General features: G+C 41.4%; 10 protein-coding genes and 5 non-coding genes across 30 annotated transcripts; 9 read left to right on the top strand and 6 right to left on the bottom strand.

Annotated features, from left to right (window-relative positions):
* The first annotated feature begins 73662 nt into the window (after nucleotides 1–73662).
* On the top strand, nucleotides 73663–99028 carry LOC139423229 (HMG box transcription factor BBX-like). 6 transcript variants are annotated; one of them, XM_071175009.1, is made up of 17 exons: nucleotides 73663–73818; nucleotides 75835–75916; nucleotides 83045–83216; nucleotides 87837–88088; nucleotides 88527–88728; nucleotides 88862–88929; nucleotides 90079–90159; nucleotides 90534–90614; nucleotides 91019–91099; nucleotides 91218–91298; nucleotides 91470–92289; nucleotides 92443–92575; nucleotides 93376–93530; nucleotides 93719–93808; nucleotides 94183–94389; nucleotides 94540–94729; nucleotides 94881–95538. In XM_071175009.1, exons 3-17 carry the CDS (start codon nucleotides 83058–83060, stop codon nucleotides 94882–94884), a joined length of 2604 nt encoding a protein of 867 aa, XP_071031110.1. In that variant the 5' UTR covers nucleotides 73663–73818; nucleotides 75835–75916; nucleotides 83045–83057; the 3' UTR covers nucleotides 94885–95538. The 6 variants fall into 6 exon arrangements, with proteins under 6 accessions (XP_071031110.1, XP_071031109.1, XP_071031106.1 ...); XM_071175008.1 differs by having other exon boundaries at nucleotides 73675–73818; nucleotides 91221–91298; nucleotides 95058–99028; XM_071175005.1 differs by having other exon boundaries at nucleotides 73687–73818; nucleotides 95058–99028.
* An 11550-nt stretch (nucleotides 99029–110578) lies between these two features.
* LOC139423228 (intraflagellar transport 46 homolog (Chlamydomonas)) lies at nucleotides 110579–126462 on the bottom strand. 2 transcript variants are annotated; one of them, XM_071175003.1, is made up of 12 exons: nucleotides 126326–126462; nucleotides 125855–125951; nucleotides 125534–125607; nucleotides 121388–121524; nucleotides 114983–115057; nucleotides 113180–113273; nucleotides 112806–112934; nucleotides 112529–112647; nucleotides 112119–112185; nucleotides 111452–111512; nucleotides 111198–111283; nucleotides 110579–110941 (listed from the first exon to the last, which is right to left on the bottom strand). In XM_071175003.1, exons 1-12 carry the CDS (start codon nucleotides 126347–126349, stop codon nucleotides 110849–110851), a joined length of 1056 nt encoding a protein of 351 aa, XP_071031104.1. In that variant the 5' UTR covers nucleotides 126350–126462; the 3' UTR covers nucleotides 110579–110848. The 2 variants fall into 2 exon arrangements, with proteins under 2 accessions (XP_071031104.1, XP_071031103.1); XM_071175002.1 differs by having other exon boundaries at nucleotides 125540–125607; nucleotides 126326–126458.
* A 215-nt stretch (nucleotides 126463–126677) lies between these two features.
* Nucleotides 126678–147271, bottom strand: LOC139423227 (vacuolar protein sorting-associated protein 11 homolog). Of its 5 annotated transcripts, none has more exons than XM_071174996.1 (17): nucleotides 147036–147271; nucleotides 145845–146000; nucleotides 145281–145429; nucleotides 145030–145165; nucleotides 144759–144922; nucleotides 144269–144516; nucleotides 143768–143969; nucleotides 143442–143593; nucleotides 141953–142139; nucleotides 137657–137800; nucleotides 137052–137255; nucleotides 136617–136778; nucleotides 136245–136378; nucleotides 135696–135898; nucleotides 133910–134081; nucleotides 130481–130703; nucleotides 126678–128483 (listed from the first exon to the last, which is right to left on the bottom strand). In XM_071174996.1, the coding sequence occupies exons 1-17, from the start codon at nucleotides 147106–147108 to the stop codon at nucleotides 128316–128318; spliced, it is 2877 nt and encodes a 958-aa protein (XP_071031097.1). In that variant the 5' UTR covers nucleotides 147109–147271; the 3' UTR covers nucleotides 126678–128315. The 5 variants fall into 5 exon arrangements, with proteins under 5 accessions (XP_071031097.1, XP_071031099.1, XP_071031098.1 ...); XM_071174998.1 differs by having other exon boundaries at nucleotides 146945–147233; XM_071174997.1 differs by having other exon boundaries at nucleotides 147008–147077.
* LOC139423226 (hypoxia up-regulated protein 1-like) lies at nucleotides 147076–169179 on the top strand. 4 transcript variants are annotated; one of them, XM_071174992.1, is made up of 25 exons: nucleotides 147076–147579; nucleotides 150485–150557; nucleotides 152087–152180; nucleotides 152512–152590; nucleotides 152740–152894; nucleotides 153696–153772; nucleotides 153874–154055; nucleotides 154196–154311; nucleotides 155315–155501; nucleotides 155906–156040; nucleotides 157471–157553; nucleotides 160586–160718; nucleotides 160905–161086; nucleotides 162607–162745; nucleotides 163128–163179; nucleotides 163826–163869; nucleotides 163984–164133; nucleotides 164603–164787; nucleotides 165039–165126; nucleotides 165286–165542; nucleotides 166155–166239; nucleotides 166448–166715; nucleotides 167045–167152; nucleotides 167459–167566; nucleotides 167847–169179. In XM_071174992.1, exons 2-25 carry the CDS (start codon nucleotides 150491–150493, stop codon nucleotides 167894–167896), a joined length of 3024 nt encoding a protein of 1007 aa, XP_071031093.1. In that variant the 5' UTR covers nucleotides 147076–147579; nucleotides 150485–150490; the 3' UTR covers nucleotides 167897–169179. The 4 variants fall into 4 exon arrangements, with proteins under 4 accessions (XP_071031093.1, XP_071031094.1, XP_071031095.1 ...); XM_071174993.1 differs by having other exon boundaries at nucleotides 147232–147497; XM_071174994.1 differs by lacking the exon at nucleotides 167045–167152 and having other exon boundaries at nucleotides 147232–147579; nucleotides 167847–168139.
* Nucleotides 169180–181742: 12563 nt separating this feature from the next.
* LOC139423225 (H2A.X variant histone family member 1) lies at nucleotides 181743–182442 on the top strand. Its single transcript, XM_071174990.1, has one exon. It carries the CDS (start codon nucleotides 181811–181813, stop codon nucleotides 182195–182197), a length of 387 nt encoding a protein of 128 aa, XP_071031091.1. The 5' UTR covers nucleotides 181743–181810; the 3' UTR covers nucleotides 182198–182442.
* A 360-nt stretch (nucleotides 182443–182802) lies between these two features.
* LOC139423224 (ZPR1 zinc finger) lies at nucleotides 182803–203952 on the bottom strand. The gene is made up of 14 exons (XM_071174989.1): nucleotides 203611–203952; nucleotides 203324–203485; nucleotides 199247–199337; nucleotides 193661–193731; nucleotides 192203–192289; nucleotides 191897–192019; nucleotides 191604–191663; nucleotides 191454–191520; nucleotides 186140–186210; nucleotides 185922–186011; nucleotides 185130–185240; nucleotides 184552–184641; nucleotides 183571–183636; nucleotides 182803–183256 (listed from the first exon to the last, which is right to left on the bottom strand). The coding sequence occupies exons 1-14, from the start codon at nucleotides 203728–203730 to the stop codon at nucleotides 183140–183142; spliced, it is 1326 nt and encodes a 441-aa protein (XP_071031090.1). The 5' UTR covers nucleotides 203731–203952; the 3' UTR covers nucleotides 182803–183139.
* A 2063-nt stretch (nucleotides 203953–206015) lies between these two features.
* LOC139423223 (heat shock cognate 70 kDa protein-like) lies at nucleotides 206016–215915 on the bottom strand. The gene is made up of 9 exons (XM_071174988.1): nucleotides 215862–215915; nucleotides 213425–213634; nucleotides 212978–213183; nucleotides 208737–208889; nucleotides 207717–208272; nucleotides 207287–207489; nucleotides 206865–207063; nucleotides 206531–206763; nucleotides 206016–206428 (listed from the first exon to the last, which is right to left on the bottom strand). The coding sequence occupies exons 2-9, from the start codon at nucleotides 213627–213629 to the stop codon at nucleotides 206222–206224; spliced, it is 1962 nt and encodes a 653-aa protein (XP_071031089.1). The 5' UTR covers nucleotides 213630–213634; nucleotides 215862–215915; the 3' UTR covers nucleotides 206016–206221.
* Nucleotides 207554–207647, bottom strand: LOC139423274 (small nucleolar RNA SNORD14). The gene has a single exon (XR_011635825.1). It is a non-coding gene; the product is annotated as a small nucleolar RNA SNORD14 (small nucleolar RNA).
* Nucleotides 215916–234130: 18215 nt separating the features above from the next.
* LOC139422050 (cytotoxic and regulatory T-cell molecule-like) lies at nucleotides 234131–247099 on the top strand. Of its 3 annotated transcripts, none has more exons than XM_071173188.1 (10): nucleotides 234131–234202; nucleotides 236725–236862; nucleotides 237213–237368; nucleotides 237549–237668; nucleotides 242674–242829; nucleotides 243405–243599; nucleotides 245709–245783; nucleotides 245920–246072; nucleotides 246388–246489; nucleotides 246668–247096. In XM_071173188.1, exons 1-10 carry the CDS (start codon nucleotides 234157–234159, stop codon nucleotides 246832–246834), a joined length of 1308 nt encoding a protein of 435 aa, XP_071029289.1. In that variant the 5' UTR covers nucleotides 234131–234156; the 3' UTR covers nucleotides 246835–247096. The 3 variants fall into 3 exon arrangements, with proteins under 3 accessions (XP_071029289.1, XP_071029290.1, XP_071029291.1); XM_071173189.1 differs by having other exon boundaries at nucleotides 234132–234202; nucleotides 246403–246489; XM_071173190.1 differs by having other exon boundaries at nucleotides 234136–234202; nucleotides 237267–237368; nucleotides 246403–246489; nucleotides 246668–247099.
* A 15282-nt stretch (nucleotides 247100–262381) lies between these two features.
* Nucleotides 262382–268031, top strand: LOC139423220 (heat shock protein 8). The gene is made up of 9 exons (XM_071174986.1): nucleotides 262382–262505; nucleotides 264351–264560; nucleotides 264804–265009; nucleotides 265110–265262; nucleotides 265482–266037; nucleotides 266265–266467; nucleotides 266686–266884; nucleotides 267114–267346; nucleotides 267544–268031. Exons 2-9 carry the CDS (start codon nucleotides 264356–264358, stop codon nucleotides 267742–267744), a joined length of 1956 nt encoding a protein of 651 aa, XP_071031087.1. The 5' UTR covers nucleotides 262382–262505; nucleotides 264351–264355; the 3' UTR covers nucleotides 267745–268031.
* Nucleotides 264641–264734, top strand: LOC139423271 (small nucleolar RNA SNORD14). Its single transcript, XR_011635822.1, has one exon. It is a non-coding gene; the product is annotated as a small nucleolar RNA SNORD14 (small nucleolar RNA).
* On the top strand, nucleotides 265320–265413 carry LOC139423275 (small nucleolar RNA SNORD14). Its single transcript, XR_011635826.1, has one exon. It is a non-coding gene; the product is annotated as a small nucleolar RNA SNORD14 (small nucleolar RNA).
* On the top strand, nucleotides 266107–266200 carry LOC139423273 (small nucleolar RNA SNORD14). Its single transcript, XR_011635824.1, has one exon. It is a non-coding gene; the product is annotated as a small nucleolar RNA SNORD14 (small nucleolar RNA).
* Nucleotides 266956–267049, top strand: LOC139423272 (small nucleolar RNA SNORD14). The gene has a single exon (XR_011635823.1). It is a non-coding gene; the product is annotated as a small nucleolar RNA SNORD14 (small nucleolar RNA).
* A 347-nt stretch (nucleotides 268032–268378) lies between the features above and the next one.
* LOC139423221 (sodium- and chloride-dependent GABA transporter 2-like) lies at nucleotides 268379–287140 on the bottom strand. The gene is made up of 14 exons (XM_071174987.1): nucleotides 286387–287140; nucleotides 276346–276480; nucleotides 275980–276120; nucleotides 275757–275844; nucleotides 274411–274543; nucleotides 274106–274240; nucleotides 273864–273967; nucleotides 273590–273714; nucleotides 273084–273196; nucleotides 272701–272838; nucleotides 270054–270156; nucleotides 269373–269473; nucleotides 268992–269162; nucleotides 268379–268575 (listed from the first exon to the last, which is right to left on the bottom strand). The coding sequence occupies exons 1-14, from the start codon at nucleotides 286520–286522 to the stop codon at nucleotides 268483–268485; spliced, it is 1716 nt and encodes a 571-aa protein (XP_071031088.1). The 5' UTR covers nucleotides 286523–287140; the 3' UTR covers nucleotides 268379–268482.
* Between the last annotated feature and the right edge of the window lie 1218 nt (nucleotides 287141–288358).

The following is a 288358-nucleotide window of genomic DNA, read 5'->3' as shown; positions in this document are numbered from 1 at the left end:
GCTCCTACCTTGACAGAGACTGAACATCTCGAAAACAAAAGCAGATACTGTAGCTTGCTATGGCCCACCACCTATTGTTTAGCATATCAAAATCCTGATATGGACCTCAGACAAGAGCATATGCATTATATTTGCTGAGAAAATATACAGTGCATTTGGTAAGTATTTAGTATTTAGAGTGAATTTCGTCTGGCCACTCTACCATAAAGTGCTGCAGAGATGGTTGTCCTTCTGGAAGGTACTCCCATTTCTACAGAAGAACTCTGGAGCTTTCTCAGAGTGACCATCAGGTTCTTGGTCACCTCCTGACCAAGGCCCTTCTCCCCGATAGCTTCGTTTTGCCGGGCAGCCAGCTCTAGGAAGAGTTGGGGACCTTCAATGCTGCAGGCATTTTTTGGTACCCTTCCCCAGACCTGTGTCTCGACACAATCATGTCTCGACGCTCTACGGACAATTCCTTCAACCTCATGGATTGTTTTTTGCTCTGACATTCATTGAGAACTGTGGGACCTTATATAGACAGCTGTGTGCCTTTCCAAATCATGTCCAATCAATTTAATTTCTACAGGTGGACTCCAATCTAGTTGTAGAAACATCTCAAGGATGATCAATGGAAACAGGATGCACCTGAGCTCAATTTTGAGTCTCATAGCAAAGGGTCTGAATACTTATGTAAATAAGGTATTTATGTTTTTATCTCTAATAAATTTGCCCAGATTTCTAAAAACCTCTTTTCCCTTTGTCATTATGGGGTACTGTGTGTAGATTGATGAGGGGAAAAAGGCTGTAATGTAACGAATACTTTCCAAATGCACTGTACTACTGGCAGTATTTGTCAACATATAGAGAAAATGGGATGTCCATATAGTCCTATCTCATAATAGCCAATTAGTCCATATCTGGTCATACCATGTCTGTTATCTGGAGGGAATCCAAAAATGATATGTGCATGAAAGAAAAATATGGATTTCATATTTGTCAAATTATTGAGCATGTACTGAAAACTCAGAAATGCAGCAGAAATCGTCCTTATTTTCAGCATATCAAAAAACATATCAAGATTTGGATATGGACCTTAGCCAAGAGATGCATATCTGGACTCAATATAGCTTCCTATCTTGAAGGTGCTGAGAAAACACAGATATGCTACATATACAGTCAGTATTTGTCAACATGAAGACAGAAAATAGGATGTCACATATCTCAGGATATTGAATGAGTCCATTTCCGGCCGTAGAAAATGCTTGTGTGATATTAGTAATCCCAATATCATATACAGTGCCTTCAGAAAGTATTCACACCCTTTTACTTTTTCCACATTGTGTTGTGTTACAGCCAGAATTTAAAATGGATTACATTGAGATGTTGTGTTACTGATCTACACACATATGATGTCAAAGTGTAATTTAGTTTGTAGAAATTAAAAATATGAAAAGTATTCAACCACCCTGTTATGGCAAGCCTAAATAAGTTCAGGAGTAAAAATATGTTTCACAAATCACATAATAAGTTGCATGGACTCAGTCTGTGTGCATTAATAGTGTTTAGCATAATTCTTGAATGACTACCCTGTCTCTGTACCCCATATATACAGTTATCTGTAAGGTCTCTCAATTGAGTAGTGCATTTCAAGCAAAGATTCAACCACAAAGACCAGGAAGGTTTTACAATGCATCGCAAAGATAGGCACCGATTGGTAGATGTGTAAAAATAAATAAAAAAGCAGACACTGAATATCCCTTTGAGCATGCTGAAGTTATTAATTACGCTTTGGATGGTGTATCAATACACCCAGTCAATACAAAGATACAGGTGCCCTTCCTAACTCAGTTGCTGGAGAGGAAGGAAACTGCTCAGGGATTTCACTTTTAAAACCGTTGCAGTTTAACGGTTGTGATATGAGAAAACTGAGGATGGATCAACAACATTGGAGTTACTCCACAATACTAACCTAAATGTCAAAATGAAAAGTAGGAACCCTGTACAGAATACAAATATTCTAAAACATGCATCCTGTTTGCAACAAGGCATGTAAGAAATACTGTCAAAAATTTGGCATAGAAATACAATTTTGGTCCTGAATACAAAGCATTATTTTGGCGACAACACATCACGGAGTACCTCTCGTCATATTTTCAAGCATGGCGGTGGCTGCATCATGTTATGGTTATGCTTGTCATCAGCAAGGACAAGGTAGTTTTTTTGATGATAAAATGAAACAGAATAGAGCTAAGCACAGGTAAATTGCTAGAGGAAAGAAGACTGAAGCAGGTTTTCTAACAGACACTGGGAGACGAATTCACCTTTTAGCAGGATAATAACCTAAAACACATGGCCAAATCTACATTGGAGTTGCTTGCCAAAACGACATTGAATGTCCCTGAGTGGACTAGTTACAGTTTTGACTTACATTGGCTTGAAAATCTATGGCAAAACTTTAAAATGACTTTCTAGCAACGATCAACAACCAACATGACAGATCTTGAAGAATTATAAACAGAATAATGGGCAAATTATTGTACAATTGTGTGAAAATCTCTTAGAAATGTACACAAAACGCCAGCTGTGCCATCAGAGTCCTGGGTTCGTGCCCAGGCTCTGTCGTAACCGGCCGCGACCGGGAGGTCCGTGGGGCAACGCACAATTGGCCTAGCGTCGCCCGGGTTAGGGAGGGCTTGGTCGGTAGGGGTGTCCTTGTCTCATCGCGCACCAGCGACTCCTGTGGCGGGCTGGGCGCAGTGTACGCTAGCCAAGGTGGCCAGGTGCACGGTGTTTCCTCCGGCGCATTGGTGCGGCTGGCTTCCGGGTTGGATGTGCGCTGTGTTAAAGAAGCAGCGGCTTGGTTGGTTGTGTATCGGAGGACGCATGACTTTCAACCTTCGTCTCTCCCGAGCCCGTACGGGAGTTGTAGCGATGAGACAAGATAGTAGCTACTACAACAATTGGATACTACGAAATTGGGGAGAAAAAGGGGTAAAATTCAAAAACAAAAAAAAAAAAAAAAGAAATGTACACAAAAAGACTCTAATCGCTGCCAAATGTGTTTAATCAAGATATATTAGTGTTTTATTTTCATTAATATGTTCGAATTTTTCTCCCACTTTGACATTACAGAGTATTTTGTGTAGATTATTGACCAAATATGATAATTAAATCCCTTTTAATCCAACTTTGTAACACAACAAAATGTGGAAAAAGTCAAGGGGTGTGAATACATTCTGAAGGCACTGTATGCTATATCTAAAAGACACAGCTGGATTCAGAATTTGTCAGGATTTGGTGCATATCCAGAAAACTCAAAACATGTATTAGAAATAGTTTAGAATATCTTTAGAATATCAAAAACATGTAAAGATGTCCCCTGATATGGACCCTTTTGCCCAGTGTAAGTGTTGGGTTACACTTTTAGCCTGCTAGCTAAGTCCATTTGAACAAAACCTTCCATACACATTACCCATTGTAGAAGTGCTCAGAAAGTGACTTTTTGTACTTGAATGCCAAAACAATCAAGAGATAAAAGAGCTCAAAGTTAACCCATTTTGCATACCATGAGACATCCATGTCTTCATCGCAGAAAAATATAAACTGTTGAGTTTGATATAATTTAAAAGCTTACAAACAGGGTTGTCTGACCATTTTATAATTTCTGAAAATATATATTTTTTAATAAAGAGTATCTATTTTCTTTTATCTTCATGCGTGAACTCAGATTTTTTTTCCATATTCACATATGTTGTAGCTTAGATTCTGTTTAACATCATCTAAGGTTTTGTGTTGTGCCCACCATCGGTTGAACAATGAAACACAACATGCTCTTGAATACAGGATGGGTGTCATGGTTTAGTTAGGAATAAAATAGACATTTCACCTTTCAAATGGTACTACAAAGATGGTTGGAGGTCAACAGGTCAGAGAATGTTGACTTGAATGGGAATATCTGTTGTTTAAAATTATACTGTCAATCCTCTATAGGAAACCTATTGAAATCAAAGAAATATAGATAATAATAATAGAAACAAGCATTAAAGTTGACATTCGACAGTTGGTTTCCCGGTGGTCATCTTTGTGGCAGTAATTAGAAGTTCAAATTGAAATGTCAATTTCAATGGTGTACCAGCTAAATTGCAGTAATCTGAAGGGATAGGTCCGTTCTATGAATTATATTTCTATGATTAAAATGACACTCATCTTGTATTCAAGAGCATTTTCAATGCTCGCCACCTTTCAAAATTATTCCAGTCTTTTTCTAGCTTTTTTTTCTCTTTCCAGGTGGAGTTGATTCACATCCAATAACCGATAATGATGTTTATTCTGTAGACATTGTCCCTGCTACCACAACAAGCAGTAGCTTGCTGGCTGTGTCTGCTGTGTTTATCATTGGCGGTTGTAGAAAGTTACTTACTACTTCCTTTCTCTCACTCTAGCAACGAAATTTGAATGGGCGGGAGTTGGCGCAATGACACACCTTGCCCAGAAGGCCAGCCCAGAACAGCATAAGACCAACCCCCTTGTTTTTGTTCAAATCAAAACCACAACAGAAGAAGCGGGGTGGCCTAAGGCGTTCACGACTTGTGGATTTCAGCTTTAAGGGATTGTAATCCATTAGTCACAAAGCATTACCAGTTGTAACCCTTGATGATAGTGAGTTAGTTCTGGTAATAACTTCAGAGTCATTCCCTGGGGGAGAATCTAAGCTCTAATTTACAGGTTAGAATGTCAAGATAACCATGATTAATAACCCCAAAGCAAAGCAGATACATTCTGTTGACAACTAACTTCAACAGATTAATCCAAGATCTCTGTTTCCGCATACCTCTGATCAATAAGTAAATATATTGATCAAAGCAAAATGAAATCAGGTTAAATGAAGACTGGTATGGTTTCAAAATGGAGGCCCACTTGTGTACAAAAAGACTTTTGCACAACATTAATTCTAACATGACATACATTGCTCTAAATGTGTTTGCTGGTGCACAGTGTTTAAATGGCAATGCAATACAAAATCTAGACAACACATTTTTTTAAATATACATTCTGATTGAAATGGATGCTTCACCAACCTGGATTTATGTTTACCATGTTACGTCTATCCCTATGTCCCTCCATTTAGTATGATATGTTACGTTTTGTATGGTATGTATGAATTTGTGGACAATATACTACGAATTTGCAATAGATATATTCTGTTTTTTTATTGTATTTTTTAAAAATCCTAGGGGGTAGATCAGCTTTAATACCAGGCCTGGTTTTCCAGATTTTTCATAGTGTTATTGCTATTGTTTTCAGTACCTGTTGTCACGCCCTGACCATAGAGAGCTGTTTATTCTCTATGTTGGTTGGGTCGGGGTGTGATTTAGGGTGGGTTATCTAGGGGAATTGTATTTCTATGGTGCCTGATATGGTTCCCAATCAGAGGCAGCTTTTTATCATTGTCTCTGATTGGGGGTCATATTTAGGTAGCCATTTTCCCATTGTGCTTTGTGGGATCTTGTAGATAGAGTAGCCTGTGAGCATTATTATTAGCGTCACGTTTCGTTTGTTCGTTTTGTTGTTTTGTTCTTTGAAGTTTTCATTTCCAAAATAAAGGATGGAAACATACCACGCTGAATCTTGGTTTACTCCTTATAAAGAACATGACACCTGTCTTATATTATCCCCAATGTATCATCCATGTAAAAATGAATGATATCCGACATTACCTTGTTAATTCTATTCGCTGTTCATTTTGCTAGGATTTTGGCATCACAACACTTTAGTGTAAAGGGTCTCCAGTTTTTGGATCTTTATATTTACCACCTGGGTGCTGTTCCAGTAACAGTGAAATCAGACCTTATTGCTGAGTATCTGATAGTCTACCATTTTTATAGGAGTGGTTAAAACATGTTAATAACGGTTCTGAGAACATAAAGAAATATTTGATATACCTGAACTGGTATGCCTTCCAGCCCTGGAGTTTTCCCGGATTTGAAAGCTTTAATTGCATCTAAAAGCTCCTCCTCTGTAATTAGGCCTTGACATTAGTGTTTCTGTATAGCTGTTAATTTTACACTATTATTAGAAAAAAATCCTTACAATTAACTTCAGGTAGTGGAGATGGAAGAGACTGAAATTAAAATATATGTTTAAAGTACTTTGCTTCCAATTTCAAAATATTATTTGGTGAATCATGGCTCACTCCATAATTTGTAACAAGTTTCTGTAAATTCTACCCTTCTACCATACTAAATGTAACATATCATACTAATTTGAGTGTCACAGATTTACAATTATTATGTTACGTCTTGTCTTTGAGGCCAGGCTGACCCTGCAGACCCATTGGACCATTGACACATAATACTTAGGTCTGCAACATGTCCCTTTGTGACAGCACCAAAATAACACAGAACACACAGAGGAGTTCAACACCTGTACATGGCTGTATCCCTCTTCACTGCGACTGTTGAAGTTGAGATTAGAACTTACCTTAAGGTTTAATTGTAACTCCAGTTTGACAGCATTTCCCTTGTTGCGTTAAATCCAATTCAGTCTATGAAATAGTTTGCTTTTCTATGTTTCCAAGCTCTTTTCCACCTCCAAGACAGACAGATTCAAAGCCTTTTTTCATTTAATTTCATGCCAACATTGTAGCTGACAGTCCCAAAATACACCCGCGAAACATGCTCCTGAGATTCACTCCTTGCTCCAGTTCACAAGCACAGAGATGTGGGAATAGTAGAGAAGGCAGTGGATTCTGTAGTATACATACTCTCTCTTGCTCGTTCTCTCTTCACAGCTATCGCTCTCTCTCCCTCTCTCTTAGCTCTCTCCCTCTCTTGCTTGCTCTCTCTCCCCCCTTTCTCAGCTCTCTCTCAGCTTTCTTGCTTGCTCTCACTCCCCTCTCTTTCTCTCTCTTCCTCCCCTCTTTCTCTCTGCTCTCTCTCCATCTCTCTCAGTGCTGGTGCTAGTGATTAGAATCTGGCAGAGGGAGAGAGAGAGGCAGACAGCTTGGACAAAGACATCTGTGATTGTGTTTATATGGGAGTCTCTCCTTCGAAGCAATAACCAACCCCCACCCCTTGTAGAATGGGTTAGCTGTTGGCATGTACCACTTGCTCACGGAGCAGGGTGGGTAGCCTGGCGAGAGAGAGAGAGAAAAAGAGAGAGATTTAAGAGGGCTTTTGTTCCATAAATAATTTCAGAACCACTTGCCTTTATAACTTGTGTTAAAACAGATACATAATATATAATGATAATACTTACAATATATCATACAGCAACAAAGAAAGTGACACATGCATGTCGTGTATAACATTGAGTAATCATTTGAAATATCACACCTTTAGAATCATTCATGTACATTTAGAAGAAATACAACATCTAACTAACTCAAATCTAACCTTTATGAATACTGTACAGTGGCCATGCATCAAGAGACTCACATGAATTGGGAAAGGTCTCAAGGTATTCAAATATTTTGCAAAACCTTCCTTGGTTGGGACCTTAGAGGACCACCGGCAATGTGTCGCAAATGGATCTTTACAAATGATGACAGGCTGTCTGTCAGCTTTCCTGTTGAAGCCAGTCTGAAGTTCTCTGAACATGCCCTACATTTTTGGTATTTTTCATTTATTTAACCTTTATTTATACAGGGAGCGAACAATAAAACCCAGGTCTCTTTTTCAAGTGAGCCTGGTAAACAACAGACAAAATGCATATAGATAAAGAAAACACGTACAAGAACATACAACAGTCCAAATAAAACACTATACTTGACTTCTGATGACAGCCATATGTGTCATCAGAAGTCAATTATTTGAACAGGTGTCTACTAATGTCTTGAAGTGATCGAACAGCACTAAGGAGTCTAATTTTAGAGTATATTCAAATTCATTCCAGGTATGTGGCACGTAAACAATCTAAAAACTATTTTAACTAGGTCAGTAGTGACAAAAGGGATTTCAAGAATTAGCCATTCCTGGGAGCGAGTGAGGTATTTCGTACTACTGTATATCAGGAGTGATGTGAGGTCGAATGGTAGTTTCTGCATTGTAAATTAACAGAAGACAATGCTGTGTTCTCTGTGTTGCGAAAACATGGTCGCACTAAGGGTCAGTAAATGAGAGGAAAAAAACCTCATCAGACTAATTTGGGTATCGTAATTTACCCAATCGGCGTAGCTGTAGACAACATCACAAAACATTGGCTTATCTATATAGCTTTTGGGGATATCACAATACACTGGGGATAGCCTCTGAAAGCAAAGTGCAGGCTATTGAAATTTAGCAAATGACAGTTCCACGAAGGTGGCATGCTCTATGACTTGAATATTGCATGTTTCTTTTGACGGAGAGCTTCAGTGTTAGAGAATCCCTCTATATGTGGATTGGCTATGGTTGAACAACTTGCCTTACCAGGAGCACGACAAGTAGGTCAAAGCTCCCAGGGATCTTGTAAGTGTTTTGGGGGCAAACAGACCCACACATCTCCTAGATGTGGCTCTCTAGAGAGGTGATGGGAGTATTTAGGCCAAGGCCATACAAATACACAGTGATCTCACTCCTTTCAATAGAAATCATGGAACCAAAGGAAAGATAAGAGACACATGTTAAGCATTTGGCAACAGCCAATCCCTTGATTAATTTAAGGATGGTGAAATATTTTATTTTACCCATATCAGTACTGAGTTATTCTCATACAGTAGCTAAAGATTGTGAGGGAAGAATGGCTTTTTAATGCGATAGCTTTGATTATGATCAGCTAATGGCTAAGAAGCAGAAGTTATGGTGGAAATGATTGTGTATCCGTTTCAGTTGTGTATCCATTGTGTATTTGTAATGTGAAAGCATGTTCAAGGCAAGGAATCTTTATCTTTACTTTCCTTAGTTCAATGGTGTCACTTTTGGGATACCGATCATGCACCTTGTCATTCCCCAGTTACCAAGGGAGCGGTGAAAACAGTGGTAGGGAACAGGAATAGAAGACAGAGATCAAGGCAGGGTACATTGTAATGAGAGGGATAAGAAGCTCAGCCGACCTGGAAGCTTTGATATTTTGTCTTTGGGTGTCTCAGGGGGTGGCCTCATTCATTCACTCACTCACTCACTCACTCACTCACTCACTCACTCACTCACTCACTCAGTCACGCACGCACCTACGCACGCACACGCACGCACCTACGCGCGCACACACACACACACACTGATTTATGTCATGTAAAGGCAGGAAAGTGGTGCATCATCTACTCTGCCAGCATTGTGGCACTTTTGTTATGATAAAATACTGCAGTGGCAAGACAATACAAAGACTCTTGTGAGTCTGCATATCCCATTTGAGCTGTTATCAAATTTAGCTGTTTGTTGGATCAGCAATTCTGCCCTTAACTTTTGAGGAGGACGTGGGTGAACTGACTTGAGAGAGAATTAGATGAAACAGCTTATTATTGTTTTGTCCCTTTCCAAACTAATTTTGAGATTGGGGTATTTACACTCCAGCAGTTTGTAATTGTCTTCACACCATCTTTTGTGGGTCCAGCGTAGACCTGACTTTCAGCTCTTAGTCATCTCTACCTTCAAGGTTCTGGCCCACAGATTACTTGTATCGTGTTATGAATTATTGACAAACCAAATGGCCTTCTTTCATTATTTAATGACTATGAACAGCAGGGGAAAACAGCATGGTCTATGTTTGCTTGTCAGCAGGGCTCGATGTGACTCCTAAATAACAACATTAGTTTCAACGAAGTATGGAAGTATGGAGTCCATAAAGGATTCATAACATACTATACAACTACACATACTGTAACTACACATAGCTGGCCGACTACGTTAACAGTAAGTTTTGAGAGACTAAGCTATGCAAGTCTGTGGTGTCCGAAAGGTAAAGACCTGTAATTAAAAGGACATGGCTACGTTCCCGATGCCGCATCGCTAGAGGGAGCATGGTGGAAAAGACGGCCATGTAGTAACGATGTAAGGAATCTGCTGACGTTTATTCTCCCTGGTATTGCACTTTCTGCTGTGGAGTGAAAGGACAATATTTGTACTTGAGAGAGGACAATGGGGACAGAAAATGCTGAGGAGTGCTGTGCTACTCCAATGTAATTAAATGTATCTTTTAAAGAGCCAAGAGGATGTTGTTTTTCAGGGTGCATTACAGTAATTCAACATACACTAATGAATTGCTATAGCTTACTTAGTGAGGATCTGAAGACAAGACACCATGATCTTCTCTCACGACAAATAAGCATAATCCTCTTTATGATTCAGAGACCTTATGGCTTTTACTGTAAATCATTTCCCCACCCGCTCACACTTAGTTGACCTTGTGTTGCGTTCACCTTCTGACACTATAACTTTAAATTACACACCCCCACAGAAGGCTTACTAATGCTTTAAAATGGGAAGGATTAATGTTATAGGCTCGAGTATTAAGGCATTCCAGGTCAACGTTAAGGCTTTGTGTCTAATTCAAATAATTGTGTAAGTATTGCTAAAAATTTTCAACATTGCTCTTCTGTGGGTTTTCTTTCAAAGGTTTCAGCATCAATGATCCGTGCTAGCAGGTTTACACTGATAAGAAGAAAAAAAATCTGAATCACACTGCAGTTCCCCATTGCAGAAAAGACCACAGTCTATACTGTGGATGACTGATTTCTTTACCTCAATGTTGTTAAAAGTTTTGCTCCTTGGACGGTTAACAAGCATTTGAAAGCAGTGAAGGAAGCATACCCATGCAAAACTTTACCAATAGGTGAAATTAATATAATTCGGGTGGATGATGTCAAATATTGTTGCACATCTACAAATACTAAAATTATCAAGGAAAAAATACCAAAATGTTAAAGGGGCAATCTGGAGTTCAAACAATAACAAAGCGGTTACACTGCTAATGTTTTGGCAAACAGCTGAAGGATGGGGCTGGGTAAATGTTTCCAAAAATGAATAGAGAGAGCTACGGATACAAGGACTGACCATCCATGATATACAAATTATAGTCTTAACCATGTTTTGAGGCTATAGAGTGTTTGTTTACAATTACATTGTTTACAAACAAATGTGTAAAACAAAATGTAGGTTCTGGTGGATAATAAGCTCATGGGGCATCTATAAGTTACAGTGCATTCAGGAAGTATTCAGCCTTATTCTAAAATTGATTGAATAAAAACATTTCCTCATGAATCTACGCACAATACCCCATAATGACTAAGCGAAAACAGGTTTTTAGAAAGCTTTGCAAATGTATTAAATAAAAAAAACAGAAATACCTTACTTACAGAAGTATTCAGACCCTTTGCTATGACACATGAAATGGAGCTCAGGTGCATCCTGTTTCCATTGATAATCCTTGAGATGTTTCTACAACTTGATTAGAGTCCACTTGTGGTTAATTCAATTGATTGGATAGGATTTGGAAAGGCACACACCTGTCTATATAAGGTTGACAGTTGACAGTGCATGTCAGAGCAAAAACCAAGCCATGAGGTCAAAGGAATTGTCCGTAGAGCTCCGAGACAGGATTGTGTCGAGGCAATGATCTGGGGAAGGGTACTAAAAGGTCCCCAACAACACAGTGGCCTCCATCATTCTTAAATGAAAGCAGACTCTTCCTAGACTATTCCTAGAGCTGGCCGTCCAGGTAAACTGAACAATCGAAGAAGGGCCTTGGTCAGGGAGGTGACCAATAACCCAATGGTCACTCTGACAGCTCTCCAGAGTTCCTCTCTGGAGATGGGAGAATCTTCCAGAAGGATAACCATCTCTGCAGCACTCCACCAATAAGCCTTTATGGTAGAGTGGCCAAGACGGAAGCCACTCTTCAGTAAAAGGCACATGACAGCCCGCCTAGAGTTTGCCAAAAGGCATCCAAAGACTCTGTGTCACCGGACCAAGGTGCAGCGTGATATGGTTTCCTCATGTTTATTAACCGAAAAAGCACAACAACAAAAAAATAATTGTTTTATTTATTTATTTGAACGAAACGTGAAGACAATGGAGTGCTCACAAAGCCCTGACCTACTACACCATAGAAAACAATGGCTCTCTATGGCCAGGGCGTGACAGTATCTCTATTGCCAGGGCGTGACAGTACCTAGGCTCTGACCATGGAACAGGACTGAACACCGTGGCTGGACTGGGCACCGGCGCAGAGGAAGGCTCCTGCCATGGAGCGTGACTGGACGACATGTCTAGAAGCTCCGAACCTCTGAAAGCTCTGGACTGTGAACCATCGCCGGAAGCTCTGGACTGTGAATACGCACTGGAGGCATGATGCATGGAGCCGGCACAGGTGGTACCGGACTGGTGACACACACTTCAGGGCGAGTGCGTGGAGCTGGCACAGGAAGTACTGGGCTGTGTAGGCATACTGGAGACCTGGTGTGTATAGCTAGCATCAATTGTACCGGCAAGTGCGAGGAGCTGGCACAGGACATACAAATGGTACCGGACAAATGACACGCTCCTCAAGGCGAGTTTGGAGAGCTGGCACAGGACGTACATGGCTGGGAAGGTGTACTGGAGACCTGGTGCGTGGAGCCGGCACAGGTTTTACCAGACTGATAACACGCTCCTCAGGTCGAGTACGGAGAGCTGACTCAGGTGGCATTAAACTGATAGCACGCTCCTTAGGGCAAATGTTGTGCATCTTCCACCAACTCAACAACTCTCTCCGTTCTCTCTCCTCCAGTTTCTCGCTCTTCTCTCCATCCACTCACTGACGGTCTCTGACTTTCTCCGTTCACTCTCCTCCAGTTTCTCCCTCTTCTCCCAGACTGGCTCTGGTTCACTCCTCGGCTCCGCCGACCATGCCTTGTGCTCCCCCTCCAAAAATATTTCCGGGCTGTTTTTTGGGCTTTCTTTGTGGCTGCGAACCCCGGCGTCATTGCTGTCCTCCCTTCTCTCCTTGCGTCTGCCGCCAAGGAAGGTTATCCTGTCCTGCCATGATTTCCTCCCAAGTCCAGGATCATTTCCCATCCAAGATCTCCTCCCAAGTCCAGGATACCTTACCATCCAAGACCTCCTCCCAAGTCCAGGATCCCTTCTCCTCCTGGGCACGCTGCTTGGTCCTGTTATGGTGGGATCTTCTGTCACGTTCGTCGTAAGAATTATCGGACCAAGGTGCAGCGTGATATGGTTTCCACATGTTTATTAACTGAAACGTACAAAAAACTATAAAAAATGAACGAAACGTGAAGACAATGTAGTGCTCACAGGCAACTACACATAAACAAGATCCCACAAACACAGGTGGGAAAAATAACTACTTAAATATGATCCCCAATTAGAGACAACGATTACCAGCTGCCTCTAATTGGGAATCATACAAAACACCAACATAGAACAGAAATTAGAACACAACATAGACATAGAAATACTAGATCACCCCCTAGTCATGCACTGACCTACTACACCATAGATAAACAATGGCTCTCTCAGGGCATGACACTCAGACCATGAGAAACAACATTTTCTGGACTGATGAAACCAAGATTGAACTCTTTGGCCTGAATTCCAAGCGTGACGTCTTGAGGAAACCTGGCACCATCCCTACGGTGAAGCATGGTGGTGGCAGCATCATGTGGGGATGTTTTTCAGCGGCAGGGACTGGGAGACTAGTCAGGATTGAGGGAAAAATGAGCGGAGCAAAGTACAGAGAGATCCTTGATGAAAACCTGCTCCAGACCACACAGCCAACACAACGCAGGAGTGGCATCGCGACAAGTCTATGAATGTCCTTGAGTGGCCCAGCCAGAGCCCGGACTTGAACCCGACCGAACATCTCTGCAGAGACCTGAAAATAGCTGTTCAACGACACTCCCCATCCAACATGACAGAGCTTGAGAGGATCTGTGCCAAGCTTGAAGCATCATACCCAAGAAGACTTGAGGCTGTAATCGCTGCCAAAGGTGCTTCAACAAAGTACTGAGTAAAGGGTCTGAATACTTATGTAAATGTTATATTTAAGTATGTTATTTTTAATACATTTGCAAAAATGTCTACCTTTCAAACAAGTTAGGGTTTCCATGGCCGAGCAGCCGAACACAAGCCTAGATCACCATGTGCAATGCCAAGCATCGGCTAGAAAACCAAATTTGGGAACCCCTTCAAGACTGTTGGAAAAGCTTCCAGGTGAAGCTGGTTGAGAGAATGCCAAGAGTATGCAAACCGGTCATCAAGGCAAAGGGTGGCTACTTTGAAGAATCTGAAATATATTTAGATTTGTTTAACTTTTGTTGGTTACTACATGATTCCATATGTGTTATTTCATAGTTTTGATGTCTCCACTATTATTCTACAATGTAAAAATAAAGAAAATGTATTTTACCTTTATTTAACCAGGTAGGCCAGTTGAGAACAATGAGTAGGTGAATGAATAGGTGTGTCCAAACTTTTGACTGGTACTGTATTTCTGGATAGCTGACATTTTATTTGATATAAGGAGTAGACATGCTCCAAATATGCATATCCTTAATTTAATATATGGAGCTAGGATATTCTCAGTAATGGGACAGGTTCTACATGCATGCAATCTGAACCTATGAAATCTCCCTGCTACCGTATGAGTCCAGAGAGATATCTGGATATCTGAGATACACTACATGACCAAAAGTATGTGGACACCTGCTTGTCGTATATCTCCTAAAAAAATCATGGATATTAATATGGAGTTGGTCCCTGCTTTGCTGCTATAACAGCCTCCACTCTTCTGGGAAGGATTTCCACTTGATATTGGAACATTGCTCAGGAACCACAAGAGCATTAGTGAGGTCGGGTCTGGCTTGCAGTCGGCGTTCCAGTTCATCCCAAAGGTGTTCAATGGAGTTGAGGTCAGGGCTCTGTGCAGGCCAGTCAAGTTATTCCACACCGATCTTGACAAACCGGCCATGGAAACCCATTTCATGATGCTCCCGACAAACAGTACTTGTGCTGACGTAACCTCCTGTGATCTGTAGTCATTACCTGATCTTTTATGTATCCGCATAAACAAATGCAGTAAATCCCAGTAAAAAATCCCTGTTTTAGGTCAGTTAAGATCACCACTTTATTTTAAGAATGTGAAATGTGAGAATAATAGTAGAGAGAATGATTTATTTCAGGTTTTATTTCTTTCATCACATTCCCAGTGGGTCAGAAGTTTACATACACTCAATTAGTATTTGGTGGCTTTAAATTGTTTAATTTGGGTCAAACATTTCGGGTAGCCTTCCACACGCTTCCCACAATAAATTGGGTGAATTTTGGCCCATTCCTCCTGACAGAGCTGGTGTAACTGAGTCAGGTTGGTAGGCCTCCTTGCTCGCACATGCTTTTTCAGTTCTGCCAACAAAATTTATATCGGATTGAGGTCAAGGGTTTGTGATGGCCACTCCAATACCTTGACTTTGTTGTCCTTCAGCCATTTTGCCACAACTTTGGAAGTATGCTTGGGGCCATTGTCCATTTGGAAGACCCAAGCTTTAACTTCCTGACTGATGTCTTGAGATATTGCTTAAATATATCCACATAAATGTCCTCCTCATGATGCCATCTAGTTTGTGAAGTGCACCAGTCCCTCTTGCAGCAAAGCACCCCCACAAAATTATGCTGCCACCCCCGTGCTTCACGGTTGGGATGATGTTCCTCGGCTTCAGGCCAGAGGACATTTCTCCAGAAAGTACCATCTTTGTCCCCATGTGCAGTTGAAAACCGTAGTCTGGCTTTTTTTATGGTGAGTTTGGAGCAGTGGATTCTTCCTTGCTGAGCGGCTTTTCAGGTTATATCGAAATAGGACTCATTTTTCTGTGGCTATAGATACTTTTGTACCCGTTTCCTCCAGAATATTCACAAGGTCCTTTGCTGTTGTTCTGGGATTGATTTGCACTTTTCACACCAAAGTACATTAATCTCTAGAAGACAGAACGCGTCTCCTTCCTGAGCAGTATGACGGCTGCGTGGTCCCATGGTGTTTATACTTGCGTACTATTGTTTGTACAGATGGACGTGGAACCCTCAGCTGTTTGGAAATTGCTCCCAAGGATGAACTAGACTTGTGGAGGGCTACAATATTTCTTCTGAGATCTTGGCTGGAAAGGAAGGAAAGGAAGTTACCTCTGCTGCAGAGGATAAGTTCATTCGAGTTACCAGCCTCAGAAATTGATGCCCAAATAAATGCTTCACAGAGTTCAAGTAACAGACACATCTCAACATCAACTGCTAAGAGGAGACTGCGTTAATCAGGCCTTCATGGTAAAAAATGTTTTTTATTTAACTAGGCAAGTCAGTTAAACAAAAATATTCTTATTTACAATGACAGCCTACCCCAGCCAAACCCAGACGACACTGGGCCAATTGTGCGTCGCCCTATGGGACTCCCAGTCACAGCCAGATGTGTACTGTAGTGACACCTCTTGCACTGAGATGCATTGCCTTCGACTGTTGCGCCACTCGGGAGCCAAGTGCTGAATTGCTGCAAAGAAACCACTACTGAAGGACACCAATGATAAGAAGAGACATGCTTGGGCTAAGAAACACGAGCAATAGACATTAGACCGGTGGAAATCTGTCCTTTGGTCGGATAAGTCCAAATTTTAGATTTTTGGTAGGTGAATGGATGATCTTCGCATGTGTGGTTCCCACCATGAAGCATGGAGAAGGAGGTGTGATGGTGTTTTTTTGCTGGTAATACTGTCTTTGATTCATTTAGAATTCAAAACACACTTACCCATCATGGCTACGACAACATTCTGCAGCGATATGCCATCCCTTCTGGCTTGCGCTTAGTGGGACTATCATTTGTTTTTCAGCAGGACAATAACCCAACACACCCCCAGGCTATGTAAGGGCTATTTGATCAAGAAGGGGAGGGATGAATTGCTGCATCAGATGACCTGGCCTCGACAATCACCCGACCTCAACCCAACTGAGATGGTTTGGGATGAATTGGACCGCAGAGTGATGGGAAAGCAGCCAACAAGTGCTCATCATATGTGGGAACTCATTCGAGACTGTTGGAAAAGCATTCCAGGTGAAGCTGGTTGAGATAATCCCAAGAGTGTGCAAAGCTGTCGTCAAGGAAAAGGGTGGTTACTTTGAAGAATCTGACATTTGTTTAACACTTTTTTGGTTACTGTGCCTCTAAACAATCATGTCTTGGAGCTCTAATGACAATTCCTTCGACCTGATGGCTTGGTTTTTGCTTTGACATAAACTGTAAATGTGGGACCTTAAATAGACAGGTGTGTGCCTTTCCAAATCATGTCCAATCAATTGAATTTACCACAGGTGGAATCCAATCAAGTTATAGAAACATCTCAATCTGAAGATAGTGCTGGCTAAAGCTAAAACTGGTGAGTGCAGAGAGTATAGGGATATTGCTATCCACGTCGGCACCAATGATGTTAGTATGAAACAGTCAGAGCAGTCAAGCGCAACATAGCTTCAGCGTGTAAATCAGCTAGAAAGATGTGTCTTCATCGAGTAATTGTCTCTGGCCCTCTCCCAGTTAGGGGGAGTGATGAGTTCTACAGCAGTCTCACAACTCAATGGCTGGTTGAAAACTGTTTTCTGCCCCTCCCAAAAGATAGAATATGTAGATAATTGGCCCTCTTTCTGTGACTCACCCACAAACAGGACCAAGCCTGGCCTGTTGAGGAGTGACGTACTCCATCCTAGCTGGAGGGGTGCTCTCATCTTATCTACGAACATAGACAGGGCTCAAACTCCCCTAGCTCCACAATGAAATGGGGTGCAGGCTATGCAGCAGGCTGTTAGCCGGCCTGCCAGCTTAGTGGAGTCTGCCATGAGCACAGTCAGTGTAGTCAGCTCAGCTATCCCCATTGAGACCGTGTCTGTGCCTCGACCTAGGTTGGGCAAAACTAAACATGGCGGTGTTCGCCTTAGCAATCTCACTAGAATAAAGACCTCATCCATTCCTGCCATTATTGAAAGAGATCGTGATACCTCAAATCTCAAAATAGGGCTACTTAATGTTAGATCCCTCACCTCCAAGGTAGTTATAGTCAATTAACTAATCGCCGATCATAATCTTTATGTGATTGGCCTGACTGAAACATGGCTTAAGCCTGATGAATTTACTGTGTTAAATGAGGCCTCATCTCCTGGTTACACTAGTGACCATATCCCCTGCGCATCCAGCAAAGGCGGAGGTGTTGCTAACATTTACAATAGCAAATTTCAATTTACAAAAACCCTCCGACTTTTTAGTCTTTTGAGCTTCTAGTCATGAAATCTATGCAGCCTACTCAATCACTTTTTATAGCTACTTCTTACAGGCCTCCTGGGCCATATACAGCGTTCCTCATTGAGTTCCCTGAATTCCTATTTGTAGTCATAGCAGATAATATTCACATTTTTGGTGACTTTAATATTCAAATGGAAAAGTCCACAAACCCACTCCAAAAGGCGTTCGGAGCCATCATCGACTCAGTGGGTTTTTTCCAACATGTCTCCGGACCTACTCACTGCCACAGTCATACTCTGGACCTAGTTTTGTTCCATGGAATAAATGTTGTGGATCTTAATGTTTTTCCTCATAATCCTGGACTATCGGACCACCATTTTATTACGTTTGCAATCGCAACAAATAATCTGCCCAAACCCCAACCAAGGAGCATCAAAAGTCGTGCTATAAATTCTCAAACAACCCAAAGATTCCTTGATGCCCTTCCAGACTCCCTCTGCCTACCCAAGGACATCAGAGGACAAAAAAAGTTAACCGCCTAACTGAGGAACTCAATTTAACCTTGTGCAATACCGTAGATGCAGTTGCACCCCTAAAAACATTTGTCATAAGAAACTAGCTCCCTGGTATACAGAAAATACCTGAGCTCTGAAGCAAGCTTCCAGAAAATTGGAACGGAAATGGCACCACACCAAACTGGAAGTCTTCTGACAAGCTTGGAAAGACAGTACCGTGCAGTATCGAAGAGCCCTCACTTCTGCGCAATCCCTTGTCTCAGGATGGTAAGTTGGTGGTTGAAGATATCCCTCTAGTGGTGTGGGGGCTGTGCTTTGGCAAAGTGGGTGGGGTTATATCTTGCCTGTTTGGCCCTGTCCGGGGGTATCATCGGATGGGGCCACAGTGTCTCCTGACCCCTCCTGTCTCAGCCTCCAGTATTTATGCTGCAGTAGTTTATGTGTCGGGGGGCTAGGGTCAGTCTGTTATATATGGAGTATTTCTCCTGTCTTATCCGGTGTCCTGTGTGAATTTAAATATGCTCTCTCTAATTATCTCTTTCTCTCTCTCGGAGGACCTGACTCCTAGGACCATGCCTCAGGACCACCTGGCATGATGACTCCTTGTTGTCCCCAGTCCACCTGGCCGTGCTGCTGCTCCAGTTTCAACTGTTCTGCCTGCGGCTATGGAACCCTGACCTGTTCATTGTACTATTATTTGACCATACTGGTCATTTATGAACATTTTAACATCTTGGCCATGTTCTGTTATAATCTCCACCCGGCACAGCCAGAAGAGGACTGGCCACCCCTCATAGCCTGGTTCCTCTCTAGGTTTCTTTCTAGCTTTTGGCTTTTCTAGGGAGTTTTTCCTAGCCACCCTGCTTCTACACCTGCATTGCTTGCTTTTAGGGGTTTTAGGCTGGGTTTCTGTACAGCACTTTGATATATCAGCTGATGTAAGAGGGACTATATACATACATTTGAAAAAGCATGGATTAATTTTTCTGCATTTTTGGAAAGAAAATGTCTGATTTTTGCAATGTTACGTAAAAAATGCTGTCCTTGAAACAGTCTTGATATGTTCGTCAAAAGAGAGATCAGGGTCCAGAGTAACGCCGAGGTCCTTCACAGTTTTATTTGAGACGACTGTACAACCATCAAGATTAATAGGTTTATCCATTTGTAAATTACAGTGCATGGGGAATGCTGTTATATCTATCAGAAAAAATAAAGTATATGCTTTTTCCACTTTGAACCAACAGGTTCACTCAACATTCATGGTTGCATTTATGAGTAAAGAAGGTGGAATTATGAGGTAATTAAGTCAAGGTCAAATCAAATCAAATGTATTTATAAAGCCCTTATATCAGCTGATGTCACAAAGTGCTGTACAGAAACCCAGCCTAAAACTCCAAACAGAAAGCAATGCAGGTGTAGAAGCACGGTGGCTAGGAAAAACTGGCCAGAACCTAGGAAAAAACCTAGAGAGGAACCAGGCTATGAGGGGTGGCCAGTCCTCTTCTGGCCGTGCCTGGTGGAGATTATAACAGAACATGGCCAAGATGTGAAAATCTTCATAGATGACCAGCAAGGTCAAATAATAATAATCACAGTGGTTGTCGAGGGTGCAACGGGTCAGCACCTCAGGAGTAAATGTCAGTTGGCTTTTTATTGCCGATCATCCAGAGTATCTCTACTGCTCCTGCTGTCTCTAGAGAGTTGAAAACAGCAGGTCTGGGATAGGTAGCACATCCGATGAACAGGTCAGGGGTCCGTAGCCGCAGGCAGAACAGTTGAAACTGGAGCAGTAGCACGGCCAGTTGGATTGGGGACAGCAAGGAGTCATCAGGCCAGGTAGTCCTGAGGCATGGTCCTAGTGCTCAGGTCCTCTGAGAGAGAGCGAGAGAAAGAAAGAAAGAAAGAGAGAGAGAGAAAAAAGAGAGAATTGGGGAGAGCATAATTAAATTCACACAGGACACCGGATAAGACAGGAGAAATTCTCCAGATATAACAGACTGACCCTAGCCCCCCGACACATAAACTACTGCAGCAATAATACTGGAGGCTGAGACAGGAGGGTCAGAATGCTGCTTATCTGTAGACACACCTCCGCCACACCTTCATTTCATAGATCTCCACCCCGAACGAATAGGGCGTGTATAGCATGCTATTCTCATGCTTAAGTTCGAGGTCAGAATACGCATAGAGATAAAAAAAAAAGTACATACAAAGGGAATAATGTACCATTAATGCATGCTTAACTGGGGTAGGAATTGGTGCCTTAGTGCTTAACTGTCTACGTTTCAATGGTACATAAGCAAATAGAGAAAACATAAAGCTGCGTGTGTAGAACACGTAAGTTCACTGTAAGGGTTGGACCAAAACGCAGTGTGGCAAGTGTTCATAATTTTAATTAAAGAAAGCACTGAATCAATACAAAAATAACAAAATGAACGTGTCTGGTGACATACACACAAAGACAGAAAATAAACACCCACAAAACACAGGTGGAAAAAGGCTACCTAAGTATGATTCTCAATCAGAGACAACTAACGACACCTGCTTCTGATTGAGAACCATGCTAGGCCGAACACAGAAACCAAACATAGAAAAACAAACATAGACTGCCCATCCCAACTCACGCCCTGACCATATAAACAAAGACAAAACAAAGGAACTAAAGTCAGAACGTGACATTCACGTCCCCTGCAAACCACAGCACCTGGCTTCCAACCTGATATAGGCATTGGGCAGTCTAGAACCTTTTCTTCTAACCTCACTTCAATTCTGGTGCATCCTAGGGCTAATTCATTCACATCACAGGTGGTCCTCCAGCTATGCAGCAATATACACACTGTACATTCATGTAAATTCTGCCCTTGGTGTTGCTGCTGGTGGACTTGATGCCCTACCATAAAACAATAAAGAATGTGTACTTATGTCTTATCTGACTGCCTGCAGGCTTTGGAAATAGGTGCCCTTATCTACCAAAATGTTAATTTGGATGTTCCTGAACCCACTTCTTCATTATCATAGAGTCATAATCAGTCAAATGTTTTGGCATCCAATTGAACTTGAATGACTATTTCGGAGACACTGTATGTAGCCTCTATGTAACATTAACGGATTTCTTTGAAGAAAAATTGTTTTTTGAAATGAGTGTGGAGTTCTTACAATAGTGAATAGGCAACTCAATTTATGTCTGTGTCCCAACTGGCACCATATTCCTTATTTAGTGCACTACTTTTGAATTGCAGCCTGTCTTAGCCAAATGTAAATAGAGATCACGGCAGTTTTGCACTACTGCATATTTCCTTTGTATTGAATGAACCGTGAGGTCACTGAGAATGGATCTGCCATAAATATAACATCCATGAATACTGACTGTCTCAATGGACCACTAAAATGGGTGACATTTTATAGCCCTCTCATGTCACTGACACTGCATTCCCATCAGTCTTTAGAGCACAAGGGTATTCTCTGCTCATGGCTGTCTGACCTGTGATGGAAGCTGGATGAAACATACCACATTGCATGGCTCGGTTTTGTCAGGTGGCTGGTTGTTTGTAGCTTGGAATCCAAATTGAATATGGTTCTAAATATCGCTCCGGAGCGATTTTCTGTTCGGTTGCCAGGATGGGTTGTTTGTTGAGAGAACATTACCATTGCCTTTCTCGTTAAATACCATTTGACTAAGTAAACACAGAGAAAACAGTCTCCTGTGGTATTTATTACACTGATATTGGGGTCAAATGCCCTGGTCGTTTTCTGCTGAATTGGCATTTATGGGTATTGACTGAGGCAGATCTAGATCAGACCTTGACATTACAGAGGCTGCATCCCAAATAGCACCCTTATCCCTATGTAGCTCACTACTTTTGACCAGGGCCCATAAGACTTTGGTCAAAAGCAGTGCATGTATATGGAGTAGGGTGCCATTTAAGATGCTGACAGGGATAAACAGGAACATAAAAGGCATCATGTTGTATCCTTGGCATCGGGGGAATGTGAGATAAGCATTAAATACAGGTCCATCACAGACAACATTTAGGGAAATGTCATCTCCTTACCACTGATGATAATTCCTTTGAAGGATGAATCGTTGTTGATATTTACAGTGGTACATCAAACAGGACTAATAGGTTTGTCAGGTTTTCAAAATGGACGGGTCATTGATGACTTTTAAATGCAAACTTGAAACCAATGTTTGATATCTTACCCCTTATTTGATATGCTGACAGTACTAGTGTGAAAAGCACACACACGTACAACAAACCTTGTGGGGACACACCATTCAGTCCTATTCAAAATCATATTTTCCCTAACCCCTAACCATAAACCTAATCTGTACGCTAACCCATACCTTAAACCTTAAACCTAACCCTAACCTTAACCCAAAAACCTAACCTTAACCCTAGCTCCTAACCCTAACCCTAAACCTAATTCTAAACATAACACTAATTCTAACCTTAACCCTAAACCCCCTAAAAATAGCATTTGACTTTGCGAGGACTAACAAAATGTCCCCAGTTGGTCAAATGTTTGTTTGTCCACACACACACACACACACACACACATACACACACACACACACACACACACACACACACACACACACACACACACACACACACGGGTGGAAAGTATGATTTTCTTTTACACATGGTTTCAGACGGGTCAACAACATGAGGCATTTCCTTGGCAAGAGCGAGGCTTTATTCTCACCTGATAACTTGATGCAGACAGAGACACAAATAGCCCCCATTACATGTTTCTGTGTTCAGTAAGCCAAGCTTAAGCCGGTCAGTGGTCCTGCTGCACAGTACAGTGATGAGCCTTGTGTTGATATGTCTGGCAATGATGCACTGGCATCATTAAAACTGCATGAATTGGATTATCTTCATTAGACAGCAGTGATTTGGCTTTAATGCTAATGTTGCCATTGAGGTTACAGATGCTTCATTTATAAGGGTGACCTTTTTAGTCACTGTAGCTTAGTTTATGAAATGGGTCAAATTAATCAGTTTATTAATTTAAGTTGGCCACTTTTAATTAAATGGCCACTACTACTGCTCGTGCCACAAATTATAACTTGGAAAAGTTAAAATGTGTAGTCACTGGCCAGTGACCATCTTTGCACTCTTATCTTGCCTACTGTACCACTGGCACAGGTCCCCTTTTCAAAAGCAATCTTGGTAACACTTCCTATTAGTGCTCTCTTCATAATGCATTTATAAGTACATTTATAACGCCTTATGAGCTATGTGTAATGCATTATTTTGTACGTGCTGTACTGTACGTGCTAATAGCTGTTAATAAATATGTATAACTACATCAATAAAACATGAGCAGGCAACATAATACCTAATGAAGCAAAGTATATGCAATGCTCATTAGGAAATTTGTTTCCAGAATAGTGTATTGACTGTACAAGAGTTTAGCTCTTACCTTTTGGGCAGCAAATTTGGTTACCCCAATGGGTTATAGTGTACTCTCTTACATGTCCATTATGTAAATAAGTAATATGGAGCAATTTCAGTGCCAACAGAAATTCCATAATTTTGAATTTGTATTACATTATTATTCTAATTCAATATGTACATATTCAGTTTCAATATGGTAGATAGCATTCAATGTCTGTGTATCAAGTTTATCATTTCATGTTCTTCAAAGTTGCATATATTCAACTTTTCAGATGCATTCAGATTCAGTTTTCAAATTCAGTTCTCTAAATTCATATTCAAAACCGGAGACAACATCCTGGTACTTTTCCAGCCAGGAAAGGTAGAGAACAGAGAATCAAATACAGCCAAAACAGTTCAAGTGCTACAGCCAAATTCATATGAAGAAAATTTGACATGCCACAATTTGACATGCCACATTGGCTTCAGAAAACAAAAGAAATGTTTACACAGTGAGCATTTAATTAGATCTGTTTTCCTCTGCTTCTGCTGGCTGGAAAAGTACCAGGATTTTGTCTCTGGTTTTAAATCTGAATTTGGAGAACTTCATTTGAAAACTGAATCTGAATGCATCTGAGAAGTTGAATATATGAAACTTTGATAACTGCACATTTTTCTCTCAATCCCATTATAAATTGTGTAGAACTGCAAGAATTTCACTTTAAAAATCCACATTTTCATGTGAAACGGCTCAAGTAAACTCCAGCAGACTGAAAAATCGGCAAAGCGTTTATTCATAGAGAGATCTAATAATCAGTCACATGACACCTCCCTCTCCCACTCAGACTGCCATGGTAATGTAGGCCTAACACTGGCTGGCTGGCTAGATGGGTAATCATAGACTATAATGATACAAATACCCAGTGATTGAAGTCTAACAGCAATTGCTGTACTCCTTATTCGACATGTATGCCAATTTACATAGAGAGGACATGCTGAATCTCCTGTGTATTTGCTCTGGCTGGTAGGCATATTTAATACAGCATACCGCCGAATACATGGCCACCCCCTGTTAATGGAAATCAGTGGAACATTGATATGAGCGTCCATCTCTATGTCAGGACTGAGGTTTGGAGACATTTACATGTCCATAAAAACACTGAGGATTTGAATGGCTTTACAACACCAAAGGCCACCAAGGTCCCCCCCCCCCCTACATTCATTTGAAGAACTGCCAACAAACCTCATTGCTATGCCTATACAATGCAATTAAATCGTAAAGCTCTATCGTTGATTTCTAATTGTTTTTCCGGAATGAAATATTAGTTTTTTCTACATTGTAATGTCTCTTTGCGTTTGCGCCTGTAATCTGCATCCCAACTCTGTCGTTCTCTCTACTACTTTGAGGATAGACGTTGGTAGACGAGAAGCAAGTACATGGGGTGAATATTTAATAAATGACAGACATGAAACAAAACATGGACAGCGTCTGGACAAGGGAAACATAACATTAATGCAGACATAGGGAAGAAATGGATATATACAGTGCCTTGCGAAAGTATTCGGCCCCCTTGAACTTTGCGACCTTTTGCCACATTTCAGGCTTCAAACATAAAGATATAAAACTGTATTTGTTGTGTGAAGAATCAACAACAAGTGGGACACAATCATGAAGTGGAATGACATTTATTGGATATTTCAAACTTTTTTAACAAATCAAAAACTGAAAAATTGGGCGTGCAAAATTATTCAGCCCCTTTACTTTCAGTGCAGCAAACTCTCTCCAGAAGTTCAGTGAGGATCTCTGAATGATCCAATGTTGACCTAAATGACTAACGATGATAAATACAATCCACCTGTGTGTAATCAAGTCTCCGTATAAATGCACCTGCACTGTGATAGTCTCAGGGGTGCGTTAAAAGCGCAGAGAGCATCATGAAGAACAAGGAACACACCAGGCAGGTCCGAGATACTGTTGTGAAGAAGTTTAAAGCCGGATTTGGATACAAAAAGATTTCCCAAGCTTTAAACATCCCAAGGAGCACTGTGCAAGCGATAATATTGAAATGGAAGGAGTATCAGACCACTGCAAATCTACCAAGACCTGGTCGTCCCTCTAAACTTTCAGCTCATACAAGGAGAAGACTGATCAGAGATGCAGCCAAGAGGCCCATGATCACTCTGGATGAACTGCAGAGATCTACAGCTGAGGTGGGAGACTCTGTCCATAGGACAACAATCAGTCGTATATTGCACAAATCTGGCCTTTATGGAAGAGTGGCAAGAAGAAAGCCATTTCTTAAAGATATCCATAAAAAGTGTTGTTTAAAGTTTGCCACAAGCCACCTGGGAGACACACCAAACATGTGGAAGAAGGTGCTCTGGTCAGATGAAACCAAAATTGAACTTTTTGGCAACAATGCAAAACGTTATGTTTGGCGTAAAAGCAACACAGCTGAACACACCATCCCCACTGTCAAACATGGTGGTGGCAGCATCATAGTTTGGGCCTGCTTTTCTTCAGCAGGGACAGGGAAGATGGTTAAAATTGATGGGAAGATGGATGGAGCCAAATACAGGACCATTCTGGAAGAAAAACCTGATGGAGTCTGCAAAAGACCTGAGACTGGGACGGAGATTTGTCTTCCAACAAGACAATGATCCAAAACATAAAGCAAAATCTACAATGGAATGGTTCAAAAATAAACATATCCAGGTGTTAGAATGGCCAAGTCAAAGTCCAGACCTGAATCCAATCGAGAATCTGTGGAAAGAACTGAAAACTGCTGTTCACAAATGCTCTCCATCCAACCTCACTGAGCTCGAGCTGTTTTGCAAGGAGGAATGGGAAAAAATGTCAGTCTCTCGATGTGCAAAACTGATAGAGACATACCCCAAGCGACTTACAGCTGTAATCGCAGCAAAAGGTGGCGCTACAAAGTATTAACTTAAGGGGGCTGAATAATTTTGCACGCCCAATTTTTCAGTTTTTGATTTGTTAAAAAAGTTTGAAATATCCAATAAATGTCGTTCCACTTCATGATTGTGTCCCACTTGTTGTTGATTCTTCACAAAAAAATACAGTTTTATATCTTTATGTTTGAAGCCTGAAATGTGGCAAAAGGTCGCAAAGTTCAAGGGGGCCGAATACTTTCGCAAGGCACTGTATATATATATATATATATATATATATATATATATATATATAGGGGAGACAATCAATAAGGTAATAGAGTCCAGGTGCGTCCCATGAGGCGCTGATGCGCGTAACGATGGTAACAGTTGTGCGTAATGATGGGCCTCCTGGCGCCCTTGAGCGCCAGAGAAGGGGAGCGGGAGCATGCTTTACAGAACCGCATCCCTAGGGGCAACACTCGGCGTCCCACCTGGGCGAGCCTGATGGGTCGAGGGAGCCAGCTGAAGCGTGGAAGACCGACAAGCCGGCTGAAGTTTGGGAGCCCGACGAGCTGGCTGAGCCATGACGTGGGATGGTAGCCTGCCGCGCCAACTGAGGCAAGAAAACCTCGAGCCAGTTGAGGCATGGAAGCCCAACAAGCCAGCTGAGGCACACCCGATTCCTTCATCACTGGCACCCGGACCCGACTTCACCAACCCCAACAACAACAACAAAAATCTCCCTGATGCTTCAAATATTGGTGTCTGCATTATGTGGAGGACAGACGCTGGGAGACGAGAAGCAACAGGTGCGCGTAGTGATGGGCCGCCGTCGAGGCCAGAGAGGTGGAGCTGTAGCAGGTGTGACAACTAGTCCATAATGACAACCTGAAAGGGTTCATGGGAGCTTCTTCTAAGAGATGCTATCAACACCCATAGAGACAAAAGTATTAATTGTAAAGTCAACCCACCTGTTATTTAATGATGAGAAATGATGAACTATTGGTACCGGAGAGAATATACTGCACAGTAAGTCATTCTCACATCTTGTGTCTGTAATTTGGCTAATGCCCCCTCCCATACAAACACTGCATTTCCTCACAACTGAAACTGGATGCTTAAGGATGAGAACTACAACACAGCACACCACATCCATCATACAAGCAGTTGATTAAAAGAGAAAGGAGTCCAAGGGTGAAAACGGCTGGCATTTCCATGACAGCATGACACAGTGGCTCACACAGGTGAAATTGGATCTGGAGGAAATCTGTCTCGAACTCGCTTCCCCAGGGGCACTTGTTCATTCAAAAGAGAGGGAGCGAGAGAAGGAGAGAGTCGTAATGGCCTGCCAAGTCCAAGCAGCGGCAGTTGAGTTGGACACATTAATTGGAATGTAGGGCTAATTTTGCCCGTGCCCTTCCTCTCCTGCAGCACAAGCTTTATTGCCATGGGTGTGTGTGTGGGGTGAAATAGCAGGGTCATTATTTCTGGGTCTGCTATCTCGACAGGCGTGATGGTCCGTGACTCATCCCTACCATGGTTGTCATTCTACTTCCCATGCCGGATCTATTATTTGACATGTCAGCACAGCGGTGTGTGGTTCTGATAGATTAGGCTGGGCCAAGTCAGTTACCTCAGCGGTAGATAGGTATGTTCAATTGCCCTTATAATGTGTGTCTTTATAAAGGCTACTTGTCTCAGCCAGAGTTGTTACACTCAATGTATTGTCTGGAATAGTAACACTAGGCTTTGATGGCTGGTTTAGGGATTTCAGTTCTGTAACCTTGAGGGCGAAAGTTCACATTTTACTGTAGCTACACGGCCTCAAGACTTATGGAGGATACTGAATATTAACTACTGCAAGGGTTTTCAAACTGGGACCTGTGTTTTTTTTTTTTTTGGTCCTCTATTTTTTTAATAAAAGTAATTTTTATGATTATCGATTAGCTACAACAGAATATCATTGTGGATAACATTTGTGTCTCTGCATTACATTAAAAAAATATATATTTGTTACGCGCGCTGAATACAACAGGTGTAGGTAGACCTTACCGTGAAATGCTTACTTTCAAGCCCTTAATCAACAATGCAGATAAGAAAATAGAGTTAAGAAAATATTTACTAAATAAACTAACGTTTTTTTAAAATGTATAAAGAAACACAATAACAATAATGAGGCTATTTACAGGGGGTACCGGTACCGAGTCAATGTGCGGGGGTACAGGTTAGTCGAGGTAATTTGTACATGTAGGTAGGGGTGATAATAAACAGCGAATAGCAGCATTGCAAAAACAAAGGGGGGAGGGTGTCAGTGCAAATAGTCTGGGTGGTCATTTAATGAATTGTTCAGCAGTCTTATGGCTTGGGGGTAGAAGCTGTTAAGGAGCCTTTTGGACCTAGACTTGGCGCTCAGGTACCACTTGCCGTGCAGTAGCAGAGAGGTCAGTCTATGACTTGTGACTGGAGTCCTCTGACAACAACCAAGTATCTTGGCGTTCATCTAGACTTTAACCACAGTGAGGAAGGCCTCAAAACAGCTGCAATTTTTGACTGTTCAGTCTGTTTTCTGTTAACAACCAGTCTCAGGTTTGCTTAAGTAAAATCCACACAAATATTAATGTTCAATGAAAGACCCATGAGAATCTGTGAATGGAAAACATACTATTTCTGAGCAGAGATTTCCTTCTTACTTTGTATTGTCTAACTACCCTTGACAGCAGCATTGTTGCTTGAACAATTAATTGGTAACATCTGGTATTACCATTGCTTGGTCCTATACAGTATGCTGTAGCCAACTCCACCATCATTATCAAGTCAAACATACAACTTTATCATGACGATAAACAAAAAACACTAACAGGACCACAGGTTATTAATAATGTCTTGCCCGTGTTAAAATGCGTGGTTAATTCAGTCATCACCTCAGTCAGTTGATGGGGGCTATGGTGGAACAGCAGTTAGGGGGAAGGAAAGTTATGATAGCAGGGCTCTCCCCCTATGTTTTCTAACCTAGCACCTTACTGAGGTAATTATCTACCTGACACCCTCTGCACCACCACTCCCATGTGCAGACAACGGGTTGCCTGGCAACGCAACAGAAATTTTGTGGATGGAAAATAAAACACCTCTCAGGAGAAACTTGGAATTGTTTTCCCTCTCTCACCAATGTTGAGGTACTTACAAAACCAACATAAAAGACTCACTACCCCAAAGGACAAAAATTGGTTTCACTGATGTCATTTATGCTGTATTTTATGATGCCATGGACAGGTTGTATACTGGTTGTAAGACTAGTCAGGATCGAAGGAAAGCTGAACGGAGCAAAGTACAGAGGGATCATTGATGAAAACCTACTCCAGAGCACTCAGGACCTCAGACTGTGGCAAAGGTTCACCTTTCAACAGGACAGCGACCCTCAAAATCAAATGTTATTGGTCACATACACGTGTTTAGCACATTTTATTGCGGGTGTAGCAAAATACTTGTGTTTCTAGCTCCAACAGTGTACTGACCTAGCGTTCTGTATGATAGTGGGGTGAACAGGCTCAGGTTGTTGTTGTCCTTGATTACCTTTTTGGCCTTCCTGTGACATCGGGTGCTGTAGGTCTTTTGCCCCCGGTGATGCGTTGGTAGACTGCACTACCCTCTAGAGTGCTCTGAGGTTGCGGGCAGTGCAGTTTCCATACCAGGCGGTGATACATACTACTCTCAGGATACTCTCAATTGTGCATCTGTAAAAGTTTGATGGTTTTAGGTGCCAAGCCAAATTTTGTCAATCTCCTGAGATTGAAGAGGTGCTGTTGCACCTTCTTCACCACACTGCCTGTGTGGGTGGACCATTTCAGTTTGTCAGTGATGTGTACGCCGAGGGACTTGAAGCTTTCCACCTTATCCACTGCGGTCCCGTCAATGTGGATAGGGGGGTGCTCTCTCTGCTGTTTCCTAAAGTCCATGATCAGCTCCTTTGTTTTGTTGACGTTGAGTGAGAGGTTATTTTCCTGGCACCACACACCCAAGGGCTCTCACCTCCCCTTAGCACACAGCCAAGACAACGCAGGAATGACTTCAGGACAAGTCTCTGAATGTCCTTGAGTGGCCCAGCCAGAGCCCGGACTTGAACCCGATCGAAGATCTCTGGAGAAACTGAAAATAGCTGTGCAGCAATGCTCCCCATCCAACCTGACAGAGCTTGAGAGGTTTTGCAGAGAAGAATGGGAGAAACTCCCCAAATACAGGTGTGCCAAGCTTGTTGCATCATACCCAAGACTCAAGGCTGTAATCGCTGCCAAAGGTGCTTCAGCAAAGTACTGAGTAAAGGGTCAAAGGACAAATATTGGTTGCAGTGATGTCATTTATGCCGTATTTTATGATGCCATGGACAGGTTGTATACTGGCTGTAAGGATGTATTGTTCAAATCTTTAGCAAAGAAAAATCCATTCTATTAATCTGGTTGCAGATAACCAAAATATGACTCCTTTCCCATGACGTCTTGATTATGTCATGAAAAAATAAGTTGTCAGACATGACATCTTCTCAACCAGAAAAATATACGTTTACGACCAGAAAATGACATCGTTAAAATGTGTATTCATGATTTTACTGTACTTTTACTGTATGGGTTAAATTATAACCAGATCATCAACCGTGTATAGCCTTTTTAAACATGGGTAAGTTTCACGGATGCTGTCTATGACCTAAATAGTGATCATCCATTGGTTTCCAGTTGTGGGATTCATATTCTCTTGAGTGACGTTAAGATTCTCCTGAGTGACCTTTGCAGTTATAGTCACTTGGAATTATTCTCACAAACATTTGTGATATATGCTCGTGATAGAGCTCTCTAAAGGCCCAAGGATGCAGGGATATTTTGCCATTACCTTTACCTTTATCAATCCAAGCCCATGTCTGTCAGTACTCTTGAGAAGTGAACTATGGGAGAAATTTAACAGTATACATTTCCAACATATGGCCAGACATTATTCTGACTCTTGTCAGAGTGCTTGACTAACCACATGTGACACAATCATGTTAAATCCGTGGAAATGGATTTGAGCTGTTAGTGACATTCAAGACAGGTGTCATAAAGATGTCCGATCTTAATTTGAACCAGTTTGTTACAGCAGGAAAATAATCTTGCAGTAACAGGAAATGTGAATTATTATGTGGATTATAATAAATGGACATTTTTGTAGGGGTTGATACCTTTTTCGTAAGGGAAAATCAAGTCTGAAATTTCAATGTGAGAATTACAAACTTCAGAAGCCTTTTTAACCTCTAATACACTACTTATTTACATTTCCGATGGTCAAATTTAGACACAACACCATATTGTCAGTTACAGAACTATGGATGGATGCTCCAACACTACATGGATAATGCAACTTAGCCTATATCTTGTCAAGCACATCTACACATACAATACAGTACGTAATGTAGACAACAATGATGTATGGCTCAGAATGAACATGAATCAATGTATTATTTAACTTAGACTTCACATTCATTCACCCCTCAGCACTTAAAAAACGTCATAGAAATTCAGTACTGAGAGAGACTTGGTCATTTCTTCAAACAATCATCTTTATTTAATATGATTCATTATTGAAATAATGAGGCTGGTCAACCCCCCACCCTTGTGTTGGACCGAGTAAACTAACCTTTACACAAATGCAGAGTACTATATATGACTGACATTAACAATACTCAGTCATAGTTGGTTCAACCCCCCTCATGCAGATTGGGGCATCATAAGCCACTCTGGGTTCATGCTGTTGTTAAGTGCACGTGGGTTGTTGTCTTAACCCCACCCTGGTTTAGTTTCCCAGATGCAAGGATGATTTTGAGACAATGAGGGATTGTTCTACTCCTAAACTATCTCTAGTTAAACACATTCTTGTGTTTTACTGTAATTCAGTCTTTAACCCATTTGTCAGCTCAAGCCATCTCCAGTGACTATACGCCCAGATTAACTGCAGGGGACTAGAGTGGAGCCCATGAAAACAGACACTAACAGAACAGAAATGTCTTATTATTAGTCAAATATTAATTGTTAACCTTAATATCAAATAAACCAGGTAAATATGTAATTTGTCTATCACAATACTTGACCTATGCTTTTCGCTGATAATAATGGAATGGACGATACATGTACAGTGCCTTCAGAAAGTATTTCCACCCCTTGAAGTTTCCAAATGTTGTCTTACAGCCAGAATTTAAAATGGATTACATCTAGATTTGTTTTGTCACTGGCCTACACACAATACCCCATAATGTCAAAGTGGAATTAAGTTTTTCAAAATGTTTTCAAATTGATTTAAAAATCCGGCTTGTCACCAAAAACACTCAAACTTTTATAGATGCACAATCGAGAGCATCCTGTTGAGCTGTATCACCACCTGGTACGGCAACTGCTCTGCCCATAACTGTAAGGCTCTCCAGAGGGTAGTGAGGTCTGCACAACGCATCACCGGGGGCAAACTACACCACCCGATGTCACAGGAAGGCCAAAAAGATCATCAAGGACAACAACCACCTGAGCCACTGCCTTTTCACCCCGCTAGCATCCAGAAGGCGAGGTCAGTACAGGTGCATCAACGCAGGGACCGAGAGACTGAAAAACACACATCACTAACATTGAGTGGCTGCTGCCAACATACTGACGCAACTCTAGCCATTTTAATAATCGAAAAATGTATGTAATAAATGTATCACTAGCCACTTTAAACAATGCCACTTCATATAATGTTTACATACCCTACATTACTCATCTCATATTTATATACTGTACTCTATACCATCTACTGCATCTTGCCATCTTGATGTAATGCGCCACTAGCCACTTTAAACAATACCACTTATATGTTTACATATCCTACATTACTCATCTCATATGTATATGCTGTACTCTATACCATCCACTGCATCTTGCCTATGCCGTTCTATACCATCACTCATTCATATATTTTTTTATGTACATATTCTTATCCATTCCTTTACACTTGTGTGTATAAGGTAATTGTTGTGAAATTGTTAGGTTAGATTACTCGTTGGATATTACTGCATTGTCGGAACTAGAAGCACAAGCATTTCGCTACACTTGCATTAACATCTGCTAACCATGTGTATGTGAGAATGAATTCACCTTTTAGCAGGAAAATAACCTGAAACACATGGCCAAATCTACCCTGATGTCGCTAAGCAAGAAGAGAGTGAATGTTCCTGGTGGCCAAGTTAGTTTTGACTTAAATTTGCTTAAATCTATAGCAAGGCCTGAAAATGGTTGACTAGCAATGATCAACAACCAATTTGACAGAGCTTGAAGAATTTTAAAAAATAATAAAGGGCAAATGTTGCACAACCAAGTGTGGAAAGCTCTTAGAGACGTACCCAGAAAAACTCAGCTGTAATCGCTGCCAAATGTGACCCGATTCAGGAAACTAGGCATATGTCGCAAGTCAACTTCACAGGAGAGCCATTTCAACGTAAAAAATATTTGATCAAAAAGGCAAAAATGCCATCCAGAACATGTGAATTTTCATGTGCCTTAAAAACAAACTTGTATGCCATCTGTAAATACGAATACAATTGTTAAATGACAAGCCTTGTTGGTTAAGCCACAGAAAAAGTCAGCAACATTCCCACTAGCCATGATTGGCTGAGATAATGAGTGGGCTGGACATGCCGAGAGAGGAGTTTGGATTGGTCTGTCATAGAAGGCTTCAGTCTATTTGAGCTGGTCAGTCTGTTGGTAATCCTGTCGAATGCGGCTTTTAAGAAAATGTATCATGTAGTGGAGCTGCATAGCTAAGTATTACTCTCCACTCTCTGGAGGATCAAGTTTTGAAATCAGTGGAATTTGATTATGATAGCTAAAGAGTTGGAGAAAACACCGGTCTCCGGATTACATCTTCAAACTAAGGGCAACTGTGGCATGGCATCCATGACAGGGAGACGCATCCATCATGCATGATGTATACAGGTAAGATAGCTAGCTACATTTTCAGATATTACACGTTTCTAATGTTGACAGAACGTGGTTTCATTTCAAGCTGAAGTGTACTGTTAGCTAGCTGACGTTATTCCTATCCCAGAGCGTTGCTTTGCTAGTTTGAGTCTAATGTTAGCTAACTAACATTGAACCTGGTTGGTTAGCTCCCAGCATATTCATGCAGTGTATTAAGGACATGATTTGGCCATATGTTCATTGTTGTTTAACTAGCTAACGTTAGCTAGCTGGCTCGTTAGCTAATGTTATGTGACGTGTGATTTTACACATTGTTTACCTAGCTAGGTTCATTGTTTACCTAGCTAGCTAGCTACATGTCTTGAGTTTAAGTGTACTGTTAGCTAGCTAGCTAATGTTAGCTGGCTGGCTCCCTAGCTGATGTTGTTATTCATATTCCAGAGCTATTTGCTTCGCTAGTTAGAGCCTAATGTTACCTAGCCAACATTGAACCTGGATGGTTTGATCCCAGCACATTCATGCAGTGAAGTAACGACATGATTTGGCACTATGTTCGTTGTTGTTTAACTAGCTAACGTTAGCTGGCTTGCGCGTTAGCTTACGTTACGTGACATGTGATTTTGTACGTTGTTTACCTAGGTAGCTACATGTCTAAAGCTAAAGTTTACATCACGCTTTGAAAATGTCTGGTGTCAGCAAACGTCTGCAAACAAGTGTAATGACATTGTTGCCAGCAGAGCTGGTTAGGCTGTTTTCATGTTATCCATAGGTAAACAAATCATCGGCGAACGTGTCAAGTGAACGCTCCGAGGGCGAAACAAGATGGGTGGGGCTAAAGTTTAAGATGGTGTGAACGATGCTGAGTAGACAAAGAGGAGCTCTTCACATTGAATCCAAGATGGCGTAGCAGTCGGACGTCTGTTTTGATTGTCTTGTCCAGTGTATAATGTTTTTCTTAGTATATATTTTTTATATTTTTAAACTCAATTTCCATCTACGGACTGAACTTACTCTCCTGCAACCCTTCCTCACCCGGAACCCAGAAACCCATCAAAAGATAGCCAGCTAACTAGCTACTAGCTTGTAGTCAGTTAGCCACCGCTAGCGGTCATCACTGTTAACTTGGACATCAGCCTCAGCCCGGTCAATTCCTGCCAGTCTGTACAGCGCTATATCAACCCAGAGCATATCGGACTGCTTTTTCTTTACCACATCTCCGGATTCCTACTGGAAGCTCTGTACCTTTACACCATATCATCACAGCTAGCTAGCTGCTATCCAAGTGGCTACTCCTGGCTAACGTCTCTGTCGCGAAGCAAGCACCAGTTAGCCTGGAGCTAGGCCCATCTCCCAGCTAGCCGAAGAGATCCATCAGACAATTCCTGGGCTTCAATACCTCTTCTGCCATTTGGCCTGGACCCTTTGCTGCCGACACGGAGCCCCGCCGATCCATCACGACTGGTCTACCGACGTAACCGCCCAAGGGGGTTTCAACAAGCTCTTCCGTTGCGACGTCCCCCTGAGGCCCATCTGCTAGCCTGCTAGCCCCGGCCTGCTAGCTGCCTGAATCATCGTGTCTCCAGCTCGCCTAGCTACTCACTGAACCGTATGATCACTCGGCTACACATGCCTCTCCCTAATGTCAATATGCCTCGTATATTGCTGTTTTGTGTGGTGATTTGTTCCACCCCCCACACGTGCGGTAACCTCACCTGGCTTAAATAGCGCCTCTAGAGATAAAACCTCTCATCGTCACTCAATGCCTAGGTTTACCTCCACTGTACTCACATCCTACCATACCATTGTCTGTACAATGTGCCTTGAATCTATTCTTCCGCGCCTAGAAATCTGCTCCTTTTACTCTGTTCTGAACACACTAGACGACCAGTTCTTATAGCCTTTAGCCGTACCCTTATCCTACTCCTCTGGTGATGTAGAGATTAACCCAGGCCCTGCAGCCCAAAACATCACTCCCATTCCCTAGGTGCTCTCATTTGTTTACTTCTGTAACCGTAAAAGCCTTGGTTTCATGCATGTTAACATCAGAAGCGTCCCTAAGTTTGTTTAATTCACTGCTTTAGCACACTCCGACAACCTGGATGTCCTAGCCGTGTCTGAATCCTGGCTTAGGAAGGCCACCAAAAATTTCCATCCCTAACTACAACATTTTCTGACAAGATAGAACTGCCAAAGGGGGCAAAGTTGCAATCTACTGCAGAGATAGACCTGGATTGAACTCTGCAGGCTGTGCCCAAACAAATCAAGCTTCTACTTGGGTGAAGGAAATATACCTCTAAAAGCCAAATTAACAAACAGACCACTGACCATTTCGAATCCCACCGTACCTTCTTCACTATGCAATCTGGTTTCCGAGCTGGTCATGGGTGCACCTCAGCCATGCTCAAGGTCCTAAACGATATCATAACCGCCATCGATAAAATACAGGCATTTACTGTGCAGCCGTCTTCATCGACCTGGCCAAGGCTTTCGACTGTCAATCACTGCATTCTTATTGGCAGACTCAACAGCCTTGGTTTCTCAAATTACTAGCTCGCCTGATTCACCAACTACTTCTCAGATAGAGTTCTGTGTGTCAAATCGGAGGGCCTGTTGTACGGACCTCTGGCAATCTATGGGGGTGCCAGAGGGTTCAATTCTCGGGCCGACTCTTCTGTATATATCAATGTTGCTTTTGCTGCTGGTGATTATCTGATTCACCTCTACGCAGATGACACCATTCTGTATACATCTGGCCCTTCTTTGGACACTGTGCTAACAAACCTCCAAACGAGGTTCAATGCCATAGACTCTTTCCGTCGCCGCCAACTGCTTTTAAATGCTAGTAAAACTAAGTGCATGCACTTCAACCGATTGCTGCCCGTGCCCTCCCGCCCGACTAGTATCACTACTCTGGACGGTTCTGACCTAGAATATGTGGACAACTACATAGCACGCACTCCAGCAGATATATTTCACTGGTCATCCTTAAAGCCAACACTTCCTTTGGCCACCTTTTCTTCCAGTTATCTGCTGCCAATGACTGGAACGAATTGCAAAAAAAATCACTGAAGCTGGAGTTTTATATCTCCCTCTATAACTTTAAGCATCAGCTGTCAGAGCAGTTTACCGATCACTGTACACAGCCAATCTGTAAATAGCACACCTAACTACCTCATCCCCATACTATTATTTACCCTCTTGCAACCCAGTATCTCTACATGCACATCATCATCTGCACATCTATCACACGTGTTAATGCTAAATTGGAATTATTTCGCCTCTATGGCCTATTTATTGCCTACCTCCCTAATCTTCTACATTTGCACACATTGTACATAGATTTTTCTATATGGTATTATTGACTGTATGTTTGTTTATGTGTAACTTATTTTTGTCGCACTGCTTTGCTTTAACTTGGCCAGGTCGCAGTTGTAAATGAGAACTTGTTCTCAACCTACCCCGTTAAAAATATATATTTTTTATGTTCACTAGATACCAAAACATTCAACATTTTGTTACATAAGACCTCATTCAGGTGGTGAGTCACATGTGATTCTAACATGTACTGACTTAGGGGTGTGCATACTTACAGTGCATTTGGAAAGAATTCAGACCCCTTGACACTTTCCACATTTTATTGCGTTACAGACTTATTCTACAATAGATTAAATAAATAAAAATCTCAATCGACACACAATACCCCATAATGACAAAGCGAAAACAGGTTTTTAGAAATGTTGCTAATTTATTAAAAACAAACAGATACCTTATTTACATAAGTATTAAGACCCTCTGATGAAACCAAGAATTAACTCTTTGACCTGAATGCCAAGCGTAACGTCTGGAGGAAACCTGGCACCATCCCTACGGTGAGGAATGGTGGTGGCAGCATCATGCTGTCGGTATGTTTTTCAGCAGCAGGGACTAGGAGACTAGTCAGGATTGAGGGTAAGATCAATGGACCAGAGTACAGAGAGATCCTTGATGAAAACTTGCTCCAGAGACTTGTAAATAGCTGTGCAGCAACGCCCCCCATCCAACCTGACAGAGCTTGAGAGGTTTTGCAGAGAAGAATGGGATAAACTCCCCACATACAGGTGTGCCAAGCTTGTAGCGTCAGACTCGAGGCTGTAATCGCTGGCGAAGTTGTTTCAACAAAGTACTGGGTAAACGGTCTGAATACTTATGTAAATGTAATATTTCAAGTTTTTTTAATACATTTGCAAAACATTTGCTTTGTCATTATGGGAGATTGTGTGTGGATTGATGAGGGAATAAAACTATTTAATACATTTTAGAATAAGGCTGTAACGTAACTCAATGTGGAAAAAGTCAAAGGGGTCTGAATACTTTCCAAATACACTGTATGTAAATTAGATATTTACGTATTTAATTTTCAATAAATTTGCAAATAATTCTAAACATTTTTGCTTTTTCATTATGGGGTATTGTGTGTAGATGGGTGAGAACAAAATAATAATATATTTTGAATTCAGGCTGTAACACAACAAAATGTGGAAGGGGTATGAATACTTTCTGAAGGCACTGTATATCCCAATTCACTCAGCTATGTAGAAATCTGCTATGCTATACAGCTGTGCTGTGAAATGTGTGTGAAGGGGTATAATGCAGATCACCGCTTCTCTCCCTGCTAGCACTGTTGTAGTCACATTTTAATTAGCCGCTTCTTAGAGCCAAGTGCTTTTACGGTTGCATGGTGGGAGCTAGAGAAGAAAGGGGAACAAAGTGTTACAAATCGCTTTGGCCCTGAAGTCTAGGGGGGGATGGAAACCAGACTCGTAACATATCTCATGCAAATCATAATAGTGAAAAGGAACAGTTAGAATTAATAACAGACAACTTGAATCTACCGTTAAATACGGAGTTAACCAGTCATTGGAAAGTGGCTGGTGCATTCCGCATCCCAAAAGCCATGACAGAGTATTGTAGGAAGTTGTCTGGGGTTACGAAGGCAGAAAACTTAGACGCCCGTGAGGTTAACGGAATCTGCCAGTAACCTTTCAAGAGGTCCAACTTAGTTACAGAAGTAGCAGTACCAACAGTGTCGATACAGTCGTCCAGTCTGGGTAACGGGAACAAATCTGGCATTGTGACAGAATTTACCTTTTGATAATCCATACGTTCAAGAAAGCAACTAACGGGCCTCCCGGGTGGCGCAGTGGTTAAGTTATGTACCCAGTAGGTCCATCAGTACTGGCCTTTTAACTATCCCAAAGCCCAGGACCAAGAGGCATGAAGAGGTAGCCTTTAGTTATTATGCCCCCAGCCTCTGGAATAGCCTGCCAGAGAACCTGTCGGGGGCCGAAACTGTGTACGTATTTAAACGAGATCATAAAACACACCTTTTTAGCTTTGGTTTTCCTCAGGGTGCTTTTTAGTTGTTGTTAGTTTTTAATTATCATGTTTGTTGTGTAGTAAATACTTAAGTTTTTATTTACATTGTTTTTATTTGTTTTTTTCTGAAGCACATTGTGTTGCATTCCATGTCTGAAATGTGCAGTGTAAATAAAGCTTGATTTGAAAACACAATGCAAATGAGAAACATGTAGGTGTCACGACCTGACCTTAGTTCCATTTTTTATGTCTCTATTTTAGTTTGGTCAGGGCGTGAGTTGGGGTGGGCATTCTATGTTTTGGTTCCATGTGTTATAATTCTAGGTGTTTGGCCTAGTATGGTTCCCAATCAGAGGCAGCTGTCAATCGTTGTCTCTGATTAAGAACCATACTTAGGCAGCCTGTTTTCCCACTATGGGTTGTGGGTAGTTGTTTTCCGTTTCAGTGTTTGCACCATATGGGACTGTTTCGGTTTTCATTTATTTAATGTTCAGTTAATTAAAGGAAATATGAACACGTGCTGCGCTTTGGTCTACTTCTTCCTCAGACGAACATCGTTACAGTAGGCTTATTACAGCAACATTTTCGCAGTAGCCTAAGCTGACTACTCAACTACAAGACATGTTGCGTGCACCATACAGCAATACTGCATTCAACCGCACCAGTGATCCATGCAATGCAAAAAAAACAAAACATGTTTTAGTTTTAAATGTTACAACAACCTAGCTATGTTTTAGTTTTTTAGCGTTATTACATACTTTTTGATTAGGGTCACAGACTCTAATTTATACACAGCATCCTAGGTAAATAAGTGGACATTATAAATTCCGTATTTTTTAAAAATAAAACGAACGCCAGTTTGCGTCGCCGTAGCATGCACAATTTTTTTGTAAAAACAAAGATAATAGGCTTTGTTTGGCCCACAAATTCATTGTGTTTTTTTTTCAATATGGCCCATGAGCTGATTGAGTTTCACACTCCTGGTCTAAACACAAAACTTTAGCATGCTCTTTGGTATCACATGCACTTGTCAGTGTCATTACACCTGCAGAATCACACAACCTTTTAATCACACAACACAACAAATCACATTAACTGGCATGACAATACGTCTCATCGAAGGCCAAAACACACTAAGACAAAACCACGCCCCCAACAAGACGTGCCTCCACTTCTTCTAATAGGCTACTGCCACAAAATATTTTGTCAAAATGCATTTTTATTGTACCTGACACATACCAAAAGCACTAACATGCATTTAAATGACTACAAACATGATACATTATCAGTCATGTAGTGACTTCATGTCAAATAAACAAACAAATTTGACGAGAGCATTGCAACCAACGTTCAACATCCCCTTGATTTAAGTAGAAATTATGCACCAATATTGCATTTTTAAATCATGTTATATGAAATGAAGAGCCCTTTAATATAAACCACATGGAGAATTCAATAAATCCGATTTTCCCTATGGATAAAGACTTGCTAAAGTGCCAAAATTCTGCATTTTGACATGTCTTCATTTTGCACCCCTCTGTGACTTCTAGGAATATTTCAACCCACAAACCCCAAAAGATAATAATTGTAAAGCCATAGTTATTTTGTTGCTTTTAACACAGTTATTTCTGAAGATTATTATTTCATTTACGTCTGTCCCTCATTTTACTGTCAACTCTGTTACTTGAACTGAACTCTGGTTTTAATATGGTGAAACTATTATACTATATGTATAATTTTTGTTTACATTTTTAAAAACTAAAATAATAAAAATAGCCTAGTGACAGATCTCAGATTTTTTTCATTATTTAATCAAGCTGAAGAGAGTCTTATTTTATTTTTGAAATGGGAAAACTTGTTTTTTAAGTTGAACGTGTGCTGTTTATGTCAGAATGTTAAAATTAGGTGACATTGTGTTTTATTCGTGATCACAATTTACATTATGTCACTGCCAAAGTTTTGGCTTGGTGGCGCCAATTTCTTTTCTTCCATTGATCAATATATAAAGAGTCATTTATTATGAGATCGGTGTCCCTAAACCGGGACAGTTGTTGCTCAATATGCAATAATGTGACTAGAATGACGTTGTAAACAAAAGCCAACTTCCCAGAATATAGACATATGTCTTATATGGGAAACAGCTTAAATTCTTAGTAAATCAGTAGCTATTACAGCAAAAAAAAAATACCATGCTATTGTTTGAGGATAGTGCACAACAACAAAACACTTTTATCACGGTAAATGGTTTGATAAATTCACCTCTGAAGGTAAATAATGTACTTACATTCAGTAATCCTTCTCTGATTTGAAATAATTTTGGGGAACTTGCATGGATCCGACACAAACAAAATAAACCCACTCCCTCCTAATGTGGCTTATGAATTGTTTTTTCAAATGTTTTAATTTTGGTCCAAGTGGATGGTGCTGTGATGCCTGCCATATTGGTACAGTAGTTCCTCCTTTTAAAAGTTGTCATACTGCGGCACACCCTGCATGCTACTGCAGCATTCTGTGGCACGTCATTTAATTTTCAGCCATTTCTTCTGTTACTGAAGTTATTGCTAGTTTGACCACCAGAGGGCATCGTTCAAAAGCATTTGATAGTATTCCGTATTGGCATTACCAGAGAATTTAAAACCTTTTTTGTAATAACATAGTATATGGGATTGATTTTAAGAAATTTGGCTTAATTAATTTGATTAATATTATGGTGTTTCCATTCAGAGAAAAACAAAAAAGGAAACCCTAAGGGTTTCCGTTAGGATGGAATGGAAAATATGGCGCTGTACACCGTGATTGTCAGGAGTAGGCTACAGGATTGGAGGATGCTAAATTGTTTGCCTTCGTTAGTCAGCTTTGTTCCAATATTTCTGTAAATCAGTGATATTTATTCCCATAGTTATTTGTTATGGATCACACCACTGAGTCAGTACATGTTAGAATCACCATTGGCAGTGATTACAGCTGTGAGTCTTTCTGGGTAAGTCTCTAAGAGCTTTGCACACTTGGATTGTACAATATTTGCACATTATCCTTTAAAAAATTATTAGGCCACTCAGGAACATTCAATGTCGTCTTGGTAAGCAAACTCCATTGTATATTTGGCCTTGTATTTTAGGTTATTGTCCTGCTCAAAGGTGAATTTGTCTCCCAGTGTCTGTTGGAAAGCAGACTGAACCAGGCTTTCCACTAGGATTTTGCCTGTGCTTAGTTCTATTCCATTTATTTTTGTCCTAAAAAACTCGCTAGTCCTTGCTGATGACATGCATACCCAAAACATGATGCAGCCATCACCATGCTTGAAAATATGTGGTACTTAGTGATGTGTTATGTAGGATTTGCCCCAAACATAATGCTTTTTAGTCAGGCTTCCTTCTTTTCACTCTGTCATTTAGGTTAGTATTGTGGAGTAAGTACAATGTTGTTGATCCATCCTCAGTTTTCTCCTATCACAGCCATTAAACTATGTAACTGTTTTAATGTCATTGGCCTCATGGTGAAATCCCTAAGCAGTTTCCTTCCTCTCTGACAACTGAATTAGGAAGGACGCCAATATCTTTGTAGTGACTGGGTGTATTAATACATCATCCAAAGTGCAATTAATAACTTCAATGTGCTCAAAGGGATATTCAATGTCTGCTTTTTTCTTTTTTACCCATCTACCAATAGGTACAGTAGGAGTTCATCTTACAATATATCCAGCAAACCAAACAAAAGTGCACACTCTTAGTCTGAATCTCAAATTGCACCCTATTCCCTTGTGCAGGGTTTCCCAGATTCCAAGCTCTCTCTACAAAATCAAAGAGAAAGAATACAGTTTGTAACCATACTGTACCTGTAATGAAAGAAAGCTGTGAATATATACAACACAAAATATTACATTTAGAAGTAGACCATTGCGCAAAAATGATTAAACCAGTATCCAGCTATATTGTGTTGACAAAAACACTAATCACATTCACATACTGGTTTGACTTGGTTTTCAATTTAAATTAAAACTATGGTAGGCTGCAACAAATCAATTGAGCGAATCAATAAAAAAGTACTACTACTATAATGTTGTTCTTCATGCTCATTTTCAATATGTTTTTGTTTTGGCATTTTCTTCTTGATAAGGCACACAAATATCAGAAGTAGAACAGTAAAAACTACGGACAGCCCAACGTACCATTCTGTCGTCCCTGTAGAAGTAAAAAATACAATACCCTGAATTTGTATTGTAGAACCTTGACATTCAATAAAAAGTAACTTGACATGAAATAGCAAGAAACATAAGATGTAGTAGGAGAAATTATGATGATTGTCATTATAGTCAACATTTGAAACTCTTTAAATGAGGCCATGTGCAGATCAAAGATGGAGTTGGTAATCAACAGTACTAGAGGACTTCCTGTCCAACTCATCTTTAGTTCCCCGCACACCTCCTACCATCCTTCACTGGAACCTTCTGACCTCCATTTCCTATAACCTTTAAGAAAGCAACTTACATTTTCAAAAACTACAACAGGTTTCTAGCCAGGGGGAGGACTTTTTCAGGTTCTTTGGTCACAGTAAAACTGATTTTATTTTAAATGGCCCCCCGATTACCTTTTCTTTTTACCTTTTTGACTACAGAATGGAGAAAATTGCCATTTTCACAGAGAAACCGGTATGATGCTGGATATAATGAAAATGAATGAAGGTTAAAAAGTGGTGAAGTTCCCCTTTAACATGTATCTCACACATTTTCAGTTGCAGTTACCCCTGAGCCATTCTATATGTATCCTGTTCATCAGTCAAACAGTACGAATGTAAAAACAAATATATGTCATTAAAAACACCTCTTAGTTCTTTTTTTCTTCAGTTAGCAGAAGCATGATGCTGGTGTTGGTCTGTCTAAACTGGTTCTTTGCAATACACCAGTACGGGGCCCCTGGTGCCTCTCCTAGAAATGATAATAATAGAAGAGTTCAACAACCAAAAAATGGGAATAATGAAACTCTCCTTGTACCTGTTGTCAAACTTACTGGGCTCTATTTTAACAAACCTAACTCAAATGGTAAATCTTAGCACTGGCGATAGCATTATGGGTTCTAGGTGTATCTGAAATATTTTGTTGTATTTTCACAACCGGAATTATGGGCGCAGTAGCTGGCAGTGGCACAAAAGGGCTGGGTTTTGATGAATAAACAAGTTGTGGGTGTGTCGAAGCCTTGGCCCCTCACTTGTCAATCAGAATGTGCTCTATGGCAAAATACAGTGCCTTCAGAAAGTAGTCACACCCACATTTTGTTGTGTTACAGCCTGAATTTAACATTTATTAAATGTAGATTTTGAGTCACTGGCCTACACACAATACCCCATAATGTCAAAGTGGAATTAGGTTTTTAGAAATGTTAGCACATTCATGAAAAACCAAAAGCGGAAATGTCAAACACCTTTGTTAGGGCAAGCATGAATTAGTTCAGTAGTTGCTTAACAAGTCACCTAATAAGTTGCATGGACTCACTCTGTGTGCAATAATAGTGTTTAACATGATTTCTGTACCCCACACATACAATTATTTGTAAGGTTCCTCAGTCGAGCAGAGAATTTCAAACACAGATTCAGCAACAAAGACCAGGAAGGTTTTCCAATGCCTGGCAAAGGCCACCTATTGGTAAAAAAAAATACTAACGTTGAATATTCCTTTGAGCATGGTGACATTATTAATTACACTTTGGATGTTGTATCAATACACCCAGTCACTACAAAGATACACGCATCCTTCCTAAGTTAGTTGCCAGAGAGGAAGGAAACCTGTTTTAAAGTCAATGGTGACTTTAAAAATCCTAGCAGAAAACCTGGTTCAGTCTGCTTTCCAAGAGATACTGGGAGACAAATTCCTAAACCACAATAACCTAAACCACAATGCCAAATATACACTGGAGTTGCTTACCAAGATGACTTTGAATGTTCCTGAGTGGTTAAGTTACAGTTTTGACTCAAATCAGCTTGAAAATCTGTGTTAAGATGTGAAAATGACTGTCTAGCAATGATCAACAACCAACTTGACAGAGCTTGAAGAATAAAAAAAAAGCAAAGCTCTAAGACACTTACCCAGGAAGATACAGTGCCTTACGAAAGTATTCGGCCCCCTTGAACTTTGCGACCTTTTGCCACATTTCAGGCTTCAAACATAAAGATATAAAACTGTATTTTTTTTGTGAAGAATCAACAACAAGTGGGACACAATCATGAAGTGGAACGACATTTATTGGATATTTCAAACTTGTCTAATTGACTCATCAACCAAAAACACATACTTAAGTTAAGCTTTCTTAAACAACTCGAAATAACTATTGATTTTCTGGTTCATTATCAAAGTTAGCTGGCTAACTCATTAATATTCCTCTCTGATCAACTGCATTAGCAATAGTCACTGGAGAGATCATTCACCTGTAGTATCTCTCTTGCACTAAATCCACATGTCACATCCTTCTCTGTTTCACAACATTATTTATTAATGTTGTGATATCTACTATACTTGCCATGCATGTTGATTTTGGATTGGAAGGGGCATAAAGTCAGTTATGGTGACATCTTGCAGAACATCTAATTCTGCTAGATGTTCTTGTCTATGTCTTGGCAGGACTGGTGGAGCACTTGTATTAGCTGTGTTGTTGGGTAGCTCCTCTGAACAACAGTGGCCTGACGAGAGAACACATTTTCTATGCCAGGAGAAATCATGCCTCACTAGCTCATTGTTATGGATGTATCCAAATAAATGTCACTTGAAAGCAGCTTAAACAAATACAATTGCAGCTACTGTTGTTATTGTGGCTGCACTGTTTGACCCGACTAAGTTAGCCGTAGTTGGCTAGCTAGTAAGCAAGGGATAGGAACGTTGCCAACCAGTATGGCAATGGAACGTTTAGAATGAACGACTGGGTAGATACAGAACAAAAAGACTGAACGACTGGGTCGTGTCTCTAGCAACCGAACCGATAGAACGAATGACCAGCCGGTTTGGGTACAACCCTTTATTTGTGTTGAGACTATATCTTGTGGAAGGATGAAATAGAATGAATAAAATTCATCACAATAACATTTTTTAGGAAATGTGTCAACCATTATTTGAATATGTTGGTAACCTGTTGTATGAAAGTGATTATAAACTGGGTGGTTGGAGTCCTGAATGGTGATTGGCTGAAAGCCGTGGTACACTGCTCAAAAAAATAAAGGGAACACTAAAATAACACATCCTAGATCTGAATGAATGAAATATTATTATTAAATACTTTTTTCTTTACATAGTTGAATGTGCTGACAACTTAATCACTCAAAAATTATCAATGGAAATCAAATTTATCAACGCATGGAGGTCTGGATTTGGAGTGACACTCAAAATTAAAGTAGAAAACCACACTACAGGCTGATCCAAATTTGATGTAATGTCCTTAAAACAAGTCAAAATGAGGCTCAGTAGTGTGTGTGGCCACGTGCCTGTATGACCTCCCTACAGCGCCTGGGCATGCTCCTGATGAGGTGGCGGATGGTCTCCTGAGGGATCTCCTCCCAGACCTGGACTAAAGCATCCGCCAACTCCTGGACAGTCTGTGGTGCAACGTGGCGTTGGTGGATGGAGCGAGACATGATGTCCCAGATGTGCTCAATTGGATTTCAGGTCTGGGGAACGGGCGGGCCAGTCCATAGCATCAATGCCTTCCTCTTGCAGGAACTGCTGACACACTCCAGCCACATGAGGTCTAGCATTGTCTTGCATCAGGAGGAACCCAGGGCCAACTGCACCAGCATATGGTCTCACAAGGGGTCTGAGGATCTCATCTCGGTACCTAATGGCAGTCAGGCTACCTCTGGCGAGCACATGGAGGGCTGTGCGGCCCTCCAAAGAAATGCCACCCCACACCATGACTGACCCACCGCCAAACCGGTCATGCTGGAGGATGTTGCAGGCAGCAGAACGTTTTCCACGGCGTCTCCAGACTCTGTCACGTCTGTCACATGTGCTCAGTGTGAACCTGCTTTCATCTGTGAAGAGCACAGGGCGCCAGTGGCGAATTTGCCAATCTTGGTGTTCTCTGGCAAATGCCAAACGTCCTGCACGGTGTTGGGCTGTAAGCGCAACCCCCACCTGTGGACGTAAGGCCCTCATACCACCCTCATGGAGTCTGTTTATGACCGTTTGAGCAGACCCATGCACATTTGTGGCCTGCTGGAGGTCATTTTGCAGGGCTCTGGCAGTGCTCCTCCTGGTCCTCCTTGCACAAAGGCAGAGGTAGCGGTCCTGCTGCTGGGTTGTTGCCCTCCTACGGCCTCCTCCACCTGTTGTCTATTCCATTTGCACAACAGCATGTGAAATGTATTGTCAATCAGTGTTGCTTCCTAAGTGGACAGTTTGATTTCACAGAAGTGTGATTGACTTGGAGTTACATTGTGTTGTTTAAGTGTTCCCTTTATTTTTTTGAGCAGTGTATATCAGACCGTATACCATGGGTAACATTTATTTTTACTGCTCTAATTACATTGAGAGTCCTGTGTAGTATTTTAGTATTTTGATAGTTTGTGCAAGGCAGTTGATAAGCATTCAAAACTTTGTGGATGGAACTTCCCGAGTGGCGCAGCAGTCTGAAACACTGCATCGCAGTGCAAACTGAACAGTAGGTTAACTGCCTTGTTCAGGGGCAGAACTACACATTTTTGCCTTGTCAGCTTGGGGATTTGATCCAGCAACATTTCGGTTACTGGCCCAATGCTTTATAAACTGTGTTGTTCGAGCCCTGAATGCTGATTGGCCGACAGCCATGATATATCAGACCGTATACCACGGGTATCACAAAACATTTATTTTTACTGCTCTAATTACGTTGATATCTAGTTTAAGGCACGGGGAGGTGTGGTATATGGCCAATTTAGCACGGCTAAGGGCTGTTCTTAAGCACAGCGCAATGCGGAGTGCCTGGATACACAAACCCCCGAGGTGCCTTATTGCTATTATAAACTGTTTACCAATGTATTTGGAGCATGCGCGTGGTATACCACGGCTGTCAGCCAATCAGCACCCAGGGCTCGAACCACATAATTTATAATGCTTAATAATGCCCTCGAAGCAGGTGTTTGAAGGATATATTGGCACAGTTGCCGGCCCGAGGCGATCCTCTAAACACTGGCTTGTCTGACATTATCACTAAAATAATGCAGAGTATATTTGTATGGTGGAATTGAGTGTCTATAGTTCATTCTTACATGTTCTATGTTTGAGCTGCTTTTGAAAGCAAAAGTCGAATTGAAAACAATATTGGCATTGTTGAATTTTATTTTCATAATGCAAGCTAGGACTGATAGTTTGATTACCACGGCAACTAATAGCTATCTAGTAAACGTGCTACCTAATCGGTGGATGTTGAACAAATGTCTACAGGCAAATTAACACATTTCTAGTGGCAAATGTGTTAAGTTATAGCCATGGTGTAAAAGGTATAATCAACATGGGTCTCTATGAGTTCTCTGGAAAATAATGCAACTCTGTGGAAGGTCAGTTACACTCCGATAGCGTGTCATGAAACTGGGTTTTTTAATGGGTTTTTTAATGTGTGTATAATGCCTGTATACATACCCATATGCTACACTACAGGGTGAGGGTGCTGTTGTGGGTTTAGAAATATGTGGATCAAGTAGGACACCTAGTGGCCTTTTAAATCAACTTCACACTTTCCCTTACAAAAACAGATTACAGTTTCGAAACTGCGGTGGAAGTGCAGTAACTGTCGTCAACTGTAGTATTTTGGATGCTGTTAAAAGGGCTAAGACTTACTTATACCGTATTAATTTAACGACTTATTGTTTTTCAGTCAATAGATGTAATTATGTATTGACTGGAAATCAGAGAACAGATAATTACACAAGCTGTATAGAAACTAGTCCTGTTTTTACTATGTTTACTGTCAACCGGAACTTACTTTGAAATTGGAGGGGGACCCTTACCAAACATTTTTGCAGTTTTGAAACTGCAGTAAAAGTGTAGCAAGTGCAGTTAACGGTGGTATTTTGGAAGCTGTGATTGCAGAATAACTGCAGTGTACTGCACTGTTATTTTGGACGCAGTATTTTCAGATATACTGCATTCTAACTGCAGTTATACTGCACCCTTTTTTCGAAAGAGGATATTTTTCCTCAACCCTAACCGACCACAGTCCCTTATGATTACAGTACTTAACACATCACACATCTTTCAGTTATCCACAGCAAAAACCCTTATGCTGCAAAGGGGACTCACTTTCATACTCACGTGTCCCCATAGCCTGATCACCATTCTGTTTTACTGACGCTTGAAGTGAAACAGAATGGTGAAGGCTGCGATCAGGCTGGTTCCAACTTGTTCATGTCCCCATGGGTCAAGGCAATGTTTTGATAGTGCTGGTGTTATTAGGGGCTGTGTTAATGGCATGAGAAGGAGATGAAGGATTGTGGCCTGTCATGGAAAACCATCGCCAAACCAGCAGCTCTCTCGTGGAAGCTTTATGTTCCACATAGGAACAAAGACGAGTAAGTTAGTAGGTTAATGGCTCAAAGCGACTTACAGTAGTGAGTGCATATATTTTCATTTGAACTGGTCACCCGTGGGATTCGAACCCACAACCCTGGCATTGCAAGTACCATGCTCTACCAACTGAGACACACAGAACCACACTGAGACACATGGGAATGCTTAATTTGGTCATCGGTACGCATAGTGCTGATCTGCATTGCAAAAGAGCCCTAATTTTGTTTCATCGGTCCACAGAACATTTCCCAAGGATTAAAAGCTTGGAAAGTTCAATCAGGACTTTTTCCATGTCATTTTTAGCAGTGGGGTCTTCCTATGTTTACCAATGACCAAATGAAGCATTCAAAGAAAAGAACACCCAATCAAATGAAGAGGAGGTCAGATAATACGGCGAGGTTGCTTCGCTGCCTCTGGTACTGGGGGCCTTGAATGTGTGCAAGACAAGAAATCAGAAGAATATCAAGTTGTTTTGGAGTGCAATGTTCAACCCAGTGTTCAAAAACTGAGTCAACGTTGAAGGTTGTGAGTCATCCAGCAGGACAACAACTGCAAACAATCAAAAAGTACACAGGAATGGTTAAAGAAGAAAAACTGGAATGTTCTGGAGTGGCCAGCAATGAGTCCAGATCAGAAAATCTATGGCGAGATCTGAAAACAGCAATTGGTAGAAGGCACCCCTCAAACATTAACAATTGGAGCAGTTTGCAGCAGAAGAGAAAGCAAAATTGCCCGTAGAAAAGTGGGGCAAGCTCACTGATGGCTACAACAACAAGCGTTTGTCTGCAGACAGTTATCTTGGCTGTGCAACCAAGTACTAGCTCCGGGGTACCAAAAACATTGTCAATGCCATTTGTTTATATTTTCTAAATTAAAGGGGTGCTGAACTGTCTGATTTCGCCTCGGTTATCCTCATTAAGAAATGCGAATGAGAAGACTATATTTGTGTGTTGGCGGTGGGGTTTGATGTAGGTGTTCCTTGGGTGTGTCGTTATCTCATGTCACTCAGAGTTTGATTAAGCTGAATAGGGGTGCACCGGGCTATGGCCTGTTAGGTGGCTGGGCAAAAGCGGTGAGGGAGAAGCGCCCTTCTCAAATCGAACAGTAATCTGCGCCGCAGGGTCGTATTGTCCACTAGGCAGCAGGGTGCATCATTAAGAAACACACAACATGTATTTTCAATAAAGTATACACTGGGTGTAAAAAACATTAGGAACACGTTCCCCTTTTGCGCTCAGAACAGCCTCAATTCGGCATGGGCTCTACAAGGTGTCGAAAGCTTTCCACGGGTATGCTGGATTCCAGTGCTTGACACACTCAAACCAGTGCACCTGGCACCTACTACCATTCCCCGTTCGAAGGCACTTAAATATTTTGTCTTGTCCATTCACCCTCTGAATGGCACACATGCACAATAAATATCTCGATTGTCTCAAGGCCTAAAAATCCTTCTTTAACCTGCCTCCTCCCATTCATCAACACTGATTGAAGTGGATTGAACAAATTACATCAATAAGGGATCATAGCTTTCACCTGAATTTAGCTGGGTAGTCCATGTCATGGAAAGAGCCGGTGTTCCTAATGTTTTGTACACTCAGTGTACGTTTGAATTTTCAAACTAATTTTACTTAAAAAGGCACATAAAGCACATACATTTTTATTAGGAGAGCAAACCCTATTGTGAAAACTGGGGATTCTAATTCATTACTCCACGTGGTTGAAATACTTCACTATGGTCAAGTTCCCCTGCACAGACGTTATCTCCAATCAACCAATCGTTGCGTGCCATGCCATTGACATTGCCGTTGGTCACCAAATTGCTATAACATATTAGCTAACCACATTATATGTAAAATACCTGGGCAGAGGAAGGGGTCCCTTTGTTTTTAGCCAAATTTGCCATCAGCATTGAACAGGACACCCGGCTCACACCCGGGAGGGAACCAGGTATCAAAAGGAATGCAATCACTTTTAACCCAGTGCAAACTCTGCCCTCCCGGGTGACCAGGCCAGCTTAATCCCCTCACTCAAACATGTCCTAGGCCAGGGGTGTCAAACTCATTCCATGGATGTCCTAGGCGCTGCATGTTTCCCATCTCCAGTTCTCGAGTACCCCCAACAGTACACCTTTCTATTGTAGCCCCGGACAAGCACACCTGATTCAACTTGTCAACTGATCATCAAGCCCTCGATGAGTTGACTCAGGTATGTTTGTCCTGGCTACAACAAAAATGTGTACTGTTGGGTGTAATTGAGGACCAGAGAATCACTGCTCTAAATAACTCAATTGGGTAGTTAAGCTGTCTGTAAAGTAATGGAAAGGCTCTAGGTTGAACCTGCTGCTATGATTGGATAGAGCGCTCTTATAGAGTGTACCCCGGCACACCTGATCAACCTCGTGGCTCCCGCTGCTAACATTCCTATGCACACATGTAACATAAAGTAGCACACATGTAACATAAAATCCAGCACACGTAACACTTTGCACACATGTAACATAAAGACAATCCCGCACAAAACAAGGGCGGCTCTAAACATTAATACAGGTGAAACTAATAAGACAAAACAAACAGACAAACGAAAAAGGGATCGGTGGCGGCTAGTAGGACGGTGACGACGACCGCCGAGCACCGCCCGAACAGGCAGGGGAGCCAACTTCGGCGGAAGTCGTGACATTATGGTTTCCAGGTGAAGATGGTTTTACTGAAGAAAAATAGAAACACAATGCTTATAACAAATATTTGGCACATGGGCAATAAACAAAGTATACTTGAACATCAAACAAAGGTTCTACATGCTACACAATTTGCAATCCACACTATACATACAGTGGGGCAAAAAAGTATTTAGTCAGCCACCAATTGTGCAAGTTCTCCCACTTAAAAAGATGAGAGGGGCCTGTAATTTGCATCATAGGTACACTTCAACTATGACAGACAAAATGAGAAAAGAAAATCCAGAAAATCACATTGTAGGATTTTTAATGAATTTATTTGCAAATTATGGTGGAAAATAAGTATTTGGTCACCTACAAACAAGCAAGATGTCTGGCTCTCACAGACCTGTAACTTCTTCTTTAAGAGGCTCCTATGTCCTCCACTCGTTACCTGTATTAATGGCACCTGTTTGAACTTGTTATCAGTATAAAAGACAGCTGTCCACAACCTCAAACAGTCACACTCCAAACTCCACTATGGCCAAGACCAAAGAGCTGTCAAAGGACACCAGAAACAAAATTGTAGACCTGCACCAGGCTGGGAAGACTGAATCTGCAATAGGTAAGCAGCTTGGTTTGAAGAAATGAACTGTGGCAGCAATTATTAAGAAATGGAAGACATACAAGACCACTAATAATCTCCCTCGATCTGATTGAGATTTTGAAACCAAAATATAACTTTTTGGTAAAAACTCAACTCGTCGTGTTTGGAGGACAAAGAATACTGAGTTGCATCCAAAGAACACCATATCTACTGTGAAGCATGGGGGTGGAAAAATCATGCTTTGGGGCTGTCTTTCTGCAAAGGGACCAGGACGACTGATCCGTGTAAAGGAAAGAATGAATAGGGCCATGTATCGTGAGATTTTGAGTGAAAACCTCCTTCCATCAGCAAGGGCATTGAAGATGAAACGTGGCTGGGTCTTTCAGCATGACAATGATCCCAAACACACCGCCCGGGCAACGAAGGAGTGGCTTCGTAAGAAGCATTTCAAGGTCCTGGAGTGGCCTAGCCAGTCTCCAGATCTCAACCCCATAGAAAATCTTTGGAGGGAGTTGAAAGTCCGTGTTGCCCAGCAAAACATCACTGCTCTAGAGGAGATCTGCATGGAGGAATGGGCCAAAATACCAGCAACAGTGTGTGAAAACCTTGTGAAGACTTACAGAAAATGTTTGACCTCATTGCCAACAAAGGGTATATAACAAAGTATTGAGATAAACTTTTGTTATTGACTAAATACTTATTTTCCACCATAATTTGCAAATAAATTAATGAAAAATCATACAATGTGATTTTCTGGAGATAAAAAATCTCATTTTGTCTGTCATAGTTGAAGTGTACCTATGATGAAAATTACAGGCCTCTCTCATATTTTTAAGTGGGAGAACTTGCACAATTGGTGGCTGAATAAATACTTTTTTGCCCCACTGTATGGCGTTCACGTGCTGTCAGAGTTATTGGAAGTTTTGAGTTCCTACTGGTAAGTTTCACTTGAACGATTCTCCAAGTTGTAATTACAAGTGGGAAACTTGGAGACAATGTTATTACCCGAGTTGTCGAGTTGTGACGTCTCACCATTGACCTTTCACCTTTTCATCCAAATGATGACAACAAATCAGTTTTTGATCATTGTAAACGTATCAATGTGAAGAATCTAGCTAGTTTGACCATATTGTTAATGTTAGGCAAGCTAGCTAACTTTTATTAGCAACATTAGCGAGTTTAACTTATTGAAGAATTGTTCCGACTTCAAAGCACTTGAACACATTCATGTCAGACTTACAACTTCCTTATTGGGAAGTTTTCCACTTCTGACGAGCATGTGAATAGTACTGAGGTAGTAGCAGTATCAACGTACATTTCAAGCTGGTCCATGGTGGTCTGATGGTAGTTAAGCTGGTCTAGCTGGTTATGCTGGTTGACCAGCATGGCCTAGCTGGTCTGACCAGCATGGTCTAGCTGGATATGCTGGTTTACCAGTATGGTCTAGCTGGTTTTGCTGGTGACCAGCCTTCGCAGTGTTTTTGGATACTGGTGACCAGCCTTTGCTGTGTTTTGACAACATACCAATTTATGCTGATATGCTAGTGACCAAGCTGGTTCCTGCTGTTCCAGTATGGCCTAGCTGTTCTGACCAGCATGGTCTAGGTGGTTTTTCCAGCATTCTCTGTTGCAGTTGATTTATATAATTGTTTGTTCAATATATTTTTTCTTTGTTGTGTTTTTGCATGTACATTGATTGATTCATTAATGTTATGCTACACAAAGATAAATAACGTACATTTTTTCTAAACTAATCCAACCTGGACTTATTGCATTTGATTGATTTGATTGCATTATTGCATTGTATTGATTGATGTTCCAGTTTAGAAAGTCACATTTATTTATCTTTCTAACCCTGGCAGTCAAATTGTTGGATATCCCCACTCTGACTGGATTCCAATAGAGGTCGACCGATTCATCGGAATAGCCAATTAATTAGGGCCGATTTCAAGTGTTCATAACAATCGGTAATCGGTATTTTTGGACACCGATTGTGGACAAAAAAAATGTTTTTACACCTTTATTTAACTAGGCAAGTCAGTTAAAGAACACATTCTTATTTACAATGACGGCCTTAACTGCCAGATTTTTACCTTGTCGGCTCGGGGATTCGTTTCTGCAACCTTCCGGTTACTAGTCCAACGCTCTAACCACCTGCCTTACATTGCACTCCACGAGGAGCCTGTGTGGCAGGCTGACTACCTGTTACGCGAGGGCAGCAAGAAGACAAGGTAAGTTGCTAGCTAGCATTAAACTTATCTTATAAAAAACTATCAATCTTAACATAATCACTAGTTAACTACACATGGTTGATGATATTACTAGTTTATCTAGCTTGTCCTGCGTTGCATATAATCGATGCGGTCCCTGTTAATTTCTCATTGAATCACAGCCTACTTCGCCAAATGGGTGATGATTTAACAAGCTAATTCGTGAAAAAAGCACTGTCGTTGCACCAATGTGTACCTAACCATAAACATCAATGCCTTTCTTTAAAATCAATACATAAGTATATATTTTTAAACCTGCAGATTTAGTTAATATTGCCTGCTAACATGATTTTCTTATAACTAGGGAAAATGTGTCACTTCTCTTGCGTTCCGTGCAAGCAGTCAGGGTATATGCAGCAGTTTGGACCACCTGGCTTGTTGCGAATTGTGTGAAGTCCATTTATTCCTAACAAAGACCGTAATTAATTTGCCAGAATTTTACATAATTATGACATAACATTGAAGGTTGTACAATGTAACAGCAATATTTAGACTTAGGGATGCCATCCGTTAGTTAAAATATGGAACGGTTCCGTATTTCACTGAAAGAATAAACGTTTTGTTTTTGAAATGATAGTTTCTGGATTCGACCATATTAATGACCAAAGGCTCATATTTCTGTGTGTTATTATGTTATAATTAAGTATATGATTTGATATTTGACAGAACAGTCTGACTGAGAGATGGTAGGCAGCAGCAGGCTCGAAGCATTCATTCAAACAGAACTTTCCTGTGTTTGCCAGCAGCTCTTTGCTGTCCTTCAAGCATTGAGCTGTTTATGACTTCAAGCTTATCAACTCCCGAGATTAGGCTGGTGTAACCAATAAGAAATGGCTAGCTAGTTAGCGGGGTGTGCGCTAATAGCGTTTCAAACGTCACTCGCTCTGATTTGATTTTGATTTTATTAGGATCTCTTTTAGTCCCCATTTGGACTAATCTTCCAAGAGTCCTTAACATTAAAATACAATTAATAATACAAACACGCTTTCACATATAACACAATATTACAAACATACATAATATTCTAGCACAATGACCCAATAAATATTCAATCTAAAAAATATTGATTCTTCATCTACTATAGTCCCACAACATTTCTATATACTATATTTAAATTGTTTTAAAATAATGTTTAAATGTATATTATTGAAAGGTTTCTAGTTTGCTCAGTTAATTTATTCAATTTCTTTATTGTTCTAAATCGAAATGTTATTTTGCCTATTTCTCTTTTCTGTCTGGATAACGCATAGATGGTGGACAATCTATTCCTAGTATTTACGGAATGTCTGTCTCTTACCAACTGAATACCATTGTGAATAGAACTTGTCCGTTTTAAATTATGTATATTATAAAATAAAATAAGCATGTTTTTTTCAATTATCTTGTCGATTGATGACCAACCAAGAACACTGCGCATGACTGCAACAGAAGAACCATATCTCCACCTTAAAACAATCCTTGCTGCTTTATTCTGTGCATTCTGCAGCCTCCTAACTTCACTTGATGATACATTTCCCCAGACCACTGAACAGTAGTTCACCTGACTCTCAATTAATGCTTGTGTTATTTTCTGAATAATTTTTCCTGGTAAATATTTAGCTATCCTTCTGATTATGCATGCTGTTTTAATATTTTTTTTTACATAGATTAGTTATTTGAGACGACCATGATAAGCAGTTGTCTAGCTGCACTCCCAGTAGTTTGGTTTCTGCCACTTCTTCAATTTGTACTCCTCCCATACTTAATTGTATCCCATGCTGTTTTGGCCTTTTCCTAGTTGAACAGACCAACATAACTTTGGTTTTCTTGGTGTTTAAAGCAAGTTTGTTTTGGCAAACCCATTTCCTGATATTCTCCAAATCTCCTCGTAAAGCTTGCTGTACCTGTTGAACCGATTGTCTTGCTGCATAAATTGTAGTATCATCTGCAAATATAGTAGCTTGAGTTTCAACCAAGGCATAGGGAAGGTAGTTGGTATATATTAAGTAGAGAAGTGGCCCAAGGCAGCTGCCCTGCGGTATTCCACAGTTTAACACATTAGAGGAAGAAAATGAACCATTGATATAGGTGGACTGTTTTTTTACATGACACATATTGCACTTTTACATTCTTCTCCAACACTTTGTTTTTGCATTATTTAAACCAAATTGAACATGTTTCATAATTTATTTGAGGCTAAATTGATTTGATTGATGTATTATATTAAGTTAAAATAAAAGTGTTCATTCAGTATTGTTGTAGTTGTCATTATTACAAATAAATAAAATTGGCCGATTAATCGGTATCGGCTTTATTTGGTCCTCCAATAATCGGTATCGGCGTTGAAAAATCATAATCGGTCGAACTCTAGATTCCAATTGGGATTAAACATTGCTTTGCAAGCAAGCATGATGTGACTTCATGCTAGTTTTGCTGGTGACCAAGTTTATGTGTCCAAAACACAGCGAAGGCTGGGTTTCACGCCCTGATCTGTTTCACCTGTCCTTGTGATTGTCTCCACCCCCTCCAGGTGTCGCTTATTTTCACCAGTGTATTTATCCCTGTGTTTCCTGTCTCTCTGTGCCAACATTATAGGACTCCAACCATCTGCCTCCTGTGTCTGCATTTGTGTCTCGTCTTGTGCCTTGATAGTACAAACTGGCCATGACAGACACAGCAGACTTGGACCAGCTCCGCCAAGCTGTCTCCCTGCAGGGAGCTAACATTGGGAGACATCAGGAGTTGCTACAGGGCCTTTTGGAAGGGCTCAGTTCTTTGACAGAATGCTACGACCATGGGTTAAAGGCTATTATGGAGCAAATCAGGGAGTTAGCTCAGAGACTGTCTACCACCTCTGAAAAACCCCAATCACCCAGATTTTTTTTCCCTATCTGTGGTGAGTTTGTAAAGCCTATCACGACTACCCGTGGACCCCGCTTACCTCCTCCAGAGCGATATTTGGGGAATCCTTGGTACCTGCCTGGGTTTTCTTTCGCAGTGCTCGTTTATTTTTGAGCAACAGCCATCTTCGTTTTCTTCAGACCGATCGAAGATAGTAAATATATAATTACGCTAATGTCAGGAAGGGCGCTCTCCTGTAACAACAATCTGCCTTTTGCGGTCATTTGGAAGAATTCATGGCAGAGTTGAGAAAAGTTTTTGAGTCTCCAGTATACGAGAGAAAGGCGGCCAGCAAACTGCTTGCCTTATGTCAAAACTCCCGTAGTGTGGCAGACTACTCGGTGGACTTTCGCACGTTGGCCGCCTGGAATCCGGAGTTTCTTTTCGATACTTTTCTGCACGGATTATCTGAGGAGGTAAAGGATGAGCTAGCTGCTCGGGAACTGCCAGTGGACCTCGACTCTCTTATCGCCTTAACCATTCAAATTGATTGATGCCTAAGCGAACGGCTGCGCGTGTGTGCCATCGTGCGCTATCGTGCATAAATGTATTTTGCCCCCCCACACCAAACGTGATCACGACATGCAGGTTAAAATATCAAAACAAACTCTGAACCAATGACATTAATTTGGGGACAGGTCGAAAAGCATTAAACATGTATGGCAATTTTGCTAGTTAGCTTGCACTTGCTAGTTAACGTTAATTTGTCCTATTTAGCTAGAGCACAAGTACCTCTACTCCGACAATTAATCCACACACAAAACGGTTAACCGAATCGTTTCTAGTCATCTCTCCTCCTTCCAGGCTTTTTCATCTTTGAACTTATATGGTGATTGGCATCTAAACTTTCCTTGTATTACCACGACAACCGGCAACAAAGTTTGTCTTTCTAACTAATGAGGAGATGGCATGTGGGTACCTGCTTCTATAAACCAATGAGGAGATGGGAGAGGCAGGACTTGCAGCGCGCGATCTGCGTCATAAATAGGAATGACTTCTATTTTAGCCCTTGGCCTCGCAGACGGCTCGTTGGCCGTGCGAGCAGTGTGGCTGCAATAATTGAATAACATGGATTTCTACATTTATTTTGTGATGCTGGGACGTATCCGGTCTGGTCAGCATGTCATGCACCCGATATGGCGCGTTCACCTCATATGAAATCTGGAAGTTTCCGAAGACAGCTCTTCCGAGAGGAGTTGAAGTCACCCCAGCTCTCTCGTGAATCAACGACAGGTGAGTTGGATACTCCTGAGCCTATGCAGTTGGGAAGAACTAGGCTATCAGTTTGGGAGCACTCACAGAGGATGAATAATAACTGTTGTCTGTACAGTGGAGGGGCAGTACATTTTATAGCTAACTGCCCTATTGGGAAATCCTTGTCTCTAGTGGGTACCAGTACTATGGTGAGTCAGACTGGGAGTTCCCTAATTCCCATCACCCACACACCCCTTTTTGCTCTTGTGCTGTGGGGAGACCAATCAAAGTCTCTCCAAGTGTTCATTGACTGGGCTGATGAATGTCTTATGGATGCCACGATAGCTTCAGAGCTTGGTATTCCCATTCAGCCTCTCTTGGTGCCCGTGGATGCTAGGGCATTAGACGGCCGCTCTATAGGGGAAGTCACCCATAGTACTGTGCCCGTTCAATTACAGGTTTCTGGTAACCACAGTGAGACCATACAGTTCCTCCTCATTGCATCGCCCCATGTTCCGGTTGTGTTGGGATTTTCCTGGCTACAAAAACACAATCCTGTGATTGACTGGACCACAAACTCCATCCTGGGTTGAGGTCCTTTTTGCCATTCCCACTGCCTTCAAGAGGCACAGCCTTCCTCAAGTCATCCTCCTCAGGATGTTAGAAAGACTGTGGATGCCTCTGCTATTCCTACTGAATACCATGACCTCCTGGAAGTGTTCAGTAAGGCACGTGCTACTTCCCTTCCCCCGTGCCATCCTTATGATTGGGCCATTGACCTTCTCCCAGGTACTACACCACCTCGGGGCCAGTTTTATTCTCTGTCCGGATCAGAGACAAAAGCTATGGAGGAGTACATAGAGGAGTCTCTGGCCACTGGGGCCACCCATCCTTCTGCATCTTCTGCCGGCGCAGGGTTTTTCTTTGTGGAGAAGAAGGACAAGACCCTGCACCCATGCATTGACTACTGGGGACTTAACGATATCACTGTCAATAATTGTTACCCCCTACCTCTCCTCTCCTCTGCGTTTGAACCTCTCCAGGGGGCTCCCATGTTGGACCTTCGGAAATGCCTACCACCTGGTTTGGATATGCGAGGGGGATGAGTGGAAGACACAGCCAGTGGACATTATGCTTTTTGGACTCACCAGCGTCCCAAGCTGCCTTGGTCAATGATGTACTTCGGGACATGCAAAACCGGTTTGTGTTTGTCTACTTGGACGACATCCTGTTTTTTTCCCGATCTGCCCAAGAACATATACTCCATGTCAGACAGGTCCTTCAGCGCCTCCTGGAGAATCAATTGTTTGTGAAAGCCGAGAAGTGTGAGTTCCACCGCTCTTCTATCACCTTTCTGGGATATATCATTGCTGAGGGTAATGTTCAGATGGATCCTGGAAAGGTGAAAGCAGTGGCGGATTGGCCTCAACTAACGTCCAGGGTGAAGTTGCAACGGTTTCTTGGGTTTGCAAACTCCTACCGTTCTTTCATTCGGGAATACAGCACCCTGGCGGCCCCCCTCTTGGCATTCACCTCCCCCAAGGTCCCGTTAAAATGTTGGAGTGAAGTGAGAGCCATCCTGTCCCAGCGATCTGCCAAAGACCAGAAGCTTCATCCCTGTGCCTTCCTGTCCCATCGTCTCAATCCTGCTGAGAGGAACTACGATGCTGGCAACCAAGAACTCCTGGCAGTGAAGATGGCGTTGCAGGAGTGGAGGCACTGGATGGAAGGAGCAGAACAGCCATTCCTGGTCTGGACCGACCATAAAAACTTGGAATACCCCCGTTCAGCCAAGCGCCTCAATTCAAGGCAGGCCAGGTGGGTCCTCCTGTTTACCAGATTCAACTTGACCATTTCCTATCGTCCTGGGTCTAAAAATGTGAAGCTTGATGCTCTCTCCCGCCTATACAGTTCCTCTGCCACACCCTTGACTTCCGAAACTATTCTCCCTACCTCATGCCCACAATGGTCCCTGACGTCTTTGCCTTCGTCACCGCATGCTCCGTGTGCTCAAAACAAGATTCCACAGAAAACTCATTCTGGCCTCCTGCAGCCACAACCGGTTCCTCATCGTCCCTGTTCTCATATATCTCTGGATTTTGTCACTGGGCTCCCTTCATCTGATGGCAACACTGTCATTCTAGCGGGTGTTGACCGGTTCTCCAAGGCTGCCCATTTGATCCCTCTCCCCAAACTACCTTCTGCCAAGGAGACGGCCCAGCTTATGGTGCAGCATGTCTTCCGGATCCTAGCTACTGCTGTTTGCCTTACCACTGACTGCTGGACATCAAGGGTAACCACTTCTTACATGTCAGTTACATGTTACTTATTTGATGATTTTCGATGTCTAGCTGTCTTCTGGACTGCTTTGAGTTCAGCGGCAGACACACCTCAGAAAACATGGCAGAGGAACTGTTGAGAGTGGCCAGAGAATGGCAAGTAGATGGAAAAATGGTCTGTTGTGTTAGCGACAATTCAGCTAACATAACCAAAGCCATGAACATTTTTAAATGGACCCATCATCTATGTCTTGCCCACACAATCAACATGATTTTAAGAGATGCTCTGAATGTGATGAAGCCCACTGTGGACAAAGTGAAAACAGCTGTGTAATACTTCCACAGGAGCACAGTAGGTGCTGAAAAACTAAAGTCTACACAATGCCAGATGAGGATGCCTGAGGCCTAAACAAGACTGCACTACAAGGTGTTATTCAACATTTTATATGGTTTCTTGAGTCAAAAGATGCCATCATCTATACCCTGGCCATTGTCAATATACCTGTTGATGCTCTGACCCAAGAGGAATGGGAGGTGGTGGAGGAGGTGTGCAGAGTCCTGAAACCCTTTGACAGGTCACTGTGAAGATCAGTGGAGAGAGGTACAGTAAGCAGTTATTACTACATCATTATTTAATCCAGTATTATTTACGTACAGTGGGGCAAAAAAGTACTGTATTTAGTCAGCCACCAATTGTGCAAGTTCTCCCACTTAAAAAGATGAGAGAGGCCTGTACTTTTCATTATAGGTACACTTCAACTATGATTTATTGCAAATAAATTCATTAAAAATCCTACAATGTGATTTTCTGGATTGTTTTCCTCATTTTGTCTGTCATAGTTGAAGTGTACATATGATGAAAATTACAGGCCTCTCATCTTTTTAAGTGGAAGAACTTGCACAATTGGTGGCTGACTAAATACTATTTTGCTCCACTGTATATGAGCAGTGGATGAGAATGTAGTATCAGTAGACAAAACATGAACCTGAACTAATAAATTACTGTTCTCTCTTTTTAGCTATGTAACAGCCTCAAAAATTATAATCCTGTGTAAGGGTTTGCAGCAAATCACAGCCAGCCGCCACAGAGAAGCAAATGTAACCTCAGGACATGTGACAGAGTTAATGGGCACCCTATGTTCACAGAAAGTTCCACGGAATGGAATATAATCACGTGCTATCAGAAACTGTTGCACTTGACCCCAGGTTTAAGAAGTTAGCATTCAGTGATGCCAGAGCAATTGATGAGGCTCTTCAAAGAATAACCTCAGCAGCAGGGAGGGACAGCCCCAGCAGTCAGCTGGCTCGAGCACCAGGGCAACAGGAAGAAGAGGGATCAGATGGAGAGAAGCACCAGCAGTAGTGCCACAAACGTCTGCTGTTTGACGAGAGAGCAACTGGGGATCCAGCACGAAGGAATCCCTCAGCAGATGCCATAATGGAGGTCCGATCCTATTTGGAGGAGCCCCTCCTCCAAAGATCTGCAGATCCTCTGAGCTGATGGAAGAACAAGGCCTCTGTCTACCCAGGGAGACTCTGCATAGTGGTCACATCCATTCCCTCTGAGAGGGCCTTCTCGAAAACGGGACAAATAATTACTGAGAGAAGAAACCGCATCAGCTCCTCGAAAGTGAGGCAGCTTGCGTTTCTGAATGCAAATCTCTCATAAAAGCAAAATATGGTCAGCATTGCTGTGTGCTGCTGGTTATAACATGGCAATAAAGAAGATAGAAAAGAGGGACCAGTTTAATGTTTTAAGTGGGATGCTGCAGTTTTTCACATTGTTATTTATTTTTCTTTGATATGGGGCAATATTCTATAATTATGTTGTTCAGATTCTATTCGTTTTGAATGGTTAGATTCATATGCACTTTGTTTATATGCATTAAAAAGTTAGACTTTAAATACAAATGTTTAATAGCATTCTTTTTCATAATAAACCAATGCATTGTTAAATACGTTGTGGTTAATGTAGAGTATTGTTTCATTTAATAATTTAATTAGAATTGTTTTAACACAAATCATAGTAAAACTATCGCAAGAAAAAAATACAAAACATATATTTTTTAAAGAGTTGTTTGGGAGCCAAAAGACCCGGCTCTTTTTGGTGAGCTGAGCCGAACGAGCCGGCTCACTGAAAAGAGCCAGAATAGTCTTACTAGTCTCTTTCTCTCGTTGTTGGACAACATGCCTCAGACGCTTCAGACGCTTTTGGTTCGTAGTAGTGATCGGTTACAATTGAAGAATACCTATTTTTGTAGTACAGTGATCGGGCAGTTATATGGCAATGATTTGACTGTTTTATGCGATAATAGTGCAGTGATTGGTCAAATGTTCAAGCCCTCGCATAATATGCAGGAAATTGATTTGATTTTGTAAAAAATCTAATGTGTGATCGCAAAATCCTAGGGGGACTGCTTAGTGGTAGTAGTAAGAATACATGGATGAAGTCATCGGATTTCCTTTCTCGGACTATATTCAAATGCCAGTAAGCATTCTGCAAACCGTGGCAAAGGGAAAATTACAATGACACAACTTATTACAGTAGCTAACTAAATACTGTAGCTAGCCGGCAAGGTAGCTAGCAAAGCTAAAGGTAACAGGTTAGCATAACCATCTATATCATTTTAACCAAGCAAATTGTTTTCGAAATATTAGCTAGCTAGTATTGATGAGGCCATGCAAACACTTTCCTCACGCTTAAACATATGTCTTCAAATTTGTGGAAATGTGCCTGGTAGCCTAGTGGTTAGAGCATTGGGCCAGTAACTGAAACGTTTCTGGATTGAATCCCTGAGCTGACAAGGTACAAATCTGTCATTCTGCCCCTGAGCAAGGCAGTTAACCCACTGTTCCCCGGGCGTTGTGGGTCTCGAATAAGGCAGCCCCCGCACCTCTCGGATTCAGAATGGTTCGGTAAAATGCGGAAGACACATTTCAAGTGAAGGGATTCCGTTGTACAAGTGACTAGGTATCTCGCTCCCAAAACACAGGTTTTCTGGACACTTGTAGGTGGAATGGTAATGAGCTCCCCCACTGTATATGCTTTTGATAGCCTATTTTGTGGCTACTATATCGTTTAAAAGCCAAATCTGTGCTCAGATGACTCAACTCGCGTAACTGTCAAGTGTAGACAGGGTCTATGAATCTCAGTGCAAGTGTGGTTCAGTGGAAGCTGGTGGGAGGAGCTATAGGAGTATGGACTCATTATAGGGGCTAGAATGGAATCAATGGAACAGAGTCAAATGTGGTTTTCATATGTTTGATCTGTTCGACACCGTTACATTAATTCCATTCCAGCCATTACAATGAGCCTGTCCTCCTATATCTCAACCTACCAGCCTCCACTGGTGTTGTTAGTGTCTGCCCTGAGATTAGACGTTTGGGGGTTCAATCCACGGTTGTGAATACCAAAGACTCTAAAAATGGGATCCAATGCCTCTCTGTTTGGCACAGCATTATACACTGCTCAAAAAAATAAAGGGAACACTTAAACAACACAATGTAACTCCAAGTCAGTCACACTTCTGTGAAATCAAACTGTCCACTTAGGAAGCAACACTGATTGACAATAAATTTCACATGCTGTTGTGCAAATGGAATAGACAACAGGTGGAAATCATAGGCAATTAGCAAGACACCCCCAATAAAGGAGTGGTTCTGCAGGTGGTGACCACAGACCACTTCTCAGTTCCTATGCTTCCTGGCTGATGTTTTGGTCACTTTTGAATGCTGGCAGTGATTTCACTCTAGTGGTAGCATGAGACGGAGTCTACAACCCACACAAGTGGCTCAGGTAGTGCAGCTCATCCAGGATGGCACATCAATGCGAGCTGTGACAAGAAGGTTTGCTGTGTCTGTCAGCGTAGTGTCCAGAGCATGGAGGCGCTACCAGGAGACAGGCCAGTACATCAGGAGACGTGGAGGAGGCCGTAGGAGGGAAACAACCCAGCAGCAGGACCGCTACCTCCACCTTTGTGCAAGGAGGAGCAGGTGGAGCACTGCCAGAGCCCTGCAAAATGACCTCCAGCAGGCCACAAATGTGCATGTGTCTGGCGCATTGTGCTCTTCACAGATGAAAGCAGGTTCACACTGAGCACACGTGACAGACGTGACAGTCTGGAGACGCGGTGGAGAATGAGATGAGAGACCATATGCTGGTGCGGTTGGCCCTGGGTTCCTCCTAATGCAAGACAATGCTAGACCTCATGTGGCTGGAGTGTGTCAGCAGTTCCTGCAAGAGGAAGGCATTGATGCTATGGACTGGCCCGCCCGTTCCCCAGACCTGAATCCAATTGAGCACATCTGGGACATCATGACTCACTCTATCCGCCACATTGCACCACAGACTGTCCAGGAGTTGGTGGATGCTTTAGTCCAGGTCTGGGAGGAGATCCCTCAGGAGACCATCCACCACCTCATCAGGAACATGCCCAGGCAATGTAGGGAGGTCATACAGGCACGTGGAGGCCACACACACTACTGAGCCTCATTTTTACTTGTTTTAAGGACATTACATCAAAGTTGGATCAGCCTGTAGTGAGGTTTTCCACTTTAATTTTGAGTGTGACTCCAAATCCAGACCTCCATGGGTTGATCAATTTGATTTCCATTGATAATTTTTGTGTGATTTTGTTGTCAGCACATTCAACTATGTAAAGAAAAAAGTATTTAATAAGAATATTTCATTCATTCAGATCTAGGATGTGTTATTTTAGTGTTCCCTTTATTTTTTTGAGCAGTGTATATTGAACACAAATATAAATGCAACATGTAAAGTGTTGGTCCCATGTTTCATGAGCTAAAATAAAAGATCCCAGAAATGTTCCATATGCACAAAAAGCGTATTTATCTCAAATGTTTTGCACACATTTGTTTACATCTGTCAGTGAGCATTTCTCCTTTGCCAAGATAATCCCCCCACCTGACAGGTGTGGCATACCAAGAAGCTGATGAAACAGCATGATCATTACACAGGTGCACCTTGTGGTGGGGACAATAAAAACCCACTATAAATGTGCAGTTTTGTCACACAACACAATGCCACAGACATCTCAAGTTTTGAGAGAGTGTGCAATTGGCATACTGACTGCAGCAATGTCCACCAGAGCTGTTGCCAGATATTTGAATGTTAATTTATTTACCATAACCTGCCTCCAACATCGTTTTAGAGAATTTGGCAGTACATCCAACCAGCCAAGGACCTCCACATCCAGCTTCTTCAACTGCTGGATCATCTGAGACCAGCCACCCGGACAGCTGATGAAACTGTGGGTTTAAACAACCGAAGAATTTCTGCACAAACTGTCAGATACAGTCCCGGGGAAGCTCATCTGCGTGCTCATTGTCCTCACCAGAGTCTTGACCTGACTGCAGTTCGGCGTTGTTAACCGTCTTCAGTAGGCAAATGCTCACCATCGATGGCCACTGGCACGCTGAAAAAGTGTGCTCTTCACGGATGAATCTTGGTTTCAACTGTACTGGGCAGATGGCAGACAATGTGTACGACATCGTGTGGGCGAGCGGTTTGCTGACGACCCATTGTGAACTGAGTGCCCCATGGTGGGCTTATGGTATGGGCAGGCATAAGCTACGGATAACGAACACAATTGTATTTTATCGATGGCAATTTTAATGCACAGAGATACCGTGATGAGATCCTGAGGTCCATTGTAGTGCCATCCATCCAATGTTTCAGCAGGATAATGCACGGCCCCATGTCACAAGGATCTGTACACAATTCCTGGAAGCTGAAAATGTCCCAATTCTTCCATGGCCTGCATACTCACCAGACATGCCACTCATTGAGCATGTTTGGGATGCTCTGTATCAACATGTACGACAGCATGTTCCAGTTCCCGCCAATATCCAGCAACTTTGCACAGCCATTGAAGAGGAGTGGGACAACATTCCACAGGCCACAATCAACAGCCTGATCAACTCTATGCAAAAGAGATGTCACGCTGCATGAGGCAAATCATGGTCACACCAGATATAGACTGGTTTCCTGATCCACACCCCTACCTTTTCTTAAGGTATCTGTGACCAACATGCATATCTGTATTCCCAGTCATGTGAAATCCATAGATTAGGGCCTAATTAATTTATTTCAATTGATTGATTTCCTTATATGAACTGTAAATCAGTAAAATCTTTGAAATTGTTGCATGTTGCATTTACAGTGCCTTGCGAAAGTATTCGGCCCCCTTGAACTTTGGGACCTTTTGCCACATTTCAGGCTTCAAACATAAAGATATAAAACTGTATTTTTTTGTGAAGAATCAACAACAAGTGGGACACAATCATGAAGTGGAACGACATTTATTGGATATTTCAAACTTTTTTAACAAATCAAAAACTGAAAAATTGGGCGTGCAAAATTATTCAGCCCCCTTAAGTTAATATTTTGTAGCGCCACCTTTTGCTGCGATTACAGCTGTAAGTCGCTTGGGGTATGTCTCTATCAGTTTTGCACATCGAGAGACTGACATTTTTTCCCATTCCTCCTTGCAAAACAGCTCGAGCTCAGTGAGGTTGGATGGAGAGCATTTGTGAACAGCAGTTTTCAGTTCTTTCCACAGATTCTCGATTGGATTCAGGTCTGGAGTATGACTTGGCCATTCTAACACCTGGATATGTTTATTTTTTAACCATTCCATTGTAGATTTTGCTTTATGTTTTGGATCATTGTCTTGTTGGAAGACAAATCTCCATCCCAGTCTCAGGTCTTTTGCAGACTCCATCAGGTTTTTCTTCCAGAATGGTCCTGTATTTGGCTCCATCCATCTTCCCATCAATTTTAACCATCTTCCCTGTCCCTGCTGAAGAAAAGCAGGCCCAAACCATGATGCTGCCACCACCATGTTTGACAGTGGGGATGGTGTGTTCAGCTGTGTTGCTTTTACGCCAAACATAACGTTTTGCATTGTTGCAAAAAGTTCAATTTTGGTTTCATCTGACCAGAGCACCTTCTTCCACATGTTTGATGTGTCTCCCAGGTGGCTTGTGGCAAACTTTAAACAACACTTTTTATGGATATCTTTAAGAAATGGCTTTCTTCTTGCCACTCTTCCATAAAGGCCAGATTTGTGCAATATACGACTGATTGTTGTCCTATGGACAGTCTCCCACCTCAGCTGTAGATCTCTGCAGTTCATCCAGAGTGATCATGGGCCTCTTGGCTGCATCTCTGATCAGTCTTCTCCTTATATGAGCTGAAAGTTTAGAGGGACGGCCAGGTCTTGGTAGATTTGCAGTGGTCTGATACTCCTTCCATTTCAATATTATCGCTTGCACAGTGCTCCTTGGGATGTTTAAAGCTTGGGAAATCTTTTTGTATCCAAATCCGGCTTTAAACTTCTTTACAACAGTATCTCTGACCTGCCTGGTGTGTTCCTTGTTCTTCATGATGCTCTCTGTGCTTTTAACAGACCTCTGAGACTATCACAGTGCAGGTGCATTTATACGGAGACTTGATTACACACAGGTGGATTATATTTATCATCGTTAGTCATTTAGGTCAACATTGGATCATTCAGAGATCCTCACTGAACTTCTGGAGAGAGTTTGCTGCACTGAAAGTAAAGGGGCTGAATAATTTTGCACGCCCAATTTTTCAGTTTTTGATTTGTTAAAAAAGTTTGAAATATCCAATAAATGTCGTTCCACTTCATGATTGTGTCCCACTTGTTGTTGATTCTACACAAAAAATACAGTTTTATATCTTTATGTTTGAAGCCTGAAATGTGGCAAAAGGTCGCAAAGTTCAAGGGGGCCGAATACTTTCGCAAGGCACTGTATTTGTTCAGCACTTTTGAAATGTACAGCAACAGAATTTAGAACTGTCACAGATCCCTCCGGAACTTTCATCATGCACACCTGTCCCCTATTCCCACTGATAGTTATTTGTATATATGTGCCCTTTGGTTTCCATTGGGGGTCGATTATTGTTACAATGTCCGTTGGTGAGTGTGAGTACCTGTGCTGTGTGTTTTGGCTTTCATGCCATTGTGAATTGCGCAGATGATTATGGGTCTCGTCCCATGTGTTAATTATTGTGCTCGTGTGTATATATTCGAGACAGCCTGAAGGAAGGAGGTCGGAGACCTGGCCAGGTGGTGCCAGAATAACAACCTATCCCTCAATGTAATCAAGACTAAGGAGATGATTGTGGACTACAGGAAAAGGAGGACTGAGCATGCCCCCATTCTCATCGACGGGGCTGTAGTGGAGCAGGTTGAGAGTTTCAAGTTCCTTGGTGTCCACATCACCAACAAACTAGAATGGCCCAAACACACCAAGACAGTCATGAAGAGGGCATGACAAAGCCTATTCCCCCTCAGGAAACTAAAAAGATTTGGCATGGGTCCTCAGATCCTCAAAAGGTTCTACAGCTGCAACATCGAGAGTATCCTGACTGGTTGCATCACTGCCTGGTACGGCAATTGCTCTGCCTCCAACCGCAAGGCACTACGGAGGGTAGTGCGTACGGCCCAGTACATCACTGGGGCTAAGCTGCCTGCCGCTCAGGACCTTTATACCAGGCGGTGTCAGAGGAAGGCCCTGAAAATAGTCAAAGACCCCAGCCACCCCCGTCATAGACTGTTCTCTCTACTACCACATGGCAAGCGGTACCGGAGTGCCAAGTCTAGGACCAATAGGCTTCTCAACAGTGTTTACCCCCAAGCCATAAGACTCCTGAACAGGTAATCAAATGGCTACCCGGATTATTTGTATTGTGTGCCTCCCCCAACCCCTCTTTTACGCTGCTGCTACTCTCTGTTTATCATATTTGCATAGTCACTTTAACTATACATTCATGTACATACTACCTCAATTGACCCGACCAACCAGTGCCCCGCCCCCGCATATTGGCTAACCGGGCCATCTGCATTGTGTCCCGCCACCCACCACCTGCCAACCCCTCTTTTACGCTACTGCTACTCTCTTGTTTATCATATATGCAGTCACTTTAACCATATCTACAGGTACATACTACCTCAATCAGCCCGACTAACCGGTGCCTGTATATAGCCTCACTACTGTCATAGCCTCGCTACTGTATATAGCCTCGCTACTGTTATTTTTCACTGTCTTTTTACATTTTTTTTTTATTTCTTTACTTACCTATTGTTCACCTAATACCGTTTTTGCACTGTTGGTTAGAGCCTGTAAGTAAGTATTTCACTGTAAGGTCTACTGTTGTATTCGGCGCACGTGACAAATAAACTTTGATTTGATTTGATGACTGCTAGCTTGCTAACTAAGATTTTGAAAGTATGATGTTGACATGTCCAATCAAAGCTACTGTAGATATAATGTGATTTGACGTCATTTTATGTGTGGCCAATGACCTTGAGCCTTCTTGGATGGGCACTTCTAATGTAACCCTATGGCAACACGCAAGGGGCTTAAATATTCAAGCTCTACCCATAGATTTTTCGGTGACATAGTGTCCCCATGAATGACAGAACATTGAGCCAATCACGGCGCTACTAGAGAACATTATCAACCCCTACACTCCTGTATTTTCTGCTGGCTGTCCCACCTGCACAGAAAGCACTGAGCTTGGCTGAAACACCTGCATTTTGGTGCTGCCTTACTCAAGAAAGTAACAAAGAGACCAAGTTTGTATAAGGCTTTATTAACTCAATTAATTATTATTATTTGTTTTACATTGTTTGCAAACTGATATGTGACACATATCAATGCCAGAATAACATCCAAAACAGGCCCCCCCAAAAAATTACCACTGCTCATACTACAGAAACAGGAGATCCTGTTTTCTGGCTGGACAAGGCTTAGATAGGCCATACCAAATTTATCAAACGTTTAAAGGCCCAGTGCAGGCAACAACTTGATTTTTCTGTGTGTTATGCATATTTCCACACTATTATGTTGGAATAGTACGTTCAAATTAAGAACATAATTATAATGCCCTTTTAGTGTTTGAAAAGACCGCCTGAAATTCAGCTTGTTTAGGTGGGATGGAGTGTTGGTTGTAAATCACCAGGCAGTAAATTAGTTAACTGTATGCGGACAGTTAGCAGCACACGTATGTGGGTTTCACTGGCATCGCTCGTTGTGTAGCTATTTTAGAAAGGGTGAGTGTAATAGACTTAAGCAAGTGCCGTAAACTCAATCCACAGCTAGCTAGAAATGTTGCCAATGGAGCTAGTAAATATTATCATTTTCTATAGATCAATAAGGTTGGTTTGTTTCAAAGACGGTCACGTGTGTTTGCAAAAAGAGGATCGATGGTTTGAGCCCGGTATGGGGACAGTGGAGGAAGATATAGCCTACTGTTAGATGCACACAGACGTCGGTTTCTCCGCCCCATTTCTCTAAAAAGCTAAGGGATGGGAGTTGAATTTTTTTTAACCATTCTCAAATTCATAGACAAACCTATGGATGCAAGGACTGATCATCCATGATATCAAATAGTTTAAACCATGTTTTGGGGCTATACAGTGTTTGATTACATGCACGTTGTTTACAAGCATTGGAGTAAAACAAGCGTATATTTGGGGTTATGACGGGGTACGATAGTTGAACTATGCTTATGAGACAAGTTATATTATTCAAGAATCAATTATTAGGCCTATATATCATTAATTTGTAAGTCCAAAAATGTATGTAGCAACTAACGATTCTAGCTTTAAACATGACTTCATTTGAAGCGCTTATTCCGTGAAATATTATAGCTGCCGGTAGTGTCAATTTGTAGGCTATGTGCCAGTATAGGCCTATACTGTGTACATTTAATTTACAATGAGATTCCATGTGCGAGTATGGCTTCTGAATAATTGGTGTGCATATTCTTCGTTCTACCCTACCTGGTTGTACAGTGTAACTGTACATGTCCTGAACATTATGAAGACATTATATCTTGCTGTCTCAGAACAATACACAACTGTAATGTTCTCTCTGTTTGGTTGATTCGGGCTGTCGTTCAAGCCATCCTCCAATCACGATCAGCCTTACATGATAAGGCTATTTTCACTCTGTATGTACAGTACTCTCTGTATGTTGTAAAAACGGTTCTGGTCAGAGAAGAACACTAAGCGAGGGTGAATGAGGTTGACAACGGCTCAGTTGGAGCACCACGCTTTAGTTACCTTTACATTCTGGGTGGCCTGTTGCAGGTGAGTGCTGGAATACTTTGACTGTTACACTTTATTTTCCAAACACTCCGATCCCTCACTGTAACGCAACACCCAGGAAGCTATATTAAGTAGTCACACACGACTGAGACACAGGCAGTGACTTTCTGCTTAGAAACAGTCTTTTTTTTCTCGCTAGTCACATCTTTTCAGTGACGTTTTCAAGCACGTTGCATAGAGAAAGTTTGTTTAAAATATGTGTGTTGTAAGGCCAGAATCTGAATGGGTGATGACACGGCTAGGCCAGTCAGTGCTTGGCTATAGACATCATACTGCACAAGGCTTTACAAGACCATAGCCCTAGAACAGTTCGAACGGGGGAGGGTAGATTAGAGAAGATGCAAAATTTGTTCGAGGAAAACGAAAGTACGCCACTGCGACCTAATGTAACTGATAATTTATCTGATTTCGATATAATTCGTGAATTTTCATATTTAGTTTGGTGATTTCCGATTGTTGTGTTGCTCTGTAGCGTTCATCCGGTGAAGAGAGTTCATATTTGTGTTATTGTACAGCCAGTGCCGAACTGTTATGTGTCAATAAGTTTTAAGGTGGACGCAGCTGGGGATGAGAGGGCCCTGGCATTCGAGCTGGGTATCAGAGGTATGTTTGAATATGTAGTCTAGGCTATATGCCGTCATGACAGAGAACTTGTTGGTATTTTAGCCCTTATCAAAATCACAGTGTCGTTTTCACCTAAACCACTCAGTCATCCAGTGTGAGGTTTGGATCAGTGTATCGCCGCTCTCGAAGTGGTCAGCGTGGTGCTTTTTTGTTTTTCGTGAATTATTTAATGTCTTCAATGGGCTTTCATTTATAAACGTGTTGTTATAATCGTAAATTCCATCCCTCAAAGCCGTTTGGTGTACATTTTAAGTCATTGTTCGGTAAAAAAAACGACCATGCAAAAGACTGAGACAACATGTACGACATGGTAAAGCGAGAGTATTTGCATTCCTCTGAGAAACGGGAGCACTACCCCTATGAAATGCACGGCTACATTGTTACTAAACGAATGATGGCAGCGTTCGATTGCGTGAAAACAATCAAATTAGTGAAGTTTGGTTACAATTCCATGGATGTTTGTCACTTGTAGTCTCTCGTGGCCTTTTGGAACCATTGCATGTTTTGCATACGACACGTTCAGCAGGCGGGCTGGAGCAATTTGAGTCTGAGAGCTAGCAAGCTAACAAGCTACTTTTATTCCTAGTAACTGGTAGGAAATGGTGACTATGATGCCAATTAAACGTATTGCCGCAAATATCTGGACGGAAAATCCCTAGTTTAAGTAATGAAAGGTGCCGATTTGTCCATGTGGAATACCTTTGTCAATGAATGCATACGAGTTTGACAGGAGTGAGATTTATACTTCATTTTCCCCAAAGCAAGATGGACTCTCATTCGCTTGTCTATCCTTTCAGACCCTAGATCGACATTTTGCATAGATGCTAATGTGAGCTTCATACTAAGGACTTTGGGTTAGGTAAACAAAATATTAGTTTATACTAATTTATGAACAATGTTGCTCATGTAATGTTTACGGTGGGTTCACTTTATTGATTCCTTGACAGCCTAATCGGGTTTACAGTCAGCACCGGTCTTACCAGAAAATAACCGCTACAATAGTAAGGTATAGCCAATCTTTTCGACTGAACTTTATTTACCTGATATTGCGTATTTTATTATGTACTGAGCGTTAACTGCTCTATTGTCTACGTTCCTGGAAAAGCGCCCATGTACGATGGACTGCACAGATTTGGAATCGACACCGTGTTTCAACAACAACAAATAATGTCCCACAATAGTTCGAAGCCTAATCACATATTGAGGACTAGACTACACACCCGTTTTAAGTTATTGTCACAGTGATGATTAATAAACATGTTTACTATGGCTATTGAAGAATAAAACTAGAATCCTAGCCTCTGGTTCTTTGGTGCGTTAACCAAGCATTGCAAATGTATCGCTTGACTGAGAGCAGTGTCTTGTATTTTATAGGTCATCATCATCGCATGACAAAGCCTGACTGACAGATTCATCTTCATCTTTCAGATACAGCTTTTCCATAGTCTGTGCCTAAGTAAGTATGCCTGCAATCCATCCCATATCCTCCAGGTCAAGGTTTCTCCTCTTTTGTTTACCTATTTGTCAATTGCCCATGGTATCCACTCATTGATATGCCATAATGCCTCATGTTATTATACCCTCATATTAACAATATAGCCTGTGTCTCATCATATTAATATTACATAATTGATTGTTATACCTGATTTGAGTGTAAGCACAATAATAATTTCTATGGTTATGTCAATAATTGCGCAGTGTCATTGAGGTATAGCCTTCTAATTAAGATGATTTATGTTTCCAAATTACACAATTACTTTATTTAAGAGTAATTCCTACAATCCTGTGGTTGCATAACCTGCACACTAACGAGCTGATTCAACAATGGTGAAACAGTGTGACTCGGTCTCAGGTGTGTATGCACACTATGCATGCCTCCCCCATAGCACAACCCTCATAGGGCTCTGAGCTTGTCTTGACCAACCTGACCAGGAAAAACGCAGGGCCCTTGTTAGGTCACATGGTAAGGAAAAACTCAGTGCCCAATTCTAGTACATGATTTGTAGTTGACGCTTTAATAGTATGCAAAGATTCAGATGTTCACTGCGTAAAAGAGACTGCAAACCAGTTTGAACAAAGTTAAAGGTTATGCAATGCCTTCAAAAAGTATCCACACCCCTTTACTTTTTTCACATTTTGTTGGTACAAAGTGGGACCTTTTTTGTGGGTCAACGATCTACACAAAATACTCAAATGCTTTGCACACCGCAATTGTACAATATTTGCCCATTATTATATAAAATAAAAAAATGTCATGTTGATTATGGTTAGACAGTCGATTTTAAGTCAAAGCTGTAACTAGGCCACTCAGGCACATTTAATGTTGTCTTGGTAAGCAACTACAGTGTGTGTTTGGGCTTGTGTTTTAGGTTATTGTCCTGCTCAAAGGTGAATTTGTCTCCCAGTGTCTATTGGAAAGCAGACTGAACAAGGTTTTCCGTTAGGATTTTGCCTGTGCTTAGCTCGGTTTTCTTTTTATTCTAAAAAAATAAAAAATAGACCTAGTCCTTGCTGATGACAGTCGTACTCATAACATGATGCAGCCACCACCATGCTTCAAAATATGAAGTGGTACTCAGTGATGTGTTGTTGGATTTGCCCCAAACTGTTTTTTATTTATTACCTTGATTTAACTAGGTAAGTCAGTTAAGAACAAATCTTTATTTACAATGACGACCTACCCCAGCCAAACCCTAACCCGGACAATGCGGGGCCAATTGTGCGCCGCCCTATCACACCCGCCCAATCACGGCTGGGTGTGATACAGCCTGGAATTGAACCAGGGTCTGTAGTGACGCCTCTAGCATTGAGATGCAGTGCCTTAGACTGCTGTGCCACTCAAGGCAAAAAAAGTTGATTTCTTTGCAACAGTGTTTGCAGTATTACTTTAGTGCCTTATTGCAAATAGGAAGGACGCCTGTATCTTTGTAGTGACTGGGTGAATTTATACACCATCCAAAGTGTAATTAATAACTACACCAGGGTTATTCAATGTCAAATTATTATTATTTTTTACCCATCTACCAGTAGGTGCCCTTCTTTGTGAGCCATTGGAAAACCCCCCTGGTCTTTGGTTGAATCTGTGCGTGAATTCACTGCTCGACTGAGGGACCTTACAAATGATAGTATGTATGGGGTAGCCATTTGAAAAATAATGGTAAACACTATTATTGCACACTTTTACTTCTGAACTTACACTGAACAAAAATATAGTCACAACATGTAAAGTGTTGGTCCCATGTTTCATGAACTGAAAAAAAAGATCCCCAAAATGTCCCATATTCCCCAAAAGCTTATTTATTTTTTGAATTTTGTGCACACATTTGTTTACATCCCTGTTAGTAAGCATTTCTCCTTTGTCAAGATAATCCATCCACCAGACAGGCATAGCATATTAAGAAGCTGATTAAACAGCATGATCATTAAACAACAGTCACCGTTGTGAACAGAGTGCCCCATGGTGGGGTTATGGTACTGGCAGACAAACAACGAACACAATGGCATTTTATTGATGGCAATTTTAATGCATAGAAATACTGTGACGAGATCCTGAGGCCCATTGCCGTGCCATTCATCCGCCACCATCACCTCATGTTTCAGCATGATAATGCACACAATGGCATTTTATTGATGGCAATTTTAATGCATAGAAATTTCACAAGGATCTGTACATAATTCCTAGTACATAATTCCTAGAAGCTGAAAGTGCCCCAGTTCTTCCATGGCCTGCATACTCACCAGACATGTTACCCATTGAGCATGTTTGGTATGCTCTGGATCGACGTGTACGACAGTGTGTTCCAGTTCCCGCAACTCCGCACAGCCATTGAAGAGGAGTGGTACAACATTCCACAGGCCACAATCAACGGCCTGATCAACTCTATGTAAAGGAGATGTCGCGCTGCATGAGACAAATCGTGGTCACACCAGATACTGACTGGTTTTCTGATCCACGCCCCTACTTTTATAAGGTATCTGTTGACCAACAGATGCATATCTGTATTCCCAGTCATGTGAAATCCATAGATTAGGGTCTAATGAATTTATTTCAATTAACTGATTCTTATATGAACTGTAAGTAAAATCTTTGAAATTGTTGCATTTAATGTTTTTGTTAAGTATATTTGGGCTTGCCATAACAAAGGGGTTGAATAATTATTGGCTCAAGACTTTTCTGCTTTTCATTTAATTAATTTGTCCCAAAAAATAAAAACATAATTACACTTTAACACAAAACACAACAAAAAGGCTGTAACAGAATGAAAACATTTCATGTGGAGAAAGTTAAGGAGTGTGAATACTTTTTGAAGGGACTGTACATGTAACATTTCCACATGCAAATAGCACAAGATGTCAATTATAGCAGTAATGAGGGATAACATTGCACATGAAGACAATTTTAACTGTGATATACTAGCACTCTAATCATTGTTGTTAAAAGACAAATGTCTTTTTGTTTATTTTATCACTTTGTTACTCCACAGATATGAGAAATTTATCAAGATGTTATATGGTGGATTAATAGGGCAATCTGCAGTTGCTACATTCGTTTTTGGACTTTTAATTAATGATATGTACCAATTGATTCTTGAAGAATATAACAAATGCCTCATGGGAGTTAAACTGTCTTCCCCCATCAGAACCCAAAATATAAGCATGTTTTACGCCAATGTTTGTAAACAAAGTAAATGTGAACAAACCCTGTAAAGCCTCAAAATGGACTGACCATCCATGTTGATATGGATGGTTGGTCAATGCATCTATCTCTATCCATGCATTTGAGTGGTTACATTTCTCCCACCCAGTCCCTCAGCTTTCTACTGAAAGACTGGTGGGAAAGACTGGTGGGAAGCCTGCTCTCTTATTGTTTCAACTGTGGATTGCTCCTATTAAGGAACTTAGAGGCAAGTATCTATCAAAGTCCTGAGGTGTATACTCGGATGCTAGCTGGATCTATTCAGGATTTATTTTTATTTTTTTTAAAGCTAGCCAGCTTCAGATTCACATTCCAATGGGCTTCATCCATTTTTAGGAAGGTGGATATTGATATTGTACCTGCCGCTAACGCAAGCCAGGTTTGTAACCGCACGTGCAAAGCCCAGCGAGTCGAACACCAAACTCTTAATTGAGACAATTCTGAAGCCGCAATCCAAGAACAAGTCAGTGCCAAGAGTTATCCTGATGAGCTATTAGAAGTGCTGTCATTTTATTTGTGCTTATCATTCTTGACGTCTTTGGTCTCCTTATCAAAAGCAAGCATTTTTCCCACTGCTATTGATAAAATGATTTAAGTCATACGAAAGTTTTTTTACTGCACATGAAGTTTGAAATACATCCTGTAACTGCTAAATGTATAGTGTGATAGGTATTTGAATAAGGGCAATTCCACCACTTTTCAACCTCATTTTCATTATTTCCAGTACAATACCAGTGTCTACATATGTGAAAACAGTGCATTTCAAAAAAAATATTAAGCTTAAAAGTTCTACCCGATGACATCATCAAAAGCATGAGTTGGCGCACACCCAGAGATAATTATTTAGTGTAGAGGTGCTGACTAACAGCAAATAAAAAGTAAGCTATAAAGAGAGTCTATCTAATATATGTATGTGTGTGTATTTAACCAGTCAAAAGTTGACACACCTAGTTAAACCAGGGTTTTTCTAAATGTTTTACTATTTTCTACATTGTAGAATAACTTAAATAGCGAATGGAGGACGCTTTTCCCCGTGATTTATTTTCATGCCAGCCAGTTAGACTATACTCCTCTTTTCAAGAGAAGCAATGTGCTTAATATTAGGAAGGTTGAGAAATAAATATAGTAGGCCTAGCCTATAGAAAGCTGATGGGATCCTCTTTTTAATAGAGGCCCATCACTGTTTTCTAACGCAATTGCATAGTCTATGGCAGTGGTTCTGAATCCTGGTCCTGGGGACCCAAAAGGGGTGCACATTTTGGTTTTTGCCCTAGCACTACCTGATTCAAGTCAAAGTTTGATGAGTTGATCATTTTAATCAGCATTTTAAATCAGCTGTGAAGTGCTAGGGCAAAAGCAAAAATGTGTACCCCTTTGGGTAGCCAGGACCAGAATTGAGAATCACTGGCCTATAGAAATGTTGCCCAACATGAGCTCATGGGCTCTTATGAAGTGTTTGGTTAGATTTTCGATTACGTTTGCATTGATATCAGGGTGATTTGAGAGACAATAGAGTGCTGAGTACCAGGTAGTTAGCAAGTTTGGTAGGCTACTAATGACGTCAGCCACAGAGCTTGGAGAAGCCTAAATACCGTGACTAAACGGTCACATCGAATTAGACTGCCATACTCGTGACCGTTGTTGTGGTGGTAATACGGTCACCGTAAGTATTTGGACAGTGACACGTGTTTTGTTTTTGGCTCTGTACTCCAGCACTTTGGATTTGAAACAAATACATTTGTTTCCCTGAAATGGGGGTGGGGGCGAGAACTACAGTATGTACAAAAAGTGCTGTAATTTCTAAACAGTTCACCTGATGTGGATGAAAATACCCTCAAATTTAAAGCTGAGTCTGCAGTGGTGTAAAGTGCTTAAAATACTTTAAAGTACTACTTAAGTCATTTTTGGAGACATCTGTACTTTACTATTTATATTTTTGACAACTTTTACTTCACTACATTCCTAAAGAATATGTATATACTTTTTACTCCATACATTTTCCCTGACACCCAAAAGTACATTTTGAAAGCTTAGCAGGACAGGAAATTGATCAAATTCACACACTTATCAAGAGATCATCCATAATGCCTCTGCACTGATGACTCACTAAACACATGCTTTGTTTGTAAATGAGTGTTGGAGCGTGCCCCTGGTTATCCATAAATTAAAATATGAAAATTATGCCATCTGGTTTGCTTAATATAAAGAATTTGAAATTATTTATACTTTTGATACTTAAGTATATTTCAAACCAAATACTTTTAGACTTTTACTCAAATAGAATTTTACAGGGTGACTTTTACTTGAGTCATTGTCTATTAAGTTATATTTTACTTTTACTCAAGTATGACAATTGGGTACTTTTTCCACAACTGAGAGTCTGCACCTTAAACCTCAGTCGTTGTAGCGTTTCAAATCCAAAGTGCTGGAATACAGAGCTAAACATGTCACTGTCCAAATACTTTTGGACCTCACTGTATGTAGACACTGGTATGGCGCTGTAGATAATGAATATGAGGTTGAAAAGTGGCGGAATTGCCCTTTAACAAAATATATATTTTTCTATGAATAAAATATTTGAGGGCAGTGAAAAAATATTAGAAATGCATTGGACCCAGCTATCAATTACATTTATTTTTCCTAAGTATTGAATACAGTAGTTCATTTACAGAAATTGAAGGATAGATACTGCATACCCTTTACATTAGAGTAAATACACACAGATGTGAGTTAATCTGATCAAATGCTGTGGTATTACAACCTGCCCTAAAACACACACTTGTCTTCTTTTGTCAGATTTGAGGTTTTCTTGCTATACCCAAGTATAGAAGTGTAGAATCTAATGGTTGTCAAATCAAATTTTATTGGTCACATACACATGGTTAGCAGATGTTAATGCGAGTAGCGAAATGCTTGTGCTTCTAGTTCCGACCATGCGGTAATACCTAACAATTTCACAACAACCCATATGTAAAATGTATGCCCACATGACTAAGTTGCTTTGGATAAAAGCATTTGCTAGATGGCATTGCACCACACACGCAAGAAGTCCAAACTATTCTGCAAGCGTATATCTACACATAGAATTGTGCACTCCATTGACCACACCCTGGCCACAGTGATGATGCCATCAGCCAATTAGAGACATGGGCAGTCTGGTGTTCAGTCTCAAAGTGCTTTTGAAATGGCAGCCACAATTTACTGCTAATTCTGTATCTTAGTACAAAACCGAGTGACCTTACCAAGCGATTTTGGCCTTTTGGTATAATATATTGGTTTTGGAAGGACAGTCACAGGGACCAGCGTTTGAGCCCTCGTCAGGGTGTCTAATTAAAGGGATCACTTTTTCATGACCTTTAACCTTTAGTCTCTGTTACTACTATAGCCAACACCAGCAGTTGCTCAAGAGACTAAAGAATTCAGTCAATTAATCAATCCAATGTATTTGTATAGTGCTACTTACAAAGTCATTGATCAGTGCGCTCAACAAAACCCAACACCAAATGCTCAGACATGAATTTCCCCTAGGTAAAGATCTGGCATCTGCTTCCCCTCCCCCAATCCTAACCTTAAAGCGACAATCCATATTGGTGAAACTGCGTGTCCATTTGTGATATTACAACAACAAAAGTTACTGTAAACAACAAATACTGTTGCACGGGCGATAGAGCACAGTATGTATTGCACCTTTTATTTTTTTTGCATGTTGCGTGATGCTCAGCTCAGCAACAAAACCAATAACTGTGGTGGAGTGGCCAGTGACGCTATTTTGCAGATGCTTTAAGCATTAATGGGGAAAACTGACCCAAGATCAGTGTCTAAATGGAACTTGATCCTATGCCACAATAAGTTGTGAGTGAACTCTGACTATCTTTCTCCCCCCTCCAGGCTTGGCAGCGCCATGAAAGGTGGAGGAAGGGGTAAGGAGCCTCCTGTGGAGGTGGAGGTGAGCGGCAAGCGGCCCAAGCGCAAGTGTCTACAATGGCACCCGCTACTCTCCAAGAAGGCCCTGGACTTCTCGGAGGAGGAAGAGGAGGAGGACGAAGAAGAACTGGAGAAGGTTAGCGTCTTCTTTTGCAGATCTGGGATGCATTCAGTAGGCACGTTTTGAAATGATAAAAACATTTGTTATTGGTCAAGAACAGATAGTTTCAGACTAATATTATTATTATTATTAATACCTTTATTTAACTAGGCAAGTCAGTTAAGAACACATTCTTATTTTCAAAGACTGCCTAGGAACGGTGGCCTTGTTCAGGGGCAGAACGACAGATTTTCACCTTGTCAGCTCGGGGTATCCAATCTTGCAACCTTACAGTTAACTCGTCCAACGCAATAACGACCAGCCTCTCTCTCGTTGCACTCCACAAGGAGACTGCCTGTTACGCGAATGCAGTAAGCCAAGGTAAGTTGCTAGCTAGCATTAAACATATCTTATAAAAACCAATCAATCATAATCACTAGTTAACTTCACATGGTTGATGATATTACTAGATATTATCTAGCGTGTCCTGCGTTGCATATAATCTGACTGAGCGGTGGTAGGGAGAAGCAGGCGCGTAAACATTCATTCAAACAGCACTTTCGTGCGCTTTGCCAGCAGCTCTTCGTTGTGCGTCAAGCATTGCGCTGTTTATGACTTCAAGCCCATCAACTCCCGAGATGAGGCTGGTGTAACCAAAGTGAAATGGCTAGCTAGTTAGCGCGCGCTAATAGCGTTTCAAACGTCACTCGCTCTGAGCCTTCTAGTAGTTTTTCCCCTTGCTCTACATGGGTAACGCTGCTTCGATGGTGGCTGTTGTCGTTGTGTTGCTGGTTCGAGCCCAGGGAGGAGCGAGGAGAGGGACGGAAGCTACACTGTGACACTGGCAATTCTAAAGTGCCTATAAGAACATCCAATAGTCAAAGGTTAATGAAATACAAATGGTATAGAGGGAAATAGTCCTATAATTCCTATAATAACTACAACCTAAAACTTCTTACCTGGGAATATTGAAGACTCATGTTAAAAGGAACCACCAGCTTTCATATGTTCTCATGTTCTGAGCAAGGAACTGAAACGTTAGCTTTCTTACATAGCACATATTGCACTTTTACTTTCTTCTCCAACACTTTGTTTTTGCATTATTCAAACCAAATTGAACATGTTTCATTATTTACTTGAGGCTAAATTGATTTTATTGATTTATTATATTAAGTTAAAATAAGTGTTAATTCAGTATTGTTGTAATTGTCATTATTACAAATAAAAATCGGCCGATTTAATCGGTATCGGCTTTTTTGGCCCTCCAATAATCGGTATTGGCTTTTTTGGTCCTCCAATAATCGGTATCGGCGTTGAAAAATCATAATCGGTCGACCTCTATTTCAGACCTACTGAACATGACCCTGGACTTCCAGTCTTTAGTCTCTTGGCGTAGTCCCACTTGACTATTTCTCCATGATACATGTACACAGTCTATTTGTTAGTTCACTGTATATGATGCAGTGACCTTTGACTCCGGTATAGAACCACCAGCCTCAGTACTTAACCCCCTCTATGAAATATCTCTCCATGGCTGGATATGGGGTCAGACAGACAGTGCTGGTCTGAAAGGATGTGCGAGGCTGCTGCAGCCATTGGATTTGAAGTCCCTCATTGTTTCTGATCATGTTAAAACAATTTGTTTCTGGGTTAGGGGTCAATTCTTAATTGGGAATTGCTGATTAATTCCCATTCAATTTGATATACACTGAGTATACAAAACATTAAGGACATTAAGGTCCATGACAGACTGACCAGGTGAATCCAGGTAAAAGCTATGATCCATTTTTGATGTCACTTTTTAAATCTACTTCAATCCGTGTAGATTAAGGGGAGGGGACAGGTTAAAGGAGTTTTAAGACTTGAGACATGGATTGTGTATGTGTGCCATTCAGAGGGTGAATGGGCTAGACAAAATATTTAAGTGTCTTTGAACGGGGTATGGTAGTAGGTGCCAGGCGCATCGGTTTGAGTCTGTCAAGAACTGCAACGCTGCTGGGTTTTTCACGCTCAACAGTTTCTTGCGTGTATTAAGAATGGTCCACCACCCAAAGGACATCCAGCCAACTTGACACAACTGTGGAAAGCATTGGAGTCATCATGGGCCAGCATCCCTGTGGAACGCTTGACACTTTGTAAGTTCATGTCCCGACGAATTTAGCCTATTCTGAGGGCAAAAGAGGGTGCAACGCAATATTAGGAAGGTGTTCCTAACGTTTTGTACACTGTGTATAGTAAATGGGTTGTTCCACCAATTTGGGGGCCTTTTGAGTAGTGTAACTTGGTGAAAAAAGTTTTATTTCACCTGATTTCTACATTCTGTCATAAAGAGCACATGTTGAACTTAATAAAAAAACATGTTTTCCCATCTCAAGAGGTTAAATAAAAAGATTAGTATATTAAGTGACAAATAAAGTAACAGGGCTGACAATTTCATCTTAAATCACCCATGAAGCCCCTTGTGACTGGGGGAATGGAAGCTTGTTCTTTGCAACAGGGAGGGACAAGAATGTAATTGTTAGTACATTTCTTCTACCATGTCTATCTATGGATAACAGGGTTGATGTGGTTGACCCGCTCAGCTTTCCACCACACAACACCAGAAAAATCACCAAAAAGAGTAGAACTAGCTCAACTGCTTTTACACTATGATTTGACTATAAGATGTTCAATGTTTCTTTCGAAAAATATATTTTAAAAGCAATAGTTTCAACCATATTAAAACAAGATTTAAGTTCAAATAACAGTGTTGACCTTAAAATGAGTGAGGTTTTTTGTAATATTTTTTTTAAAAGTATTTGTGCACAATTTCTACTTAAGTTTTCTGTTACACCCCCCCCCCCCCCCCCCCCCCCTATTCAGACAGTCCTAGCAAAATTCTTGCTTGAGAAATTGGTCTTTGCTAAGAAGCTATTTTTGTTTTAATAAATAATAATAATCAGTAAGGTACTTAATTGTGATCCAGAAATGATATTGAGATAAAAATGGCTGCATTGGAGCTTTATTTATTTATAAAAAATATTTAACCTTTATTTAACTAGGCAAGTCAGTTAAGAACAAATTCTTATTTACAATGACTGCCTACACCGGCCAAACCCGGACGACGCTGGGCCAATCATGTGCCGCCCTATGGGACTCCCAATCACGGCCGGTTGTGATATCTTTAAAAGGTCTGTTTAAAATACAAGATTGAGGTAGGGTTCTTTTAAGTGTTTTTTTTTTCCCCCTCCAACTTATGCTTTGGCCACAAAGGAGTATAGGACATGTCAACAACAATCATTTGTGTATGATTTAACAGAATATTAACTTTTTAACTTTTTTTCAACAGTTACTTAATTTCTGAATCACCATTTTTGATAACTAGGTTTGTATGTAGTCTAGAAGTATTCACTTTCATTTTCTGTCATATTTAAAAAATATTAAAAAAAGGTAAATCCATTTGAATTCAATCGCTTTTTGACAGCACCCCATTTTGATTTAAATGAAACCATTGCCCAAATCTTTGCCCATTGTAGAAGTGCTCAGAAAGTAACTTTTTGGACCTGAATGGCAGAACATTCAAGAGATAAGGGTGCTCAAAGTTGACCTATTTTGCATACTCAACCATGATATGAGACATCCATGTCTTCACCACTGGAAAAAATAAACAGTTAATTTAAACGCTTACAAACAGTATTGTCATACTATTTTATAATTTCTTGACAAACAGTTTAACAAATTGTATTTTTTTTTATATACCTAAATACAATAAAATAATGATGCATATTTGCATATGTTGTAGCTTAGACCCTTATTTTAGATCTGAGGTTGTGTTGTGCCCACCTTAGTTTAAGATGCTCCTGAATACAGTGTGGGTGTTATGTTTTGGCTAATACATTTACTAAAATGGGAATAAAATTGACATTTCAACTCGCAAATTAGTACAGCAAAGATCAATGGAGGTCCACACCAGAGAACGTTGACTTGCATGGGAATATATGTTTTAAATTATACTCTCAATCCTAGAAATATAGATTATCCAATAGACATGACCATTTTAAGTTGACATTTAACAGTGGGTGGACCGGTTGTCATCTTTGTGGTAGTAATTAGAAGTCAAAATGTCAATTCAATTTAAATGTCAATGGTGTACTAAATTACAGTGGTCTGAAGGGGTAGGTCCATTCTATGAAATCTATTTCTATGATTTGAAATGACACCCACCCTGTATTAGAGAGCAGATGATGTAAAGTAGGGTCTAAACTACAACATACACGAATATGAAAAAAATCTGAGTTTACATGGTTTTTTAAGTCATTTACATTTAACTTTTCAAATGATGAAGACATGGTTGTCTCATGGTATGGTGGGGTATGCAAAATGGGTCAACTTTGAGAATTGTTATCTCCTGAATATTTTGTCATTTAGGTCCAAAAGGTCACTTTCTGACCACTTCCATGGGCAAACAGGTATGGAAAGTTTGGTTAAAATCAAAAGGAATGCTGTCAAAAAGTGATTGAATTCCAATGGATATACCCAAAAAGGACATTTTGAATTATTCCCAAAGAAATATCAACTGAAACAATCGAGCCTTACCATTGTTATGATGATGATGATAGTGGTGGGAGTAGAGATGATAAAGATTGAAATATCTATCACTGATGCATCTGTCCACAGCCGTTGCTGGTCAGGGAGAGCCGGGGGCCGGAGGTGGCATGCGGGGGGCCCATGGAGGTGGAGGAGGACTCTTCAGAGCAGCGGGCCCGCCGACCCATGAACGCCTTCCTGCTTTTCTGCAAGCGCCACCGTTCACTGGTGAGGCAGGAGCACCCTCGGCTGGACAACCGTGGTGCCACCAAGATCCTGGCTGACTGGTGGGCTGTGCTGGAGCCCAAAGAGAAACAGAAGTACACAGACATGGCCAAGGAGGTGAGCACCACCAAAACCCTGTTCTGGAACTGTCAAATGTTTCTTATTCTCTTCGGGGGCGAATCCTAACTTCATTTAAGTGTCATTTTTACATCAATGTATGACTAAGTTAAAATTTGACTTAAGTTAGGATTCGCCCCTTTCTGTTTCTCTAAACAGACCATTCCAATTGATTTTGTCATTTGAGGAGAGTACTTTCAATTCAGATAATCTTTCCTCATGGACTGGCAGAGTTCAGAGAGAATGAACACCGATTTGTGTGGTGTGACAAGCAAATGAGCAGATCAAGCGCTCCAACACAGGATCACAAGCAAACTCATTTGAAAGACTATACTGAGACAACACCTCTTCAGTATGTTCTGCATTTTGCTAGAGTAGGTATTAATTGCTGTGTCTTTCTTTTGCTGATAACCATTCTGGCTTTGTGTCGTCTTCCAGTACAAGGATGCCTTCATGAAGGCTAACCCAGGCTACAAGTGGTGCCCCACCACTAACAAGCCAGTCAAGAGCCCCTGCCACACTGTCAGCAACGCACGCAAAAAAGTGTGGTCTTTCCCTTCCAACTCCCCTAAGGGCTGTGCCACTGCCAAGAAAGTGCCCAAGACTGACAGCACACCACAGCTTAATTTCGCCATGGCAGGTGCGTCAAGTGATACATTTCTGGGTAAAACAGCTTATAAAATATGAATGTCATGTCTCAGCATAGCAGCCACTGAATTAATGTCAAATTAGTAAAGATTATCCCACCTTGCCTTCATTTTGTGCCTTCCCAGATCCCACAAAGATGGGTGGCCTAAGCATGCTACTGTTGGCTGGGGAGCATGCCCTTACTGCCAGAGAGGTATGTCACATACTGCACTGAACAAAAATATAAATGCAACATGTAAAGTGTTGGTCCCATGTTTCATGTGCTGATATAAAAGATCCCTGAGATTTTCCACGTGAACAAAAAGCTTATTTCTCTCAAATGTGAGCCTTTCTCCTTGGCCAAGATAATTCATCCACCTGACAGGTGTGGCATATCAAGAAATTGATTAAACAGCATGATCATTACACCGGTGTAGTGGGGACTATAAAAGGCCACTCTAAAATGTGCAGTTTTGTCACACAATACAATGCCACAGATGTCTTGGCTCAAGTTTTGATGAAGTGTGCAATTGGCATGTTGACTGCAGGAATGTCCACCAGAGCTATTGCCAGAAAATTGAATGTTAATTTCTCTACCATACCATAACCCCACCGCACCATGGGGGGCAGGCATAAGCTATGGACAACAAATACAATTGCATTTTATCGATGGTTATTTGAATGCACAAAAATACAGTGATGAGATCCTGAGGCCCATTTCTTTTTAAGGTATCTGATGCATATTTTATTTATTTTACCTTTATTTAACCAGGCAAGTCAGTTAAGAACAAATTCTTATTTTCAATGGCGGCCTAGGAACTGCCTGTTCAGTGGCAGAACGACAGATTTGTACCTTGTCAGCTCGGGGGTTTGAACTTACAACCTTCCGGTTACTAGTCCAACACTCTAACCACTAGGCTACCCTGCCGCCCCATCTGTATTCCCAGTCATGTGAAATCCATAGATTAAGGCCTAATTTATTTATTTAATTGACTGATTTCCCCAAATGAACAGTATTTCTGTAAAATCAATAAAGTTGTTGCATGTTGCATTCATATTTTTTTTCAGTATAGGTCCTGGGCTGTAGTGCAGCAATTCACCACCAGGGGACGTCAGAGTTATATGGGTTTCTAAAATAACATAAAGGCCCTGTCTAGTGGTTTTTCAACTCCTCAAACTGAGTTTATCCATGTTGTGCAACAACTTTAATCTAGAAATCATTGTTTTAGTGGAAATATATCTGAAGGACTTAAGTCATTCTCTCATTTGTTGGAAAAGCACTGTGAGATGCAAATTCAAAGATCACGTTATTCAAATGTTTGTGGTGAATGTGTGAATGTAAGTGTGAATTGAACCTCCACAGATTTCATCCAGTTCTTCAAAGTCTGGAGCCACAGATGTCACTAAGCACCCTGAGAACTCCTCCCTATTCCAACTTGCTGAGGTAAGACCACATAGAATGGGATGGTTCTCTTGAACGTCTTGTAACACTATTTAGTAGGCCTGTCACGGCAACCGCAGTCTGACACAAGTTTGTTGATTTTATGCCAATATGCATAGATGTATAAAAAATAGCCTACATTACATTTATTATCTATTTGCATAGAAATGGTTCAGTTTGCTCTTAAAGTAACCCTACCATACCCAACACACCAAATATGCCACAATCATAACATTCCCTAAAATGATGGCACTACTATGCCTTTTCTGTGACCTATCCTGCACTGACTTTACATCAAGCTGCAATAGGGAAAAGGAAGTGAGGCTCATTCCTATTGAAATGGGTCAGCCAACCCTCCATTTTGTGTCCCTTTCCAGCTCTCCTCCAGCACGCTTCAGCCCAGTTTAACGGACACAGCTGGCAAGGGGAAGCCCTTGAGTCGGGGGGACCAGGCAGAAGTGGGTATTCTCAGGAAAAGGCTATTTGTGACCACATCTTTTAGCTCAATGTTATTGACCTGTAACATTCATAGGCGAGGTGCCAACTGCTCAGCATGCTTACATACTGCATGAGTATGTCATTTTATCATTCTACATGCTATTTTAATGTGCTATTAAGTAGTTGGTTTTTAAACCGAGTGGGGTACCTTCCTGCTTACTGAAATCCATCAACAAAATTAAAATCTGCCAATACTTCTACTATTGGCTCTTCCTAATGTGTGGGCATGCCTTAAGGGAGGGCACAAATTAAAGCATTCAGTATATACCTACCATAATATTTAGTATACACAAGTCACAAATATGAACATACCGGTACATAATCCCAGGATCTTTATCCATTCTCCCTTCCCATTTTTCCCCAGACGTGGTCTGGCACCTCACAACAGGGAAAATCTGACGTACCCAAGATCAACGTCAAGGCCCCTCTTTTTCAACTGGCAGAGGTACAGTCATTACACTGTCTCAAGTCTGCCACTCTGCACAACTACATGTGCTTTATAGTATTGTCTTTACTATGCAAAGTGATGTTTTGTCTAATTATCCTCTTGTTATCAATTAAAGCAGATCTCCTCTGATTCAAGCCAGTCGACTGCACCGGAGGGAAAGCAGTGTAGCCAGTCGGCTCTCTTCCAGCTCGCTGAGGTACTGCAGGCCCTCCATCACAAAACCTTTAAGGGTCCATTTAAGCCCATTTGATATTACTAAAATCTTCGAAAGCCCTATAGTGGAAATGACTAATAGTTATCTCCAGCACTTTCACAATGATGTGACTACTGAAATGTTAATTTATGTGCACTATTGTGTTTGGTATAGATGTGTTTGGCCTCCGAGGCAGGGAAGATGGAGACACAGGACGATACCTGTGCCCCACACATCAAAACTGAGACGGTGGTCAAGGAGGACACTGGGGGCAACATCACCGATTTTCCTCTTTCCTCTCCCCCATCTTCCTCCACTTCTTCCTCCTCCACGCCCACCAATGCCAGTCCCCCGCTGCTCTGCGGCCAAGCGGCCAGCGTCAAAAAGAAGAAGAAGAAGAAGAAGCAAGAAGCTACTGCCAGAGAGCCACCCAAAGCGGTGGACAAAGACAAGATCCCTCGTCCGGGTTCGCCCAAAAAGACCCTCAAAAAGCGACCATCGTCTGAGTCTGAGTTGGAGAGCCTCCTCTACACTATCGAGGCAGTGGCTAAAGGTGCCTGGGGTGACGCCGAGGAGGATATACCCAAGAAGAAGGCTAGCACCGCCGTCGTTACCATTCCAAGAGAGCCCAGCTCACCGAAAAAGAAGTCCAAAGCCAAGAGGCCCTTGAAGGCTAAGGAAGAGGATGAGATGGAGGAGGACAAAGAGGATGGAAGTCGCACAGAGCTGCCATCGACAGTGGAGACGGCAGCGAATCTAGCAAGCCCCAAGACAGAGGCTGAGGAGGCCAGCATCGGCAGCAGCCCCGCAGGCACGGAGAAGCCCACTGCCCCTCCCAGCCCCCCGCACAAAGTCGAGGAGAAGCAGAGGGAAGCGGAGGCCAATGCTGAAGGGTGTGGCTCCAGGAAGTCTGAGAGAAGCTGCAAGGGGGCGCTGTACAAGACCCTGGTGTCGGAAGGGATGCTGACCTCACTGAGGGCCAACGTGGACAGAGGTATGTATTAGTAACCCCCCTGCCCAATCTCCACAATGATTATCAATATGCTGTTGTTTTACACCCATTCCGAGCAAGTTTCTGTGTTTTAATTGTAATTTTACAGGCGGCTCCTCTAAACTCTGTTTTTGTATGTCTGTGTGTGTTAATCAGGCAAAAGAGGCTCTTTTCGAAGTGGATCTGATGAAGGGGGCTGGACGGACGAGACCTGGGCTTTCTCACAGATGGGACCCACTAATCCCAAGAAGCTAAAGAAGTCAAAATCCAAAGACGAGACGGCGCCAGGGTGAGTTCCCTGTCCAAGAACATTTTACCCCAAAAAGTGCTAGGTTTTCACTGAAAACTGAATGAAATATGACTAGTGGGAGCAGAATATAGCGAACGAACAATAAGCCCGTTTGACAAGGGGCACGTCCATCATGCAAGGATTCAAGTTTGCACTAATGGCAGTGGAGATTGGCTAAGTGCGTTCGTGGCTTGATGCTCTTTGCATTTACGCCACAAGTCTGTTTTGTTTATAGACTATTAGTGAATTGTTGGATGTGGAAAATACATTATTCTTTCGGTGTCTATTTAACTCGCTCTGCTTTCTTTACGGTGTAATGGGGTCCTCTGTGTGCAAGTTTACGTCCGACTTTGAGGAATCCCTGAAGAGAGCAAATAGGCCAGGTCAGGTTATGGGCACTCCTACGTGTTTGAAATATTAATGTGGGCACATCCATAAGCGTTAACAATAATGTTGGTTCGTCCCATTCATATTTTTAGGGGTTTTCAAGGGTCAATGTTTAATAGGTCAATGTCCTGCTTGAATGACATGGATAATAAGCCACTTCGTAAAACGGTTTATAGCGCTCAGCAATCGAGGAACATAGCAACAGTGGGCCTTAGTTATCCGATCAAGGCACACTTAAAACACGCAAGAGGGAACTTGAAAAGGTAATATTGTGTTGGCATTTCTATCAAAATATTAAAAACAACAGTGACAAACAAATGACAACGCGTTTCCGCAAGATGAAAGCCTTCATGAAGAAAGTGGAGTTGAGCATGTTCCCAACCCCGTATCTAATCAACAACATACCTTTGCAGTTTGGGGAAACTGGAGGAGGAGTTTGAGAAGAAGTTCAACAGCCTGCCGCAGTACAGCCCTCTGACGTTCGACAAGAAAAGCACCATCGTCACCAAGAAGAAAAAACCAGACGTTAGCACCGCACCGGAGGAACAACCTCCAAAACCTGCCAAGGGTAAGCAGAGAATGTTACTGGAATGTTCACAAAAACATTTCAATATGTTTTGACAGAAGCCATCCCTCCGCATCCCATACCGCTCCTGTCGCTCCTCGCTTTCAGGAACTTGACCACATTGTTACCATTTAACATGGCATGCAATGCTTTTGTTTCTATTTTTGTTTATCTTTTTTTTGTTATATCAGGTCCATCTTCATCTCAGAAAAAGACTTTATTCCACAAGATTGTTAGCAAGTACAAGCAGAAAAAGGAGAAACCCAATACTGTGGACAAAGGTGAATTAGAGCATCATGTAATGTGTGTGGATTGTAATCCAGTTGTGAATGTTCTTGGCATGGTATTTACACATAGTTGGAGATAATGGACACATTACTCAATGTACGTACCAAGCGTTTTTATTTCACATTGAATTTAGACACGTGTAAAATATTCTCTCTTTAGTTGTTGAACAAGTTTTAAACTGCAAAGTGAGGAGTAAATAAATAGTGAGCCATCTAGCAGAAAAGGGTCTTGGCCAAATCCATTTTTTGCAGTCAATTCATGATTTACACATGAATTATCTTGGAGTTAGGTGTCCTGATCTCAAGTTAGAATTTTGGTTCAATAATTCAAAAATGAGTGGGTCTTTTCAAATGTTATCCCCTCTCAGACATAGCGATGCATAGTGACTCCCCCATGTCAGACTCTGCTGCCAAGGCCAAGCAGACCCCCGCCCCATGTGCCACCGCCACGCTTTCCCCAGAGGCCATGGGAACTAGCGCTAGCATACCGGTGGGCAGCCAGAAGAGGAAGGCTAGGAAGAGCAAAATAACCCACCTGGTGCGCTCGGCCGACGGCAGGGTGTCCCCAGCAGAGGGTAAGTCTTTCCTAACAGGCAATAGTTTATTCTGTATACTGTATGTGAGCTGGAAAACGCCAAATGAGGGATTAGCTGTGCATGCCATTTTGAGAGGCCATTTTGAATGACATAGCCTCATGGCATCTGCTTTGGTCCGTTTTATCACAGAGGACAAAGTCAGGGACCTGACCCCGGAGCAGGACGACAAGCCATTACGAGAGACTTTATGCAACGAAACAGGGTGCTACAGTGCACCCAAGCAGGAGGAAGCAGATAGAAGCAGTGCACCCGAAGTCCTGCCCGCCTTCTTTAGCCTGTCTGCCCTTGCCGAGGTGGCAGCCATGGAGAACATTCACAGGTAGGCAGCCAGAAATATAGGAAGAGGAACTCACCTTTGCTTCAAGGAAGCTGTTCCTTTTCAACTTTTGTTGAAACACGGTTAAATTTTTCTCTGTACGCTTTGAACGTGAATGCGCTATGTTTTATTTTCTATGAATTTGTGTCCTTAGATAACCAGGGAGTTTCACATCTAATCTATGACCTTAAATTATCAATCAAGTACAAGGGAGGAGCCAAAACACTACTTCACTAAGCAGACAAAAAAACATCCGAACACAAATGCCAAGAACAAGAAGTGCATACCTTGATTGGTTGACCTTTACCAACTTCTCTTCCTCCTGTACCAGAGGCCAGCGTGTGATTGGCGACAGCCAGAAGGAAATGGCCCAGACCCCTGTCCTCATCTCCTGCGCTGACCAATGAAGTGGATCAGCCACCCTCCTGCCTCCAGCAAAACGAAATGGACGCTTGCGTGTTGTGTGCGTTTTAACTTTTAACCTCCGACTCCTCATCCTGTTCTGGAAGGAAGGAGATGGAACGTGACTTGTGGATGGATCCCTCTGTGGTGAATTAGCTAGAGCTCTGGTCTGAGGGGAAAAGCGGGGTATGAACCCCCCCCCCTCCCTTCCACTCACCTTCTAAGTATTCTCCTGAACCCTTCCCTTGGCAGTAGGATGTCGCCTCCCTCCTCTTCCTGTACGGTCCTACCTACTTAGAGTACCCTGAGGAAGGCAGGTTGTGTTCACGTTAATGTGTAATCTTTGTCCAATATTACGCCATTTTAAGGTCAAGTTTTGCGAACAAAAATTGCATTTCAAAAAAAAGAAAGGAAACCTACACACGGTCAGCTTGACCACTTGTAAGAGAACATCTTCCCCCTTTCACACACTGTTGCAAAGTCCCCTCCACCTAGCATACCTCAATGTAGGGATGAGTCGAATCTTGTGGCTTCCTGCACACCTTCCTGCTTGAACAAATTGACACAGCTTGGTAGATAGTCCTTTGTGATTTATTTCATGTGGTACCCTCATTTTGATTTGCCTATTTAGTGTGGTCTAGAGATAAAGCAGACCTCTTAACCTTCCACACCATGGTCAAGTATTCCATATTACTCCATCCCTTGCCTTCCCACCAGCTTAGCAACTGCTACTACGGTGATCTGTTTAACCTTCATTGTCAGTTTGAACTCAACACATTGAGGCTCTTGCATTTGAACTTAAGTTAACGTTTTAAGCTTAGATGGGAGGCCTTTGGTTAGCATGTTGTAAGTCTGAACCTGCCTGTTTTACCTGGCAGTTGGTCCCCTACAGTGGGGCTCAATTTGATGAGAAGCAAAGTTACTGACAGTATGGACGGTTCTCCATGGCCTTAACTCTCTCATTACGACGTTAGCCGTACCTCAACCACTGCCATCCCATCCACCGCGCAACCATTCACATGAATCTTACATCCGTTTGAATATACTTGAATGATGAAAATGCATTTTGTGTCAATACTTGATCTTATCGCAGTCTGCGTAGCATCTACAAGGCTAATCCAAATGTGTGCTACTAGTTTCCTAAGATAGGTTTTTTTAACAAAGAACACTGCACTAACGTAGGAGGCGCTTTTAAGATGTAACTTTTTCTCAGTAGGGCAATGTGTTTTCCCTGGTCTCTTTTTGTTTTTCCTACTAGCCTTTGAGATTTTCTTATGCCAAGTAACGGTCCACTCTTAGGCAATGAGAATAATTAAGGTTTTGCTTTTGAACGCATTTGTTTTTCAGTAACAAGACAATTGCTTTTAATGCTTTGTTTGTTTCTTTTTTTATTTAGTTAAAAATTTAGTTTTTTTGTATGTTCTAACCGAGGTAGAACAGGCTAGCATCCATTCCATATCCAAATAGCTGATCCTTGTGTCCATTCTTCTGTTTACAGTGTGTGAGCTGTAGTAGGGTTGGGGGACTCTTGACGTCTGCACTGGGTGTAAGCTAATCAGATGGAAAAAGCTGTCTCAGGCTTACACAAGTAGTGCAAGCCAGTTCCAAGGTTGAAGAGTCCCCAATGATATGTCCTCCATGAAATTATCATTATGCTATATTATTATGACTCTTTTGTTTCTAAGTTGACCAATGCTCTTTTTCTTAGGTCTTACATTCAGCCATGCTTCTTCTCTCGCTGTTGCTTTTTCTTTAAGTTTATTTCTCTTTTAATATTAGATTCTTCTCCTTCACTTAAGTGTATTATGATGCTGTTGAACTAGATTTTTTTTATTTTATCTTGTGTTCCCAACCTCGGTTTTCTTTTCCTGAGGCCTAGTTTACTGGATTAAGACTGTTGTCAAAAAAGCTCATACACAAAATAATGCATCAATGCTTACTGTACCTGTTAAGCAAATGAGCACTGAGATGAGATGCACTGCTTCTAGAAGGGTAGTTTCCACCTGTAGTTTCCAGAGTTTGTATTCTTAAAGCAACTGCATTGCCATTTCTGGGCTACGTCTGAATGATGTGTGCTGTCAGGGCACAACATGAACTATTTAAAAAGGCTATTAGCTCAACCCTATTATTGTCCAATGGTGGTACTTAGTTTTAGCCAAGGGATTATAATGCCACAAAGTAGAATATATTGAAACTATATTAAATATATCCTTACAAGTCAGGATTGGACTGACTTGTAGGGATACGAGCAATGCTGTATTAGTTTATTTATCCCTAAAAGCGGGCAAATGGACTGTAAACAAGCAGACCTAAATCATGACTTTCAAACTCCCAAGCTTGAAGGAAAGCTTTAAAACAAACATTTAAGACTTAAATATACTGTATATATTTTCCAGGTTTGAGAGAAAATAAATTGAAGGGTGACTAAAGTCATCCAAGCAGTAAACTACGCAGTTCTTCCACTGATAGACAGCAGTGTTGTTCTTTCACACAAATGAAGCAATTGTCTTCCCCAAAAAGAGCAACAATGTACATGCTTGTAACTAGTGGTTTTGAGACATTTGCCAAAGAAAAGGGAAAGTTGTCTTTTAAATGAAAATTCTGTTGAAAACTAAGGTTAGCATAGCAGTTGCACTGCATTTTCTTGGTGTATAGATCTTCAGGTAACAAATGTATTATATCAGCACAACTAATCCTATATATCTGATGGGTTTCCTATGACTAAAACCCCAAGTGGGAATGGTGTACATTGTACTGGCACCTTTTCAATGCCTCTTTTAATAGACAATATTTGCACCTTATGATCCAAACCAAAATGATATCATGATGATCTTTAAAAATGTAATATCATTAAGTGAAATTAAAAGATTACACAGGTATTTATGTCCATCTTATGACATTATGCATTGAAGTATTTTGATCTAATTTGAGCATTTTAGAATCAAGTCGGTAACCAACCCCACACATCTTCAAAAACAGCCATACTATATCACCCTCAACCTTTTCTATTTAGAAAATGCCTCTATAAAATTCCTATATTATTAGTTATTGAAATGACTATAGACTATATCCTTTTGTGCTAGTACTGTCTCTTGAATGTAATCGATTTTGTACATGTATTTTTCTAATTCAATTTAGGTCTTGACTCTACTGTGTATGTATGCGATGGTGGACTGTTTCCACAGGTGAATAGTTTGTTACAACCTATGGTCCTCATGACGATTCAGCTGCTGTGCTGGGAACTCTGTGGAGGTGTGTGGAGTTGTAAGTCATTGTGACTTACCTGCCAACGTCTGTTAAAGTTATATATGAGAGAGATTTTTTTTGTTTGTAAGGGACCGTGTCACCCCGGACGGAATTATTTGTTTCTTCTCTGCAGTTCAATGAGGCTCTCACTTCAGGAAAGGGTGAAACCAGGGACACTCATGCAATTACAAAGAACAATTGCCAAACCCTCTGTATTCAAGCTTATTTATTACAATTTCTTTTTTATAGCTGTTCATTTAGTTACAAAAATAGAAAAACTGAATATGCACCCAGATTAAAAAAATAAAAAAATAAAAAACTTTCTCCCTTTACAGGAATGTAGATCACGGCTTCCCTTTTGTTCTTCTGAAGAGATGACGCCAGATCTTAAGTATGTTTCCTCTGATAGCTTGTATAATGTGTGCTCAATCTTATTTATGTTAATAGTACTGTATCATGACATGTATGGACTTGATTGTTACAGCCCAGTTGTTCAATGCAGCCTTGCCTTACTGGAGCCCCTGCTTAGTGAGGGATCCCTTAGCCATCGCCCTCAGCCCCTTTCACTGAGTCATGTCATAACACTGTCTGCCGACGCAACTATTATTCCTTGAACACCTATTAAAGTAACCTATATTAAACCTTTTCATCTCACCACAGTCTCTTCTTCGACATCAAAGTGTGATTTCTGGAATCTGTTTAACATTTGCGTTACTCTGGTAATTGTTTAACGTAAGCATTCTGTTGCGGCACGGCGCTCCAACTGTTTGATCTGGCTACATTGGGGAACTCTAGCATAATGGACATTTTAATGCAGTTTCGAATAAATGTATATGACAATTCTCTTCGTCTTCTACTCATTCTGGGATGTGAATAAACCCCCGATACATTTTTGGATTCCTCTGATCACTGTGACGCCACTTAAAGGTGCTGCTGCATGGTCATTCTGACGTCTGCATTTGCGATGATATGGGCTCTGCAGAAGTCAGGGTATTCATACTTCTAGCGCTTCGACGAGCAGCCAATGATTTGTATAACTAAACCAAGATGGACCACAGCCTGTTGTTTCAAATGGGCGCAAATGAGTCCTAGTGGGTAGAACCAAACATGAGCTAGTGAGATCCCCCTATAGGCATGTTCTAGCTTAATTTGCATATTTTTTAGGGAACGCCTACTCTGAAGTGCGCGTGTGCAATAAATCAGTTCGCCTTTGCAATCCTAAACAATACCTTTTTTTTTTTTACTTTGGCAAAGGGTAAAGTCTAAACTTAGTCCACTCTGTTCGTAACATATTCTAGTTTTGGGAACAGAACTCTATTGAGATCAAATGTTACATCGATGAGAAAATGATCAGTATGTTGGCCAAAATCCATCTCGTTCCATCTTCTCCCACTGCTGGACACTTGGCTTCCTCTCGCTGTTTGGTAGTACGTCCTGGGAAATATGTGTCTCATTGTTCTATCTGTGGCAGAGCTGTTGTGATGGAAGTGAGTTTGTTTAAACAGGACCTCCCGCCCTCACCTACCGTCAACTAATCATGTCAATGCAGAGCTATACAGAGCCCTCCGCATTGTAACAACATTTGGGAGGCGCATGGTGATGCAGAACGGAGCTCAATTTGGCCTATGCGTGCCTCCGGAGGCTTCGCTATTGTGTCACACCATCCAAACGGTGCCTCCGACAACATTTTTCGGATCAAGCATAAATTGGCTCTTAGGCTGGCCCGATGGTGGAGTATCCAAAGTCCTCCAGGGGCTCAGTTTGTTTTCTGTTTGGAAGGAAGTCTGTGTAAACGTATGGCAACCTCTTGTTCAAGCTGCTCCTAGAGGTGACACACACAATGCACTGAGCTAAGGCATTAACATTGTCCCACACTGCTTCATTGAGCGACAAAGTAATGAAAATGGAAATTAACTGGTAAAAAAAAATACAATCTCAGCATACACATGATTCTCTGTCACGGTGGTGTCTCTCTTCTCCTTCCTAAAAACAATCAGTTTTTAATTGAACGTTAGGTCCTGCATTTTACATTTTAGACTCTTTCTTTAAATTATGCTCTGTTGGTACATTTCCTGTTTCTGACAGGGTGCTTGATGCTCCTTGTTGCAAAGTCCTGTTAAAATCGACAGGAAAATAAAATAATAGAAAGGATGGACTTCTGTCCATAGAAGTACAAAAACAAGGGATAACACTTTACAGGTATAATGCATTGTACAACTTGTCATAAGCATGCATGAACCCGACTAATAAACAGGCATTTGGAGAACGTGGATGCATAGAAAGACGGGGACAGACAAATGGATTAGAAGGATAATATGATGTACTTACAAATGACTGACAGTGATATATTAAATGGGACCATAGTGTTATTTGTATAAATCGCAACATGTAAAGTGTTGGTCCCATGTTTCATGAGCTGAAATAAAAGATCACAGAAATGTTCCATATGCACACAAAGCAATTTTTTCTCATTTTGTGCACACATTTTTTTGCATCCCTGTTAGTGAGCATTTATCCTTTGCCAAGATAATACATCCACCTGACGGGTGTGGCATATCAAGAAGCTGATTAAACAGCATGATCATTACACAGGTGAACCTTGTGCTGGGGGAAATAAAAGGACACTCTAAAATGTGCAGTCTTGTTGCACAACACCAGTGGGAATTTTAGCATGTACAGTTGAAGTCAGAAGTTTACATACACCTTAGCCATACATTTAAACTCAGTTTCACAATTCCTGACATTTAATCATCGTAAAAAATCCCTGTTTTATGTCAGTTAGGATCACCACTTTATTTTAGGAATGTGAAATGTCAGAATAATATTAGAGTGATTTATTTCAGCTTGTATTTCTTTCATCACATTCCCAGTGGGTCAGAAGTTTACATACACTCAATTAGTATTTGGTCGCATTGCCTTTAAATTGTTTAACTTGGGTCAAACGTTTCGGGTAGCCTTCCACAAGCTTCCCACAATAAGTTGGGTGAATTTTGGCCCATTCCTCCTGATAGAGCTGGTGTAACTGAGTCAGGTTTGTAGGCCTCCTTGCTCGCACATGCTTTTTCAGTTCTGCCCACAAATGTTCTATAGGATTGAGGTCAGGGCTTTGTGTTGGCCACTCCAATACCTACACTTTGTTGTCCTTAAGCCATTTTTCCACAACTTTGGAAGTATGCCTGGGGTCACTGTTCATTTCAAAGACCCATTTGCGACTTCCTGACTGATGTTGCTTCAATATATCCATATAATTCTCCTCCCTCATGATGCCATCTATTTTGTTAAGTGCACCAGTCCCTCCTGCAGCAAAGCACCCACACAACATGATGCTGCCACCCCCGTGCTTCACAGTTGGGATGGTGTTCTTTGGCTTGCAAGCCTCCCTCTTTTTCCTCCAAACATAACGATGGTCATTATGGCCAAACAGTTCTATTTTTGTTTCATCAGACCAGAGAATATTTCTCCAAAAAGTACGATCTTTGTCCCCATGTGCAGTTGCAAACCATAGTCTGAAAAGAAGCCTGAGTTCCCGAATTCCAATTCTGAGTTCCCAGTTGTCTTGAACTCACTGAAGTCTGAGACTTCCCAGTTCTGAGTTTCCAGTTATTTTGAGCACGGCAGAAGTTATGCTGGATTGACAGCATGGCCAATGTAGAATGTTTATCCTTTTAAGCTTAGAAAAGATACCCTTAAACCTAGACTTGGAACCACGAATACACTCCACTGAATAGCAGGCTAGTGATTGCTTTGCAATGCTTTCAGTTAGCCTGGTTGTGTAATGTTCTTGTCCAATCGCCTATGAGCACAGATAAGTTTTATACATCTATAATTTCTCTTCATTATTTCTCTTCATATGACAAGGATTAAAAAGCATTTGCCAGTACATTTTTCAACTTGATTCATAATGATGACTGCTAGCTTGCTAGCTAAGATTTTGAAAGTATGATGTTGACATGTCCTATCAAAGCTACTGTAGATATAACGTGATTTGATGTTATTTTATCTGTGGCCAATGACCTTAAGCCATCTTGGATGGGCTCCTCTAATGTAACTCTATGGCAACACTTAAGGGGCTTGAATTTTTTTGTTCTGTCCCCATGAGTGAAAGAACAATGAGCCAATCGCGGCGCAACTAGAGAACATTACCCAATCACGGCGCAACTGGAGAACATTACCAACCCCTATGCTCCGTATTTTCCGCTGGCTGCCCCACCATCATAGAAAGCACTGAGCTAGGCTGAAACACCTGCATTTTGGGGCTGCCTTACTCAAGAAAGAAAAAAAGAGACTAAGTTTGTATGTGGCTTTATTAACTCAATTATTTTATATTTTTTACATTGTTTGCAAACTGATATGCGACACGTCTTAATGTCAAAATAACATGCAAAAAGATAACCCCCCCCCCCCCCCCGCCCCACCTGCCCTGAATGACAGGTTGCCACTGCACAGCACAATGCCACAGATGTTTTGAGGGAGGGTGCAATTGGCTTGCTGACTGCAGGAATGTCCACCAGAGCTGTTGCCAGAGAATTGAAGGTTCATTTCTCTACCATAAGCCGCCTACAACGTTGTTTAAGAGAATTTGGGAGAGAATCCAACCGGCCTCACAACTGCAGACCTCATTTAACCACCCCAGCCCAGGACCTCCAAATCTGGCTTCTTCACCTCCGGGATTGTCTAAGACCAGCCACCTGGGCATCTGATGAAACTGAGTATTTCTGTCTAATAAAGCCCTTTTGTGGGGAAAAAGTAATTCTGATAGGCTGAGCCTGGCTCCCAAGTGGGTGGGCTTACAGTATGCCCTCCAAGGTCCACCCATGGCTGCGCCACTGCCCAGTCGTAAAATCCATAGATTAGGGGCTATTGAATTTATTTCAATTGACTGATTTCTTTATATAAACTGTAACTCGTTGAAATTATTACATGTTGCATTTATATTTTTGTTCAGTATGAGGTAAAAAAAAACATGTTTGCAATATAAGGATTTTCAAACAGATATTTTGAACGTGCTATTTGTAGGCACGTTCCTTGGGGTTATTTGAACTTTTATTAGTTATCAACTAAAGGGGTGGTGTAGTTGCTTCCACCGAGCATGGTCCCAGATCTGTTAGCGCTCATGCCTACTCCATTGTCATTGTCCAGTAAAAACTCTGTGTACTATAATGAATGAGTGGATATGGTTGGGGTACTTGTAGTACACCATCCATGAAATCTTAAATTAATGGCCAATGTACACCCATCTAGTACTGGTTGGTTGAAGCTGGTTGAGAGAACGTCAAGACTGTGCAAAGCTGTCATCAAGGCAAAGGGTGGTTATTTTGAAGAATCTCAAATATAAAATATATGTTGGTTACTTTTTCAGTCACAACATGATTCCATATGTGTAATTTCATAGTTTATGTCTTCACTATTATTCTACAATATAGAAAATAGTAAGAATAAAGAAAACCCCTTGAATGAGTAGGTGTGTCCATAGTTTTGACTGGTTCTGTACATATCACTGTATTGCTTCATACAGCATGGTAAAGTGCACACACTGGCCAGTTTATTAGGTACACCACCCCATTCAGGAAAATTGTTTGCTCCTACAGACAGTGGCCATGGCTTGCTATAGAAAGCAGCCAAACAGGCATCAAGGCATTTAGTTACTGTTCAAAACGAGTGACTTAAGTGACTTTGAGCGTAGTATGAGAGTCGGTGTCAGGCATCCTGGTTTCAGTATCTCAGAAACAGCCGGCCTCCGGGGCTTTTCACACTCGACAGTGTCTAGGGTTAACCGAGAATGGTGCGACAAACAAAAAACATCTAGTCAGCGGCAGTCCTCTGGGTGAAAACAGCTCGTTGATGAGAGGTCGAAGGAGAATGGCAAGAATTGTGCAACAAAATCGGGTGTGCAGAACGGCATCTCGGAACACACAACTCGTTGGTCTTTGTCACGGATAAGCTATTGCAGCAGATAACCACACAAGGTTCCACTCCTGTCAGCTAAAAACTAAAATAAGTGTCTCCAGTAGGCACGTGATCACCAACACTGGACTATTAAGTGGTAGAAAAAATATCACCTGGTCCGACGAATCACTGTTCCGCAGTCAGGATTTGGCATAAACAGCATGAGTCCATTGCCCATCCCCTGCCTGGTGTGTGCCTTGAATTCTAAAGAAGAACATTACCCCACACCATCACACCTCCTCCTCCATTCTTCATGGTGGGAACCACCCATACAGAGATCATCCATTCACCTACTCTGCGTCTCACAAAGACAAGGTGGTTGGAAACAAAAATCTCACATTTGGACTCATCAGACCAAAGGACAGATTTCCCCTGGTCTAATGTCCATTGCTCGTGTTTCTTGGCCAAAGCAAGTCTCTTCTTATTGGTGTCCTTTAGTAGTGGTTTCTTTGCAGCAATTCGACCCTGAAGGCCTGATTCACACAGTCTCCTCTGAACAGTTGATGTTGAAAGGTGTCTGTTATTTATTTGGGCTGCACTGCAATTTCTGAGGCTGGTAACTGATGAACTTATCCTCTGCAGCAGAGGTAACTCATGGTCTTCCTTTCCTGTGGCGGCCCTCATGAGAGCCAGTGCAACTGCACTTGAAGAAAGTTATTGAAATTTTCTAGATTGACAGACCTTCGTGTCTTAAAGTAATGATTGACTTCTGTTTCTCTTTGCTTATTTGAGCTGTTCTTGCCATAATATGGACTTGGTCTTTTACCAAATAGCTCTATCTTCTGCATACCACCCCTACCTTGTCACAACACAACTTATTGGATCAAACGGATTAAAATGACCTTTTAACAAGGCACATCTGTTCATTGAAATGCATTCCAGGTGACTACCTCATAAAGCTGGTTGAGAGAATGCCAAGATTGTGCAAAGCTGTCATCAAGGCAAAGGGTAGCTACTTTGAAGAATTTCAAATGTAAGATATATTTAGATTTTTTTTTTTAAATTTTGGTTACTACATTATTCCATATGTGTTATTTCATAGTTTTGACTTCTCTATTATTCTACAATGTAGAAAATAGTACAAATAAAGAAAAACCCTTGAATAAGTTGTGTCCAAGTAGTTTAACCCTCAACTCATATCCTAGACCTAGGCCTAGATTAAATCAGTTCAGTGTTAAGGCAGCCTGATTCAGAGGGGTTGGGTTAAATGCAGAAGACACATTTCAGTTGAATACATTCAGTTGTACAACTGACTAGGTGTCCCCCTTTCACTTTCCTTTAGAAATAAAAATCTAATATTACAGGCAGAGGCATATCAACATAAATTGATCATGTCCTTTCAAATATGTGAGGGTAGCCAACTATTTGGCATGTAGTCAGCTAGCTAGCTAAGCAGACATGTCATTTAGCTGCTTCATCAGAGATTAGGCTTTTGGAAAGGCATTCACAAGTTCTCATTCTAGTAAAGTTGTCATCACCACTATAGATGGCAAGCAAATCAAACAATATTTGGATATAGCCATCTAGTTTATTCCCTGGAAGTTAGTTTGTTAATTGGCCATATTGACGTATTATTAGCTAGCTAGCTAGCCAATTTGAGAGAGGGAGCAATAACTCTATAAGGAAGACATCCCGTACAGAGCACCTGGATGTCCCGTTGAAAGACTGAGGCGTCTCCGGGTGAGAGTGATGCGTATCGCTCAGCTTTGACTGCTAGGGGAGCCATCGAAGAGAGCAAAAACCAAGCCATGAGGTTGAAGGGATTGTCCGTAGAGCTCTGAGACAGGATTGTGTCCAGGCACAAATCTGGGAAAGGGTACCAAAACATTTCTGTAGCATTGAAGTTCCCCAAGAACACCATGGCCTCCATCATTCTTAAAGGGAAGAAGTTTGGAACCACCAAGACTCTTCCTAGAGCTGGCCACCTGGCCAAACTGAGCAATAGGGGGAGAAGGATCTTTGTCAGGGAGGTGACCAAGATCTCGATGGTCACTCTGACAGAGCTCCAAAGTTGCTCTGTGGAGATGAGAGAACCTTCCAAAAGGACAATCATCGCTGCAGCACTCCACCAATCAGGCCTTTATGGTAGAGTGGCCAGACAGAAGCCCCTTCTCAGTAAAAGGCACATGCCGGCTTGGAGTTTGCCAAAAGGCACCTAAAGGACTCTCAGACCATGAGAAACAAGATTCTCTGGTTTAATGAAACCAAGATTGAACTCTTTGGCCTGAATGCCAAGCGTCACGCCAGGAGGAAACCTGGCACCATCCATATGGTGAAGCATGGGTGACAGCATGATGTTGTGGTTTTTCAGCGGCAGGGACTGGGAGACGAGTCAGAATTGAGGGAAAGATTAACGGAGCAAAGTACAGAGAGATCTTTGATGAAAACATGCTCCAGAGAACTCAGGACCTCAGACTGGGGCAAAGGTTCACCTTCCAACAGGACAACAGTCCTAAGCACACAGACAAGACAATGCAGGAGTGGCTTCGAGACAATCTCTGAATGCCCTTGAGTGGCCCAACCAGAGCCCAGACTTGAACGCGATCAAACATCTCTGGAGAGACCTGAAAACAGCTATGCAGCAATGCTCCCCTTCCAACCTGTCAGAGCTTGAGAGGATCTGCAGAGAAAAATGGGAGAAACTCCTTGAAATAGCCTTGATTTGTAAAGAGAGATCAGGGTCAAGAGTAACGCAGAGGTCCTTCACAGTTTTATTTGAGATGAGAGTGCAACCATCAATATTAATTGTCATATCTAACAGAAGATCTCTATGCTTCTTGTGACCTAGAACAAGTATCTCTGTTTTGTCTGAGTTTAAAAGTAAAACATTTTTCTATATCCACTTCCTTGTCTGAAACACAGGGTAGGCAATTTTGGGGCTTCACCATGTTCCATCGAAATGTACAGCTGTGTATCATCCGCATAGCAGTGAAAGTTAACATTATGCTTCCGAATGACATTACCAAGGGGTCAAATATATAGTGAAAACAATAGTGGTCCGAAAACAGAACCTTGAGGAACATAGAAACGTACAATTGATTTCTCAGAGGACAAACCATCCAGAGACAAACTGATATCTTTCCGACAGATAAGATCTAAATCAGGCCAGAACTTGTCCATGTAGACCAATTAGGATTTCAATCTCTCCAAAAGAATGTGGTGATCGATAGTGTCAAAAGCAGCACTAAGGTCTAGGAGCACGAGGACAGATGTAGAGCCATGGTCTGACACCATTAAAAGGTCATTTACCACCTTCACGAGTGCAGTCTCAGTGCTATGATGGGGTCTAAAACCAAACTGAAGTGTTTCATATACATTATTTGTATTTTGGAAGGCGGTGACAACAGTCTTATTTGAGTACAGTCGTCTCAAATAAAACTGTGAAGGACCTCGGCGTTACTCTGGACCCTGATCTCTCTTTTGAAGAACATATCAAGACCATTTCAAGGACAGCTTTTTTCCATCTACGTAACATTGCAAAAATCAGAAACTTTCTGTCCAAAAATGATGCAGAAAAATTAATCCATGCTTTTGTCACTTCTAGGTTAGACTACTGCAATGCTCTACTTTCCGGCTACCCGGATAAAGCACTAAATAAAAATCCTGACTAGAACCAAAAAATGTGATCATATTACTCCAGTGCTAGCCTCCCTACACTGGTTTCCTGTCAAAGCAAGGGCTGATTTCAAGGTTTTACTGCTAACCTACAAAGCATTACATGGTCTTGCTCCTACCTATCTCTCTGATTTGGTCCTGCCGTACATACCTACACGTACGCTACGGTCACAAGACGCAGGCCTCCTAATTGTCCCTAGAATTTCTAAGCAAACAGCTGGAGGCAGGGCTTTCTCCTATAGAGCTCCATTTTTATGGAACGGTCTGCCTACCCATGTCAGAGACGCAAACTCGGTCTCAACCTTTAAGTCTTTACTGAAGACTCATCTCTTCAGTGGGTCATATGATTGAGTGTAGTCTGGCCCAGGAGTGGGAAGGTGAACGGAAAGGCTCTGGAGCAACGAACCGCCCTTGCTGTCTCTGCCTGGCCGGTTCCCCTCTTTCCACTGAGATTCTCTGCCTCTAACCCTATTACAGGGGCTGAGTCACTGGCTTACTGGGACTCTCTCATACCGTCCCTGGGAGGGGTGCGTCACCTGAGTGGGTTGAGTCACTGATGTGATCATACTGTCTGGGTTGGCGCCCCCCCCTTGGGTTGTGCCGTGGCGGAGATCTTTGTGGGCTATACTCAGCCTTGTTTCAGGATGGTAAGTTGGTGGTTGAAGATATCCCTCTAGTGGTGTGGGGGCTGTGCTTTGGCAAAGTGGGTGGGGTTATATCCTTCCTGTTTGGCCCTGTCCGGGGTGTCCTCGGATGGGGCCACAGTATCTCCTGACCCCTCCTGTCTCAGCCTCCAGTATTTATGCTGCAGTAGTTTATGTGTCGGGGGGCTAGGATCAGTTTGTTATATCTGGAGTACTTCTCCTGTCCTATTCGGTGTCCTGTGTGAATTTAAGTGTGCTCTCTCTAATTCTCTCTTTCTTTCTCTCTGTCGGAGGACCTGAGCCCTAGGACCATGCCTCAGGACTACCTGATACGATGACTCCTTGCTGTCCCCAGTCCACCTGGCCGTGCTGCTGCTCCAGTTTCAACTGTTCTGCCTTATTATTATTGGAGCTAGCTGGTCATTTATGAACATTTGAACATCTTGGCCATGTTCTGTTATAATCTCCACCTGGCACAGCCAGAAGAGGACTGGCCACCCCACATAGCCTGGTTCCTCTCTAGGTTTCTTCCTAGGTTTTGGCCTTTCTAGGGAGTTTTTCCTAGCCACCTGCATTGCTTGCTGTTTGGGGTTTTAGGCTGGGTTTCTGTACAGCATTTTGAGATATCAGCTGATGTACGAAGGGCTATATAAATAAATTTGATTTTGATTTGAATAGCCTTTTCTACATTTTTTGAGAGGAATTGGAGATTCGATATTGGCCAATATTTTTGTCTTTTTCAAGAGAGGCTTTATTCCTGCCACTTTTAGTGAGTTTGGTACACATCTGGTGGATAGGGAGCCGTTTATTATGTTCAACATAGGAGGGCCAAGCACAGGAAGCAGCTCTTTCAGTAGTTTAGTTGGAATATGGTCCAGTATGCAGCTTGAAGTTTTAGAGGCCATGATTATTTTCATGAACGTGTCAAGAGATATAGGATGATCGGAAAATTGGATAATCGAGCAGCAGTGAGGGCTCTTCGGTATTGCACAGTACTGTCTTTTCAAGCTAGTCGGAAGACTTCCAGTTTGGTATGGCACCATTTCCATTCCAATTATCTGGAAGCTTGCTTCAGGGTTGGGTATTATCTGTGTACCAGGGAGCTAGTTTCTTATGACAAATGTTTTCTTTTTTTTAGCAGTGCAACTGCATCTAGGGTATTACGCAAGGTTACATTTAGTTCCTCAGGTGGTTAACCAATTTTTGTACTCTGACGTCCTTGGGTAGGTGGAGGGAGTCTGGAAGAGCATTTAGGAATCTATTTAGGCTTGTCTATGCATTTTTTATTAATTTGTAAAGTAATTACACTGACAGTATCGGGTATTGGTGAAGACTTACAGAAAACGTTTGACCTCTGTCATTGCCAACAAAGGGTATATAACAAAGTATTGAGATTAAGTATTTGGTCAATAACAAAAGTTTTTTTCCACCATAATTTTCAAATAAATTCATTAAAAATCCTACAATGTGATTTTCTGGATTTTTTCCCCTCATTTTGTCTGTCATAGTTGAAGTGTACCTATGATGAACATTGCAGGCCTCTCATCTTTTTAAATGGGAGAACTTGCACAATTGGTGGCTGACTAAATACATTTTTGCCCCACTGTATGTGTGATTATAATACATGGGTTAAACTATTATGAGCTGGAACATTGGACTTATTGCTTATATTTTAAACTGGTTCTACAATCCTAAAGTAGCTAATTATAAACAAGTATACTCGTATAAAATACTGAGTATGGAAAATGAGTTAGGCCATGCTTATAAGGACACACATTTCAGTTGACCTTCACCTCTACATTTTAGAGTGTTGAACAGTCCTTTACACTTTATTATTTGGAAATTTTGAGATTTTCCACCAATGGACATACTTTTAACTTCAGGACTACTTGCTGGAATGTTTCTTTCTAAGAGGAATGTAGAGTAGTCAGTGAAACTACTATAAACATATATTATTCACAGATAATGAAAACATAATAAACACAGGTTCTACCATGTAAACATATTAATTAATTTAATAATAGGAAGTACTTAATGAAACTTAACACACCAAAGACTACTTGAAATATAAAAAAATGCAATTTCTTCCACATAACAGTAAGTCTATCCTAGAAAAGCACTTTGTATAAAGTTAAGTGTATAAATATTTACAAACATTTATATACATCTATGCATCCTTCTGTCCTCCTTTCCACAAAGTACAGTAATCACAGATGGTGGACAATGAAGGCAACATGTCCTTGACTCAACAGGAGTCAGTTGTCTGTCCTCAGTCAAAGGCCAGTGTCTCTGGCTCTCCAGTGGTGGAGCGAGGAGCAGACAGAGTGTCTGACTTCTGACCCTCCGCTAAGGCTTTGAAATGCTGAAACAAGGAGATGTTTTTTAGTAAGGGAGGACTAAAGATTATCATTGAAAAATAGGTAAATAAGTTACATTACTATGGACATTTCACCAAATTGCGCTATTTGTTTATGGTGCTGTTCTGCAAAATTGGCTTTATAACCATTTTGTCAGAATAAAACTATTGAAAGAACATGACAATCACAGCAAGGATGATGACAATGTCATCCCAATGGTCCCTGCCTAACTGAAAGTTAGGCGAGTAAATACTGTGGTACCTGTGAGTTTTTGAACTCAGAGTAAAGAGTGAACAGCACATGGAGTGAGTGAATCCGGCTCTTGTAGATGGGGATGTCGAGGATGCCTTTGAGAGTGGAAAAAACAAGGGTTGTATTCAGTAAGGCACAACAAAAAAACTGAAATTGGCATTTCATAGGAGTCCAGATTGTCCCACCCCATTTTATCCAAATGTGTTACACAAGCAGACAGACGTTGTTGAATGCATTGTGTGCAGAGAATTTGAAAAACTCACCACATATGACCTCAATGTACTCGGTCAGATCACAATTGATATCGGCCGTTGGTAGACTAACCTAGAAAAAGGCGAGAAAGGGTTGAGGTAGAGGAGAAAACAGAAAACAGTTTTGACAATGGTTGGGCTTTTGCATTCTGTACAAAGGGAAGGGAACACAGCAACTCATGAAGGACAGCAGACGTTGATAAGAAAGCTTTATTGTTAGACTGCTGCCCTATATACATAGCCATTGAACGCTGGATTCGATCCAGCAACGTTTCGGTTATTGGTCCAACGCTCTAACCACTAGACTACCTGCCACCCCTATATTCCGGACTCTGATATTGCTTGTTCTGATTTCGTAATTTCCTTATTTTTATTTCTTGGATTTGTGTGTATTGTTCGGTAATACTGCAATGTTGGCGCTAGAAGCATAAGCATTCCACTGCACCTGCGATAACATCTGCAAAATATGTGTACGCGACCAATAAAATAAAATCTGAGTATCCCAATGTGGGGTATGAAAATGAACCGTGTCCAATTAAGGCTGCAATTAGACAAGTCAACGCCTAACAGGAAATGACAGACAGGAAGTAGCTAGCTAGCAGGTCAAATTGCTTGCTGTTTAAAATATCCATTGTTCCATAGATAGATGAACAGATTCAGTTCAGGTTTGGTGACTAACCTTTCCCAGCAGCTCTTCAAATTCAGGTGGCCACTCCTGCATTAGAGTATCAATGTCTGGCATGGACCTGGAAAAATAGAATACACCCATCGTTTCATGCATATCAGTGGATACATTCCAAAGTCCATACTAGCACACCACATGCATACATTCCTTCCTTCTTAGTAGTATGCACATTTGGCACAGAGTTTGGCACAGAGCCAGTGTCTATTAACCTTCACAGAAATCACAGAACTGACTTAGAATCAGATAATAGTCAGAGTCTGTGACAGTATCAGTACCAGTTCTAGCCAGTCCCAGATCTATTTGTGCTGTATAGCCAATTCTTATGGTTGTTGGCTATACAGCACAAACAGATCTGGGACCAGGCTAGGGCAGCACCAGTACTGTGAGGTAAAGTAAACATTTGCCTGGTGTAGTGGACGGTGGCTGGGGGTTTGGAGCGATGGAGCTCACTGATGCTCTCGATCCAATTCTCAATGGCTTTGGGGTTCTTCTCCGGGTTCTCCACACTTTTCACTTTCACCTCCTGTGCAGCGCACGGAGAGAAGGGATCAATGAATTTTCAGTGTGTGTCTGTCTGTCTGTCTGAAAGCAGTACCCATAGTTATGTGCACAGTCTGATGTAAATTGTGCCTGACTGTGGGGGATTTATAAACCGCACTGTGATATACTTGTTGTACTTACAGCAATGTTGTGCTGCTTGCTGTTCTCAGAGAGCCACAGTGACAGAACAGTGGGGTCTGACTGCTTGGTGCAGGGCTCATCCAGGACCAACAGCCCCAGGTTGTCTGCTTTGCCATCAGGACGTGGGACCTGAGGTTACAATGGAACAAAGTCAATGACAGTAGCCCAGCTCGGAGAACTTATTATTACATTCCACCTTCCTCCCTGCATCTTTTGATGTAACCACTGATCATTACATGACTGGATTAGAAAACAAAGTTTACACAAAATTGGACATTTCACCAATGTGATTCCATCAAGCAGGGAAGAAAAGAATTGGCACCATAAAATAAATGTGAAGCTAAGAGAAAATGTGTTTGCTTGGTAATGCTCACTTTAAGGAAGGCATCAATGTCTCCCACTGCTGGGATGAAGTCGGGTATAAAGGGTTTAAGCTTGTGGTCTAGTTCAATGGTCTGAGGAGTATACCTGCAGATTCACAAACAATGTTACTAAAAAAAAAAGATATATATACACACACTGCTCCAAAAAATAAAGGGAACACTAAAATAACACATCCTAGATCTGAATGAATGAAATATTCTTATTAAATACTTTTTTCTTTACATAGTTGAATGTGCTGACAACAAAATCACTCAAAAATGATCAACGGAAATCAAATGTATCAACCCATGGAGGTCGGGATTTGGAGTTACACTCAAAATTAAAGTGGAAAACCTCACTACAGGCTGATCCAGTAGTGTGTGTGGCCTCCACGTGCCTGTATGACCTCCATACAACGCCTGGGCATGCTCCTGATGAGGTGGCGGATGGTCTCCTGAGGGATCTCCTCCCAGACCTGGACTAAAGCATCCGCCAACTCCTGGACAGTCTGTGGTGCAATGGAGCGAGACATGATGTCCCAGATGTGCTCAATTGGATTCAGGTCTGGGGAACGGGCGGGCCAGTCCACAGCATCAATGCCTTCCTCTTGCAGGAACTGCTGACACACTCCAGCCACATGAGGTCTAGCATTGTCTTGCATTAGGAGGAACCCAGGGCCAATCGCACCAGCATATGGTCTCACAAGGGGTCTGAGGATCTCATCTCGGTACCTAATGGCAGTCAGACTACCTCTGGTGAGCACATGGAGGGCTGTGCGGGCCCCCAAAGAAATGCCACCCCACACCATGACTGACCCACCGCCAAACCGGTCATGATGGAGGATGTTGCAGGCAGCAGAACATTCTCCACGGCGTCTTCAGACTCTGTCACGTCTGTCACATGTGCTCAGTGTGAACCTGCTTTCATCTGTGAAGAGCACAGGGCGCCAGTGGCGAATTTGCCAATCTTGGTGTTCTCTGGCAAATGCCAAACGTCCTGCACGGTGTTGGGCTGTAAGCACAACCCCCACCTGTGGACGTCGGGCCCTCATACCACCCTCATGGAGTCTGTTTCTGACCGTTTGAGCAGACACATGCACATTTGTGGCCCGCTGGAGGTCATTTTGCAGGGTTCTGGCAGTGCTCCTCCTACCTCCGGAGGTAGCGGTCCTGCTGCTGGGTTGTTGCCCTCCTACGGCCTCCTCCACGTCTCCTGATGTACTGGCCTGTCTCCTGGTAGCGCCTCCATGCTCTGGACACTACGCTGACAGACACAGAAAACCGTCTTGCCACAGCTCGCATTGATGTGCCATCCTGGATGAGCTGCACTACCTGAGCCACTTGTGTGGGTTGTAGACTCCGTCTCATGCTACTCTCATGCTACCACTAGAGTGAAAGCACCGCCAGCATTCAAAAGTGACCAAAACATCAGCCAGGAAGCATAGGAACTGAAGTGGTCTGTGGTCACCACATGCATAACCACTCCTTTATTGGGGGTGTCTTGCTAATTGCCTATAATTTCCACCTGTTGTCTATTCCATTTGCACAACAGCATGTGACATTTATTGTCAATCAGTGTTGCTTCCTAAGTGGACAGTTTGATTTCACAGAAGTGAGATTAACTTGGAGTTACATTGTGTTGTTTAAGTGTTCCCTTTATTTTTTTGAGCAGTGTATAATAATTCAGCGGAATTGTGGCTTGGAGCAAGGGCTGGTTTTCAGCCTGTGTAGAAATGTCAATAAGTGGCATATTCAGCTTGGTCAGCTTTAAATAAACACACACAGCTCTGTAGCAGAGCTGCAGGCGCCACTCACCGGGTAATGTACTGAAACAGCTCTTTGATCTCTGCAGTGACAGGAAGGTGGTCGTAGTCTGCCGGGTCATATGCCCTGCAAAGAAAAGCATCAAATTTGGGATGTTCGTCTGTTTACAATTAAAATTAACTACAGTGCTGTGAAAAAGTACTTGTCCCTTTTCTGATTTTCTCTATTTTTGCATATTTTTAAACTGAATGTTATCAGATCAACCAAAACCTAATATTAGATCAAGGGAACCTGAGTGAACAAATAACACAAAATGTTGATACTTATTTCAATTATTTAATTAACAACATTATTCAAAACCCAATGCCCCTGTGTGTAACTGTCACCTTTAGCTGCAATGAGCGCAACCAAACGCTTCCTGTAGTTGTTGATTGGTCTCTCACATCACTGAAGGAATTTTGCTTTAACTCAGCGGCAATAGTTGGTTTTCGAGAATTAACTGTTTGTTTCAGGTCCTACCACAACATCTCAATCAGATTTAGGTCTGGACTTTGACTTAGGCAGTCGTAAACAATTTTTGTTGTTGTTGCTTTTCAGTCATTCTCATGTAGACTTGCTTGTGTGTTTTAGATTATTATCTTTCTGCATGACCCAGTTGTGCTTCAGCTCACAGACAGATGGCCTTTCATTCTCCTGTAGAATTCTCTGATACAGAGCAGAATTATGGTTCCTTCAATGATGGCAAGTTATCCAGGTCCTGAGGCAGCAAAACATACCCAAACCGTCACACTACCACCATCATGCTGAACAGTTGGTATGAGGTTCTTCCTGTGGAATGCAGTGTTTGGTGCCTTAGGACCTGGAGCACTTGCCATCATTGAAGGAACTATGGATACTGCCCTCTATTAGTACGTTTACATGCACACTAATAATTCGATATCAAATTGATTATGGCATTAAGCCGAATACGGCATTAGTCATGTAAACACCTTACTCTGCTTATCTTAAATCAGTGTACGGTCATAATCGAAGTAAGCATACGCCGATTAAAACAACAGGTTTTCTGAGCAATCGTTCAAATTATCAGGACATGTTAATGCCTTAAATTAGAATTACAGTGGTGTATTAGATCTGTGCATGTGCTAGCACTAGCAGCTCAAGCTTCCTTTTTTGCCGAAGTCAAAATTTGTTTTGGAAAAACTAAAAGTATGCATCTTAAAAATTGTTTTCCCATTCAAACTTACAAATGTCCGAACTCAGAATCAAATAGGCATCACAACAATAACATGGTCGCTGTGGTGGAACGTTTATTTTTATTACCTTGCAGAAAATTGTCAGACTGATTTCAGATGTGTCCATGTAAAACAGGCTTATTAGGGAAATCATTCTTCTTGCAAAGCATGTAAACGTTTTAAACAAACTATTATATTAAAATCGTATTATTGTGTGCATGTAACCGTCAGGCCATCCGTGCGTGAGCTGAAGTTGAAGCGCAGATGGTTCATGCAGCAAGACAATGATCCAAAACACAAACAAGTCTAGTGCGGACCCATCACACCTTTTTGCCCACATCAGAAGGTTTGAAACAAAGAATGGCTGCAACAAATGTAAAGTTTTCGAATGGCCTAGTCAAAACCAGACCTAAACCCAATTTAGGTGGCGGGACCTGAAACAAACAGTTCATGCTCCAAAACCCACAAATGTCACTAAGTTAAAGCAGTTATGCATAGAAAAGTGGGATAGAATTCCTTCAAAGCGATGTGACACTGAAAAACAACTACAGGAAGCGTTTGGTTGCTGTCATTGCAGATAAAGGGTGGCACAACCAGTTATTGAGTGTTAGGGGGCAATTCTTTTTTCAGATAGGGGCATTAGGTGTTGCATAACTTTGTTTATTAAATTAGTGAAATAAGTATGACAAATTATTTGATATTTATTCACTCTGTTTCCCTTGATCTAATTTTAGGTTTAGGTTGAAGAACTGATAACATTGTGTCAAAAATATACAAAAATAGAAAAAAATAATTAAGGGGGCAGATACTTTTTCACAGCACAGTAAGTGTGTATGGATGAAAAAATCTTTCTGTGATAAATGTTGAACACAGGACTGAGGGAGTTTTTCAGGATAAAAAAATAATTCACGGAATGGAACAAAGCAATGGCAAAATCCTAGAGGAAAACCTGGTTCAGTCTGATTTCCACCAGACACTGAGCCAAATCTACAATGGAGTTTCTTACCAAGAAGACAGTGAATGTTCCTGAGTGGCCGAGTTACAGTTTTGACTTAAATCTAAGACCTGAAAATGGTTGTCTAACAATGATCGACAACCAATATGACAGAGCTTGAAGAACTTTGAAAATAATAAAATGGGCAAATATTGCACAAACCAGGTGTGAAAAGCTCTTAAGAGACCTACCCAGAAAGACTCACAGCTGTAATCGCTGCCAAAGTTGCTTCTATAAAGTATTGACTCAGGGGTGTAAATACTTATACCAGTTATTGAGTGTTAGGGGGCAATTCTAGGGGGCAATGAGATCTGTATTCAATTTTCAATACATTTGCAACAATTTCTAAAAACATGTTCTCACTTTGTCATTATGCGGCATTGTGTGTAGATGGGTGAGAAAAACAAATCTATTTAATCCATTTTTAATTCAGGCTGTAACACAACACAATGTGGAATAAGTCAAGGAGTATGAATACTTTCTGAAGGTACTGTAGCTGCATAAAGCATTTTGTGAAATTATCCTTCATTCAGATTTGTTCCTATTAGAAAATATGACTTTTCCCTGCACCTGGCCTCAATAGAACTGCCTCTTATTCAAATTCTAAAACTGACCTGCACGTATAGCTCGGATCATCTTCTGTTGTCTTCTCCCTATCGAGATACTTAACCATCTCTGGCCCTGGCTGTCTGCTCACAAAATGTACATGGTTATTATTATGAGCATATAGGACCTTCATGTAACAACTCAAAGACCTCTCTCCTCACCTCCTTCTTAACCCGCATAGGAGGAGAAGATCCAAAGTCCTTCCAATCAGACCTTCTCCTCCAATGTGTTTTAAGATACTCAACTATCTCTGACTCTGGCTGCCTGCTCACAAAATGAACACAGTTATGATGAGCATATCAGACCTTCTTTTGACAACTCAAAGATGTTCATGCCAAGTTTGAGGCCCTAAACCCTGGCATCAAAACATTTTGTGGGTCCGTCTACTTTGGATCCAATGAGCTGAGGATTTAAAACACTATTTGTGTCCAACTTACTAAGAGGTGATATGATGGTATAATGGTGTGTGTGAAAAATATATATATATCGTTGATCAACATTTTAAGCTAAACATTCTGATCTGTCGCATGAGCCTCATTGCTTTTAGAGCGTTTTCTGCATGTAGCCTAAAGGCCTAGGCTATTATATGAAATAGGCTATTTCATTCTCGCACAGAACAACAAACTTTTCTACTATGGGGTGAGGTAGATTGACATACATACTTTTCTACTATGGGGGATAGTAGATTGACATAGGCTAGTGATTTTACTGTTCGTTACTCACCTTGATGGCCGAGGAAAAGTAAATGTGGACAGTTATTCTAACATAAACTTGAGTTTCAAGTTTGGGGAAGCTATTCTTACCATAAAAATGCACCTTTATAATAAACCATTCCATGCATCCTCGCATTTGCAGACTTTCTACTATAACTCAATCTCTGTTCGCAAAAAAGACTGTTCAATGCGGCACATAGTGGTGTAGAGTTGGCCTAGGCTATTTCACAGGAAAATGTGAGCCTTTCATAAACACATTTCATGCAATTCTACTACATTTTCTATGACTGGAGACATTAGCAGAATCTTTTTTTAATACGACAAAAATTCAGTGGTGGAAAAAGTACGCAATTGTCATACTTCAGTAAAAGTAAAGATACATTAACAGAAAATGACTGAAGTGAAAGTCACCCAGTAAAATAATACTAGAGTAAAAGTCTAAAAGTATTTAGTTTTAAATATACTTAAGTATATTTTGAAATTACATTTACTTTTGATACTTAAGTATCAAAAGTAAAAGTATAAATAATTTCAAATGACTTCTATTTGGCAATCCAAAGCAGGACAATTTCCTTTAAATAAAAAAATAAAATAAAAATAAAAAATAAATAAATATATAAATATAAATATAAATATATATATATATATATATTTTAATGTTGATTTACTGATAATAAAGGGCACACTCCAACATTTAAGACATAATTTACAAATGAAGCACATATTTAGTGAGTTCGCCAGATCAGAGTCTGTGAATTTAACTATTTTCATGTCCTGTTAAGCATTCAAAATGTAATGACTACTTTTGGGTGTCAGGGAAAATGTATGGAGTAAAAAGTACATTATTTTCCTTAGGAATGTAGTGGAGTAAAAGTAAAAGTTACCCCAAAAAACTACTTAAGCAGTACTTTATTTTTACCTAAGTATTTTACACCACTGCAAAAATGACAAGGTAGCCTACTCTGGGCCTACGTAAAGGGGAGAAACAAATACAATGACATCCATCTAACCTGGAGGAAGAAGAATTATTGTCCAAAAACACACGAAAGTGGCACTGACCCAATGATAAAGACAGTGAATATCCACACTCACCGTGGATATGGCCGGTGTTCTCCGCTGGTGCCAATAAGATAGCCTTTCGCTCAATTAAGTTGAGAATTGTCATAATTAAAAGACAGATTGAAGTCTTTTCATTGTCTTCCATTTAGGACTACAGCAATAGCCATTTTGCTTTCCAAACTGCTTATCTGCGATTTATTTATTTATTATTATTATTTATTTATTTTTAACTATTGTGATATGCCTGGCTGGGTCTCTGCTTTTCACTGATAGTTGAAACTAAACAATCATTTATTTGATATTTGCCACTCGCTCTGCACAAATTGCAGGCCCTTCCGACTGTAGGCTATGCGATTTAAAACAAACCACAGCTTTTTGGTGTAGTAACCCATTTTGAATGATTTTACTTATTTCAATATAGACAGGAGTAAGCTATATACATTTGGCAAAATAATTTGATTTACTTTAGGGAAAGAATAGCTTCCCCTAACCTAATGCACGCACAGCCTTTGTATTATAACATCTTCAAAATGCTCATCGGCAAGAATGACATTGCATTGGAGCTGCATGTTTTGTTAAGATTAATTACCATAAACTAAATGTGATTTCTGGCCTTCTGAGTACCTTGGCTGGACGCCCTAAACAGGTTGCGCAACCAATGCATATGGATCTGGTAAATTTCTTAAATGCGTGGAAAAAATGTAAATGCTGCCAGTCAAATGTCCTGCGCCACATTTTCCTAATGGAAACCCTGGTGTGTGTGTGTACAGAGTTCTGTACATAGAGCAATTTTTTGTCTACTAGCAAATGTCACATTTGAGTGATGCGCATGTATACTCGCAACAAAAAGCTTTGTAGCAGATAGCTAGCTACAGTATACACTGATGTTGGGACCATGACAAACCTAGCAGTGAGTGACCATGAAAACACGTTTGACCCAAGTTAAACAATTTAAAGGCAATGCTACCAAATACTAATTGAGTGTATGCAAACCTCTAACCCACTGGGAATGTGATGAAAAAAATAAAAGGAGAAATAAATCCTTCTCACTAATATTATTCTGACATTTCACATTCTTAAAATAAAGTGGTGATCCTAACTGACCCAAGACAGGAAATTTTTACTAGGATTAAATGTCAGGAATTGTGAAAAACTGAGTTTAAATGTATTTGGCTAAGGCGTATGTAAACTTCCGACTTCATCTGTGTGTGTGTGCGTGCATGTATGTATGTATATAGTCTTCATTCATTACTACTTATATTTGTCTGTATTGGGTATATGTTGTGTAATTTGTTAGATATTACTGCACTGTTGGAGCTAGAAGCACAAGCATTTCTCTACACCCGCAATAACATCTGCTAATCACGTGTATGTGACCAATACAATTTCATTGATCAGCTTCTTGATATGCCACACCTGGATTATCGTGGCAAAGGAGAAATTTTCACTAACAGGGATGTAAACAAATCTGTAAACACAATTTGAGAGAAGTACGCTTTTTGTGCATACGGAAGATTTCAGGGATATTTTATTTCAGCTCATGAATCCAACACTTCACATGTTGCGTTTATATTTTTGCTCAGTATATATATTATTCGTCTGGTTCTATTTGTGATCATTTACCTTGCCTCGCTGGCTTGCTAGCTTATTAGGTAATCAATCCTCGATAACCATCTGATTACTTGTTTGCTGACTTGCATGAGCTGCATCTAAAGTCGAATGTGATCATACTCACTTCCATGTAAACAAACCAGATTCTGATTCGGAACTGCGCGCATAACTTTTCATGACGGGATCGGTATATGTGTCTATAACCTACTCAGTGTGTGCACTGAGATTTGACTGCACTCACCCTTCCGGGGCGGATCCCGGCTCACCCTCCTCTTCATCAGACTCCGTCTCATCTGAATCATCATCTTCCTCCTCCTCCTCTTCTTCCTCATTCTCACTCAAGCCAGGCTGGCCGTTCCTTTGCTCCTTCTTTTTTGGCTGTCGTTGGTAGAACACAAAAGATAGATATTTTATGACAATCTGAATATGTTGGAATATATACCTCTAGCTAGCTAATATACTTGGTCTGTCACCACCAGTCCCAATTCATGATATATTTAAGCAGTAAGGATCGAGCGGGTGTGGTATATGGCCAATATATCACAGCTAAGGGCTGTTCTTATGTGCAACGCAGAGTACCTGGATACAATCCTTAGCCTTGGTATATTGGCCATATACCATCAACCCCAGAGGTGCCTTATTGCTATAATAAACTGGTTACCAACATAATTAGAACAGTAAAAAAAATGTTTTTGTCATACCTGTGGTATACGGTCTGATATACCACAGCTTTCAGCCAATCAGCTTTCAGGGCTCGAACCACCCAGTTTATAACAATTCTTATACCATGGCATTGTTGAATACTCGTTTCTGATTGTCTTGAAGGGCATTCTAGCAAATGCATCATTGTCTCTCACTCACAGTATATAATCAGCATGGTAGAATTCAATGACTATAGTTCAGTCTTACATGTTCTACAGTACCGGTCAAAAGTTGACACACCAACTCTTTCCAGGTTTTTTCTTTATTTTTACTATTTTCTACATTGTAGAATAATAGTGAAGTAATCAAAACTATGAAATAACACTTGGAATTATTATGTAGTATCCAAAAGAGTGTTAAACAAATCAAAATAAATTTTATATTTGAGAATCTTCAAAGTAACCACCCTTTACCTTGATGACAGCTTGCACACTCTTGGCATTCTCTCAATCAACTTCATGAGGTAGCCACCTGGAATGCATTTCAAGTAACATGTATGCCTGTAAAAGATCATTTGTGGAATTTCTTTCTTCTTAATGCGTTTGAGCCAATCAGGTGTGTTGTGAATCGTACTACACCGGCTCAGATGCTCGTCGGATGTGCCAGGGCTTGCAAAATATTACAGACTCCAAACGAAAGCACAACCGAGAGCTGCACAGTGACACGAGCCTACCAGACGAGCTAAATCACTTCTATGCTCGCTTCGAGGCAAGTAACACTGAAACATGCATGAGAGCATCAGCTGGTCCGGATGACTGTGTGATCACGCTCTCCGCAGCCGATGTGAGTAAGACCTTTAAACAGGTCAACATTCACAAGGCCGCAGGGCCAGATGGATTATACAGGATGTCTACTCTGAGCATGCGCTGACAAACTTACAAGTGTCTTCACTGACATGTTCAACCTCTCCTAATCCGTCTGGCCCCCGAGTCTGTAGACCACCATAGTCCCTGTGCCCAAGAACACTAAGATAACCTGCCTAAATGACTACAGACCCGTAACACTAAAATCTGTAGCCATGAAATGCTTTGAAAGGCTGGTCATGGCTCACATCAACATCATTATCCCAGAAACCCTAGGCACACTCCAATTTGCATACCGCACCAACAAATCCACAGATGATGCCATCTCTACTGAACTCCACACTGCTCTATCAAACTTGGACAAAAGGAACAGCTATGTGAGAATGCTATTCATTGACTACAGCTCAGCGTTCAACACCATAGTGCCCTCAAAGCTCATCACTAAGCTAAGGACCCTGGGACTAAACACCTCACCTCTGCAACTGGATCCTAGACTTCCTGACGGGCCGCCCCCCCAGGTGGTAAGGAGAGGTAACAACACATCGGCCACGCTGATCCTAAACACAGGGTCCCCTCAGGGGTGCGTGCTCAGTCCCCTCCTGTACTCCCAGTTCACTCATAACTGCACGGCCAGACACAACTCCAACACCATTATTATTTTTGCTGATGACAACAGTGGTAGGCCTGATCACCGACAACGATGAGACAGCCTATAGAAAGGAGGTTAGAGACCTGACCATGTGGTGCAAGGACAACAACCTCTCCCTCAATGTGTTCAAGACAAAGGAGATGATGTGAACAACAGGAAAAGGCAGACCGAGCACGCCCCATTCTCATCGACGGGGTTGTAGTGGAGCAGGTTGAGAGCTTCAAGTTCCTTGGCATCCACATCACCAACAAGCTATCAAGGTCCAAGAACATCAAGAGTCATAAAGAGGGCATGACAAAACCTATTCCCCTTCAGGAGACTGAAAAGACTTGGCATGGGTCCTCAGATCCTCAAAAGGTTTTACAGCTGCACCATCGAGAGCATCCTGACTTGTTGCATCACTTCCTGGTATGGCAACTGCTTGGCCCCCGACCGCAAGGCACTACATAGGGTAGCGCGTACGGCCCAGTACATCACCGAGGTCAAGCTTCCTGCCATCCAGGACCTCTATACCAGGCAGTGTCAGAAGAAGGCCCTAAAAATTGTCAAAGACTCCAGCCACCCTAGTCATAGAGGTTTCTAAACAGCTTCTACCATAAGACTCATAAACAGCTAATCAAATGGCTACCCACACTATTTGCACCACCCGCTGCTACTCAGATATTATCTATGCATAGCCACTTCAATAACCCTACCTGCATGGACATAATTACCTCAACACCAGTGCCCCTGCACCCTTACTCTGAACCGGTACCCCCTGTATATAGTCCCACTATTGTTATTTACAGCTGCTACTTAATTATTTGTTTTTATCTCTTACTTTTTAAAATGTATTTTGTTAAAACTGCATTGTTGGGCTTGTAAGTAAGCATTTCACTGTAAGGTCTACACCTGTTGTATTAAGCACATGTGCCTTGGTGGAAGAGTGGGCTAACATTTCACAGCAAGAACTGGCAAATCTGGTGCAGTCCATGAGGAGGAGATGCACTGCAGTACTTAATGCAGCTGGTGGCCACACCAGATGCTGACGGTTACTTTTGACCCCCCCTTTGTTCAGGGACATATTATTCAATCTCTGTTAGTCACATGTCTGTGGAACATGTTCAGTTTACATCTCAGTTTTTGAATCTTTTTATGTTCATACGTGTTAAGTTTGATGAAAATAAACGCAGTTGACAGTGAGAGGACGTTTATTTTTTTGCTGAGTTTACAATGTAGAAAATGAACGAATGAGTAGGTGTGTCCAAACTTTTGACTGGTACTGTATGTTTGAGCTGCCTTTGAAAGCAAAAGTCAAATTGAAAACATTGTTGAATTTGATTTTCATAATAGCAAGCTCACCGGGGGCACACCACCTGCCCTCCAGGACACCTACAGCACCCGATGTCACAGGAAGGCCAAAAAGATCATCAAGGACATCAACAAAGCATCCTTCACTCATACTGCCAAACATACCCTCATAAAACTGACCATCCTACCGATCCTTGACTTCGGCGATGTCATCTACAAAATACCCTCCAACACTCTACTCAACAAATTGGATGCAGTCTATCACAGTGCCATCCGTTTTGTCACCAAAGCCCCATATACTGCCCACCAGTGCGACCTGTACGCTCTCATTGGCTGGCCCTCGCTTCATACTCGTCGCTAAACCCACTGGCTCCAGGTTATCTACAAGTCTCTGCTAGGTAAAGCACCGCCTGTATATACTGTATTATATTCTACTGTATTTTAGTCAATGCGACTCCAACATTGCTTGTCCTAATATTTATATATTTCTTAATTACATTATTTTACTTTTAGATGTGTGTGTTGTTGTGGATTGTTAGATACTACTGCACTGTTGGAGCTAGGAAGACACGCATTTCGCTACACCCGCAATAACATATGCTAAATACATGTATGTGACCAATAACATTTTATTTGATGGTTTGGTTAGCTAAACTAACACGTCTGTTTGTTTGGTTACCAGGGCAACTACTGTAGATATCTAGTAAACTTGCTAGCTAATTCAGTGACTGTTGAACACATTTCGTGCAGCAAATGTGTTCAATTATAGCCATAGCATAAATGGGATAATCAACTCGGGGCTCTATGCGTTCTCCAGAATATAATGTTACTGCGTGGGAGGTCAGTTCCACTCTGCTTGCGCGTCATGGAACACACCTTCCACGTCATCCATTATTTTCTATAGAACGCGTAGCCCCTTGTTGATTGTCCCTTACATAATCACCTTTACATCGTCGTCAAATTCATCACTGCTGTTGTTCGCCATTTCATACAGCGGTCTGTTCTTTTTCCTTGAGACTTGTAAAGGGGAGAAAGTTGAGATGTTGTTAGCGATGAGGGGGTACAGTCGCAGCAGGGGTTGAACCAGCAGCAACCCTGTGCTTATGGTGAGAGTGCACTACCACCTGACTGTGCCATAATAAAAGGTCCAGATATATTGGTTGAGGCCATAATGAACTCATATCGGGGTTAGGGTTGCTATAGGGTCTAATAAATAGCATCACGCAATTTGCTTCTGAATTGCATGAATTAACACATTTAGTACCTGGTCTTCGTGGAGTCGGCGTGTACACACTAGCGATTTCCTCGTAGTCGTTCACCTCCAGGCTCTCGTCATAGGGCTGGTTAGTTAAGAGCTTAGTCTGAAGATGCGACAAATCACTTAATGATTTGACAACATGCAAACTATCCGAATGTAACATCACTGTTAAGGAATGTAGTAGGCTACATGCAAAATAGCTGGGCACGTTGGGTAGTTGGATAGCTAGCTAGCCAGTTAGCTAATGTAAATTGTGGCTTGAGTTGTTGGCAGTACTTGTTGACAAGGCCACAGGAATTACATTTAAATAAACCCTGTTAGCTAGCTAACGTTAGCTAGCTAGCGTTGCCATAAAAGTTGGATACATGAGCAAAACTAGCATAAAAGGAGAAATGCATGAAATACCAATTCTGTACAGAATGTAGTGTGAACAATTATTTCTGGAATTTGTGAAAGATAATCTGAGTTTTTGGTTACCTTCTGTTTCTCTGCTCTATCCATGAAAACCAGTATACCGTCACCAAGGGATACCAAGTCTCGCGATGCCACTCTTTGTTGGCTCTCTTGGAGAGAGGTTAGAAATGGGAAATGGTACCACAAATTGTATACAAATCTTAGCAGTACCACAGGAGGTTGGTGGCTCGTGGTAATGGCTGGAGCAGTATGAGTGGAATGGTATCAAACACATAGATCCATGTGTTTGATGCTATTCCATACTCTCCATTCTAGCTATTATGAGCCGTCCTCCCCTCAGCAGCCTCCACTGAGATGTACCATACATTGGTTAATAAAAACAAACGGTCACACAATGATTACACAGACCATTGACTTGAATATCTGTGCACATTTATTTAGATAAGCACAAACATTTTTTAAACAAGATCATTTATGTGACACATTTCAAGTATGCTAATGCATAGAACTAGAATTCTAAGCATATGACATGTAGCTAGTTCATTCATTATTCAGGTAATGTGCAGGTCAAATCTATATACAACATTAGTGGATTGATACAAAGACATTGCAGAATCACTGGTTGATACCACACTATATAGGCAAAATGTTTCACCAGCCACAACATGCACATTTCTGGCAGTCACCTTGAAGAGAAGTGTATTAAAGACATTAATTATGTTTGGGGTTAGCCAAATTCAGACTTTAAAAAGTGAAGTGTGAGATGGACTACATTTATATAAGTAAGGGATAATTAACGAGGGGCTGTGTGTTCTATGGAAGATAATGAGGTGTGTTCCACTATGCCCTAGCTGACCGTCCATGGCGTTGCAATATTTTACAGAGGATGCATAGAGCCCAAAGTTGATTATCCATTTTAAACCATGGCTATAATTTAACATAGTTTCCACTAGAAATGTGTTAGTAGAAATGTGTTCAACATCCACTGAAGTACCTAGTAAGTTCACTAGATAGCCACAGTTGTTTCTATGGTAACCAAACAGACACATGTTAGTTTAGCTAACCAAACCATCAGTCCTAGCTTGCTATTATGAACATCAAATTCAACAATGTTTTCAATTCGACTTGGTTTCAAAACCAGCTCAAACAAAACATGTAAGCATTAACTACAGCGATTTAATTTTACATGCTGATATACCGTGCTTCATAGGGAAATAATGCACGCTTGAGAATGCCCTTCAAGCCAATCAGAAACAAGTATTCAACAAGGCCATGGTATAAAATCCAAATATGAGATGGCATGACATCCCATATGGAAAAAATACATGCACACAGCATTTCAAGAAGGCACAACAAGGAATAATATGCATCTATCTGTACACTCCCAGTATCAATAAGCCACATTTCAAGAGATAGTCTTCTTTTAAAAAATACAAATTCTAACAGAGTGCTCAAAGACATTACACAATGCACATAAATCAAGTGCATAAAAACAAAATCCACCCAACCACCCTTCATTCTGAACCTCTGTGCTTGGACCAGGGTTGTTTATTAGGTGCCAAATTGAAGAAAACAGCAACTACCTGTACAATAAGTAATGCTCATATTCATTGCACGTTGCAAAAACGTTTTCCGTTAATTTCACCTAATAAACACAACCCAGATGCACAGACGTGTTAAGTAACATGCATCAGAAACAGAAACTATCAACACATCTCTTACTGGTGTTGCGACAGGAGCATGACTGATTCATCTTGACTAAATATTGTGGCATCGTACTACAGAACAAAGCACGATGGGTCAGGGACCCCATTGCAGCTGGGTATAGTAGTTTATTCTTAGCTTGAGCAGCAGACAGCAAAACACAGAACCTAAGGGCTTTTCACACAATGGAGTTGAACCAAGCCGAGCCACACAAACCAACTGTGCTAAAAAGGACAATCTGAAAATAAAATATCAGAGCCAGCCCAGCTTGGTTTGGGTCAGCATGCTAGTGTGAAAAGGGTAATAGTGTACAGTTGCAAGCTGTTGCATCCATTGTGACTTGTGGCCCTCAAGTGTTCCTCTTGGTGTGGATGAGTAGGTCCCTCTGCAGGTCTGCCTCCAGGCTTCCCACCCCCACCTTGCTCCCCGGCGGGTCAGTGACCAGGGTCAGCTTGTTGAACACCCCACGGCCAAAGTAGTCCGCCACCACGGAGAAACCATCATTGGAGCACCGCAGCTGAAATGCATAGAAATAAGTGAGCCAGGATAAAGAAATGATAGTGTACACATCAGTTCTGAAAAAAAATATGATATTGTGTTAAATTTACTTTCCTCTTATAGTAGTGAACTTTATATTGATCTTTGGACTTGATAGATTAAGTGTTGCACTATTACTACATCTTATTGAATGACTATTGACTACTACAGTATATAAAACTTTGTTGTAGTTTCAAGTCATGTGCCAATAAAACATACTTGAACACAAAAGAGGGAGCGAGAGAGAACAAAAGACAAGCAAAGAGGGTATTTTCACTTTAGTCACCCCCCTCAGCAGTTACCACAAAATATCAAATCAAATGTTATTAGTCACATGCGCCGAATAAAACAGGTGTAGACCTTACATTGAAATGCATACTTACGAGTCCCTAACCAACAATGCAGTTTAAACAAATACAGATAAGAAAAATAAATAAAAGTAACAAGTAATTAAAGAGCAGAAGTAAAATTACAATAGCGAGACTATATACAGGGGGGTACGGTGCGGGGGCACCAGTTAGTTGAGGTAGTATGTACATGTAGGTAGAGTTATTACAGTGACTATGCATAGATGATAACAGTGAGTAGTAGCGGTGTAAAAGAGGGGGGGATGCAAATAGTCTGGGTAGCCATTTGATTAGATGTTCAGGAGTCTTATGGCTTGGGGGTAGAAGCTGTTTAGAAGCCTCTTGGACCTAGACTTGGCGCTCCTGTACCGTTTGCCGTGCGGTAGAAGAGAGAACAGTCTATGACTAGGGTGGCTGGAGTCTGACAATTTTTATGGCCTTTCTCTGATACCACCTGGTATAGAGGTCCTAGATGGCAGGAAGCTTGGCCCCAGTGATGTACTGGGCTGTTAGAAACTACCCTCTGTAGTGCTTTGCGGTCAGAGGCCGAGCAGTTGCCATACCAGGCAGTGATGCAACCAGTCAGGATGCTCTCGATGGTGCAGCTGTAGAACCTTTTGAGGATCTGAGGACCCATGCCAAATCTTTTCAGTCTCCTGAGAGGGAATATTTTTTGTCGTGCCCTCTTCACGACTGTCTTGGTGTGCTTGGACCATGTTAGTTTGTTGGTGATGTGGACACCAATGAACTTGAAGCTCTCAACCTACTCCACTGCAACCTCGTCGATGAGAATGGGTGTGCTCGGTCCGCCTTTTCCTGTTGTCCACAATCATCTCCTTTGTCTTGATCACGTTGAGGGAGAGGTTGTTGTCCTGGCACCACCCGACCAGGCCTCCTACCAATAGGCTGTCTCGTCGTTGTCGGTGATCAGTCCTACCACTGTTGTGTCATCAGCAAACTTAATGATAGTGTTGGAGTTGTGCCTGGCCGTGCAGTCATGAGTGAATAGGGAGTACAGGAGGGGACTGAGCACGCACCCCTGAGGGGCCCCTGTTTTGAGGATCAGCATGGTGGATGTGTTGTTACCTACCCTTACTACCTGGGGGCAGCCCGTCAGGAAGTCTAGGATCCAGTTGCAGAGGGAGGAGTTTAGTCCCAGGGTCCTTAACTTAGTGATGAGTGTCGCAAGCAATTCATGGCTACAGACGTGAGTGCTACGGGTCGGTAGTCGTTTAGGCAGGTTACCTTAGTGTTCTTGGGCACAGGCACTATGGTGGTCTGCTTAAAACATGTACTGGTACTACAGACTCAGACAAGGAGAGGTTGAACATGTCTGTGAAGACACTTGCCAGTTGGTCAGTGCATGCTCGCAGTATACGTCCTGGTAATCCATCTGGTCCTGCAGCCTTGTGAATGTTGACCTGTTTAAAGGCCTTACTCACATCGGCTGCGGAGAGAGTGATCACACAGTCTTCCGGAACAGCTGGTGCTCTCATGCCTGTTTCAGTGTTATTTGCCTCTAAGTGAGCATAGAAGAAGTTTAGCTCATCTGCTAGGCTCGTGTCACTGGGCAGCTCAACAAACACACAAAGATGAAAGTAGAGTGACTAGGACTGTCAGTGTGTGTCACCTGTCTGGTGAAGTGGTCGTGCAGGTCTCGTTTCTGGTCCTGGGCCCGCAGCATGTCCATGACCTTCCGGTTTTCCGGTGTGCATGTGGGACACTCGGCCTCACTCTCGGCGTAGCTCTCAAAGCAGTGCTGGTGGAAGGAGTGACTGCACAGGAAGTGAACAGAGGGCAGCTCGAGGGGGCTGTTGCACATGCTGCACTTGGTCTTCTGGAAAATCTTTGCGCTGTGAGAGAGAAAAAATAAAAATGAGTACAGTAACAGTAACTTTGTAAAAACATTGAAATTGTTGTATTTATATTTTTGTTCAGTATATTTACACGGCTAGAATATTACGTTTTCAGGGGAGACCTTGACAGCATAGGAGTTACTTGTCAGTTAGGTTTTTCTTTTAGGTACTTTTTACCCCTTTTTCGGGATATGAAAATGGTAGTTAGAGTTTTGTCCTATCACTGCAACTCCCCTACGTAAATCGGGAGAGACAAAGGTCGAGAGCAATGCTTCGTCCGAAACACGACCCTGCCAAGCCGCACTGCTAGCTTAACCCGGAAGCCAGCTATACCAATGTGTCGGAGGAAACACTGTCCAACTGGCGACCGAAGTCAGCTTGCAGGCGCCTGGCCCGCAACAAGGAGTCGCTACAGCACAACGGGTCAAGGAAATCCCAGCCGGCCAAACCCTCCCTTAACCCAGACGACGCTGGGCAAATTGTGCACCACCTCATTGGTCTCCCGGTCACGGCCGGCTGTGATACAGCCTGGGATTGAACCTGGGGCTGTAGTGACGCCTCAAGCTGCCTTACACTTTGAACACACAGACAGTGTCACTGCGCAAAATAGTATGCATCGTCATCTGGATATGTATGCAACAAAAGTTCAACATTCAATTTGAGATTTACAATGCAATCTGATACACGTCAAATCAGTTTTCTTGATCTTCTGATCTTGTGTGAAAATAATGTTCCATACACTAATCTTTACAGGAAACCTACTGATCGTAACAGTTTGTTGAGGGCTGACAGTTGTCACCCACTTCCCTTGAAAAATAGTTTGCCTTACAGCCAATTCTGTCGAATCAAAATAATTTGCAAAAAACAAAAACAAAGCTGAGACGCAAAGAAAATTCAAGGAGAGAGGGTACAAAAATCATCAGATTAATACTGCCACTGAGAAAACTCAAAACATGACCTTTTTCAAGGTCAGTCTCGTAATAATAAGTATTCTTGCGTTCTAACTACCCGCTATTCTAAGTGCTCTGAACAAATTAAGGGAATTGTTCAAACACTGGCACATTCTTAAATCCGATGATAGAAAACACATTACCGAGACTGACCTTCCCTTGGTCGTATTCTCACGGGGCATTAATCTCAGAGACCAATTGGTACACTGATTTACCACCCCAAGATTTCCCTGCACAACGTGTATTTGCGCCCCTACTGGATGGAAACTACAAGTGTAGTCCTTCAAACATCCCCAAACAGGGAAACAGATCCCAATCAAAGGTGTTATTACGTTCTCCACAAGGCAGTTATTTAACTTATAACTTGCTTGTGGTAAAAATTATGTGGGTAAAACAAAGCGCAAATTAAAAGTACGTATCTCAGAGCATCGTAGCACCATTAAGTGTAAAAAGTCGACTTACCCAATTACGACCCACTTTTTTGAAGCAAACCACTCGATATCGTCTCTGCGTTATATTGGCATCGAACATGTCACCCTCCCTAGGAGAGGGGGTGACCTCGATAACTTATTGTTAAAACGTTCATTTGTTAATTTAAAGACCCTTGCTCCCTTCGGTCTCAACGTTGACTTTGATCTGAAGCCATTCTTGTGATTATTGTGACTTTGCCATTATAATTGTTTGTAGGCTTATGTAGTCTAAATTGATTCTATGATCGTATGCTATTCATTTGTTTTTTGTATGTTCTTTGCATGTCATTTTAATATTTGAGAATTAACCAATGATATTAGGCCATACTTGGCCATGATTAGACACCTCTGTGTGTGTCTTTTGACACAATATAAACGAGTCACCCTGCAGTGCTTGATTATACCCTGATGAAGACAGCTTGCCTGTCGAAAAGTTGGAAATACATTTTTTTGCATCTGAGCTCTTAGTGTGCGGCTCTCCTTTATTTTCAACTTCTACCATTTCTGTCAAGCTGTCTATGCATACAGTTTGACGCATACATTCGATAAACCCAATTTATGCACCACACCGAACGCACTGCAACTGCCTCTGCAACGCAATACTGCAAGAGATTTGAGATTTGGCAAACGCAGCGTTTCATTGGAAATGAATGTAATTCTGGTGTACAAAATGCAATGACGCTGTCGGTGTGTTCTTAGCGTTAGACCGCTGTGCCACTTGGAAAGCCAATTAGGCTATTCTAAGAATATATTTTTTTACATTGGCACAAGTAAATGGCCCATATTGAATAGAGAAGAATGCCATCTTTCCAACAATGTCAGAACACATTTTCAACACACAGTTGAGGGCTTGAGAGAGTTTTACAAATCGGAGTATGCAACATTGGTTTCATCGACTGTGCACCCGTAGCAACTGCGTGTCGGCCATTTGTAGTTTTACAATCGGAGTATGGAGCATTGGTTTCATCAACTGTGCACCCCTATCAACTGCGTATCGGTCATTTTCAGTTATACACGAGTACCGGTGGAAAGTTTTAGGACACCGGACATGACAATTACATTAATATATGTAAATAGCTAAATAGTTAACTAGCGAAACAGCCAATTCAAAGCTTATTGTGTAGTTTGGCTGGTTATCTAGTTAGTCTGTTGTATACCAATATTTTACCTGCTGCTGCAATCTCTCTTTCTCTGGCAACGGCCCACACTCGCACACACACAGGTGATACAAACACCATGACTTTTCCAGGGTTTTCTGTGTGACATAAAATGTGCTATAACTGGGCAAATAACTCACTAACTAGCAATGATCAACTCACGTTGGTCTAAAAAAAAAAATTGCGCTCGTGCAGGTCAATGCAGGCCTACAATAATTCTACTCCGATGCACTCTGCAGAGATTGGGAGGACAGTGCGTAACACATCGCATTCAGAGGACACTTTGATTCAATTGTGATTGGAGGAACCTAATTGTTTGTCATTGTGATTTGAGTGTCTTTTTGTCCATTCAGACAACTTAAATCTATAATCTGCTTGTCCAAAAAATGTTTTACATGCGCCGGGCAAGCGTTTATGTGGAGCCTTGTACAGTAACAATTTGCATCGAAGTGCAGCCACCAAACAAATTGAGATTGTGTTTCTTAGACACTTCTCACCCCTTACACATGTCAGATGAACTGGATGGATGGAACATGGAGGAAACTCCACTTGTGAACAAGACCCAGCTCTAGGGGATAGGTGTTGTTTTAGGACTGGACTTTGGTTAGGATGGTCCTGTCCCTCACCTGCTTCTGAGTTCCTGGATCTCGGCGCGGAGGTGGGCCGTCTCCTCGCGGTACTGGCGGATCTTGCGCTCATCGTCCTCAATCTGCTGGCTCTCCCTCTGCAGCTTGTTGATCAGGTAGTCCTTGATGACCGACAGCGTGGCTGTGGAGTTGTGTGCCAGCGTCTGCACCACTGTGGACCAACACGTGCATAGACATGCGTGCACACACACAAACTTAGCAACAGTGCCCAATAAAATGATCCCACTCTACTATAATAATGCAGCAAGTACTTTTCCTATGAGCATATACAGTACCTTCAGAAAGTATTTACACCCCCAAAGACTTGTTCTACATTTTGTTGTGTTACAGCCTGAATTCAAAATGGATTAAATATATTTTTGTTCCTCATCCATCTACACACAATGACAAAGTGTAAACACATTTTAGACATTTTTGCTAATTTATTGAAAATTAAATACAGAAATATCTCATTTACATCAGTATTCTCACCCAAATCAATACATGTTAGAATCACCTTTGGCAAAGTTTACAGCCGTGAGACTTTCTGGGTAAGTCTAAGAGCTTTGCACATCTGGATTGGGAACATTTGCCCATTACTCTTTTCAAAATTCTTCCAGCTCTATCAAATTGCTTGTTGATCATTGCTAGACAACCCTTTAAGTCTTGCCATAGATTTAAGCAGATAACTAACTTCAAAACTAACTCTGCCACTCAGGAACATTCACCGTCTTCTTGGTAAGAAACTTCAGTGTAGATTTGGCCTTGTGTTTTAGGTTATTGTCCTGCTGAAAGGTGATTTCATCTCACAGTGTCTGGTAGAAAGCAGACTGAACCAGGTTTTCCTGTAGGATTTTGCCTGTGCTTAGCTCAATTCTGTTTCTTTTTTTATCCTGAAAAATTCCCCCATCCTTAACAATTACAAGCATACCCATAACATGATGCCGCCACCACTGTGCTTGAAATATGGAGTGTGGTACCCAGTAATGTGTTTTTCCCAAATCATAACACTTTGTATTCAGGACCAAAAGTTTTTTGCAGTATTACTTTAGTGCCTTGTTGCAAACAGGATGCATGTTTTGGAATATTTTTTATTCTGTACAGGCTTCCTTCTTTCACTGTCAATTAGGTTAGTATTGTGGAGTAACTTAACAGAGGCTGGCTCAACAACATTGTTCTCCTTTGGAAAACCTCTCTGGTTAAATCTGTGTTTGAAATTCAGTGCTCAACTGAGGGACTCTGGAAAAACACTTATTGCACACAGAGTGAGTCCATGCAACGTATGTGACTTAACAAAGGGGTTGAATACTTATCGACTTAAGACACTTCAGATTTTCATTTGTAATGAATTTGTTCCCCCCCAAAAAAATGAACAATTCCATTTTTACATTAATTCAGGAATTGCATGTATGCCAGTGACAAAATCTAAATTTAACCCATTTTAAATTTAGGCTGTAACAACAAAATGTGGGAAAGGTCGAGGGGTGTGAATACTTTCTGAAGGCACTTCCGGGTTAAGGTTCACTTAATCTGGAAAGTTCATCATGGATGTGCGCATTTGACGTCAAAATAGAACTGAACACTCTAGCCAGTGAGACATTCAATGACAGGAAGTGGAGGAAAAATACCCCAAAGAAAGTTTGAGTTTCTTTTAAGTTGGTGAGGTCTGATATAATTCAGGCAGTGATTAGTAGGCAAATCTCTACAGAAAGCCCCAGAGTCTTCATCTATAGAGAAGGAGAGATACAGAGAAAAACTGCAAATATAGCCACTGGCTCACGCTCACCCAATAGGGGAGGCATCAGGTTGTTCTGGTCGATGTGCTCCAGGACTTGGCTGATGTAGGCCTTGCAGTCCTCCTCTTTGCGGGCAAAGTATCCCAGCGCCTGCTCCCACAAGCATACTTCCTGGTCGCCGTAGCGCTTGCAGGCCTCCACCACTTTGCCATACTCCTCATTCTGCATGTGGTAGTGCATGATCTGCTGGTACCTAGAGAAAGAGGGACATCAGCAACTATATCAATCAAATTACATCATTGGCAATATCAGTACACCAATAAAGTCCAAGAAGTCCAGTGGTGTAAAGTACTTGTGTAAAAACACTTTAAAGTACCACTTAAGTAATTTTTTGGGGTATCTGTACTTTATTATTTATATTTGACAACTTTTACTTTACAATATTCCTATAGAAAATAACGTACTTTTTACTCCATACATTTTCCCTGACACCCAAAATAACTTATTGCATTTTGAATGCTTAGTCGACAGGAAAATTGTCCAGTTCACGCACTTATCAAGAGATCATCCCTACTGCCTTTAGAGACAGGAATACTCACAGTTTGCCCTTCTCATAGAGGTAGAGGACCCCTTCTTTGAAGTTGTGCATCTGGCACAGGACGAGGGCCTTGTCAAATACGGTGTTGTCGCTCCTCAGCAAGGACAGTGCTGCCCCCTGCAGGACCTTCTTCCTCTGCCAGACAAAATAGAAAGAGGACAGTCAGAAAGACCAGACAAAACCAAACATTTGATACTCCAGACAAAAAGGTAAGGAAAGGTGTTTGTTCAGAAAATGTAATAACAAATCATTTAGGCTGCAGGTATGTCATCTAATATGAAACATTTGGTAAATGTATATCTACATGAGTTTCGGTTGTTTGATTCTACACGTGGCAGTTTTCCATTCAAATTATTGTCTGTGTTCCCATCACCTCAGAGTCTTGTTCATGTGCCCAGTCCTGCAGCCGTAGTTCTAGCAGTGTGTCATACACCCCCTGAGAGGAGAAGGGCTCCACCTCAATCATGTGCTCCAGGAAGGCCCTTAGCTCCCGCGGGTTATTAGCAAACACAGAGATGAACTCCTCTGAATTTGCCTGGGAGATAAAGTTAAGTACAATGAGTGCTGGTACTATTACCACCATTATTATCCATGATACATGCATTTTATCATCATTACCATTAGAAGTAGTACCATCCTTATCAATATAAGCTGTATTACTTACACATAATTGATAAAGCCACTTTAATTAGAGAAAGGATCTCAAGTCCAAAGTGCTAATGCTGCTAGACTAGTAAACGCTAGGACTAATGTGCTCAGCTGCCCGGGAGGTGAGGCCGCTTGTTAAGGTTAACCTCTAACGACTAACCTTCTTGGCCACCGCCGGGCCTCTGTCCAGGCTCTCTCTTTCCATGGCATCCCGGCTGGGCTGGTAGTCAGTACACAGGCCCTTGAGAAGCAGTGTGGTGCCGTCGGGGACGTGGTGCATCAGGGTCTTGCCGTAGCGTTTCATGTTGCTCTCTGCCTGGTCGAAAGGAAGTCGTCCAATGTAACGCAAAGCCTCCTGGTAGTTCTGTATGGAACATAGAGGGAAACAAAGGGGTTTGAATTTCAGTAAAGGCTCGTTCGAATCAGGTAGACTTTACCCAAGGGTATTAGAGGTTCTTTGTCCAATTATAATCATCAATTGTAAAATGTGTTTATTCCCTCAATGTGATAAATATTTAAACTATCCTTAAATGTAGATTTTGACTCAGTAATCTAAACACAGTCAAATGACATTGCTACGCATTTCAACATTGTCCAACAGCCTGAAACGGACTCAAAGCTCTTCTATCTTATTTTATCAGGGACAAAATTAAGAGATCTGGCAGTTAGGCCATGTAAGCAGGGGGGACCCGGTGTCCATTTATCTAGCTCAGACGGCTCATCTTAACACTACTACATCCACTATTACTTTCTAGTCTCTTTCACCTTCAGGTCCTCAAGCTGGATCTTCAGGTACCACTTGTGGTGCTGGTGCCTCTCGGCCAGGAAGACTGCGTGACTGTGGTAGCCTGCCTGGCGCAGCACCTTGATTGCAATCTCCACGTCGAAGTGGACCTCGCTCTCGCTGCTCTGAAGGGGGTTGAACGGGAAAGGAGATGTCAGAGCGTTGAGACCTTCTGTGCATGATGTCATACATACATACAGTATCTGTCCATTCCTTGTCCATATCCATACACAGCAATAGAAAACCTATCATCATTTTCTAATCCAAAATAGTATTCTGAAACCCTGGAATCCTTCTCAGGCCAATGATTATGATCCTGGAAAGCTACTCGGTGTGTATGCTTTTGTTCCAGGCCATCACTAAAACATCTGCTTCGACTACTCCCAGACTTAAGTCTGGACTAGAGATCGACATATTAATTGGCATGGCAATCCACGAGGAGATTGCGTGGCAGGCTGACCACCTGTTACGCGAATGCAGCATCAAAAGGACCTTGTGGCTGCAAGAAGGCAAGGTAAGTTGCTAGCTAGCATTAAACTTTTTTTTTTTTAAACAATCTTCACATAATCACTAGTTAACAACAAATGGTTGATGATATTACTAGGTTAAGTAGCTTGTCCTGCGTAGCATATAATCAATGCGGTGCCTGTTAATTTCTCATCGAATCACAGCCTACTTCAATTTCGACAAACGGGTGATGATTTAACAAAAGCGCATTCAGGAATAAAAGCACAATCGTTGCACAAATGTACCTAACCATAAACATCAATGCCTTTCTTAAAATCAATACACAGAACTATATTTATTTTTTAAACCTGTATATTTAGTTAAGATATTAATGTTAGCAGGCAATATTAACTAGGGAAATTGTGTCACTTCTCTTGCGTTCAGTGCAAGCAGAGACAGGATATATGCAGCAGTTTGGGCCGCTAAAAACTGTGAAGACCATTTCTTCCTAACAAAGACTAATTAATTTACCAGAATTTTACATAATTATGACATAAACATTGAAGGTAGTGCAATGTAACAGCAATATTAAACTTGGGGTTGCCATCCATTAGATAAAATATGTAACGTTTCTGTACTTCACTGAAAGAATAAACGTTTTGTTTTCGAAAATTATAGTTTCCGGAATTGACCATATTAATGACCAAAGGCTAGCATTTCTGTGTGATAAAGCTGTCTGACTGAGCTGTGGTAGGCAGCAGGCTTGTAAGCATTCATTCAAACAGCACTTTCCTGTGTTTGCCAGCAGCTCTTAGCAATGCTTGATGCAATGCGCTGTTCATGATTTCAAGCCTATCGACTCCCGAGATTAGGCTGGCAAAACTAAAGTGCCTATAAGAACATCCATTAGTCAAATGGTAGTCCCACCAATCGAATTGCACACTTCAAGACTGCTTCGATCACGTGGACTGGGATATGTTCCGCATTGCGGCGAACAACCTTGACGAATACGCTGAGTCGGTGAGCGGGTTTATTAGCAAGTGCATCGGCGATGTCGTACAGACAGCGTCTATTAAAACATTCCCAAACCAGAAACTGTGGATTGATGGCAGCATTTGCACAAAACTGAAAGCGCAAATCACTGCTTTTAAAATCAGGGCAAGGTGACCGGAAACATGACCGAATACAAACAGTGCAGCTATTCCCTCCGCAAGGCAATCAAACAAGCTAAGCGTCAGTATAGAGACAAAGTAGAGTCACAATTCAACAGCTCAGACACGAGAGGTATGTGGCAGGGTCTACAGTCTTGCTCCCAGACGTCTACAGTCTTGGACCAGGACGTCTTTCTCCCAGACAGACTAAACAACTTCTTTGCTCGCTTTGAGGACAATACAGTGCCACTAAAACGGCCCGTATATTTCAGGTTATATTTCTTTCATCACATTCCCAGTGGGTTAGAAGTTTACATACACTCAATTAGTATTTGGTAGCATTGCCTTTAAATTGTTTAACTTGGGTCAAACGTTTCAGGTAGCCTTCCACAAGCTTCCCACAATAAGTTGGGTGAATTTTGGCCCACTCCTCCTGACAGAGCTGGTGTAACTGAGTCAGGTTGGTAGGCCTTGCTTTCACATGCTTTTTCAGTTCTACCCACAAAATTTATTTAGGATTGAGATCAAATCAAAGTTTATTTGTCATGTGCGCCGAATACAACAGTGAAAAGCTTACTTACAGGCTCTAACCAACAGTGCAAAAAAGGTATGAGGTGAACAATAGGTAAGAACTAAAAAACAACAGTAAAAAGACAGTGAAAAATAACAGTAGCGAGGCTATATACAGTAGTGAGGCTATAACAGTAGCGAGGCTACATACAGGCACTGGTTAGTCGGGCTGATTGAGGTAGTATGTACATGTAGATATGGTTAAAGTGACTATGCATACATGATAAACAGAGAGTATCGGTAGCGTAAAAGAGGGGTTGGAGGGTGGTGGGACACAATGCAGAGAACCCGGTTAGCCAAATGTGCGGGGTCACTGGTTGATGGGGCCAATTGAGGTAGTATGTACATTAATGTATAGTTAAAGTGACTGCATATATGATAAACAGAGAGTGTGTCATTGGGCAGCTCGTGACTGTGCTTCCCTTTTGTAGTCTGTAATAGTTTGCAAGCCCTGCCACATAAAACGAGCGTCGGAGCCGGTGTAGTATGATTCAATCTTACCCTGTATTGACGCTTTGCCTGTTTGATGGTTTTTCCTCACAGGGCATAGCAGGATTTCTTGTAAGCTTCCGGGTTAGAGTACCGCACCTTAAAATTGGCAACTCTACCCTTTAGCTCAGTGCGAATGTTGCCTGTAATCCATGGCTTCTGGTTGGGGTATGTATGTACATTCTCTGTGGGGACGACGTCCTCGATGCACTTATTGATAAAGCCAGTGACTGATGTGGTGCACTCCTTAATTCCATTGGAAGAATCCCGGAACATGTTCCAGTCTGTGATAGCAAAACAGTCCTGTAGTTAAGCATCTGCTTCATCTGAACACTTTTTTATAGATCGAGTCACTGGTGCTTCCTGCTTTAATTTTTGTATGAAAGCAGGAATCAGGAGGATAGAATTGTGGTTGGATTTTCCAAACGGAGGGCGAGGGACAGCTTTGTACACGTCCCTGTGTGTAGAGTACAAGTGATCTATAATGTTTTCTCCCCTCTGGTTACACATTTAACACGTTGGTGGAAATTAGATAATGCAGGGAAACTTAGAACTGATTTAAAGTCTCTGGCCACTAGAGCCGCCACCTCTAGGTGAGTGGTTTCCTGTTTGCTTATTTCCTTATACAGCTGACTGAGTGCGGTTTTAGTGCCAGCATCGTCTGTGGTGGTAAATAAACAGCGATGATAACTCCCTAGGAAAGTAGTGTGGTCTGCTATTTATCACAAGATACTCTACCTCAGGCGAGCAAAATCTAAAGACTTCCTTAGATTTCGTGCACCAGCTGTTATTTACAAATATGCACAGACCGCCCCCCTCGTCCTCCAGACCCCCCCCCCCTCGTCCTGCTGTTCTATGTTGCCGGTGCAGCATATATCCCGCTAGCTGAATATCCATTTAATCCTTCAGCCACAATTCTGTGAAGCATAAGATATTACAGTTGATGTCCCGTTTTTAGGATATTCGTTATTGTCCAATGATTGCACGTTGGCGAGTAATATTGACATTAACTGCAGCTTTCCCACTCGCCTTCTGCAGATCCTTGCGAGGCATCCCGCTCTGTGTCCTCTGTACCTGCGTCTCTTCCTCCTTTTTTTTCTGAGGTCTTGGCTTATTTATTTAGATTTTCCCATGTTGTCAAGCAAAGAGGCACTGAGTTTGAAGGTAGGCCTTGAAATACATCCAGTGTATGTAGTGTATGTAAACTTCTGACCCACTGGAATTGTGATACAGTGAATTATAAGTGAAATGATCTGTCAGTAAACAATTGTTGGAAAAATTACTAACCGACTTGCCAAAACTATAATTGGTTAACAAGAAATTTGTGGAGTGGTTGAAAAAGTAGTTTTAATGACTCCAACATAAGTGTATGTAAACTTCCGACTTCAACTGTATGTATGTATGTATGTATATAAAATCTATATAAAAATTGTCCAATTATTCAGTATCTGCTTTTTTTGGGTCCTCCAATAATCGGTATCGCTAGTGAAAAATCATAGTCGGTCGACCTCTAAGTCGGAACCATGATTATCTGAACCCCCGGAATGAAAGCCTGCACACACAGTTAACTCCCCTGCACACACCGTTAACTAACCCTTGGCTTACAGTTTAAATGCTAACCTTGATGAACTCTTCAAGCTTAGAGCTGTCCTTCAGCTTGGTGTAGCAGTTGAGCAGCAGGGTGGTGTGGTCGGCATTGGCCAGCGACTGCCGGTGCAGGGCCTGGAGGTAGGCCGTCAGGTTGTGGATCCTCTGAGCATCCAGAAACTTCCGGATTACGTAAGAAGGCTCCAGCTTCCTGATTGTGCTGAGGGAGGAAGTGGAAAAAGGTTGCGTTTTCAATTTACATTTTATGGAACACAACAGCAGAGGCTTTTGTTGCTGCCTTCTGTCTGCATTCAGTGTTTACTTCAGGCAGCCAGTCTACTCCCATTGTTGGAGCACAAAACCCATTTTCTCTTTTAATTAAACACAGGTAGATTTCCCATTTCATTGTTTTTCTCTGATACCAACATGTTCGATTTAAAGCAATTGAGTTGGGAGAGCCCACCTTGCCTATACAACAGTAGTGGGAACACTGACCTCTCACAAATCCCCACCAAGAATCCAACTGACAATCTAAATGCCTAAGGATTAGCAAAAAAAGCAACTTGTTGATCATGTTAACAGGACTTGATTGAATAAGACGAGGGTGGGTAGCTTTCAGTACATCCAAGTTCGTAAACATAGCTGCAAAGAAACCACTACTAAGGGATACCAATAAGAAGAGACTTGCTGGGCCAAGAAACACAAGCAATGGACATTAGACCAGTGGAAATATGTTCTTTGGCCTGATGAGTCCAAATTTGAGATTTTTGGTTCCAAACACCTTGTCTTTGTGAGACGCAGAGTAGGTGAATGGATGATCTCTGCATGTGTGGTTCCTACCGTGAAGCATGAAGGAGATGGTGTGGGGGTGCTTTGCTGGTGACACTGTCAGTGATTTACTTAGAATTCAAGGCAAACTTAACCAGCATGGCTACCACAGCAATACGCCAGCCCACCTGGTTTGCGCTTAGTGGGACTATCATATGTTTTTCAACAGGACAATGACCCAAAACACATCTCCAGGCTGTGTAAGGGCTATTTGACAGAGAAGTAGAGTGATGGAGTGCTGCATCAGATGACCTTTGCCTCCACAATCACCCGACCTCAACCCAATTGAGATGGTTTGGGATGAGTTGGACCGCAGAGTGAAGGAAAAGCAGCCAACACGTGCTCAGCATATGTGGGAACTCCTTCAAGACTGTTGGAAAAGCATTCCTCATGAAGCTGGTTGAAAGAATGCCAAGAGTGTGCAAAGCTGTCATCAAGGCAAAGGGTGCCTACTTTGAAGAATCTCAAATATATTTGGATTTGTTTAACACTTTTTTGGTTACTACATAATTTCTTATGTGTTATTTCATAGTTCGTAGAATAATAGTGAAGACATCAAATGTAGAAAATAGAAAAAATAAAGAAAAACCCTTGAATGTGTCCAAAATTTGTACTGGTACTGTATGTAGTATTATTATTATCTATGTATTATGAAGTTGAAGTTAGATACATCAACCCCTGGATGAGATCATACCGGATGTACTGTTGGATGGCTCCATCGTGGTCCCCCTTCACGTAGAGGTGGTCACCGTACTGCCTGAAAATCTCAGACAGCCCGTCACTGTCCAAGTGCTGGCTCTTAGCCAGGTTGATGGCCATCACAAACAGATTCTTCTTGAAGAGCATCTAAAGATAGATTGAAGCGTTAAGTGCCTTGCTCAAGGGAACAATGGTAGTAAACAATACTTGGGATCTGAAACCTGTAGTTTCTAGTTTCCAGTTCAATCTGGTGCTGAGTTGAACATAATACATTGGAGGGGAAAAGAAGGCATGATGTCAGTCAGCGTATTTTGGGCTAACCTCTAGCTTGGTCTGAGTGTCTTTCTCCTGCAGCACAAACATTTTTCCATCCCGAGTCAGGATGTAGAAGGAGCCCCATTCAGCCAGAACATCAATGATGTCATCAAAGGAAGCGCTGTAGGCAATGAACTTGTTGTCCAGGTCGTAGATTGTCAAGATTTGTTTCTCCGAAGGAGATGTCTCTCTACTCCCAAATTCAGACCTGAGTAGAGAAATTGTATTCAATACATTGTCATAGGAGATAATATATCACCTAAAAATATGCATGTTTGGTTGAATCTTTAAGGGGTGTTCTTCACAACAACAAAAAATTACTGTTTTTTTCTTTCTACTTACAGTCAACATAAATTGATTTAGTATAAAATGACTTGCGTTTCATTCAATAAAAAAAGGAAATGACACCTGGCTGACCTTTATAAGGACTCATACCCTGGCCTTGAACCTTAGGGGACCCGTTCAATAGAAATGGCTGCTGTGCCACCCTCAGAGAGTTGTTCTTACTTGTTGGGAGACTTGGTGTCCCTGGTGAGCAGCAGGAGGTAGCCCCGGTGCCAGTGGGCCAGTAGCTTGTGCCCATCGAAAGCGAAACAGGGCCCCCGTTCATCAGGCTGGTAAAGGTACACACACTCATCTCCCGCGACAATAAACTGGGAGTCCTGGGAGGGGTCTGTGAGTGCAGAGCAACGCAGCGCACAGCCGTGGGTGTCCAGTTCCAGTTTAGGGTACTCCTTCACCGACAAAGTGTAGCACTAGTCATGGGGTGGAAACAACACCAAATGAAACAGAAGTTAGTTAGTGCTCATGCTCCAAGGGAAAAGTAGTATGGCGACAGGCATGGGGTCAATGCCATTTCAAATCTATCAATTCAAATCCTCCTTGAAAATATGACACTGTCCAATATTGAATTGTACATGAATAACCTGAATTGATCTTAAACTTGTTTCTATGGATTTCACTTATCAGTGACATTTGAAAAGCTCAAATTACTTACATGGACTTTTTCCAGAGTGGCAACAAATAAGTGAGTGACTTTGCTCTGCTGACGGAAAGCGAGGCCCGTGATTGGACAGGTGCCCTCATGCAGTGTCAGGGTTTTACTGTGCCTGTCCCGGGTTATGTCACCCTTTGTCAACACCACACTGCCATCTGTGAAGCCTGCAATGACATGGGTATTATCAATTTATAACAGGGAGCAAACACAAATGTCAAAACCAAATCTCAACTATAGGCGACATAGGTAGTACTAAAAAACTGCCACTTACCAATAGCCATAAAGTTTAGGTTCTCGTGTACACTGAGGCAGGACACCTCTGTTGGTTTGTTCCCAGGAATTGCTGGGAATATTCTGGTACACAGAGGATTCCCGCTGTCACGCTTGTCCGGATTCCATACCTTCACCTGGCAAACAGTAACACAGCTGGGTTTCTAGTAACAGTTCACAAACAACTACCAAGGAAACTAAAATACTGTTTTTTGATTGTCAGTATTAAATATATCCTACTAAATGTCTTACCAGGGGGTTAATTCCTTGCTCATCCTGCCCAACCGTGACCAAAATGCTGTGTTGTTTGAGCTGGTACAGGTGGGTCACTCTCAGCTTGTAAGCCTGAAAGGAGGACAACTGTAGGGAGCGTGTCAAAAACCAGATCTGACCGTCCATATGTAATTTATTCTGGTTCAAGGAAGCATAATAATTTTTGATCAAGAGAGACAAATGGTAATTTGCATGGTTAGGGATAGAGGAGACAATTACAAAGGCAGGGCCATGTTCGAATACTCTTAAAATGTATATAAATTAGCCATAGGAATAAGAAGTGTAATGAATACAAGCAATGTAAATATGTACTCTTCTTAGTCGTATGACTAGCATGTATAGCAATAATAATTTCCTTACTTGCAGCTATCCAAAGAGCATAATTTGGGCATATAAACTCAATTTCATTAACGTTATTAGTTAACTTGCTTAAAATGGCAAGACTGCTTGAGAGGGATGTCTGGTTAGCAAGTTCGTTAGCTAGAATTTACCAACTAAATTAACCATGCTATGTTAACATCATGGAAACCACCGAAAGGATATCTCCAAGAACGATGTGGCCCCGGCCCGAGTCACACGCAGATATGCCAACCGGGAGGACAAAGTTCTTCCCATTATCTCCAGCGTCCTTCACGGTCTCTTTATCAAAAAACACAAATCGTCTCCACTGTAAGAACGCAGCCATTTTCTTTGCACTGTCTGTATCCTCAGGGAAGAAATCATGTGATACACATCACAAGTCATGTGAGAGAAGGGGAGGAGGAAGAAGAGAATTGTAAATTATATATATTTTTTAAATAAAATGTCAATAAACACACGAAATGAATATGTGTATCAATGTAGGTGGCAAGCAATAAGGGTGAGGGTCACAAAATAAAGTGGTTAACTGTTGATCATGTTCATTTTGAAATATCACCCATTCAATAGTGTTTTCCCCGCATTTATTTATTTTATGTATTTGACAGGGTCAATGCACATCAATTAACATTTCTAGAAATGTGCCAGATTTAGCCCGTTTGCTAATTTTCATCTGTGGTCCCTGGGTTACATATTAAAAATACATGTAGCGTCACAAACATTACTTACATAAAGTAAAGCTAAGAACTCGCTCAAATCAAGAAAAACAGGTACCAGTAAGTAACAGATCAATCAATCAGTAATAATAAAAAATAACATTGACTTCCATTGTTTTGACTACAACAACTAGTACTCGACGACTCAATAGGTCCCCTTAATACAATGTCATATAATTTACGCCCATTAATTGAACGTGGACCAATCACATATTGACAAAAATGTTGTTCTCGACAGCCATCACCGAAATGACCTATCACTCTGTAGTACTTGGAATGTGGACGACGGGCTCTTGCCGCTATCATAACAACTGGGAAATCGGAAATCTCTGACTTCCGACATCAGTGCGTTCAAAACAACTGCGAACTCGGGGAAAAACGAGCTCCGACTAGTGAAAATCGGTTAGAATCGTCATCATGTGCTGCAGGGTAGCCTAGTGGTTAGAGTGTTCAAGTTCAAATCCCTGAGCTGACAAGGTACAAATCTGTCGTTCTGCCCTTGAACAGGCAGTTTAACCCACTGTTCCTAGGCCGTCATTGAAAATAAGAATTTGTTCTTAACTGACTTGCCTAGTTAAATAAATAAATCAAACTCGGAATCCCAAATCCGGAACTCGGGTATTTCTTTCCGACCTGAAGATCACTGACGTCATGATTTCACCTTGTTTATTTCCGAGTCCCCAATAGTCTTGAAAGCACCAACCAACAGGGTCAGCGCTGTCCTCGCGGAACATGACTCTGGTGGTTTCCACTAGATAGCGCAACCACAAAGTCAAAATCGAATATATCGTAAAAATAACTGAAAGCAAAAATTAGCTTTTTGGTGTAAATTTAAGGTCATGCATAAGGCTAACCGTTTGGTTAAGGTCAGGTTTAAAGAACATACATTGTAGAAATAGGCGGGGTTTATGACTTTGTGTCTGTGGTAACTACTGACGACCGTCTCGAGTGGATCCAATGAGATCACGCCGCGTTCTGGGCCCAATGGCGAGAACAAGCAGGTGATAGCAAGGGAAAAATCAAGAAATCTTTATTAGAGTGCCTACGAAGAGGTTTTTAGTTAATAGATCAAGCCAACAGTAAGAAGTAATCCCTTAAAATAATACAGTTTAGCTTGCTGCAAGTGAAGGCGTGCGCTTTCATTTTGTTTATATTGTTGTTTAAACCAGTCTGCTTCAAAGAACTGAACTGCTGGAGTGGAGAAGGTAAGGTTCTGCTCTGTCAGCAATGTGCCTAGCTAGTTAAGTAATTGTTTTTCCATTATATTCTAATTCCCAGCAAATACTGTTGCTCATGGGGTCCATTGACACAGTCCCAGCTACCGGTTATTTGCTAACATAGTCTCTCATTTCAAATGAAATGGTTGAGGGATTTTCAAGGTGAATTTTAGCTAGCTGTGTTTCTAAAAAGCATTATTTGTATTGTAGGAAGCTACCTAACTGACGGAACCCGTTTACAGAACCCAAGACTTGAATGAATGGTCAAGGCATCACCTGCGCTGGGCGTCCATGGCATTCATACTGTACGCCAGTGCTCCATGATGGGGCTAGAAGTTAAACGATCATGTATTTGAATATGAATAACTACATGCTATATAGCCATTAGCTTGCTGATTGCCTATTGTTTTCTACTTGATATAGACATTAGCTAGCCTAAATCCTTTATTTCGCGAAACGTGCCCTAGTCCGTAGATAGAAAAATAATTGCCTCACGGTTTCATCATGCTTCCTGACTTTTCATCAGCACTTGAATTAAGTCACAGAACTAAACTGAGTCACAGAACTAAACTGAGTCACAGAACTAAACTGAGTCACAGAACTAAACTGAGTCACAGAACATCCACTTATCTGAACAGTGGTAGAAAAAGTACCCAACATCATACTTGAGTCATTTTCTATTAAGTTATCTTTACTTATACTCCAGTGAAAGTCACCCAGTGGTATACTACTTGAGTGAAAGTCAAAGTATTTTGTTTAAAATATACTTTACTTGGAAACTTAATGTAATTGCTGCAATGTACTTAAGTATCAAGTTAAAGTAGCACAAATCGTTTCAAATTACTTATATTAAGCAAAGCAGATGGCCACTTAATATTTATTTACGGATAGCCAGAGGCAGGCTCCCACTCAGACATAATTTACTTACGAAGCATGTGTTTTTTGTGTCTGCCAGATCAGAGGCAGTAGGGATGACCAGGGACGTTCTCTTGACAAGTGTGTGAATTACACTATTTCTGTCCTGCTAAGCATTCAAAATGTATCTAGTAGTTTTGGGTGTCAGGGAAAATGTATGGAGTAAAAATTACACTGTTCTTCGGGAATGTAGTGAAGTAAAAGTTGTCAAATATTAATAGTGAAGTACAGATATTCAAAAAAACTACCTAAGTAGTACTTTAAGCATTTTTACTGAAGTTCTTTACACCACTGCCTGAATGCACCTGGACAGTGAAGGTGGCATATTTTGGAAATTTGGAAGGAGGAGAGATGGCTAGAAATGATGCGTTTGACCGTTTTTTGTGTGGATTAATTAGAGGACCTTGTGCATTTCAGGTAAAATAACTCAATGTTTATATTCCGGGACAAATTAGGAATTGCAATCTGGGAGACGGATTTACATAGGAACAATAGAGCCTGGGACCTAATTTAAAAAATTCTGCTTGGTTTTTCTTAATTTTTTTGCCTGCCATATCAATTCTGCTATAGTCTGAGACATTTTAAGTCTTAGAAACTGGGCCTGAGTAACAGGCAGTTGACTTTGAGCACGTCAGTCAGGCGGAAATTCACGAAATTAGACCCTATCCCTAACAAGTTAATGCTTTTTGACCAGTTCCCAAATTAACGTAATTGGTTCAGAGTTTGTTTTGATATTTTAACCTGCGTGTCGTGATTGCGTTTGGTGTGGGGGGGACAAAATACATTTATGCACGATGACGCACGCGTGCAGCCGGTTTGGTTTCGTGCTGAAGAATGGCAGAGCATTATCTAAGTATTCTTGTGGACTTCCTACATCTGCACTGGTATGACACGTTTTGTATAGGTGAAAGCAATGTGGTGTATGACCACCAGGCTTTGGCTTTCACCGCTCCTCCTGTTCAACAGTGCAGGTGACGGAATGGACACACAAGAACAGGAGTCATCTTTGAGATGTTCCTTTTACCTTACTTGCTGCTCTAGAGCAGTGGTTCCCAAACTGTACGGCACCAGGTTTTTTTTGGAGCTCAACACGGCTTTCAAGTTGTAATAGTAGAATTCACAAGGTGCTATTTCGAAGTTGGGTAGTGCATCAGTGTTCCTCTTCTCATGCCAGTCATTGCATACCGTAGAGCTATTTATAACTTGTTAGAAATCTCCAGCTCAACTAGCCCATGTCAGTTAATGTTTTTTAGCAATGTTTTTTTGCCTATAGATTTTGTTGGAATGTTTGAGTCACTCAAATATCACATAAATAAACATTAGGCATGACAATGTGTAGAACTGCAGGGAATAAGCTTTAAACTTGCTAAATTTTCTCTCTGCCAACAAGAGGGGTGTGAACAATGTGTCACGTACAGGACTTGTGCCCATAGAAAGATATAAAGACATGGTGTGTGTCGGGGGGGGGGGGGGGGGGGGGGTGTAATCCCCAATTCTGGAAGGGGGGCCTGAGTGGAAACACAAGAGCAGGGTTTCCCCAAAATCAGTCTTAGGGCCCCCCTGGGTGCACTGATTCAAATAAAGCTTGATGAGTTGGTTATTTTAATCAGCTGTGTAGTGCTTGGGCAAAAAACTAAATGTACTACCAGGGGATGTGCTCACTCTATTTCCTTTCTGAAACATTACTTAATACTATTTGCTGATATGCATTGTATAGAGAAATTGATGTTCTTGTGCATTTGTTTTTTTTAAGCACCTGCCAAATTGATATTTGATCCCCAAAAAAGACTTCTAAAACAAATGACAACATTTGTAGCTAATGGATTTGTACAGGATGACAAAACCAAGTCGAGGATAATGAATCTTTGAGGTCTCAAAATATTGAACCAATTATTTCTTCAGCACACTTACCATGTCACTAAGAAGGCTGCTGTTAGCATTTGAATATCTGTTTTTGTTCTGCTTTGTGTGTGTACAGGTCACCATGAGGAGGAAGCTGACTTTATGGGCTCCCTTCTGCCTCGTCTTGGCTCTGCTGCCTTCACAAACAGGTACTAACACTACACATGGTAATTCCATCCAAGACACCTGCCCGCATCAACACCGGCAGATTCGCTTAACACCAAATTCAAATTTCAACATAAATCTGAATGCCTCCATTTTGAGTGCGAGAAGAAAATGGACACGTGCAGAGGTTATAGTTAATCTGTCACATTACAATATGATGCATTGTCTGTATTTGTACCCATTTACACATGAATTTACTGATGCACGGATGAACATTGATTAAGTTTGATGTCAACTGATGCAAAAGACTGATTAATCACTCATATTGCCACCATACCACTGTAGCCAGTGAGAAATCATTGAAGCTAATCACCTTTAGTATTGTCTCACTTAGTCTGTAATACGCATGCAGAGCAAGGGGGACAACTACTCCAAGTCTCAGAGCGAGTGACGTTTGAAATGCTATTAGTGCGCACCCAGCTAACTAGTTAGCCATTTCACATCACATCGTTACACCAGCCTAATCTCGGGAGTTGATAGGCTTGAATTCATAAACAGCAGAGCTGCTGGCAAAACGCACAAGTGCTGTTTGAATGAATGCTTGAGCCTGCTGGTGCCCACCATCGCTCAGTCAGACTGCTCTATCAAATCATACACTTAATTATAACATGACACACAGAAATACGAGCCTTAGGTCATTAATATGGTAGAATCAGGAAACTATAATCTCAAACAAAACGTATTATTTCAGTGAAATACGGAACCATTCCGTATTTTATCTAACGGGTGGCATCCATCAGTCTAAATATTCCTGTTACATTGCACAACCTTATATGTTACGTCATAATTATGTAACATTTTGGCAAATTAGTTCGCAATGAGCCAGCGGCCCAAACTGTTGCATATTCCTGACTCAGCGTGCAATGAACGCAAGAGAAGTGACAATTTCACCTGGTTAATATTGCCTGCTAACCTAGATTTCTTTTAGCTAAATATGCAGGTTTAAAAATATATACTTCTGTGTATTGATTTTAAGGCATTTGATGTTTATGGTTAGGTACACGTTGGAGCAACGACAGTCCTTTTTCGCGAATACGCACTGCATCGATTATATGCAACGCAGGACACGCTAGATAAACTAGTAATATCATCAACCATGTGTAGTTATAACTAGTGATTATGATTCAGTTTAATGATAGCTAGCAACTTACCTTGGCTTCTTACTGCATTCGCGTAACAGGCGGGCTCCTCATGAGGCAGGTGGTTAGAGCGTTGGACTAGTTAACCGTAAGGTTGCAAGATTGAATCCCTGAGCTGACAAGGTAAAAAGCTGTTGTTCTGCCCCTGAACAAGGCAGTTAACCCACCGTTCCAAGGCCGTCATTGAAAATAAGAATGTGTTCTTTAACTGACTTTCCTAGTTAAATAAAGGTGTAAAAAATGGAGAACTTGAAATCGGCCCTAATTAATCGGCCATTCCGATTAATCGGTCGACCTCTAGTCTGTAATCATCACTTTGTTATTACAAAAGTACAGGTAATGGAATAATCATACCTATTATTTTGTCCATACAGCCTCTGTTGCAGTCATGTCAGTTGACCTGGGCAGTGAGTGGATGAAAGTAGCGATAGTAAAACCTGGCGTGCCAATGGAGATTGCTCTTAACAAGTGAGTATTGCTATTTTCATTGTCTCTAGCCATGTCATCGCAATGGGTTTAGGACTTTGTGCTTTTAGACAGAAATCCCTATTCCATTTCATGTTTGATAAGTATTCATAGTTATTAATATCGTGCTCATCGCTGATGTGTGAGTTCGCTAGCTGTTCTTTAGTGTTTACAATGCATGTTAACATGGCAATACCTAAATGGGCCCGTGTTGAATAGTGAATGAAAATTGGCTGAACTAAGGGTCAGTTCACGATAAAAACATTTTTTTTTTAAAGCATTCTCAAAGCTTTAACTTGTTTCAAATAGTCTTATCCTTCTTTGTGTTGCACAGGGAGTCCAGGAGGAAAACGCCAATAGCTGTGTGTTTAAAAGAAAACGAGAGACTTTTTGGAGACAGTGCATTGGGAGTGGTAAGGCACTTTGTCATTGATAACCTACCAGGTCACATGTTTTAAAATGTCTATCATGCAGTTAGTGCTCTGTACTCCCCCATGTGAATCAATGAAGTTCATGAATTAATATCTATACTGACATGGATTTGTTTTTCTTTCTCCCGCAGTCTGTGAAGAACCCCAAATTTGTCTATAGGCATCTTCAGAGCCTCCTTGGCAAGAAGCATGACAACCCACAGGTGGCGGTCTATCAGAAACGCTTCCCCGAGCACCATCTGGTGACAGATGAGAGTCGGGGCACAGTTCTCTTTAGCAACTCGGAGTAAGTCATTTTTGATTTCATCTCATTGGTTCCCTTTTCCTTTGTTTAGCAGGAGGTGATTGAGCCAAGTGATTTGTTGACGAGTACTAATAATACGGACTTCTATGGACGATATGGGGGAAAATGCTGACCCATTAACTTATTGTTTGTCAGTGTACAACGTTCCTTTGTGTACTGCCCAAATAGCACATTTTAAACCGCCTGTGACAATGTCATTGATCCAGTATGTCCTATGCTGTAGTTGTGGATAAGAGTGATTGGTTCTGGGGCCTCGTTTCTCTAAGGCATTGTGGCACAGCGGTCTAAGGCACTGCATTGCAGTGCTGGAGGCATCACTACAGGTCCAAGTTCGATCCCAGACTGTCGCAGCCGGCCGCAACCGGGAGACCCATGAGGCGGTGCACAATTGGCCCAGCGTCCAGGTTAGGGGTGGGTTTGGCTGCCTGGGATGTCCTTGACCCATTACGCTCTAGCGACGCCTTGTGGCGGCTGGGTAAATACATGCTGACTTCAGTCACCAGCTGTACGGCGCTTCCTCCGACACATTGGTGCGGCTGGCTTCCGGGTTAAGCGAGCAGTGTCAAGAAGCAGTGCCGCTTGGTTGGGTCGTGTTTAGGAGGATGCATGGCTCTCAACCTTCGCCTCTCCCGAGTCTGTATGGGAGTTGTGGTGATGGGACAAGACAAACTACCAATTGGATATCATGAAATTGGGGTGGAGAAAGGGGTTGCAAAAAAGAATATATATTTTATAAAAATATGAAAAGTGCTTGGCTGTAATGTCTACTCTGTTTTCCTGCAGAGAAATGCAGTACTCTCCAGAGGAGCTCCTGGGCATGGTTTTGAACTATTCACGTGGACTTGCTCAGGACTTTGCAGGTTTGTCTGTTCACTAGTAGTACGGGGAAAAGGTTTTCTCTCAACATTGTTGCCCAATTATTTTGAAGCCCCCCTTGAATGTATTTTGCTCTCGCTTACAGAGCAGCCCATCAAAGATGCCGTGATCACCGTCCCAGTCTTTTTCAATCAGGCAGAGCGCAGAGCAGTCCTGCAGGCCGCACAGATGGCATGTGTTAAAGTCCTTCAGCTCATCAACGACAACACGGCGGTGGCACTCAACTACGGCGTCTTCAGGAGAAAAGACATCAACAGCACAGCACAGGTGCGCTAACTAGGCTGCTTTTACAAGCGTCTTTTAACTAGGTTAAGTCTTTTTGAGTTGCGCTTCATAAGTTGTTTTGTGGGTCAGAAAAGTTGCTTTGTGTAACCCTAGACTTACATTCCCGTTGTCTCTCGCTACAGAACATAATGTTCTATGACATGGGTTCAGGCAGCACAACGGCAACCATCGTCACATACCAGACAGTCAAAACTGAAGAGTCGGGTTCCCAGCCACAGCTCCAGATACGAGGAGTGGGGTGAGACAAAAGGACCTGTATACCCACTTTTACACACACACACACACTGCAACACAGAATGTTGGGGAAAGCACACGCCTTGCACTCTGCTCTCATCATTAAGAAATAAGTACTAGTTTTGTTTTCATTCCATATACAGTGAGCTCCAAATGTGACAGTGATTTAAAAAAATAAGTTTTGGCTCTGTACTCAAGCACTTTGGAATGATAGAATGAGTATGAGGTTAAGGTGCGGACTGTCCACTTGAATTTCAGGCTTTTCATCCATATCGGGTGAACTGTTTCGAAATCACAACACTTTTTGTACGTAGTCCCCCCTTTTTAGGGGACCAAAGGAATTGGGACTAATTCCGCTGTGTAGTTAAGTATTTGGTCTCATATTCATGGTACGCTATGACCACATCAAGTTTGACTTGACAAATTTGTTGGATGCATTTACTGTTTGTTTAGGTTGTTTCAGATTATTTTGTGACCAATAGAAATTAATTGTAAATAATGTATTGTCATCTTATTGTAACTAAGAATGTTTCGAAACACTGACGTTCATGTGGATGCTACCATGATTACGGATAATCCTGAATGCGTCGAGTATTATTACAAAAATATTATATCCCCCCCAAACATGCTAACCTCCCCTGTTATTGTAATGGTGAGGTGAGCATGTCTTGGGTGTTTGATATTGGTGCTCCTAACCCTAACTTTATAATATACCATATAAGTGAATTTGTCCCTATACCATTGCTCCCCTAATAATAGGGGGGGGGGAATTATGTACAAAAAGGTGTTCTCTAAACGGTTCATCCGATATGGCTGAATATACCCTCATATTAAAGCTTAGTCTGCACTTCAACTGCATAGTCATTGAATCTTTTCAAAACAATGTGTCACTGTCCCAATTCTTTCAGAGCTCACTAAGTATTTGTATTTTCAATGTCTTATTGTGGCTCGATGACAAGCACATTTCTCAAATGTTCCTAACCTAACAATGTTCTGTCTTTGACCAGGTTTGACCGCTCTCTGGGGGGCTTTGAGATGGAGCTGCGGCTGCAGGACCACCTGGCCAAGCTATTCAACGAGCAGAAGAAGACCAAGAAGGACGTGAGGGAGAACCACCGGGCCATGGCCAAGCTCCTCAAGGAGGCCCAGAGACTCAAGACTGTGCTGAGCGCTAATGCCGAATTCATGGCACAGGTGACGGGACCTTCGCTAACCCCAGTCTTACACCATTCTCCTTACCTTTGCTGCAGTTGAGAGTAGTTACCAGTTACTCCCATGTCACCCGTAGTGTTCTACTGTAGATGTGTAACCCTGTAAAATAATTACACAGGTGAAGCCATCGCATTGCTTCTTTATCCCTCCATTCCCTGTCACTTCCAGTCTTGCACTGTTCTGCACATTTAGAGAAATAGGGTCTTTTTTGGTAACGTTTCTTATGTATTGATGTTCTGTCAGGTGTGTTAGATCTGAAAGTAAGCACCCATTCATTTGGGGAAATGTTTTTAGCTGCACTTTTACAGTTCCCCATAGTGTTCTACTGTAGATGTGTATTACAGTACATGTAAACCAAATATACTCGCACTCTCTTTGTTGTTCAGGTGGAAGGGCTGCTGGATGACATGGATTTCAAGGCCAAGGTGACCCGTGTGGAGTTTGAGACCCTGTGTGCTGACCTTTTTGAGAGAGTGCCTGGCCCTGTACAGGATGCCCTCAGCTCTGCAGAGATGTCCCTGGTGAGTCACTGTAGCTTGTGTGCATTCATTAGGCACCAAATGGATTTAACCAGGAAGGGACTCCCTGGATTTGTCCAATAACTAGATTTTTGGTTTTCCATTGAGTGCCTTAATGAACATGACACTTGTTTGTCTATTGATATTTTAGTAAAGCAGTGGCCAACTTTATTTTACATTTTGGGGAGACTTGGGACTTTTTATGCACAAACGACAGACAAAATCATCAAAAGTCACAGGAAAACCAGCATTATCAAAAAGAAAACTAAAGGATATTTGTTCTGAAGTGTCTTCGATCTGAGATGAATTTTGGCACTGAAGTCTCTATATACTTCCATTCATTTTTTTTCAACTGGTACCGGGGGACCTTCAGGCGAGTCTTGTGAGGCCTGTGGGCGTCCTAGAGCAAAACAACCAACGTGTTTGTGAGTCTCACAAAGTAGCCCAAACTGTTTTGACTCTACAGACAGAACTTGGCAGATCGGCTGTACCGACATCAGATGAGTCCCAAGATGCTTGTGGGGGTCGACGAGAAAAACATAGCCTTAACTTTCCATAGAGGGGTCATAATATACCGAACAAAAATATAAACGCAACTATTTAGAGTTAGTTCATATAAGGAAATCAGTCAATTGAAATAAATGTATTGGGCCCTATTCTGTGGATTTCTCATGACTATTTCTCATGACTAGGAATACAGATATGCATCTGTTGGTCAGACCCCCCCCCCCCCCCCCCCCCCAAAAAAAAAGAGTAGGTGAATGGATCAGAAAAAAATTTGTACCTGGTGTGACCATTTGCCTCATGCAGTGCGACACATCTCCTTCGTGTAGAGTTGATCAGGCTCTTGATTGTGGCCTGTAGATGCTGGATATTGGCGGGAACTGGAGTATGCTGTCGTACACGTCGATCCAGAGCGTCCCAAACATGCAGACCATGGAAGGACCATATGCAGTCCACTGAACTGGGACATTTTCAGCTTTCTGGAATTGTGTACAGATTGTTGCGACATGGGGCTGTGTATTATCATGCTGAAAATGAGGCATGAAATATGCAACCAATGCTTTACATATTTTTCAGTAGTTTAGGCCAACCCGTTTGGACGCCACAGACTATTTTTGTAAGACTGATTTGCAGGATGTCTCATGGTCTGACACACTGCAGATGTGGAAGTCCGACAGGCAGATGTGGTGGATTGAGACGCTTCCAATGCAAAACAAAAACATATCTTGCTTAAACTGAACAGATTTTTATGGGATTGTTGTGTTCTGCTAATTAGATTTCCACGAGGGTGTGGACATTGACCTTACGGGGTTAAACATGACATGTTTCAGCATGTCAAGCCTTCAGAGATTTCTACAGAGATTGAACCAACACATGTTTGTTTATTTGCAAGTACTGTAAGTACATCTTCCAACATTGTTTTCCAACAGGATGAGATCGAGCAGGTGATCCTTGTGGGTGGCTCCACCCGAGTGCCTAAGGTGCAAGAAGTGCTGCTCAAAGCCGTTGGGAAGTATGTCAACAGTTTCACTTGACACTGTCAATACTTGGGGCTCTACACTACATGAGGGACATATTGTCCAGGGTTTTGGCTGTAAGATGTCATATTCAAAACAAACCTTCCTAGACAATGGAACACAATAGAATAGAGTAAGTGCTTCACCTGAGTGTCATAGGTAATATCTACTAGAGTGATGGTATGTAACTCACATGTTGGAAATGCTCCATCTGGGATGAAAAGGCTTAAAGGGATAGTTAGACCCAAAATCAAACTTTGCCAGGTTTTTGGACCTGAAAAATGGAAATTGGACGAAGGTGTACATCATTTGTTGTGAAGATCAGCTAGATATGCCTTAATTGCAAATTAATATGAAAATAGGCCAATGTTCCCTTAAATTTGGGCACTGAGCAAATTGCAGGTCTGAGCGTGAACTTGAAAGTTGTGAAAATTTTGTGCAACTTCCGGCTGTGCCTATTTTAAGTTGCCAAGTAGACGACGATGGCTTTTTGATCATAATGTATTAGGCCTACAGTGCCTTGCAAAAGTATTCAGTATTCCCCCTTGGCGTATTTCCTATTTTTGTTGCATTACAACCTGTAATTGAAATTGATTTTTATTTGGATTTCATGGAATGGACATACACAAAGTAGTCAAATGGTGAAGTGGGGGAAAAAAATGTACTTGTTTACAAAAATTCTACAAAATGAAAAGAGTTGTGCGTATGTATTCACCCCCTTTGCTATGAATCCCCCTAAATAAGATCTGGTGAAACCAATTACCTTCAGAAGTCACATGAGTTAGATTGCCCACAGGTGGACTTTATTTAAGTGTCACATGATCTGAGTATGTGTATATATGCATGCATGCACCTGTTCTGAAAAGCCCCAGAGTCTGGGGCACCACCAAGCATGCGGCACCATGAAGACCAAGGAGCTCTCCAAACAGGTCAGGGACTAAGTAGTGAAGTACAGATCAGGGTTGGGTTATAAAAAAATATCAAACTTTGAATGCCCCACATTAAATGAAAAGAAAATGGCACCACAACAAACCTGCCAAGAGAGGGCCTACCACCAAACTCAGACCAGGCAAGGAGGGAATTACTCAGAGGCAACAAAGAGACCATGAAGGAGCTGCAAAGCTCCACAGCGGAGATTGGAGTATCTGTCCGTAGGTCCACTTTAAGCCGTACATTCCACAGAGCTGGGATATATTGGAGAGTGGCCAGAAAAAGCCATTGCTTAAAGAAAAAAATTAGCAAACACATTTGGTTTTTGCCAAAAGGCATATAGGAGACTCCCCAAACATATGGAAGAAGGTACTCTGGTCAGATGAGACTAAAATTGAGCTTTTTTTGTTCAAGGAAATTAACACCATCACCCTGAGAACACCATATTTTTCATTGGCAGGGACTGGGAAACTGTTCAGAATTGAAGGAATGATGGATGTCGCTAAATACAGGGAAATTCTTGAGGGGAAACCTGTTTCCGTCTCCCAGAGATTTGAGACTGGGACAGAGGTTCACCTTCCAGCAGGACAATGACCCTAAGCATACTGCTTAAGCAAAACTTGAGTGTGTTAAGGGGAAACGCATTTAAATGTCTTGGAATGGCCTAGTCAAAGCCCAGACCTCAATCCAATTGAATATATGTGGTATGACTTAACCATTGCTGTACACCAGCGGAATCTATCCAACTTGTAGGTGCTGTAGCAGTTTTGCCTTGAAGAATGGGCAAAAATCCCCGTTGCTAGATGTGCCAAGCTTATAGACATACCCCAAGAGACTTGCAGCGGTAATTGCTGCAAAAGGTGGCTCTACAAAGTATTTACTTTTTTTTCTAGTTCTTGTTCGTTTCAGAAAAGAAAATATTTAGCATCTTCAAAGTGGCAGGCATGTTGTGTAAATCAAACGATACAAACTCCCCCAAAATCCATTTGAATGCCAGGTTATAAGGCAACAAAATAGGAAAAATGCCAAGGGGGGGGGGGGGGGGGGGTGAACTCTTTCGCAAGCCACTGTACCAGAGTGGCCTGCCATAAAACAATGGTGAAAATGCATCCCATAACATTTTAACATGGAAATAGCTGTTCTATCATTCAGCCTACAGTAGCAGCCAATGTGTGGTGGTCAATGTAGGCCTACATTCCATGAGACTTTTGAAAGAAACATGCAGGGATTGACATTGACCTGTTATCTAGTCCTTCAAACAAGGTTACTGAATGTGGTGGTTGCAAGAAACCACTTTACGTTATTGTTCCCGAACCATTTATTATAATGAATCAGACAAATGATGCTAACATCTGCCTATTGGCTACTTGGCTTAGTCAAGCCAACCTCAAAATACAACAGACCCTTTTTTAAGACCAAAAATAGTTCTATACCGGACTTGCTTTTCAACGATGTCTAGAAATGTACATGTTTTGTGCTCTTGTATGAAGCAATGACACCCCTATTGCTGACTAGAAATGAGCTTTTAACTGGGCTAATAATTCACTAACTAGCGAAGGATATTAATAAAATGTGCACGCGTGGCTACATGCAGCTCTTTTGCTTTGATCTCAAAACAAGCACATCTAAGCCTGTAAACAGTCCACTTCAAAAAATGTCACAGATCTGTATATGGCAATGGTCTATTTGCATATAGGCCTACTGCAGCTCTGATTGGTTATGCTGCACCGGTCTGTGTAGAGTACGGGTGCAATAGCATCCTACTCCAACGCGGTCTGCCTACAGAAAAATCTCTTATAATTGTTGTTACATTATGTTGCATTGAAAGTGGCTATTGCTTTGATCCCAATTGCCACAGAAAAGGGAAATTATAGTTAACACCAACTGGTTAAACTCTAGAAAGTTGAGTGAAGTTGTCTCGTGCACTTCTCCGTTCTGCGGTAGTCCCGGGGAGCTGCACGGCAGTCTCGGGCTACACCGCAGCTTCGAGTGAACATTGGTTGAGGCATGTAGTTTCATATACAGACCATTTGACTACTTTTGAGGTCTGAAAAAGTTTGTTTTTGAAGTGATATTTCACTTTGACCTGACTGTGTAGAGAGGAGCTAGGGAAGAACCTCAACGCAGATGAGGCTGCAGCCATGGGGGCTGTGTACCAGGCCGCTGCCCTCAGCAAGGCCTTCAAAGTCCAACCTTTCCTGGTTAGAGAGGCAACCGTTTTCCCCATTCAGGTAACACAGCCCATTCTTTAACATTGAAACCCATCCCTTAAAAAATAAATAATAATAATTGAATTGCGTCAATCCAAAATGAAAGTAGAAGCTAAGCACCACACAACTGCATGTCATATGGTGCTCATCTTTTACATTTATTTTGGATTGTAGCATACAGCTGTGTTTGTTTCTCTCACTCTCCAGGTGGAGTTCACAAGTGAGATGGAGGAGGATGGTTCCAGGATCCTGAAGCACAACAAACATATTCTGTTCCAGAGGATGGCCCCCTACCCCCAGAGCAAGGTCTTCACCTTCAACCACACTGACGACTTTGCCTTCAACATCAACTACGGCGATCTCAGTTTCCTGGGCCAGGAAGACCTCAGGTGAACACCACCCAAAATAAAGTTGGATTTAATTGGTCAGAATTTAGGTCCGGTTTCCTGGACACAGATTAAGCCTAGGCATGGACTAAAGCATGCTGAATGGATGTTATTACGATCTCTTTTAGTTGGAATTTGGACTAATCTTCCACGAGTCCTCAAACATTAAAATACAACTTATAATAAGATCACATTTTCACATACAACACACTGTAACAGTCATAACACTGACATATTGACCAGATAAAGTCTGAAATTGTAGTTTGATTCCTTCGTCTACCATAGTCCTGCACAACCTTCCAATTTAAATGGTTCTAAAGTATTATTTGAATTTATATTGGAAGGTTTCTGGTTTGCTCAGAAGTTATTCCATTTCTTTATGGCTCTAAATCATAATGTTCTTGTCTTCTGTCTAGATAAAACATAGATGGTGGACAATCTATTCCTAGTATTTACTGAAAGTCTGTCTCTTACCAAGTGAATACTGTTGTGAATAGAGTTTGGCTGTTTTTTAAATGGTGTACATTGTGAAATAAAATAAGCATGTTTTTTTTAATTATCTTGATTGATGACCAACAACTCACTGAGCATGACTACAACAGAAGAACCATATCTCTACCTTTAAACAATCCTTGTTGCTTTGTTCTGTGCGATCTGCAGCCTCCTAATGTCACTTACTGATGCATGTCCCCAGACCACAGAACAGTAGGTCACCTGACTACCAATTAATGCTTGGGTTGTTTGCTAAAGAACATTTCCCGGTAAATATTTGGCTATACTTCTGATCATGCATGCAGTTTGAATATATTTTTTTACATGAGTTTGAGACAACCATGATAAGCAGTTGTCTTGCTGCACCCGTAGTAGTTTGGTTTCTGACACTTCCTCAATTTGTGGTTCCCCCCAATACTTAATTGTATCCCATGCTTTGTTGGCCTTTTGCTGGTAGAACAGACCAACATAACCTTGGTTTTCCTGGTGTTCAAAACAAGTTTGTTCTGGGAAACCCACTCCATTATTTCCTGGATCTACTTGTAGAGCCTGCTGTACCTGTTGAACCAGTTGTCTTGCTGTATAAATTGAGGGATCATCTGCAAATATAGTAGCTTGAGTTTCAGATAAGACAAAAGCAAGGTTATATATGTGTGTGTATAGTGGCCCAATGGAGAATACATTGTTTGTTTTTAGCCTAGGATTTGATTGTCTGTCTCCAGGAAATCGGCCCATAGATTTACCCCACTCTGTGAGCCAACACGGCTAAACGGCAAGGTCTGAAAAGGTTTTATGTAGACCGCCTGGAAAATTAAGGATATGCTATAGCAGCGTTTGTTCTGCCATTTATATTAGGGCTATAGACACTAGGGGGACAAATAAAGCTGTTTTGAATTTAATTGGAATGGAAGTGACTTACAGCTAGCTAACTTACCTGTTGCATTCACAGTCAATTATCATCAGATGCATTAACTTGGAGGGGTCTGATTTTTAATTGTAAATAAAAAAGTGTAATTTCTTTCTTCCACCAGTGTCTTTGGCTCTCTCAACCTGACCACAGTGCAGCTGTCTGGGGTGGGCAGCAGCTTCCAGAAGCACACAGATGCTGAGTACAAGGGCATCAATGCCAGCTTCAACATGAACGAGAGTGGCGTGCTCCTCCTTGACCGGGTCAGTACCATATAATTACTTATCGAATGTGAATTATATGAACTCTATGGTCAGTGCAATCCTCTAATGCTTATGGAGCTCCTCTCTGGAAGTACAACTAAACCTCGAATACAAAAAACATCAGGCTTTTTACACTTTCAAGATGGTTGCAAAATACATCCAAATAATATTTTATATTTACTTTAAGGTTTGATGCAATTTACTTTTTTAAAATGTAAATCTACATTCTCATCGTGTTTGCATCTGAGGATTGTAAAATGCCTTAATCTACCCACATAAACCCAATTAAAATTGGCTTGGTTTGAAGTTATTTTGAGTTGATTTAGACACTATTGAAGTCTGTTTTGGGGTAATCGACATTGACCTAAGTTGCTTTCTTCAGGTGGTGTCTGTCTTTGAGACCGTTGTGGAGGAGGAGGAGTCTACTCTGACAAGTAGGTTTTATGCTAACATCGTAATCATTTGACATCTGATCACCCCTCATAATCATAGTAGAGGTGAGCGACAGACAAAATTGCCTGAATTGATGCAAGAACTAAGTTTATAACATTAATGTGCATCACTTTTTAAATTATCTTTTCAAATATTGTTACTAGTTTGGTTGTATGAAAAAGGAAACCGCACACTGATCTTGATAGTATCACTGATTTTTAAAAGCTTACGTATCGGCCTCACTTCTGACGAAGGCCGTGCGACCGATATGTAAGCTTATTAAAGATCAGTGATACTATCAAGAGCAGTGTGCGGTTTCCTTTTTCCTTCATCAACTGTTGCCATGAACCTGCAAAAAGTTTGCTCAGATGTGCGAGTGCCTTTTGAATTTTGAGTTACTAGTTTGGTTGTAGCCATCAATTGTCAAATTAACAATCACCCATATTAGCATACTTATTTAATTTCAAGCTTCACATTTCTCTAGTATAGGCCATGAACTAATGAACTATATCAGCAAAATGCCTGCGATAAGGATCAGTACGGTAATGTCGATAATTTTCAGGTTATTGTCCCAGCTCTAAATCAGTCTCTTCCATGTCTTAATTCTGTCTCTTTTGACCTGAAATACAATTTCCAACCTGTTTGGAGGGGGATCCTCGGAACCCAACACAAATGTGACTGAACCAGTTCAGGTAACCCTCTACTAAAGTTACCATTCTAATGTAACAAGCACCAGAGTTCCTCCTTAACACTAGTTCATGGCTGTCTAACTCTCTCTGCCGCTCCCCTATTGTCTCTGAATCCAGGATGAGAAGGCTCATCCGGAGTCTGTGAAGGAGCAAGAGGAGGCAGCGCCCCAGCAAGAGAAGCAGGAGCCTGGGGAGGAACAGCAGCAGGCGGAGGTGGCCCCAACCCACGAGAAGACTGAGGGAGTAGACAGTAAGGCTGACCTTCAGGTAAGAGCTTGGCTCAATTGGATTCCACATAAATGCCTGGGATGTCGCTGGGCCTAGCTCAGTTCTCCTAGTTCCAAATTGTGGAATGTTTAGATGGAAATATGTAGAACAAAAATGCCTCTGGCATGTTTAAGGAATCCGGACAGATCTATTCGTGACATTTCTATCTGCAACATTCCACAATGTTTGCCTTCTAAACGTGGCCCTGGTTTGTTTAGCTCAGCCCTGGGGTGTATTCAGTCCTTTTGTGTTTAGTGAACTTTCCAAAATGTTAACAATGTTGAATGGAATGTTTGGTAAGAGAATGTTGTCAAGAGTGGGGGGGTGTATACTAACCTCACATGAATGAGTTTTAACTCATTCTCTGTTTGAATTCAACATTAAATAACTCATTAACGTAATGTAAATGAGGCTCTCTTGAATAAACCAAGATTTCATGAACTATTAAATATTTTATTTTTCTGAGCAGGATGAAAAGGAGGGAGCCAAATCTGGAGAAGAGGAGAAAACGACAGAGGAAGCAGCTAAGACTGAGGCCGAGAAGAAAGCCAAGCATCAGAAGAAAAACGAGATCTATGAGGATGTCACAGTGGAGCTCCAAGTGAAAGACATCCTTAACCCTCATTTAGAAGCCGTCACCTCCTCAAACAAGAAGTGTGTTGCTCTTTCCTTATGACATTTTAGTTGGGCTCAAATGTGCAGGGTGGGGAAGTTGAAAATACATTTTTCAAGCTGTAATAATGCTGATATTGATGTAGCGTTGTGACTTGTCAAACACCTAGTGACTTCAGAGGCTTTGAATCTGTTGGCGTAATGGCTAAGTTGTTTGACCGACTCATAGACCGAGGTTTGAGTCCCGGCTACCTCCAAATTCGCTGCAATAATGTTTGTTTTCTTCCTGTCAGGCTCCAAGACCTGACTGATCGAGACCTGAAGAAACAGGAGAGGGAGAAGACACTGAACAGCCTTGAGGCATTCCTTTTTGATACCCAGGTTAGAACAGTACCTTTACAGTACAACATCAGTATATTCTGTCTGGCGCTCTCACACGTGTGTGTGTGTATGTGTGTGTATATATATATATATATATATATATATATATATATATATATATATATATATATATAAAGCCTTCTCTCCCCCCTCCATTAGGACAAAATGTACCAGGAGGAGTACCAGGCAGTGGTGTTGGAGGAAGAGAAGGAAACCATCCTGGCCAAGCTGAGTCAAGTGTCGACCTGGATGGACGAGGATGGCTACTCTGCGTCCACCAAGGAGTTGCGGGAGAAGCTGCGATATCTCAGAAAGCTGTGCCGGGACATGTTCTTCCGCGTGGAAGAGCGCAGGAAGTGGCCTGGCCACCTGGCCACCCTGGAGAGCAAGCTCAACCGCTCCAGCTTCTTCCTCAGGTGGGTCAAAGCAGCTCTGTTAGAGCTCTAGGATTGGCTTCCCCTTCACCATTCATAACCTGGAATGGAATATGGAAAAACTGACCCAAGATCTGTTTATTTAACCTTATTTTATCAGGTCATTTTTATATATTTAACTAGGCAAGTCAGTTAAGAACATTCTTATTTTACATTGACGACCTACCCTGGCCAAACCCTCCCCTTACCCGGACGATGCTGGGCAAATTGTGCGCTGCTCAATCACGGCCGGTTGTGATACAGCCCCGGATCGAACCAGGGTCTGTAGTGACGCCTCTAGCACTGGTGCAGTGCCTTGCCTGAAAACAATCTTTTACAGCAATGACCCGGGGAGGAGATGAATTAACAAATTGGAAGCTGGGGGTGATTAGGTGGCCATAATGGTGTAAGGGCCAGATTGGGGAATTTGGGATCTCTTTCCTTTGACCAGAGGAAAGAGGGACCCCTACTGGCCCTGTAACACTACTTTCGGCAGCATCTGGTTTCCCGGCCAGGACCGACCCTGCTTAGCTTCAGAGTTTAACATTTTAGAGATGAATCATCAGATGTACAATGCATCCAGTTGACATGGGTCTTCTGTGGTTTTTCCTTAAGGAGCTCCAAACTTGTATCAGAGGATGACCGAATCTTCACTGACGTGGAGCTGAAGACGTTGGAAAAAGTCATCAATGAGATCTCTGTATGTAATGATGTTTAATAATGTCCTATTTGTTTTACTCAGCGCATTTGTCAATTATATTATTTTGATTGACTATTATTACTCAAATTTGAGATAATGTGGTTCAAAACAATCTATATGGAAGTGATTCACTTTGAGTGCCATAGTTTGTAATCTTTGATTATTTTTCATTTTATTTTAACCGCCAATACCTCCCCCTCTTCCACAGACGTGGAAGAACAACACAGTAGCTGAACAGGAGAAGAGTTCTCCCACGGAGCAGCCTGTGCTGCTGTCCAAAGACATAGAGTCCAAGTGGGCTTTGCTGGACCGCGAGGTCAACTACTTGCTGAACAAGGCCGCCAAGCCCAAGGCCGCCAAGCCCAAGGCCGCCAAGCCCAATAACAACAGCACCACAGAGAGGAGCAGCAGCAAGGCCAACAGCAGCAAAATGGAAGAGAAAGTCATACTTCCCAAGGAGGAGACCAAAGACGAAGGTGGGAAAGTGGGGAAAACCAACACATTTCTGTTATGGAACATGTGCTTTATATATAGAGGTCATGTTCAGTAGGGCACACCGTAGCAAGACATTTTGAAACTAATTTGAGTGTATGGACTGTAGGTAGTCCCTCCCTGTTTAAGTACATTTCCTTCCGTTAGCTATGTAATGAAGGGGGTTCCTCAGCTGTAATTCATGTCATTTGTCATTTGCAAAGGAAGTGCTTTTGCAGACTTGTTCATATGACGTGTGATATCTTATCAATGATCCCTTAGACAAATGTAATCATAGTCCACTTTTCATTGGCGCCATTTGTTTTCATTCAAGAGGGCACTGAGGAGGTGCAGCAAGAGGAACCGCCCATCAAAGAGCCCACTGGACAGAACACAGACTCACTCAGCCAATCACAGCCTACAGATAAAACTGCAAGTACAGGTGCGTCTGTCATAGAATGTATGTAATATGGTCATGTTCAGTTTGGCATACCGTAGCAAAAGGTTATGGAGCATTTATTGGACAAATCCAGGTAGTCCCTCCCTGTTTGACCCTTTTTCTTCTGTTTGGTACGTAATTAAGGGGGTTCCTCAGCAATGAGTTTCATCTGTAATGAATGTAATTTGCAAAGGAAGTGTTTTTGCAGACTTGTTCACATGACATGGGAACTTGTCATTGATCCCTTTTTAAACAATTCTAATCACTGATCAGTTCTCTTTTCATTGGCAACATTTGTTTTCATTCAAGAGGGCACTGAGGAGGTGCAGCAAGAGGAACCGCCCATCAAAGAGCCCACTGGACAGAACACAGACTCACTCAGCCAATTACAGCCTACAGATAAAACTACAAGGACAGGTACGTCTGTCATAGGAACAGTGTCTGCCATAGAAACTACCTTTTTGCGTGTGTGAATTGGCACCCAGTTGCCTTTACAATTTCTCGCTACATAAGTGGGCGTCTGATGGAAAAGAATTTGGTCATACCATTCAAGCTAGAGCAACTGTCTGCAACTATGAAAAGGAAGGGCATTTTAGTTTTCTTGTCCTTTAGTCTTTATTTTGGTTTTATACCTGGTCATATTACTGTGCTGCTACATATTTGAGTATAAAATTGTATTCCTCCTTCCAATTTTCAGAACCAACAGAGCGAAACCAGTCAGAAAACCACAAAGGGGATGAGTTATAACAGCAGGAACGAGATTTCATTGTATTTGTTGACTGTTTAATGGTTTCCTACATATTTTGGGGGTTTTGTTTTTCCAGACTTTTATTTTGAAAACCGTAAAGTCATTGGATCAGCTCAGACTTCTTGAAATGTCATATTCCCACTACCTACCTCTCGTTCTCACTTTCTGTTCACCTTCATCCCCCTCTGCGGCCGAACATCTTTCCCCTCTTACTGACATGATGAGCAAGGAGCGCTGACGAAGCCTGGAATAACCAGCGAATGAACTGACACAAGACTTCAAGTTTGTATTCTACCATCCTGCCCTACAGGTTTAGGCATACTTTCCCACATGCAAACAACTACTTGGACAACTGTATATTTGCCCTGCATTGAACAAAAGTGTTTTAGTTTTGGTAGGACTAATGATAACAGGACTCAATGTTTCCTCCACTGGAACTCTGTTGCATTGCATCGTTTGTCGCTTTCTGGGATCAGGAAGGGTAGTTGTGATTTGACCTCTCAAGCAGGCTTGTTTTCACGTAGCAAGTCTTGCTTTTATTTAATTTTTTGTGGGTTTGCACTGGTTGTTGAGGAATATATCAAATGGGCTGGAGCTAATGTATGCTCCTCTTGGGAAATGGAATGGGTTTTAGTTGTATTTGAATATTGAATGCCTTTAATACCTTGTATTGTGGCGCATAAACAATCTGTGATTGTGTGTATACAATATCCTACAAAGGGGAATTGATTTGTCATCCAAATATTACTGATGACCAGAAGTTAAATGTGTTCATAGGTGTAAAATCTATTTCATGCTTTTCAGAACCTTCTCGCCATGGTCTTCTGACAATTCATCAATGAATTAGCTTGAGGGAAACATTTTTCACTGAAGTACATCTTGATTTCTAGTTTCTCTAAATTGTACTCCAATACATAAAGTTAAATAAACTTCAATTACCAAGGTTTTTTGGGCTTGCCATTGGTTGTGTTCAGTAGGTGAAAAAATAAAATGGCATTGATTATCGTTTTGTTACGCTGTGCCCTACTGAACACAACCCTGGTCTTTGTATGGCTGCAAGTATGAATTTGAGGGCTGCTCAACTGTTGCACTGACGGAAGAAGAATAAGTAGATATTATCCATGTCTAAAGCTGCTTGAATCTCTACCAGAGGAGTGTGGTTCCTGTTCTTTGCATCACCTCAGATGGTTTGAGGGGGAATAAACTAACGGGATTGGGGGATGCCAATGCTTTTATTTCTAAACTGTTAATAGTATTAAAAAAAATATGGTGATGAACAGTGGAATGTTTTATTTTTCTCAATCCGTGTCTAAAACTAAGATGTGTATTTGAAGACCCACGTCATCTAACAAATACAAATGTACCGTTGTAACTCTGGGCTAGGGTTGATTCTGTAACTCAAATCTAAGTAATGGTTTCATTGCGTTTCAATTCCAGATTGGTCTGTGTGAATGTGTAACTGACCAACTTGAAGAGCAGCAGGACAGATTATGAAGAAAAATTTGACCATTTCTATTTTACTTGTATAAAAGATGTCAAGTGTTTGAGTATGGTCTTATACACCGGTATCTGTAAAGACTGGGACACTTAAGGAAAAGACAACTATAACTTTTAAATATGATTTGATGGACCGCATCAAAAAGGAGCCCTTGAAACCCTAATACACATATGTAGTCATTTTGAATTGTGACATTTGGTTATATTGCATAGTATCCATTGACACTTGTCCCTAAACAAAGAGAACCCTTAATTCCATTAACAAGACCAGACTTTCATTGCTTAAAAAGGAAATAAACTATTGAAACATGCAGTGCTATATGTGCAGGTTACACAGATATATTCACGTGGAAAAGTGTTTTTCAGCCTGAAATTTGCCAGTCATCTTTTGGACTTAACCTTCCTACCTCAAGGGCTAGTAGCCTAGATGTGTTAAGACCAGCCAGCCATGCCCATGTCCCAAAACTGAAAGTGAAATCCTTGCCCATGTGCTATTTCCTTGAATAAGCTGTGTGGATGAAAGCAATATAGTCAACTGGTACGCTAATTTATTGCCAGATTGTACTGACCCACCTAGTCCTTTAGGTCAGTGAGCATAAAAACTAGGACTTAAGGAAAGAAACCACGTATCCAACAACTGTCACTTGTGTAGTGTCGTCTTCGACATTTTCCTTGGCTCAACGATCCAGTATGACATAAAGGCTACCATAGAGATACAGAGTGCACCAATGACCCCTGCTGCTATGGCAACCTCCTGCACAGATTCATTTTCATTCATTTTCAGCGACTGCAGGTTCAGAGAAAAGACATCACTAAGATTTGTTTTTCGACACAACTTCAGTAATATTATATCCGTTGAAATTAAAATATGAAGTACTCAATATTGGGAAAAGGTTGCAGTGTCTATTTACAGCATGTATTGCCTTCAGAAAGTATTCATACCCCTTGACTTAATCCACACATTTGCGTTACAGCCTGAATTAAAAATGGATTACTTTTCTCAACCATCTACACTCTACCCCATAACGACGAAGTGAAAACATTTTTTTTAGACATTTTTGCAATAATATTGAAAATGAAATGCGGAACTATTTCATTTACATAAATATTCACACCTGTTTGCTATGACACTGCAAATTGAGCTCAGGTGCATCCAAATCCTTTGATCATCCTTCAGTTATCACTACAACTTGATTGGAGTCCACCTGGCCATCTGACAAATTGAGCAACAGTGCAAGAAGGACCTTGGTCAGGGAGGTGACCAAGAACCAATTGACCACTCTGGCAGAACTAAATTGTTCCTTGGCTGAGATGGGAGAACCAGTCAGAAGGACAACAGTCTCTATAGCACTTCACTAATCCAGGCTTTATGGGGGAGTGGCCAGAAGGAAGCCACTCCTGAGAAAATGGCACATGACAGCAGGTGAAAGACTGAGCATAATGCATAAGATTTTGTTGTCTGGTTAGACAAATGTAACTCCTTGGCCAGAATGCAAAGTGCTATTTCTGGAGAAGAAAAAAAAGGCACAGCTCATCACCTGTCTAACACATCCCTACCATGAGGCATCGGTGTGGCAGCATGCTTTGGGGATGCTTTTCAGCAGCAGGGACTGGGAGACTGGTAAGGTTAGAGGGAACAATGAATGGATGCAAGCACAGGCAGATCCTTGATGAGAACCTGCTTCAGAGTGCAAATGACCTTAGACTGGAGCAAAGGTTTGCGTTCCAACTGGACAATGACCCTAAGCATACAGCCAAAGCAACGCTAGAATGGCTTCAGAACAAAAATATGAAAGCCCTTGACTTGAATCCCATTGAAAATCTGTGGAAAGACTTGAAGATTGCTGTCCACCACCGCTCCCTATCTAAATTAACAGAGCTTGAGAAAATCTGCAAGGAAGAATGGGAGAAAATCCCCAAATCCAGATGTGCAAAGCTGATACAGACAACCAAGTTGACTAAAAGCTGTAATCACCGCCAAAGGTGTTTATACAAAGTATTGACTAGGGTGTAAATACGTATAAATGAGAAATGTCTGTATTTAATTTTCAATACATTTGAAAAAGCTTTCAAACATGTTTTTACTTTGTCGTTATGAGGTATTGCGTGTAGATGGGTGAGGGGGGAAAGATCTATTTAATTCATTTTGAATTCCAGCTGTAACACAACAAAATGTAGTGTCAAGGAGTGTGAATACTTTCTGAAGGCACTCAATTTAATGTATAATACTGTATGTGCATTTCATGTAGATATCATATCAATGATTATGATTTTTAAAAAGATGATTACCTTCAGATACGATTCTGACAGGATCACCTGCGTAAAAAAATAAGGAAATTCTGTGTTCATAACATCAAAACCCCCTTAACCAAAAAGGCATTACTGGTATATGAACGTGCAGTATGTAAAAGTGATCCATAAATTGTTACTGTGTCGTCAATATTTTGCTGATGGGCCATTGAATGCTGACGCGAATGATGATCATGAATGATAAGTGGTTTTTGCTCACCATAGTCCACTTGGGTGCGGATGGGTCCGAAGCTGACTGTGGCTGTGTTGGTCACAGCCGTGTATTGGACCTCCCGCCTCCTTCCTGAGCAGATGATGTCCGTGCAGTTCTGGGAAGAATAGGGGTGGTTGGAACAGCTTCCTTACACAAGGTCATAGGCTATAACTAGCATCATCTACAGTGCCTTTGGAAAGTATTCAGACCCTTTTACCTTTTCCACATTTTCCACAAGTTAAAGCCCTTTCTAAAATGTTTTTTTTTTTTTATGTTCCTCATCAATCTACACACAATACCCGATAATGACAAAGCAAAAACAGGTTTTTAGAAATGTTTGCAAATTTATAAAACAAATGTAACATTTACATAAGTATTCAGACCCTTTGCTATAACACTTGAAATTGAGCTCAGGTGCATCCTGTGTCCAATGATCATCCTTGAGATGGTTCTTCAACTTGGTGTCCACCTGGTAAATTAAATTGATTGGGCATGATTTGGAAAGGCAGACACCTGTCTATGTAAGATCCCACAGTTGATGTCAGAGTAAAAATAAAGCCATGAGGTCGAAGGAATTGTCCATATAGCTCGAAGACAGGAATTTGTCGAGGAACAGATCTGGGGAAGGGTACCAAAACATTTCTGCAAAATTAAAGGTCCAGAAGAACATAATGGCCTCCATCATTCTTAAATGAAAGAACTTTGGAACCACCAAGACTCTTCCTAGAGCTGGCCGCCCGGCCAAACTGAGCAATCAAAACAGTTTTTGCTTTGTCATTGTGACGTATTGTGGGTAGATAGATGAGGAGAAAAAAAAACAATTTAATCCATTCCAAAGTAAGTCTGTGGAAAAGGTCAAGGAAGCAGCAACTGACATGGAGCAGGGAGGTGCAGACAGTCCTCTCGCAGATTCTGGTAGAGCAGTGCAGGTGGTAGGTGGACAGCGTCCTGTTCTTGTGCTTGACAAAGTGGAAGACCTCGAACGAGAAACGAGCTTCCTGCTGTTGCCTGTTCACACCCAGCACTGTCTGGCCGTTCCGGTTACACCTGAGAGAAGCAATGTGGTAAGTTATGTCAAGTAAGAAACGATGTGATCAATAACTTGATAATGAATCAATAACTATAATGTAGCTGCAGCTGAGTTTCTAGTCTATTCCTCATCCTCAACGCAACAGGCAACAGTTTCAAATTACAGTTCATATAAGGAAATCTGTTAATTGAAATAAATTCATTAGGACTGAATCTATGGATGTGACATAACTGGGAATACAGATCAATCAAATCAAATTGTATTGTTAACATGCAGAATATGTACATAAAAAATATGGATGAGCGATTGCCGTGCGGCACAGGCAAGATGCAGTAGATGGTATAAAATACAGTATATACATATGAGATGAGTAATGTATGCTATGTAGACATTATAAAAGTGCCGTTATTTAAAGTGACTAGTGATACCTTTATTAAATCCATTTATTAAATATATTAAAGTGGCCAGAGATTTGAGTCTGTATGTTGGCAGCAGCCACTCTATGTTAGTGAAGACTGTTTAACAGTCTGATGGCCTTGAGAGAGAAGCTTTTTTCAGTCTCTCGGTCCCTGCTTTGATGCACCTGTACTGACCTCGCCTTCTGGATGATAGCGGGGTGAACAGGCAGTGGCTCGGGTGGTTGTTGTCCTTGATGATCTTTTTGGCCTTCCTGTGACATCGGGTGGTGTAGGTGTCCTGGAGGGCAGCTCGTTTGCCCCCTGTGATGCATTGTGCAGACCGCACCACCCTCTGGAGAGCCTTGCGGTTGTGGGTGTAGCAATTGCTGTACCAGGCTGTGATACAGCCAGACCGGATGCTCTCGATTGTGCATCTGTAAAAGTTTGTGAGTGTTTTAGGTGACAGGCCAAATTTCTTCAGCCTCAGAATCAGAACAAGACGGGGAGGACTGTCATTTGAATAGAGTTTAATGAAATGATGAACATTCATACCAGAAATACTTGAGGAAATCTGAATGTAAAGGGAGAGAATAATAAGTCAAATGTTGCATGCACCTGTTATTCCCTCCAGATCTATTTGGAAACTGCTATAGTTGTGCTAAGGGGAGCAGTCGAAATTTACACAATTGTTACCCGGAGGAAAATGGGGAGGGCAATGTTTTTTCAATTTCAGTCAGGGGTAGGGTATAGTTTTTTGTCGTTTTTTTGTCCAGTGTAGGGTCATGTCCTTTGTAATTGATTAAATGTCATATCGCTTAGGGTTCAATAATTAGTTGCTTATCATGATATCTCAGTGTGCTTGATGCTACCCCTCATCCCTGATTCTCTGATGGGCTCGCAATATCATGTACATCTAGTGTGGTCTCAGTCAAATGACCCATAGCCTATTCTATAGGCTATAGGCCTAGGCTATACGAAGAGCATGCTCGGAGAAGCACAGGTCAAAGTTACACTATATTTCTAAGAAAATGTACTTCCTGAGTTTTTGTGCTGCTGGGATGGTTTATGTAAAACTAAGCTACACTGCATTACACACTGTAATGGATAGGTGTTCCTAATCAGGAGCCCCTGCCTGCCCTGCTCTTGCTGACATAAACCCTTTTGTGCTGCCTAACTAATGACTGTGATGTGTACGTGGCACTTCAGGAGACAAGTCAGTCACTTCTTCCGGATTTTTAAAATTTGTTTGTCCATAAAATGCAGTGTATGTGCGTGCGGACTAGGACTACTGATATACTGTTCAGTATGAAAGGGCTCAAATTGAGGGGGTATGTGAGGTATTGTTGTTTTTGTCAAAAGAAATTGCTAAAAGCTTCGGCCTACCCCTGTATAAAAAAAACTATGGAACTGATTATATAAAGCGATCTACACTGAGTGTACAAAACAGTAGGAACACCTGCTCATTCCATGAATAGACTGACTAGGTGAATCCAGGTGAAAGCTAGCTATGATCCCTTATTGATGAAACGTGTTAATTCTTACAAGTCTAAGCTGTGTTAAACGTATACAAAGATTAATTGATCAAATAATGAATTTGGCCTTTACTATCATAGATGAGAGAAATTGAATAACACATTCATAAAAGGACAAAAAGACGGTCTTAAAATAAATCATAACACACAAGGTTTTGAAGTCGTTGTCTAGGAGATAAGAAAGCTCAGGAAATATATATATATATATATATATATATATATATATATATACAGTACCAGTCAAAAGTTTTGACACACCTACTCATTCCAGTGTTTGTCTTTATTTGTACTATTTTCTACCTTGTAGAATAATAGTGAAGACAAAAAAATTACTGTAAAACGTGTGAGATGAAAATGAACAAACTATAGGATGTGCAATATAGAAGGGTAGTCAGTGGACATTCTGAACCTTGTTAAAAGTCAGTAGGTCACATGATCAAGGAGCTATTGAAATTTTACATTTTGAAAAATACATGTAAAATCTTGTGAGATGAAAATTGACAAACTAAAGGGTGTGAAATGTGTAGGCCAACTCAGTGGACATTCTGAAACTTGTTTGAAGTCAGTAGGTCACATGACCAATGAGCTATTGTACTCAGGCTTGTACTTTGTTTTCGCTCCCTAACTAATTCAACTAGGAATACAAAATGCTTCTCACATGTCCACGTTTATTAGCTTTGGAAAAAATGTATGTCCAAATCGTGAAAATTAGACCTGTACAATGTTGTGCGCAATTTTTCCAACATCATGACACTTATTTGGAGTCTGTGGCTCAAGTGGTTTGAAAGCTATTGAGGTTTGAAAGTTGAAACTGTCTCTACCTCGGTGCTGTACCGCTCGCTCCAATGATTTCTGAACCTTATTTGAAGACAGAGAGACAAAAGATACATTATTTTATCATTTTTATTTTGGGATTGGTCAAATATTTGGGTAAGCCTGGTTTCCCTTGGCATCCATGAATACACGCCACTGCAAACATCGTGTATGAATCAGAATCCGTAGCTAGTCATTGTTTTTCAATCGAGTTAATTCCTGTCGACTTTGCTGAGGTCATATGGTTGTTTTTGTTTGTCTACTTTGCATTGTTTCGCATACCTACTTGGTCCGTATAATTATTACATTGCTGACGTCTGTTATGTCCTGATCCAAGGCTATGCTTGCTTGCTATTATTTATTCTCGTCCATACATGTTTACCAAGCAACAGATCATTAGAAAATAAAATTATGTTGATAGTTTAATTTGATTGTACAAATGTTATGGCATAAGTTACAGGAGAGAAGTTTTGCTCCTTTCGAAAGTGAAACATTACTTGGGGCAGGCGAATTAGCCTAACGTCATCGAAATCTGCCAGTCATGCATTAGGATAGTTATTCGTCTATTTAGTTGATAATTGAATAGGACTAAGTAAGTAAATCATGTGCATTGTCATCAGTCGGGGTCGTTTTTTCAATGTGTGTGAATGAGTTGCGCATAACCATGCACCCTGAGTGATAGCACATTAATGCGCACTTGAGGTAAAAGCACTTGAGCTATAGCCTCCTATCACGAGTAAATCTCATTACGAGTATCAAGTGTAATAAAACGGTTACGAGTATGACGAGATTGGCACAACCCTTTGATCGTGTATTTTCAGATAGAGATACACCGCGAAGCAACTGCTCTCTCGATTGCATATTCTTCTGTCTATTCTACTGAGGCTGGACAAATTGGCACGCAATGGATTATGGTTATTTTAGTTGATTACCGCGTTTTCTGCGCTAAGCTATGTATAGTATTGGAAACTACAACTCCCCAATACATCGCACAGTTCGGGCTTGACCTGATTTATCGCTAGAGCAACTGTGCAATATGCCCATTGAACTCACAGAAAAAAAACGAAATAGCAAGGGGAACCACTACTTCAAGGGCTCACTGCGAGTGACGTCACCGATTGAAACGCTATTAGCGCGCACCGCCGCGCTAGCCATTTCACATCGTTTACAGAAACACAGAACAAAGTATTTCTAAGATAGCTGCTGGGATGGTGTAAATACAACTAGGCTGCATTACACACTGCAATGGGATATTCCAAACCTGAGCACCGGGCCTGCTCTGCTCTTGCTGATCAAAAAACAATGGCTGTGCTGTGTAGGCCTGTGGTGGCAGTTCAGGGGGAAAGTCAAAGGTTTCTTCCAAAAATAATAGGCGATAGGCGGACTAGCCTATAGCCTATGTTCTGTTCAGGTTAAGAAAGAGAGTGCGAAGATGGACCAGAGGTTAACTTTGGCCTACTTTTAATGAAAGAAATTGCAAAAAGCATAGGCCTACCCTTGTTAGCTTAAGATTAAATAGACTTTGCTTGGGAAGTAATCTAATTCTGTCACTATCAATTGATTAAGCTATTAACTTTCTGTACAATAGATGTTTAAACCCAGACAGCTTTTAGGGAAGCACTGGTGACCACTCGTTAGTTTAAGCAACGGAAGAAAAGTAGCCAGCAGTTAATGGTTACATTTTTCTGCGTCGGTAGGCCTACACTGTCTGGGGTAGAAAGGTAGGCCTACTCTGTCTGGGGTAGAAAGGTAGGCCTAACTTTTGAAAGTACCATCCTCAGATTCCTAATGGCATCTCAGAATTAATTATTTGCAAACAGGGACAGTTTAGTTGCAAACAACACACACAGATTTGGCATTGGAGAAATATGATAACATAAACAAACAGGCCTACAGTGCCTTCAGAAAGTATCCATAAGCCTTAAATTATTCCATATTTATTTGTGTTACAGCCTGAATTCAAAATATATTAAATATACTTTTTTTCTCACCCATCTACACACAATACCCCATAATGATAAAGTGAAAACATGTTTTTAGAAAATTTTGCAAATGTATAAAAAAATGAAACAGAAATATATAATTGACCTAAGTATTTACACACCTGACTCAAAACTTTGTAGAAGCGCCTTTGGCAGCAATTACAGATGAGAGTATTTTTGGGTAAGTCTCTAAGAGCTTTGCACAGCTGGATTGTACAATATTTTTTATAATTCAAACTCTGTCAAGTTGGTTTTTGATCATTACTAGACAACCATTTTCAAGTCTTGCCATAGATTTTCAAGCTGATTTAAGTCAAGGCTGTAACTAGGCCATTCAGCAACATTCAATGTCGTCTTGGTTTTATATTTTTTTATTTAACTTTTATTTAACTAGGCAAGTCAGTTAAGAACAAATTCTTATTTACAATGACGGCCTGCCCCAGCCAAACCTGAACGACGCTGGGCCAATTGTGCACCGCCCTATGGGTAAGCAACTATTGGTAAGCAACTCCTTTATATATTTTAACTTTTGTTTTAGGTTATTGTCCTGCTAAAAGGTAAATTTGTCTCCCAGTGTCTGTTGGAAAGCAGACTGAACCAGGTATTCCTCTATGATTTTGCCTATGCTTAGCTCTATTCCGTTTATTTTTATCCTAAAAAACTCCCTTGCCGATGCCAAGTATACCCATAACATGATCCAGCCACCACAATGCTTTGAAATATGAAGAGTGGCACTCAGTGATGTGTTGTGTTGGATTTGCCCCAAACATAATGTTTTTTATTCAGGACAAAAAGTTAATTTCTTTACCACATTCTTTGCAGTCTTGCTTTTGTGTCTTATTGCAAACAGGATGCATGTTTTGGAATATTTTTTATTCTGTACAGGCTTCCTTCTTTTCACTCTGTCATTTAGGTTAGTATTGTGGAGTAACTACAATGTTGTTGATCCATCCTCAGTTTTCTTCTATCACTGCCAGTAAACTCTGCAATTGTTACCAATCCATGAGCTGCTTCCTTCCTCTCCGGCAACTGAGTTAGGAAGGATGATCAAGTTATTAATTACACTTTGGATGGTCTAACAATACACCCATGTCACTGTAGTGACATGCTCAAAGGAATATTCAATGTCTGTTTTTTCTCATTTTTACCCATCTACCAATAGGTGCCCTTCTTTGCGAGGCATTGGAAACTTCACTGGTCTTTTTGGTTGAATCCGTTTTTGAAATTCACTACTTGGCTGAGGGACTTTACAGATAATTGTATGTGTGGGGTACAGAGATGAAGTAGTCATTCAAAAATCAAGTGAAACACTATTATTGAAAACAGAGTCAATCCATGCAACTTATTATGTGACTTGTTAAGCAAAGGTTTGTTAAGGATTGCCATAACAAAGGGGTTGAATACTTGTTGACTCAAGACATTTAAGCTTACATGTTTAATAAATTAGTAAAAATGTCTAACAACATTATTCCACTTCAGTGCTTATACTATAAAGGAGATCTTTCTACCCCTACTCTTGTCCACAGTGACCTGCGAACCCACAACCTTCTGGCCCACAGCCCTATGCGCTATCAAAATTCCTGTATTGCCGTGTAACGCTTACAGGACGAAGAACAGTTTCTAAAACTGCATATCTAAGGCTCTGGTCTGTCCAAGAAGTGAGGGTAAATAGTAGACATGTTCTCTGCTATCCACTTTGTTTGAATTATTATTTTGGGTATAGGGGATGGTCACTTTTTCAAGCATTCAGGGAGGGTTTAGGTCAAATATATTTTGCTGAAGGGAGGGCCATCCATTTTCATTACAGATAGGTCCGATTTTCTTCATGTATAACCCCTTTTATAAATAACGTTCCCCTCCCTAATCTGTCAAAACAGTCCACAAAATGCGAGTTTATAGTATTCCATGTCCACAATTTTATGAATTTCCATTTGGTTTCATTATCACCACCTGCGGGCAGACACCCTTAATATGCAGCTAATACACAATTACGTCTTGTCCTTCCATTGTATGCTGTAGTAACAGGATCTGAATTAAATCACAGACTTGTACTGTCTTAGATGTGACTTTGTCCTAATTTCATGGATATTTGAGTTCATAAAATGATATCATACATTGATTATCTTATTGTATTCAAATGGACATGAGTGCCTTCTTTGGATTGCATATAATATGGTTCCTAATATTATTAAGTGGCTTTCTTTTCTCAACTCTTTTCCCTCATTATTATCCCAGCTAGATTAAAGGGCAGAATAGGTTTTTTCAACATGTTGCTTTTAGTGTTCTACTTCCTCCAGATTAGCGGTTATGTACTGAATGAAAGGAGGTGAGGAGAGGAAGATATTTGGGACTATTGGACTGCATCACAATTCTACACACTTCTCCCAAAGTGGTCACTTGCACACTCCATCTCAAGGATTTAAAAGCATTGGATTGGGAAGAGCATTGGCTGGAAAGGGTTTCCACCACTTTTAAATCCATCAGGCAGAAGCACCTGATGAAGAGAGACCACATATAAAAGGAGACAGTGTTGCAACACTACACACATTTTCATCATATGTACTTTGAACATATCACGTGTAAGGTGAATTCATAAAAAGCAGGACACTTTTTGCATTTCTGTCTTCTGTAATGTCTTTTGACATCTATCTAACATACACTATATATAGAAAAGTATGTGGACACCCCTTCAAATTAGTGGATTCGGCTATTTCAGCCACTCCAGTTGCAGACAGATAAAATAAAATCAAGCACACAGCCATGCAAAAAAAAAAGAAACACATGTTTTTTTCTTTGTATTATCTTTTACCAGATCTAATGTGTTTTATTCTCCTACATTAATTTCACATTTCACAAACTTCAAAGTGTTTCCTTTCAAACGGTATCAAGAATATGCAGGTCCTGAGCTACAGGCAGTTAGATTTGGGTGTCATTTTAGGCCCAACATTTTTTTAAAGGAGCGGATCCATAAGAGTTTGTAAGTAAGCACTTTACGGTAAGGTCTACTACACCTGTTGTTTTCAGCACGTGTCAAATACAGTTTGATTTCATTTTAAATGTATGCTGGGCTGGGCATGCCCTGAGCTCGTGAAGTGAGCGATACTGGAGCAAAATTGGAGTGGGCGAGAAAGCCTATGCTCCAGCCCAGTGGCGGATTTAGGTATAGGCGACATGGGTGGCATTTTGCCGGGGGCTGCATGGGGCGCCGCACAAAAAAAATGGGAATGGTGACATTTGCGCGATCGTTTTTATATCGCTCATTTGCACGTCACGTCAATGATGTCATGTCACCGTGTGGAACTGTGGGTCAATTAACCTTGTTGAAGTGGGCGCCCTGATTCTAGATTGTGAGCTTGGCAGGCAACCCACTCAGAAGTACGAGATGGGGAGGGGGCGGGGGTAGGTTGGGGGAGCAGGGAAATCGATCAAATAGCGCACTTCTAACTTTGTACAGTACTAATGCAATTAGTCAAATCAATCACACTACGAAATGCTACCAAATAAACCACAATTAATTCATAATACTGTGAATATATAGTTTCACAGGCACATTTTTTTCTGGTTTGTGCGAAATGGTTAAGAATAATATAAAACCACTCTGCACACCACCAAGGTGAATTGGTTTAGTCTTGACTCTTGGTTGACGGTGTTGGGGGATGAGTAATGTATTGATGCTCGAGTGCCAAATCAACACATTTGTTTCTGTCTTTGTTACAACTTTTTGATATTTATGAGTCTTATTTTTGTACAGTCATGGCCAAAAGTTTTGAGAATGAAAGGGGGGGTTCGCACAGGGAGCCATACAAGCTTGCTCCAGCCTTTGGGAATCTCGCTCCACACTCCAGTCAAATTGGGCACGCTCCTCGCCTCGCTCCGCTCACTTACTGTGAATAGAACACGACACGTTATACGTCTGTCTTCTATATATAATATCGCAATGCAGAGCTATGTGGAGAGCGGCGCTCTTGCTATTGGACACTTGAATGGTGTAGTTCATCACCATTGGTTAAAGCGTTTCCATCCTATCCGTCCAATCATAGGGACACTCGAGGTATATTAGTACAATAATCCTCAACTGCATTACGTAAAGGCAGATAGAACATTCGCTGTATAGCTCTGTTGGTATTTGGATTGATAGGTGACAATAGAATAATTAACATGTCTGGTAGAGGTAAAACTGGAGGAAAGGCCAGAGCGAAGGCAAAGTCCCGTTCATCCCGCGCCGGCCTTCAGTTCCCCGTAGGACGTGTCCACAGGTTACTGCGCAAAGGCAACTATGCCGAGCGTGTCGGTGCCGGAGCTCCTGTCTATTTGGCTGCTGTGCTGGAATACCTAACGGCTGAGATCCTCGAGTTGGCTGGCAACGCTGCAAGGGATAATAAGAAGACCAGGATCATCCCTCGCCACCTCCAGCTGGCTGTCCGCAACGACGAGGAACTCAACAAGCTTTTAGGTGGTGTCACCATCGCGCAAGGAGGAGTATTGCCTAATATTCAGGCGGTCCTCCTACCCAAGAAGACTGAAAAACCAGCAAAGAGCAAGTAACCAGCTAGCTACAGATCACAAAACAAAACCTGAGCTCCGTTAAGAGACACCCACTTCTGTATAAAGAGCCTCATTTTCAAATTAATGACAGCGCAACCCGATACTGGATGCTTGCAGAAGGACAATGCTTCATGTTATTGGTTTCCACGATGCGCAGGCACCGTCATTGGACTATTCATATACATGTATGGACATTTTCTTAGATCATAAACCACATTTGACACGGTCTCTTGGATATGAGCTATAAATGGTGGTTCATTTGAGGGTGGGGTGAATAACGCAGAGATTATTGTTTTTATTTAGTAGTGCTGTATCAACACATTTTGTGCTAAACAAAGTGATGTCATGTCTATTTGACAGAAATTGTTGATTTCAATAAATGTTCTGTACTGATACTGGGAACGCGCACAAACGTCATCACCAGTCTGTTGTTTTCACAATCCGGGAACTTTCCATCAGGGAGCTCATGAACAAAGGACACAGCGCATTGAAATGAATATAGAATTGGTTCTTTGAAGATCTGTGGGCAATTATGCAGTGCAGTGTTTTATTATAGATAAGGTATTTATGCAAGGTACACGAACAAAAGCAGACAATCATTTGTATACAGCAGCCAGTGTATATTCTTTATTTATTCCCATTGAACAGGTCTATTCCACTGAATCAGAATCACATTAACAACCAGATGCAAAAAGACTATTTCAATTGCATGATTATATTGGTGCATTTCTCCCCCCCAAAAAATGCATACTTTACTAATCAAATTATAAACATATGGATTGCTTTATTTTAAATAAGATCTCACTTTTCAACCATATTGTGCTCAAATATCAAAACTGCAAGACATCTGTCCTTGTGAACTTCAGTGAGGGCAAATGTCTCAAATTAATTTCCAAAGAATGCATTGTTTTTGTAAGATCAACCCTTCTGCTGCAGAAGTCCTTACTTCTGATAGCCCTCTGTCTTCATGTCATTCAGGCCAAGGTCTTCGTTCTGCTCAAAGGTCCTGGTGTACTTCTCAGTCGTCATCTCTGGGTCTGGGTCAGGCGCATAGATGTTCTGCAGACAAACATGAGACAAATACATTCAGACAGTACATTAATGAACAAGGGCAGGAAATGAAAATGTGATTCATGAAAAATGACAAATTTATCCAGTGGGAGGAGACTTCGTGTTTGAACCTTAAAGGGATAGTCCTGGATTTGGGCAATGAGGCCCTTTATATACTTCCCTTGTTCCTGTAGACATTCAGTAATTACGCTAACACAAGTTAGCATTGGATTGCGAAACATCTTACTTCCTTCATCCTGGATGCATTGCCAAAATTCCAAATTATCCCTTTAAAGACCTGAGAAAGAGAGGTGCCCTAGTACCTGGAGATAGCTGTTCCCTGCAGGGTCATCGAGAACAATGTGAACATCCATGTCTCCCGCCATGATCTACAGTATTTTTCAAAAGAAGAGGCATTTTAAAGTCCCACTTTTGGATACAGTTTCAGCATGGGTGCCGCCAGACTGTTCTGCATTTAACAACTACTTTATTGTCTAGCCAAACATACTTAGATACAGCATATGTACCCTAATAAGCAGTTCACTCAAGTTGGATCAATCAAATGTGAAATTCTTGCATGAGATTTTCTGAAGTCTAAATAAAATATCTGCAGGGCAGGTAGCCTAGCGATTAAGAGCGTTGGTCTAGTAACCGAAAGGTCACTGGTTCGAATCCCCGGGCTGACTAAATCTGTTGATATGCCCTTGAGCATATCAACTGTTAGTATGACATTTTTGTACATTTGAGTAATTTAGCAGACACACTTATGCAGTGCGACACACTGCAATTGCAGTAAGTCGCACTGCATAAGTGTGTCTGCTAAATTACTCAAATGTACAAAAATGTCATACTAACAGTTATTTGATGATTGAGGGCCAGAATACACTTACTGTATAAAAGTGAATAAATGCCTCCTATTTACAAACTATAAAAACTAGTTTCCCAATACATGAAATGTCCAAAAAGCCCTATTTACATGGTAGTTACAATGCATTTACACAGTGTAGATACACATTGTTAGTATTTACAACTGTTATGCCAATTGGTAACATTCCGTTTAAAAAAATTGCAATAAGCTCAAAATTGAAAAAATGGATGGAATGGATCTTAAACAATTACACAGTGAGACAATACGCCAATGAGTTCACCTGAGTAAGTTACAAAAATCAAATGCAAATAAAATAAAAACACTTAATTCCACACATCACTAACAGTTGTAAGTACACTCAAGCTAAAGTGGAACCAAAACTAGATCCAGACAAAACAGTAGTGATAGACTTATTCAATAATTTTATGCCTCTAACCTTGTCAATCTTCTGGCCAAAAAGCTTAAGTTTCTCTGTTCGATCTGAAGTGGAGCTGTCTCCACAAGTGAAGGGATTTTTAGAAACAATCTGGAGGAAAACAAAGTGGAAGAGAAACATGAATTAAAAATAACAAAGTCCACAGTGAAAGAACGCAGACCAGGGGTGCACAACTCAAATCCTTGAAGCAGGCCTGCTGGTTTTGATTTCTACATAGACGTTAACTAATAAATTCATGTAAATGATTGGCCACACCTGGCTTCACAGGTCTAAATCAGTCACTAATTAAAAAGGTGAAAGTGAAATCAGCAGACACAGCATCCCTCACAGACTGGAGTTGTGTACCACTGCCTTAGAATTACAGCACATCAGCCTTTGCAAAAGTATCCACCAAGCCAAAAGTGCACCTAGTGCAGATCCAGTGGACTAGAGCTAACACAAGCGGCGTTAAAACATATACAACTCTCCAGTGGAGACTGGAGTTCAATCCCTGTGATCACCGTTCATAATGCATCTTCCCTTCATCCAGTTCCCCCTCTAATTCTCAACCGATTGAATAAAGCATTAAAAGGGTTTACCAGATCTTTGATGTCTTTGAGGAGTCCCTCCAAGGTGGTGAATTTGCCACCGACAGCCGCCATCCCCAACTCAAATTCCAGCTCAGGTATGAGGATGCTACACGTCTCCGACTGCACAAACAACCACAACATGACAAAACTGGCATGGTTGAGTCAAATCCAACATGATTCAGGAATAGGATTGCTCTCCTGTGAAAAAGTTCCATGTTCCTCTTTGTATGCTTTATTCGAGGACCACAATGGAAACAAGTCCTTTGACTTGATTATGTTTATATCCTCCACAGTTTTGGGTGTATGTCAAGGTTCCCCAACTGGCGAGCCGAATTTGGGCCAAGGGGGTCCCCCCCCCCCCAAAAAAAGTTTATTGTTGAAATAAGACTGGAAAAACACCAGCAAATCAGCTCCAAGTTACTTAAATTTTGGAAATCTATTCCAAAGTATTCCCCTGCATAATAGAGCGATACTGTATATGTGATCGTATACAAATGTAAGCAAGGTTTGAAATGATTGTTTTTTGTCAAATATATCTGTTTGGGTTTCTTACGGTCAATTTTTTGCCAACAAATTATTTATAATTATGTTCTGTCCCCCTGACCATCCACTCAAGAAAAAAAAAGTGGCCCGCGGCTGAAACTAGTTGATAATCCCTGGTGTATGTATTGTTTGGCATGACAATGGCAGCAACGGAGTTAGAAAAAGCACAAACAGACCTGGGACCAACTTAATGCAATGACATAATAAAAGGAAACTAGTGAATGCCAGATAAACAGGCAGTACAATGGAGGGGGCTACCTTGAGAAGATCTCTGGACATGTCAGACACGTCAGTGAGGTGAAGGGTTATCTTCGTGCCCAGCTCTTCTGTGGCTCCACCAGATTTCACCTTAACCACAGAATAGATAGTCATGCAGTCATATTAGCAAATTTGCAATCTATGAATATGCCTTGAAAATAAAATGTGCCTGACATGAATTAATGATTAAATAAAAGGAAAAAAAAGAGGAAATTTACTTCGTTGGTTCGATGTCCACAGTCATCACAGTTTGTTGCCATGATAATGACTTCTTTGAAATGGGGGATTTCTGAGTTATTGTAAAGGAGGATACCTACACCTTACAAATTGAAACGTTATACACTACCTTTATCATAGGACACTACTGGGGACCAGTGGTGTAGTGGTAAAAATAGATGGTAAACACTGATCGCCATTTGCATTGATTAAAGTAACGGTCCCTATACTTTCAATGTATTTTTCTACAAAAGGAGAAGAACACTTGCGCAAAATGAAAAAGGTGCGTAAATGGCTTTTGAGTGAACTAGAGTTGTTGCGATACCCACATTTTGACTTTGATACCGCTACCAGGTTAAGCATCATGATACTCAATACCGAAATGATACCACATCAAAAAAGAAAGGGTATTAGCTAGTCACAAAATAAACATTGAACCAAAATATTGATAAACAGTAGAAAGCCAAAATATATTCTATATTTAATTTCCTTAAAAAATAATATTAAATAACAGAAGAATATCTTGCATTTTCCTTATGCAAAACCATATTAGATTCTGAGCATACAAAATATTTGTACAATACATCTAAACTATTGTAAAATGTATTTGATGCATAGGGTTAATTTGCTTGTCTATGGCCATAATATTGGGTCAAATTACATTTATTAGACCTAGATTAGATTTATTACAACTAAATAATTGGATGTATTAAAGAATATTTTATTTCCAAATGGACATAAAACATTAAGCTTCTATAGTGCAAGTCTCTACAATGGACTTTACACAGCATACCACGATTCCCAGAATGCATTTAAACTCTGAAGGTAGAATGCTCCGCCCGGGCCTGCTGGCTGGTTACTGCTAGCAAGCTCAGACAAACGTGAAGTGGGTTTAGTCTAAATGTATTCCTGTCATAGGTGCATTTCACATTACCTTTGGGTTGTAATCATATTATAAAGCTCACATTGTCATGCTGAATATATGTTGATGTCATTGTCACTTAAAAAGCATTTGAATTGCTAGTAGAATAATGTTACAATGTGTAAAATAGTTTTGATATGTCGTTTGGGACCTAAACCTCCCTTTCACTGCACTGCTTTGTAACACCTTTTGCTTAGTTGTTTCAGTGTGCTGGCCCATCTGCTTTATAAGCAAAAAATTCCCCTAGTTCGCTTCTGGAGCCAATTTTGTAAGCGAGCTGTGGACACCGAGGTATGATTTTATTTAGTTAGAAGCGATGCTGTCGGCATTGTCACTCGCCTTTTGTTTTCTTCTCAAAAGTGGCTTGCGCTGTGGCAGCTGCATCCGCAAGCACAAGTAGCCTGGCTAGCTTGGAAAGACGGCGCAGGAAGAAATGGCAGCTGTTTTACTGGCGCCTAACCAATTGTGCTATTATGCGGGGTTTTTTCTTCTTCACGTTATTTGTAACTTATTTTGTACATAATGTTTCTGCCACCGTATCTTATGGCAAAAAATTGCTTCTGGATATCAGGATAGCGATCACTCAACCTCGGATTAGACTAAGATTTTTTCTTCAACAAGCAGGACGCACAGGATTTACTTCAGACACCCAACAAGGCCAAAATCCACATCATTGGCAAGAGAAAGACGCAGGTCGAGGACACAGGGCGGGGTGCCTCGTAAGGATCCGCTGACGGTAAGGGCAGATTTCCAACAATATTACTTGCCAACGTACAATCATTGGACAATAAATTAGACATGGTACGATCACGAATATCCTACCAACGGGACATCAAAAACTAATATCTTATGTTTCACCGAATCGGAGCTCAATGACGACATAGAAAACATTCAGCTGGCGGGATATACGCTGCATCAGCTAGATAGAACAGCACACTCCGTCCGGTAAGACAAAGGGGGGGGGGGGGGGTATGTGTATACTTGCAAACAGCTGGTGCACAAAATCTAAGGAAGTCTCTAGATTTTGCTCACCTGAAGTAGACTATCTCATGATAAGCTGTAAACCACTTTCCTGAGAAAGTTCTATTTTTTCATGGCTGTTTATTTACCACCACAGACAGATGCTGGCACTAAGACCGCACTCAGTCAGCTGTATAAGGAAATAAGCAAACAGGAAACCACTCACCCTGAGGCGGTGCGCCTAGTGGCCGGGGATTTAATGCAGAAAAACTTAAATCAGTTTTACTGAATTTCTATCAGCATGTTAAATACGCAACAAAAGGGGTGGAAAAAAATTCTAGATCACATTTACTCCACACAGACGTGTACAAAGCTCTCCCTCCATTTGGCAAATCTGCCCATAATTCTATCCTCCTGATTCCTGCTTACAAGCAAAAATTAAAAGCAGGAAGCACCAGTGACTCGGTCTATAAAAAAAGTGGTCAGATGAAGCAGATGCTAAACTACAGGACTGTTTTGCTAACACATACTGGAATAAGTTCATGGATTCTTCCGATGGCATTGAGGAGTACACCACATCAGTCACTGGCTTTATCAATAAGTGCATCGAGGACGTCGTCCCCACAGTGACCGTTCGTACATACACCAAACAGAAGCAATGGATTACAGGCAACATTCTCACTGAGCTAAAGGGTAGAGCTGCCGCTTTTAAGGTGCGGTACTCTAACCCAGAAGCTTATAAGAAATCCTGCTATCACCGCCAACAAACCATCAAATAGGCAAAGCGCCAATACAGGACTAAGATTGAATCGTACTACACCGGCTCTGACGCTCGTCGGATGTGGCAAGGCCTACAAACTATTACTGACTACAATTAGGAAGCACAGCCGCGAGCTGCCCAGTGACAAGCCTACCAGACGAGCTAAAATCACTTCTATGCTCGCGTCGAGGTAAGCAACACTGAGGCATGCATGAGAGCATCAGCTGGTCCGAACGACTGTTGGATCAAGCTGTCCGTAGTCTACGTGAGTAAGACCTTTAAACATTCACAAGGCCGCTGGGCCAGACGGATTACCAGGACGTGTGCTCCGGGCATGTGCTGACCAACTGGCAACTGTTTTCACTGACATTTTCAACATGCCCCTGATAGAGTCTGTAATACCAACATATTTCAAGCAGACCACCATAGTCCCTGTGCCCAAGAACACAAAGGTAACTTGCCTAAATAACTACAGACCCATAGCGCTCACGTCCGTAGCCATGAAGTACTTTGAAAAAGGCTGGAAATGGCTCACATTAACACCATTATCACAGAAACCCAAGACCCACTTCAATTTGCATTCCGCCCAAACAGATGATGCAATCTATATTGCACTCCACACTGCCCTTTCCCACCTGGACAAAAGGAACCCCTACGTGAGAACACTATTCATTCTATGGGGGTGCCACAGGGTTCAATTCTCAGGCCGACTCTTCTCTGTATACATCAATGATGTCGCTCTTGCGGCTGGTGATTCTCTGATCCACCTCTACGCAGATGACACCATTCTGTATACTTCTGACCCCTCTTTGGACACTGTTAACTAACCTCCAGACGAGTTTCAATGCCATACAACTCTCCTTCAGTGGCCTCCAACTGCTCTTAAATGCAAGTAAAACTAAATGCATGCTATTCAATCGATCACTGCCCGCCCATCCAGCATCACTACTCTGGACGGCTCCGACTTAAAATACGCGGACAACTACAAATACCTAGTTGTCTGGTTAGACTGTAAACTGACCATCCTACCGATCCTCGACTTCGGCGATGTCAGCTACAAAATAGCCTCCAACACTCTACTCAACAAATTGAGTAGCTCACAGATCAGCTCACAGATCACAGCTCGCAGCTCACAGATCACTGCACCTGTACATAGCCCATCTGTAAACATCCCATCTATCTACCTCATCTCCATGCTGTATTTATTTATTTATCTTGCTCCTTTGCACCCCAGTATCTCTACTTGCACATTCATCTTCTGCACATCTACCATTCCAGTGTTTACTTGCTATATTGTAATTACTTCGCCACCATCGCCTATTTACTGCCTTAACTCCCTTATCTTACCTCATTTGCACACACTATATATAGACTTTTGTTTCCTTTTTTCCCTACTGTATTATTGACTGTATGTTTTGTTTATTCCATGTGTAACTCTGTTGTTGTATGTGTCGAATTGCTATGCTTTATCTTGGCCAGGTCGCAGTTGCAAATTAAAACTTGTTCCCAACATGCCGACCTGGTTAAATAAAGGTCAAATAAAATGATTGTGGACTACAGGAAAAGGAGGACCGAGCAAGCCCCCATTCTCATCAACGGGGCTGTAGTGGAGCAGGTTGAGAGGTGCAAGTTCCTTGGTGTCCACATCAACAAACTATCATTGTCCAAACACACCAAGACAATCATGAAGGCATGACAAAACCTATTCCCCCTCAGGAGACAAAAGATTTGGCATGGGTCCTTAGATCCTCAAAAGGTTCAACAGCTGCACCATCGAGAGCATCCTGACTGGTTGCATCACTGCATGGTATGGCAACTGCTCGGCCTCCTACCTCAAGGCACTACAGAGGGTAGTGCGTACGGCCCAGTACATCACTGGGGCTAAGCTACCTGCCATCCAGGACCTCTATACCAGGCAGTGTCAGCGGAAGGACCTGAAAAGTGTCAAAGACCCCAGCCAGACTGTTCTCTCTGCTACCGCATGGCAAGCAGTACCGGAGCACCCAGTCTAGGACCAAAAGGCTTTTCAACAGCTTTTCCCACAAGCACTAAGACTCCTGAACAGGTGGTCAAAACAGCTACCCGGACTATTTGCATTGTGTCCCGCCACCCCCTCTTTTAAGCTGCTGCTACTCTCCGTTTATCATCTATGCATAGTCACCTTAACTATACCTACATGTACATATTACCTCAATTAGCCTGACTAACCGGTGCCCCGCACATTGACGCTGTGCCGGTACCACCTGTATATAGCCTCGCTACTGTTATTTTCACTGTCATTTTACGTCTTTTTTTCCTCCTCTTTACTTATCTTTTACCTAATACCTATTCTTTCCTTATAAATTGCACTGTTGGTTAGGGCTTGTAAGTAAGCATTTCACTGTAAGGTCTACACCGGTTGTATTCGGCACACGTGACAAATAAAGTTTTGTTTGATTTGACTACTGCCCCCTTGAGAAGATTCACACAAATTACTAGACAGACTCGATCCTCTCAATCCGTATAAGACGTGAGGCACATTTGACAGAAGTACCGAAAGAAGCAATTCTCATACCAAACTGTTTTTCATGTTCTAGTAGTCAAAGGTACAGAAGTTTCAGTGTAGCGTGCAACACTAGCGTTAACCCTCCACTTCACCACTACTCGGGACAACCAAAGAGACTGGAAAGGATACGGACAAGCTTCATGTTTGTCGAGGCTGGGGCATTGCACTCTGGACAGTTCGTATTAAATGTCAACACCTGAGGGAGAAATTAGATATATTACTCAAGGGTAAATTGAGGAAAAACTCAACCTAAATTGAGGCATAAAGTCTGGAAATCACCTCATTTCTCATACTGTCAATGTCATTAATGGGCTTTTCTTCTTCCTCCTCGTCTTCAGCCTGAATAAAAAAAATTAAAAAAATGTAAGTCGCATTATTCTTATGCTAGATGAAAGTTTATTGGTGAACATGGGCCAAATTACAAAATGGCATCTGCAGTCTTGTTTTCTTCTACCCTGTGAGGATTCCACACGCATTGGCACAAGACATGAGGACAGCAACCGAGGCACTGCCTTTCTAACACAGATATGTCCCCTTACAGGAGTAGTGATGTGTCAAGTCAAACTACTCGCCTTTATTCCTAACTGGGCGTCCTGTTGCGGAGTTCTTGTGTAGTTGCAGACTGAGAGAGCCTCATCCTTCTGCGGAGCAAAGGGGTTCTCCACAAAACTGTTCCCAGATGGATCATCAATGACCTACAATAACACACATACTCATGCATCTTAAACAGAGGATCATTCTATAAGAAATCGAGTAAAGAAAGAACATTATACTTTTATTAAACCTGTGCCTTGATTGTATTGCTAGAAATGTTTTATTGCATGTAACTTCAATCTTGTACACAGATGAAGAGGCTTGAGCGATACGATTGGACATACCAGTGTGAATCCACTTTCACCTTCTTTCAACTTCTTCAATTTATCAATGAACTCACTGATTTTCACAGCAACTTCTGGTGCAGTTTCCTTCAAGCATAAACATGATTTAGTCAACACGCATTAAAGTACACTACTGTTCAAAAGTTTGGGGTCACTTAGAAATGTCCTCGTCTTTGAAAAGCAATTTTTGTCCATTAAAATAACATCAAATTATTAGACATTGTTAATGTTGTAAAATACTATTGTAGCTGGAAACAGTTGATTTTTTAAAATGGAATATCTACATAGGTGTACAGAGGCCCATTATCAGCAACCATCACTCCTGTGTTCCAATGGCATGTTGTTTTAGCTAATCCAAGATTATCATTTTTAAAGGCTAATTGATCATTGGAAAACCCTTTTGCAATTATGCTAGCATAGATGAAAACTGTTGTTCTGATTAAAGAAACAAAAACGGGCCTTTAGACTAGTTGAGTATGTGGAGCATCAGCATTTTTGGGGTTTGATTACAGGCTCAAAATGGCCAGAAACATAGAACTTTCTTCTGAAACTCGTCAGTCTATTCTCTTGTTCTGAGAAATGAAGGCTATTCCATGTGAGAAATTGCCAAGAAACTGAAGATCTCGTACAACGCTGTGTACTACTCCCTTCACAGAACAGCGCAAACTGGCTCTAACCAGAATAGAAAGAGTGGGAGGCCCCGGTGTAAGAGGACAAGTACATTAGTGTCTAGTTTGAGAAACAGACGGATAAAGTCCTCAACTGGCAGCTTCCTTAAATAGTACCCGCAAAACACCAGTCTCAACGTCAACAGTGAAGGCGAAAATAGCCTTCACTCCGGGATCCTTGCCTTCTAGGCATAGTTGCAAAGAAAGCCCTATCTTAGACGGGTCAATAAAAACAAAAAAGATTGGAAAAAGAACAGACACTCAGAGGAACTCTGCCTAGAAGGCCAGCATCCCAGAGTCACCTCTTCACTGTTGACATTGAGAATTACGTTTTGCGGGTACTATTTAATGAAGCTGCCAGTTGAGGACTTGAGGCGCCAGTTTCTCAAACTAGACCCTAATGTACTTGTCCTCTTGCTCAGTTGTGCACCGGGGCCTCCCACTCCTCTTTCTATTCTGGTTAGAGACAGTTTGCACTATTGGCTAATCCAAGTTTATCATTTTAAAAGGCTAACACAACGTGCCATTGGAACACAGGAGTGATGGTTGCTGATAATGGGCCTCTGTACGCCTATGTAGATATTCCATTAAAAATATGCTGTTTCCAGCTACAATAGTCATTTTCAAGATTAACAATGTCTACACTGTATTTCTGATCAATTTGATGTTATTTTAATGGACAGACATGTGCTTTTCTTTCAAAAACAAGGATATTTCTAAGTGACCCCAAACTTATGAACTGTAGTGTACGTATGGCATTTAGTAAAATCAAAGTAAACCAAGCTTATACATTTCTTAGTGGCTGGTCTTGCTCCAACCCTGCAACTGCACGGTCTAAGAGGCCTTCGATGGTAGAGAGTGCTAGGGAGCAAGAGGAAAAGTTAATGGCTACTGTACAACTGTTCTTCATCTCCTAAGATTCATTTACTACAACAGTTGGATTAATTAAGTCAAGTTTAGCCTACAACACTGTGCTGCCTTCGGAAAATACCTGTACGGATATGCATCTTTCCAGACAATTCTCCGATACAGGAAAGATGGGTTTTTAGTTTGAAACGATTCAGTGGAATTTGGTTTGATTAGAGGAACGAACCAATGCAACTTTTGTTGCATAAACACATTCATTTTCCAATTTTAAAATCTGATGCTGATGGAGCTCAGGAGCTGGGCCTCTCTGTGCTGGATCTGTGTGTGTGTGTGTGTATGTATTATGTACTGTCTAGGTCTTTAGTTTATGTAGGCACCTGAGAGAAGCCATTAGGGAACCTGGGCAACTACCAGAAAAAAAATTGTTAGCGCTAATAATGTATCAATATTTACCTTAGCTAGTTTTCTATGACATAGCCAATGAATATATAGCACAACTTTGGATTTCACCCCTGAGACCGTTTGGAAGTTGACAGACTTCGAGTGACCTTTCCTTCTCAGATTAGACCATGCAGTGTGCAATGTTCCCTCTCCCCCCGGGACTGCAGCACAGAAGAAATAGCAAGAGAACTTTATAGTTAACACTATCAATGTTTCCCTTTACTGTGGGAACTGTGATCGAGTCAATGCAATATCAGCCACTTTCAATGCAACATACAGAGAAAATAAAATAACTATGCAAGAGATGTTCTTGTACGCAGAGCGCATTGGAGTAGGATTATATTGCATTGACAGGTGTGACTAAGGCCCATACACTACACAGACCCGTGTGCTTTAACTTCTTATGGCTGGGGGGCCGTATTGAGTAGCTTGGATGAGTAAGGTGCCCAGAGTAAACTGCCTGCTACTCAGGCCCAGAAGCTAAGATAAGCATATTATTAGTAGATTTGGATTAAAAAAAACTGAAGTTTCTAAAACTGTTTGAATGATGTCTGAGTATAACAGAACTCATATGACAGGCAAAAACCTGAGAAAAAAATCCAACCAGGAAGTGGGAAATCTGAGGTTTGTAGTTTATATCCAAGAGTGTAAATTTGGTCCGAATGCACTTCCTAAGGCTTCCACTAGCTGTCAACAGAACCTTGTTTCAGGCTTCTACTGTGAAGGGGGAGAGAATAAGAGCTGTTTGACTAAGGAGTCTGCCAGAAGGCCATGAGCTCAATCAGGCGCACGCCCGTGAGAGGCGTGTTCCATTGCATTTCTAAAGACAAAGGAATTCTCAGGTTGAAACATTATTGAAGATTTGTTATAAACATCCTAAAGATTGATTTTATACATCATTTGACATGTTTCTACGAACTGTAACGGAACTTTTGACTTTGTCTGGCCTGCGCGTTGTGAATTTGGATTTGTGAACTAAACGCGAACAAAAAGGAGTTATTTGGACATAAATTATGGACTTTATCGAACAAAACAAACATTTGTTGAACTGGGATTCCATTCTGATGAAGATCAAAGGTAAGTGAATATTTATAATGCCATTTCTGACTTCTCTTGAATCCACAACATGGCGGGTACCTGTATGGCTTGTTTGTGTGTCTGAGCGACGTACTCAGATTATTGCATGGTGTGCTTTTTCCGTAAAGTTATTTTGAAATCTGACGCAACGGTTGCATTAAGGAGAAGTGGATGTGTAATTCCATGTATAACACTTGTATCTTTTATCAATGTTTATTATGAGTATTTCTGTAAATTGATGTGGCTCTCTGCAAAATCACCAGATGTTTTGGAAGCACTAATGTGAACAGATTTTTGGATATAAATATGAACTTCATCGAACCAAACATACAGTACATCACAAAAGTGAGTACACCCCTCACATTTTTGTAAAGATTTGAGTATATATATTTTCATGTGACAACACTGAAGAAATGACACTTTGCTACAATGTAAAGTAGTGAGTGTAAAGCTTGTATAACAGTGTACATTTGCTGTCCCCTCAAAATAACACACTGCCATTAATGTCTAAACCACTGGCAACAAAAGTGAGTACACCCCTAAGTGAAAATGTCCAAATTGGGCCTAATTGGCCATTTTCCCTCCCCGGTGTCATGTGACTCGTTAGTGTTACAAGGTCTCAGGTGTGAATGTGGAGAAGGTGTGTTAAATTTGGTATCATCGCTCTCCCACTCCCTCATACTGACTGGTCACTGGAAGTTCAACATGGCAAAGAACTGAGGATCTGAAAAAAATAATAATTGTTGCTCTACATAAAGATGGCCTGGGCTGTATGTAACTGAGCTGCAGCACAGTGGCCAAGACCATACAGCGGTTTAATTGGACAGGTTCCACTCAGAACAGGCCTCGCCATGGTCGACCAAAGAAGTTGAGTGCACGTGCTCAGCGTCATATCCAGAGGTTGTCTTTGGGAAATAGACAGGAGTGCTGCCAGCATTGCTGCAGAGGTTGAAGGGGTGAGGGGGGGGTCAGCCTGTCAGTGCTCAGACCATACGCCGTACACTGCATCAAATTGGTCTGCATGGCTGTCGTCCCAGAAGGAAGCCTCTTCTATAGAGGATGCACAAGAATGCTTGTCTTCAGCAAACTGTTTGCAGGCTGACTAAGGACATGGATTACTGGAACCATGTCCTGTGGTTTGATGAGACCAAGAAACATATTTGGTTCAGATGGTGTCAAGCGTGTGTGGCGGCAACCAGGTGAGGAGTACAAAGACAAGTGTGTCTTGCCTACAGTCAAGCATGGTGGTGGGAGTGTCATGGTCTGGGGCTGCATCAGTGCTGCCAGCACTGGGGAGCTACAGTTCATTGAGGGAACCATGAATGCCAACATGTACTGTGACATACTGAAGCAGAGCATGATCCCCTCCCTTCGGAGACTGGGCCGCAGGGCAGTATTCCAACATGATAACGACCCTAAACACACCTCCAAGACGACCACTGCCTTGCTAAATAAGCTGAGGGTAAAGGTGATGGACTGACCAAGCATGTCTCCAGACCTAAACCCTACTGAGCATCTGTGGGGCATCCTCAAATGGAAGGTGAAGGAGTGCAAGGTCTTTAACATCAACAGCGCCGTGATGTCGTCATGGAGGAGTGGAAGAGGACTCCAGTGGCAACCTGTGAAGCTCTGGTGAACTCCATGCCCAAGAGGGTTAAGGGAGTGCTGGAAAATGGTGGCCACACAAAATATTGACACTTTGGGCCCAATTTGGACATTTTCACTTAGGGGTGTACTCACTTGTTGCCAGCGGTTTAGACATTATTGGCTGTGTTGAGTTATTGGAGGGAACAGCAAATTTACACTGTTATACAAGCTGTACACACTACTTTACATTGTAGCAAAGTGTCATTTCTTCAGTGTTGTCACTTTTGTGATGTACATGTATTGCGTAACATGAAGTCCTATAAGTGTCATCTGATGAAGATCAAAGGTTAGTGATTAATTCTCTCTGCTTTTTGTGACTCCTCTCTTTGGCTGGAAAAATGGCTGTTTTTCTGTGACTAGGTACTGACCTAACAATCGTTTGGTGTGCTTTCGTCGTAAAGCCTTTAAGAAATCGGACACTGTGGTGGGATTAACAACAAGTATATCTTTAAAATGGTGTAAAATACTTGTATGTTTGAGGAACTTTAATTATGAGATTTGTTTGAATTTGGTGCCCTGCACTTTCACTGGCTGTTGTCATATCGATCCTGTTAGTGGGATTTCAGCCGTACAAAGTTAACCAATCAGAGCTGCAGTATCTCTATACGCAAATAAATCATTGCCATACATGGATCTGTGCCATTCACTTTGATCTGGACTGTCTTTACAGCATAAGTGGTCACGAGTAGATGCGCTTGTTTTAAGATCAAAGCGAGAACTGCATGTAGTCACGTGTGCACACAGTTCATATTCTTTGCGAGTAAGTGAGCTATTAGCCCAGTTATAGCTAATTGCTTGTCAGCAATGGTAGAGTGGTTGCTTCCTACAAGAGCACAAAACGTGTGCATTTCTATCCTTTGAAAAGCAAGTCTGGTAAAAAGCTTTTTCTGTCTTAAAGGGGCAGTGTTACAATTTGAGACAGGCTTGAATAAACCAAGTAACCAATAGGCAGGTGGTAGCATCATTTGTCTGATTCTTAATAATAAATGGTATGGGAATAATAATGTAAAAAGGTTTCTTGCATCAACCACCACAACATTTTCAGTCACCTTGTCTGAATGACCAGTGGAAAAACAGGTTAATGTCAATCCCTACATGTTTTTTGGAATTCTTATGAATGTAGGCCTACATTGAACACCACACATTGGCTGAATGATAGCGGTTCTATTTCAATGTTCAAATTTGATGGGATGCATTTTGTCCTTTAAATTATTATTATTTTTATTTTTTTTAAATGGTAGGCCACTGATCAATTGGCGACTGTTATAACTAACTTAAACGGGTACAGCCTCAGTGTTCACAGTAGAATTTTGACAACATTGAAGTGTGCGCAACTGACCTGAAATTTGCTCAGTGCCGGAAAAAATGGAGGCAACATTGAATGCCGGTAGCAAAAGTGATTGCTGTCCTCATGAAATTGCTTACATAAAAATGACCATATATACTGATTGTTTCAAGCAAAACTACCAAAACTATTGCTTATGGTGAACCGGAACAATCATAATAAAATACAATGCAATGTAAGCCCCGATCAGCATGTAGGCTACAGTATAGCCAGATGAGTAGTCTCTCCAGGGGTAGCATAGGCTACTTTTATTCCGGTAAAACACAATTTAACAGTACATTTGATTTAAAAAATGACATAGCAAATGACATTGGTTGTCGGCAAATGACATTGGCTGTCACTCAACTAATTAAGCACAAGCCATTTAACATATATTTGAATGGTGAAGGTGATGCACAGATGTGCCAGATCAGAAAAAACCTACCCTTCGTTGGTCAGCACACAAAGCTGCGCAGTTTGACTAGGCTACTGATATTGCCTGGGGTTGTTATGCGTGCAAAATTACTTGGAGATCGATGACTGTCAACATGATTACATGCTTAGTTCCACACTGAAGGAGAGGATGCAGTTGTCACAAAATTAGGTATTTTCAGAAGGTAGAAAGTAATTGGAGCCAATTGTTTTAGTGAATCAGATTTTGAACCGACTTTGACCGATGCATGCTACAATTGGATCGTTATGGATGCCCAGACTGACGCACTCATATCTTAAACATTTGAACAGCTGACCAATACATATTGGTGAATTGTTACATTCCTACTGTATAAACAAAAAGGATAAATGATTCCAGTAATATAGCTAAGAGGAATCTCAACAGTAAAATACAGTTATTGGATGAACAGACGGGGAAATTCTCTAGATCTGAGACCAAGCTAGCAATTCTAAGGCCGACAACAGGTGACCCTAATTTCTGGAATCAGTGGCAACCTGACAGTGGTACATATGCCTGAAAAGTGAAAATTGTTATCCAAATCAACAAAAAGTTGAGGGAGTACTTACAGCCCTTTTGTGTGTATGGGGGTATTTCAAAATCCAGTTCAGGGATTCTGGTGGTTGCACTGTCTGCTTTGACAACTTCTCGATTCATATCCTACAAAACACGATAACAAAACAGACTAAATATACAATAAAAGATCATCAAATAAAGTTAGCCAACTAAGAAAACAGTATGAATCTATATAAAATCCGTGTGCTGCATCTAGCCCGGTCCTAAGTGAACCCTCTTGGGTTCTCATGGGAAACATTGACGACGGCACAAACAATATGTACAACAGTCCCGACAATCTGTCTAAACATTAACAATTCTTACTTGTGATAGTTTTAGATATGAAAGTAACATTCCAAAGGCTTCCTATCATCAAGAAATAATTGTCGAAAAACAAAGGTAAAATTAATCTAAACCTAATTTTCTTTTTTTTACACGAAACCCACACAGCCATACCGTTGAACGGTTTTTCCATTACAGCAACAGTGATTATGTTAATGTTGGCTCTAGTGTTATTTTTGGAGGAATTGTGTGTGTCACAGAGTGACAATACCTGTGATGAACAGAATCAACCACCTCTGCATTATCACCATAGTTGCTTTGCGAGGTGTTAACAGTGGAAGGGGTTAACTTCTTTGGGACTGGGGGGCAGTATTGAGTAGCTTGGATAAAAAGATGCCCAGAGTAAACTGCCTGCTAATCAGGCTTAAAAGCTAGAATATGCATATAATTAGTAGATTTGGATAGAAAACACTTTGAAGTTTCTAAAACTGTTTGAATGATGTCTGAGTATAACAGAACTCATATGGCAGGCAAAAACCTGAGAAAAAAATCCAACCAGGAAGTGGGAAATCTGAGGTTCGTAGTTTTAAGTCATTGCCAATCGAATATACAGTGTCTATGGGGTCATATTGCACTTCCTAAGGCTTCCACTAGATGTCAAGTCTTTAGAACCTTGTTTGAAGGGCGAGAGAATGAGAGCTGTTTCAACCAGGTGTCTGGCATGAGCTGATCACGCACGCTCCCGTGAGAGGTAGCTGCATTCCATTGCATTTCTAAAGACAAAGGAATTCTCCAGTTGGAACATTATTGAAGATTTATGTTATAAACATAAAGATCGATTCTACACATCGTTTGACATGTTTCTACGGACTAACGGAAATGTTTGACTTTTCGTCTGGACCTACTGATCGCGACTCATGCATTTGGATTTGTGAACTAAATGCGAACAACAAGGAGGTATGACAAATTATGGACTTTATCAAACAAAAACTATTGTGGAACTGGGATTCATGGGAGTGCATTCTGATGAAGATCAAAGGTAAGTGAATATTTATATTGCTATTTCTGACTTCTGTTGACTCCACAACATGGCGGGTATCTGTACGGTTTGTTTTTGTGTCTCAGCATTGTACTCATTATTGAATGGTGTGCTTTTTCCGTAAAGTTTTTGAAATCTGACACAGCAGTTGCATGATTCATTCTCTCTTTCTGCCTTTTCCTCTCTTTGGCTGGAAAAATGGCTGTTTTTCCATGACTAGGTGCAGACCTAACATAATCGTTTGGTGTGCTTTCGTAGTAAAGCCTTATTGAAATCGGACACTGTGGCTGGATTTACAACAAGTTTATCTTAAATGGTGTAAAATACTTGTTTGAGGAATTATAATTATGGGATTTCTGGTGTTTTGAATTGGGCGCCCTGCAATTTCACTGGCTATTTGTGAGGTGGGACGCTACCGTCCCACATATCCCAGAGAAGTTAACCAAGGTTAAGAGTTAGCCATTGTTATGTAAATACAAGCTGAAAAGTACCAGTGGCCTCACCTTGGCCCCAAGTCAGAGCAGGTCCAGAGGACATCGCCCGGTAAGAGAGGTGAAAACAAAAAAGCCTCAGACTTTTGTGTTAAAACACTTGAGTAGGCCTAAATCCTCAACTTTTCTAGCATCTCTAAACACCTGTGTGTAAAGGAAGAAGGACGCCAGAAAAAAATACTAAATCAGCTGCAACTGTGTGTAACAGTGTATATTTTGTATTTGTAAAATTATTTTGATGTGATATTAAAATTGTTCATAGACGTGCTTCTAGAACTGCTTCAAAATTGCAAATCTATTTGAGGTTAGATTGAGTATCAGGCTGTTTCGGCTGCCAGAGCCAGTTTACCTCTGAACATAATGGTTTATTTCTCATGTTTTTCTTTTTATTATTTAACTCTACAACATTGGGAAAGAGCTTGTAAGTATTTCACTGTATGGGCTACCTACACCTGTTGTATTTGGTGCATTTGACAAACATTTGATCTTGGACAGTAAAGGAATAGGCTAGCCCACACTCCTTAACAGCTCATCTTGAGCTTGCCTAGTCGCAGATCTGTTTCTCCTCTTGCCAATGCCAACTCCATTAATGTTTGGCATGACAATGAGTGACATGACAGCTAGCACAGACAGGCAATCAGGCTAGCTAGTATTCCCAATTGTTGCTAGCCACGCACATATACATAGAAAAAAAACCCATCCCTTGTTGGTCACAAATGTCAAATAAAATTATATTTGAATTTACTCTGCGGATTGGGTTGGTCCTAGAGGGTCGAAATTCTTGCCAATATAAACAGGAAAGTATTAAACCGACTTCAAAAAAAGGGTCTCTGTGTGGCAAATAAGATTTCTTTGCTCGTGACCAAAAGCATATGCACAAGACGCAAGTACATGCACACATACTAACAGGTCTTGCAGGTGTTTATGGTTTTGCACAAGTGCCAAGTGATTGAAATTTCAACAGCAGTACCAGTGCTCTAAAATGTTGGGTAATAATACTTTCCTATAGATATTGTCTCAAATTATTTCTACCAACCTCAGACAACCAGTAGAGTAAATTAGTGTAATTCTAAACATTCTGGCTTGTAAGGAAACTTACCAAGTTTTGTTTTAGACTGTATACCAAGAATTGGGATTTTGGGTATATCATCTAAATAAATCCCAGCACATTTTTTAGACTCATTCAGCAGCAACAAGTGAAAATAAGGAATCCGGTACAGAATAAAAATATTCCAAAACATGCATCCTGTTTGCAACACATAACTAAAGTAATATTGCCAAAAATGTGTCAAAGCAATTCACTTTTTGTCCTGAATAAAAAAGGTGTTATATTCAGGCAAAATCAAAACACATTACTGAGTACCACTCTCCATATTTTCAAGCATAGTGGTGGCTGCATCATGTTAAGGGTACGCTTGTAATCGTTAATGACTGGGGAGTTTTTCCAGGATAAAAATAAACCGCATGGAGCTAAGCGTAGTCATATTCCTAGAGGAAAACCTTGTTCAGTTTGCTTTCCACCAGACTCTAGATGAATCCACCTTTCAGAAGGACAATAACCTAAAACAAGGCCAAATCTACACTGGAGTTGTTTACCAAAACAACATTGATTGTTCCTGAGTGGCCCAGTTTTGACTTAAATCTGCTTGAAAATCTATGGCAAGACTTAAATGGTTGTCTACCAATGATCAACAAGCAATTTGATAGAGCTTCAATTTTGAAATGAAGAAACGGGCAAATGTTGCACAACTCAAGTGTGGAAAGCTCTTAGAGACCCAGAAAGACAGCTGTATTCGCTGCCAAAGGTGATATTGACTCAGGGCTGTGAATAGTTACGCAAATTAGATATTTCTAATTTATTTCCAAAAATGTGTCATTATGGGGTATTGTGTGTAGATGGCTGAGAAATTATTGAATCAATTTTGAATTCAGGTTGTAACAACAAAATGTGGAATAAGCCAAGGGGTATGAATACTTTGAAGGCATTGTATATTTCACTAGTTTAACCATTTTTTTTTTTTTTTGAAAATGTTTAATGCTAAATTTTACTGGCTCTATGAAGAGTTTCCATACATAACTAGTTGATTGTAACGGGCTAATGTAATGCTCCATTAGCTGTTACAAGATAGTCAAATTCTGTTCTACGCCACAGTACCGATCATGTAACGGCAAAAATGGAGCATCACAATAGCCCATTACAATCTGCTAGCTACTTCCCATATATAGTGAGTGACCGTGTAGCAGTTAGTTAATTTCCCCTCCCTAGTTAGATAGGCTACCTGTTTTGACTTGACATTGAGTGTGTAGGTGATGCCTTGATCCTGTATGCGACCAGCTGATTGGATTTCAGTGTTTGACCAACTGCAGTTGGGGCAGGTGAAAGAACTGACGATAATTTCTTTGAAGAAAGGAATCTTCGTAAGAAGAATACGTGTCATTCCCTACAAAGAGTGAGAGAAAACATGTTGGATGACAGTCAATCATACAGAATTAGACAATTCAATACGTTCACTTAACTGGTCTGTGTGTTAGCTAGCTCGTTAACGTTACCTAGCTAGCTACTTACATTTTGGTAACAATTCATGCACAGACTCTCGATTTCGGTGGGTTGACTGTCTTCATCATCAGCATTGATCTCCTTGAAAACACTACCGCCACGGACATTTTCCTCTGCGATGACGGACATTATTTCACTTCACGAGAGTTGTCGATAACAAATGAACTGTTATTTTGTATATGCCGTCCGCTGTTTCTGGAACTTTCTATTACAACCGAAGGTGCGGTTCAAAACGCACGTTTCAACTCTGCGTTTCTCCTTGTCCCAGAAATAAACGTGAAATACATCTACTTCTTTGGTGGAAAATGTCACATGTTATGCGCGCATGCGTCAATGAATGTTTCGTCATTTTGCAGGAAGTGGCCTTGTTAGTTATTTAAAGCGTCTAAACGGGATCCTTAGAACGTCCCATTTTTTTAAATGTTATTTATTTATTTAACCTTTCTTTAACTAAGCAAGTCAGTTGACATCAAATTCGTATTTACAATTGACACCCTACTCAGTCAAATGTGCGCTGCCCTATGGGACTCCCAATCACGAGTTTGGGGAGTTTCTCCCATTCTTCTCTGCAGATCTGCTCAGGCTCTGTCAGGTTGGATGGAGAGCGTCGCAGATGTGATACAGCCTGGATTCGAACCATAGTAGTGACGCCTCTTGCACTGAGATGCAGTGCCTTAGCACTGAGATGCAGTGCCTTAGCACGCTGCACCACTCGGGAGCCCATACATATTGTTTGTGTCAATTTAAAAATAATATGAATAATGTGCAAAAATGTAGCGCAATGGTCATCAAGCCAAAAGCGCCATAAAAGGCCCCAGACAGAAGTAAATTAACAAATATAATTTTATATATATCTTGAATGACCACTTTTTCACGAATGTAATGGTATAATCGTCAAGCACATTCAAAAGATTAGGGGACATGACCCGGAAGTAAAGTGGAAGATGTCATCACGAAAGATGGGGAATCAATTAAGATGTCCCACTCAGGCTGTTAACCCTTTTTTTTTTTATATATACGTCTGTCCGCTTAACGGGATGGCTCTCCCATTGGCACCAATGTGATAGCAGCTGGGTCTGGTCTGCTTAGTTAATTGATTCGATATGAACCAGTAAGAATAATCGAGTAGGATGTCTCACTTCCTTCCGACGTCTCTTTCACATATAATATCCCATAGAAATAGTTAAGAGGACACATTGTATCTGTCCCATGATGGTGTCTGTGAGAACATGGACAGCGCCATTGAGGCCATCTCAATTTTGAACAGAACCCTGGATGGAATTATGTGATCCTTAACCCATAGAGTTCCACCCAGTTGACTACTTAAAAATTGTGAAAGTCCTCAATTGTGCTGCCCATGCGAAAGCAAACTTTTTGGCACTAGAGTCCTCCAGCTCTATCAAGAACTAGGGAAAATACGTTTTGCATAACCTGATACCCCAGGTAGGCAGAGTATGCACATTTTAGGCCTTTTGAAGGCCCTCGGATCAAATCTCCCACTTAGTCTTAGTCTCAACTGTGGCGAGTTAGAATAAACAAGGTTCCATTGAAAAATATGGTTGTGCATCAGCAGTATTCCTCATGTCAGTCACTGATAGTCAATTAGCCCATGTCAGCAAATATTTTAGATTGCTAAATTAGCTGACCACTATCTAAACGTGTTATCAAAATCAAACTACTGGCCCCATTGATTTTGTTAGGCAGTCTCACTCAGATATATTCAAAACATTTCTCTCCAACCTATGGCAAAATGTGTAGAATGCAGGTAATTAGTAATACAATTGCAAAATCCTCTGCCCCTTGCAAAATGTGTAAAACTGAAGCAAATTTGCTTTAAAACTGAAACATTTTCTCTACACCCCATGACAAAAATGTGGAGAATTGCATTAACATTAACTCTAAAAATGTCTCTCCAGTAGCAAGAGGGAGTCCACTACAATGTTTTGCTTGCAATATGGGGGAGAGTGAGGTATGGAAGTGGGTATGTGGCATGGAGGTTTGGTCTGTACCAAACCTCCATGCCAAAACTCTACTTATTTCTGGCAGACCTCAGACAAGAATATAACCAAATGGTCTACTCACTGCATCTTTATTTAATGGAAACTGTTCATATGGTAAACTAAACAAAGCAGTTTCTTTGTGAGATTTGGGCCTCAAAACATTGTCAGTGGGTCATCAGAGTGTTAGCTATGATATATGCGACTTCGATGAGTCACCGGATTCCATTATCAGGCACTAGTAGGAATGTGCCTTGCACAAATTTGACTTATGCACACCCTCTTATTTAGATAATTCCCCTCACAAAAAATAAAATAACTGTCCTTCTCAATCTGTGTATAAGGGAAGCCTACTTAATTTCCCTTCATTGAATTGAGGAATTGGGTGTGAAAACAAATGTAAAAAAAAGTCAAGGCCAATGACAAATAATTTATTCTCCAGGACTCAAAATGTAGACAAACTTTTGTTCCTTAAAATCTCACTGTCTTGGACAGTGTACATCTTCAAGTATCTAAAACATACATAGCAGCTATTATCAATTCAAATTACTGACCAGCCTTGGCTTTACAGATTGGGCCACTGGGGTTATGTGCTTTGTGTTTACAGGATAATGACATTGGGTTTAATCGACTTCCTCAATGGTGGGGCCTGAGGATCCACCACCTCCAGGAGCAGCACCGGCACCACCAGCACCTGGGAAGCCTCCAGGCATTCCTCCGGGCATACCGCCTGTCATACCACCGGCACTCTGGTACAGCTTGGTGATGATGGGGTTGCACACCTTCTCCAGCTCCTGTTGCTGGTGCTCATACTCTTCCTTCTCCGCAGTCTGAAACAAATACACAGATTAAGATTAATTGATTTCCCTTCTTGTCACGTTATGGTAATAACTTGGTTTTAAAATAATGATGGGCACATCAATATACTGTACCTGGTTCTTATCCAGCCAGGCAATGATCTCATTGCACTTGTCCAGAATCTTAGTCTTGTCCTCGTCGCTGATCTTGCCCTGCAGTTTCTCATCCTCCACGGTAGATTTCATGTTGAAAGAGTAAGACTCTAGTGAGTTCTTAGACGAGACCTTGTCACGCTGCACATCATCCTCACACTTGTACTTCTCAGCCTCCTGGACCATGCGCTCAATGTCCTCCTTGCTCAGGCGACCTGGGTAGACATTTTTTGAAGGGTTAAGTTAAGGATCATACACTATACAAGTGTGCATATTGTAATCAAATTTCACTTTGGTCACATATGCTGTTGTTTACCTTTGTCGTTGGTGATGGTGATCTTATTCTCCTTGCCAGTGCTCTTATCAACGGCAGAGACATTGAGGATGCCATTAGCGTCAATGTCGAAGGTGACCTCAATCTGAGGAACACCGCGAGGTGCAGGGGGGATTCCAGTCAGCTCAAACTTGCCCAACAGGTTGTTATCCTTGGTCATGGCCCTCTCACCCTCATACACCTGGAGGATACAGTCAATATTAGCAAAACATACATGTCTTCAAATGAGAAGTACATTTCACTAAAAGCCGCTCAAGACATCCAAGGAATGTATTGGGCAATCTTTGGTCTTTCAACCGCTGGCGGAAACAACAAATAGCAGGAGTAAACGGCATCAGATAGTGGCCAAAGGAATGAGGAAACATTGCCCTGAAATTGACATTTCTTGCAGGCCCCCCCCTCACCTGAATGAGCACACCAGGCTGGTTGTCTGAGTAGGTGGTGAAGGTCTGAGTCTGCTTGGTTGGGATGGTGGTGTTACGTTTGATCAAGACGGTCATGACACCGCCAGCGGTCTCAATACCCAGGGACAGGGGTGTGACGTCCAGCAAAAGCAGGTCCTGGACATTCTCAGACTTGTCACCTGAGAGTATGGCTGCCTGGACAGCTGAAAATGAGAATGGGAGGTTAGACACATGGAAAAACATTACTGTAGACGCACAGTGCCATTGTCGCTCAGACATCCAAGGAAGGTATTGGGCCATCTTTGGTCTTTCGACCTCTGGTGGAAACTACGAATGGCAGGATTAAACTTCATCACAGCGAAACTATTGATTTAAGGCTCATTATAGAAGCCCATTGGCCACAGAGCAAACAAGATTATCAGTGATTCACCTGCGCCATAGGCCACAGCTTCGTCGGGGTTGATGCTTTTGTTGAGCTCTTTGCCGTTGAAGAAATCTTGGAGCAGTTTCTGGATCTTGGGGATACGAGTGGAGCCTCCGACCAGGACGATGTCGTGTACCTGGGCTTTGTCCATCTTGGCGTCGCGGAGGGATTTCTCCACTGGGTCAAGGGTGCCACGGAAAAGGTCTGCATTGAGCTCCTCAAAGCGAGCCCTGGTGATGGAGGTGTAGAAGTCGATTCCCTCGTACAAAGAGTCGATCTCGATGCTGGCCTGGGTGCTGGAGGACAGGGTGCGCTTTGCCCTCTCACATGCGGTGCGGAGACGGCGAACAGCCCTCTTGTTGTCGCTGATGTCTTTCTTGTACTTGCGTTTGAACTCCGCGATGAAGTGGTTGACCATGCGGTTGTCAAAGTCTTCTCCACCCAGATGAGTGTCTCCAGCAGTGGACTTGACCTCAAAGATGCCATCCTCGATGGTCAAGATGGACACGTCAAAGGTGCCGCCACCCAGATCAAAGATAAGAACATTCCTTTCAGCACCAACCTGAAACAGAAGAGAACATTCAGTATTTGCACTTATAAAAACAAACTAGAAACCAAATGACAAATGGCTATGCATTCCAGGGCTGGGGTCAATTAAAACTGAAATTTAACACAAAAAAAGGCATCTATTTTCATTGATTTCTCAAAAAATTGAGTAGAATCTTTTTATTTCAAAAGTTATTCAATTGAGTTTAAACTATTTTTTTTATTTTTTTTATCACTTCCTGAATTAACCGCCATCAAAATCGACCCTAGCTGATGTATTCACTCCGACATCCAGGAAGGTGTTGGGCCATCTTTGGTTTTACAACCTCTGGTGGAAACTATGAATGGCAGGCATAAACTTAACCATAGGGACAAACTAGATTTAATGTGCTATCAACTAATTGAAATGAACAAATTATCTTTAAAGGATCATTACAATTTCAATAAAACATAACTTAACCTCAAAGATATGGGTCTCACCTTCTTGTCCAAGCCATAAGCAATAGCGGCAGCAGTTGGCTCATTGATGATTCGCAAAACGTTCAGACCAGAGATTGTTCCAGCATCTTTGGTTGCTTGGCGCTGAGAGTCATTGAAGTAAGCTGGAACTGTTACAACCGCGTTTGATACAGTCTACAAAGAAAGATGGGGGGGAGAAAGGGTGGGAATGAATAGACTTATTGTCAATATTACCCTGAAATAGACTGAACCCACTGGGCACACCACAATTTCAAAGTGGAACATTTTTGGATGAGATCAATTTGATTTCAACCTTTTCACCCACTCAAAAAGGACAGCCAGAAGTTTGAATTCCCAATGTGTTATCACTATGCTTTCAACCATCTAACCATGTGTAAGGTCTTAAAGCGTAACCAAATTGCAACAAAAAGTGTCTAATTTCTGGTTAAGTTGTCATCTAAATGTGTCATCACTGCACATTCAACCATTTAAAAGTTCAAATGGGAATAAAATGTGCTTCATATAATAGCACAACCAAATGACCTGGATTGCGAGTCATCAATGCTGATCTAGATTCTGCGCAGATTATTATAGCGATTGTGAAGATTCACCAACCTTTCCACACTTTTTATGATTACACAAGACATTTATAGTTAGTAGCCTCAAAATGTGGCCATGGATGGGTTACTCATTTAAGGTTGAATAAATACTGTTATATTAGTTTGTAAAATAGACGTAACTTCTGTTAATAGGCCCTTTACTGGATTCAAAAGTTATATTGAATTGAGTTTGGTTGTCAAAGCAAAAAATATCAACATTTGAAGGAGATGTATCTTTTGTGCCACTGACAGTCTGGCTTAATTCCAGTTTGTCAACAAATGTATAATTGAGATGTTGGATTCACGTCTCAATCAAAAATAAGGAATAGGACTAAATCAAACTACTGTATTTAAAGTGCATTTAAAAAAGGTAGATTTAGTCATATTCTTTATCTTTTTGGTTGAGATGGAGACGAAAATCCAACAAGTTACCATGACTAAATTAGAAGTGAACCAACGCTTGAAACCCTAGGACGATACGCATTAGTGAAAATATATATATATATATACACACACACACACACACACACACAGTTGAAGTCGGATGTTTACATACACCTAGGTTGGAGTCATTAAAACTTGTTTAACCGCTCCACAAATCTCTTGTTAACAAACTATAGTTTTGGCAAGTCTGTTAGGACATCTACCTTGTTGGAAAAATTACTTTTCATGCACAATTGTTTAGACAGATCATTTCACTGTATCACCAATTCCAGTGGGTCAGAAGTTTACATACACTAAGTTGACTGTGCCTTTACAGCTTGGAAAATTCCAGAAAATGTCATGGCTTTAGAAGCTTCTGATAGGCTAATTGACATCATTTGAGTCAATTGGAGGTGTACCTGTGGAAGTATTTCAAGGCCTACCTACAAACTCAGTGCCTCTTTGCTTGACAGCATGGGGGGAAAAAAATCTAAAGAAATCATCCAAGACATCAGAATATTTTTTTGTAGACCTCCACAAGTCTGGTTCATCCTTGGGAGCAATTTACAAACACCTGAAGGTACCACTTTCATCTGTACAAACAATAGAAAGCAAGTATAAACACCATGGGACCACGCAGCTGTCATACCACTCCTAAAGATGAAAATACTTTAGTGCGAATCAATCCCAGAACAACAGCAAAGGACCTTAAAGATCCTATAGAACATGTGGGCAGAACTGGAAGAAAAAAAAAGTGCGAGCAAGGAGGCCTACAAACCTGACTCAGTTACACCAGCTCGGTCAGGATGAATGTGCCAAAATGCACCCAGTGGGTCAAGACAAAAAAAAAAGCTAAAAAATAAGATAACTTCCTCATTGTCAACTGCATTTATTTTCAGAAAACGTAACGTGTAAATATTTGCATGAACATAACAAGATTCAACAATTGAGACAAACTGAACAAGTTACGCAGAAATGTTTTTGTTTCCCCTGAACAAGGGGTGGGGGGGGGGGCTGCATTAAGTACTGTAGTGCATCTCATGGACTGCACCAGATTTGCCATTTATTGCTGTAAGATGTCATACCCCCACAAAGGCACCTGCAGGTTCCCGGACACAGAATGGCCTTGAGCATAACCCTCCGAGCCAACAAGTCCCAGACGTTCAGAGCCGGGCTCGTCACTGGCCATGGCAGGACACTGACATTCCGGGTCTTGCAGGAAATCAGGCAGAGCGCTCAATATGCCTGGTGGCATTGTCATGCTGGAGGGTCTGGTCAGGATGAGCCTGCAGGAAGGGTACCACATGAGGAAGGAGGATGTCTTCCCTGTAATGCACAGCATTGGGATTGCCTGCAATGACAACAAGCTCAGCCCGGGTGATGTTGTGACACACCGCCCCAGACCATGACGGACCCTCCACCTCAATCAATCCCGCTCCAGAGTACAGGCCTCAGTGTAATGCTCATTCTTTCATTGATAAACGCAAATCCGACCATCACCCCTGGTGAGACAAAACCGCGACTCGTCAGTGAAGAGCACTTTTTGCCAGTCCTGTCTGGTCAAGCAACGGTGGATTTGTGCCCATAGGTGACGTTGTTGCCGGTGATGTCTGGTGAGGACCTGCCTTACAACAGGCCTACAAGCCCGCAGTCCAGCCTCTCTCAGCCTATTGCGGACAGTCTGAGCACTGATGAGGGATTGTGCGTTCCAGGTGTAACTCAGGCAGTTGCCATCCTGTACCTGTCCCGCAGGTGTGATGTTCGGATGTACCGGTCCTGTGCAGATGTTACGTGGTCTGCCACTGCGAGGATGATCAGCTGTCCATCCTGTAGCGCCGTCGTCTCACAGAACGGACATTGCCATTTATTGCCCTGGCCACATATGCAGTCCTCATGCCTCCTTGCGGCATGCCTAAAGGACTTTCACGCAGATGAGCAGGGACCCTGGGCATCTCCCCCCCATCGTCAGTAGAAAGGCCTCTTTAGTGTCCTAAGTTTTCATAACTGTAACCTTAATTGCCTACTGTCTGTAAGCTGTTAGTGTCTTAATGACCATTCCACAGGTGCATGTTCATTAATCGTTTATGGTTCATTGACCAAGCATGGGAAACAGTGTTTAAACCCTTTACAATGAAGTTATGGATTTTTAATAATTATCTTTGAAAGACAGAGTCCTGAAAAAGGGACATTTATTTTTTTGCTGAGAGATAGATATACAGTTACATATCAGCATATTCTTTAAGAGATAGTATTGTGCTAATGATACGCTAGGTTCGGCTAGACAAACTCCAGTAGTTCCATTCATAACTTGTTCTCAATCAAGGTTAACTGGGAGCATGATTTCAGCACTTATTTCCAGCAAAACTCATGGCGCGCTCGTCCCTCTGCAGAAGACATATGGTGAGCAATATGTTCAGAACATCGAATCGCAATGCAAATGCGAGATCCCTGGCAATTGCCAGCCCTAATATGTATTGTCTATTTTTTTTGTTGAACCCTGGGTTGAATTTAAATCAGTAGCTGTTGATGACTTTGCAAATGCTATATAGGCCTAAATAGTATACATATCATTAATGAAAGTATGGTTACGCTACATTTGCTTTGTTAAATCTACCGTTTAGAATGACTTGGACAGCAACAGTACATCCATTTAGTTAAGGGAAATCCCAAATCTCACGATAGCACATTGATAATTGTCACAGACAATTACTACCAAAGGGTTGCTTGGTTAAAACCCTAGATGGGAGACCAAATGGATAGCTGTAGATAGATTAACTCGCCAGTAGGAGGTGCTGCCCAGCCTGTTTTTTTCTGATTGTGAATAAAATGTAGAAAATCTGAGATTATTTCAAATCAAATTTTATTGATCACATACATGTTATTGTAGCAAAATGCTTGAGTTAAAAAAAATAAATAATCCTGGCTATATGTAATAACAATTCTGGTCTAATGTAAGAAATAAACAAATTATACTGCAAAGTTGCCTAGGGGCTAGAAGCATGGCTGCCCTCTCTACCGGCGCCATTTTCTCAAAGGTACAAATGCAACATATTTTATACAAGGTTTGTCTATTTGAAAATTGGTTACCATAATCCTGTGGTTGAAATTTCACCATCAAAACAGTTGATGACTTAATACATTGGATTTGAAGTTTCCACATCACAATACATTGACAAATTACATTGAAACAATGTTGATTCAACCAGTTTGTGCCCAGTGGGCAATGCATTTCAAACTCACCTTCCCGAGGTAGGCCTCTGCAATCTCCTTCATCTTGACCAACACCATGGAGGAGATTTCCTCAGGGTAGAAGCTCTTGGTCTCGCCTTTGTATTCAACCTCCACTTTGGGGCGTCCGCTGTCACTGATGACGTTGAAAGGCCAGTGCTTCATGTCGGATTGAACCACGGTATCCTCAAACCTTCTGCCAATCAAACGCTTAGCATCTGGAATACACAAATAAAAGTCTTAATGATTGCATTAGACATACTCCAATCATACCAACTGACCTTTGGTTTCTCACTCAGACATCCAAGGAAGATACTAGAACCATGTTTGGTTATAAAACCTCTAGTGGAAACAACAAATGTCAGGAATCAACTGAAACTATGTGAACCAAGTTATATCGTCAAATTTAACCATCATTAAAACACACACCTTCAATGACATCTAGCAGAACAAACTTACCAAAAACTGTGTTGCAGGGGTTCATGGCAACCTGATTCTTAGCAGCATCACCAATGAGCCTCTCAGAGTCAGTGAAGGCAACGTAGCTTGGAGTGGTCCTGTTGCCCTGGTCGTTGGCAATGATTTCAACCTTGCCATGCTGGAACACACCCACGCAGGAGTAGGTGGTCCCGAGATCGATGCCGACCGCTGTTCCCTTAGACATGGTTACTGTGACGAGATAAATAAATATGTAATGCTGAGAAGTCTTATCAATAGGTGGCAGTCATGATCACTCAAGGTAAAGTATGAGACTTGGAGTGTGGATTATGAGTCACACCAAAGATCATAGAGCAACTTCCTATATGGGGAAATACGCTGACTCATTCAATTCCTAAGAATGGTGACTAATCCTGTTCGAGGAAAAGTAATAGGCATTCAGTGTCATACCTGCGCTGGCATTGGATGGGCCAGACAGACATCTTAGGCAGGGCAAAATGCCCTGCCAGGCTGAATCCCAATTCACCCACTTCGCCTCCCCACCTGCGCGTTCACCGCCGCCATTTGCACAAGCGTCCCAAAGTTGAGGGAGTGAAAATTATTGAGGGTGTAGGGGCTAATTAGACACTCAGTTGGCCAATTCGATCAGAGGCAGCCTCAGTGCTATCCCGACAGGCACTGCAATATATTTAGAGTTTCATAAAAAAGAACGGAGAGACGTGCCTAATTATGTCACGTGCATTTGTTCATGTCTGATCTCGAGACATGACACATGTAACTGATGAATGATGCTCCCGAGTGGCGCAGTGGTCTAAGACACTGCATCTCAGTGCAAGTAGTATCACTGCAGTACCTGGTTTGAATCCAGGCTGCATCACATCCAGCCGTGATTGGGAGTCCCATAGGGCGGTGCACAATTGGCCCAGCGTCGTTCGGGTTTGGCCGGGTAGGTCGTCATTGTAAATAAGGATTTGTAATTAACTGACTTATCTAGTTAAATAAAATATGAAACACTTCCCAAATTAAATGTTACTGAGGTTTATAGCTTGTAAAATGACAGGGGGGATTTGTTCATTTGAATTTCATGCTGGTTTTACTATTAAAAAGTGGAACATTAACTGTATCATTCAAGTCAGGTGTGTCCCAAATTTGATGGGTTTCTTGATCCAATCGCCACTCGTTGGAAGTCACCCTCCGTTTCATCAGCCACACCTTCCGAGCGAGGGGGTGGTTTGGGATTCCCAACGGACCATTGTAAAGGCTAGGCAACCGTTAGCCTATTCATAGATACTAACTACCGTTAGCGCCTATTGATGAAGGCATCTTCTACCTGGAGGACTATTGTTAAGAGTCCTGACGCGTGCTCTAAACATGAACATGCGTCAATTGCGGAAAATATATTTCATATCAGCAATAATTTTAATAAAACAAATGACTTCAATATTGTTTTTGTAATTACTACAACTTCATAGGCTGTCTTCCCACACAGCCATATCTCCATGTTACAGCGATTGTTTACGGAAGACAGACGACACACAGGTATTTAACCATCTAGCATGCTCAAACACCTGTGGGTAACTGGGAGGAAGTGTAGCGGAAGTGTAGTTCATCTGCTGGAGGATATATTATGTTTTGCTTATATGAAAGAAGGACCATCCGTTTCAAAAAAAACTTTCGCAAGCGATGATTGACTTTCCTAAAACGTTAAAACACAGCATCGGCATTGTACTTCACAAGTGGCCAGCAGCTGGCGCCGAAAACTCTATGGAGAGAAAGGTTTGCGAGAGCTCCGCTACTGCAGTTCCATGGAGGAATTCACCATGTAGCATAAGGTTCATATAATTGTGATGGCAGTTGGAAGAGTAATATCCAATGGCATACAAGCCCGTAGGTAAAGACTGTGTGTAATGGCGCACGTATAGGTCTCCATTTAATAGAACAACTTCTCAATACCAGTGAACACACCACCATTCAGCCTAATATTATTATCTGTTATGTCTTGCCTTGGCATCATTCCCCTTTCACCCAGGTTGGCATAGTTCGTCAACGCGATTAATCTAGGATGATCCCTGACCATCTGGGAAGGGGGAGGCACGTGCTTTACACCCTCCCCAACCCGGCTCCTGAAGGACAACCCTGAGTGCTGCAGTACAGCTGGCTCCGCAGCCAAGCGCATTAAAATTGCGGCCATTTCACTGGTAGGCTATAACATTTTCTACAGACTAATCTGGCATCAAAGGCTGTCGTCTCGTAGAATTGTTGAATAGACCTACAGTGAACATAACAATATTAACATAAATGATCTTAATCGACAAATAAGTATATTACATCTAATAAGGACACACTGATACCGAAGCGAATATATAAACAATTGTAGGAAAAATACATCACGTTACATATGCCTATAACTGGCAATGACGTAGGCTATAACAGATTAAAATATGTTTCCTTTTATTACCTGGATGTGATGTAGGCAATTCTGTATGAAAACTGTTCAGTCTCCTCTACCCGATGAATGAGAAAAGAAGATGCCGGCGAAAGCGTTCATGTATCTTCCGGATAACTTGTGAACCAATCAGCTTCCAAGAACTCCTCTCTCACCTGCCTGTAAAATTCTGCACTTCTAGTACGTTCTAGCAGTCAAAATGATCTACAATCAGAATTTAACCACTATTGTTCAATGCGGAATGCGTTATATGGCCACATGTAAGGAATCAACCAGCACTAGGATCAGTTGTAAAAATGTTTATACCCCTCAACGCATTGATTGGTTGAAATCTAGCTCGTGTGTTGCATAAATCACTTGAAAAAAGACGAAGGTCGGTTGAGGATGATAGAATCCCGGAAATAGCAAGAGAATATTCCAGAGCTGTCCTAATCAATTTACTGGCACGGTGTCAAAATAGTCTGACCCACTGAACTGTAGGCCTATATTTAAATAGCACATTTGAGTCCCTGAAATTGAGTTTGAACTGTGCATTTATTGAACAAAATCAAAATAACATCAATACTAAAATGTTTGAGGAAGGAAATATAACAATATGCAGGTTACCACTGACCCAGGTATATTCCACAAAAGCAATGTATTAAAAAAAAAGAACAAATATAATGGAAATGGCAGATATAGGATACATTTTTGAAAGATCAACAACATATTTCTTTGTTTTACATGGGTGGATTTTTCGTTTGTCAAATTTTGGAAACGTTTTTATAATAAATTACGTTTCCCAGTAAGCAAAATGACGCATTTTAGGCATATTTTCCAGACATGGACATCCTATGCATTTTGCGTGCTGAATCATAGGTGAAAAGGTGCCTTTTCCACATGTCAAAAAATATGTATTTTGCGGACGTTGAAATATAAGTGCATTTTAGAGTTAGTCTGGACCGAATCAAAAATCTACGTCCTTGGACGTTGAAACCAAGGCCAGTCCAGACTGCACAAAAAAAAGACAGCTGGTCTGGACAGCACCAAAAAAAGATGTCAAAAAGACGTCGCCATCGGTAAACGCTTAATGGGATGTCACGGCCCCAGTTTCTGTAAGAAATCCATAACCTAATATGTAAACATAGGGCGATAGTGAGCAATTGACAGTGAGCTGTGAGCAAAATAACTAGGCGGGAAGTTGACAAAGGCTTATTAATAGGCAAAAATAAATTATGTTTCAGTCCTCAAAGAATGAATTGCATTGAATCAAAATAATTAGATCCAATGATTTACCGCCTGTAGGAAGGAGTGCAGAAATGTTTATTCTAAATGCCTACTGCTTTCAATATCAACATTTTCCCCACAAAAAAATGTCTTTGCAGGACAAGGATTGTCCCGACTTTCAAGAATGCCTGAATTGCTTTGCCTTGCTTTTCTGGTTGGCTGAATGTAAGTTTCACAATCCAATTATTTTAGGAGTGCAAATTTCATCATGGCACGGACTTTGGTGATACGTTGGCACGTGAATTATTAGAATATGGCAAATATTAGTACATTCTTGCATTCTACCAATGCTGGTTTTCGTGGGCTACCCGATACATGAAAGATAGGTGGAAAGGCATAACCGCTTTTTTTGCCTAAATGGGTAATGTAAACACTTTTAAAATTGTATTTAACCTTTATTTAACTACGCAAGTCAGTTAAGAAAAAAATATAATTTTACAATGACGGTCAACCCAGACCAAACCCTCCCCTAACCAGAACGACGCTGGGCCAATTGTGCGCCGTCCTATGGGACTCCCCGATCATGGCCGGTTGTGATACAGCCGGGATCGAACCAAGGTCTCTTTAGTGACGCCTCTAGCACAGAAATGCAGTGCCTTAGACAGCTGTGCAACTGTGTAACCGGCCGCGACCGGGTGGTCCGTGGGGCGATGCACAATTGGCCTAGCGTCGTCCGAGTTAGGGAGGATTTGGCCGGTAGGGATATCCTTGTCTCATCACGCACCAGCGACTCCTGTGGCGGGCTGGGCGCAGTGGGGGCTAACCAAGGTTGCCAGGTGCATGATGACACATTGGTGCAGCTGGCTTCCGGGTTGGATGCGCGCTGTGCTAAGAAGCAGTGCGGCTTGGTTGGGTTGGGTTGTGTATCGGAGGACGCATGACTTTCAACCTTCGTCTCTCCCGAGCCCGTATGGGAGTTGTAGCGATGAGACAAGATAGTAGCTACTGGATACCACGAAATTGGGGAGAAAAAGTGGTAAAAAAAAAATTAAAAACCAAAAAATTATCCGGGTAATTATCCACTCGTTAACAGTGCCATTAGATGTATCAATGCGCACCCACTGTCCGTCCCACAGCCCAGCCTGTCAATTTATGAACTTAATCCCCCCTGGAAAAAAATGTCTAGACAATATTTCCACATGCTAATAGATTGTTGGTTGTTTAGCAACAAAACTGTTTAGCAACAAAACTGAAGTGTACACAACTATGGGGTAGATGGGGTTGGCTTAGACTGTGGACAACATGTGAACTATAATTAGTCTCCAAATGTTTATTGAAAACATAAATACATTTGCAAAAAGAGCACATGTTGTCTCTCAAATACATCGTTACAGTTGTTAGTGAGCTGGCTAGCGAATTTGAGCCATAATAGCATAGACATGACATCAGTCAAAACACCTCAAAACAAGACATGGTATTAATAAGAAGCTACAACTGTCGAAACGAGCCACCTACGATTCCCCACAAGGCAGCTTCTTGTCATTGTTGCTAGCTATCTGACCAGAATCATAACAATGCACACCTTCCGGCCAAGTCGATGCTTGCACATAATTTTTGTAACATTTACAGCCAACCCATCTATAGAATAGCATTTGGTTTGCAACAGTTGGGGTTTGTCTAAAACAGGTGTAGGCAACTACAATGAACAAAAGTGCATTCGGAAAATATTCAGACCCCTTGACTTGTTCCTAATTTTATTACATTACAGCCTTATTCTAAAATGGATCAAATAAAGTAAAACAGAAATACCTTATTTACATAAGTATTCAGACCCTTTGCTATACTACTTGATTGTAGTCACCTGTGATAAATTCAATTGATTGGACATTATTTGGAAAGGCACACACCTGTCCCACAGTTGACAGTGCATGTCAGAGCAAAAACCAAGCCATTAGGTCAAAGGAATTGTCCATAGAGCCCTGAGACAGGATTGTGTCGAGGCACAGATCTGGGGAAATTTCTACAGTATTGAAGGTCCCCAAGAACACAGGGGCCTCCTTCATTCTTAAATGGAAGAAATTTGGAACCACCAAGACTCTTCCTAGAGCAGGCCGCCTGGCCAAACTGAGAAATCGGGGGAGAAGGAGGTGACCAAGAACCCGATGGTCATTCTGACAGAGCTCCAGAGTTCTGTGAGTGCCCTTGGGGACAGGCCAAATTTCTTCACCATCCTGAGGTTGAAGAGTCACTGTCATGCCTTCTTCACTATGGTGTCCTTGTGATTAGACCATTTCAGCTTCTCTGAGATGTGTACCCCAAGGAATTTTAAGTTATTGACCATCTCAATGGCTCATGCTGGTTTTCTATCTTGAAATGTTGTGCGTCCATTGAACATAATATCTACATTTGGAATCAGATGTGTCCGTGTGTGTGTGTGGTGATGACAAAGTGTATAGTATTGGGCTTCAACATCAAGTTCAGACAGCACAACACTATAGTGGGCAGATCTTAGTGAATCAGCATAAGTTACTAGTGGGTGAGGCATATCCAGCCAATCGCTCAGACGAGCTCCAGGTAGCCGTTTTTGCGGTCCGGATTAGTGTTCCACTTCTCGAAAGCGGCAGCTCTAGCCTTTAGCTCAGTACAGATGTTGCCTGTAATCCATGGGATCCATGGGATATGTATGTAAGGTCACTGTGGGGAAGACATCATCAATGCACTTATTAATGAAGTAAGTGACTGATGTGGTAAACTCCTTGATGCCATCGGATGAATAATGGAACATATTCCAGTCTGTGCTAGCGAAACAGTCCTGTAGCTTAGCAACTGCTTCAACATATCACTTTTGTGTTGAGCGCGTCAATGGTACTTCCTGTTTGAGATTTTGCTTGTAAGCAAAACACCAGTCTCAACGTCAACAGTGAAGAGGCGACTCCGGGATTCTGGCCTTCTAGGCAGAGTTGCAAAGAAAAAGCCTTATCTCATACTGGCCAATAAAAATAAAATATTAAGATCGGCAAAAAAACATAGACACTAGACAGAGGAACTCTGCCTAGAAGGCCAGCATCCCGGAATCGCCTCTTCACTGTTGACGTTGAGACTGGTGTTTTGCGGTTATTATTTGGACTTGTGAGGCGTCTGTTTATCAAACTAGACTTGTCAAATGTACTTGTCCTCTTGCTCAGTTGTGCACTGGGGCCTCCCACTCGTCTTCCTATTCTGGTTAGAGCCAGTTTGCGCTGTTCTGTGAAGGGAGTAGTACACAGCGTAGTACGAGATCTTCAGTTTCTTGACAATTTCTCGCATGGAAAGCCTCCATTTCTCAGAACAAGAATAGACTGACGAGTTTCATTTTGAGCCTGTAATCGAACCCACAGATGCTAACGCTCCAGATACTCAACTAGTTTAAAGAAGGCCAGTTTTATTGCTTCTTTAATAGGCACAACAGTTTTCAGCTGTACTAACATAATTGCAAAAGGGTTTTCCAATGATCAATTAGCCTTTTAACATTATAAACTTGGATTAGTGTAAGGGGTGTGTCCTGTTGGCAGAGAAGTCAGGCGCAGGAGAGCAAAAACTGTGTTACAACTGCGCAGTTTAATAATAAAAACTTCTGCGGAAGTTGTGACAGTACCCCCCCTTGATGCGGCTCCAGCAGCGCACCGACACCGGCCTCGGGGACGACCAGGAGGGCGAAGCGTGGGCCGATCCGGACGAAGACGGTGGAACTCCTGCAGCATTGAAGGGTCCAACACGTCCTTGACCGGAACCCAGCACCTTTCCTCTGGACTGTACCCCTCACACTCCACAAGATACTGAAGGCCCCTCGCCCTTCTTTCAAAAACAAGGATATTTCTAAGTGACCCCAATCTTTTGAACGGTAGTGTATATATAGTAAAATTGGTCAGGAGCCTGTAAAACAGCTTCTATACATTGCAAAGCCATTCTCAAAATGCAGCTACTTTGCTGTTATTCTGGCTGCACTGTTTGATGTGACTGTGTTAGACATAGTTGGCTAGCTAGCAAGCAAGGGATAAGAACATTGCCAGCCAGCATGGCAACGGAATATTTAGAACAAACTTCTAGGTTGTGTCCTTAGATATAGAACAAAAAGACTTCACGATTGGGTCGCATCTCTGGCAACCTTACCAATAGAATGAACGATCAGCTGGCTTGGGTAGCAACCCTAGATTGTGTTGGGACATTATTTTGTGGAAGGGTGAAATAACATTTTAATAAAAATATGTCAATCATTATTTGAATACGTTGGTAACCCGTTGTACAAAAGTAACACTACCCCCCCCCCCCCCCCATTTGAATTGATGAAATAGGTTGGTCAAAGGTTGACATGCAGAGCCACCAGTTTCCATTAACGTGTCCAGGGATTTATTTTGTACGTGTATAGAAAGTTTGCATAGAAAATGCAGTGCGTCTCCATTGAAATGATAATGCCCTCGAATCCAGTGTTTGGAGGATATATTGGCACGGTTTTCTGGCCCTTGACTAACTAACAGCTGTGCCAATATATCCTCCGAACACTGGCTTCTTGGGCCTAATCACTAAAATGAAAACACACCGCAGTAGGATATTGTCGCATCTATTTTCAATGCGAACTTTCGAAAAGTTTACAAAATATATCAATGGAGAAGTTAATAGAAACATAGCTAGTGTCACATGGTAATGGTGGCTCTGCATGTCAACCTTTGACCAAGCAATTTCATAAATTCAAACCGGTTACCAACATATTCAAATAGGGGGGTGTTACCATATGATTGTGATATAACCAATTAGATCCCAGCAACTACATTTCTGATTAGTCAGGAGACAATACAAAAACAAATGAAAATAATTTAATTAATTTTTTATTTTATTTTAAGCCAGCCTGACTGGGTGGTCAATGTTCAGATAAAATAAAATGTGTAGTTTTATTGGTCACATACACATATTTAGCAGATGTTATTGCTGGTGTAAAGAAATGCTTGTGGAGCCATAAGTAGAGCTGTCTGTCGGTGCCATCTTGATCAATCTAGCAGGCACCCTGCCCAGCCGGGTACTGCCGTGGCTTCGCCTCTAAGTTTGTGTCATAAACATTTCAATTTTCTGCTAGTTTCGCGCTAGGGTGGGGCTATTGTGAAACACTTCAGTTAGCAATTTCAGCTTGTAAAAACTGTCCCTCTGGCATCTTCCACCCCTTGCACCAGGTTCAGCAATTTACCTGTCTAATACACAGTTCAGACGCCGAATTTATGGCGAGTTGAACTGAATAGAAATTGATAGCGGGCTGGCATGGTTAAGATTTAAGAGCTTTGCTTGACGTCTTCATCGTAGGGTCGAATTCAGGCGTGACAGCGACCTCTCACAGAAGTCCTCCACCTACATAACCGAGGCCATGATTGTGCTTCTGTTATGGGTGTGGTAGAGAAGCAACCTTTATTTGCATGCAATTAACATACTGTATATTAACATACAGTGCCTTCAAAAAGTATTCACACCCCTTGACTATTCCACATTTCGTTGTGTTACAGCCTGAATTTAAAATGGATTACATTTAGATTTTTGGATCACTGGCCTACACACAATAACCCATAATGTCAAAGTTGAATGATGTTTTTCGACATTTTTGTAAATCAATTTAAAATGAAAAGCTGAAATGTCTTGAGTCAATAGCTATTCAACTCTTGCATTTTGTTATGGCAAGGCTAAATAAGCTCAGGAGTAAACATTTGCTTAACAAGACACATAATACGTTGCATGGATTCACTCTGTGTGCAATAATAGTATTTAACATGATTTTTGAATGACTACCTCATCTCTGTACCCCACATATACAATTATATGTAAGGTCCCTCAGTCCAGCAGTACATTTCAAACACAGATTCAACCACAAAGACCAGGCATATTTTCCAATGCCTCGCAAAGAAGGTCAAATATTCCTATATGGGTAAGAATAAAAAAAGCAGACAATGAATATCCCTTTGAGCATGGTGATGTTATTCATTAGACAAACAAAGAGGTGTATTGGGTTCGCAATAAAAATATGTTGCATAAAGCTCACCTCAATTTTTTTTTTTTTGACTGCATCAAATTGTACCTACACACTGAAGAAGGCTGTAAAGCCTATGTACACAGACTTTTAGGCTTTACAGCCTTCTTCAGTGTGTAGGTACAATTTTCTTTAATTCAAAAACAGCATTTGTAAACCTGTCATGGTTCCACCTGTCACCAGAGGGCGGCAGAGACTGTCCTAGAGACATTAATGAAAGTCAGGTGTGTCCTATTTACTAATTATGATTTCCCTATAAAAATAAGTGTTTTCTGTTGTTCTTTGCTGAATATTAATCATTACCTTTAAGCATATGAATTCCCTTATCGATCCACCCTTAATGACTAAATAATACACACTGATACATCCACCGTCATATGGAATCAAAAATGTTACACAAAATCAAACAAAACGAATACATGTATTTACATCAGATTCTTATCATCGACTGCTCTAGGCCTATATCTAATTATAACTCTTCTTTTTAGGATTTTTATTATAATCTTCATTAAAGGAACAGTCTGTCTAAACATTGAAGATAGTCTCATCTAACATTGGCTCCTCGTGGTTAAAAGAAACGGAGCCATTCCCTAGGCCTGGACGCCTGTATTTGTCATCCCACTGGTCGGAGCTCGGAATCGGTCCATATCTCACCATCTGTTGCGTCATCGATCTCTCTAGAGTTCTGGTGATTAAACCTCTCACACATGGGACCAAACAGCATCCACACAACACCAACACACTCATACAGGTGAAAGCAGCCCACAATACAGTACTTACGATATCTTTCCATTTCCCAAACATGCTAATCGAACCACCCTGTCAGGGAAGTATCCACCCCAGAGTTCTCTGCTAACTCATGAGCTAATGTGGTCAAACTTGCCAGGGCCTTGGTCACTGATCCGTCTGGAGCTGTGTTATTAAAAAATAAACGTACAGCAATGAACCCCAATCATTCTACATACCCCGCTCTTTTCTGCCAATAACATATCGAGAGTCAGTCTATTTTACCAGGTCATGAGGGAGGTGGCGGATAATTGTTCAGAGAAGTTAAGAATTTTCTCCTGTACTTCCAAACCTAAGTCAGTCACATTAACGATTAACTTTCAGCCATTAAAATCTCGGTGCCATTCTTGTATCTATAACACTGGTACTCATCAGGAGTTAAAGTGAACCGAGGTGGGTTGGCCGAGTACTTCAATCTGGCCAACCCAATCCCTGTAAAGTTATTTGCTTTCCTAGGGAATTGTTTAATGTTTACCTTCTTGATCTTCTTTGACTCCTTATTCTGTAAGTCACTCATCAGTGTATTATATAGTTTATCTTTTACTTCTTATCAATGACAACGGCGTCATATAATTAGTACCAGAAGGTGGTGGATCTGGATGTATCAGAAAGGTTACCAAGACTATGATGCAGCTCAGAGTTCCTAGTCTTCCCAAAAACCGCCAACCCTATCCTGCCCTTAGTCGATCTGCTAGGTACCACCCCTTACTCACGCCTCTAGGAGCACACACAGTGATGAAAGGTCGGGATAAGGAATCTTCGTTAAGGAGGTGACCCCTGGACCCTGTTGGTACTCGGTTCTTCTCCTAACTCTGTGTGTGAGCAGCAGTGCTTGTATGTGTACATACCCTTTTGCAGTGGGTAACGTGGACCCAAGTGACTCTCTCAGCTATTCTAATGGCAAAGCTGGTGGTTTAACAGAACCTGGTATGGGCCTTCCCAACGGGGCTGCTTCCAGTCTTTTCTCCTCAGGGACTGGATCCACACCCAGTCTCCTGGTTGGATTGAGTGAATCACCTTCTCCTGTAATTCACCTGTTGGACACAAAATCTTGGACATACGGGTTTGGTTAACAAACAGTCTTCTCATGTGTTCTGCTAGTATATCTTCAACTTCTATGTCTACCTGTCCTGTTCTGGTCCCTAACTCTGGCATTATATTTGTTCTACCTGATTAGCTAAAATGTCATCCATTATTTAAAGAAATAGATCCTAGTAAACCAACTCTAGGGATAATGTCTTGACCTAATATTTTAGCTACCATAATCGTGTCCGCCAAGTAAGTTCGGAACGCTTCTACCCATTTGCTATACTTATCTATTATTGTTAAACACCCCTTCTTCCCTTCACTTCGGGAATAGTTCAATGAAGTCCATTTCCAAATGTTGGAATGGATATTCTACAATTGTAATTTTTTAAAGTAGTTATCTTCTAGGCCACTAAGTCTTTCCTAACCTGCAGTGTTTCCTAACCTGCTCTACCACATGGTGTTTCCTAACCTGCTCTACCACCTGGTGTTTCCTAACCTGCTCTACAATCCTTTCTTCCTGTTGGCACATGGCTCTGCCCATGTGTCAATACTGCTGCATATCTAAACAATGACTTAGGTAAGATTAGTAAATTTGCCTTATGTCTGACATTATCTTGTAGGATCGCCTCTTTCATTTTCCACATGTCCAATTCTCCCTGGGGCGTTCGTTCTTGGCTATCCTGTAACAATTCTCTGTCAAGTGTCTTATCTACTTTTAAGATTTATCTGTGCTGCTTTGTATGGTTTTAAATGCATATGTGTTGTCTGTGTAAATGGTAACCTTTTTCTCCTTTCTTATTTCGCAGGCTCTAGTCAATGCTACTATTTCGGCCCGTTGTGCAGAATAATTTCTAGGTAATGGTTCAGTGTCTAACACCTTCATTCCTGAAACCAACTAAGTTTTCTCTTTTAGTTAGGGTAACAACTACTTTCAACAAAATCATCATATCTCTTCCTAGCGAATTTACTAAACATACACTTAAAATAAAAACTGAAATACCTGCCTGCCCTGCTAACTTGTCATATTTTTAAAACAAATGGAGCAGAAAGTCTTTCCACAAATTAATATCCTAAAGCTAAGTGAACCAAATTCTCTTCCCCTTTTATTCTTATTCTGTCTTTTCTGTCTGTCACAATATTATTTATGTCCCCCATTTCTTGGGAGAGCCTTACACTCTGCCATCTAATCCTGTTTATAATTGAACTATGCTGGTCTCCACTCAGTAATTGTTATCTACCCATTCTGTGTCCCTTCTATCTTCTCTCCTCATGCTACTCCCAAACCATCAAGGTCTTAGCAGTGCAACCTGTATCCCAGGTTCCCAGAACATTCCTTTATCAAAATAATTCACTTGTTTAATTAAAACTCAGAAAATAAAACTTCGAAAATTCCATATGTGTGTGTACCCCTTTAAGATATCGTGGTTATAGAAAAAATGGAAAACTCCTCAAACCCAAAGGAATTGGAACATACCAATCCAAACATAGTATTTTTTTTTAATATATAAACTACTAGTAATACACTATTATTTGCGTGTGGGTATTTGCAACCCCTAGGTTAAAAACAACAAACATTTCCAGGTTTCTTAAATTTGGTAGAAATATGCCTCTATCTTACAGCCCCAGAAAACATTCCAAAGAGAGACAATGAAGCACTCCTTTTCCCAGAAAAAAAAACACAACCACTTGGTCAGCATTTCATTATACTACACCAATTCAGAAACCCAAACATTGACTACAAACAAAACCTAATAATAATAATAATTGCATTGTACTCCCTCCAATCATTAGTTTTAAACTTCCTCAATGGTAATTGGTACTTAATTGAACATTCACTACCCTTGGATACAATACTGTACTTCAAATCTATGAAGTTCCCCTAATTTACATATTACTTGACTAATTTGGCCCAAGCTTGCTTTACAACATTAAAACCCATTGTCTGTCTTCAAACAGGCTCTCAAAGTGCTTGATAGGGATCCCCTGCCATTAGACACACACAACTGTGATTAATGTGCACTGTCCCTGTAAAATAAAATTAACTCATAATCAGAAACTATCACAAAACTTTTACGATTAAACTATTCAGACCTGAATCCCTTACAGCCAAATATAGCCCAGCGAGCACAACTAACTCACCTATTCTTACCAGTAGGCGAAAATATAACCCCTACTCAAACAACGTTCTGCCTTACCTCTATCGTAAAACCAAACTTTTCAACTTTCTCTTCTCTTTCGGCTTCACACTTACGAAATGTCCAAGACTTAAAAGTAACATGTAAATCGCCAAATTTATAACATACTTCAGTCAACCCTTTAGAATAAAAACATTTCGGTGGACACAACTCTATCGCCATTACCTATCTGCATTAGATTTAGGTAACTGTCTCTTCTGTGATTCAGTTATTTAAATACGACTCCTATTCTCAATACACCCTTTCTCTACACTTGCCTTATTACCTTCTTTTTTCCGGGCTTCAGACAGCCAGGTATCTAACCCTCAACCCGCTGTTTCCCTTGTCTATCTACACATGTCCTATGTATCTACTTTATCATTAATTCAAATTGTTCTACATCTAGACGTCTCTCAAAGTTGTACTTCTTTCTCCATTTTGGGCATTAGATGTACCTCTCATCCCCGGTTAATTATTGTACCTCCTTTGAGGATTTACCACCCATGTTATTCAATTACCTTTCCTTCTTATTCTGCTTCTTCTCACAATCTATGTGTATGTGCTTTTTACCTTCTATGTGTGTGTGCTTTCTACCGTTATTATCCTTAACCTATGTTGATAAATACCTCCCGTTAATCTTTCCTAGAATTTTAGAATCATTATTTGTATGAATCCTGATATATTATTTTTATCTCACACGTATACAACCATAAGTTCTACTTATTCTTTGTTGTTCCTTGTGACTTTTCACTGATTAATATATATTTCTCACATGCAAATAATTATCTTCTTATTCTATGTGTGTGCTTTTAAAACTCTGATCTCTTCTCACAATCTATGTGTCTCACAATTGATCTGTATGTATGTCCCTCCTATGTGTGTGCTTTTTCCTTTCTTGAAACTTTATCTATAGAGCTGTCTTTCGATCGACATTAGGTCTCAGACGTATACAACTTATAAGCTATATCCCAGGGTTTGTAAAGTCCTAGTTAACAGCCTATTTTTTTTGTTGTTCCTTGTGATTTTGACACGTTAATATCTCCTACCTCACCTCACCTCAATCAGACCTAGATGGGCGCCTCCTAAAGATCTGACCATCCCCTCCTAAGTGTATTTAGACAGGCAACCTATATTAATATAATTATGCCTCCTCTCTCATAATTATATTATTATATTTTGCCTTTCAACCAATTTTACGTTTAAGGTCTCAACATTTAGATTATATATAGTTTATATTGGTAGTGGCCACAGATATCTTGGAATCATTCCGGACCCCCCTCCTCCTATTTGAATTTATACCCCGATTCCTATCTTCCATTTGCACAGAATACTTGGTTCCCTTTAAAACAATTTTCTCCACACAAAATTCTGAAGACAGGTCACCAGATATAAACTCCTCCGGATATTTTAGCGTCTAACACCCAGAATACATTAAAATGCTTTACTCATCTTTGGTTAAATTCCTGCATTCCCTTAAAATCCTTTACCTCATTTAATGCAATCAAACAGATATTATCCAATATATATTCGTGAATAAAAAGCACTGACCTTATTTTTTGCAGCTGAGGTTTCAATGTTGGTTGGATTTCGTCACCGCTTTCTGTCGCGTACCAGTTTGCCACCGGCCTGAAATGGAACCTCAATTTCCAGAGGTCAGGTCTTTAACTTACAGATCTTAGATCCATCCGTGCAGCCAACTGACATTTACTCCTGAGGTGCTGACTTGCTGCACCCTCGACAACTACTGTGATTATTATTATTTGACCATGCTGGTCATTTGTGAACATTTGAACATCTTGGCCATGTTCTGTTATCATCTCCACACGGCACAGCAAGAAGAGGACTGGCCACCCCTCATAGCCTAGTTTTACCTAGCCACCGTGCTTCTACTCCTGCATTGCTTGCTGTTTGGGGTTTTAGGCTGGGTTTCTGTACAGCACTTTGAGATATCAGCTGATGTACGAAAGGCTATATAAATACATTTGATTTGATTTGATTTTCGGCGCTCCCATGGGACGACAGAAAACAGGTATTGAAATCCGGCTTCGAAGGACCAAGCTGTCACGAGAATTTTCAATCACAATGATAATAACTAACAATCAAACTTTGCCCAATCCCTTTGATTTGTAAGACCCTGTGTTTAATAATAATCCTCAAAGACTCAGTTTATGCAAAAGGTTAGTACAGTTTATTCACGAGAGCGCTCTAAAGTCAAGAATGCAAACAGTCTTTATAACACACACACAAACAAGTTCAAATCTTAAGCCATGCCTTGCTCAGACAGTCAGTGTTTTTCCACTACACAGATACATTGTTTCTTTCATCTGCAACATGTTTCATAATCTTCTGCAAACCTAACAGTTTCTCCACTCCACAGGTGGGGACAGAATGTCCTGTAAGGAACACAGTAGTACAACTTGCTCTTCTTATCATTTGTTTCACACTTGCAGCCTGCTTACATACGAACAAGGAGAAAAAGGTCCTTGTTCTAATTCTGACTAAAACTACACCCATCATCAGATTATAGTTTTATGATTCTAATAAATTTTTTACAATTATATGGTTTCAGGGTGGAATATTTTAATCGTTACCTTTTTTTTTCTTTTCTTTTCTTTTTTTTATTTTTTTTGAATTGTTACCCCTTTTTCTCCCCAATTTTCGTAGTATCCAATTGTTGTAGTAGCTACTATCTTGTCTCATCGCTACAACTCCCGTACGGGCTCGGGAGAGACGAAGGTTGAAAGTCATGCGTCCTCCGATACACAACCAACCAAGCCGCTGCTTCTTTAACACAGCGCACATCCAACCCGGAAGCCAGCCGCACCAATGCGCCGGAGGAAACACCGTGCACCTGGCCACCTTGGCTAGCGTACACTGCGCCCAGCACGCCACAGGAGTCGCTGGTGCGCGATGAGACAAGGACACCCCTACCGACCAAGCCCTCCCTAACCCGGGCGACGCTAGGCCAATTGTGCGTCGCCCCACGGACCTCCCGGTCGCGGCCGGTTACGACAGAGCCTGGGCGCGATAATCGTTACCTTTAAGCATATAATTCCCTTATCAGACGGCCACCCGGGAGGAGGCAAGGAGTTTCTCACCCAGTGCTGTCTGGTGTTCGAGCTACAGTCCTCCTCATTCCACACCGATCGGGCCATGCTAGCCTACATAATTTTTCTACTCTCGGGCAAGGCCCTGGTGTGGGCAACGGCGGTGTGGGAACAGCAGCCACCATCCTGCAGCTCCATATAAGCCTTCACTACCGAGCTGCAACGAGACTTTGACCACCCTGTCGGTGGAAGGGAAGTGGCCAGCCGACTGTTCAACATCCGCCAATGGGCCAGACTCCTGTGGCGGGCCGGGCGCAGTGCACGCTAACCAAGGTTGCCAGGTGCACGGTGTTTCCTCCGACACATTGGTGCGGTTGGATGCGCGCTGAAGCAGTGCGGCTGGTTGGGTTGTGTATCGGAGGACGCATGACTTTCAACCTTCGTCTCTCCCGAGCCCGTATGGGAGTTGTAGCGATGAGACAAGATAGTAGCTACTACAAGCTAATACCACGAAATTGGGGAGAAAAAGGGGTAAAATGTAAAAAAAAAATAATAATATATTTTTTTTTTTAAATCATCAAAGGTAAGTGAATATTTAGAATGCTATTTCTGACTAATGTTGACTACACAATATGACGCATATCTTTTGGCTGCTTTGTTGTCTGAACGCTGTACTCAGATTATTGCATGGTTTGCTTTTTCCGTAAAGTTTTTTTGAAATCTGACACAGCGGTTGCATTAAGGAGAAGTATATCTCTAATTCAAATCAAATCAAATCAAATCAAATTTTATTTGTCACATACACATGGTTAGCAGATGTTAATGCGAGTGCAGCGAAATGCTTGTGCTTCTAGTTCCGACAATGCAGTAATAACAAGTAATCTAACTAACAATTCCAAAACTACTGTCTTGTACACAGTGTAAGGGGATAAAGAATATGTACATAAGGATATATGAATGAGTGATGGTACAGAGCAGCATAGGCAAGATACAGTAGATGGTATCGAGTACAGTAAGTACAAATGAGATGAGTATGTAAACAAAGTGGCATAGTTTAAAGTGGCTAGTGATACATGTATTACATAAGGATACAGTCGATGATATAGAGTACAGTAAATACGTATGCATATGAGATGAATAATGTAGGGTAAGTAACATTATATAAGGTAGCATTGTTTAAAGTGGCTAGTGATATATTTACATCATTTTCCATCAATTCCCATTATTAAAGTGGCTGGAGTTGAGTCAGTGTCAGTGTGTTGGCAGCAGCCACTCAGTGTTAGTGGTGGCTGTTTAACAGTCTGATGGCCTTGAGATAGAAGCTGTTTTTCAGTCTCTCGGTCCCAGCTTTGATGCACCTGTACTGACCTCGCCTTCTGGATGATAGCGGGGTGAACAGGCAGTGGCTCGGGTGGTTGATGTCCTTGATGATCTTTATGGCCTTCCTGTGACATCGGGTGGTGTAGGTGTCCTGGAGGGCAGGTAGTTTGCCCCCGGTGATGCGTTGTGCAGACCTCACTACCCTCTGGAGAGCCTTACGGTTGAGGGCGGTGCAGTTGCCATACCAGGCGGTGATACAGCCCGCCAGGATGCTCTCGATTGTGCATCTGTAGAAGTTTGTGAGTGCTTTTGGTGACAAGCCAAATTTCTTCAGCCTCCTGAGGTTGAAGAGGCGCTGCTGCGCCTTCTTCACGATGCTGTCTGTGTGAGTGGACCAATTCAGTTTGTCTGTGATGTGTATGCCGAGGAACTTAAAACTTGCTACCCTCTCCACTACTGTTCCATCGATGTGGATAGGGGGGTGTTCCCTCTGCTGTTTCCTGAAGTCCACAATCATCTCCTTAGTTTTGTTGACGTTGAGTGTGAGGTTATTTTCCTGGCACCACACTCCGAGGGCCCTCACCTCCTCCCTGTAGGCCGTCTCGTCGTTGTTGGTAATCAAGCCTACCACTGTTGTGTCGTCCGCAAACTTGATGATTGAGTTGGAGGCGTGCGTGGCCACGCAGTCGCGGGTGAACAAGGAGTACAGGAGAGGGCTCAGAACGCACCCTTGTGGGGCCCCAGTGTTGAGGATCAGCGGGGAGGAGATGTTGTTGCCTACCCTCACCACCTGGGGGCGGCCCGTCAGGAAGTCCAGTACCCAGTTGCACAGGGCGGGGTCGAGACCCAGGGTCTCGAGCTTGATGACGAGCTTGGAGGGTACTATGGTGTTGAATGCCGAGCTGTAGTCGATGAACAGCATTCTCACATGGGTATTCCTCTTGTCCAGATGGGTTAGGGCAGTGTGCAGTGTGGTTGCGATTGCATCGTCTGTGGACCTATTTGGGCGGTAAGCAAATTGGAGTAATTCCATGTATAACACTTGTATTTATCAACATTTATGATTAGTATTTCTGTGAATTGATGTGGCTCTCTGCACAATCACCGCATGTTTTAGAACTACTGAACATAACGGGCCAATGTAAAATTGGATTTTTTTGATATAAATATGCATTTTATCGAACAAAACATACATGTATTGTGTAATATGAAGTCCTTTGATGAAGATCATCAAAGGTTAGTGATTCATTTTATCTCTATTTGTGCTTTTTGTGACTCCTCTCTTTGGCTGGAAAAATGGCTGTGTTTTTCTGTGAGTTGGTGGTGACCTAACATAATCGGTTGTGGTGCTTTCGCTGTAAAGCATTTTTTGAAATCACACACTGTGGCTGGATTAACGAGAATATTATCTTTAAAATTGTGTAAAATACTTGTATGCTTGAGGAATTTTAATTATGAGATTTTTGTTGTTTTGAATTTGACGCCCTGCACTCTCACTGGCTGTTGGCGAGGTGGGACGCTACCGTCCCACATATCCCAGAAAGGTTAATCAGGTCAACACCTGCAAGGCTGCGGACCCGAAGGTATTCCATGGAGCGTTCTCAGAGTATGCGCAGAACAGCTGGCAGGCATATTCGCTGTAATTTTCAATGTCTCCTTGTCCCAGTCGGTAATCCCCACGTTTTAAGATAACCAACATCAATTCTGTTCCCAAGAACTCTAAGCATTCATGCCACAATGACTAACGCCCTGTAGCACTTACATCTGTAATCATGAAGTGCTTTGAGAGGCTGGTTATAGCACACAACTCCATCATCGCAGATACCCCTAGACCTACTCTAATTTTCATACTGCCCCAACATATCCATAAACAACGCAATCTCAATTGCACTCCATACTGCCCTCACCCACCAAGATAAGAGGAATACCTACATGAGAATGTTGTTTATTGACAACAGCTCAGCTTTCAACACCATTGTCCCCTCCAAGCTCATCACCAAGCTTAGGACCTCAGGACTAAACACCTCCCTCTGTAACTGGATCCTGGACTTCCTGACGGACTGACCCCAGGTGGTGAGTCATGCCTGGCCATGCAGTCGTGAGTGAACAGGGAGTACAGGAGAGGACTGAGCACGCACTCCTGAGGGGTCCCCGTGTTGAGGATCAGCGTGGCGGATGTGTTGTTACCCACCCTTACCCCCTGGGGGCGGCCCGTCAGGAAGTCCAGGGCATAGCGGGATTTCTTATAAGCTTCCGGGTTAGAGTCCCGCTCCTTGAAAGAGGCAGCTCTACACTTTAGCTCAGGGCAGAATAATTTGTTCTTAACTGCTTGCCTAGTTAAATAAAGGTTAAAATAAAAGTAAATACAAAATAAAATAATAAACAGTTCCACCAGGCTACAACATTGGTGCATGGTGATGTCTTTCAAGAGAGATGTCATATTGAAAAGGAAATAGACATTCCTAAAATATGTCAATTCATGATCCAATCAACATTGTATTATTTTTCTTCCCATGATATCAACAACCTATGACCCGGGATGCCCTCGAAACTAAATGTATTCAATGTTGCGTGGAAACCCCATGAATTGTGCTGTGATGTCACGGAAGGCCCCTTACTGTAGCCAGTGTAGTGTATGTAGCATATAAAGACACGAGAGGAAGTGGCTGTGAGAATCCACATCTGAATCTGACAGAGTCAAGATGGCACTAATGCGGCAGCTTTGCTTCCTAGTCTTGTTTGTAAGGGGTGAGTAGGCTACTTCTCTGAAAGTAATTGTTTCTGAGACAATGAAGTACAAAGTACCCAGGCAGGGTAGATGTATACAATACAGCTTGACAGAGTTGATTATGCCTGATCTGTTTTGATCACAACTTTGAAATGACATTCAATGTTTTTGTTGTAAGATATCACAAATCAATGTTTGCTGTATTCATATTTGTATATATGTTTTACGTTTTATACGTTTCCTTACTAATTCTTTACATCTGTGTGTGAGATCAATTAGAATGGAACTGCTTTTTTCTTGACGGATGCTGTGATGCATTTACAGTGGGGTCCGAAATGATTGACACCCTTGCTATACTGAGCTATATCGTATGCCCAATGGGTTACAAGTCCGGAGACTGAGATGGCCACTGTAAAATGTTGATTTTGTGGCTCATTTTTTGATGAGTGCTTGGGGGTTATTGTCTTGCTGGAAGATCCACTTTCGGCCAAGTTTCCTCTTCCTAGCAAAGGCAACCAGGTTTTTGGCTAAAATGTCCTGGTACTGTTCATAAGAATAGCCCTTTGCCGTGGTATATTGAATATATACCACACCCCCTGAGGTCTTATGGCTAAAATAACCATCTTGTAAACAGACTGAAAGTTGTGGCAACACAAAAATAATAGACATGATCAAATGCTCTGAGGATTGTATCACAGTGAAAATGTGTACTTATTGCTTTGTTGTGGTCTTGTTTAAATGTTTGGCGGCTGACATTGAAATTATTGTCTTTGAATGACTAGACAAATGCTATCAATTTGAAAACCATCCTATATGATTAAAAAGTCACCAAATTGTGACTTTTTAATCATATAGGATGGTTTTCAAATTGATAGCAATTGTCTAGTCATTCAGTTTATTCGGAATTGTCAAAAAGGAAGACTCGGCATACTGCAATACATGCTCTAACGTTTCAACCATTAGGTGGTCATCAGCTCTCATTGGGATTCAAATACCTAATTAAATAATTAACCTTGAATTCAATCATTGCAGACAAGTCTAAAAATCATTATGGTTAATTATAAAATACACTAATTCCATGGACCCCCGTAGACCACCCACATGGAATTTATTTTGTTCAGTCGGTGCTATATACAGCATGACCCTATCATAAGGTGATATTCTGCTAGCCCACACAATGTATGAAAACAGTTAACCTTTAAAGCATTACAAGCCCACCAACAACATCAGTGTAAATTTGCCCCCACAGTTAATGTTTCCAAATAAAGTAGGCCTATCACTAGTCATCATACCAGTAGCATAGGAAAAAGGAACACATGACGCTCACACAGACAGTGTGAAGAAAACCACAAACCCCTTGCTTTCTCTTTTACACCCCTCATGTTTTCGGTGACTGTCCACACTATATTTGACTTCCTGTCAGTCGCAGTAGAGAAGGTTGGCTGCATAATCTGTAGGTGTATGTGCAGCGGAAATGCACCCCCCTCAAGTTGTTGTTTGTCACACCTCCCATAACCTCAAGCCTGACAATGGTAGCTCGACCTCCTTCAGTTTCCCCTGTAGCCCCCAGTGGTAGAGTCTGAGACCAGGGGAAGACCGAGAAGTAGGACAGTGCTGTGAGTGAGAGCTATGAGAAATGAAGGGTCTGACTCAGGTCTTAACTAGTTCATTTACACTGCCCACTTATTCATCTGTCTACGACCCCTAAATCTCCTCTTTATGATTGCTTTTCAATACAGTCCATCCATGATCATATTGTTCATGGCATACTGTGCATGTGTAAGAAAGAGGAAAGGGCTGTTGAAAGGTAAGGTGAACTTGAAATCATTTGTGGGGGTTAATTTTAGTATTATCAAATGAGGAGAGACAAACTTATCACACAAGTCAGAGTTATACTTAAACTAAATCTTTATTCACGTATTTATAAGGAAAGCATGTCACACCACAACCACAAGTGAATGATGTGAGTGCTCTACAATAACGATGGCTGGTCGACGAATCACTCTTAGATGATTCATTGAGAGCCCCGACACAAAGACTACAACACCTTTTTATAGCAAAGTCTACATGACAAACAAAATAAGTGTGGAATGGGTCACAAGGTTGGGATTCCTATGAAAGATACTAATAATTCACAGCAGACAGCATCTGCTGTTAAGACTGTTCTCATTGTGTAGAAACCAGGGCCTGGCTCCCAAAACAAGGTTCCTCTCATATTTATCCATACTGGAGTCATCTCTACCCTGGTACCTCCCAGCACACAAACACTAACTCATGCTATGGAATTGTTTGCTTTGTTAGGTTTATCACCTAACGCATTGTACATCTTCTGTCAGCATTAAGCCCCCAGAGGCCCAATCTCAGTTCACATAGACACAATAGAGTTCTAAGAACCCCCTATTCTGTTGCATAAAACAACCATTTGATGGAATAACAGTATTTATAACATAATCTTGTAATTTTGCTCTCACACATGTTGGAACCTTCCATCATGTCAATCAAAGTATGTCCTATACTAAATCCTTGGTATTTGCCATTGCAGGATCCATTGCAGTGCAACATTTGACCGTGATGGAGGGTGAGACACTAACCATGAAGTGTCGCATTAGAAATGCCAAAGGGAGCCATGTGGAATGGAAGAATCCTGATGGGCATGTTATGTTTTTTAATAACCAGAAGGGTGAGGATCTTATAATACCACCTATAGATATTTATTATTATGTATTTTATATACTAAAACAAAGCAGTATCTTAATTCGAAAGTAGACTGGATGCCCAGTAAATGAGACATACAGGATTTTATTTTATTAATGTCGACAGCTGATTAAAATCAAAATCAAATTGTATTTGTCACGTGTCGAATACAACGGGTGTAGACTTTACCATGAAATGCTGTCTAGAATGATAATAGTTGTACATGATACAAGTAAATATGTTTGTTCCTACTCATATTGTAACATCTTTGTTCAGATCTTAAGTAGTTGAGTTATATTGTGACATGCCTCCTCTCTCCCCCATCTTCACTAACAGCCCTGAAGGACAAGCGCTACAAGATAATAAACTTGTCTGACTCCGTTTTTTCAGTCAGTGTGTCTGATGTCACCTTCAAAGATGGAGGCCTCTACACATGTTTACATTACATTCACAAAGTGCCTGTAGTGAAGTGGGTTAATGTGACAGTTTTGGGTAAGTGTAACATATTGTAATAGCACTGTTTTATAGGGGTTAAGAAAGCAAACAGCCTTCCCCTTAATTTAGTAGAATATTCATATTGGCACAGGAGGTAGAGTGCTTGGCTTGTTCCCACTTCCAACAAATTAAGTTGAAACCAAAAATCATAACATCACTCTTGTTGTCATTGTCAAGGTAAGCCAAAATTGGAGATAACAGAACACAATGGAAAGACTGCCATAAAATGTTCTGCAGTGGGAAATGGCCATCCTCCCAAAATCTCATGGCTGTTGGAGAGTGGGTTAGAAATGTATGGTAAGTGTCCTTCATTCTAGATTGATTTCATAGATTTTATGACGCCAAAATGACAAAGGATTACAGTGCCTTGCGAAAGTATTCGGCCCCCTTGAACTTTGCGACCTTTTGCCACATTTCAGGCTTCAAACATAAAGATATAAAACTGTATTTTTTTGTGAAGAATCAACAACAAGTGGGACACAATCATGAAGTGGAACGACATTTATTGGATATTTCAAACTTTTTTAACAAATCAAAAACTGAAAAATTGGGCGTGCAAAATTATTCAGCCCCCTTAAGTTAATACTTTGTAGCGCAACCTTTTGCTGCGATTACAGCTGTAAGTCGCTTGGGGTATGTCTCTATCAGTTTTGCACATCGAGAGACTGACATTTTTTCCCATTCCTCCTTGCAAAACAGCTCGAGCTCAGTGAGGTTGGATGGAGAGCATTTGTGAACAGCAGTTTTCAGTTCTTTCCACAGATTCTCGATTGGATTCAGGTCTGGACTTTGACTTGGCCATTCTAACACCTGGATATGTTTATTTTTGAACCATTCCATTGTAGATTTTGCTTTATGTTTTGGATCATTGTCTTGTTGGAAGACAAATCTCCGTCCCAGTCTCAGGTCTTTTGCAGACTCCATCAGGTTTTCTTCCAGAATGGTCCTGTATTTGGCTCCATCCATCTTCCCATCAATTTTAACCATCTCCCCTGTCCCTGCTGAAGAAAAGCAGGCCCAAACCATGATGCTGCCACCACCATGTTTGACAGTGGGGATGGTGTGTTCAGGGTGATGTGCTGTGTTGCTTTTACGCCAAACATAACGTTTTGCATTGTTGCCAAAAAGTTCAATTTTGGTTTCATCTGACCAGAGCACCTTCTTCCACATATTTGGTGTGTCTCCCAGGTGGCTTGTGGCAAACTTTAAACGACACTTTTTATGGATATCTTTAAGAAATGGCATTCTTCTTGCCACTCTTCCATAAAGGCCAGATTTGTGCAATATACGACTGATTATTGTCCTATGGACAGAGTCTCCCACCTCAGCTGTAGATCTCTGCAGTTCATCCAGAGTGATCATGGGCCTCTTGGCTGCATCTCTGATCAGTCTTCTCCTTGTATGAGCTGAAAGTTTAGAGGGACGGCCAGGTCTTGGTAGATTTGCAGTGGTCTGATACTCCTTCCATTTCAATATTATCGCTTGCACAGTGCTCCTTGGGATGTTTAAAGCTTGGGAAATATTTTTGTATCCAAATCCGGCTTTAAACTTCTTCACAACAGTATCTCGGACCTGCCTGGTGTGTTCCTTGTTCTTCATGATGCTCTCTGCGCTTTTGACGGACCTCTGAGACTATCACAGTGCAGGTGCATTTATACGGAGACTTGATTACACACAGGTGGATTGTATTTATCATCATTAGTCATTTAGGTCAACATTGGATCATTCAGAGATCCTCACTGAACTTCTGGAGAGAGTTTGCTGCACTGAAAGTAAAGGGGCTGAATAATTTTGCACGCCCAATTTTTCAGTTTTTGATTTGTTAAAAAAGTTTGAAATATCCAATAAATGTCGTTCCACTTCATGATTGTGTCCCACTTGTTGTTGATTCTTCACAAAAAAATACAGTTTTATATCTTTATGTTTGAAGCCTGAAATGTGGCAAAAGGTCGCAAAGTTCAAGGGGGCCGAATACTTTCGCAAGGCACTGTATGTTACGGCTGATTCTGGGGCCTTAGGCCTAGTTAATAAAGGGTCTGTAGGTCTATAACTTGATTTGATGTGTGCATTAATGTGAAAAGGTGTTGAATGCATGTGCTCCAGGAGACGGCAAACTTAAAGTTCAGGGCCAGCTCTGTCTTGACTCCTTGGTCGGCCAGCCCAAGTGATTTATGTAAACAAAAACGGTGCATGACCAACAAATAATTGTATACACAAAAAACAAAACAAAACATGGCATGCCGAATACATAAAGAGTCAAACCAAAGGTTCACATGGGCACTAAACTCCAGCAGCCTCATGGCTCTGCCAGCTGCCACACCTTCTTCTTTGGTGGAGTTTAACGACAGTTGGCATCCAATATGTTGCATTACCGACTAGAGGTCGACCGATTATGATTTTTCAACACTGATACCGATTATTGGAGGACCAAAAAAAGCTGATAACGATTAATCAGACGATTTATATATATATATATATATATATATATATATATATATATATATATATATTTGAAATAATGACAATTACAACAATACTGAATTAACACTTTTATTTTAACTTAATATAATACATAAATAAAATCAATTTAGTCTCAAATAAATAATCAAACATGTTCAATTTGGTTTAAATAATGCAAAAACACCGTGTTGGATTAGAAAGTAAAAGTACAATATGTGCCATGTAAAAAAGCTAACGTCTAAGTTCCTTGCTCAGCTGGTGGTCTTCAATATTCCCAGTTAAGAAGTTTTAGGTTGTAGTTATTATAGGAATTATATACCTTTGGGTATATACTATTGGATGATTGCCAACCTAATCTCGGGAGTTGATAGGCTTGAAGTCATAATCTGAGCTGTGCTTCAAGCATTGCAAAGAGCTGCTGGCAGACGCAGGAAAGTGCTGTTTGAATGAATGCTTACGAGCCTGCTGCTGCCTACCACCGCTCAGTCAGACTGCTCTATCAAATATAAAATCTTAGACTTAATTATAATATAATAAACACACAGAAATACGAGCCATAGGTCATTAATATAGTCAAATCCGGAAATTATAATTTCGAAAACGTTTATTATTTCAGTGAAATACGGAGTCGTTCCATATTTTATCGAACGGGTGGCAACCCTAAGTCTAAATATTGCTGTTACATTGCACAACCTTCAATGTTGGAGCGGCAGGTAGCCTGGTGGTTAGAGTGTTGGACTAGTAACTGAAAGGTTGCAAGATTGAATCCCCAAGCTGACAATGTAAAAATCTGTCGTTCTGCCCCTGAACAAGGCAGTTAACCCACTGTTCCTAGGCCGTCATTGAAAATAACATTTTGTTCTTAATTGACTTGCCTAGTTAAATAAAGGTTAAAAAAAATGTTTTGTCTTAATTATGTAAAATTCTGCCTAATTAATTACGGTCTTTGTTAGGAAGAAATGGTCTTCACACAGTTCGCAACGAGCCAGGCGGCCCAAACCGCTGCATATACGCTGACACTGATTGCACTGAACCCAAGAGAAGTGACACAATTTCCCTAGTTAATACTGCCTGATAACATGAATTTCTTTTAACTAAATATGCAGGTTTAAAAAATATATAGCTGTGTGTTGATTTTAAGAAAGGCATTGATGTTTATGGTTAGGTATATTGGTGCAGCAATTGTGCATTTTTCGTGAATGCGCTTTTGTTAAATCATCGCCCGTTTGGCGAAGTAGGCTGTGATTCGATGATAAATTAACAGGCACCATATTAATTATATGCAACACAGGACAAGCTAGTTAAACTAGTAATATCATCAACAATGTGTAGTTAACTAGTGATTATGTTAAGATTGATTGTTTTTTATCAGATAAGATTAATTCTAGCTAGCAATTTACCTTGGCTCCTTGCTGCACTCGAGTAACAGCTGGTCAACCTGCCACGCAGTCTAAAGTCAAATCACGCAGCCCCAAGTACTTCTCTGCATCTGCCACCACAACATCTATTTTCTGTGACTTAAGTTCCATCTCTGCGGTACAGTTGATAACCATTGCTATGAACGCTAAGAAGCCTACCTTACTGAAACATAGATCACTCATTGGCCTATCCCTTGTCTTTATCATCACCATGTCTTACAACACCTTCTACGCCTTCCATTTTTCCTCCAGAACTCAAAACTGGCATCTGGCTCACTCTGTTTGATCTTGACACAAATCTTCCTCAACATACCCTCTCCCTTGTTATTGCTAGCTTCAACAAATATAAACCCATTCTCTGCCTCCCTCAGTCTTTTCAGCCTCCTCTCTTTCCCTCCAAATCCTCCTCCCTTAACCAATTACCGACTTCTTCTGAAAATATTAAACTTTTCCAATCCGAAACCTCTTTTTAGCTTACTTGAGAGACCTGCTAAACCCTGCACTCTCTCCACTTTAAACTCGAACTATCGCAAGTTCATAAAAAATCTATGCAGCTATCAGATTGTTTAGAATCGATTACTGTGCACACCTGTGCACAACCAACACTTAAGACTTCCTATCAGAGCACACCCCCTGACCCAGTTGCTACTGCCACCTGGGGATGGAGTGTGGAAGGGGTAGTGTAGTGTCTAATTGTGCTCCTAAGAACTAAACTACCTAATCTATTCCATAACAATTAGGAAAAGTGAAGAGTCAAACTGAATTGTGTAGTCCCATACTAGTATTGTGTTGATCCTAGCTATATGAGTCACGTTTTCCTACATTGGTGTCAGAAGTGCAATGACGGCTGTGAGGCTATCGTAACACACGGCCGGACGTATGAAGGGTCAGCGGTAGGTTGAAACACAAAGATGTGCCTTTCCGTTCAGAGGGGGCAGAGTAGCACTCCTTGCTATATGAGCCACATTACAATTTCCCACCAAGTGGATTAACCATGTTGGCACGATGTGTAGGGTGTTTGCCTCTCATGCCACTAACCTGGGTTCGCTTCCCTGCCCTGTCATTCACTACCGTATTTGACAAATAATAACAGCCATTGTCGTGGCTTGCGGGAATTATAAATATAAAACAAGTGAAAAATAGAATAGGAAAAGACTTGGAGTAGGAGACTGAGAATTTTGTGATGAGATATAGAACATTTAAAAAAGGAAATGCCTTAAAATGGTTTAGACTTCCCCTGTGAAACCAAATCCCACACACATTCCCCTTTATCTCTTCCAAAATAAAGAGAAGTGAAATGTCTGTATTGTCCCTGTAAAGTGCAGGCCAGCTATTATAAGGATGATGGTTGTTGATGTTCTTTTACATATTCAATTTTTACACTTTCAGTCAAAAGTTAATTGAACCTCTCTGCTGTTATTTAGCTCAGCCTCAGTATCTGTTGGACAAAAACACATATTCCTCCCTGGATATCTTGCATGTTCAGTCCTACAAGAGGAGAGTTACATTGAAATGCATTGTTCGCCATCCAGCCTTACACAATTCATCCCTGATGAATTTTGTGAAAATTGGACAGAATCGTAAGTACTACATTTTTTTTGGTCCCACTTTTGACCTTTTATTTGATTAGTTGTCGAGATGGCATCCACACGATGGGAGGTTGAATTTATAAGGGTACGATCAATGACAATACATAAAGCTCAGATTACCTCCTTGAGAGTAAGGTGGAAATATCCAACAAAGAATAAAAAGCAAGTCTACCTTATTTTTAAATGTAGTTCTGCTTGCAATGGTCTATTTGAGGAACATTGAAAGGAAAGTGTTTACTTTTGTGGTTTCAGTGCACAGTCACACTGTTGGTACTTTCCTCACTTTAAAATATGCCATGAGAACGCCACACTAGGGTATCTTGACAACACAAACATCGTGTGATTTACTCTCTCTGTAGGGAGGAATACACTGGCATCCCAAAGTCACATTTCTACAAATATATTCAGATAGATCGTATTATTCACTTCAAGTTATTTGAACTGCACTATAACTATATATATACAAGCACTTCATAATAGCGACCAAAAGTCTTAGCAAGATACAATTGTCATTTGTGAACATGGTTTGAATTGTACAACAACTGAAATTCCCTTTTATCTTATAGCCACTGAGGAATCACACTCCACTACGAGAGCCTCTCATTGGCTCAGTACAGGTCTAACAGAGGTAACAACAACAACAGTCTCCCGTTGGCATAGTACACAGGTGTCAACAGAAACACCAACAGCTACAGCCTTAAATTGGCCCAATACAGAAGGATCACCAGCATCAACCCCTGATTTACAACTCAGCACTCACAGTAAGTAAAAAATATTCATATTCGTTATTAAAAACAAACTATACGACTTACTGATCGTTTTGACATGACAAGACAGACAATGCATATACGGAAGAACAGAACAGCCATGGTGCCTTGAGGTTGAATCTACACATGTTTTGTGAACACTGGTTAGGTGCAAAACCACAGCAGTCTGTTTCCTGAAACGGGAGTCAATAGCAATATTAACAATATACAGTCCATTTGGAAAGTATTCAGACTTCTTCCATATTTTGTTATATCCTTATTCTAAAATTGATTAAATCGCTTTTTTCCCTTATCAATGTACACACAAGACCCCATAATGACAAAGCAAAAACAGGTTATAAGAAATTGTTGCTAATTTATACAAAATTAACTTATATTATATTTACATGCAGTACCAGTCAAAAGTTTGGACAGACCTTCTTATTCCAGGGTTTTTCTTTATTTTTACTATTTTCTACATTGTAGAATAATAGTGAAGACATCAAAACTATGAAATAACGCATATGGAATCATGTAGTAACAAAAAAATTGTTTAACAAATCAAAATATATTTTATATCTTAGATTCTTCAAAGTAGCCACCCTTTGCCTTGATGACAGCTTTGCACACTCTTAGCATTCTATCAACCAACTTCATGAGGGGCAGCATTGGCAAGGAAAACCCAGTTACCTCTGCTGCAGAGGATAAGTTCATTAGAGTTACCAGCCTCAGATTGCAGCCCAAATAAATGCTTCAAAGTTCAAGTAACATCTGAACATCAACTGTTTAGAGGAGACTTCATGAATCAGGCTTTCATTGTCAAATTGCTGCAAAGAAACCACTACTAAAGGACACCAATATAAAGAAGAAAGAGACTTGCTTGAGCCAAGAAACAAGAGCAATGGACATTAGATGGAGGAAATCTGTCCTTTGGCCTGATGAAGGTTCTCCCATCTCCACAGAGGAACTCTAGAGCTCTGTCAGAGTGACCATCGGGTTCTTGGTGGTTCCAAACTTTTTCCATTTAAGAATGGTGGAGGCCACTGTGTTCTTGGGGACCTTCAATTCTGCAAAAATTGTTTGGTACACCTCCCCAGATCTGTGCCTCGACAAAATCCTGTCTCAGAGCTCTACGGACAATTCCTTCGACCTCATGGCTTGGTTTTTGCTCTGACGTGCGCTGTCAACTGTGGGACCTTCAACTGTGGGACCTTATATAGGCGGGTGTGTGCCTTTCCAAATAATGTCCAATCAATTGAATTTACCACAGGTGGACTCCAATCAAGTTGAAGAAACATCTCAAGGATGATCAATGGAAAAAGGATACACCTGAGCTCAATTTCAAGTCTCATAACAAAGGGTCTTATGTATATTACCTTTTACTTATATAAATAAGGTTATTCTGTTTTGACAGGTTTTATACATTTGCAATAATGTATAAAAACCTGTTTTCACTTTGTCATTATGGGGTATTGTTTTCAGATAGATGAGGGGAAAATATTTAAATCAATTTTAGAACAAAACTTTAATGTAACAAAATGTGGAAAAGGTCAAGGGGTCTGAATACTTTTCGAATGCACTGTAGGTCCTCAATAGTGAATCTCAGTAAAAGTTTCAGGCAGAACTTCGGCTTGTGCTTTTATTTGTAGTTAATTTAAGGTTGTTGTTATACATATTGACTTGAATTAGAACATTTTCATCTGTGGTACAATCAGTGAGTGAAAATGAAATACACTGTAATGGGGCGGCATGTAAAATGTACAATAAATGAATTTCCTCATTCAGGTCAGCCAGTTTACGAAGCTACAGGGTACACACTTGCTAATGACAGCAGCGGCAGCAGCAACACTGCTGCTAAGAACAGGACAAATCGTAGCTAGCATTGTATGGGAATCAATTTAAGTATCCTCGCCAGCTAGGCTTAATAGTTACTCAGTAGGCTGCTTCTCCACCTAGTGGTGACTCTCTATCACTACAGATGGGCATCATACCAGCATCCAATAGTATTTTATTAGTTCCAATTGAATCACACATTTTATCCACAAATACCCTCCATATCCTCCCGAATAATGTGACTGTGCTGTCTAGATCAGCTGCCATTCATTCCCCTGCAATTCCCTGTAGATTGGTTGTCAGTGTCCCAGACACCAGAGAACACACCTCATAATGGCACAGGACACAACTCCAGCAATGCTAAAGGTAAGACAGTCTTACTATTTTTCTAAGTGCATACAGATCCGGTTAAGTGAGTCATGTTCAGGTGCTGTATAAGCCAGACATGGATGTAAGGCTACAGTAGAAGAGGCTAAAGTTGCACTGATGGTCTCATTCACAGGAAGCTTCTTCAATGATACGGAGACGCAGAAAGGAACTGGAGGAAGTGCGCTGTTGCTCATCTTCCTTGTGACAGGCCTCATCCTTGGTCTGCTCGTGGTTGTTTCGCTCTTCGTGATCAAGCTGAGGAGGGCTCACATACTCTGGAAGAAAGGTAACTAGAGACCAGGACACCTCACTGTTTAGGATCTCCTCATGACTTATCATGTTTGGTCATCTTTACCTATCATCTTTGGTTTATGGCAGGTGTGCATAACTCTAGTCCTCAACTGGAATTTTGCTCCTGTTGGTTGTCCTTTCTCCCTGGCACTTGGATCAGTTGATATTAACCAAACACATAGACCTGCTGCCCTCAAGGACTTGAGTTGTGCGCCCCTGATTTATGGTTTATATGTATGCCTGCCACTAAATCTTAAACTTTTAATTATTCTTAATCTTAAACTAAGTAATTATTCTGAAATTATCATAGTTTTGATCATTACAGAAAATGACGACTCGGATCAATCTGTGGAAAGCAACAGATCAAAATCAAGCAATGAAGAGAAACAATCTCGAGGAAGAAGGGGCAACGGTAATAATTTGCATCCTACAATGTGTGATTTCTTGGACATGCCATATAAAATAAAGACTGCAGCCAATGAAACAACACAATTACAAAAAAAGACCAATTATAAGGCCTATGTCTAATATGTGCTCAAATGGTAAGACATGTTATATGTTCCACCTGGTAAAAATGCCTGTTTTTCTAGGACTCTTTAACATCAGATTCACAAAGTATGTCGTTGAGGAACCCATGGCAACAGAGACGATGACGACAACAACAAACATCAAAACAGAAGAGGATCCTGAAATTCAAGTCATCCCACAGAAAAATGGAGCAACCCAAAGCCCTCAGATCAAGGAGAGGGAACTGTAACATTTTACAGTGTTATCGTATAGAGAATTCACATTGAATTCTAAGTCATCATAAGCACAAAGATGTTACACCATATTTTGGGAAGGAATGTTGTTTTAAAACATGTACTTTGATATGGTGGATTATTATGTATGATTTCATTGTTTTATCAAAGTTTATTTTTATACTGAAAAACAATGAAGAATATACAACATAAGGATATGGATTTTTCTCTGGAAATATTGTATAAGAGTGTGTAAATACAATACAATCTTATCACAAACTGTCTTTGTTTTGGTGATTTCTCTATTGGGCCACATTGCTTTGAATAACAAATACCATGAACTGTCTCCTGCCAGTTGAATGCTCGGCTAGAACAAAACATGCACCCTCCTGGGGGTCTCCTAAAAATGAGTTCAAGAGAAATACTGTTGTAAGCTACCGAGGGAAACCGTTTTGTACTTCACAAATAAATTGACTGGAAAATGGTGCGCTACACTGTGGTGGTATGTGTAACAAATAGTAAACTTGTTGGAACAATAGTCACAGAATGACAACACAAACTGTTTCAACTGATCCATTTCATGCAAAATCAAAGATTGTTGTATTTATTGTATCGACCCCACAATAGTATATGCATTGGTTGAAGCTCAATGTTAAATTCAAATCTCCCTACTATCATAACTAAGTCAATTTGACACCAATGACGATGAAAATGTGCAAATCAACTTGATCAGAGGTACACAACACTCCCCGTTCTCTTGTCATGAGCTATCCAGCCGTTACCGAGAACCAAATACCAGATTTTTAACAGGTTCGTTAGCATTAGGAAGAAAATACAATTTCTTGCCCCGACCTAGCTCAATATCTAGGCGTTGGATAAAAACAAGACTACAGCGTCCATAAAGTGACCATTAGAATTGCTATCTTTTGAGCTGTATTAGTTTGTAGGGGCAACAGTTTTGATTACATTTATAATTTATAGCTCTCACGTGCTCATTCTGTCCATTGAGAACCAATTATGTGCTACCTATTTGTAGCATTTTTGACAATGTTGACATATTTTCAGCTGAATCTTAAGAGTTCTAAAACAAGAGCCACAGCACTAGTAGCTAGCGAACACCAGTCAGATGAGGCAAGTTACAAGCAAAGGAAGCTAGCTATATTTTGCTATGGAAAGTTTAGTAACACTTCATTTTAAGGGGTCATTATGTAACAGTATAAACTTTAAACCGTCCCCTCGCCCACACCCGGGCGCGAACCAGGGACCCTCTGCACACATCAACAACACCCACAAAAGCCGCGGCCCTTGCAGAGCAAGGGGAACTACGTTACTTCAAGGTCTCAGAGCAAGTGACGTCACCGATTGAAACGCTATTTAGCGCGCACCGCTAACTAAGCTAACCGTTTCACATCCGTTACACTTAGTTACAGTAATTATATATGTAATTATAAAATTAATTATAAAACATGTCATATAGCAAATATGTATTGCAACCAATAGACACAATCATATAGCCAGGGCTAAACAATTAATAAGATTGTCTACAACAAATGATTGCCACGAAAGAAAAAAGGTGTTGTAGGTCAAAAACAGCTGCAAATGAGAGAAAGTAAGATTTAGTCCAATATTGGGCTAGCTAGCCTAGTGTTGGCTAGACAGCTAACTGTAGCTGGCTAGCTAGCAAATGCTAGCTGGCATTATTGTTGGGCTACCATCTAGGCTAACGAGCTAGCTAGTTACTGTCTACAGAATATCCTTTCTATACAATCTGTTTAGCTACCAAGTTTGGCAAATATGCTATGGTTGCTACTCGCTAGCTAACGTTAGCTGGGCTCGATTGTCTTCCCTGAACCTTGTTCTCAGGGTATGTTACCCAAGGGTATTACGTAAGACGCACCCAGCATGTTAACGTGAGCTAGCTAGCTACGTGTGTTAATACACTGAATAACGTAGTTCCTTTTCAATGTAGCTAAACACTTGCCAATTTAGTGTTAGCAAGTACTATTAATGCTAGCTGGATAACACAACAACGAGCTACAGATTCCCACAAGGTCTCAGGATGGGAAATGCTTACAAGAAAGAAACATATGAACAAAGTCAGAGTTGTCAATTTCCCTTGTTAAAAGGGGAAGGAATAGACAATCCCATTTTACTAAATTAGCTATCTAGGCTAGTCCTACTATAGGCTACAGATTAGTCACCACTAGAATAGTTATTTTTGTGTTATTGAGTAGGCCTATATCTTTGTTTAATACAATTTATTAATCTTAACAATATAAATCTTTATTATTTTGCAAGAAATGTACTGTATTTTTACATGTTGCATCTTTTGTTTGTAGGTATACTATTTACTATACTACTACTTTGTAGGTATACTATACTACTACTATCGCTTGGTAATGGGTAATAAGTAATTATATAGAAATTGCTCATAGGTAACTATAAAGTTATACACTTCACTTTAAATAGCTAAATCCTGTGTAACAACTAGTGACAACTTTATGCAGATATTACAGATATATACTCTGGTGTATTAGTGCGTTTATTTTCTCACTTGGATGGTACTTTCAGAAGCTGACAATATCTCCCACATTCTTCCACAAAGCACAGCTAAGTAAAGTTCATAGTCAACACCAAACTTTGGGAAACTGCTACGCTGTCTAATGTATAATACATGCAATGGGCATTGTTTATCTAACGTTAACTCCATAAACTACTCAACCTGGCCTGCTTAGCAATGTAGCTACCTAACGTTGCATCCCATTGATTCATGTATAATAATAATACATATGATTTGTCACATTTGCCAAATACAACTGGTGAAGACTTTACTGTGAAATGCTAAAATAGTAACACGAGGAATCAAATGAAATACACAAGAATTGAGCTATATACAGGGAGTACCTTTACCAGATCAATGTGCAGAGAGAGGTATGAGGTATTTGAGGTGGATATGTACATGAAGAAGGAGTAAAGTGGCTCGGCATCAGCATAGATAATAATAATAATAATAAAATAAAGAACAGAGTAGCAGCAGCAAATTATGAGTGTGAAAGTGTATGTGTGTGTGTAATGTGTATGTACAGTGTGTGTTTTGTCGATAAGCTCGTGTGAGTTGTGTGTGTGTGTGCGTATGTAGTGTTTTTGTGTGGGAGTGTCAATGTAGTGTGTGTGAGTGAGTGTGCATTGGGTCAGTGCAAGATATTTTTTATGTACATATTTTTATTCATTCCTTCACACTTGTGTATAAGGTAGTTGTTGTGAAATTGTTAGGTTATATTACTGGTTAGATATTACTGCATGGTCGGAACTATAAGCACAAGCATTTCACTACACTCGCATTAACATCTGCTAACCATGTGTATGTGACAAATAAAATTTGATTTAGATTTGATTTAGATAGAATCAGTGCAGATAGTTTGGGTACCATAAATTGACTATTTAGCAATTTTATGGCTTGGGGGTATTAGCTGTCTCGGAGCCTGTTGGTCCAAGAGCCTATGCTCTGGTACAGTTCGCCAGATGGCAGCAGAGTGAACAATATTTCGGGGCCTTCCTCTGACACCATCTGATATAGAGGTATTGGATGGCAGAGAGCTCGGCACCAGTGATGTACTGGGCTGTCCGCACCACCCTCTCTAGCGCTTTGCGGTCAAGGGCAGTGCATTTGCCATACCAAGCGGTGATGCAGCCAGTCAAGATGGTCTCGATGGTGCAGCTGTATAACGTTTTGAGGATCCAAGGGCCCATGCCAAATCTTTTCAGTCTCCTGCAGGGGAAAAGGTGTTGTCATGCCCTCTTCACAACTGTCTTAGTGTGTTTGGACCATGATAGTTTGTTGGTGATGTGGACACCAAGGAACATGAAACTCTCGACCAGCTCCACTTCAGCCCCGCCGATGTTAATGGGGGCCTGTTCGGCCCTCCTTTTCCTATAGTCCATGATTAGCTCCTTTGTCTTCCTCACATTGAGGGAGAGTTTGTTTCCTCTACTTCATATACTGTAGTTATCTACTTATTTCATTGTATTGTGTACACTATGCTGTATTCTCCCCCCTTTGTTTTGTACACTATGCTGTGTTCAAATGACAACTTTAATTTTGATTTCATTTTATCTAGTCTACCATAACCCGGTTCACTCAGTTGTTACATTGAAAATATGGAGTCATTTTGAAAGTTCTTTAGAGACGTGCATCTCAACAACATCGGATGTAAAGTTTAGCAATGCAATTAAGAAACGGAATGCCTCATTTCAGGAAGAGCTCATGACGTCTGGCTGCAGTTTTGCAGCTGTAAGCTGGATCCTGTCACCCTAATCCGCTGCAGAATCTGGCCAGCCAACCCCCATCTGCCACAAACAGCAATTTCAGTGGGCCTCCTGCGCCAGTTTGCACCCCTGCAACTGGAGTGTGGGGTGTCTTTGAGGGGGATTACCTTGACTTTCCATAAATCCAATGCATGCTGGAAGGTAGTTATTGTATTTTAAATTGGAAATAAAATCATACATTTTTTACTATGATGAGTAGTTTTATTTTTTCTATGTACAGACAGTTGAGCTCTACCAGAAGCTCACAAATTAGTCATTTGAGCAGTTCAAACACTGGCAGTTTGAATGAGAGACTGTCAGAAAGTTGGCGCCACTGACCTCGGACGGAACAAAGTGTCCTCTCTGTCCACAGGTATGTCAATGATAACAATTAAGGAACAACTATAACGTCTCAGTAAGCTAGGATTCTTATTTGCATTGAGTGTTGTTCATAATTGATGAGGGGAAATATATCCAACCTCAGTTGTCTTTCTCATATATCTTCTATCGTTGCTTTGCCAAACAGTAGTAATGTAATGCAGCAATACCATTGCTGCATTACAATGATCCTTTTCTGCTAATTCAATCAGATTAATTGGAAGCAGGGCTACTATTCAGTAGAATCAGACTCAGTCTCAACCTTCTAGTCTAGACTCAAGACTTTTCTCTTCTGTCAGTCCTATGATTGAGTGTAGTCTGGCCCATGGGTGGGAAGGTGAATGGGAAGGTACGAGCCCCCACAACCCACCCCACCCCACCCATAAACCTTGACTTCCTCAAACATGAAAGCCATCTGACCCTAGAGTCTTGAAATGTTCGCACCCTCTATAGCCATTGTGGTCTTTACCTGACCCTGCTGGTGATCTACGAACATTTGAAAGTGTTTTTGTGTGCTCTATCCTGTTCTGATTATCGATCAGTCTGACAAGCATGCACACCATGAACTGCTTGGATTGTGCTTCTGTATTGCTTTTTCTTTTGGGGTTTTAGGCAGGGTATCTGTAAAACACTTTGTGATGCTGTTTTACAACTAATGATGTAAAAAGGGCTTTATAAAATACATTTCATTGATTTGATGATGAAATCCTTGCTGTGGTTTCACTGACAATTTGATATTTTAGTAAAATTCCAAACATTGTCCATAAGATATTTTTCAATAACTTGTGAGCATTGTCTATGTATAATTCAGCACGAATGCCAGTGTGGTTTATTTTGTTCTGCAATAGATTTAATTAGGCCCTTGATTATGTTGAGGGCAGCACACAGTCAGACGTGGAAGTTTGGACCTGTCAGATAACGGAGACCCTCACAGACAAAAGGACGTTGTTCCTTACCTGGCAGGAGAGATACGTGGATTCTCTCGCAGAGCAACATTGAGTCGCATAAGTAGTTGCCACATCTCTGACCTAAGGTTTTATCCCATCTCTAAACCCCTTTCTGTCTGGCTTAGCCCTACCAGTCATGACTGCCACGTTCCCGTGTTCTGTGTCCTAGTCTCACCTTCTCTTGGATCTGCATAGCTACTTCCTGTTACTGTACACTCTTATCACCACCTCCTGCTGTCACCTGCCCCTTTCCACTACATATCCCAGAAACATGAGTTCCGCCCTCCTCTGCTTCATCTGTTCTACATGAAGTCTTCTGACCTTTGTGCCAACACTTCACTCTGCATAATCCACTTTACACTCAAATCTACACTCAAATGGATGTTGCCTTCCTAACTGGTTAGTTTTATGTTGAGATGCTTTCATACTGTTATATTTTGCTTATATATTCATATATTTTCTAGGTATGACATGATGTCCCCGTCAATCACCAATGATAGGAATGCTCAGTTGACTACTCAGCTTGAAAAGTAAATAGCTTTTTTTAGGATGTTGTCTCCATCATAATTTCAGCAAAAAAAGAAACGTCCTCTCACTGTCAGTGTTTATTTTCAGCAAAAATTAACATGTGTAAATATTTGTACGAACATAACGAGATTCAACAACAGACATAAACTGAACAAGTTCCACAGACATGTGACAAACAGAAATGGAATAGTGTGTCCCTGGGGGGGGGGGGATCACACACAAACCGAGCAGTATGGCCGGTGGCATTGTCATGCTGGAGGGTCTGGTCAGGATGAGCCTGCAGGAAGGGTACCACATGAGGAAGGAGGATGTCTTCCCTGTAATGCACAGTGCTGAGATTGCCTGCAATGACAACAAGCTCGGTCCGATGATGCCCAGACCATGATGGACCCTCCACCTCCAAATCGATCCCGCTCCAGAGTACAGGCCTCGGTGTAACGCTCATTCCTTCAACGATAAACGTGAATCCGACCATCACCGAGACTCGTCAGTGAAGAGATCTTTTTGCCAGCCCTGTCTGGTCCAGCGACGGTGGGTTTGTGCCCATAGGCAACGTTGTTGCCGGTGATGTCTGGTGAAGACCTGCCTTACAACAGGTTTACAAGCCCTCAGTCCAGCCTCTCGCAGCTTATTGCGGACAGTCTGAGCACTGATGGAGGGATTGTGCATTCCTGGTGTAGCTCAGGCAGTTGTTGTTGCCATCCTGTACCTGTCCCGCAGGTGTGATGTTCGGATGTACCGATCATGTGCAGGTGTTGTTACACGTGGTCTGCCACTGCGAGGACAATCAGCTGTCCATCCTGTCTGCCTGTAGTGCTGTCTTAGGAGTCTCACAGTACGGACATTGCAATTGATTGCCCTGGCCACATCTGCAGTTCTCATGCCTCCTTGCAGCATGCCTAAGGCACGTTCACGCAGATGAGCAGGGATCTTTCTTTTGTTGTTTTTCAGAGTCAGTAGAAAGGCCTCTTTAGTGTCCTAAGTTTTCATAACTGTGACCCGTTGCCTACCGTCTGTAAGCTGTTAGCGTCTTAACGACCGTTCCACAGGTGCATGTTCATGAATTGTTTATGGTTCATTGAACAAGCATGGGAAACAGTGTTTAAACCCATTACAATGAGGATCTGTTTAGTTATTTGGATTTTTAAGACAGGGTCCTGAAAAAGGGACGTTTCTTTTTCTGTTGAGTTTATTTGTACCACTATATTGGTGCTAGTCAATATAGGTTTTAAACATTTTAACATAAATATTCACATTTCAGCCTGGAGAAAAGGTTGAAGGGCATGGAGAAGAGAAACCGGATTGTATGCTGGTCTCTTCAACACTGTGCAGCAATTTTGGAAAGTCTGCAGACTAAGAAGACTCGCTGTCTGCTGGCCACAATCCATAGACTTGTCCTGGAGCGCTCTTTCTATTGTGGCCTGGTCAGAAAGTATGCAGGTACTGCAGCCAAGTCAGTGTTATACCCCATTTTGATGATCTGTTGATTTATGTGCTAATAGTTGTGAAAATGAACCACATACTTGTAAAATATTGCACCAGTGATTGAAAAATAAATGTAATAAAACACCCTGGGAGACCAGGAGCATGCTTTTGTATGTTACTCAATCCCATTGACATCCTACTACAGTATAACTTGTCTCTCTGTTTGCCAAAATGAATATGTTTACAGTGTATGGTAACATTTCAACTACTAATCTACTAACTCGAACCCCAACCCTTATTCTAAACATAACTCCAACCGTAGCAAGGAGTTGCTTATCAACACATAATTTCTTGATAGTATGACTGTCTGCAGAGCATCTACAGACGGAAAATCCAGACTATCCAAATAAATGTGAACTAGTGTATCGATGAAAATCATTTAATGAATCGAATATACACTTAATTAACCCATTCCAGCAGTGCATTGTAAACTACACCATAACTTTCAATTGTGGCTCGTTTCTTATAGCTGTGGCTTGTGCCATATAGCCGAATGGCCTGTTCCGTTTCAAGCATGGTTTCAAGCCATTCGGTTAATAGCTTTTATTACCCTATCATAATAATACAAGTCATATCAACATTTAAATGTTTATTTACAACCTCTGGGGTATAACATGTTGGGCATAGTGGTATAGGATAATCTGACATTAAATATAACCCCTAACCCTAACTTGAGTTCACTGTCGGCAGCCATTTTGTGTGAAATACTCAGTCTGAAGGCATTCGGCTATGGGTTTCAAAGCCCTAACACAATAATGCAAGTCATACCAACCTTTAAAGGTTTATTTACAACCTCTGGGGTATAACGTGTTGGGCAAAGTAGTATAGGACAGTCTGACCCATATAATGTGAATCATTGTCATGTTATTTGATATACTGTATATGCTTCAGTGAAAATGAACACCATGGTTGCAATAAAACTTTAAAAGGGTAGTATATAAATGTGTAGCATGTGTTGGTTTTGGGTCCAGGCCGGTAAGTTAACCAACCTTATATACAGTTGAAGTTGGAAGTTTACAAACACCTTAGCCAAATACATTTAAACTTAGTTTTTCACAATTCCTGACATTTAATCCTAGTAAAAATTCCCTGTTTTAGGTCAGTTAGGATCACCACTTTATTTTAAGAATGTGAAATGTCAGAATAATGGTAGAGAGAATGATTTATTTCAGCTTTTGTTTCTTTCATCACATTCCCAGTTGGTCAGAAGTTTACATACACTCAATTAGTATTTGATGGCATTGCCTTTAAATAGTTTAACTTGGGTCAAATGTTTCGGGCAGCCTTCCACAAGGTTCCCACAATAAGTTGGGTGAATTTTGGCCCATTCCTCCTGACAGAGCTGGTGTAACTGAGTCAGGTTGGTAGGCCTCCTTGCTCACACACGCCTTTTCAGTTCTGCCCACAAATTTTCTATGGGATTGAGGTCAGAGCTTTGTGATGGCCACTAAAATACCTTGACTTTGTTGCCCTTAAGCCATTTTAAGCCCCCACAACATGATGCTGCCACCCACGTTCTTCACTGTTGGGATGGTGTTCTTCGGCTTGCAAGCCTCCCCTTTTTCCTCCAAACATAATGATGGTCATTATGGCCAAACAGTTCTATTTTTGTTTCATCAGACCAGAGGACATTTCTCCAAAAAGTACGATCTTTGTTCCCATGTGCAGTTGCAAACTGTAGTCTGGCTTTTTTTATGCCGGTTTTGGAGCAGTGGCTTCTTCCTTGCTGAGCGGCCTTCAAGTTATGTCGATATATACTTTTGTACCGGTTTCCTCCAGCATCTTCACAAGGTTCTTTGCTGTGGGGTTGATTTGCATTTTTCGCACCAAAATACGTTCATCTCAAGGAGACAGAACGTGTCTCCTTCCAGAGCGGTATGATCCCATGGTGTTTATACTTCCGTACTATTGTTTGTACAGATGGACATGGTACCTTCAGGCATTTGGAAATTGCTCCCAAGGATGAACCAGACTTGTGGAGGTCTACAATTTTTTTCTGAGGTCTTGGCTGATTTCTTTAGATTTTCCCATGATGTCAAGCAAAGAGGCACTGCGTTTGAAGGTAGGCCTTGAAATACATCCACAGGTACACCTCCTATTGATTCAAATGATGTCAATTAGCCTATCAGAAGCTTCTAAAGCCATGACATAATTTTCTGGAATTTTCCAAGCTGTTTAAAGGCACAGTCAACTTAGTGTATGTAAACCTCTGACAAACTGGAATTGTGATACAGTGAATTCTAAGTGAAATAATCTGTAAACAATTGTTGGAAAAATGACTTGTGTCATGCACAAAGTAGATGTCATAACCGACTTGCCAAAACTATAGTTTGTTATCAATTAATTTGTGGATTGGTTGAAAAACTTGTTTTAATGACTCCAACCTAAGTGTATGTAAACTTCCGACTTCAACTGTAAATTAGACAAGAGGATTTTCTTCTGAATAACTGGAATGGGCATAGCCTTTCCATTCAGCTTCAGGCAACTTTGATGTAAAGCTTGTAATGACAACTTCTCTCCGTCAGGGGTGCGTAACTGGTGGCAGGGAAGTCAGACGCAGGAGAGCAGAACTAGGTAATAACCAGAGCAGTTTAATTGCAAAACCAACTGCATAAAGAAATAACCAACATCGATACAAAACCTGACGTGCACCAGTAAACATGTGCACAAGCACTTACAACAAACAAGTCCACACAAGGCATGGGGGGGAACAGAGGGTTAAATACACAACAATTAATGAGGGAAATGAAAACAAGGTGTGTAGGAAAACAAGGTGTGTAGGAAAACAAGATGAAACAAATGAAAAATGAAAAGTGGATCGACGATGGCTAGAAGACCGGTGATGCCGAACGTAGAACGCCGCCTGAACAAGGAGAGGAACCGACTTCGGTGGAAGTCGTGACAGTGCAGTTCAGTGTTGCTTATCCAGTTTTCACTAGATATATCAATGTAATTACACCCAACACAACGTGGAATAACATTTTTTATTATAAAACAATTCATTGTGGCTAAGTAATAATGGAGTTCATTGCAACTGCAAGGATGTCTGGGAGAAAAGAAATACAGAGGCACAATTACAAAGTGATAAATTGTAAGGTATGTTCTTTATAATCGAAGACAAAATACAGGTTGACTTGTTGGCTACATTCACAGTACAAAAAATACCATCAAAAATACCATCAAATATACCATATTATATACCATATTTATACCATCATCAGTATTGAAAAAATAGCATCAAACAGATGTGTTTTTAGTATAGTGTCTGCACTGAAACACCTCATTCATTACGTAGTGTGGTAAATGAGTTTCCACATATGTACCCAAAATCGAATTCTGAACTGACTCTTTCTATGCCAGCAAAGATTCTGGTCATTGACTACAATTACTCTTTTATATTTACTCTTTTATCATGCAGTATACATCCAAACATACATACTGTAACTACATAACATCTAATTACACTGAGTTTACAAAACATTAAGAACAACTTCCTAATATTGAGTTGCTCCCCCCCCTCCCTTTACCCTCAGAACATCCTCAATTCGCCGGCATGGACTCTACAAGGTGTCGAAAGCGTTCCACAGGGATGCTGGCCTATTGTAACTCCAATGCTTCCCACAGTTGTGTCAAGTTGGCTGGATGTCCTTTGGGTGTTTGACTATTTTTGATACACTCGGGAAGCATTTGAGCGCGTTGCAATTCCTGACACAAACCAGTGAGCCGGGCACCTAAAACCATACTCCATTTAAAGGCACTTAAAAAATGTGTCTTGTCCATTCACCCTCTGAATGGCACACATACACAATCCATGTCTCAACTGTCTCAAGGTGTAAAAATCATTTTTTAACCTGTCTCCTCCCCCCTTCATCTACACTGATTGAAGTGGATTAAACAAGTGACATCAATAAGGGATCATAGCATCCCCCTGGTCAGTCTATGTTGTGGAAAGAGCAGGTGTCCTTAATGTTTTGAATACTCTGCGTACATGTATATATTATTACCAACCTCCAGGGAATTAGACAGGTCCTGGTGCAGTCCAACCTTCAGCTCCAGCCTCAGCCCAACCTCCAGTAAAGGCCCAGGCCCAGCACCAACTACAGGCACTGTTCCAGCACCAGGCCCATCTCTATCTCCACTCCCATCTCAAGGCCCAGCTCCACTCCCATCTCCAGCTCTAGGCCCAGCACCACCCCTAGCTGCAAAAATATATTCTAAAATAAAACATTTACTCTATCTTTTCTTAATCAGCAGACACATTAACCCAGAAAAAAAACAATAACAAGTGGTGGATGGCCATATATAGTAAAGCCCACCGTTGCCCTTTAGTGAGAGCAATGACCACAGTGGGTATCTGTTCAAAGGGAATGTCCTGATTGTCTAAAGTAATGGGCCAAGTCACTACCTGTACTGTACATGTCAATGTTGTTCATATCAATGACCAAGACATTACAATTCTGCATTGAAACATTGTAGAGAGCATTCATTGCATCTTACTTATTGTGAACTTGATGCCACAGCCTGCCTCCAAAATGGAAGATAGTTGGTCCATGCCATAGTGGGAGGGCTTTTTCAACTCTATCCCAGCTGGCATGACCTCTACTTCAATGACCACCTGCTTGGCAGCCACAGTCATACATGGAACTCTGCCCTGTCCATCTGCTTCATCTAAACAGAAACCGAAAGAAGGCTTTAGTGAAAGAAGATCAAGTACACACATTATTCCAAGCTTCTACCAGTGATCCAGAAATCTGCTTACTTGAATATCAACAATGTAAAGCAACAAGGCACAGCTACCACATGTGTTTTTATAAATCAATATGTCCGTAAACACACCAGCCAGCTGGTCTGCGCATGCTCTGAGGGCGCGACTGGGGATGCCGTCTGGGCCTGCAGCCTTGCGAGGGTTGACACGTTTAAATGTTTTCCTCACGTCGGCTGCAGTGAAGGAAAGTCTGCATGTTTTAGTTGCGGGCCGTGTCAGTGGCACTGTATTGTCCTCAAAGCGGGCAAAAAAGTTATTTAGTCTGCCTGGGAGTAAGACATCCTGGTCCGTGACGGGGCGGGTTTTCTTTTTGTAATCCGTGATTGACTGTAGACCCTGCCACATACCTCTTGTGTCCGTTCTAATGAATTCGCTCACCGAATCAGCGTATTCGTCAATGTTGTTGTCTGACGCAATACGAAACATATCCCAGTCCACGTGATGGAAGCAGTCTTGGAGTGTGGAATCAGATTGGTCGGACCAGCGTTGAACAGACCTCAGCGCGGGAGCTTCTTGTTTTAGTTTCTGTCTGTAGGCAGGGATCAACAAAATGGAGTCGTGGTCAGCTTTTCCGAAAGGAGAGTGGGGCAGGGCCTTATATGCGTCGCGGAAGTTAGAATAGCAATGATCCAAGGTTTTTCCAGCCCTGGTTGCGCAATCGATATGCTGATACAATTTAGGGAGTCTTGTTACAGTGAAATAAGACAGTAATCACTAACCAGGACAGTAATGGACAAGGCATATTGATATTAGAGAGAGGCATGCGTAGTGAGTGGTTGGGCTGGCTGGGGACACGGCGATTCAGACAGTTAGCAGGCTAACAAGCTAACAGTTAGTAAGCCGGAGCTAAACAAGCTAGCAGCTAGTAAAACAGGGCAAGCTAGCAGTTAGCAGGCCGGGTTAGCAAGCAAGCAGTTAGCAGACCGGACAGGCAAGCTAGCAGTTAGCAGACCAGGGCCCGGCAGTTTAGCAGACCGGGTTAGCAAGCAAGAAGATAGCAGGGGCTAGAAAGTTAGCCTTGGGGGGGGGGGGGGGGGCATCGCAATGGGGGTAAGTCTGTTTTTGCCTCTTCATGCGGTGACGTCGATAGACCAGTCGTGGAATTATTCCAAGTAGGTTCCAAGTAGCTCTAGGTAGCTAGCAGGCCGATATTGTATCCCTGGAGTATGCTTCGGTGGTAGCACAGGAGCCCTGGCCGGGCTAGCTTCAAGCTAAATTGGTGCTTGCTCTGGGATGGAAATGCTAGCCAGGATTAGTCATCCGGGATTGTGGTTAGCTAGTTGTGAAGATCCAGATGAAAATGTTCAGTTTGTGGTAGAATCCGGGGATAAAAATAACAGGTCCGTTATGCTCTGGTTAGAGTCATGTTGTTCGAACTGGCGAGAGCATTTCGAGCTGAAGGTTAGCTGATGACCGCTGGCAATGGTTTGCTGACTGATATCTGGTAGTTAGCTGGCTAGCTTCAGTTGAGGGATTCCAGATCCGAAGTAAATATAAATACTTTAGGGAAAAAAAGCAGATCCACGCCATATTGGGTGAGGCGGGTTGCAGGAGAGTATTTAGATGATGAGGTTTAGCAAAATATTTTAAAGGATATGCGACAAAAAATATGTAAAACGATATATACAAGGGACACGACAGGACAAAGACGCCTGACTGCTACGCCATCTTGGATTATGAATTGCAAATTGCAGATAATGTATTGCATCAACCAATAGATTGCTATACTGCTCTGCTATATCATATGGATGGCATTCCTGCCTGACTACATTGCAGATGCCTGCAAGATCACGCAAAGCTTGGATAGGTGTTTAACATATCAGCTAACTAATATCATATGATATAGGAATGTACTTCACGACACTTGATGACGTGGCGCGCAAACATTGGTTTATGCAACGCAAAGTCTTCAACATAATCAGGCAGGAACACCACCAATATGTGGTTAGGTGATATGTTCAACACTAGCCTCGTGTGGCCATCCTTCCAAATCTTGTCTTGGAAGTCAATAGAAATCCAGTAAGGAATTCTGGGTTGGAATGGGAGTGTAGGTTTTTGTTCAGACCCTTATCTAGCGCACCTAACTAACTGGTTGATAAATTGAATCATGTTAGTTACTGCTGGGTTTGAAGCGAAAACCTACAGGATGGTTGCTCTCCAGGAACAGAGTTGGTCAGCCCTGCAATAGTGATTTGGGATTTGTAAAAAAATAAATAAAAGTAGAGGCCAATAAATCATCAAATAATCGACCTGTCGACCTGCATCCTGGAACGCGCCCGAGGGCTAGCAACGCAACCAAGGGCTAGCAATGTCAGTAAAGCTAGTCACCTGGACCACGAGTTGCCGAAGCTCGTTCAGTGTTTCAGAGTTTAAAAATGTGTTTTAAATAATTTAAGAACTGCAAATGCAATGCTCACTTATAATTTAATAATTACAATTTTGCTTCCTATGGCGGGCAAGGGAGGTCTGGTTGTCGGCCATGCTGGAAATGTGATCTCGCGTTATTGTGCCATTGTCAATACAGTACATCTACACCACGATATGAAACGTTGATTTGAACCTTCTGACTCACTTGTGAATCAGGCGGGCCCCACGGTCTGATTTAAATCCCATGATTTCTGATGATAGTTGTCGAATATATCGACTGATTGCATTACCTCATCCCCATACTGTATTTATTTATTTATCTTGCTCCTTTGCACCTCAGTATCTCTACTTGCACATTCATCTTCTGCACATCTAACATTCCAGTGTTTAATTGCTATATTGTAATTACTTCGTCACCATGGCCTATTTATTGCCTTAACGCTCTTATCTTACCTCATTTGCACTCTCTGCATTCTTTTTCTACTGTATTATTGACTGTATGTTTTGTTTATTCCATGTGTAACTCTGTGTTATTGTAAATGTCGAACTGCTATGATTTATCTTGGCCAGGTCGCAGTTGCAAATGAGAACTTGTTCTCAACTAACCTACCTGGTTAAATAAAGGTTAAATAAAGGTTAAATAAAAAATAAATAAATAAAAAGTGTATCCGGTGCGAACGCAACCCGACGTCTTCATGGGAAGTGGGAGGGAGCAACAGCCTGTGTTTTTATTGGTATTTTGGAATGTCAAGTTGAATCCTGAGCTATGATTGGTTGCCTTGCCGTTTATATAGTAATGGTAGACTTATCCTTCCTTCTTTCTCTTACAACACACAAGGCGAAGAAAGGGAGGCTTCGCCATTGTTCAACTCCGATCAACATCAGCATCACCTTCGGTCAAATAATTTATTCGGTAAGTAAGAAATAGTTTAATTTAATAGTAATGTAATAATGAAAGCGTTTTTTTTAGTTCACCGTAATTTATTTTGCTGACCACAAGCAGGTACATTTTATATCCGGAAGACAAGGCTGGCTAACGTAAATTAATTACTTGGCCTTGTAGTTTTAACTAATATCACCTAGTCGACAAATTAAACCTTGTAAAACTTACCTAACTGATCTAGCTTTAACTCGGAATTACTGCAATATATTTACATGTTCTATCCTATTTGATATCATTTAACTGTTAACGTTGGGCAACTAGTTAGCTTTTAGTTGGCCTTTGCTTGCTAACTAATCGGTCAACCTTTAATGTCGTGGTTAATATCACAGCTAAAATTTATTTGATTGACATTCGATCGACAGTTTCAAACAGTTTTTGTCACTGCGCTAGGTAACAACGGTTGTATGCGGTATACCAGGATATGGCGCGCGACCACCCTCGTGGTCGGCCTAGTTCTAGAACGTTCTAGAGACTCTGCACCCCGCGTGATGTGACGCACAAAAGGACGTCTGTAGTTCTTTCTGAAGTGTAATACCGGTACATACCGGTATCTGTTGCTGAAGTTGGTGTCGACATGAGCACCGTATCTTGAATTAAACCGTTTTATTGGTTAGTCGATACTTTAGTTTTGCTGACCTTATTCTCATAGGCTGTTCGGGGGACAAATATTTAACTTTGGTTATTGTGTTATATCTTATGATCTCTTTATAGCGATCACTATTTTGAGCGTAGGACTTAAAATAAAGGAAGTTTATTGTTTAGTCAATGGTATCAAATTAATTGAATTAACTTTTTGGGCGACCTAACGGTAATTCGCATGCGTTTTATAGAGCTCTCATTGAAAGTCTTAAAAGCGGTAGGTCGATATAGGTGCGCCATTTCTATGCTTCCGGGTCACAAGCTTCTTTCTGCTTCTACTTTCTATTTTCTGAAAGTATTTTTGGCTTTGGAAAATAATTCAGTAGTTTCGATGGTGCGACCAGTCTACCCTATAGTTGTTGCATAAACTGTATTTGGGGAAATATCAGTTTTGGCAACCAGGAAATGGCTGCGGTTTATGCGTAGTGGCTTTAAATTTAACTTGATAGTATTTCAAACCACTAATTGACTGAAGTTGGTTCAATTATTTGAGGAATATTTTCCCCTGTGAGCTCAGTGCGCTCGCTGCTGTTTCTTGGGTGAAATCAGATCCAGTCTGAACTGTGCCATGTAGTAGGTAGTTTGTAACTTCCAACGGGTCAATTTCCTACACATTTGAGAACATGTGGTAATTAACTACAATGACTAATTGCTTATCTACATTTATCCCTGCCCCTGAGGCAAATGGCACTATGGAGTGCCTGATGTTGCAAAATGTAAATCTGGAACTATCCCTGACAACCAATGTCAATGTAGCTACAAGGTGCAACTTCGTACAATGATTTCCTGTCTCGGAACAATGACAGGAGTGGAGGTGTTTTGCTTTTTCGGTGAAGATGTCCAATGACCATGAAACAAAGTCAGGACTCTACCATACTACTTGCCAATACAATGTCGCATCAATCTTACTCGGTTAGGTTGAGGAATACCATTGCTAATGTGAACACGAATTTAGCAGTTTTCAAAGACCTGTCCCTCATTGGAACATTCCTAGGATGGTACTTGAGTCTCACAATGTGCAGTTGGGCCTAGAGGGGTAATTAATGTTTACAAATGACCAATGTATTTTGATGACCACATTGGCTTCTAGTGACTGCTAATATTTTTACTGCGTTTGTTGTATTCTTGCATAGTGTCCATTTGTTACCTAACACCATGCTGTTCTTCATTGTCCAGGTAACATGTCTAAGGGACCAGCAGTCGGCATCGATCTCGGGACCACCTACTCCTGCGTGGGTGTGTTCCAGCATGGCAAGGTTGAAATCATTGCCAACGACCAAGGCAACAGGACCACTCCAAGCTACGTTGCCTTCACTGACTCTGAGAGGCTCATTGGTGATGCTGCTAAGAATCAGGTTGCCATGAACCCCTGCAACACAGTATTCGGTACGTTTTTACGTTCTGGTAATGTCTCCTAAAATAGGTAGATTGGTATTTATAATTTTTGACTTTGTGGCAACGCTTGTTCACTGTGATGAAGTTTATTCCTGCCATTCGTAGTTTCCACCAGAGGTTGAAAGACCAGAGATGGCCCAAAACCTTCCTTGGATGTCTGAGTGACACACCATTTAACTCGCTTGACTCTATCGCTGTAGAAAATGCTAAATCTAACTGGCTGTCTTGTTGCAGATGCTAAGAGACTGATTGGCCGCAGGTTTGATGATGGAGTTGTTCAATCGGACATGAAGCATTGGCCCTTTGAAGTTATCAATGATTCTACTCGGCCTAAGCTCCAAGTTGAATACAAAGGAGAGACTAAGTCCTTCTACCCAGAAGAAATTTCATCTATGGTTCTGGTCAAGATGAAGGAGATTGCTGAGGCCTACCTTGGGAAAGTAAGTGTTGTGTGGCTGGTTCTGTAACAGGAAGGTGTTTTTAGTTTACCATGACTGGTCTATTGGATTATTCAAATGCATGTACATTTTTTCTCCCTAGACTGTCAACAATGCTGTTGTTACCGTACCTGCCTACTTCAATGACTCCCAGCGCCAGGCAACCAAAGATGCTGGTACCATCTCGGGGCTGAATGTGCTGCGTATCATCAATGAGCCAACTGCTGCTGCCATTGCCTACGGCCTGGACAAGAAGGTTAACTCCATTACTTGATATTTTTTCTGTTGAAAAGGACTGCAATGCAGCGCTTATTTGCTGTGATGAAGTTTACTCCTGCCATTCGTAGTTTCCACCAGAGGTTGAAAGACCAAAGATGGCCCAATACCTTCCTTGGATGTCTGAGCGAATATTTAACCATGTCATAGATCAGGGCTTGTATTCATTGCAAATACTGAATGTTCTCTCCTGTTTCAGGTCGGTGCTGAAAGGAATGTTCTTATCTTTGATCTGGGTGGCGGCACCTTTGATGTGTCCATCTTGACCATTGAGGATGGCATCTTTGAGGTCAAGTCCACTGCTGGAGACACTCATCTGGGTGGAGAAGACTTTGACAACCGCATGGTCAACCACTTCATCGCGGAGTTCAAACGCAAGTACAAGAAAGACATCAGCGACAACAAGAGGGCTGTTCGCCGTCTCCGCACCGCATGTGAGAGGGCAAAGCGCACCCTGTCCTCCAGCACCCAGGCCAGCATCGAGATCGACTCTTTGTACGAGGGAATCGACTTCTACACCTCCATCACCAGGGCTCGCTTTGAGGAGCTCAATGCAGACCTTTTCCGTGGCACCCTTGACCCAGTGGAGAAATCCCTCCGCGACGCCAAGATGGACAAAGCCCAGGTACACGACATCGTCCTGGTCGGAGGCTCCACTCGTATCCCCAAGATCCAGAAACTGCTCCAAGATTTCTTCAACGGCAAAGAGCTCAACAAAAGCATCAACCCCGACGAAGCTGTGGCCTATGGCGCAGGTGAATCACTGATAATCTTGTTTGCTCTGTGGCCAATGGGCTTCTATAATGAGCCTTAAATCAATAGTTTCGCTGTGATGAAGTTTAATCCTGCCATTCGTAGTTTCCACCAGAGGTCGAAAGACCAAAGATGGCCCAATACCTTCCTTGGATGTCTGAGCGACAATGGCACAGTGCGTCTACAGTAATGTTTTTCCATGTGTCTAACCTCCCATTCTCATTTTCAGCTGTCCAGGCAGCCATACTCTCAGGTGACAAGTCTGAGAATGTCCAGGACCTGCTTTTGCTGGACGTCACACCCCTCTCCCTGGGTATTGAGACCGCTGGAGGTGTCATGACCGTCCTGATCAAACGTAACACCACCATCCCAACCAAGCAGACCCAGACCTTCACCACCTACTCAGACAACCAGCCTGGTGTGCTCATTCAGGTGAGGGGGGCCTGCAAGAAATGTCCATTTCAGGGCAATGTTTCCTCATTCCTTTGGCCACTATCTGATGCCGTTTACTCCTGCTATTTGTTTCCACCAGCGGTTGAAAGACCAAAGATTGCCCAATACATTCCTTGGATGTCTTGAGCGGCTTTTAGTGAAATGTACTTCTCATTTGAAGACATGTATGTTTTGCTAATATTGACTGTATCCTCCAGGTGTATGAGGGTGAGAGGGCCATGACCAAGGATAACAACCTGTTGGGCAAGTTTGAGCTGACTGGAATCCCCCCTGCACCTCGCGGTGTTCCTCAGATTGAGGTCACATTTGACATTGATGCTAACGGCATCATGAACGTGTCTGCTGCTGACAAGAGCACTGGGAAGGAGAACAAGATCACCATCACCAATGACAAGGGTAATGTTGGATGGCATTGTAGTTTAACACTGGAAAATGGGCTATGGTTACTAGCCCTGGCCCCAATAGTTTCGCTGTGATGAAGTTTACTCCTGCCATTCGTAGTTTCCACCAGAGGTCGAAAGACCAAAGATGGCCCAATACCTTCCTTGGATGTCTGAGCGACAAATCTAGCACAGTTAATTGTAGTTTAGGTAAAACATTGGTTGATTTGATTATTTTCCATTAGGTCGCCTGAGCAAGGAGGACATTGAGCGCATGGTCCAGGAGGCTGAGAAGTACAAGTGTGAGGATGATGTGCAGCGTGACAAGGTCTCTTCTAAGAACTCCCTAGAGTCCTACGCTTTCAACATGAAGTCTACTGTGGAGGATGAGAAACTGCAGGGGAAAATCAGTGACGAGGACAAGACTAAGATTCTGGAGAAGTGCAACGAGGTCATCGGGTGGCTGGACAAGAACCAGGTAAGAATTTAATTGGGGTGACTTGTACTGTCTTGGACCACTTGCTGTGATGAAGTTTACTCCTGCCATTCGTAGTTTCCACCAGAGGTCGAAAGACCAAAGATGGCCCAATACCTTCCTTGGATGTCTGAGCGACATAAGTGAAATATATTGAGATCTTCAAGTTGTATGTTTTGCTAATTTTTTGCATTTCTCAGACTGCTGAGAAGGAAGAGTATGAGCACCACCAGAAGGAGCTGGAGAAGGTGTGCAACCCCATCATCACCAAACTATACCAGGGTGCTGGTGGGATGCCCGGCGGTATGCCTGAGGGCATGGCTGGTGGATTCCCTGGAGCTGGTGGTGCTGCTCCTGGAGGTGGTGGATCATCTGGACCAACCATTGAGGAAGTCGACTAAACATTCCATTGTTTCTGCAACTACCTCCCCCTAACAAGCGAAGTTTGAAATGTGTTCTACCCTCTTGTGTCTGAGTCTCGTGACTTGTCAAGGAGTGAAATTTGAATAAAGGTTGGGATCACATATTTTTCAACTTTGTTTGCTACGCAACAGGGAACATTAATTTTCTGTTAGCACAACTAAGCTGTCAAATTTCAAATGTGTATTTTCTCAGTTGTCATCTGCCTTTGTCACAATGCCTTTAGGACAAAATAAAATATACGGTGACCTTCCACCTTTACTTCTAAGTGTTTGGGTCCTTTACACTACTTTGGACAAGGGAAGATGTTAGGAAGGGCCATATTTTGGTGAATATTGTCATGACAAAGTTCAATATTGCTTGTAGCTTCCCACAAACTTCCAGCTGCTAGACCAGTGTAAAGATGTCTTGAGGTCCTGCGTCCATTCATACCTGACCAATTTTTTTTTTTTGTGCTAGTGCTTCATATCTATACCATTGGCAACAGACATCAATTGCTTTGTAGTAAGTGACTACCGAGTCATTTTGGTGAATTATCCTCGTGTGCCTAACCAAAGTGAAAAAGGCCCTGGCCTATGGAAACATAAAAATTGGTCAGTTGATAAATACAAGAACTGCCACTGCATGAGAGTTTTAATAAACAAGCTTTCAAACAATATCACTGCTAATGCCCAACGCTTAGCTGTCTCCTTGGTAAGCAAAATGAAGCTCATATGCGGTTAATCTTGCAATGCCTCCATTTCTGAGTTTTGGCATTTCCCCTGCCGGGTTAGAGGGAGGTCATCATCAGGGTGACAAAGGACAGCCAAGCGCTAGTAAAGAAAGAGATTGAATAGATCAAACATGTTAAACTATACTTTTACATATGCAGCCTTGTTTCACACTTGCATCATACCATTTTGTATGTGTAGTTTCATTCACACCTGATGAATTTTCACAAGTCAATGCTAGTATTAATGCAATATTACCCAAAAGCACCTGACTGGGTAAGTAGAACAAGACCTTAAATGCCAGAATTGGTGTCCCTTTAAGAGTATAATTCTCTGCATCCTGTTCTATATAGTATTTTACAAGAGTGGCAGGGTAGTCTGGTGGATCGTTGGGCTGGTTTGAATCCCAGAGCTGACTTGGTGGTAAATCTGTTGTGCCATTGGACAAGGCACTTAGCCCTAATTGCTACTGTAAATCACTCTGGATAAGAGCATGTGTATTTGACTTAAGTACAAACCTGTCTGAGGCTGCCTGTGCCAACGCAGATCTTGCCAATCCCCCACAGTGGCACCAGGAGGATGGAGGAGAGGGCCATGGCCCAGCCCAGTGCATAGGCCCAGTCTGGGTACATGTACCAGCGGTTAAACTTGAGAGGCTTATAGTCCACCATGTGTAAAATAAAGGAACTCTGGGATGATATGAAGGAAAAGCAAAGCACCCAATGAGTAAGACCTAGACTCAAGCCATAGCACGGACGATCCACGCAATTTACATGTAAAGGCAACGTTCCAGCGTGGGTGGAGGCTGTATACAGTAATGTTGGTTCAATCAGAAATTACCTTTAAATGTCTAGCCATATGTCTACTTTTAAATATTTACAAGCACCAATCTAACTCACCAGAGACACAAGTGGGGTGAAGTAACGCCAGCACAGTCTGAAGAGGACACACGGTCTCTGTGCAGTCATGTCCTTAATGGCATCCTCCATGTGATCTGCCCCTGAGGATTTTAAAACAGATTTACTGTCAACTCACGCATAGCCACGGGAAGTAGTTTAGGGGTGGGGGTGCTGCAGTCCTTTTTAGTAGCCGCTCATATCCAGAGCAACTTACAGTAGTGAGTGCATACATTTTCATTCTGGTCCCCTGTGGGAATCGAACACGCAACCCTAGCAAAGCAAGTACCATGCTTGACCAACTGAGCCACATCACATCATCATAAACCACTTGATGTTTCAATGTACTCAATTGCTGTATTGTGCAGGTACAAACCTGGATGACCAGCCTATGTACAGACATCTATATCGGTCCACTAATACTAGTAAAGGCCCAGTGCTAGAGAGACACATTTTTTATTCAGATTTCCTTCCCCACGGCTATAAACGCAAGTCCAGGAGACAATGAGAGAAAGGCAGTTTACAAACCAAATGATTACAAAAACTGAGTGGTTGTGTATAGTATAATGGGGCTTTTTCACCACTACAACTCTAGTGCTTGAGATGAAGGCTAAAACTCATGTTTTTCCACCATCGTGGCCGGGGCGAAAAAAAAGTCTGCAGTCACAGTGGATTTACACTTACCAAAGATCCATCCCACTGCCAGTGACTCAAACACAGCCACAAAGAGAACACATGCTCCGCTGCAGCCGTAGTAATCAATGAGCTGGAACACAAAGATCCCACCCTGTAGATTAGAAGAACCAAAAAATGTCCTTCAGAAATCAAAACTGGATGGTGTTCAGAGATAGATGGGAGAGGTTGAGGGAAGCTGAAGGATGGGACTAAAAACAAACAAAAGACCAAATACTTATTTTCCACCATAATTTGCAAATAAATTCATAAAAAATCATTCAATGTGAGTTTCTGGATTTTTTTTCTCATTTTGTCTGTCATAGTTGAAGTGTACCTATGATGAAAATTACAGGCCTCTCTCATCTTTTTAAGTGGGAGAACTTGCACAATTGGTGGCTCACTAAATACTTTTTTGCCCCATTGTATATATGTATAAGCTGGAAGTAGATGCCTAATTTAACATGTGTAAATATTTGTATGAACATAAGATTCAACAACTGAGACATAAACTGAACTATTTCCACAGACATGTGACAAACAGAAATGGAATAATGTGTCCCTGAACAAAGGGGGGGGTCAAAATCAAAAGTAAAAGTCAGTATCTGGTGTGGCCACCAGCTGCATTTAGTACTGCAGTGCATCTCTTCCTCATGGACTGCACCAGATTTGCCAGTTTTTGCTGTGAGATGTTACCCCACTCTTTCAACAAGGCACCTGCAAGTTCCCGGACATTTCTGCGGGGAATGGCCCTAGCCCTCACCCTCCAATCCAACAGGTCCCAGACGTGCTCAACGGGATTGAGATCCGGGCTCTTTGCTGGCCATGGCAGAACACTGACATTCCTGTATTGCAGGAAATCAGGCACAGAACGAGCAGTATGGCTGGTGGCATTGTAATGCTGGAGGGTCTGGTCAGGATAAGACTACAGGAAGGGTACCACATGAGGGAGGAGGATGTCTTCCCTGTAACGCACAGCGTTGAGATTGCCTGCAATGACAACAAGCTCAGTCCGGTGATGCTGTGACACACAGCCCCAGACCATGACGGACTCTCCACCTCCAAATCAATCCCGCTCCAGAGTACAGGCCTCGGTGGAGCACGCATTCCTTCGACGATAAACGCGAATCCGACCATCACCCCTGGTGAGAAAAAAACGAGACTCGTCAGTGATGAGCACTTTTTGCCAGTCCTGTCTGGTCCAGCGACGGTGGGTTTGTGCCCATAGGCAACGTTTTTGCCGGTGATGTCTGGTGAGGACCTGCCTTACAACAGGCCTACAAGCCCTCAGTCCAGCCTCTCTCAGCCTATTGCGGACAGTCTGAGCACTGATGGGGGGATTGTGTGTTCTTGGTGTAACTCGGGCAGTTGTTGTTGCCATCCTGTACCTGTCCCGCAGGTGTGATGTAGGGATGTACCGATCCTGTGCAGGTGTTGTTACACGTGGTCTGCCACTGCGAGGACAATCAGCTGTCCGTCTTGTCTCCCTGTCGTGCTTTCTTAGGAGTCTGACAGTACGGATATTGCAATTTATTTCCCTGGCCAGCATGACTAAGGCACGTTCATGCAGATGAGCAGGGACCCTGGGCATCTTTCTTTTGTTGTTTTTCAGAGTCAGTAGAAAGGCCTCTTTAGTGTCCTAAGTGTCTTGGAAAGTTCTCGCATGGAATAGCCTTCATTTCTCAGACCAAGAATAGACGAGTTTTAAAAGAAAGTACTTTGTTTCTGGCCATTTTGAGCTTGTAATCGAACCCACAAATGCTAACGCTCCAGATACTCAACTAGTCTAAAGAAGGCCAGTTTTATTGCTTATTTAATAGGAACAACAGTTTTCAGCTGTGCTAACATAATTTCAAAAGGGTTTTCCAATGATCAATTAGCCTTTTAAAATGATAAACTTGGATTAGCTAACACAACATGCCATTGGAACACATGAGTGATGGTTTCTGATAATGGGCCTTTGTACACCTATGTAGATATTCCATAAAACATCTGCCGTTTCCAGCTACAATAGTCATTTACAACATTAACAATGTTTACACTGTATTTCTGATCAATTTGATGTTATTTTAATGGACAAAAAATGTGCTTTTCTTTCAAAAACAAGGACATTTCTCAGTGACCCCAAACTTTTGAACGGTAGTGTATATATACCCCAAAAATATATGAGGAATTGGAAATGTTGGAGACAATTACATTGATGGAAGCCACAATCTGTCTGCAATATTAAAGCTGATCCTATTGATATTCATATGTGAAGTGTAGAATCAGAGATGGAGCACATGGAAGCAATCATACACAATATCACTGAAGATAGCTAGATTAATGAAGTCAGTAAATCAACACTGTGGTCATTGCAACACTTCCAGATTTTTAAATGTTTTATTTAACCTTTATTTAACTAGGCAAGTCAGTTAAGAACAAAGTCTTATTTACAATGACGACCTGCTGTTATGAAACATCCTATACCTTGCAGTCTGGGCCTAGTGTGCACGCCAGTGTGCGGAGGGCAGGACTTTATAATTTACCTCACCTGCACAGAAGTTCTATTTTTTCTTTGACCTTTTCCTTACACTCTATTATGTACAGTTAAACTAAACTCATTATCATTCTGGACATTGTCTAAAACAGTTGATTAGGAGCTAATTCAATGTCTCACCTCTGTGATCAGAGTCAGCTGTATAAGGAAGCAGGAGAGACAGAAGAGGAGCACAAAGCCCTCTCGATATCTGGGCCTTCGCAGTGTAACAGGAAATAAGTCTGTGAAAGATGTTATCACTCCCTCCATTATGACAAACTAAAATAAAAAAAGGAAGATAAAAGTGACATCAAGATACAGTACATTGTGGGATCAACACAACCCATTTTTTTATCAACCCTTGCATGTAGACCACATCCAGCTAACAAAGTTTGGTTCCCAGTACGTTGTGGGAAAGTTGTTGTGGGAAAGTTATTTGTCAAATAACCAAAAGAGAACCTTAAGGGAATGTTACAAGAACATTCTGTGTTGGCTGGGCATGGTCTTTAGGTATGGTAAATAACCTGTGTGTCAATTCCCAGCAGAAGAAGCATAATGAAGAAGCAGACCGTCCAGAGCTGTGGCAAGGGCATCATGGCTGCTGCCTGGGGGAAGGCGATGAATGCCAAACCAGGACCTAGGAGCAACAGTAAACAAGAATTGGAGGAAAATAACTTAATAACTATGCTCTTAGCATATGATACAGATGCAGTTTTTTGTGTGCATGTCATGGCACAATATGCTACAACATTATGGATCATTATCAGTGCCAATTCTAAAATGCAATGATGAATTGGAATGTAAAAGGTAGAAATGCAGTGCATGTATCCTCAATTGGAATGTGAAAATGGTAAATGCATTTATAATTTTCACATTCATATTGAGCATTTAAGCATTGCATTTAAGACACTAATTATAACCCTAAATAATGCTGTGACATACTGAACTGACTGCATCCGTAAAACATGTTGACACGTTTTTAACAAGCACAAAGCTGTAACAGAAGTCCACTGTGACGGCCACACCATACCTGACTCTGCCACCGTCGCGACAGAAACACCCTGTTTCTGTGCCATGAATCCCAGCACCGAGAAGACTGCAAATCCAGCCACAAAACTGGTACAACCATTCAGCAGACACAGCCAAAAGCTGTCCCTGAATGGACATAAAATAAAATATGCTAATTATAACTGTGCTCAAACTAATACAATTGGAATAAGTTGTTCTTTATTAAATTCTACATATCCATTGAAGTATAGATGTTTTAAGAAACAAAATGTATTGTTAAAACGGAACAGTCTTACATGTAGCAGTTATTGTTGTATTTGTTGAAGCTTCCCAAAACAGTTTGACTTCCCCGTCCAATACAGTAGGAGAAGAACACCTGCGTTCCTGCTTCCATCCAGACCTGGTTGGCGAGAGATTCATTAGTGCATGTAGAAATTCGACAGCACGAAATTGAGAGGTGGAATGCAAAGACTTGATCATATTTAGCTTGGAACTTGTTCTTCAATGAATGTGCAAATGAAAAGGTGCAAATGTTTACTTGGGGGTCTGCAAGGCGGACTGGGTCTGGATACAGGTAAAACTGAATACCCTCCCAAGCTCCAGGTAAAGTCAACCCTCTCACCAGCAACACCAAGAGCATCAGATAGGGAAATGTGGCAGTGAAATACACCACCTAATGAAATGGACCAGTATGGACAAAAACAAAACTTACCACCATAGCACAATTACCACCTGTACCTAAACAATCAGATTTATGGTAGTTCCATGGATGTGTGAAGTAATTTAACATTTACTGGTGTAATCATGTGTAGTAGTAAGATATACATAAACTCTTATACAGACCTTTCCTGAGTACCTGATTCCTTTCCAGATACAGAAGTAGCAGACAGCCCAACAGGCGAGGAGACAGAGCATCAGCTCCCATCTTACACTGCCCACCTCTTCAATGCCTCCAGAGATAGCCAACACACGACGCCTGGGGGAGGGCAACAGAAGCCCCGTTTATACCTGGTGACTAGTCAAGCCCGTGCTCTCACTTTTGTTAGTGTTACATGGAACAATGTTGCAAATGTTTGTTTCCTAGATACTTTTGTGGACACAATCTATCAGCCATTTTGGAAACAGTGAGTAGCCTAGCCACAGTTTATATTTTGAAGCCTTTGCCAGTTCCACACAGTTAGGTTGGAGATTCGTAACTGCGTCGAGAGGTCGCCTACACATGATAGTCAGCAATGCAATTCATAGAAGCCATGCAAGTAAGAGATGTTTTCTATTGGGGACTTTATGTTGAGTCAATATGGTAGACTGCTAGCATTGTGATGCCTGGTCTAATGTATGAATGAAGCCAGAGAGTTAATGTTGTTTTATACAGCTATTTTCACCTGCTTATTTTGTGTTTTTGCATTACTGCAGCATATAAATTGTTACTACTTGTCCGAGTTCTCATATTATTATTTTTTCTTGGGAATTGGGAAATATCGGGATTCTGGTTACCGGCGAACATGCATCCTTTGTTCTGATCTTATCCACATTCTGATTGTGCCCACATTTTTAGACATGCGTCTACACATGGTATGCTGTTCACTGTGTCCAAATTGTGAACAGATTTCCTAGTCCCTCCCTGTATGCAAATTATTTGCCAGATATTACTTGAAATTGTTTATTTTATTTTAGGCCATAGGCCTATATTGATTTCATAAATGGTGTCACCTGTCAATGATTTTAGAGGTTGGGATAATGATGATTTATATGGTTTCACTGTCCATATCCATCTTGTAAGAAATCCAGACACAGTGCCTGACTTCCTCCGGAGGTGGTCAGAAAGATCAATGCGTCTTTTAATCATCTAAATCTGTCTAAAAATGTGGGCACAATCAGCATATGGACAAGATGAGGACAAAGGACACATGTTAGCACCAGGTATAAACAGGGATAGAGGGAGACTTTCAGTTCAAGCTACATTTAAGTTGCATCTGAAATGTTACCCTATTCCCTATATCATGCAATACATTTGACATACGGGCACTGGACAAAAGTTGTGCACAATTTTTTATTCTAGGGAATAGGTGCCATTTCAGATACTGTACATCATTTTAGTGTAAGATAATTATTAAAGGGAAGTCTTGCAGAGTTTTCATATACAGTATTTATCTTATGCTGCTTTGTGTTGTGTGGGGCAGGCTACTTACTCCCAGAACTCAGTGGCAGCAGAAGTAGTGGTGATTTTGGAGGTATAGTTGGCAGTATGGTTTATTGAAGAGAAATCCACACATTGATCTAATCAAAAAGTAATTAAAGTCAAATGTAATTCTCTCCCAAAAACATATATACAGTAACTTTGTGTATGTATCATTGTTTTCTGGTAAAATATAACCTGTTTTACCCCCATGCAGAAAATGTAGGCCTACCAACCTGTGTTCCAGGTGTTACCACAGCTGGCCCAGGGTAGCTGAGAACTGAAAGAGAACACCAGGTAGAATAGAGTCCAGGCCAGGATCACGAGGTAAATGATAGAGTCATAGATCAGGATGAGAAGCTCTGCCCTGCCAACACCTGTGGAGAATTAACAGGTAATATGAGGTGGGACATTAAAGGGATAGTTCACTCAAATTACAAAATTAAATATTGGTTTATTTTCTCTGCATAAGACTTTGGACCAGGAAAATGTATGGATTGCTTACAGGGTATTGATAACAATGTGTAATTTGGTAATTTGGGTGAATTATCCCTTTAACCTTTTTGCCTGTAGTAGAATGAAGGAGTATAGCAACATCTCACCTTCAGCAAGCGGACATAAGCTCCTCCAGCATGTGACAATGCCCTGTTGGGTGTACTGACCAATTGATGTCTCGAGAAGGAACAGAGGAAGACCACATAGCCCAACGTACAGCAGGTAGGGCACAAGGAAGGCACCTAAGAACAGACATATATAAATATGTATGTTGTGATATAGGCAGGCTACTAGTGATTTTGTGCCCTACAGACCCTAATCAAGCTCCCTTTTTAACTTATATTCATACTGGTAACTGGTATCTTTACTTAACCCACTTTTTAGAGCAATATAGATCTTTCTATTAATTAAAGGGCCAATGTGGGATATGGGATAAACATTTCAAAATGGTTTAAACAAAAATAAAAACACTTGTTATGTAGTTTCAAGTGTGTGCTTACAGGAATGAAATGAAAAATATGGCAAATTGGTCAATAACTCCTAACAACGACAAAGGCCTAGAACTATACAGTGCCTTCAAAAAATATTCACACCCCTTGACCTTTTCCACATTTTGTTGTGATACAGCCTGAATTAGAAATGTATTAAATTTAGATTTTGTGTCACTGGCCTACACACAATGCGCCATAATGTCAAAGTGGAATCATGTTTCTATACATTTTTACAAAGTAATTCAAAAGGAAAAGCTAAAATGTCTTGAGTCAATAAGTATTCAACCCCTTTGTTATGGCAAGCCTAAATAAGTTCAGGAGTAGACATTTGCTTAAGAAGTCACATAAGTTACATGGCCTCTGTGTGCAATAATAGTGTTTAACATGCTTTGTGAATGACTGCCTCATCTCTGTGCGCCACACATACAGATATCTGTCAGGTCCCTTAGTCGAGTAGTGAATTTCAAACACAAAGACCAGGGAGGTTTTCCAATGCCTCGCAAAGAAGGAAACCTATTGGTAGTTGGGTAAAACAATTATCTGGGATTTCACCATGAGGCCAATGGTGACTTTAAAACAGTTACAGTGTTCAATGGCTGTGACAAGAGAAAACTGAGGATGAATCAACAACATTGATTCAAATGACAGAGTGAAAAGAAGGAAGCATGTACAGAATACAAATATTCCAAAACATGCATTCTGTTTGCAATAAGGCACTGAAGTAAAACTGCAACAAACAAAATATTTATGAACTTTATGTCCAGAATACGAAGCGTTATGTTTGGGGCAAATCCAGCACAACACATCACTGAGTACCACTCTTCATATTTTCAAGCATGGTGGTGGTGGCATCATGTAATGGGTATGCTTGTGATAAGCAAGGACTAGGGATTTTTTTTTAGGATAAAAAGAAACAGAATTGTGCTAAGTACAGGCAAATTCCCAGAGGAAAACCTGGTTCAGTCTGCTTTCCAACAGACACTGGCAGACAAATTCACCTTTCAGCAGGCCAATAACCTAAAACACATGGTGAAATATATACTGGAGTTGCTTACCAAGACAGCATTGAATGTTCCTGAGTGGCCTAGTTACAGTTTTGACATAAATCGGCTTGAAAATCTATGGCAAGACTTGAACATGGCTGTCTAGCAAACATCAACAACCAACATGACAGAGCTTGAATATTTTTTTCAAGAATAATGTGCAAAGACTGTACAATCCAAATAAAATATGGAATAAATCAAGTAAATGAATGAATACTTTCTGAAGGCATTGTGTCCTTTAACATTCCAGGTGTAACATGGACACAAATGTATTTGTCCTGTCATTTCATTGCCTGATCACAAGATAATTTTGTGAATAAGCGTACTAGGCTACTGTGTCATGGGTTGTCATTCTAAATATCCTGAATAATGGAAGCAAAAAGCATTGGGTATGTTGCACACAGGTTAGCGTTTCTCATCATGAATCTTGATCTTGAGGAAGCTTGGTAACTAGCTGGCACAGCCAGTCATAACATCTGATTTTAAACCTAACCGTTACCTTAACCTTAAACACACTGCTAACTCCAATGCCTAACCTTAAATTAAGACCAATAAGCTCATTTTGGTTTTCATACATTTTTACGACATAGACAATTTTGACTTTGCAGCTGGCCGCTCAGTTCTGCCTCCAGGACAAGACTCGTGACAATAAACATTAACCTGCGTCCTACACAATTGCACACAGCTCGACTCTGTGTCCAAGCCGACTCATAGAAACATGAAAACATTACCTCATTACCTTTATGCTTTCTCTGTAAAAAATATTTCTAGACCCTGCTATAAATCAAGCAGAAAATAGCAAATGATCAACTTCAATGAACAAAATTACGTTGAACATACGTATTTTACGGAAGTTAAACTCCCATTAATTTTCGGTTGTAAACGAAAGTTGAAAAGTACAGTACCAGTCAAAAGTTTGGACACACCTACTCATTCAAGGGTTTTTCTTTATTTTACTATTTTCTACATTGTAGAATAATAGTGAAGACATCTAAACTATGGACTCATGTAGTAACCCAAAAGTGTTACACAAATCAGCAAACATTTTATATTTGAGATTCTTCAAAGTACCCTTGCATTGATGACAGCTTTGCACACTCTTGTCATTCTCTCAACCAGCTTCATGAGGTAGTTACCTTGAATGCATTTCAATTAAACAGGTGTGCCTTGTTAAAAGTTCATTTGTAGAATTTATTTCCTTCTTAATGCGTTTGAGCCAATCAGTTGTGTTGTGACAAGGTAGGGGTGGTATACAGAAGATAGCCCTATTTGGTAAAATACCAAGTTCATATTATGGCAAGAACAGCTCAAATAATCAAAGAGAAATGGACAGTCCATCATTACTTTAAGACATGAAGGTCAGTCAATCCTGAAAATGTCAAGAACTTTGAAAGTTTCTTCAAGTGCAGTTGCAAAAACCTTTCAAGCGCTATGATCAATCTGGCACTCATGAGGACCGCCACTGGAAAGGAAGACCCAGAGTTACCTCTGCTACAGAGGATAAGTTCATTAGAGTTACCAGCCTCAGAAATTGCAGCCCAAATATATGTTTCACATTGTTCAAGTAACAGACATATCTTGTCACGCCCTGGCCTTAATTATCTTTGTTTTCTTTATTATTTTGGTTAGGCCAGGGTGTGACATGGGTGATTTATTGTGTTTCGTCTTGTCTAGGGGTTTTATTCGATTAATGGGGTTGTGTTCAGTTTAGTTGTCTAGGTAAGTCTATGGTTGCCTAGAGTGGTTCTCAATCAGAGGCAGGTGTTTATTGTTGTCTCTGATTGGGAACCATATTTAGGCAGCCATATTCTTTGGGTATTTTGTGGGTGATTGTTTCCTGTCTTTGTGTTTATTGCACCAGATAGGGCTGTTTCGGTTTTCACGGTTCTTGTTTTGTAGTTGTGTTCATGTTTGAGTTTTCCTATTAAAACCATGGACACTTACCACGCCGCATATTGGTCCTCCGATCCTTCTCGCCTCTCTTCTTCAGACGAAGAGGAGGAAAACCGTGACACATCTGAACATCAACTGCTTGAATCAGGCTTTCATGGTCGAATTACTGCAAACAAAGCACTACTAAAGGACACCAATAATAAGAAGAGACTTGCTTGGGCCAAGAAACATGAGCTATGAACATTAGACCAATGTAAATCTGTCCTTTGGTCTGATGAGTCCAAATTTGAGATTTTTGTTTCCAACCACTGTGTCTTTTGAGACGCAGAGTAGGTCCGATCAAATAGATGATCCCCACATGAGATTCCCACCGTGAAGCATGGAGGAGGAGGTGCGATGGTGTGGGGGTGCTTTGCTGGTGACACTGTCAGTGATTTATTTAGAATTCAAGGCACACTTAACCAGCATGGCTACCACAGCATTCTGCAGCGATACGCCATCCCATCTGGTTTGCTCTTAGTGGGACTATAATTTGTTTTTCAACAGAACAATGACTCAACACACCTCCAGACTGTGTAAGGGCTGTTTGACCAAGAAGGAGAGTGATGGAGTGCTGCATCAGATGACCTTGCCTCCACAATCACCTGACCTCAACCCAATTGGGATGAGTTGGACCACAGAGTGAAGGAAAAGCAGCCAACAAGTGCTCAGCATATATGGGAACTCCTTCAAGACTGTTGGAAAAGCATTCCAAGTGAAGCTGGTTGAGAGAATGCCAGAGTGTGCAAAGCTGTCATCAAGGCAAAGGGTGGCTACTTTAAAGAATCTAAAATATTCAATATATTTAGATTTTGTTAACACTTTTTTTGGTTACTACATGTTTCCGTATGTTTTATTTCATAGTTTTATTATCTTCACTATTATTTTACAATGTAGAAAATAGTAAAAATAAAGAGGTGTCCAAACTTGAATGGTGCTGTATTTTACGGATATACTGTATATAAGACGTCTGTTTTTGGTCATGGTTTCTATGGCCAAATTTCTAACTTTAAATATTTTCAGACCCCTTGACTTTTTCCACATTTTGTTATGTTACAGCCTTATTCTAAAATTGATTAAATAGATCCCTCCCCCCTCATCAATCTACACACAATACCCCAAATGACAAAGCAAAAACATGTTTTTAAGAAATGTTTGCAAATCTATAAAAAAACAACAACTCATATCATATTTACATAAGTATTCAGACCCTTTTCTCAGTACTTTGTTGAAGCACCTTTGGCAGCGATTACAGCCTCAAGTCTTTTTGGGTATGACACTAAAGCTTAGCACACCTGTATTTGGGGTTGTTTCTCCCATTCCTCTTTGTAGATCCTTTCAGGCTCTGTCAGGTTGGATGGGGAGCGACACTGCACAGCTATTTTCAGTACTGCAGAGATGTTCGATCAGGTTCGAGTCTGGGCTCTGGCTGGTCCACTCAAGGACATTCAGAGACTTGTCCCGAAGCCACTCTTGCGTTGTCTTGGCTGTGTGCTTAGGGTCATTGTCCTGTTGGAAGGTGAACCTTCACCCAAGTGTGAGGTCCTGAACTCTCTGGAGCAGGTTTTGATCAAGGATATCTTTGTACTTTGCTCCGTTCATGTTTCCCTCGACCCTGACTAGTCTCCAAGTCCCTGCCACTGAAAATCCTCCCCACAGCATGATGTTGCCACCACCATGCTTCACCATAGGGGTGGTGCCAGGTTTCTTCCAGACGTGATGCTTGGCATTCAGGCCAAAGAGTTCAATCTTGGTTTTATCAGACCAGAGAATCTTTTCTCATGGTCTGAGAGTCTTTAGGTGCCTTTTGGCAAACTCCAAGTGGGCTGTCATGTGCCTTTTACTGAGGAGTGGCTTCCTTCTGGTCACTCTACCACGAAGGCCTGATTGGTGGAGTGCTGCAGAGATGGTTGGCCTTCTGGAAGGTCCTCCCATCTCCACAGAGAAACTCTGAAGCTCTGTCAGAGTGACCATCGGGTTCTTGGTCACCTCCCTGACCAAGCAAGGCCCTTCTCCCCCCCGATTGCTGAGTTTGGCCGGATTGCCTGCTGTAGGAAGAGTCTTGGTGGTTCCAAACCTCCTCCATATAAGAATGATGGAGGCCACCGTGTTCTTGGGGACCTTCAATGCTGCAGAAATGTTTTGGTGACCTTCCCCAGATCTGTGTCTCACAATCCAGTCTCAGATCTTTACGGACAATTCCTTCAACCTCATGACTTGGTTTTTGCTCTGACATGCACTGTCAACTGTGGGACCTTATATAAACAGGTATGTGTCTTTCCAAATCATGTCCAATCTATTGAATTTACCACAGGTGGACTACCTGTTACCGTTGCCTCATTTTGTATCACATTCCAATGATAAAACATGTCCCCCCCATCCCCAGTGAAAGTGCGTCCCTAGCCTATGTAATGGAGCATAACCAGATAACATAGGTCATAGGCCTACAGTAGGCCAACTCATATTCTGTTCTTCTGAAATACATTTTTCATCATGTCATAATGTTTCTTTAGACCTGATTAAAATAAATGATGGATGTATTATTATTATGGTGATGTATTAAATTTATTTATTAGACTTTTTAAATGTAGACGTTCCAAAGGTGCGCATCAGTGGCTTGTATGCATTGAGGGCTGGAGATGTTAAACATGTTTATGTTAATTAACGGTCAAATGCCATGAGACCAGTAGTCTTTTGCATGACAATAACTGGCTGACAAAATGTCCTAGACTGGACCAAATCTGAACCAATGTTTCACAAGTTTGGACAGCACAATACAGCAGTAGAGTACATTTGAGTAGAGTACAGTACAGTACAGTAAGGTAGAGGATATTTCAGTACAGTACAGCACAGTACATTATAGACGTCTACATTTGGGCCAAATCAAGGCCGGACCGGACCAAATCTGAACCAATCATAGACGTTTATTTTTGGGCGGACCGGACATAAAATCAACATATGTGAAAGTTGAAATCAAAAATCCACTTTCGAACGTCCATGGATGTCCTGTGACGGTCGGAGCTTACTGGGTTATTTGTATTTGTGTGCCCATGAAAACCGTTTTCACGGTGTAACATAAGGAGACACTAAATGTTAAGTAGTTACAATGCATTTCCGAGATCTCCATATAATATGCACAACTCTGCCAGGACCTAGGATCAAGGGAGACACTCCATTTTTTTTAGTACTATATCTCTTGACACATTGATGAAAAGAATCATGGCATCTAAACCTTCAAGCTGCATACTGGACCCTATTCCAACTAAACTACTGAAAGAGCTGCTTCCTGTGCTTGGCCCTCCTATGATGAACATAATTAACGGCTCTCTATCCACCGGATGTGTACCAAACTCACTAAAAGTGGCAGTAATAAAGCCTCTCTTGAAAAAGCCAAACCTTAACCCAGAAAATATAAAAAACTATCGGCCTATATCGAATCTCCCATTCCTCTCCAAAATCTTTGAAAAAGCTGTTGCACAGCAACTCACTGCATTCCTGAAGACAAACAATGTATACAAAATGCTTCAGTCTGGTTTTAGACCCCATCATATCACTGAGACTGCACTTGTGAAGGTGGTAAATGACCTTTTAATGGCGTCAGACCGAGGCTCTGCATCTGTCCTCGTGCTCCTAGATCTTAGTGCTGCTTTTGATACCATCGATCACCACATTCTTTTGGGGAGATTGGAAACCCAAATTGGTCTACACTGACAAGTTATGGCCTGGTTTAGATCTTATCTGTTGGAAAGATATCAGTTTGTCTCTGTGGATGGTTTGTCCTCTGACAAATCAACTGTAAATTTCAGGTGTTCCTCAAGGTTCCGTTTTAGGACCACTATTGTTTTCACGATATATTCTACCTCTTGGTGATGTCATTCGGAAACATAATGTTAACTTTCACTGCTATGTGGATGACACAGAGCTGTACATTTCGATGAAACATGGTGAAGCCCCAAAATTGCCTTCCCTGGAAGCCTGTGTTTCAGACATAAGGAAGTGGATGGCTGCAAATGTTCTACCTTTAAACTCGGACAAAACAGAGATGCTTGTTCTAGGTCCCAAGAAACAGAGATCTTCTGTTGAATCTGACAATTAATTTTGATGGTTGTACAGTCGTCTCAAATAAAACTGTGAAGGATCTCGGCGTTACTCTGGACGCTGATCTCTCTTTTGACGAACATATCAACACTGTTTCAAGGACAGCTTTTTTCCAACATTGATCTAATCCAACAAAATCAGAAACTTTCTGTCCACAAATGATGCAGAAAAATGTATCCATGCTTTTGTCACTTCTAGGTTAGACTACTGCAATGCTCAAGGTTTTACTGCTAACCTACAAAGCATTACATAGGCTTGCTCCTACCTATCTTTCCGATTTGCTCCTGCCGTACATACCTACACGTACGCTATGGTCACAAGACCAAGCCTCCTTACTGTCCCTATAATTTCTAAGCAAACAGCTGGAGGCAGGGCTTTCTTCTATAGATCTCCATTTTTATGGAATGGTCTGCCTACCCATTTGAAAGACGCAGACTCGGTCTCAACCTTTAAGTCGATATTGAAGACTCATCTCTTCAGTAGGTCCTATGATTGAGTGTCGTCTGGCCCAATAGTGTGAAGGTGAACGGAAAGGCACTGGAGCAACGAACCGCCCTTGCTGTCTCTGCCTGGCCGGTTCCCCTCTTTCCACTGGCCTCTAACCCTATTACAGGGGCTGAGTCACTAGCTTACTGGTGCTCTTCCATGCTGCCCCAAGGAAGGGTAAATACTTGAGTGGGTTGAGTCACTGACATGATCTTCCTGTCCGGGTTGGCGCCGCCCCTTGGGATTGCCGTGGCGGAGATCTTTGTGGGCTATTCTCGGCCTTGTCTCAGGATGGTAAGTTGGTGGTTGAAGATATCCCTCTAGTGGTGTAGGGGGCTGTGCTTTGGCAAAGTGGGTGGGGTTATATCCTGCCTGTTTGGCCCTGTCCGGGGGTATCGTCAGATGGGGTCACAGTGTCTCCCGACCACTCCTGTCTCAGCATCCAGTATTTATGCTGCAGTAGTTTATGTGTCGGGGGGCTAGGATCAGTCTGTTATATCTGGAGTATTTCTCCTGTCGTATCTGCTGTCCTGTGTGAATTTAAGTATACTCTCTCTAATTCTCTCTCTCTCTCTTTTTCTCTTTCTCGGAGGACCTGAGCCCTAGGACCATGCTTCAGGACTACCTGGCCTAATGACTCCTTGCTGTCCCCAGTCCACCTGGCTGTGCTGCTGCTCCAGTTTCAACTGTTCTGCCTGCGGCTATGGAACCGTGACCGGTTCACCAGACGTGCTACCTGTCCCAGACCTGCTGTTTTCAACTCTCTAGAGACAGCAGGAGCGGTAGAGATACTCTGAATGATCGACTATGAAATGCCCACTGACATTTACTCCTGAGGTGCTGACCTGTTGCACCCTCGACAACCACTGTGATTATTATTATTTGACCCTGCTGGTCATCTATGAACATTTGAACATCTTGGCCATGCTCTGTTATAATCTCCACCCGGCACAGCCTGGCCACTCCTCATAGCTTAGTTCCTCTCTAGGTTTCTTCCTAGGTTCTGGCCTTTCTAGGGAGTTTTTCCTAGCCACCGTGCTTCTACACCTGCATTGCTTGCTGTTTGGGGTTTTAGGCTGGGTTTCTGTACAGCACCTTGTGACATCAGCTGATTGTAGAAGGGCTTTATAAATACATTTGAATTTGAATTTAAAAAACTGTCAGACAGCAAGGTCCATGGTTCATTCAGAGTTGAAGTTAAATGTCTAAGTCAATTGTTAAATGCTCAACATTGACCTAGTATCTGTGTGTTAGAGATTTGTCGACGATGAGTGTGACGTGTCTCCTTTCTAATGCCCACAAAGCTCCAATTCAAACTCCCATTAGACAGCTCTGCAAGCGTTATAATGTCAAAATACGTTTGTTCCTCACCAAATATTACTGTTACTCACTATCTTCATTTACTCCGGTTATGGCTGGTATGTACCTCCAAAAAAGGTCTTAATAAAAAGCCTGAAAATATTCCTAATTGCTCAGTGAAGCTCCATATTTGGTGAGTAAGGAAAGTATTTTGACATTATAACGCTTGCAGAGCTGTCTAATGGGAGTTTGAATCTGAGCTTCCTAGCCGTTAGAGAGGAGACACACCATACACACCATAGTCATTGTCGACATCTCTAACACAGATGCTGGAGCAACTTAATGTATAAAAACGACAAATAACACTGTCAAAAATGTAAGGAAAGAAAGGTAGTGTTTTATGTCACATGATTTTTGCCAAATCTGTGAAAACTCCAACTGTGAGAAAGGGTGTAAACAGGTTTTGATTCAACTATGTTCCCTGTTTCAAATCAAATCAAATCAAATGTATTTATATAGCCCTTCGTACATCAGCTGATATCTCAAAGTGCTGTACAGAAACCCAGCCTAAAACCCCAAACAGCAAGCAATGCAGGTGTAGAAGCACCTCTTTAAATCTTAATGTTGTAACAATAATTACAGTATCAACAAGTTACAGATGTTACAGATGTTTCAGAAGTTACAGATGTTTATCAATTACTTTGTAACAGCCCTAAAAAGATGTCCACTACAATAAATCCTCACTGCCACCCTAATTTATAGAACGACCCATATGGGGGATTCCCCAAATATAACTCACCTCCACCGTTCTTATAGCAGAGATAGGGGAACCTCCATACATTTCCCAGGCCGACCACGTTACCACAAACTGTGAGGAGGAACTCTGTTTTAGAGCTCCACTGTTCCCTCTTCCCTTCCTGAGTCTCCACGTTCATTCTCTTTTTTTGTCCTGTAGTATCCACTGATCTCTAACTTGGTGTTTGCTATTCAGAATATACTGGAACTCTCGTTGTGTCACCACCCTACCACTGGATCTGTAGTAAGTGAGGAGGATATGCTACTCCTGGGTTCTCTTCCAGTGGCCTCGGTTCAACATCTCACTATGGGACATACCCTCGTGCAGGTCATTCGCTGAAGCCTTATTCAATCACGCCTAACAGGCCAATTAGGGCATTGTGAGTTAAGCCCCACCAGTCTATATAACACCATGCATTGCCCTGGTTCCCCTCATTTTTCACCTCTGTTGATTCTGAACCTGTTTAAGAGCTTTTTTAAAGAAAACCTATCTCTCAGCTTAACTGTTCCATTTGGTATGGGTTACCACTTCACCTACACAGAGTGAAGTTACCTAAGGTAGCTTGTTAGCAGTATTGTTTGTTGTCAGCTAGCTACAGTACCTCTGTAGCCTAGCCTTCACGCAATTAGTGCTGCTAGCTTGCTAGTTCCACTGCTTTAATATCCCGCTAATAACAATTTTCCACTAGTTTTAGCAACTTCTACTAGTGGGCTCTAGCTCTGTCGGTTCCCACCTTTCAGAGTTGGCTAGCTGAACTGTCGAGTGTCCTAGTTAGCTAACGTCACCACACATGGTTATAGATAGCAACCTTTGGTCTAACCCCCCCATTCGGTTTGTTTGGCTAACATGAGAGGTGCTGTTTCTTCTTCTACACTAGAAGTGCAGATAGAAGATATTAATTTAAAATTGTAATATCTTTGCCATTTTAAGTGTCATGTCCCTGACTTTTCCTAAAGTATATTTAACACACTGATGTTAAAATGTTTGTTTGATAAACAGTTATAGCAGGACATGTCACCCCCCCCCGCTCTTCCTTCACCCGACAGCTGGCTGCCCATCTGATAATGGCCAATTGAAACTACATATAACTACACTGAGTATACAAAACATTAGGAACACCTGCTCTTTCCATGACATAGACTGACCAGGTGAAAGATATGATCCCTAATTGATGTCACCTGTTAAATCCACTACAATCAGTGTAGATGAACGGGAGGAGATAGGTTAAAGAAAGATTGTTAAGCATTAAGACATTCGAGACATGGATTGTGTGCATTCAGAGGGCGAATTGGCAAGAAAATATTTGAACAGGGTATGGTAGTAGGTACCTGGGGCACTGGTTTGAGTGTGTCAAAAACTGCAACGATGCTGGGTTTTTCATGCTCAACAGTTTCCTGTGTGTATCAAGAATGGTGCACCACCCAAACTATGGAAAGCATTGGAGTCAACATTGGCCAAGCATCCCTGTGAAATACTTTTAACACCTTGTAGAGTCTATTCCCTGATGAATTGAGGCTGTTCTGAGGACAAAAGGGGGTGCAACTCAATATCAGGAAGGTGCTACTAATGTTTGGTACACAGTGTATTTCGAAACAAATGTCACACATGTAATAATAGATGTAGCCTAAAAACAAGATTAAATTGACAATAGTCTGATGGGTGGCAATATTTAAAATTGTTAAACTGTGAATGAAGAGACATCTATTGAATAAACACATTCATTTTCCATTCCAAATTAAAACCTGCTGCTGGTCGAGCTCATGAGCTAGGCCTATCTGAGCTGGATCTGTCTGTGCTGATGTGTGTGTGTATGTGCGTGTGTGTGTAAATTATGTATATGGTGTAGGCCTGTGTAGGTATCTGAGCTGAGCCCCACCGCCTACATTTTTGATCTGATGTCACCACTACCGACTAATTCATTTGCCGTTTTTGCAGATTAAAAGTGTTAGAGATAGTAATGTATTATTAGTTATCT

Source organism: Oncorhynchus clarkii, chromosome 12 (genome assembly GCF_045791955.1).
Source record: "Oncorhynchus clarkii lewisi isolate Uvic-CL-2024 chromosome 12, UVic_Ocla_1.0, whole genome shotgun sequence".
NCBI classification, from domain to species: domain Eukaryota; kingdom Metazoa; phylum Chordata; class Actinopteri; order Salmoniformes; family Salmonidae; genus Oncorhynchus; species Oncorhynchus clarkii.
Note: the sequence above shows the minus strand (reverse complement) of the source record. Positions and strands in the feature narration are given on the sequence as shown.

Coding starts and splice junctions, on each gene's coding strand:
- LOC139423225 (XM_071174990.1), top strand. CDS start 181,811: ATGTCTGGTAGAGGTAAAACTGGAGGAAAGGCCAGAGCGAAGGCAAAG.
- LOC139423224 (XM_071174989.1), bottom strand. CDS start 203,730: ATGTCCGTCATCGCAGAGGAAAATGTCCGTGGCGGTAGTGTTTTCAAG. Junction 183,637..184,551: donor TTGGCCAGAAGATTGACAAG/GTTAGAGGCATA, acceptor AAAATACTGTAG/ATCATGGCGGGAGACATGGA. Junction 183,257..183,570: donor CAGGGAACAGCTATCTCCAG/GTACTAGGGCAC, acceptor GTTTGTCTGCAG/AACATCTATGCGCCTGACCC.
- LOC139423220 (XM_071174986.1), top strand. CDS start 264,356: ATGTCTAAGGGACCAGCAGTCGGCATCGATCTCGGGACCACCTACTCC. Junction 265,263..265,481: donor CCTACGGCCTGGACAAGAAG/GTTAACTCCATT, acceptor CTCCTGTTTCAG/GTCGGTGCTGAAAGGAATGT. Junction 266,468..266,685: donor AGCCTGGTGTGCTCATTCAG/GTGAGGGGGGCC, acceptor TGTATCCTCCAG/GTGTATGAGGGTGAGAGGGC.
- LOC139423221 (XM_071174987.1), bottom strand. CDS start 286,522: ATGAACGTGGAGACTCAGGAAGGGAAGAGGGAACAGTGGAGCTCTAAA. Junction 276,121..276,345: donor CTTATGTCCGCTTGCTGAAG/GTGAGATGTTGC, acceptor AATTCTCCACAG/GTGTTGGCAGGGCAGAGCTT. Junction 269,163..269,372: donor TCACCCCACTTGTGTCTCTG/GTGAGTTAGATT, acceptor ATATCATCCCAG/AGTTCCTTTATTTTACACAT.
- LOC139423223 (XM_071174988.1), bottom strand. CDS start 213,629: ATGTCTAAGGGAACAGCGGTCGGCATCGATCTCGGGACCACCTACTCC. Junction 207,490..207,716: donor AGCTGTGGCCTATGGCGCAG/GTGAATCACTGA, acceptor TCTCATTTTCAG/CTGTCCAGGCAGCCATACTC. Junction 206,764..206,864: donor CACCATCACCAACGACAAAG/GTAAACAACAGC, acceptor ATGTCTACCCAG/GTCGCCTGAGCAAGGAGGAC.
- LOC139423226 (XM_071174992.1), top strand. CDS start 150,491: ATGAGGAGGAAGCTGACTTTATGGGCTCCCTTCTGCCTCGTCTTGGCT. Junction 163,870..163,983: donor ATGTGACTGAACCAGTTCAG/GTAACCCTCTAC, acceptor CTCTGAATCCAG/GATGAGAAGGCTCATCCGGA. Junction 166,240..166,447: donor AAGTCATCAATGAGATCTCT/GTATGTAATGAT, acceptor CCTCTTCCACAG/ACGTGGAAGAACAACACAGT.
- LOC139423227 (XM_071174996.1), bottom strand. CDS start 147,108: ATGTTCCGCGAGGACAGCGCTGACCCTGTTGGTTGGTGCTTTCAAGAC. Junction 143,970..144,268: donor GACACCAAGTCTCCCAACAA/GTAAGAACAACT, acceptor TTCTCTACTCAG/GTCTGAATTTGGGAGTAGAG. Junction 137,801..141,952: donor AGCTTGAAGAGTTCATCAAG/GTTAGCATTTAA, acceptor AACCCCCTTCAG/AGCAGCGAGAGCGAGGTCCA.
- LOC139423229 (XM_071175005.1), top strand. CDS start 83,058: ATGAAAGGTGGAGGAAGGGGTAAGGAGCCTCCTGTGGAGGTGGAGGTG. Junction 88,729..88,861: donor GCTTAATTTCGCCATGGCAG/GTGCGTCAAGTG, acceptor GTGCCTTCCCAG/ATCCCACAAAGATGGGTGGC. Junction 93,531..93,718: donor ACCTCCAAAACCTGCCAAGG/GTAAGCAGAGAA, acceptor TTGTTATATCAG/GTCCATCTTCATCTCAGAAA.
- LOC139422050 (XM_071173188.1), top strand. CDS start 234,157: ATGGCACTAATGCGGCAGCTTTGCTTCCTAGTCTTGTTTGTAAGGG. Junction 245,784..245,919: donor CAACTCCAGCAATGCTAAAG/GTAAGACAGTCT, acceptor TCTCATTCACAG/GAAGCTTCTTCAATGATACG. Junction 246,490..246,667: donor TCGAGGAAGAAGGGGCAACG/GTAATAATTTGC, acceptor CTGTTTTTCTAG/GACTCTTTAACATCAGATTC.
- LOC139423228 (XM_071175003.1), bottom strand. CDS start 126,349: ATGGATAGAGCAGAGAAACAGAAG. Junction 115,058..121,387: donor CCGGGATCCGCCCCGGAAGG/GTGAGTGCAGTC, acceptor TTTTCTTTGCAG/GGCATATGACCCGGCAGACT. Junction 111,284..111,451: donor GTACATTGAGGTCATATGTG/GTGAGTTTTTCA, acceptor CCACTCTCAAAG/GCATCCTCGACATCCCCATC.